Raw genomic sequence first — 288358 nt, 5'->3', positions numbered from 1 at the left:
CGTGACGAGGGCACGGCTGACCCCGGCGCTCTCGCTCCCGGGGAAGAGCCAGGCTTTAGCAGGGCGGCCCCTGTAACACCTGGATTCACAGGGGATGCCTGGAACATCCGATACGCTTCATCTTGGCTTCCATCTTTTTGTCTTTATTGTTGTCCGTTCTCTCTATTGACAACCTCTCGGGGTGTTTTGTTTGACTTGAGGTTAGGATACTTGACTATATTTAGCCATCTTATTATTATTATCATCATTATTGGACTTGTGTTTGTATTCACCCACTTATTGCCATCTCTCTATGTTACATTAATTTATTTTTAGTTGGATGTGGCACTTTTTCGGTCCTTTTGTGTGGTTGTTTACTGTGGAGTCGGTAATCACAAACAATTTCCTTGAGGATAATAAAATTATTCTGATTCTGATTATTATTATTATTAGAGAACAGTTTCTTTGCGATAGTGGAATAGCGGAACACCCCCTCCCTCCCAGCCCCTAATCGAACGGCGGGCTGACGGTGAAAAAAGTGAACGTGTCACTAAGTGCCACCGTACCAATGAGGCCGGACGCGGCGCCGTTCGTCCGCTTGTGTCGCCGTGGCGATGGGTAGCGGGCTTCCTTGCATTATATGTGCTCGGCATTCATCGACCGCGCCCTGGCTGATCGAACTGCCACTGTTATCCTGTCTTAAAGCGCTTCTAAATGGGGCATAATCCCTAATTTATGAGCTTATTAAGCCTGATTAGAAGATATGCACTGACTTGGTTACGGTATTAAAAATGTATTAGGGAAGGAGGGCGGAGAAGCAAACAAGTAAATTATATTCCAATCTAAGAGCTATTACATAATACTGAATTTCATGTTATATCTTTGTATATATTTGTGTAATGGAGTGCATGATTGATATTGATAAAAGTATGATTGATACTGATGATTTTTTTTTTTTTAAACAAAAATTGAAAATACTGTATATGAAGAGCTCAGACATGCGCTTCTGCTTTTCATCAAATGCTTTTATCCAGAGCAGGTTTACATTTGTTTATACAGCTGTATATTTTTTTGTGATACTAGGGTACGACAGCAATCCCACCTGGGACTCTTTGCCGAGGGCCCTCTCCCTCAGCAGCCATGGCATTTGTGTTGCTGCCCTGTTGTCTGTGGTCTCTGCAGTCCGCTTTTAATACGCCGCCTGCGGCTAGCTCTAGCAGAGGTGACCTCGACGTGCTCACGTGAACACACCTTCCTGGTGACAGTCCTGGACTCAGACAAGGAGGTCGTGCTGGGGGGGGGGGGGGGGGGGCCCTGACATGGAGACAATGTAAGGACCAGTTTGATGATAACGCCTACAAAAGGGCAAGTGGGGCGAAGCACACTGTTGTGTCTGTGGCTGTTTTCCATCAATGATTTGCAACAACGTAGGAGACAGCGATATTGGTGGCAGCACAGTTTAATAATTTAAAATGTAAGGGTCTGTTTATTGGGGTTAGTGAATTCCAATTAAATTTTGGGGGGTACACATTCCCCTGGGTCCTACGTCACTGGCAATTCATTCGATGATCTGAGTGTAACTGGATAACACTAAAGCCTCGAACCGTGGGACATGCCGGATAAGGAAATAGGGGATAAATACTGACGCCGATAAAGGCAGGAGACCTACTTAGGACCAAGATATCTGGGCTTACACTATATTTAGACTCGGCTACTCCCAGATGGTCATGGCTGAGGTGTGACCATAAGTATCTCGCTACAGAGGCTTCCTGAGGAAGTGACCAGCCTCTCTTACAAACACCAAACTCTTTTTCCCCTTAATATGGGTATAACAAGGAAATAGCTACTAGTCTTCCCCTGAAAACAATAACGATACAATAACACGCATTAAAATGTAAGCCCCTCTAAAAAGACAAGCCATGCACATCTGTTATTCTAAATCACGTTATTTAGGCTTTCAGTCAGCTACATATCAGTATGAGACGCAATTTAATGTATCATTTCTTCAAAATAAAAGTTTTATAGTGCAGATAGCTATCATGACCACATTCCCGGCATATCTTTGAGTTCTGCACTTGTTTTGAAGAAGCTCATCGAAATTTATGAACGAATGAGCAATACAGGAATTGGGCCTTCTTGTGATGGAGGAACTACAAAATGGTTTTTGCGCAGAACAGAAAATGACCAGAGTTTTTGGATCAGAAAGACCCGCCCCCCACCCCCCCAAAAAAAGAAAAAAACCCAGCCCTATTCATTGTATATTTATTTGTTATGATACGTGCATGTTGATGAAATGACCTGAAGTGACCCCAATCATCATCTCAAAGCAACGAAGGTATCGGAGGGGAATCCGGGACGTCAACCCTTATGAGAGACCGCCACCGGCGTGAAAAGGCGAGGAATTCCCAGGCGTGCGTGGACGCTACCTCTAATCACCGGTAATTCAGCTGTCTTCGCTGGCGGAACAGCCCCCCCTCCGCTGTGCTAAATTGGATGTGAGTGACTGCTGTAATCCCCTGTTGCTTCGAGGGGGGGGGGACTTTTACGGCTCTGTCCCGTGCCGCTGAAGGGTGGTGCGGAAGACGATTAAATACCCGAGGGCCGCCTTCGCCCGCCCTTATCGCTACAGCGGATTACGGCCCGACTTTGAGCGAAGCGTCGCGCCTGGCCGCACACTAAATGACCCACGGCAAGCGATGGCTCGCTGTCACTGATTTCTCATCCGGCGAGGCAGGACGGTCTCGGGGAGAAGGGACTGCCGGATGATTAATGCAGGGGCCCCCGCTTCAAAACACACACATTTGACAGGAGCGGCGCAAAGTTATTAAATAACAGCGCAGCCCAATCCTGTTAAGGCTAAATGACCGAGTCACTGGCAAAAACACCAAATTCACCGCTACTTCAAGTCGCAGCCTAATGCGTTTTCAAACACTAAACAAACAAAAAAAAACATAAATCATTGTGATTGTGGGTCCGATTTATTGCTTGTAATACAAAATATTATTCCTTAAGACCTTACAGTTTCAAGGCTCAGATATCTCATTATAATTACTATTATTCAAAAATACACTAATTAAATGTAGACTAAAGCTATATATTTGAACATAATTCTATATGCTACTGCTGTAGGATGATGTGATAGCTTGGTCTTATATGCCTTCTATGTTTTCAAGGAATCATTTGGAACTTTTTAAGTAAAGGTGTGTGAGTCCCTGTATGACTTCCCTGTGTGACTTTACTAACCCTAAGCCTATAAATCAAGAATCTCAGCCGTTCCAGCAAGAAGAGTCCGTGTCAGACCGCAGCCCAGACCAGTAGAAACTGGGCCAGCGGCACACTGCGTGGGTGGTGGTCCCCAGCAGGAAACCGCTGGTTCTGATGGCCAGCTGTCCTTAAACGTGATTAACCTCTACAAGCTCAGAGGTGGTACCGGTCCCAGCCCAGACAGCAGGGATCAGCAGTAACGTGGCTGCTGCTGATAAAGCCGTTGGTCTCCTAATCTGCCACGGCACTGGTTTCCTCTTCCGAGTGGAGTTTGCGCATTGCTATAGAGATGTAAACGCCGGGTGGTGGTTGGGACGGTTCAGGCAAACCCAAAAGCTTGGACTCTCAGCTGTTACTCAGCAGATAAGTGGCCCAGCCGGTCACAGTCCAGGAGGCGTGAAGCGTCAGGAACGGGATCTATGAATGATTTAGCCCCGAAGATGCCGGCGAGACGTCAGCGCTGTCGCTGCTCTCAGGCCGTGTCATTTATAATTCATATTTTACCGACTCGCGTTTTATGAATTATTCGGCCTCTTTGTTTGCCTGGGTGGCGAGTCAGTCTTTTACAAGAAGCATCCCAGGAAAAAAAATAAAAAATTCAGAACACCGCTTGTGGGGCTGGATGTGGGTACAGTAAGCAGATACGACGGTTCTAGGTCAATCGAGGGCTCGTTCGGCCGAACTGCGTCACCTGACGGACCGAGAAGGCTGCTTTATCAGGTCACGGCCCGTTGGATAAGAAGCACGGAACCTACAAGAGGCAGATCCAGGCCTCAAGCAGAACGGGAACCTCAAGCACGGATGCGAGGAAAGACACCGGCCCGCAGATTTTAATTTGTGCAATTACTGTGCGCCTGTCGTGTGCATCTTTAGCTCCTGTCGTCCCCACATGTCGTCTGGCGCACTTTCTGATTACTTTAATTAGACCCTGCCAGATTATAGGGATTCAGACTGGATTTATTATTTTTTTTAAACGCTCTGAATGTAAAAGACAATGCTAAGAGGAAACAAGGTATTTGCGCAGCAGATCTTAATGAGTCTCACTGGACTAAGGTAAATCAATTGTTCAAAAGAGGCATCTCCTGTAGCCTTTAAGAAAAAAAGTTAAAAAAAAAAAAAACAATACTGTACTGAAACTAGACACAGAGCTTAGCAGAGTGTCAGGCCAAGACAATTACTGAGATAGGTTACACGAGTTTGCGGCCGTAAGCTCCTAGTAGAATTACGGGATTCTGCTTTCATTAGCTGTACTTTCAAGGCATCTCACTCACTCACAGTGAAGCACCCCCCCCCCCCCCTCGGGGACCCCAGCAGCAGAGTTACCTGCTTTTTCTGTGCAAACGTGGAGAACTTTGAGGTCTCGGGCTCAGACAGATGGTGTCACTCTGGAGATGGAAATCTCTGAAGCGGTTGCTGTTTTGTACACGCTGCCTGAAGGAGCCTGTCACCAAACAATTTCAATTCTTAACCCTGACTGCCCTGTGATTTTTGCAGTTTTTGTTGTATTTGGGAGGTCCATTGCCTAGACATATGTTAAACGTATTGTATAAATGTTCTGTATTCCTGCTTAGATGTGATAGCAGATGCTAAAGTCTGCCTGTGTCTTTTTTTTATATATATATCTGTTATGGTTATTTACTGGGTGGGTACTTGTTGTGGTTAACCTTTTTACTATTCCTAATTAAAGCATCCCAACCGCAGGGAGAATCGGTCTGGGTGGAACCACACGCCTGCTGACCAAATAAATCTGAGCACTGGGGTGCCACTGGAGAGAGAGGCTAGCCGGCCACTGGAACCTGGCTGCGTCGTTTCCCGGTCAGCCGAATGGAAAGATGGACCCCCCCCAACCCCCTCGACCCCATGGACGGCCACCACAAGAAAGCAGCAGGCGAGCGACCACACAGTGCCATATGGTGGAAGTGGCTTTTGCACTGCCCACACTGGGTGATGCTATATAAATAAAATCTCATTCAGGATGTACCATAGCCTCGTGCCCTGTGTGGGATCGGCTCCAGACCCTCTTTTGACCCAGATTAGGTCATTGCTCATCCAGTTACTCCTAGGACCTGAACCCACAGAACTTCATGAGCTTTAAAAATGATGAAATGACACAACCCTAGATCTCAATGACAGTGGGGTTGGACAGGAGTGGCGGGAGGGGTGTCGGGGGGGGGGGGGAACGTCTTACACCGGGGGGGTTTTCTGTAAATTATGACAAATTTTGCACGATTGGCTGTTATCTAGAGGGACTCTCAAAAACATTTGCTGACCCCCCCGATGTAAGACATTTCCCCATTGCTACTAGAGGTCCTTTGGGTTCCTCTCTCTGTGTGTTTATTTCACCTTCAGATTGTTCATATGGGAATACAAACCCGCAGAGACCCAGGGATTTTCATTTCACCTCCATCCGGGCTGCAGTTTACTCCATATGATGTGAGCATCCCACCAGACGCCTGCCCCCTGACTCTGGCAGTGGTAATAAAACCATCCTGTGTGACAGATACATGCCCCCATCTTCCTGTTATGCCACCTTCTCTGCTGTGCCCCGGCTCTGCGCTATAATTGTTTGCACAAACCCTGCGGTGAGGATTACTCTGCATGTCAAGAACTGAAGGACACAGAGAAGAAAAAAAACGCAGACACACAAACACAGGTTTGTAATTATATCTTTGTGGGGACTCTCCATTCATTGCTAAGGGGAAAAGTCTAATCCCACTATGACGACCTTAACCCCTACCCAGCCCTAACCTTAACCAGTAACCAAACAAAATACGAGAGATTTAACTTTTTTAGTTTTTAGAGTGCAGTCACGCATTTTAATAAAATTGAGTTTTGGAAATTGGTCCCCATAAGGTAAAAAAAAAACAGGCATTCATCACATTGTGGGGACCAAATATCCCCACGAGGTAAGGGGATACACACACACACAGGCAGAGAGAGACACACACACACGCACACACTTGCCTGAGGAGTACTCAGGCTTTCTGGGGGGAGTGAGTACTGCCGCAAGCAGGATCTCCACAGCCATTTAAAGAGGTGAAGACCTGCCACCTTGGCTCATTCCTGCCCTGCAGCCTCTTCTGCAGACCTGAAAATGCCAGTGATGATGTTGCAACACGCTGGACCTAAATTCTCCCTGAATTTATAACACACCCATTTATAGCAGCGCAGCCCCCCCCCCAGTTCCTATGGCAGCATCGGCACAGCAGCGTCCTCTCGGCGCTGACGCAGTTGTCCCCCATAACCCCCCCCCAACCAATCAAACAGTTGGCGATAGCGATAAGCAGCTGCACAAGAAGACAGATTAGTAGCTTGTAATTAGGGATCCCTACTAAACTAATTTACAAGGACAATCCTCTCAAGCCTGGCCAGGCTGCCCATATTCAGGGCAGATTCTTCTTCTGGGTCAGGTGGGAGCCAGTGCATGGTTGCTGAGCGGAGGGGGGGCTAATCCCAAAGATGACCTGGTTTCATAGGGTTACTCCTTAATGATCCAGCAGCTATGGGCGGGGTGGCGGTGCTGCTGGTGGGGGGAGTCACAATTTGTCATCACCGTCAATGTCATGGCCACTATTAGCTGTGATGAGGGGTCAATTGGTCAAGCACCCTGTCTAAAAGGTCATTGTTTGGTTTGCCCAAGAGGCATGTCCCACCCGGTAAAGGGATGGGAATAGGCAAGTCCCCTAACCCAAACCCCCTACCCCAAAATCACCAACCAGCACCCTTTTAATGGAGCTGAAATTCCAGCAGTGGAGGGATGGATTACTCCCGTAAAATCTGGGTCAAAGGCATCAGACTCTCCATCTGTTGTTTTGTTGTGTGGCAAACCCATTCCCCAGAGCAGTGTTTCCCAACCCGGTCCTCAGGGACCCACAGACGATCCACGTTTTTACTCCCTCCCAGGTCCCTGTCAGACAGTCCACATTTTTGCTCCCTCCCAGCTGCGAGGGAGAAAAATGTGAACCTGTCTGAAGGTCCCTGAGGACCGGATTCCCAGTGGGATGGAAGAGGGTATGCTGACAAATAGCCTTTACCCAGCAGATGACCGTTTTTATTGTTGGGGGGGGAGTTCAATCTGGGTTGTTTTTTGTCATGGAAGACAACATATGTCTTATGTAGCAGGTACTTTGAGTCTCTGAATTTCCTGGGGGGGGAGAAGAAAGGACAACTGAAGAACAAATCAGACGTGAATCACACTAACAGTAGCCTGAGCCGCTGAGTCGCTCAGATGTATGGCTTCATGGCTTCAGGCTTGTCTTTTTCAGAATCACTTGTAAGACGTGCTCACGGCAGGACCCATGTTAAAATTTCAATAACACATGTTGTGAATAAACGCCTACCGCAGAATTTATTTTGGCTCGGAACATTTTCCCCGGGTCAGTATCCGAAAACCACAGCTTCTGCATTATACAGCGTGACAGAATAATAACAAGGTGTCTATAAACCAGATCCTATAGCATGATGTTCCACCCCGAGTCCAAAAGCACCAGCCTATTAAAACCAATTATCACCCCAAAGCAAAGAATTTTTGCCTGGCTACTGTGTTCCGTGCCTAATTAACTGGAGCGCTAAAAAACCCGCTTTGGAACCGGGCTCTGGAATGTGTGTTTTATGCATAAGAACACAGATGTTCCAGCGCGTAGCCAGCGGGACTGTGGTTCCGTTGCCCCCCACCCCCCCGGACCCCCCTCCTTGCCCCCCTCGTCCTGCGATCCTGCTGCCAGACTCCCCAGGGCCGTCGAGCCCTTAGGCAGCAGGTGTCGGTCCTGTACGAGCCGTCAGGAAATTCCTCCATCCTTTGTTGGGGGGGGGGGGGGGGGGGGAGGGGTGGGCAACTCTTTGTGATGGTGTTACAGTGTAATGGTGCCTTTATATATGTGCCATTTTAGGGTCATGTGACAGTGTTTATAAGCCATTGTTCTGGGTATATATACAAGGAAATGGGACATAGTGAGATGGGGAAGCAGAGCTTGGAAAATACGCAGGAAATGCAGCATATGAGTTCCTGAATGAATGACTTACAAGCCTTTTGTACAGGATCTACAGGATGAGGGAGCTTTATGGTGTCTCAGTACGAGAGTCTGCCACGCTGGACCATCCTAATCTCAACATGGACAAAAACTTCTTTTGTGTTAAGTTGATGGTAATTGATGTTGTTTCCAGAACTAAGCAGAAAATTCAATACGTCCATTCTGTCACTTTATATTTGTGTCCTTCTGGTGCGTGAAGGTCACTTTTTGTGGGTCACCGTAAGAACCCCATCTTCTGAGAGGGTGACAGATGTCCGGCGCAGCACAGTTCCTCACGTGTGTGTGAGGCCGAAGCAGTTACACAGCGGAGTTGGGGGTCCACATGCTAACAAACAGGAAGTGATGTTCTGGGTAGGGATGCCAAGAGGAGGAACCCACACGACTGAGAACCGGCTCAGCACAGCCTGGCTGGGTGGATCGGGGTGGCATTGCATGGCCAGGCTGAAGGAGCCCCCAAAAGATTAATGCAGGAGAACGATCAGGAGAACGATCATGGGAATTATCAGGAGTGATGGGGGCGCTTACAGCTGCAGACCTCTGATTCTCTTTATTATCTGCAATACTGTCATATATCTATAGAGGGCAGACATTCCGATAAGTGCACATTTACTCAAAAACTCATTCATTTTAATGTATCTGTTATTTAGCCCATGCTTTTGTCCAAAGCAACATACAAGTGATGCAAGTAGCAAATTAAGTTTAGATGGTCACAAGCAGGATCACTTGGCACTTTTGCCCTCACTTACACTTTGAACTTCAGGCTCATTGAAGAGAAGATCCTACCATCCTACCATCCTTCACGTCCGCAGATCAAAATACCTTGACTACATTGGATTCTGAGGGGGGGACCTAGCCTTCCTTTTCCAGCACTGACGTTTTATCCTCTAACTGGTTTTGTCCTGCTGTCAGGAAGGCCTCAGCCGTCGATCCACAACAGCGTCTGCCTGTCCGAGAGGACCCAGCGTTTCAGCGCTGCTCAGGTTGAGTTTCACAGATGAAGTTTGGCCCTCCTGGCTATTGCGGTTTAAAGGGGGTGGAGGGGGGGTGGTATTTAGCCCCCCCCCCCCCCCCGACCACACCCCTACCCCGGCAACAGATAACTTATCGAGTAACTTTACCTCACGTTCTTGCCATATGACGTACACACGTCTGAAACTCCGAAGCGATGGCAGAAGGCGAAGAACGTCTACCGCGTACCGTGCTATTCAGCAGATTCCCGTCTTAAAAATGCAGAAACTTCAACATTTTACTAATTGTTCCTGTTGAGCATTTTGCTGAACTTAAACGTCAGGGTATCATAATCGGCATGAGATTTACAAGGTGGCTCTTTGATTTTCAATCCAAATCATTAAAAATGACTCACCAGTTTGCCCTGCCGATATCTAGCATCATGTTAGCAAAAAGACTTCAAGGCGTCGCTAAATGTAATTTTACTGTAAAAAGGCCATGTCTTCCTGCCATGCATTTGTCCATCTCTGCTAAATCAGGGGCTTTCTTACCCAACAAATGGCTTTTAGCACACAATTGCAGCAAACTCTCCCCGGCGCCCACAGATGGATCTCTCTCCATCCTAAATCAACCACCTCAACAACAACCATATTCTGAGAATGAAAAAGGCTTCTGGCCAAATGGGGTAAGTGTCATCTTCCTTGCAGTTATGAGGTTAGAAAGAAAAAAAAGAACTTACTAGGAAAAAAGAAATCTTCTTTTTTTTTTTCCCTGGACAGCTGAGCATCTTATTATGGGATTAAAGTTAAACATCCAGGCCCCAGGAATGTGCAGGACAACATGCGGCAGAGCTGGACCGTGGCCGAGGATGGCAGGGGCTCGGAAACACAGGACCTTGTGTGGATTGTGGACTCCTGCCAACTGTCAGGTCTGCATTCATGTGGAACAGCTGGAAGATACGTCTAAAGTGGCCCCTAGGGCGGCGCCAAACTCTATTTCTAACACTCTAACATTTACATTAAAATACCTCCCTGGGATGAGGGCCATTGACGAGAAGTTTGCACGATTCTTTGAAGTTTTTTTGGTTTCTCTATATGTGTTTTTTTTTAATAGAAAGTCTAGTGAATAGGAGTTCTTTCAACATTCCCTGGCTGCGAGGAAATTTGTAATGCTATTGTAGCAGGCCTTGCCTTCTGACCTGCATGTGCGATATGATGACCATCGATTCATTCGGGCGCGCGCGGTTTCCAGGGACTCTCACTCATGCTTGCTGCTGTGGCATTTCCACAGCCAACTGAAAATGACTCGCATCAGAATTTGCTGTGCAAAGTCATGTGCAATTAGCAGTCTTTGTCGCAAAGGGATCAATCGTAAAGGACTTTAAATGGAACTTGAACCTTCACCTTCGAGATTTAAATCTTTGTCTACCAATATGATTCTTGAATTGGGAGCCTTGCACTCATTTATTGTGAGGATGCACTGGGATATGTTATTCTGTGTGAATTACACATGAAAGATATTAATGCTGAGAGACGTGATGGCATAAGAACAGGTTAGAAGTACAAAAAGACCTAAAACACTGTTCCCCATGTGACTCGAGGTTAGTACATTAATAGTAAAATTAACATCAGCATTGTGCGTTTCCGCTATTTCCTTTATTCCCCCCCATGCCAAAGGATAAACAAACACTTGGTATCTTCCTTCAGTCCATGCTGGAGTTCGTTTTGTTTTTTATAAAGTTTTCTTTCATGGAGGGGTTTTTCACGGAGGCGATGAGCCTCGATTGTTGTGACAGCGCTCCCCCGCTGGCCCACCCACCGCTGAGCTGAATTATCAAACGGACGTGCTCGACAGGAAGCTCCCAGGTTTGGCGGGAGACCGGTCCACGTTCGATCCGGGCCGCCGGCCGCGCGTCGGCTCGAGTTTGTAAACCGCATCCCTTTGAAACGCCGTCCAAGTTTATGATACGCCCACGGCTGGGGCTTTTGTCCACGCTAGAAGGGACATTTTACATATACAGTGTATTTATAGGCATGTTTAAACAAAGAACACAATGGAAGCGTGTGTACTTTCATGAAAAAGGACGCATAACATACCTTTTGTAATTTTAATTATTGTTTTTATGTGACCTATGTATATGTCATTTTATGCATGTTTTGAGGGATTTCCCTTAAGGTATTTGTTCATATGTGCTACAGAATTATATACTAGAATGTAGAGGAATGTCTGACACACCTTTGGAAGGTTTTTTTTTTTGTAAATTTGACAGCAACACATTTTTATACCATGGAGAACGATCCATGCTGAGCTTCTCTTCGGAATCTAAGGCCTTATTCAGACCAATTGTCTGGGGAACATTTCTTTAAGCAGGCATTTCAAATAAACATGCATTTATTTGTTTTTTGCCTTGCAACTGTGACCAAGAGGTTTAAAAGATGGATGGACGGATATTTGTTTTCGTTAGAAAAGGACAAAAACACAAGCTCTCAGATCTTTCTTGAGTTAAACAATCACTCCTCTTGCTTCCTACGAAAAATAAGAAACCAGTCACATCTTAATTCCATCAAAGATCTTATGCTGAGTGAGTGCCCTTTTAAGTACTCATTAAGGCTTTCTGTGGGACCGGGCAGGTGATGCTTGAGCGCACATCAGAAAACACACAAAAAAAAAAGCCAGGGCAGATTTAACCATATCCATCCACATCACAAAATGGAGAGAGGAGGGAAATTTCGGTCCCATCTAGGTGGTCGGTAGGTATGTGCGCTGACGATTCAAGGTATTTTTTTTTGCAGCGACATTTTTTCATGCCATAACTTTGCACCGCGAACCACAATTATTTACAGAAGGCGCAGCGGTGATTAATTTATGATTCTGGTACTTTGGAGATAAACAGCAATGAAGTAAAAAAAAAACTGTAAATAGTAATCATTAATTACCTCTATTCATACAAACAATGCTTTACCTAGAATTATGCAAATGAGATGTCCACTGTTTGTCCGAAAGAAAATGTGAACGAACCTTTTGTTACTTACTTTGTTCCACTTTACAGTCCTGACACAGCCCATTTTCCTCTCTTTAAAATGTAAATGTGACACACAGCTGCAGAGCCACAGTCACTAGGTGTATTTTAACTAATTTAAATCATAATTATAATGAGACCAGCCTTTTGATAACTGTTGTGTTGTAACTGCATGTTGATTTATTCGCTCAGATCAACATTTTGACAAATGCTCGTGTGGGTCGGAGTCTGTGCTTCCGGCTGGGAGGTTGCTGGTTCGAATCCTGTGGCTGGTAGACCAGTCGTATCACTGTTGGGCCATCGAGCAAGGCCCTTAACCCCCAAAATTGTTTCAGGGACTGACCGTGCACTTTGACCTTAAACGTCGCCATCATCTGAGAGCAAGATGGGGTGTATGAAGACAAACAAAAAAAAAACACCTATAAACCTGTTTCCTGTGCTTCTACAAAAAAGCAAATTAAAGTACCGTCAAAATATTTCATGTGACTGTCACTCACCCATGTGACGATGCTCACTGTGCTAGAGTAGTGATATCAAGCCTTGGATTCCCAGGGACAGATCCATTCCGGTCCCGGAGCCTGGAATTCGGGCCTGAAGTTCAGTAGGCTAATACTCCAACCTGGGAAGTCGGGCCAGATGTGGAGATGAGTTCCTGATCTCTGTCGTAACTATTGCATACGTATGTAGGCTCTCCAGTATGTTTGTAGCATCCAAGTCACCGTTGTCACTGTAGACGTTCAATGAGTCTAGCCATGAACCTCCTGTGGGTTGAAGTGCACTTGTCTCTTGGACTGCTGAGAGGGCCTCACACTGCTTAGACAAATACACATTAATAAACATGAGTGATACTCAAATGGCCATCTCAAAACGATCTCTTCTTTTACCTTCTTTTCCTCAGCTCCCTTTATTCTCTCCATCATCTCCCTGCCCTCATCGCTCTTTTTAATCATATCCATGGCCAGTCGCAGCACCACGGACATGGCAAACGTATCTGCTCCACAAAAGTGACGAGTGCACAAAGAAGGCCAGGCTGATTAATGCTTTCCTATCTGATTAATTAGTTTGTATGTTATATCTTCATTTGAATACAACAGTCGTCCATCATTCTGCCCGAAACACAACCCCACCCCCGACCACCACAGACGCGCTCTTCACTGAAGCCACTGGCAGTGGAAGATAAATTGCGGGACGCGGACATTAGTTAAGACAAAGTAGACGTTTAACCATTCGTCAGCATTAATTCATGAAACAAAAATGCATCTCTTCTGTGATCTGTGTAGAACAATTGCTGATATTATTCCTGTGCGCCGAGTCTGAAATGGGATTTGAACAAAAAGTCTGAAACCAAAATGACAACAGAGGCATACAAAAGAAACACTATTCACCAAGACAGGGACAGTTATTGCCTGAGCCTAATTAAAAGTCTAATTGCCGCATGTCTCAAAAAGAGGTACAATATAATTACACATAATGGCAGTGGTATCCTGTATTTTAAGCTAATATTATCAGGAATATATTCAAATTTGACAATGTTTTTCTGAGATGTATCACAAGTCCCTTTCAACAACATCCCTTTTTTACTACAAAACTGGGAAAATGAGCTTAAAAAGAAGAACTAGAGAGATTTCCCCCTTTTTTTTTTTTTACAGATGAGGTAATAAAAAGGAATGTTAAAAAAAGAAACAGCCGTATTGCTGGATGCCCCAGTGACTGACAATCACAGCAGGAAGCTAAACATGGTTTGTTCTTACTTTTTAAAAATTCTGAGTGTGAAATGATGTGTGATGAGTGTGACTAATTATATATTCTGCCACTGGCCACTAAAACTCTTGTAAGCCTTGCAAAAGCAGTGATCGTTATTTCTATCAATATTAAAGCTCATGATGTCATGCCTTTTACTGCAAATGGATTCATAAACAGAACATTACTTTGCCTTGGCTGCTGGGTCGAGACTGAGGCCGCTGTTACTAACCGCACACCTCCTTGAACCTCACAAATAGAACCGGTCCGGAACAAGATTCTCAAACTCCCCGCACCCCCACCCCCCCATATAAAGTTGGTCCATCAAACCCATCTGAATTGACCACAGATCCTCAGTGTCACGAGTGCCATGCTGCAATCCTTTTACGCAGCCAACACATGCAATGAAAACCATACACCCCCCCCCACCCCCTGTCCCCGCCTCCCTGGGGCAGTAATTAATTTTGTAATAACTTAAGGGATTTTGAAAAGAAACCTCCTACAAAACAATGAAAACCAGGACAAAGACTGGCACAGGTGATTGAGATTCAATCAAGATAGTTGCCTTGTTAAATCCTTTGAATTTTACATGGGTCTCCATTTTATTTCACTCGACAGTGAAACAGGCCTTTCCCAGGCAATAAAGTAATTGACCTTGGACGTTCCCCTTCGTGCCCCAGTTAGCCACATCCATCGCCTTGCCATGTCTTATAGCGCACACCCATGCAAAGGCTCCGGAAGCAAGTCAGGTCGACTGTAGCAGAAGATTTGGGAGGAACTGGTTGAAGGCTCAGTCGTCCCAGGATGTCTCAGTCGTCACCATCCCAATGGCTTAACGGAACATTAAAATCACCCTGCGGTGGCTTGACAGTCTCCCAGAGGCAAAAGAGTTAAGGCTTGTAAAAATCTACTTGCTTTAATCATTTATCAGTTGATTATCCACCAGCTACTTCCATGCATACGGTCTGAGTGCATTTAAACAGACAGGGCACAGATCCTGGCATTAAGCTTACCTGGGTGATACTGTCAACTTAACATTCAAACTGACTGAACCCTTACAGATGTGACATTTGTCAAGGGTCACCACAGCTAGTAAAGCTGTATACTTGCAGCAGATTAAATGACAAATCGACGTAAGTTTTAGCTCTGCACCCCATTCATGTTGATGTGTGCAAATTCAGCCAAGTGACGACAGAACCAGTTTGTGCAGGGGGCGCTGTACTATTTATCTGTGTAAGCGAACCCTATCTCTGACAGTTCTATTATCTGTGTCGCTTCAGTCAATTACATTCGTCTACTAATAAGATTCAGTGACCAGAGATTAAATATTTATTGAAAACCTTCTGTTGTGACAGAGCTGTTTGTGTACTGGATAGGATGCTGATCCCCCATGCCTGCCCCACTGGAGAGTAGCCAGTCCAGGAAAGAATGCGTAAATTTACGTTACCTATGCTGGACATCATGTCACCTGCCTGACCACCCCCCGACATAATCACATACCCGCCCAAAAGTTGAAAACAAGCAAGTTCTATGTGTGTGTGTGTGTGTGGGGGGGGGGGGGGGGGTGTTTTCCAGGCAGACGCTTGTTTCAAAGAAATCACTCAAAACCTGGATCTACATGTGCATGGGAGACACCCAAGGAAAGCAGGGGCATAGAAATAGATAAACCAGGAATGATAGGGATCCGCCTACTAAAATGACGACACTGATGGAAGAGCGAGCGAACAGCTGGAGGCAGTTGTGCATGCACAATGGGGTCTGGTGTCACGTTTGAATTTCGAGATTCCGAGGCCGAAGGGGCGCTGACTTCAGGCAAGCCTGTTGGCCGCCAACAGAAATCGGGCGGAACGTTTTATGTACCGCGGCGTGACACTGTCCCACCCCCAGGGGGCATCGCATGCCATCACCAGTCAGCAACATAGTGGCATTCCTTGGTGCCCCGGGGTCGTGCTGGACCCCCACCTCACGACAGGTGCTGACTTAGCGGCGGTCTTGACTTCCTTGCGTCCTTTTACGCGGCTTTACGGTACATTATTCGGGCACACAGCCTCTATTATGTTTTGCCCTTCCCTCTGGCTTTCCCCCTAATCCTGCGTTTCACCCGTCCACCGCCGATGCTTCCCGTCGGACGGCCCCCGTGCCCCCCTGGGCTAAGGTCCCCCCCCCACCACCACCACCACCACACACGCACACACCCCGAACAGCCTTAATCAGCGTGTAGCCAGCTGCTGTCACAGCAGGAAAATTGATAGGATCTGCATTGCAAATGAACCGGCCGTAGTAGATTAGCCGCGGACGCTAACTGCGAGTGGCTGGCCCGTTGCGTTGCTGCTCTCTGCATTTCTTTTGTCTGCACCGAGCCTGTGCTTGTGGTGCTTGTGCCTCTCAAAACTGCCCCCCCCAGCCGGCTGTTTCAGCTGGTGCCAGCCAGTTCCAAGAACCGGGGACATATGCATGGAGATCTGCACAAAGACTGTTGCTGCCACCTAGAGGCTGCAGGAGGGTATCGTCATAGCAGGATTGCTTTTTGGGATGGGCAGGGGGGGGGGGACCAGAGAAGAGGATGATGAAATCCTGGCTATATTTCAGTAATGGCTGGCTGGATGAGATCACTGCCATATCGCACTTACAGCAGGCAAAGAAGCCATTACAGTAGCGGGTCGATGTTCAGGGCTATGATGGGGGGGGGGGGTCATTAGGTAAATGGAGTTCTTTCTATAAATGTAAACATCTATCGAAGAAACAAACGCATTTCAGCACATTTGCAGGGATATCTTTTTAACTAAAGATGGGGTGTTCTCTTCCCAATAGATAATGTAGTTGCCATGGAGACAAGCATCCTAAGGAATCATTGGTTTTTATTGGAGTGGCTAATTTTTCCCCACTTAGAGAGAAGAGGACTGGGATCACCTACAATATCTGCGTGTGCGTCTGTGAATGCCAGGGGAGGTTGGGGTATATTTGACACCGATAGCTGCTTCATCCATATTGGCGCACGCATCTGTCTGTGCCCGTCTGACGTCTCAAATGAGTGCGTCCACTTTTAAAATGAAAAATATTTTTGCCAGCAAACCCACTTTTCCATTGAGAAAAGCATTCATTTTACTAGTCAGAAAAGAAATAAATCTTTTTTTTTTAATATAGCAATTATGCATTGAAATAAATGAAGTAGTAAAACTATTAATAAGGATCTATTTATTTAGTCATTATTTATCATTGGCAAATAATGCTACCAAACTTTGCCTGCAGGATAGGTAAATACAGCAAAATGGCAAACTAGGGTCCAACGGAAGGTGTTCACTTTACGCATTGTCACACTGGGACGCATTCGGGTTCCGGCGTTTCGGGCCGCACAGCATGTGGGGTCTTTAAGGGTCTTTAAAGGAGACGCTTTGTTGAAAGTTACCGAGGTTCCCACATCATTAGTGCGCAAACGGTGTCCTTACTTGTCCGGCTCTGTCGAGAGGAATGTAACCCCCTTTCTATCACCACGGCAGCGGTCTAATCCCACATGACAAGCCATTAGCGTGGCCACAATAAACACGAGCGGCACGGATGCGGCGTCCTGCGTCGCCGCAGGAAACGTTGGGGTTCGGCCGGAATCGAGAGTGACGGGTGGCAGCCCCACCTACAATTCCAATTACTCCATGGGGCTAGAGAGGAACAATGGTATTGTCCGCCAGAGGGGCAGCACCGGTGCCCCCGGCCCCCGTGGACAGACTTTTTCACGGCACTGAGGTATTCAGTTGTGCCATTTCTCGGTCGATTGCCTCCCATCGCAGGTTTGAGCTCTGATAACGGCAGCCCCGGTGCCTAGAGATAGATTTATTTTGAGGGACTTTATTACCAAATTTTTGAATACTTAAGAGTCAGTGAAATGTCCAACCATATAAATAAGCAAAACATCCAGAGGTTGAGCTATATAAATCACTTAGGATAAGTGCACTGAGTAAACAGCCAATGGGGGTTGGGGTTTCCCCATGTTCTGCCCAGTCACCCTATCGCTGACTAATGAAGGGCCTGCATCAGATGAGAACATTGCTCTCCTCTTTTCTGCCTCCTTTCGTGCAATTAAAATTATATATGTCTGAAGAAAAAAAAAAAATCTCAGAGGTGCCTCTTTAGGGGACCAGCTCTCCACAGCCCCTAGGAAGAGGCTTCTGGTTAGGAAACATGGAAACCTTATATGTGGGATCCAGGATGGAGAGGCGGGGTTGGGACAGTCAGCCACCGGCAATGCGTCTCTGCGCACTGGGGCAGCCAGCAGCTGTGATGGGGGAAGCAACTGTCACAAGTCATCTGCTCAGATCACCCAGCCCCACAGGGTTAGGGCACCTTGTTATAAAATCTCCTGTGTCAAAGGGAGGGATGGAAATGCTGGCCCACCCCATCCACTAACCACCCACCACCGACCTGGACTCTGTCCCAGACTCTGGTTACTATCACGGCGCACCGCGAAGATTCTACGAGGCGCAAACTCCACGCAAGTGGAATAGAGGCTGCTCACTCCGCTCTCTGAGGTTAGCAGGCACTGTTCATGCACAGCCAGGCCTAGCGACGCCCCCTTTTATCATGAGACGACGGCGTGGGGAAAATGCGCTTCCTTGATACCAAAAACCAACAATTACATCAACCGCTATTCCCCTCGGATGTCGTTTCGGGGGAACCGGTAATACTTAGCAGCACAGAAAAGGCAAAAATCCCTTGTGATCCAAGGGCCAAGAAGTGTGATCAAAATTAATCCCCAGTATAAAACAGTCTTCCCACGTAGATTGAAGGACATATCTAAGAAAACAGGCAATGGGGGGGGAAGGGGTTAATCTAGCATGAGAGAATGTAGAGGGCAGAGAATGGAGACAACTACATTCAAGACATTCACGGACTAACAGGCCTGTTGCGCTGGAGGTCACTTCCCTTTCGAGCGAGTGTTGGGCTCAGGTTCACTCTGCGTACGCAGCCGGCCTCTGCACTCTGCTGATAAACCAGCCTGTCACTCTGTCTGCATCTCTCGTTTAGTTTACCGCGCTTCTGTCACACTTGTCATTCGTGGGGCTTTTGTTCTTTCCATTTCATAACTTTTAAAATCCCCTTTAATGAGAAAGCCTGCAAAATGTCATGGATGTTTGCAGTTTTCTGCACGCATTCTATAAAAACACAACAGCATTTCATTATTACCAAAAAAAAAAAAAGCATTTAAAAAAAGGTGGCCAGACATTTTGAAATGTATGCATTCATTGTTTAACAAGCAATCATTTCTTTTTTCCTTCTCAAATCGATCTTAAAACTTGCTGCACATCACAACTGATGAGTAAAATTAACAACAAATAAGGCAGGTCTGTATCAAAGGAAGGTGAGAGTGAGTTCGAGACACACCCAGGGCTCCCAGTACCTCCCAAACAGCCCATCACATGGGTGATTCCAAAGGTCAAGGTGGTGAGGGTTAGGACAGGAGTGCAGGTGGTCGGAAGACCAATGAAATTCAAAACGAAAATAACCGTGGACAGGAAAAAAAAAGACAAGACAATACACAAAAACTTTTTGACACTTGGGTTGATTGGGATATTAATAAATAGAAATATTTTAAGATATCCTTTTTTGAAGAATGGTTTACCTAAGAACAAATTGCCTGTCACTGAAAGAATTGTACCACATTGTGACATTGATGCAGTCAGCTGACTGATCCATAAAAACTTTAAATAAATCCCAGTCAGTTTATTTATGACGAAGGGTCAACCTTTAAATCAGGGATGTTGACAATGGGACATTCTCTATAAAAGCTTCTTCCTCCTACTTGGACACACAAGTGATTTCGGAAACCCTGATATTTGTGTGTGCGCTGCCCGTGTCCCATTTAACAAAAGTAGAAGAAGAAAAAACAAAAAACTCAAAAAATTTTCACCATGTTGGATTACCGGTTTATTTCGACCAAGTCTAAAACAGCAAGATAATGCAGATGAAGGCCAGACTTATTCAAGCCACCGCCCGCCCCCCGCCAAACCCAGCAGCTGTTTCGAAAGAAAGTGATCACAGCACATCCTGCCTGGTGCCTTAAACAAAGCTGTCAGAAAGTGCAATAGGTCGCTAATTGTACCTTTCTTTGGGTGCAGACCCTTAAGCACAGAAAGGGAAAAAAAAAGGAAAAAGAGGAAAAAAAAAAAAACTTGAGTAATCAAACAATCAAGTAGCTGTAGTCCATTCCTTGTTTAATCCCACTCCTGACTTTTAAGCAGGGCAAGATAGAAATATGCAAAGTTTAACCCTCTCCTAGGTTTTGTACGAGTCAGTATGCTTTTAAATAACATTTATTTCAGGTCGACCTTTTATTATAAAATCATGGTTGTACAATTACGCCTTGAAACTTGGCGTTGGGTTTCGCCTGGAAACATGCCCCGACTGATCAGCGGAGAGACATCCCAAGGCAGTTGTCATGGTGATTAGCATTCCCTACAACTCCATGAGGTCGTCATGTGAGAATATGACTGATCCATCTCCAGAATGTTCCCACATCACAGTAAGACCCCCTTTCTATTCACAGCTTAAAAAAAAATCATCCTAGGGCAGGGCTGGTTTAAGGAGACAATGAGTTGAGCAAACTGCGAAACTCATGCTGAAAGTGGGAAATTACGGGATAAAAATTACTGTGAGGGGAAAAAAAAAAATAACTCCACCTTGCAAATACGTATTGCTGAACACGGGCTTACCATCACCAGGGGCACCCCTCCCTGGCCACAACATTCCACTGTGAACATCCTTAGAGAAGGAGTTCAGACACCAGTGTCTCTCAGTTTTTTTGTGTTTTTTTTTTTTTTTTAAATGGGGTGCAAGGACCTCCGAAGCCTTACCAAAGCACCTGAACACCCAGGGACTCCGTACCCAGCATATTTATGTCCGTTTTTGTCAAGAGAATCCAAGAAAAAGACCTATCAAGACTACTAGCGTACAGTATGTGTGATAGTGGCCCGGCAGTCGATTACCCATTAGCATACTCTACGGCCACTAATGGATTCTCGAGAAATTCGGCTCTCTCCACCACCAAGTTAAACAAAACGTGCACACTGACGGCGCTCAATCCAAGCGCATCTCAGCGGATGACAGTATCGCCGAGGCTCCAGCAGGGGACAAAGATCAAATCTACTGGCTACAGTGGCGTGACTGGATCAAAATGGCAACCAAGACCAGCCCAAAGACAACCGCTAACTCCATATTTGAACTCTCCTAGTAACTCCTCACCTCAGCATCTTAATAAAATGCCTCCGTTCCGCTTTACGGCTGGCCCTGCCGCTTCCTGTGCCGACACAGACATGTGTTTCTGATAAGTAAATATAGATCCGAATTTCAAATAAAAGTAATGGGAAGCAGAAGAGCCGCAGGAGGGAATTCCAGGGTCCTGATGTAAAAGAGCAGAATTAAAAATACCCATTATCCTTGGAAGAGCTCCAGGGTCTCACATCAAGGCAGCGTCACCGGCTTCCTGAACGGGCAAAACGTCTCACGTCCTATTATAATTTCACTTTCATGTCGAGTGAGGCTACCCCGACTGCATCACTGTTTTGGCATATCAAACAAAAGCAGTCTGGGCCTGACTTGATGATTAATGGATTGTAGTTTCCCTCGACAGGGCTGCGGGGGGCATAAGCTCTGTTTGAAATATAAAAAAGGAACGTACAGGTAGCACATGTTGTACAGACGGATTTAAGGCTGAAGCTGTCAGCACTTGGACATCAGACAAATTTGGGCACCGCCGGGCTTTTATCGAGATTAATGCATGGGGGGGGGGGGGGAATACAAATAAATAATAAATAAATAAATAAATAAAATCAGCTGGTGCACAGAAGCAAGGACTCCCACAATCAGATGAGTCAGCAAACTCAAAACAAATTGGCAAATTCGCATACACAAGCTACAGCCAGCTAACAAAAAAAATTACGCAGTGCTAAATAAGTACTCCAGGGTATTTCCGCCTTCTGTAAAATCCTGTGATTACCTCAGTCATTGATAATATTCCTCATAAAAAGAAATTAAAAAAAATAGGTTTTAAAAATAAGTTTTCAAAATAAAGCAGACTGTGCCCTCTTTGTTTTCTGCAGTTCGATAAAAATTTCGAGCAGCAAAGGCAACAAATTATCAGCCCGAAGGAGAAGTTTTTCCACAAGAACCCAAGCGTGTACGGCGGCGGAAACCAAACACGGCCTTGTTTTGACTTCATGTGATCCATGGTTCCAGATGGACCTGAGCCAGGACCTGATGAACGACAGGGGCTAAAGACGACCCCCCCCCCCACCAGCTCCACAAGCACTTCATGTCGGAGTCCAAGGTGGTCCCTGTGCCCTGAAGGCTTCACACAGACATGCTGGCAAGGTGAACTCATGAAAGTTCATGACCACTCATGTCTCGTTAACTCTTCTTCGGACGCTACCAAAAAGAGGAAAATGTAAAAAAAAAAAAATAATAAAAAAAATTAAAATTGATACTATGCAATTGGATATTTACTGGCCGCAGTAATGTGGCAGTTGAAAGGTTCTTATTTACATCATGTTAGCGCTCAGATTGATTTCCAACTCCAGCGAGTAACTGAAGAGGCTAAGCAGCAGTCCCAAGCATTAGCCTATCGACTGGGAACGCAAGCCGGGACGCACCGCGCTAACCCTGCGGTGCTGAGGACAGGAAGACGACACACGGCAAACATCCGCTAGCCAGAAAACCAAGAGACACCAGGGTGTCCTTATTTCCGAAAAACCTACGTAACGAAATTACGGCTCCAGAAACGGAAAAGACAAAGACTTCCTCTGAGTAAAACAGCAGGTCGCGACGCAAGGCACCCACTGACTCAGACGATTTATAAAGACAATTTCTCACTTTTTCCTTTTACCGCATCACCATTAACAGCACTGAATATTTCACCCAGTAGTGCCAAAAAGGGGATTCTGGACACCCGTTCTCAGGAGTGCGCACAGACCATGTGGCATCTAAATAACCTCTGACCCAGAAAAGCAGTTTTCTGCCGGACTGTTGAATAAAACAGATGGCGACGAGTCCAATGGATGGCGAAGGTAGACCCATGTTGCAGGGGGTGGGTGGGTCAGACTCACGAGAGGCCGCCCCAAGGGGGCCTGACCGGACCTCCAAAGATGATGACTCATTTCCACACTCGCCATGGAAGGACGCGGGACGCCTGTGATGGAGCGGTTACCTGAATGCCTTTCAGGCCACGGGGAACAGCAGCAAAACCAAGACCCCTTACTGACCCCTTAGCTATCAAACGATTACATACTGGGCCCATTCAGAGATTTTTGAAGTCTGCAACCTGAGCCGTACCAGTGGATCTTGTCTTACGGCCATATTGATTTTCCATACTGCCTGTTGTTCTCCACATGTTGTACGGGGGTATCCGTTTCACATGTGCGACAGACGGAGGGGCACGCTGAACGCATTAAAAAAACATTCCAGAAGGAAACATCGTTCCAAACTTTATTCTCTGTTCACACACCCATTCACTAAACAATAAAAAGCAAAAAACCCACATTAGCATTTTGGTTATCTGGTGGCATTTCTAAATTATGTTCTAACGTTGAAATATTTCCCCAACTGATTAGGCTTTTATTTTCAATAAATAATGATTTAAACATCTGATATATTTAAATTCAAATTTCAAAAAGCTTTGTTTGTACTTTGGACAACTTTTTTCTTTTTTTAAATACATACAGCCTAATAAAAACTAAGAAATGTGGAATTGAGCCAAACTCTCCAATTTGAAGATCCTACGAGCCCAAATGTATTGAAAAGAGGACTGCTGAAGCCTCGATTGTATGATTCAGCTGGAAATAACAGTATGAGAAACAAAATTGTTAATGAGCAATCTTAACCGTCAGTATCAATCACACTGCTGTACAATGTTACAATACCAAAAGGAAAAAAAAACAAACACACCAGGCAAGATAAGAATGACACTCATAATATATGGCTTTTTACTTAAGGGGACTAAATTCACCATGTTAAATTGTTAAACACAATAATCATCCATGATTTTACTCAGTCTGACAGCTGTTGCAGTTAAACATCCTTAATGACTCATGATACATTTCAGATAAGCATATATTAGCATTGAAAGAAGGTTCAGATCAGATTCGAAGAGAAAAGCCCCCCTTCATGTACGCCGTGCCTGTGAGCTACAGGTGAAATCGTCGCACATTAACCTGTTTAATGCCATGGACAATTATATACAAAGTTTGATTATTATAAAAGTACTTTTTTGTTTCACCTTATCAGAATGTTGGACATTGATGCCCTCAAAAAAACAGCGGAAAGGAGAATATCATCGTTGCAAAAGCCAACCCAGCAAAGACACAATCTCAACTGAAATCCGCAGGGTGGGGGGGGGGGGGGGGTTATAATATTTTAGACATTTTTAAAACAAGGTCTGCAGCACAAACCTCTTCCGAAGAAATCCACTACTTCACACATCAGGCATGTTCTAACAAACAAACCAATCTTGTATCCCTACTGGACTTCATGGGCTGATGTGGGCTCGGGGACTCTGGCGGGCTGGTGCAGGTAAATTTGGGTTCTTATCAGTCTGGACTTTGTTACTTTGGGGTCTTTACTGGAACAGGACATTTCTCATCCACTTACTGTCACCTTGCAAATTCTCAACGTCACATTTGAATTTAAAGCTATATTTTCAGCAAAGCTTTTTGTTAGACGCATACATACTACAAATAACCATTTGAACAGGAATGTGCAAATGCACACAATGTCTGAAATCTCGCCATAACAGTTAAAAAAAAAAAAAAAAAAAAAAAAAACATCCACACACACAGACATTTGGCATTCATGCACATCTTGCAATTCCTGTTAATTCCTTCTAATGACAAATGATTTAAATGATAAAATCCACAGATGCTTTCGCTGCCTGTCACTACGCTTCCCTGAATGCATGAAACAGCCTGTGATTTTAGCCCCTTTCTGTAAACCTCAAATAACGCAAGCCGAGCATTTTGCATGTTTCAGGTTTGTAAGGCTGAAGTTGTCATTAGTTTGTGCTTCAATAAACAGTGGTATAGCAAATAGATTTTCCCCCCTAAGAATTTTTTTATAGGTTTCAGTAACTTCAGAAGGAATGACTGTAAATACAGACAAGTATCAACATCAAGTCCTTAAATTATGTAAACATATACAACTTGAGGTCACTGCATCGATCCTCTTCATACAGAACATATTACTGAAGCATTGCTTTTATGTTTTTTGGAGTCGATTCTTCATTCAGATGTTTTGTGGTGAACCTGAAAATGTTAATTGCCGTTAGCTTTACACGTCTTTATGATACAGCTCTGGTAAGCACCCTGCCAAACGTAAAGTAAAATGTGCTCTAACGATTACAGATGAAAGGAAAGAGGATTACGTAAGCCACTCGGTTCCAATGACGAGTAGTACGAGCTTGTAAAATGCTCTAGTCCCCAGTCCACAAATAAGCATGCAAACTAACCAGAGACATTTATGTTAAACCTTTCTAATGTTATTTATGGCCTACACTGGGACACAGATTATCCACATACTGCCACAATTCACAGTTCTGTGAAGTAGCCAGAATGTTAGACTCTTCAGTGACCAGAATTAAGAAAAGATACCGGTAAAGACAAAGGAGAAAACAGTGACTAGAAAATAGCGGCAGTCATTGACGGCAATACCCTGGAGGCATATGAAATGCATGCTCCGTTCTATCTAGATGGAAAGAAGATCCACAAACATGAAGAAACCCCAGAATTCCCAGAATCCCCAGGATGTCCGAGCGGCATCAAGCTTAGCGCAAGCAAAGCTCAATCAGAAAGTGCACCCACCCTCACTTTGAAAAAAACTTTAAAAAAAAAAAATCGATAAAACAGCATAAGACAACGTACTTGAGGGCATTCAGGAGACCTTCAACATTGTCAGCTGGCTGATCCTTCAGAACTTTTATGCACCCTTTCATCTGGAAAAAGGGGGTGGGGAGTGTGCAATGTTACGTATAAAGAAAATTTCAACAAATAAATGGAATTGATAACCAGAAAAGAAGCGATGGGTCTTACGTCAATTTTTGAGGCTTTTACAAAAGCACCGTCAGGGTGCACGTGGTCGTACAGGATGATGACGCCCACCATCACCCGCATGCAGAAGAGCAGCGTGCCCTCGCTGCTGAATCTGCTCGTGTATTCCCTGAGAGGGCAGAGAAGACGGCATCAGTACCCAGGATCCGAAGCCGTACCCGCGGGCCCCGCATTGGGCCGCCAGGGCATTGATTTCCGGTTTAGGGGAACTTACGGTGTCTCCAGCATGACTTTACAAACGCTGGCCATCGTACTCAAGCAATCTGTCGTGTTTTCCAGGGGCAACGTTTTGTTCTGTATGCAGAGAGAGATGAATGCACAACACATGATGCATTACCTAACGTGCACAAAAATATAACACAGTACACTAGCAATACAGCTAATCACGGTGGATCATTGCACGCCGTGGGAACGCTAGCCAAAACAGGGGAAGTTATCACTAAAGATTAATCTCAGCTCCATTTACCTCAGTCACAAAGTTAGTCGTTGCGGTACTTAAAGTTTTCAGCATTGGTGTGGCTTCAGCATAAAACAAGGACATCCTGTTCGCCATCTCATTGTTGACTTCATTTTCAATGTCCAGCTTGAGATTTAAAAGAGCAACAGAACAGAATCAGGGAGCAGAATAAGGACTGCTGCTACTTTCAATTACAGTTGCTCTCAGTTAACAAGGAGCTCCCAAAAAGGGATGGGGGTTCGAATCCCGGTGCGAGTGGCAAGCGCACACCCTGCTACTCCGACTCACGTTCATGTTGTTCAGCCTATTCCGGCTGATCGTCCGCCGGTAATAGCTGAAGTCGTTTTGGATGGCTGGGTTTCTCATCTGCAAAGACACGACGGGTAACAACAGAAGTAGATGAGCCAAATGGAAGTAATCATTAAGTTAATTGTTTTCCGGGCTAATTCACAGGCTCGCGCTCGAAGAAAACGACGAAGATCTCCCATAATGCTCGAAGAGCTCACGGGGTTATGATTAAAGCACGCATCGCCAAGGAAAAATGACGCTGGACCTTGAGCTCATCGAAGCGAAGCGTGAAGTGAAGGATCTCGGCGAACTGCTTGGCCAGGGCCTGCTCCTTCTCCAGGTGTTGCGTCGGTGTGTATGGGGGACACGTCAGCGACAGCAGCAGGCTCTGCAGGGCCTTCTCTGCAAACCAGCAAGAGAGGAGAAAAATGACTGCCGAGAAGATGCACAAGCTCTCCAAGCACATCTGGGTAAAGACTCTGGACAAACTCAACGTGATGTCATCATTATCAAGCCCAAAAAGTGAGTAAGAGACACCACACACACACACACACACACACACAAATAATGCATCTATATCTGTAAGGGGACTCTCCATGGTCTATGGACAATCCCACCAATGTCAACCTTTCAATCCCTACCCAGCCCTAACCTTAACAATAAGTAATCAAACAAAATATAAGACTTTTCGCATATTTAGTTTTTTGGTTGCAGTCACTAATTTTTATAAAATTGAATTTTCCCTTGTGGGGACACAAAAAATACATCAGTCAGTGCACACGATACAGACAGTCCAGTCCAGTCCAGACCGGCTGAACATACCCAGTCTGAGAGAGAAGCTGTAGAATTTCTTCAGCCGGATAACCAGAGGACATACTGAGCTCCAGGCGCGCTCCTGGAGCAGCGAGTCGCTCGGGTTCTGTATCGCCTGCAGCACAAAGGCAAACATTTACTTATTTTCTGTAGAAAAGAAAATGCAGGCCTGGTGATACACCTACATCCTGAAGAAGCTTTTTATAAATAGGTTTAAGCACAAAAAAAATAAAAATAAAAAAAAAAAGATACTCAGAGCAATGCTGTGGGAGGAAACAGTTTAATGCAGTTAAGAGGTTAAGGCTGTAGTCAAACTGCATTTTCACCCGCAGGAGGCAGTCATGAGCAGTATTCACAAAACACACCCCCTAAAACAAAAGCTCCCTTCTTGGAATATTTCCTTCTTCCTGCTGGGGTCAAGTTCGCTGTGCTGAAGGCAGGTATAAACCTTTGGGGGCCGCCTACAGTTAAATGCTTCACTTCTGCTCGCCATTCATTCTTAAGTTTCACACAGAGGGTGTTTCTGGTGTCATCCCCTGAACCAATTTACAAGAAGAGTGGAGCGTTTTACAAGACGACAGAAGGCCTGTATAAACCTAAACGGGCCCTTGCCGTGACCTTTCTACACGCCTCTAGTTCCACATTTTTCTGCTTGAGCAGCTATTTCCCCCCGTAGTTAAGGCTGGCCTCCTTATATCTCACACCCCAGAAAAAATGTCAGTACATTTTAACATAATTCAGCAAGAAAAACTAACTGCAGAAGTAAATGCATCTCAAACACACGCACGCACACACACACACTCACCCTTCCTGCGCACAGTAGCTCCAAACACTCAAAGCACCCCTGAAACTTGTCTTTTTCCTTCATGTGTGCTTCATGCAAGCTCCGTCTCACAGCTTCTAAATGCATACGCTGTGCCTATTCTCCGTACCGCACGACAGCTGTGGAGACCTTCCTGACGTCCTGCTCACTCCGCACACGTGTGGATGACCGATCGGTGCGGAGTTCTACTTAACGGTCTGCAAGCTGACGACCGAGAAAAAAACATGCAGGGCGCTTTTCCGATTAATTGCATGTCCGCCATGCCCTCTAACACAGTTCGTAAGTATACTTGTGGATCTCAGCTATCCCAAAAAGGACTTTTTGTCCACATTCCTGTCCATCTGCTCAGTCTGAATGGCAGCTATCCTAGTGGCTGGGGGGAAGCATCTGAGATCAAGTGCCCTCTGACCCTATCAATACCATGGGAGTTCCTGCATAGACGAAGGAGACTGTAGGTTAGGAGGAGGAGCCCCCTAAGGAGAATGACACCCACTGCAGCCCAAGACCAGATGCAACACCAGGTCAGCTCTCACTTAGGAACACTTGGCACATTGCAGGATGGTTTTAAGTTACAAGGCAAGACATATTAGGCGTCGTACATGTGCACATTTTAACAGCACATAAAAACACTCGCGCAGTCTTCAGAATCATGGTACGGTAGCACAGAGCCATGGCCTAGAAGCCGTTCGGACCTGATCCCACAAGCACTCAGGTCTCCTAAACCCTACAGCCACACGACTGTATGATCACTGCTTTCAAAAAACACACCAGCCTAAAATAAACCCCTAGCGCAGACCAGTACAATATAATACCTATTAACAGGAAACAAAAATGAACTGCAAACATTTATGAAATCTTGTGAAAAAATGCAATTAAAATCTGAACAACAAAAAGAGCTATAATTACGTAAAAACCGGCTGCTCTTTTCAAACTGTGTGGCCTCTCATACATTTCCTACAGACTGACTGGCTGTAGGTAAAGGCGCAGTGGCACAAGGCGCTGCATGCACGCACCACAGCGGCGCCCGCCTCTGCATGCGCCCATCCATGCTCTCCTTTTTATACAAACGCGTGGTGCTTAGGCCTGACGTACCTCCCTTATCTCCTGGCCCGCTCCCTTGTATGCCTGCAGCCCTGACAGGATGTTCTCAGAGTCTTGCAGCACGGCATTGACCTGGTTCCATATCTCCTTCTCACCCTCTGTTGGCTGTGCATCTGTCACACAGGGGGTCGAGGACAGATCAAGGTGGGAAGTTGGAAGGGGGGGGGGGTTTGGCAGTGACAGCAGAAGCCATTAGACAGAGACACTGCACAGCGCAAAAAAAAAAAAATAAATAAAAAAAAATAATAAATAAATCCTGGACCACAGAAAACTGGGTACCATTTTAATCTGTATTATTCATATTCCCTGCTTACATTTCCAATTATTGAGAAGGGAAGTATTGCTTAATATTGAAATATGCAGATTCACAAAAAAAGCACTGAAACAGCTTATTACGGCAAAGGCAGCCCTACATTCAGGGAGACACAAGTTTTAGGGCAGGACATGTTAATATGAGCAGACAAGGCCAGACAGTAGCAATGAGGTCTGATATTCCCACCTACTAGTATTGAACCAACCCACACACACACACACACCAGCAGTTGTTAAGTCACACACTGCTTGGGGAAGCCAAATCTTAAAGTGCCTGTCTGTTACACGCATTTCGGTTTAGGAAGCTGCTCGGTGTTCGCCAAGGCCTTGGGAAGTTCGTCGACATGTACCACAAGAGGAGATGCATATAGGAAGAAAGCCAAGCACTGCAGTCATCGCAGACGTAAACAAGGGGAGACACAAATTACTTTAAATGCACATGCAAAACGCACAAGCGAACGAGTGCATCAAAAGGCACAAAATGAGCACCGTCAGATTAAACATTCGGCACTCTGTTTACAGCTCCATTTGAAAACATTAAGCTAACAAAGCCGTTCAGGTGGATTTGTGCGAAGACCCCGCAGACCTGAATCCACAAAATTACTTTAATTTCCCGTCAGGTTGCCGGTGAAGACGGAACACTATCGGGATCCTTGGAAACGCATCTGAAAAATCAGGCTGAAATTGCCTGAGTGATAACCCTTGCTGAATGGAAGCAGAGAGGAAGGCAGTAATCTTCACAGTACGCAATACGAAGATAGGCAGGGCGAACAGCCATGTTAGTGCGGTAATTATGCAAATTGAGATTGCGTTGTCAATTCACATGATCCCCCATCAAGGGAAATAATTTGCAGTGTTAAGGAAGCATTTACAGCATTGTTAACAGTTTTCTAAAGTGGGGGGGGGGGGGTGCAGCTCAAAATTAACCACCTGGCAAACTAAGAAAAAACTTTAACATTCTATATGTTATCATGTTAGCATAAAGAGCACATTCCAGTATTTCAAATGCTGCAGTTAATTTTGTAATTTCCAAAACACAGCTACAATTAAGCATGCAGAAGAATATAAAAATTAATTATATCAGACACATTACGAGTTACACCCTAAATGTCAGTTCATTAATGGAATGTTAAATGTAAAAGATGTCATGCATCATAAATTGGCAAAACAATCAATCTTCATTAAATCAGAATAATAACTATCAATTAATACCAATTTAGCAATATGCAATCTGTACTTGGACAATACTAGAAACTGAGGTACAGACTGACAGAGATGGTTAACACAACATGGGAGCACGAGTGGAAAAAGTGAAACTGGCGGGACATTGTTTTGCCAATTGGTGCACTGAGCTCTCCTATCTAACAGGCACTGGGGCTGGGGGGGGGGGGGGGGGGGGGGGGGGCTAGCGGTGTGGGGAACCAGACGAGCAAAAGAAACACGCCAGGCCTAGGCCCACTGCTCACTCTCAAAGTCAAGGAAAAAGTTTGGCCCCTGGTGAAGCTCTGTGCAAGTGAGAAGTTTTAACAGATTCCCCATTTGGATTCTGAAAGACAAGAAGCGGAGAGGAGGAAAATGCAAATCACACATCCCGAATCAGCAGAGTTCGCCGCGGGCGGCTCGGAAGTCCCGTCCACGGGCTGGTCTCTCAGCACAGCCCTCCAGAAAGCCGTAAATACAGACCACATGCTGACCGGGAACAGAAGAAACCCCGAGGTCCCACTGTCCCTCCGTACACATACAGACATGCACATGTCCCTCCTGGAAACTTACGTTCAAAGTCCAGGAAAAAATGAGGATAGTTTTCTATTTCTCTTGTTAGGACTTTCAGAAGATTACCCATCCCAGCAAACCTAGTGGGGGAGAGATGAGATCAGAAACATGAGGAAACACTGGGTCCAACAGCAGAAACAAACACTGCAACAGAGAGAATAATAAAATTTTCATAGTAATAACAGCTGTTCAAGAATGTACACACCCGCGGACCAAGGTAGCCAAGCAAACACAGAAACCCACATTTGTTTCTCTGGGGATACAGCTTCGCAAAACACCCGAGTGACATTCAAACTCTTAGGATTTCAGACGTACAAACACTGCACCTTCGCGGAAATGAAGATTTTAGGTTTCAACTTATGATTAACACGAAGGCTGTAAATACCTCAGCATTACAGAAGACATCACCAAATGGAGATAGGCTTGTCAGTGTGCTCCTTTGGCTGGCCAGTTCATTAGATACAATAACATTTGCTAAAATTATCCTAACGAAGACTTTACTCATGGAGAAAGGTAGTTGCCCATTTTTATTTAACTGCCTCCCCTTGGAGTCACGCACATAGGCTTTGTGGATCAGTTTTATTAGGTGCAGGATACCTAACCTGACTGGCTTCAATAAAAGTCATGGCTCTAATAATAACAATTAACTAAGGGGGGAGGGATGCTTTGGGTAAAAGTCTAACGAGAAACGAGGATCACTCCTTATGACGCCTTGTTCATTTCACACGCTTGAGCTCGGAGCGCCGACTGAGATCACACACATTTTCGGAGATGGCTACACTTATGGATGAGCAAGGCCTGAAGGCAGAAAGGACCCCGAGACCTGGGCTCAGAGTAAATACGAAGACCTCAGCATGTACTGCAGTGACATGAGGCCAAAATTCAGCACCCCTCTCGGCAACCCCCCTAAACTATCCCACACAGCACGTATTGCATTTACATAGTGATTTATCACAGGGCGCGGGCATGCTGTGCTGATTGCGGCCTCCCCGTTTTCATTAGGGGGAGACGCTCTGTCCACAGAAGCCGCATTGTGTGCCGAACACGGGGGATTGTCAGCCAAAACGGCAGGGGCAGTACGCTCGCGTGAAGGTGGACATTGTGTGCTTGTTTTGACAACCTCGCTGTGCAGCTCTCTGGATTTCCTATGCCGTCGGCAGCTTCTCTTTTTTTGCCATCTTTGTCATTTAATGCAAGCCTAGGCTATTTGGTCTGAAGCGGCATGGGGGACTCCCCTACTAGAAGGGAAACGCTGCCCCCTGCAGGACCTTTTAGTAATGCAACAGGCTTACTTTCCCCTCATCACTTCAGCACTGTATTTTTCGCTCAAATTTAAATCACACATAATAAAAGATTAATATATGAAACTTGATGCATTAAAGTACACATTCTTCAGAATGAAATCTTGGATATTTTGATGAGCAAAAACCTTGTACTGAGAAACCCATTAAAATTCAGTTAAATGCTTAATACATGTTTAAACACATTCCGTCCATTCATCTTCCTCCATGCATTTATCGCTTATTGGTTTTCGCCTGTGGCCTATCCCAGGAACAATAATGTATACAGGAAAAGTCTATCATAGCAAAAAATAATCTTGTCATATCACCCGAATTCAAAAGTTTGATTGATTGTTTTCATCTCTGACATACGTATTCCATGTGTCCCCTCCCACTCTCCTCGGTCCAGTAACCATTAACTATTGGCCATTTCTTGACTCCATCTAAAGACTGTTGATAATCATGCTTTTGTTGCAATTGGACCAAAACTTTGGATCGATCTGCCCTGAACTCTCAGAAGTGCCCCCTTGGTTACTGAATACAAATTAGTCAAATTGTCTAAATTAGACATTTTTTCCATTAGTTTTTAAATGTTGATTAATCTTAGTTTTAATTCCCTTTTTATTCTTATTTTGGTTTTTGCCTTTTATAAGGCGCTAATTGATTGAATTCTTTGAGTCGTTTGTCCTTTTAACATTTGTCTTTTGACCATTTCACACTGAATATCTGTCTTTTTGTTCATTTAATACTGAGGAATAATTTTATGGGTTTTTATTTTAAATTTGTTTTTGTAGTTCAGTCTTTCTATATCCTTGATGTATCCTTCATTGTGATTGTCAACGTGTTTGTCTTTGAAAATGTGCTATACGAATAAACTGATTGACTGACTGACTGATTTTCACTCGATGACAAAAAAAAATTACATTGTAAGCTTTTATATAGTTGCATAAGGATTTGTAAAGAGCAGCAATTTAAAATATTAAGAAAAATGTCCCCAGGGAGCTGATGGCAGATATAAATCCCATGCCATTTGCATGAGATTTCTCTGATACAATTTGCTGACTGATCTCGCCCTCTGGTGGCCGGGCACAGAAGTTTACATCTTTGTGGAAACTTACAAGTCCACAGGTACAAAAAGTGCTTTTCAGGGACAGCAATTTAAAAAAGTAAAAAAAAAAAAAAAAAACACAAATCTTCTTGAATGTAAGGGATTCTTTGAAAATGCTCTATTAAGCAAAGATTTCTTAAAAAAAAAAAAAAAAAAAAAAAAAAAAACAGAAAAAAGGCGAAATGCATGAATAAATCGAATAAGCTTTCTGAGAACTCACACTGACTATTTTTCAATAATTAAAAAAAAATTAAATAAATAAATCTAATGACCAAAGTATGTGAATATTTCCCTACCTAGAGCTAAAATAGGACTGGGTCAAGCTGGCAGACAAAGCCCCCCCACGCTTCACTCACACGATTGTGGGGCAATGGGGCCTGGGGAGGGGGCTGGGTCAATCAGGCCGCCTGTCAAAGACCTGCTTCACAGCTTCAGCGGGTGGTCAGAGCCAACAGCAGACTCCCCAGCAAGCCGCCGGCTGGCGTCGCTGCTGGCCTGGACTCACTCCTGGCAGAACTCCTAGTGTTGGATCTGCCCTGGCACACTACACCCACCCCCCACTTTGTCACAGAGCAGCTGGTCAGAGTTTGAGTCAGACCATCAAGTCCTGTCATGTGCTGTAACCCCCCTGCTCACACACACTCACAAACTTTCCTCAAGAAATGAAAACTTTAAAAAGGAGGAAGATAAAACCATCCGCTTGATTTTCTGCGTCCTGTGGATGGGGGGTATTCCCCAAGTGACTGGTTTTGATTTAACTTAATTTAGGAGCTCAGTGCCAATGATGCTATAGTAAAGCCCTGATGGCTGCCAATTCACCAGAAAGGTTATGAGAGGCTGCAATTTCCTCAGTACCCATTTCCACATTGCAGCGATTGCCATACCTCGTAATTACACATCAAGGGCATGTTCAATGACATTCTGGGGCGCAAGCTGCTTCAGAAGGAAGTACGACACATGATTTCCAAGTTAATATAAAGACTGAGATCCTCTGTACTTTTACTCATGCGGTTAATCACCTTCAGTCCACTCCAACCTGTCACCACTCTTACTACAGCTACTTCTGAAGCCAGCAGCAATCCCACATCAGGTACCTTAACACAGCCTTCTTTATTCATATCCTGTCATTTCCAAATCATGTGCATTGAATATATGTTTGCTACATAAGACATATAATTTGTCCCTTTTAATCCAACAGCATCAGGCTTAAAATTTAGGTTTAAGAATTTAACCCCAAAATATACACATTCATAATTGTCATGTAAAATTTCCCACAAAGAATCAGTTATCCCAGCCCCCTCTCCACCTCTTGGACATGAATAACGAAAACAGGAGTATGCAGCTCCATACATTAAAAACGAAGCCGTAACCTTGTCTGACTTGCCCCTAAAAGAAGGAATTCCACATCTCAGTATGTCCCACACCTCCACGCACACATACATGCAAAACATAAGTGGCAGAAACGGATCCTAGCACGGATTACTTCCTTGGAAAGAGAGAGCATCAGAATGATTCCCTGAGCTTCAACAGGACAGTGACTAGACCAGGGGTGTCCAATCGTATCCGCAAAGGGCCGGTGTGTATGCAGGTTTTTGGGGTAACCTTTAGGTCAGATGGTCACACCCAGGCGTGAGGACTCTTCAGCCAATCAGTCCTCTAATTAGTAATCGAATTAGGGAGTTGCAGCAAAAACCCACTTGACATTTTCTCTCTGGGATTAAATGAAATACAAGATTATATTGTATTTCAAAGTTCAGGGTACTGCCAATTTTTCCTAGAAGTACCCAAAAACACATACAGTTGACCCTCCTGTATCACAACTTCAGCATCATATCAAATGGGATTTTTTTGGGAGTTTTGCAAAAGCTGCAGGCAACATACAAAGGCCAGCAGACACAAAGCTCAGTAACTCACGATTGCATAAAATGCGTACAGTGCTGATTCAAAGGACACCAAGAGTGTTTATAACAGACTGTCATGTGATATTTCGCAGTGATCTGTGTATCTTGCAATTCCAAGGGGATCAAAGGTACCAAGGAATTTAAAGCGGTTTTTCCAGATCACGGGAGACCTGCAGCCCTGACCCCCATGATGCGGCAGGGTTGATACATAACTTGTACAATACATAACTTGTGTTGTCAAATATTAAAAAGCAAAGTCTACTAAACCTTACAGAAGCTCAATCTCATAATCTAGCACGAATGCAAAATGCCTGATAACCATATGCATCTTCCAAGATTTCTAAAGGCCATTTTTCCTTTTTCCTGAATAGACACAAGAGGGCACTGCTGAGATCCCACAAACTGTAGAAAAACAGCAGACTAAACCGAATCAGAGTCAATGGAGATCACTGGAAGACAAAAGTCCTAGTGCAATTTGAGGCTAGATGGAGATACACACAAAATTACACACATTCTAAAACCTATTTTGTCTGTGAGGGCTGTTGTCTATCCTTTTCAGATGTAGCCTTGTACTCTACACAAGGGCTATTTCCAAAAGAAAAATACAGGCAGGTTTATCAGCATCTTCACACAAAATGTACTCTGCAGTCTTCCACCAAACAGCAAGTGCCAATACAATTGTTAAATAAGCTTTCATGTCCTATGAGCCTACAGATATTATTTAAAAATACATCAAATGACAGAGACATTAAATGTTTCCCCAAACCCTAAAAGGACTTAAATGATTTTACACATCTCTGCTTTGCACTCAGGATCAACTTATGAGAAAAGTTGGTGCCACTCTACCTCTAATGCAAGCACAGAGGAAAGGAAAATGGAAACAACAGCATTTTGACTGCGTGTGGTTAAGTTGGCTTAGATGAGTAATGCAGATTCACAACGGCTTCCTGTCTTGCATACCAATTAAAACAATGCAGGACTACCTGCAGACAGAAGTCTAAGGCACAAGACGGAAAGACAGGCACAACGACCCAGGTTACACTGTTAAGAAGTCTACTCTTCTTCCAAATGATTCATGATGAGCCCTTGCAAACGAGAGGAAAGACTGGTGGGATTTCCATGTGCTGTGCTGTTAAGAGAAATTGCAGCCACTGATGTGATGAGGGCACATTAACCAAAAGAACATGGAGAGGCCAAGATCCACCCAGGTGCAAAAAACCACCCAACCCTTTCTGGAAAGAGCCAAGTTAGTTTGTCCAAAAAAGTTACATTACCAACCCTTCCTAATAACTCAAACACTCAGAAGTGACAAAGGCACTCTACTGAACCCTGTTGGGGTTTAGCTCAAAAGGCAGGGGTATGTCATACACAAATAAGACACGTATGTCCCTACTATGGAGGTACACATTTAATTTTGGGAACAAAACATTTTACACGGCTGCAATCTTCTCAGTTCCCTTATGATATCAGCAATGTTGAGACACATTCAACCTGCGCTTCAACAACTTCTGCAGATGCCTAACTGAGCACAACAGCTTGCATTCCTCATTTAAATCAGGGCTGTGTTGAACGATTTCACTCCAGTTAATGACCTGTTAGCTGAACCGGTGGACCCCCTTTAGGAAAATAACATCACTTACTTGTAGTCCCTTTAGAACTTGCCATTCAAAGAAAATATCAATCACGTCACACCAATGTGCACGGTTTCATAAAGTTTCACACTGAATATTTGATTTCCAAGATGCAAGGAACCTGATCAGCCAATGGACTTTCTAGTCATCACTGAACAACTTTCATATTGGTCATGTTGCATGAATTCCAGAAATGGCATAATCCTATCATCAACCCCATGCCATATTTTAATAACGCAAAAGTGTAGAAATACAACAAAATAGCATTACCTTATCTGGTAAACTGGTCCTCTTTTATATCATTCGCTCGCTCCGTCTTACTGCAAAAAAATTAAAAACAAAAATAATCATAAAGTTATTCCAATGCAACAGCATTACACACTAGTGCACATTAAATTGTTAATTCAGTCATTACCACTTGAAATCATTTATAACCTGGAACGCATCCACCAGAATGTGCTGTTCCTTTGACTTCCTTCCCTCCGGGTTAAACACATCGCTAAATTATTCAATGCCGTGTAAGTGATATCGCTGTCCTTGCCGACAAAAGGAGATGATTAGAAACACGTCCTCTTTAGGCTATGTTGAGCCTACCCACATACTGAATATCAAATGACTGTCGGGGCTACTGAACAGAAGTTAATCGTTACAAAACACAAGTGGTTTTCAAAAGTCACAGGTTGTGATCAATTTTCTAGCAAGATTTCCCACAAACATAAAATGTGTCAGATACCATGATTTACAGCTGTCATCAACAGTGTTAGGTATCTCAAAAGGAACAGAGAGGCTAGATGTACCGCAGTCTTTCTGCATGTTTTCTGGTTCCAGAATTATCAAAACGAAATAATACAGGTTAAAAAAAGCTGGGACAGCCACTGCGTTACAAACAAAAGCTGATTATCAAGGAAGTATTGAAAGCTGCATTTGCCGGTACAACGATGCCACCAATCACTAGGCAAGCAAACCTCAGCTACAGGATTTCAACTCCATTCTGAATTAGATTATAATAAATGAAGGTGACACAGGAATATGCCAGCTCAGCTAAACCAAAGATTGATTAAAACACTGCAGGTTGAGCTGAACAGACAAGCTGCACAAACTGATCAAGTGTTACATCTTCTTACAAGCAGCAAGACAATCCGTGTTGGCATTTCTGTTCAAGCAGACAATTCCATATTGTTGCTGTTGCTCAGACATGTTTTCCATGTTCAATGTATACAACTGGATTTACATTCTCTCAGGTAGGTATCTTCTGAAAATGGCAATTCTCTGTGGAAAGTTATCACCGATTGTGTATCACCGATACACAAGATAAAATCCATATGACACCAAAAAAGCATGATGTTACCTACAAGTCTTTAGTGTTTTAATACAAAGCATTCTGATGTTTCCAACACAGGCTGACATTTTCAATACAATACAAGGCAGTCCTACACTTCCTCCCACCCCTTCACTCACAATTTATAAAAGAAAAAAGTACCGTACTCTCACTATAGCACACGTGACACCAGAGCACACCACAGAACAACAAAAGGCGGCAAACGGATTATGAGGCAACCACCCAGTAAGAGCAATGCTAGCGGGGCACCTTCCTTATATGGAATTGTCCCTCTCTATTGGATTACATTACAGCCAGTCAGACCTCCCACATCACACTACGCGAATCGTCCAAACAGTGGTCAAGAAACTGGATCAAAAAGGTTGCCAGTTCAGATCCCAAAGAAAAACGCGAATCCATCAACATGACGGGTTATACCTTCACGACATGTGTAGGTGCCCTCACGTGCCCATTGGGTCCAACATCGGGCGACTGTGACATCAACATTCCTCATGCTGTGCAATTGATTTTTTGGGATAAACCTAGTTTTTGGTAAATAATCTAATCAGCACTTAAGCAAAACGTCCCAGTAACCGAAACAAAGTATTTTCTGCTGATTAATTGCTATCACATCATCTCTATACACTTGGTGAAAAAAAATGTCGCTGGTCTGATTTGAATGTAATTTGGTACATGTACAGACCAACCATGGGTATGTAAACGATTCGATTTGCAAGAAGCTGCCACGTCTAGTCACCAGACACAAAGGACGTCTCGTAGTGGGTGGTCGTCTCACGCAATTGCTCGGCCTGTGAGGCATGTCATAGTCGTCTGATGTTGGAGCCAATGGGCACATAAGGCCACCCACACACGTCGTGAAGGTTTCAGTCCCCCAAGACAGACCACACCAAGGAAGGATCGCCGCATTGTGTGCCAAGCAACACCGAACCCCATGACATATGCGCCTGCCATCCGGACACAGGTATTGCAGTCTGTACAACACCCCACGTCATCCCGTACCGTGTCTTGACAAAAGGCATCAACCGGATTATGGGTTCGCCATCACATGCGTAGGCTGCCGATAATACCAGCACAGAGACGGCTGCGTTTGGAGTGGCGCCGTAACGGGAAGGCATGACGAGTGGCATCCTACCATGTTCAGCAATGAATCTGCATTATTACGGATGACTGTCATGTGTGCACATGGCAGTGGCGAGGGGAGAGGACTAATCCTACCAATGTTGTGGAAAGACAGACCGGCGTTACTCCTGGCGTCATGGTGTAGGGAGCCATAGGGAATGACTTCAGGTCATCTCCTATAGTGATTCGGGGGACTGACTGCACAGCGCTACGTCAGTAACATCCTGCATCCACATGTCTTACCCCTCCTGAGACAGCACCCTGGTACAGTCTGTCAACAAGACAACGCTCGTCCACACATGGCACATGTGTCTACGGACTGCCTGTGTCATATGTTGAGGTCCTCCCATGGCCAGCTAGGTTCCCTGACCTTTCCACTATCGAACATGCGTGGGAACAGTTCAGACGTCAACTCAGACCCAGTGCCAATCCGCAGGATCATGAGGGCCATTTACAACAGCTGTCAGCTGAATTGCCGCAGGAGAGGATATAATGGCCGTATGGCTCCCTTCCTCACCTTATCGCCACAGGTATCCTGGCCCGAGGGCGTGCCATGCCCTACTGACATGGGACCAGCAGTGCGCCCATACTGCCAACTCTGTTGTCCGTTTGATCAGATAGTTTAATCATTGAGATACAGTCACACGACCTCTCACTACATACAGATTCATCTCAGTCCCACCACTCTGGGTTTTTTGTCACTAAGTGTATATTAGGTGTGTTACTGTGTGGCTTTCTATCTGCTAAAACAAGGGTCACCACAACCGCAGCACAGCCCATGAAGGAAGCAAATAGAATAAGGCAAAGAGAATAACTTACGGTCTCATTCACTCTTCATTTTAATCATTTTCAACCCCCTCCACCAGCACCCTAATTAAATCTTTTACAGTGGGGCAATAAAATGCATCAAAAAGTACAATACATTCATACACAAACTACTTAGAGTAGCTGTTGATCTGCAGAGTATGTCATTTGACCAAGTGCACCTGGTGTAACAGATTGGTTGACAGAGAGTTTGGTGGGGGGAGAGAGAGACTGGCCAACCCAGTTCTGTTTTTGTAACCACAACCACCTTATGAATAGCTGGTGGTTTCTATAGCAACAAGAGGCCTTCCCATTTAAAATTTAACATTAAGTATGTGAGGGCTGTCACGCAAGTTTTTACAAGGGTGAGCAAATTTCTTTAAAATTACTTGCTGTTGCTTAGCTGGTATAGCCATGTTAAACTTATAAGCACTCTAATTTTAATGCTTCGAGTCCAGTTTCAAATAAGGCTTATGCGAGAGATCTTCGTTAATATACCAGATGACACTCTGCGAGTAGCATATCAGGGTCATCCTACATATGCAAAATCCGTCAGTTATCTTTAGAGAACTTTCACTAATGACATCATCGAATCAGAGTAACTCTTGCTTAAAACATGAACTGCCTTTTAAGCCACCTCAAGCATAACAAAAGATCGACCACAGCTTTCATTCACTTGAGGTAGCTAAAGCTCCAGATAGATGGTGACAAACAAACCTGTGACTGCTAAACAATGGGCCACATTGAAAACCTGTGAATAGCTGCCCATCTAACTAGCCTTTCAGAACGTTCAAATGGCTCTGTGTATTGTCCAGGTCATTTACATTCCAGAACATAGTTATTGTTCGGGGCAGTTCTGGGTGTTTTTTTTTTTTTTTTTTTTTAGGGGTAGGCAGCCAGCTGTTGCCTCCAGAACAGATAAGATGGATCAAGACTGACTGCCCATCTCTTAACTTCAAGATTTTAATATAATGAACATTATATTATATTATATATATATATATATATATAAAATTTTAAAACTAGTACATAGATGGAAAAAAATGTATGCCAAACAATCTTTAATTATGCTACTACATAGAAACATGCATATCATACTGTTCCACCACGTTTGTGCATCTTGATTTAAGCGTTTTTGAGGCATTTGCTGTTAAATCTGAATATCTTCCAAGCAAGAATATGCAAGTGGCGAAGGCTTAAAATGCCCCACAGTGTTTCTCCCACTGGAAACAGCGTCACTTGCACTGCGCTGTGATCGCAGCCGCTCATGTATCACAATCGTCAGAAAGTGCGCAAAACAGCCCAAGCTAGAGACTCTCAAATCATACATTGCTTTGTTCATATTACTCGTGTTGTCTCGCAAAATTGCATGTGCTTAGTTTAGTGGGATTTTCCACTGAATGCTACTATCACCTCTCAAAACTTTGTTTTTATAAAGACTAAATATTGCTATGCTACTGTCGATATGTAATAATGCTTTAAATTTTGCAGGTGGGAGTCCTGTCCACTCAGCTGTACTGTATGATACACAACACTCCTACAATACACTGATGACAGCCTTAGATGGTGGATATGGATTTAAGTCAATTTTACGTTTGAGGTTTCAAAGTCTCCCCTTGGGATGCAGACCTTGTGGCTATGAGGCGCACTCTACAATGCAGTGAGCCAGTTAAATATTAACCACAAACTACCACAGAAGCAGAATGTCATCTTCATTTGGGCCACAAGGTCCACTTAGAGGGCAGGGGAAACAGAAGGACCAAAGAAAGCAAAATCAAGACAATCCCATGAGAATCCTAAAAAAAACAAAGAAAAAAAAAAAAAAGATGCAGTGTCAGTTAATAGAAGTGGTATAGGCTCTGGACCCCTGCAACCTTGCATAGGACGAGAGGGTATAGAAAATTGATGGATGGATATTGGTATAGACTAATATTTGCAGGAAAAAAAAATAAAAAATCAACCTTTATCACGGTGGAAAGTTAGAAATTATGTTACTCATTCACCACTTAGAAAAGATCTCAAAGTACCAGCCTACAACATGTTTATAATTAATTATTAAATCTCGAAAATTTTCCACAGAATAAAAAACGATGTCATGTCATTCTGCTAATCTATGCCGGCCGTTTTATAGCGGGCAACCCCCACCATCAACGCAGCAAGTGGCTCAGAATTTAGCTATGGCATCAATGACATTAGACAAAAATAAAATGGTTATGGCTGAGTCAGTATTAAGAATTATTCAAGAACAAGTACAGAACAAAAAATTGTGACTGATTCTGAAGTTCATTCTGAGGTTTATCTGCCACTGTTTTTGCATGAGCTCTTCAGACCAATAATTTTTCATCCTTGTGGTTGTACTCAGACAGTGTAGAACATTTATGACAAACTTTACAAAATGAGTAAGGAGGAAAAATTTGAATAAGAACTGGTCACCAAAACATTTGCCTTCCTCTGTATAGAAATATTCTGTATTCCACAAAGATGATATTGAGAAAAAGTAACTGCTCTGTGTTGGCACCATTCTCGACATTATTTGACCGTTTTGACAGGTCAGCTTATTTGACAGAATCAATTTATATTTGGCTATATAGTTTTCAACTCCTTTTATGATTTACAAATATTACAATATTTATCATAAAGATTTCATATGTCAGTGTAACTTTTTTCCTAGTATGGTTGAATATCGCCCTAGTTTCAAGGTTCCGTTTAACGTTTTAAGCTGTCTTGTTGCAACAAGTGTCTAATTTATGGAAATTAACCAGAGTAGTCTATAAGCCAGATAAATACTGTTAGGTTTATGTTGTTAAAAATAGGCATTCGCCATAACTGCTAAAGACAAAGGCTACTAAAGATTCCACATTGTGCACCAACTTAAAAAAAAATTTAATCTGTCACCTGATGTCACCTTCACAGCCAACGCGAGATACAGGAAATCAGTCATTTCTCTGACTAAAACATTACTTCAAGATGTCATTTTTAAACAAACACATTCACATCAGAGGAAAAATGATACTGAAAATAGCTTAGGGTAGTGCCTCTGATGGCCAGCATAAAAATCTGAACAAGGCAGGCCATATTAATCTTAGTGAAGTAAGACCATTCCTAGCAGAGTACATAGCAAAGGGCTTGATGCACCTATAATGACAAATAAGATACATATGGATATGCGATAGGATCTTAACAGAAACATCACCCAAAAGCCAATCCGAATGTCCATCTGAGACTCACTAACACAACCTGGCACACTGATAGCATATATTAGCACAGTGTTTCTCAACTCAGTACTCGGGGAACCCTGGACTGTCCACGTTTTTGCTTCCTCTCAGCTCCATGTGCACCTGTACCAAGCATTCAGTGCTCCTGATTGGCTGGGAGCTGGGAGGGAGCAAAAACATGGACTGTCCCGGGGTTCCCCGAGGACTGGGTTGTAACACACTGTACTAGTGGACTGATTAGCTCCAGTGTGTCCAGTCAATACCTAGAAATTGAACCAAGGACGCACAACACATCAAGGTCCTCTCTAAAGTAGGGGGCGGCTTTCTGTCACTGCAATCAAAAAATTAAGTCATTCAGTTATCCAAAACAAGTACAGAATACAAACTGATGCTTTTCCCAAAAAGAATTATTTTTCTATAAAATAATTACCATCTAATTCCATCCATGCAATAAAGGATCTTTTTACAAGAGCAGCCTGTGAAAAAAGCCTGTGTGAACATTGTCTGATTACTACCAGTAAGCGTGAGGCAATTTCACAGAGAATGAAAGAGGAAAAAAACAACCCTAATGCGGTTTTTAGAGACAAAAAAGCTGCTGTTAGCCAGATATTTTGTTCTCTTTATTCAAAAAAATTACTCCTGAAAGAGCAAGGCCTGAGCTAAACCTTCCAGTTACAGGAGACCGGTTTGAAACAATTTATATTTTAGAGAAGCACAGACCATTGTGAATCACACTGGCTCTGAACCATGTTACTTCACAGTCCAAATATGCACGACATACGAAACAGCAATGCTGTGTGGCTCAAGTTTGTCACTCAGGGGAAATGCTATGGTCGTAAAAGAGCACAAGTTCAGGGGCAGGCCACAAGCAAGGCCAACCCTAGCAAGGTGACCAAAATGCAACCACATTGTTAACACGGAGTTCCAATAACACAGACTGCCCTCCATAAAAGCATTATTGGTTACCTAAATGTTCTATTCGGTTAACGTGCAATCAATTCATGCACTATGCAAAAATCACAGCCAAACACAGTGACACAACATGCATTTTTAAAAGGCCTCGCTAGAGGCATGCTGAAAATCACAACCGACAGTGTTAAAAACAGAATCCCTTCCACGTTTCATGAAACTAGACAGTAATTGCATCCAGACAAACATATACATGGGCGGAGTTTGTCCCTAATATGGCCAAACCCCTAAATACTCTCCACCATCACTGGCCTGGCATTACACCAACCCACTCTCCCCAAAAACACTCACTGGAACTTATTACTATTCCTAATCATGACCACAAACTATTTTACCTCCTAGGGAAAAAGACCCCCTACAAATGTTATAAAGCTGGAGGTGGGAGTCAAAGTGGGGGCAGACATGCAGAGAAAAAAAATCCACATGCAGAATACTTGAATATGTAAAGTGCTGGTATTCAGCGAAGGGCTTCTGTCCTCGTGCTCGGGCCCGCAGTCGGTGCCCGCACTCCTGGCCAAAAGACTCCGCCCACATTCCACAATGGGCCTCAATAGTGCTTCTGTTCTGGGGACTCAAGGCCTCAGAAACATGCCAGCACAAAGGGGTCGTGTGTGACTGTGCGAGTACGCGTGCATATCGTTTAAAAAGACTGTAAAACTAGGCCTGTGTCAATTCCACTCTTCCATGACCATTCTGGAGTCTCTAAGCTGACATGAGGAACAGGAGCCCATTTTCAGCTCAATCACACTAAATAAAATAAAATTTCTCAAAGGCAGATTGTATTGTGTTATTCAACTGCCAAAGCAGGCTCAGGGGAACAGAAATTAATAATGGGTTGTTGACTGGAAATCATATACAAGGGAACAAAGGCCTACACTGTTAATTTCCACAACTACTGCACTGAAAAAGAACTGAGATGTTTTCATAGAGAGATTACTTTCACAACCATTTTGATAGCACCTTAAAAGAACCGAGCTCTTTTTCACAGGATGACCTGGTGTTCTCTTTAAAGAAAAAAAAAGAGGACTGTTCACATAAAAATGGGCTGTTTCACAGGCGTGGGTGCACAAGACCCATGGTCGCACGGAGGATGACAGACGCACAAATGCCAGTGGGAACCCTTTTCAAACAAACAATCTCACACCCAAGGCTGTGATTCCAATGAAGGCATTAATGCCATCAGATGGAGAACCCTGCCTCCAGACAGATTCACTGCTTAAAGCTTGTACAGATATTAGAATTACAATAACTTCAAAGAAAACTTCCATGAATGCATGAAATCTGGAAATCGGCCAAAGCTTTATAAATTATCGCTACATAAAATTCTGAAACGCTCAAGGCATTTCAATACTAAATATAAAAGTATTTCATAACAGCATGTAATTCAAATTCTAATACATTAACAAATGCCCTCTGTACAAAACTCATGTCCTACTCTATTAGCTTGAGATGCACCAATACGATATTTGGATCGGTATCGGCGCCGATCCAGACCTATTTGACGGATCGGGCATCAGTCATACATGACAGATTGAAAGACAGATTTAACACAAAATGGGAGCTATTTGTAAAATCAATCGCACGACAGTTTTTTCCCATTTTAGTTGTGTTTTTTGCAATATTCAATCTGAGTACTAATGCTGGCACTTGGCATTTTTGCTACTCAGTGGGTGTGAGCACGGTAACTTCTGCCTGCAGCAACGTCATGCACATACCCATGGCAGTATGAAGAGCTTAAGAACATCAGATAAGAGAGTGACAATCTGGAAGTATTTTACGCTGTTAACAAGTAGTAGCACAGTGATTTGCAATCTTTGCAAAAACAAAGTTTTGAGAGGTGAGAGTAGTGTTTAGTGGAATCCCAGTACAAGAACAAGCAATTGTGATGATGCGAGTGCTATGAATAAAGCAATGGATGATTTTGGGAGTCACTATCTTGGGCTGTTTTGCGCAGACGCTACAGGTAAAATATATTCGAATTGAACTGCAAGCTGCCTCAAAAACGCATAAATCAAGATGTACGAACGAGGTGGAACAGTATGATATACATGTTCCTAGTAGCCTTATTAAAGTTTTTTTTATTTAGATTTTTATTATAAAAAGATATTAAAGTAAAAAGAGCTATTGTATCAGAATCGGATCAGAAATGAAAAAATGTCAATGGGTACATCCCTACCATTAACCCTGACATTCCAGCGCAAAAGATTTGCAGAGGCCAAATACAGAAAAAAAATGAACGACAAAACAGGAAGCTCGCTGAATGATCTACAGGCAGAAAGAAAAACAGGAGAAGTATGACATTAGAGAGGAGCAAATCTGGAAATCAGCCAAAGCTTTATAAGTTCACCATCTACGGACAATGTGCCTCATCTAATTTCTGTTTTTACCTCTACTAATAAACTTGTATGAATCTTGACTGCTTGAAGCTGATAAAGCTACAAGTTCAGTTCTGATTATGGATGCCTACCAGTTCAGGACAAGCTCAGATGTTGTTTAATTAAACCAAAACCTCCTGAACTGAAAGTTATTTCCGCCTGAACAGGTAAAAACTATTCGAGAAATGAACACCAAAGGGTGGCACCACACACCAGATATAAAAAACAAGAAGTCAGGAAATGGGACTGACACTCCGATGAAACAGCTCTCTGGGGATTAGAACATCATCCAGATGGCTCTGGCTGGTGGCTGCAGCAAACACCATCATGCACTAGGGTTAGCTTCAGCCATCTGAGCTGTAAGGGCTCTCATCTGTCCCAGTTATCAGCTTGACTGGCAGGTCTGCAGTTCTCCCACCAAATAATTTCACAATTTCAGTTCCGTTCAGTGCCACTGATGGCAGAAAGCATGAGACAAACCCAGAACCATTCTACATATCAGGCAAAAATGTTACCAAGAATATTCTGAGCCCATAACCAAACAACATATTTCCATATAACAGGCAGCACCACTATCTACTCAATTCCATTCATCTAACCAGTTTCAACACACCACAGCCACCACCTTTAAGTCTTTGGTATTACTGTGGCTCAGTTTAAAAGACTGGATGAGAAATTCAGTTGCCTAGAGAATCTAGCCCAGCTATGGGGAGAGGCAGATTCAACAACCATCACTCTAATGAACTGATGCCTTAACGAGCCAGACTGCAGTGAGGCAGTTCTGGATGTGAAAGTGATGCATGCTACTGTACTGTGATGCTACAACCAAATAATATGCTGCAGAAACATCTCTCATTTGCTTGCCGAGGTTAAAAGCCATTTTCATATCACATGCTATTAAAGTTAGGCTCCAGGCTAACTGTGACCCTGTACTGGATAAGGCGCTATGGAAGAGTAATGAAAGAATGAATGAATTCCAGAATGAAAATTCTGGAAAATACAGAAATTCACCATATGTACATTGTATACAATAGCACAACCTATGAATCAAAAGTTACATCACATTTTCTGCAAGGTTACTGCCATTTGTAGGCAACTGTTGAGTAGTGCTGCTACCCAGCGTCTGTTTAGACGTGGCCTGAAAACATCACTTTCAGGCATCACATTTTTCTAACATCATATCCTGTTATGCTACAGAAATCTGAGACCAGAGAGAAAACCTGAAAAAAACACTTGCCAGTTGCATACCCAGACTCATCACTAACTGAACCATGAGAAGCTACTTCCCACACACTCAGAAATACTTATCCTGAATTGCTTTCTACATGGTGCACATTTAGAATAAATGTAGTTAGTTTTTAATAGATAATGACAAAGTTTTCTAAAATGGCAAGCGCTAAACTAAAATAAAACACAACTTTGTGTAAAATGTATACACCACCACTTCATAGTCTTCCTCAAAACACAGCAACGCAATCGGATTGGCCACATTGCATTTTTTCTGTTGCTAGATAATGCGTGGAACTAGTTCAACACAAATGTTTACAGTGATCACAATGGGACCAGCAAACATCCCTGGATTTCTTAGATACAGTCGGTCGATGTTTTTCCCCCAAAATTATTTGTCTGACCAAGAAGGAGATTATAAATATCACAGTACCCTAAAACAATTTTAAAATACACCTGCTTTTTAACATTATAATTACAACTATACATCTGCAAGAAATCCGTAACTTTGTTGGTCACTTTTAAAACAAAAGAAAAAAATGGAGTGGGGGGGGGGGTGTCACCATTAAAGGCTCAGCTGTTCTTATAATTGCCTCCCCAGCCAAAGACAGCATTCCACAACAGAGGATCAACAACAGCATCTGACTTCTGAGACAGAACTCAGAACATGTGCAACCTGCCAACAATTGCAATGGGTTATGCCCGTCAACATCATCCAAACGACAATTAAAAAACAGGACACACAAACCCACTGTTCTGCCTGTCCTGAACCTGATGATGGGCCTCCAGGGTAACGTGCCGATTACGTTCCCAGGACTGGTAGGCCGCAGCCGTTCCCTGGCAGGGGGATTTGAGGGAAAGAACAGCTGCTCTGGACTAACCCTGGCAGCAGCAGCCACACAAATTCCTACGTGGATCGCCTGGATTACAGTACAAACTAAAACAAAAAACAAGAGATTTTACGACCAGCCACTGCCGCCCTGCTGATGATTATTTTGCAAAGGACTGACTTGACATTTAAACATACAAAGCATATAGGTGGGGGGGGGGGGTCATATCATCACACATCAGCAAGTACATGAGGAAGGTTATCTACGTCTGTGAGTCTGCATGTTCACCTATATTCCTATTTCGGGAGACAAAATGAAGCACCCGTAAGAAGCACCCGGTAGGCGGACAACCTGCGGCGATACACAAAATTGGCTGCAAATAGCTAAAAAAATCATCATTTAGAGCTGCTAGTGTATGAAAGCCAAGTAAGTTCAAGAGAAAAAATAAACTGGTTAGGATGTCCAAATACCCAAAAGAAATGACTCAATTCCACCGTGCTGGTGAATCCACTTTAACGGATGGCAAGCCACTCGTTTCCTGTTATCATCCGCATAGCGCTCAGCAACGTGAAATAACCGAGAAGCCTAGTTTAGCAATTTAGTTAACTGAACTTAAACCGGCTAGGTAGCCTGATACGGCCGTAGGTGTAATGATGAAAACTTGATCGCTATCTTTATTGAATGCTTTCATTATTGCCGGTACGCACCTCACCGTGAAACACTAGACCTTTTGCCGTAAATCAAAATTCTGCCACCAAGTTACACACTATGCGCATATGTATAAGTTCTTCCCCACTATACAGCGTGATTTTCCCCCGGTCAGTAAACCCTGGCCGGCCGTTTTCCCAGCGGGCCGAGACCGCCGCGGAGCACAGGCACCCGGTTCATGCGGACCAGCGTGACACCGGAGCCGAGTCACAGTCCGTGACGCCGAGCGCAAGTCGCACACGAGCACACACACCGGACCGAAAGTCGAGCCTCGAGGGCGGAAAACTTACCGACACGTCCGCCAAGTGAGATATTTACAGCTTCTGACAGAACCCGTTAAACAGAAGAACGAAAATGAACCTAAAGCTTCCAGAGCCAAAGACTTTCCCTTGGCGGTTTAACCACACTCATACGCACCAATCTTTTTTTCGGTACCCCTCCCTTACATACGCAACCAAAAAGCAATAAAAGCTCAACTGTAAGCTCAGATGTTCATTGGTTAATACAGCCAGCAGTCAACTCCACAATATCCAATTAAACCTCAGAGGGAGGTTCCTTTTCTGGCCAATGGGAAAGTTTCACCTGGTATTGGGAGTTCTTGATGTGAGTTACACCTTAAGAGGTTTCATTTTCCTAAGCGGTACTGGCGAAAAAATAGAATGACTCAATTCAATGCATCGGCAGGGCTTTACTAATGACGTACTATAATTAGTTTTGTTCACTGTTTATGAAAACCAAGACCATCCAAACCTGTTATGAACGTAAATCCGTATTTGTTCAGTGATCAACAACCTGACCGTACACCGACAAGAATGTCAGTGGCTAAATATTTTGATTGAGAAAAACCGCGTGAGCTACGCTTTAAAATGCCATGGCCATGGGTAAAAATTGGATTTTGATCAAATTGTCCGTCAGAATTCACCATGGTGATGAACCTGTGTAGGGTAGCTTGTTAAAAGCAGATAAAACGTATCATAGCTGTTTAAACACCTTAATTAATGCGTATTCGTATTTCATTGGAAGATTGTTCAAAATAGGTGTCTCAGAGTGAAAAACAAATCATCACTCTAAATATAAAAGTTGATCGAGACAGTGGAAATGATACATCGCTACGCATCGGAAGCATCTTTGCATCTATAATAATAAGATGATATTTGTAACGTCTAATATGTCTTATTTTGTCTAATATATTGGGTAACAGGAGTGTAATTGTCATGACCTACCTGTATGATCCTCTTGTGTGCCACGCCCCCTTATTAACCACGTGTGCAGCCCCGATCGTGACCAGCAGTTTTCTGTCAGTTTGATTCCTCCGGTGTATTTAAGTCCACGTCAGAGGCTGTAACCCCAGGTCTGTCATTGACGTTTCGATGATACATGGTCCTGTGTCCTGCATTTAGAGTGATTCCAAATAAACCCTTCGATCATGATTCCTCGTCTCCCCGTTCCTGCTTTCGTGACCAGCAACCATAACAGTAATGGTGACTAAAGGGTGTTATTTCATATCTAATAATGTTTAAAACCGTATTTAGAAGGTCATAAACAGGTTTTATATACTCCCACTACGAAAATATTCGATTTATAGATAAAAAAAATCCTACTTCGCGTAAATTCACTTATCGCGGTAGAGTCTTGCACTAATTAACCGCGATAAACGACGGCCGACTGTATACGGATTTGATTGTATCATGGTCCCAATCAGAGACCTAACTCATACGCCTGCCCGGTTGCCGAGGCGCCTGGATGCTTCATGAGATACGGGCTGCCCTATGCTGTTTCGCTGTAACATATGCTTATCAATATTTTTTGTCAAATTTGTCAATTTTTGTTTGTTTCATTATTGTAACTCGACTGGTCAGGATGTGCTGTCTTTTGGATGAGCTGTGCGGGAAGTTTTTCCAAATTGCTCATGTAATGTCAGTCATAAAACCTGCCACAATGTTATCAAGTTTTCCCACTGACTTGTTCCACCATTTCCACACACGTGCAGGGGATTGTTTTCAACCTAAGAGTCCCAGTTGTATAGGGAGTTCGTAGTAAAAACAACTGAATACTTTTACATTTGAATTGGGTATTTAGTAATAATATAAATGGTTCAACTGCCATTCAAAAAGTTATGCATGTATATATTCCTTAATACAATAAGGGATTTTACCATATTGTACCGAATATCCCAGTATATTGTCAAAAAAATCAGTTTAGACACACTTTATATACACCCTATTAAAATGTTTTTCTTATGCTCAAGTAACTTTTATTTTTAGTTTTTTTTTATTTATTTACAAAAACCTATTCACATGGCAGTGTCACACTAAACATTTCTGTACATCACCGCACTATCATAATATTGTTTAGGATGATAGATTTGATGCAATTTCCATATGCCCCCCCCCCTTTTGGGGCAGACCACTCAGAGTTCTGGGTACAGGGTAATACCGTGCCTGCCCATGGGCCTGTCTGCCAGGGCCACCCCCACCTGCCCATCTGCCTGTCTAACTGCTTACCCATATCTGCTCCGCAATGTACCCACCCACCTGTGGTGTCCTGCCATCTGCCTGATTATATTTTGATGTTAATTGTGGTGTCAGCCAGAGGACTATAGGCATTCCTTTGGCTCTTCTTCTTCTTCACTTTTCTCCCTCTATTTGAGTGAATTTCCCGAATTCCCATCAAATAGATTGCTTGTTTCATGGCATCAAAGGTTCATGAAAAATGGATCGTTAGGGCCAGGTTGCAGGATGGCAGAGTGTGTAGGACTTTGGGGATCCCTTGCTCTGTGTGTGGGGGGGGGGCTTTGATTGTTCTCCTTGTGCTGTGTATGGGTTCATTCATATACTCTGTGCCTCCTCCTGCTCTCCCAAGACACATCGTTAGGCAAATTGCCATTGTGTGTATTTGTGTGTATCGTGATTGTGTGTGTATATATGTATGTGTGGTTATGTATTTATTACATTGGGGGATCCATTGTTCCCATGATGTAATAAAAATTTGATGCTGTATACCTTGTAGAGACATTTTTTTCTCTCCCCACAAGGGAAACTCAGTTTTATAAACATATGTGAATACAATCAAAAAGACTAAAATAGCCAAAAGTCTTGTATTTTGTTTGATTATTTATGGATAAGGTAAGGGCTGGTTAGGGTTAGTATTAGGGGTTTCATAACTAGTATCAGGGTTATACCTATAAAAATGAATGGAAAATCCCCACAAAAACACCAATACATGGACCGTGTGTGTGTGTGTGTGTGTGTGTGTGTGTGTGTGTGTGTGTGTGTGCATGCGTCCGTGTGTACAATAATATAGACTAGTTTCCCAACCAGGATGTTCCTCTGCCTCATGTCCTGTAGTTTCTGGGATAGTTCTCCATGACCCTGTGATGAATTAGTGGTTGGATGATTGATGGTGATTATCCAGACCTGGAAAGGCGTGGAGAAGTGTAGATTTTCATTGTAAATATCAGGGTGCAGTAATGTTGCTTTAAAAATATGGAAAAGTTTAAGAGACAAAGGGAATTCTACAATCTCTGCCTGGAGATAAATTAAATTACAGAAATATTGACATTCTGAAATCTATTGAACTTTGCTCCCATTTGGTTTCAAATACAAGTCCAAACAGAAATATCTCTTGATGACATCAAAATTGCTTTTTTGGGAAAGGCTGGGCTAGTTCTGTGTGTATGTAGTACAGTGTTATTTTCTCTTAAAACATTGAAAATGTTAACTGATGAATAAAGTGAAATTAATATGTCTTTTTGGGTCCTTTTCCACATGCCTTCAAAGACAATCTTTTGGTTGAACTAGCAAAATCTTTGTCAGTAGGGGGCAGTGTTTGTCCAGCATGTACCAATTATGTATATCCTTTTCATTCTGTATTGAACTAAAATCGCATGGTGATGAACAGGGATACGCAAAATGGGTATGATAGATATTGTTTTGAACAGTGTCTTACCATTAACAAAGAGAATTACCTACTGGTATTGCTATTAGTCCTTAAGATAAGGGTTGTGTGAGAAAACCCATCCGATAATTTGAAATTCACTGAAAAATAAACCTGGCAAAAAAGTATCTGGGAACACACAGTGGATGTGCTTCTTTTGATTTTCACAACTTCAGCTTTAAAAATAAACACATTGCCTATGCTTTCTGAACATGTGTCAAGATAGCAGAGTGGTGGGTGGTCCCAGGCATTGACGCTGGTAAACACCAGGCAGAGGGCTTGCATAGGAGGGGCTTTCTCATTCTCCTAAGTCCAGTATATTCACAATATCTTCCTGCAAGCCCCTCCAGCCACACGGCAGGAAAATACCTTTTTACCAGTGCCGGAATTGCCATTTCAGTGTGTGTGTGCCACACCAGAGCTTCGCTGCAGTAGAACCAAGAATTATCTGCCCTGTCTGCTTCCATGGCAACCATTATAGTACAGTCATCCAGGCTTTCATCAGTGCTATAGAGATGAGACACGTACGTGTACTACTCATGCATGACCTTCCTGGAGATATTAAAGGCAAGATGAATGCATGTTCCTGCAGTTAACCATGGTTCACATTACAGATATAGTGATTCAATATCTGAATTACTAAAAGACTGACCCTAGTAAGATAACATCTTGTAAGGTTTGCTTCAATTGGGAATGTCAAGCAAATCCATGTGGCACAGGCGTGGTGGAACGGAACAGGCACTTTATCGAGGTTTTGTGGGTTTAACACATTGGGGGAAAGGAACAAGCGCCAATGGATTGCCATTATGGCATTAGTGGGTGGGAGGGGCAACTAGCTGGGAAAATAGGCATTAGGCTGCAGAAAGGGGCTTGGGTACTTGGTATCTGTAGTGCTTTATGCTGTTCTGTTGGTTTAGGGCAGAGAGATGCAGTTTTTTATATTTTTATATTTACCCTGCCCCCACTAGTCTATGTAATCATCATTGTCTATCAATCATCCTTGTCTATTCATAAACCAGCACAATTTAGGTGTTGGGACAAGGGCATTGTGGGAATAAAACTGGTCTGTATCGCTTATGGCTGAATTTGAGTGTTTCCTCACAGAAATAGACTGCAAAAATCCTCCCAGGATCCCACTGAGAGAAGGATGTTGCCTCTCTCTCCGAATGACCAGCTGCATTCCTTTTATGCCAGTCTGGCTCTAGAACTAGCCTGCCTCTGAGTCCAAATCAATTATCAGTTCTTTCTGGGTATTTGGTTTGCTGTCATCGGTTTTGCCGCAGTGTCTGCAGCGACGATAAAACAGGCATTTAGAAAAGGTCCACCAAGGATGTTTTGTTTACAATGCCAATGACCAGCTGGTGGTCTACGTCACTGTGGCAGTCTGGGGAGTTACTCTTCTCAGTTTCATTGTAAAATATAATATCCTGCTATCTGCGAGGGTCTGGGGATGCTGTCTGTCTAGGGAGAGCGGGTCAGGTAATGTCACCTGATCCTTGTTGGCAGTAATGACTTATACAAATGTGCGTACTTCCTTTCCGCCCAGAAACAAGTCTAGCTTTGCACTTAAGACTCTGGTTTTTCCCATGTCCTGTGCTCGTCTGAGCTATGTCGAAGCAGAGAGGTTTGTTAGCTCTGTGCTCTCACTGCGTAAGCCCTTAAGGTTTTAGCTTTCCTGTCTTTAAATCACCAGCCAATCTTGATGCCTAATTACAAATAAAATCATATGACACCGTACAAATTAAGATCCAGTTATAGCTCTAAGACACACTTTTATTACTGTTTAAATTAAATTTGCTTACTATTATTGCTTGTTCCTGAAAGAAAGGCGTATGTTACCTCAAGGCTGGAAGGTCAATGAAAATGATGTTCCATTATTGTAATGTAATGTGACAAAAATAATTTTAGTGAGTAACTAACACGATCTGATGTGTATTACAAAATCCACATATCTAAAGTTTGAAACCTAGTCCACTACAGGACACGAATGAAAATATGCATTAACTCTAAAGATAGTTTATAATTTTCTGTTCATATGCAGCATCTGTTTATGGTAATCTTAAATGAATGCAGAAAGAACATCTTTATATGCTAAGAGCTGAAGTCTGATTAAAACCAACACTTCACAGGTGGCTTTCTTCCAGGCTCGGAACCAGGGTTAAAATATCTAGCTTCCTCAATCCTCAGGAAATAATCCAATGCTGGATCTGGAACCCTTCGACTCACATAACACTTGCCGGTGATATCCTTGGTGCAGCGATTAGGTTCCTGCACCAAAGGGCCATCACACAGTGAACACAAGCCAGCTGGGGGTTTCTGGGGCTATGGTTGGCTGGGGGGGGGGCAAGAGCGATTCGGAGAGGGTGGGCAGATGTTAGCAGTAACACCTCAGCAGTCGTCGTGGAGCAGAGTGGGTCAGGGTACAAATTGGCAACAATGACACCCTCCGGCGCTATGACATTGGGCCTGCATTAGCTTATTGCCACAGCCCGTGTGATTCATAGTGCATTTAGCAGTAATGTTGCATCCTGTGGTTTCACAGTCAGGTTATAATGGCAGAAACAGCGCAATACAAACAAACCAGTCGATCTGGACTGGGGGCAACACCCTTCGAGTCTCTCACATAATCGTAGAGTCACATAGAGTTTATTAAGTCGTGTTTTTTTCCTCATTTGCAGAATCCCAATGGTCGCAGACCATTACAGTGAGGATTATTTCTTAATAGTTGAAAAGAGGGCTATTTCCAGGTTCTCCACTGGAACATTGTGTTGGGCCTGAAGTCTGGCAAATGCAAGGCATGAAAGCTACTGTGCTGTCCGGCAAGGCACAACTCTGTCCTTTGAATAGTGTGAACACACGTAAATATCAGTTTGCAGCTAAATGTTACTCTTATACGATGCAAATATTCTGAACATGCTACTCCAGAATCCATTTAAGGCAGCATGAACTGTGTCTTCTTCCAAAGTGTCCCCTAAATGGCACTTTCGGGGTAGTTTGACAGACCTTGACATTTCAAAATATTTCGCCTATCTAAAAAACATTTATTTAAAGTGTTACATGTGCTTTTATTCAGTACAAACTCAGCACCAATAAGACCACTTAGAATGTTATTACCATATTTTTTGTTAAAATCAACTTTAAACATATACTTTTCAAAAACCCATTTCAGACATGCTGAGAAAGTGTAAAAAAAAAAACATTATGAACATTTCTAGCCAAGACATTTGAGCCCTGAAGCTTATAGACACAGGGGTTGGCTACACATATGTGAATGAGACATTCTGAAATTGTATGTGGTTTAATTACTAAAGTGTTAGAACTTTGGAGTGACAATCTTTTTCTCAAAGTCAGTGGCCTGCAAAATGAATATTCATAAGATAGGTGTCCCCACACCTGTAGGTGTTTGCATACTGTCAATGGCCCATCAGTCTGGAATGTCACTGCGCCCCACGCCCATCACTTTGGAAAGGAAATTTGAAACACAACAAAAGTCGCAACAATAAAATCCTTTTCACAGTTTATTGGTAGATGGAATGAAAAAATTAAAAACTGTGTTATAGAAAGAAATAAATTCTGCCTATGCAGAATGAACGGAAATAAAATAACTCACTATTATTAAGGTTCACATGACGTGCAGTTATCTAAGGAGTCTCCAGGGGGTGCTCATGTGGCAATAAACTGAAATACTACAGAGATCCTTCCCTTGACTTCCCTCCTTGCTAATATGCTCTTACATGTCAACACTCGTAGCTAGCTGAAATGGCTTTCATTTTGGTGATTTTGGTTTTCATGTTTGGTCCAAGATTTTGGCTTTTTAGTGTTGTCTGGAGGTCTTACCAGATATTTCTGCTCAAGAAGACCCTTCTTTTTCACTAATAAATGGCAATGAACCTTTAACAGGGCTAGAATCATGGAAAATATAATATGGGGAAGTGTTAAAAATATTCCCTGGCAGACTGGACAAATATTGCGATTATTAAAGAAAATCCCCCCCCCCCCCCGATCAGGTTACTAACTCATCGATTCATAAAAACTGGAAAAGCACTGAGAGTAAATATAAACAACATTTCTGGGGAATGATAATGATTTTCTGCCAGTAAACTGAACTCTTGACTAAAAATGACTGGTATATCATGAAGACCATTTCAAGCCACATGATCATGGTTTCATGTCTTGCTATTGCCAATGTGATCAAGGCTACATTAAGCATTATTAAACTGTGTGTCAAGTCTTCAATAATATACACAGAATACATATGTCATTATTTGATATTCAACCTGGATATTCTGGATAAGCCATTCATACCTATTGCATAAAACACAGACACAGAGTTGAGTTTTTGTCGGAAAGCTAGTTGGAGGTTTCTCCTCAGATGATGTGTACTTCACTTGGATGGCCATAGAAGGGTCAAGGTAGCATGTCAGCATTTCCTGTTAAGCCTCATTTTGCAGTGTTCCCACGTTCACGTCCTCTGCCGTGTTATTGCTTTGTTACCTTTGAGGTGCTCAGTCTGTGGAACGCGGGGGATATCTTCTCCCCAGGCTCAGAGAGCCTCTGGCTCTTTGCCTGTCACGGGGCAGTTTAAAGATGGCTTTTCCTTGAAGCTGGTTGAACCCAATTACACCCGGAGCTATTAATCCTCACAGCAGCAAATCCCCCGGCCTGCCTGCTGGGCCCCCTCACAGGCCCATACCCCCTTCAAACCCTTCCATGCCACTTGTTTTAGGAGGTGGAAAGCTCAGGTTTGGTAAAGTACAAATCCAGACCAAGATTTTGTTACAACCAGCTTTTTTAGTATAACGAGCCACAGTCACAGAGTACTCAACTGGCTGGTTGAAACAAAATCTCGGTCTGGATTAGTACTTTCTGAATCGGAACTTTCCACCTCTGCTTGTTTCTCCTCCGATTCTGCTGGTCTCTCTTCCTTCATCTCTTCCTTTCATTCTCCAATGCTCTCTCTTCCTCCTCCTCTGGGTTTCTCTTTTCGTTTGCACCCCACTCATCTGTCATTCACTTTTTCCTCTCGCACTCTCTCTCTCACTCTGCCTCTCCCTCTCGCTCCCCCTCCCTCTGTTATTCATTGTGAGAAGGGAGAAAAGCGTCGATGTGAATCTGCATCAGCTGTGTCTCTTTGCAGTGGAGTTGCAGCACACTTAACTGGCCGCAGAAAAAGAGAGTGAAATATTTGGTCAGACGTAGTCTGGCTCCTTCAATGTTTAATGAAAGTAAGGATTTTCGCAAGTTATCAAAACAATCATATCTCTGAACATGTAAAAGATGGCTCGGCTCCTGTGAAATATTTAATGCCTTGATTTCGTAATTGCTTGGATATCTGTGGGTAAGAATTCAACAAGGGAAACTACTCTGCCTTTGGCAAATAATCTGCCTCCTGCTTTTTGAGCTAGATATCTGATTATGTGACTATCAATTAGCATGATACATAAAATGAAAAAGGGACATCGCTGTGATGCATGGCTTTATGATTGCGACGCACCGCGTGCGGTATAGGAACGTCACTTCAGTAACTTGTCATGACTAATAGAGCATAATGAGCAACTGTTTCCATCTTTCACATCAGCTTCAGAAGCAGCACTCAAGTCGACTTGAGTGCCTGTACTCATGAAAACGGGTATGACTCATACTTTCAGAAGATTCATTTCTACATACATTAAAATACAGTCCTTCTGAAATCATCTACAAAGCACCACCACCCATTTGACTGATTTCCTCAAATAGGATCTGAGGGAGACTCCTGAGTAGAAATATCAGCCTCTACAATGCGTCCTCTCGCTGCACATCCCACCCAGACAGACAAACCGACACACACTGTGTCATGCGATCAAAGTGACGAAATGCTGCATGCTGCACACTCAGTTCCCAGGAGAATTCCTATGGACCACATGGTTGCGGTTCTACCCTTAGTCTGGCTGCTTCAAATTGAACTAATGTGCTGAAAGATTACAGTATAAATAATATAATTCATTTTCTGTCTGAAAGCATTTAACACAATGAACAGGCAAGGTTCTCGAGAACTTCCACTGCAATCTGAATTGACTCTTTGGATGTTGAATGAGTCACTTGTCAAGAGGAGACCCACTAGACCAGGCCTCTGTGTGAATCGCATGAATCCTTTTGCCAAGCCCAATCCCAGCTCTGATTGCTCGAATCACTGTGTCACTTTCCAATTATGATTGGACACCCTGGAGCCGATCAGATTTGTCCCCGTTTTGATTGGCTGTAAGTGATGTCAATCCATCATAGGAAGCATAACACAGTTTTTATCAAATGCACATAGGTGATGCAGCTATAATTTTACTCATTTCGCAGAACAATTTGTTGCTTAATTTGAGGAAATATATATTTTTTATTGTCTATTGGGAGTTCATTTTTCTTCTTCAGTTGCCCCTCTCGTTTTTTATGTCCTACGCCCCTGAAAATAATTTAGAGCTGTCACTGCTTGAGAAATGACCAGCTGGCCAGCACCTCCTCTGCTAACAGCTACAAAGCGACCTGTTGTGTACCTGTGAGCCTCCGGCTGCCAGCTGCGAGCTGCTTCGTCTCTCCCCTCTGACCACTGCCTGTTTCCTCTGCAGTGAGTCGCCCGTATGCCGTATGGTTTCTCACGTGGGAACCTCCCCCTGCTTCTCAGACAATGAGCAACTGCCCGACATGCTGGTTTTGCAGAACTGGATACAAAGAAAAAGGAAAAAGTTGCAGGGAAATGAAACATATATAAATAAATGTCAACAATCCTGTCATGAAGGTCTGAATAAAGAGTACAGTATCTATTAATTTATATGTGAAATTTGACATTAAGATTCATTTAAAAACTGAATATTTCTTTATTTCCACAAGTGAGCTTTTCTGTAGGTTATGAGTGAATGTAAGAAGAGTATCTTCTGATCTGTTTGTTTATTTAATTACTCCAACATTTTGAAAAGCATCCTGATTATTACATATGTTGTATTACATACAAGTTTATGCAAATTTGATACTTTGAGAGTATCTTACTGCACTATACTGGTCACATGCTGCTGTCTTAAGTACCCATTCCCTCTCCCTCAGTCTCCTTCTATAGTAAAATGATCCAGCTATGCCTCTTCTTATTCTGCATCATATAACTGATTCGCTGGGCAGTTATGATCCTAAACCATGGGTGGTGGCTGTCAAATCGAACATGTGGCAAACATTTAGATTTTGACCTTTTCATTTCTGTTACAATCCTACCCTAATGTTCTTCATATGCAAAGTACTTGCTGGAGGCAGTGAGGCTCTCCAGTGCCATGCAATGGTAAGAACACGTTGTTCTACCCATAATGCACTGTTCAGCCGTGAAATACTTAAGAGGTCATCTCCTGAATATTTGAACAAACCTCTTTTAAATACCTATTTTTATCATCTTAACTTAATAATTCAGAACAGATGTTAATTCTTCAAAACACTGCCTGTGCAGTAATCCCATAAAATGAGCCATTGATTTCGGCCACTGTGGAGTCTGTCTGTCAATTTAGTCATAGTGCCGTTATTCCGAAGTCCTCCAGGCAACTGATTTGAATGTTTTTGGCTGGTTGTAATTCAGCATGCTCCTTGTCTGACTTAGCACTCGATGCATTAGCTTCATGCCATACCTTTGAGCTTAGCAGTGTTGTTGTAGAATGGCACTTAGCTTCACTGTTAGCATAATATTAGTGCTAGTGTAATGCCTGTTATTGCCTTAGTACTGCTGGAAGTGGATGAAGTGGATTCTATTATAAAAGCCCTGGCAGCAATGCCCTCACACCTAACTGTACATCTATCTAGCAGTATATTGTAGGGAAACCATATATTTTCCATCCATCCATCCATCCATCCATCCATCCATCCATCCATCCATCCATATTCATATCCCTTATCCTGTCAAGGATCAAAGAGGGCCATAAGTGTATCCCAGAAAGCACCCAACGCAAGACAGGGGTACAACATCACTGGGAAACCTTATATGTTCATACATATGCATGTAAAATAAATATAAATCTAGAAGGATAAATAATTGTTAATGAACTTAACAGTGAATATGAAATATCTAAATGCAGGCTATTATATTCTACTGCTGTGTTAAGAAATGTATTTAAAAGCCTTTCATCCGACCTTTAGCTTTCATGCTGAATGTAGCGATAATTTCTGAATATATATGCATCAGTGCTGTAGTTTTGGGCGGCGGTTTGCCAACGGTTGCATATTGACCCGAAGGGCCGAAACTTGCAGCCCAACAGTTTCTGCAGCACAAGCCTTTACAGCTGCCAACACAATTTTTATTTTTTTCTTTACTGAAAAACCTTTTCTGCTCCATGGGTAAGAAAGCTGTTTACTGAGATGGAAGCTATTTACACATCACCAGCCTCACAAGGCAGTGACAACAGATAAAGACATAAAGGAAAAAAGTTTGATGGCTCAGAAGAATGTGCTTCAGCTCTTGAAGGCTCGCAGCGGCTGTCTCACCCCTGGCCATTCTCAGGACCACCTTTTCATAATTAGCTAGCAGACATGTTGGTCATAATACAGCAGTGTGTTATTCACTTGCCGCTGTACAAGCTGCAGTCGGGTGTCTACGGGCATTGATGGATGGTCCCAGAAAAGGCTGCCAAGGTTTTTGGGCATGCAGAAAATGGAAAGCTCTTCTGCCAAAGCAGAACATAACAACGCGTGAGTCCCAATATCCAGATGCTAAAATTAAGTTATCAGCTTTCCTAAGAGAATGCACTTCCTTTGCCTAATACAGACACATTTTTTTTTTCTTTTTGCATTTACATCCTGTTATTTCAGTCATGCAGGACAATGGGCACCGCGTGAGCTAAATGACAGGTATAAATAAATAATGAATGAAGTTAACTTCTCTATCTCTCGATGGAACAAAAGGGGCTTCGGAAAGTTATCTGTCGAGCCCCCAGTCTCGGTATTGTGAGAACTGCATCCATTATTAACGTCGTCGATATCAGTGGGTCACCCAGAGCCAGCGGAGGCAGCTGAAATAAAGCAGGTCGCCACAAGGTGAATCAGCCATATGTCTCTCCCCACACACCGGGCCAAAAACAAAGCGTTATATGCGTTTACCTCCTGTTACCTGGAACAATATTGCGGTACTCTGTCAGTCAACACTTTTCATGGGAATAGAAAGAGGTGATTACTATGGGAGATGAGGTTGGTCTCCCCAAGCCCTGATGGGCTAACTCAGCGATGTTTATGTGATTTCAGAACACTTTTGCGGGACTTGTGCCCTCCTTTGTCTGAATCAAACCCCAGCAATGGGTCACTCTAGTATCTCCAGGGAGGTTTGGTGATTTTGAAGACTCAAATGAGGTAAAACTCACACTGGATGCTTTTTTTTTCTAGATGCGATGTAGCTCTGCTGATCGCCCCATGTGTTCCATCACAACTCATATGGGCAAAGTAAGATAGCAGAGAATGATCCACTTGCAAGAGAATTTAAAAATTTTGTCTATTGGAATGGCAGACTATAGATTTTACATAATATGGCAGAAGATTGTTTTTAACACACAGGAACTACCTGAAGGGAAAGCCTAAACATTAAATTCAGCCAATATTTATTATGATATATGCTACTATAAAACCACAGTATTTAAGAGAGAGTGAAGCTGTGTCCAGAATGTGCAGGGAAACAGGAACAAGCTGACAGAAAGAACATAAATAACATTTTTTGCTGATATGGAGCTGAGGTGAGGTGAAGTCATACAGGCACAATTAGACTGTGTTTATGATGGAGCTACAGACAGGCTGCAGACACTACAAATTGGCACAGGATTTAGTGACAGTTATTTCTGTCCATCCATTCAAATAGTAAATCAAAGAATGACGAGCAAAGTATTTCTTCTGGCGATATATTCCTCACTGTTTAGTTTTCATTCGTTTGCAGAATGGTTAATGTACACAATAACAGGCTGGGATATAAATGCAGATTGCACTCAGAACGAATCTTAAGTCTGGGCTCCTACTCTGTCAACACTTCTGTTTGGAGGGTACTGCGGCTGAATCGGGCCAAATGTATTATATTGACAAAAAAAAAAGTGATTAAGTTAAGGGCAATAAAACTAATATAGTGGGCCTTTATCTGATTTCAGCGATGTGGTTTTATTTGAACAGGCCAGGAGTGGAGTGTACATTTGAGGTGTGTGCTTGGGATAACATGGTGTTATCCATTAAACTAGATGTCGAGAGATATGGGTACGACTCCCATAATGCAATGTATTCTGCACATGAGATTAACTGAAATCATAGCACCACTGTGTACAGCCAAATGTCACTGTAACCTTTGTGGTCATTTGTCACACGGATTCTGCTTCATCGTACCTTAACTAGTGGAGACAAACACACGTCTTTGGTCTGTCACAGACTAACAGAAATCGCAGCTGTGCTAATTGCATTCAAGTTCCTTTGGCCTACGACCATAGTGAGTGTTTTGTGGCCTCTGTGTGGTTCCCCTTACTTACATATAAACATTTTGTATTGAAATCATTTGCAATTTTAACTGGATATTGTAGTGGCTTTAAAGGTCAAGCAGGAAAAGGAGCAGCCAATCAGAGACAGGTCCTTGCATCACCTGACATTGTTTTCATGTAGCTAATTTCTTTAGCAACCTGACCATTTTTATAGCTGCATCTCATCTTGTAAAGAGGTAGATCTTACTGCTCCTATTATATTGATGTATGCTAGCATGTAAGGGCCATTTGTGATGCTCCGCATTCAATGCTTTGCATATGTATTAGGGTAACATGAAAGGAAAATATCAACCCCACCACAGGAGTGCACCTTTTGAATTGATTAAGAACTCGTTGATTAAGAACATCATGATCCACCCACACTGCCCTTATTTCTGGTATTGTTGGCAGTGTAAGCTTTAGACTAGGGCCAGTTATTTTCCAGCTAACCTAGTATGAAAACTGCATGGAAAAATATGAATTTGCCATAGGTGTTTGGGTATGATATACATTCCATTTTAAATATGTTTAACAAACACCAATTACTTTTGTGATTTTTATTCAGTTTGGGAGTTTTGTGAGTGGAGAAAACACAATTCCCTCGGTCTAACTTGGTTCAGTCAAATATTGTGGATTGCTGAAACATGCCAGAGTATAAATTTGGGCGCTTTATTAAGAATACATCCGGAACAATATGGGCTGCACACCCACGGCCTCAGGTCTGAGACTCTTTGGTGTATGCCACATTCACTCATTTACCACCCAAATTTTTCAAAAAGATTTGCACAAGAAATAGGATTCATTCTACAGCAAGCAGAACAATGTCTGCATGACATCTGTCGGGTTATGGTTGCCACGGTACCATTAGTCTATCTATTTCAAAATACATTATGGGCTGCGTATTTCATATTTACACATCTGGGATCAGCCATGTGTGCACATGTTTGCATGTTCTCTGTGCTTTGTTACTGGAATGTATGGCATGGTCTGGATGCCATTCCACCGAGTTGTTCCTGCGAACTGGTAACCTTATGGTGCCCTGTTTGTGTGATTGTCCAGGCACGCTGTGATGGGGGCATCTCCTTTTATTTCTTGATCATTCGGAACATAAAAACCCTAAGGGGATAATCAATGGATAGATGGATGGATGGATATTTTATATGAATAATCCATAATACATTTGACATGCTGTGATATAAAATTCTGCATTACAGGGTTATATGGCTGGGGGATTTAGAGAGGGACAATGTCTGTGGACCTGGAATGAAAGAGCGTTTATCTAATCCAGTTTACCTGGACACTATGCCAAAGGCCGATACAGCCTGATTAATTAGTAGATTAGTGGAGATAGAAACCATTATGCAACAGCAATTTAATCAATGCATTTTAAAAATGCTTTCTTTGTAGATGCCGATTAACTTACTTGTGTACTTCACTGCCTCAGTGCCTCGACCTTTAGTTGCTACCACAATCGTCATGTGCATGTATGAATTTATGTGCTTTTATGTTGAGATGAAATTCTTATACGGACCAAACTAGGTCTCTAACTTTCCACCTTTTACTAATTCTCTGCTATGCTCTCTTTGGAAATGTGTATTTATGCAATGAGGGAACCTCAGAGTATTAAGATGCAGCAGAATCCTGCTCCTGAGTATTACAGCTGCAAAGAGAGGCAGGCTATGGAGGACTTTCTTGGGTACTCACAGATGGGGACTTGTGAGATTACTGCCCTTCGGGGATCAATGTGGGGGAACTCCAGATGGAGAGCCCCCCCCCCCCCACCCTACAACATACAGCCAAGCCAGTAAATGGCGGCACAAGATCATAGCCAGAATTCTAAACATGGCAATTATACTCATATAGGATGCGATAGTTTGTGTTTGTGTGTGTGACATTTGACACGATCTCCTTGGAATCACTTCCACCACCTCCCAGTAATGCCATGTTAGAAATAAACAGCTGATATGAAACTGATTCAACCCTGGAGCCTAATTACCAATAAATCAGGAAAGCAGCACAAAAATTTGTTATGTTAATGTCATGGAATTTGTGAGGTAAGATCTTCAGCGAGTTGTGGACTTGTCTTCCATGAGAATCATTGAATCATTGGCCCATTTTTTAAATGTTATTTAATTCTCCTCTCGAAATTGTTGTCTAAAAATATTTTCTTACTATCCACCTACCCTCAATGAGAGGTAAAATTTATACAGATTTTTCTTCATGGTTCTAAATATGAAATATTTATTGTAAATACTGAAAGGTAATTTCTTCAGTGTTGGCTATACTTGATAATCTGTCTGTCCATCCATCCATCCGTTTTCTGTAACTGCTTACTCTATTCTGAGTCATGAGGGGTCCGGAGTCTATCCTGGAGGCTGCAGGCGCATGGCAGGAAACAAACCAGAATGGTGCACCATCAGAATAATGCCAGAAGAATATTGGAATTCTGCAGTTACTGAGGCAACAGAGCGTTGGTGACTGTCACACACAATACACCTCGGCACTTGGTGACCCGGCTCTGTTACTTTATGTGGTCCGTCACTTCGTTGTTCCTAAATTTAGAATTTAGTGATCAGTGATCATTGTTGACACACCACAGCACACAACAAAATGTGTTCTCTGCATTTAACCCATATGTGACACCGTGACATCATGACATAGCAGGGGGCAGCTAATTCAACGCCCAGGGAGCGGGGCTTGCCGGCGGTACCTTGCCCAGGGTACCTCAGTGGTGCCTTGCTGGTCAGGGATTCAAACCTGCAATTTTTCAATTACAAGTGCACTTCCCTAACCATTAAGCCACCACTGCAATAATATTACTTACAGTTCACTGTGGAATAGTTGGCAGGGAACAATTTTCATGAATTGACTTATTGCAAAGGCGACATCCTACAATGTTTTAATTCACTGAGCTCTTCAGAATGTCCAATTCTTTCACAAATGTGTGTAAACCTGATTGCAAGACTAGGTGCTTGATTTATACAGCTGTGGCAATGGGTCTGAATGAAACACCAGAATTTAATGATTAAGAGGTGTATCCCAAAACTTTTGTCCCTATAGTGTATGTGGTCAAATAGCTTGAACTTTGGTTACAATGTAAGCATGCCTTCCACTCCCGGAATGTTTGAAGTGTCAAAATACGGTTCAGATGACGTGGGTTTACAAACATTCGTTGTTTCTAAACCCTCTGCTCCAGATTCCTCTCACTTAATTGTAAAGGTTCAGGTTTTGGAACAGCCTCCCAATGCACATCTTAACCGCTGCATGACACCAGTGTAATCGTCATGGTGATAGAGAGGGCAATGTTGCCAACCTGGGCAGTTAAAATGTACTAAGCAGTCAGGCCAGTAATAGTCATGGAAGCCATTAGACACCTTTGGAAAGCAGAACCATAGAAGTGAAGGTGTTTGGTTGCCATGGATACACAGCCTCTTATCGGGAAATTCACACACTAGGTTTTTTTGCATACATCACGGCTGCATTGTGTTGAGTGTCAGGAAAGTGTGTGCGCGGGGGGGGGGGGGGGGGGGAGGGGGGAACTTGCATCCTCATGCTCCCTTCAATTATGTGTTCCGTGTAAGGCTTTCTGTCTCACGTACATATAAATAGCATTACAAGGTCCTCAAAATGAAATGTGAAATTATTTACAAAGGGACGAGATGATTAAATGTTTTTTTCATATAATAATGTAGGAATGATAAGAAAGGATTAAAATTCAGCATAATCATCTATCCGTTTTACATTAATGTTTCCTTTGTGTGTTATGTGTCAAATATTTATTTATGGTTTATCATTTATTTGCGAGGTGATACCTGTTATTGAGCTGTGATGTTTTCTGTGGGATTTATTGAAAAATCGACTTCAAAGGGCACAAGCCTTTAGCAGGATGTTTTCCTTTAGTAACACTGACATGCAGGATGGCAGAAAACAAACAGAATATTAAAACAACACAGAGTGTCCCTGCGGAAAAGTAAAGGCCACACCAGTATGGACACTATAGTATTGTCGTTGCTGGAAGGTTGTAGATGTATACCGCATAGGCAGCTTTTATCGGGCAGATTCTGCATGGAAGGTCAGCAGTGAGCAGCACATCACACTTCCATTGTTTTTGTTGTCTCATTCTTTTAGTCTTTGTCTCCCGAGTGACCTTGAAGATGCTAACAGCGGTTGTTGCATAGGTATATAATCATCCATAAGATGTTGTCTTCTCACGAGGGGCTGAAAACCTGCAGCATATGATTAAAGTTTAAGGGAGGTAGGTGTTGCATGGCAATGCGTTCTCACCGCGGTTAGAGGCTGGGGCAGAGATACAAGGATGGAGAAAAGGCGAAGGTGGAGAGATCTTTAATCTACCTCTCAACCCAAGACAAGCCTAACTTACCGCACCAGATCCCAGGAGCGCTTTGTCCACGAAAGAAGGTACAGTGTCCTCTCCAATTCGTCCCCTTCTCAGCATGATCAAATGCTCGGCCAGAGGCTGAATGAATAATACACAGAGGCTTATCTTACTCTCTAGCTCCTGTGTATCCCGGGTCCTCCGCAATGCAACTCCCCTCTGCTATTTCTCATGACTATCAGATACTTCAGAGTAAAATTTGACATCAGCTGTGCAGCCTTGTGCTGAAACATTTTTAGGTACCTGCACAGCAATGGCCATTGGTGATTAACATTTGGAAACAAAAACTCTCCCATAAACCTTTCATTTATTTGTGGGTTGAAGATTCCTTATCTAGAGCCCTTATGAAGAAAATCGAAAACATCTCACTTCATGACATCTGGCTCAACATTGATTTTTGGTTGAACCTTATGGAAATTTTCTTTTTTCCAAAATTGGGCTTCAGGTTGTGTTGCTGGGAATCAGAAGCTTGGAGATCAAGCTAGGTCTAACCTCAGGAGAATCGAAACCTTGGCGATGTGTGCTGGACCTCCATGTTCTTGTGGTGATGCTTCCAGTAAATATTTCACACCTTATTCACACCAAACAAGTCTTCTTTACAGGCTGTCGCATCTTTACGACTCTGTAGTTGCTCGAGTGTTTTTCACAAATCCAATTTCTTGCCATTTCGAATGACTTCACATTTTCCCTTCTTCACAGCTAGAAATGTCAAAGTACTCCAGCAGCCAGAATGCATCCACCTGTTGAGTACGCCATTATTTTAAGATGGCTAGTGTTATGGTTGCTAGCACGTATATAAAAAGATCAATAAGAATCCATGTAGCACTCCTCACACCACATCTCCTTCCACAGGTGTCCTGTCAGCCTCTTTGTATTTCCTGAAACATTTTGCATTGCAAAGATATTTTTTCATTCATGGCTAAAAATCTTTAATTAGCTTCTTACTCATTTATCACTAGCATATTCTCCTTCTCTTCATAATTACTATGGAGTTTCAGTCATACCTGGAGTTCTGTCCCAACATTTCCAAATATAGTAGATCCTTACCATTCTTCATGAGGTCATTAGTGGAGCACAGAAGCAACGTTTGAACATGGGATGTTCTGTTCCTCCACCGTTTCCATATCACAGTCCAGTTTAAGGCTTCTCGAAAGCTAGCAGCAAGCACTGTGTTAAGGGCTCTCACCCAGCACCTGCCAGGCCTGCAAAGGCTTGGTTTTTTGTTTTTTGGCTAATGTAGCCAATGTTTCCAAGGTGAGAATAGTTCCAGTGCCTTTTAACTTGTGGGAGGCAACTTTCAAGGTTATGTCTTCTTGTTGTCTCCCTGCAGAGGCACCGAAATGTGCTCTTGTTAGCGTCAATCACATCTCTTGTGAGACCAATTAACCGAAGACCTGCCGTGATCTGGAGAGCGGAATGATGAGCTTCAACAAAAAACAGGATTGTGGAGAGATCTTCAGGTATCCTTATTGTGATATGAAAAGTGAGTTCTTTCACTTTAGAAAAATGAGACATCACTGAAACCCTCGTTTTGAGCTCTGTGTAAAATTACACCATATTGTTTTTGCCATGTATAACTTTTGCCATTTTTAAAAAAATTTGTTGTTGAGTTTGGTCCACAACTGTGTATTATCAGCAGCCTTCTGATCTACAGTCAGATTCATTCATGCCTGTTATCTGATTTTCTGCTGCAGGTTCTCCTCTGATCCATGTCCTCAGAAAGTGAGAAATTGATCCAAATGCAGTTGAAGGCTATCGATTCGCTCCTTATTTTTTCCCTCGGGTTCTTAAAAGGATCATTAGTCAGATCCCCGGAAATACAATCTTCTTGAATACCTTCAGCATGATCTTTAGCCAAACCGTGGAACACAAAATGAACTACTGAATAACCCCAAAGTGGCGTAGTTGAAAAGGAAATGACCAAAATGGGACCCAACTGTTGACGCAAACTCTGTAGTTCAGCACAAAAATCCGTCGCAGATAGAATGTATTCCTTAATGTTCTCAACCTTCCCATCTCTCATTGTGTATGAGCGTAGAGTACACTGTAAAAAAAAAATCATAAAAAAACAGGGAAATTCTGGCAGCAGGGGTGCCAGAAAAAAATGTAATAAAACATTGAATCGCTGTAAATTTAATGACAGTAAAAAAATGTTAAATAACATTTTTTTTTCCAGTACTGCGAATACAAATAATTCCTGTGAAATAGCATAAAAAAAATTTCTTCGTACCACAAAAAATTGTTAATATTCAGATTTAAGTTGGTAAAAAAACAGATCATCACTGGAAGAATACTAAAAAGTATTTAGGATTTTAGAAATTCCACGATAAAAATGCCAATTAAAGCATGTAAATTAACAGAATGTAACTGCTGTATCACAAAAAAATTTAGCAGTTTTAACATAGATCACTGTAATATCATGATAATGAAACGCTTTTTAATATCAAATATATGGACAAAAGGGTGGCATGGTGCTGCAGGGGTTAGCACTGTTGCCTCACACCTCTGGGACCCGGGTTCGAGTTTCTGCCTGGGTTACATGTGTGTGGATTTTGCATGTTCTCCCCATGTCGTCATGGGGTTTCCTCTGGGTACTCTGGTTTCCTCCCCCAGTCCAAAAACATGCTGAGGCTAGTTGGAGTTGCTAAATTGCCCGTAGGTGTGCATGTGTGAGTGAATGGTGTGTGAGTGTGCCCTGCGATGGGCTGGCCCCCCATCCTGGGTTGTTCCCTGCCTCATGCCCACTCTACACAAACCATTTAATATACAGGGTGGGCCATTTATATGGATACACCTTAATAAAATGGGAATGGTTGGTGATATTAACTTCCTGTTTGTGGCACATTAGTATATATGAGGGGGAAAACTTTTCAAGATGGGTGTTGACCATGGTGGCCATTTTGAAGTCGGCCATTTTGGATCCAACTTTTGTTTTTTCAATAGGAAGAGGGTCATGTGACCCTCACCAGACATCAACACAATTTCTACCCGCTCCTCACGTGTTAACCTCTGTGACATGTCAATGGCTGTAAACAAAGAGAAACTTGTAAATAACTCATGAAAGAATAAAGTTACGTTAAAACCAAGCACAACATTGTTTTTCTTGTGAAATTCCCAATAAGTTTGATGTGTCACATGACCCTCTTCCTATTGAAAAAAAACAAAAGTTGGATCCAAAATGGCCGACTTCAAAATGGCCACCATGGTCACCACCCATCTTGAAAGGTTTTCCCCCTCACATATACTAATGTGCCACAAACAGGAAGTTAATATCACCAACCATTCCCATTTTATTAAGGTATACCCATATAAATGGCCCACCCTGTATATACAACAACACAGTACAATTGTGGTGGATATATGTTTAAGAATGAAATGTGCAACAGGTTTTAGAACGGTTAACCAATGTAGATTTTATATACATAGAATGCAAAATTAAAGTTAATGAAAGAAAATTCACAAAAAAATGATGTTGCCCTTTAATAAAACAACAGCACATGTTGGTACAGTAAAAACATAAAAATTTTACAGATAAAGCATGTAACCATAAGTCTAATTTCTGTAAAAATACAGAAAAGAAATTGTCCAGTTTCACTGAAGGGATTTCTCTGTTATTTTACAAACTGTGCGTAAATATACGTTTATGCAATATAGTTTTGATACAATTTTTCTGTCATTTAACATAACAGGAAAAAAACGTGAATTACAGTCAAATTGACTGATATAAAACAGTTTAAAATTCTGAAAAAAGTGTATAATAGGCACATCAATTACAATGACTCAGGTATTGTCAATGCAAGGTGAGATTGGCTCACAACTGCAATGAAAACCATAAACAAGCAACAATGGGACATAGAACAGATGGTTTGGGAATGAAGTTGCCATTTTCTAGGTTACCGGGCAGGAACAGGTCAATAAATTACAGCTGTAACCTGAGAATCAAAAGAAACTGTTTTGGCGAGAGTAAAAAAATTCAGCTCTGGCACGGGCTTTATGGGAAAAAGTCAGTGCTGCAGGAAACAGGGTGGGAGTCAGGAGTCGGGCAGGTTTAATATAATAAACTTTATTATACCAATAAAAGAAGGAACCGGTACAATGAATTGACACGAGGCTCCCAATCATCTGACTCCCTTTTTCCTCACCCCGCCTGCATCTCACCTATACTAATACATTTATCAGAATTTACTTAGTGTAACACATTACTACAGGCAAGCTTGTGACAAGCGGCTGTTTTATAGTAAACCACCCAATGCTGGAAAAACCCAAACTTACTCCCTGACTCCATTCATAGAGGACTGTCAAGTACCTGAAACTTTGTCAACGTCTTGATGATGGAAAGCAGTAACTGTTGTTTGAGTGACCCAATTTTCCACTCAGTAACTACAAAGGAAAGTAAATCGGAGCTTTTATTTAAAAGTTGGTTGTATTTGTATCCCAGACATATGCATCTAGATTATTCCATAAAAAAAGAGCTCTGTACTTCATAACACATCAACATCCTGTGAACAAACTAAGTTGGGATGTATAGGTGCAGTGAAATGGATCCCCAGCATCTAAGGCTGAGTACTGAGTACTGAGTATTGTGGATTTACAGAGAATATTTATAATGTAAATATAGTCTGCATAGCTTAAGGGCAGCTAACATCAGTTCAGCAGGAAAATATTCTATGTCATCGGATCCCTAATATCCTTCATATAGGTTTCACGCTTTGGGAGCTGAGCTATTTATTTGTGGTACACAAAAACATGGAGTTATGTGTTGTCAGTATAGTGATGGAAATTACCACCATGTTTGAGAATAATGTCTCCCAGAGGTAACATATAGTGGGAAAAGACTATCATGCCCAACAACAAGGCTTGCAAACTCATTCTGTTCTGATAGGTAAAACCTAAACCTGCAAAAGCACCTCTGGGGCCGAGGTTTTCAAATTTGTCATGTGAATATGGTAATGTAGGAAATGTCAAGTGGCTCTTAAGGTCAGGGGTGCAGGAATTGGTGCTGCAGTCAGAGGAGAGAAACAAGTCATTCGTTACTTTGACAAGTGCAGTTTCCGTGCTGTGGTGAGTGTCTTGGCCTGCATTTATATATGTTATATGTCATAGACATTGTTATATGGCAAGATAACCGCAGATGGGCAACACATTTCTTTCAATTTTAAAATAAAAATGGAAGGTATAGAATAAGGTTTTTAGTAGAATGATCCCATAGATCCAAATGGCTTCAGTGGTGTCTTAAGAGGGATATTAAAAGTTCACTATGCATCTAACATTCTTTTTCCAGTAACAGGCAGAAATGCCTTCATCTGTAAATATGGGGTCCACTTAGTAAGCGGACAATTTCGAAACCGTGACTAGCGCACCTACTTCGTTTTGTGTAATCAGAGAAAATGACCCAAAATGTAGACCCCTGAGATTTTTTCCAAAAGTGTTGCCAAGTGGAGAAAATTGGTTTGAAATGTGAAGAAAGGACTAAGGGGGGCCTTCTGGGTCTCTTGGATCCGTGCATCTTGCAGATTTCGACCGCTGCTGAACTAGGTGAAAGTCTACTTCATGGTCCAGATTGGCTGACTAAAGCAAATGGTGCACAGGTTTGTGTTTAACGTCATAAGTTATTTCTAATAATGTATAGGTACTTTTACACTTATTACAGGTAAAGGTAATGGCGGATGATGATAAATATTGGTGGATGCTATTGTGGTTTATCAGGGTTTTTGCTGGGTGATTTCAGTCTAAATTATTCTTTAACAAATCCAGGTGAATCTCGAGTTTTCCATGGACATAATTGTCATTGGCATTACATTACATCATCATAAATATAAAAAATGAGAATAGAAAAAAGAATTGTTTTCACCCACACTTGAAACGATATCACCCTGAAAATTAAATTTTATAATAGTAAATGTACATAAATGAATAATAATATGTGCATTAATTAGATGCTCTGGATAATTCTATTTTGCTGCAATTAAAATAAAAACATACATCTAGAAGTTGATTTGCATGCATGAATATTTTGAAATGAGCTATGTTACAAACCACAAATGAGTAGTTTTTCAGCACAGAAGACCTCTGCAAAACTATGCCTAATTAACTCTCTGATCTACTGCAATCATGCTGTATCCAAGGCGCATTATTCATTATGTTCCTTAGAGATATTTCTCATGCACACAAATATCTGTAGTGATTTGCCAGTTTGGTTTTAGAATTTAATTTGAGGTCTAGTTCATGATGTTTTTATATAAATAATAATAATAATAGTTACTAGTACAAAATAAATTTACAGGCATGACTGTCTATGGATTCTTTTGGAGCAACCAATTAAATTAAGAGATCACTGGATATATAGGCAAGCATTTTGAGGCTTTTTACTATTTCTTACCGTAGAGGACCATACATACACCCCGTTCACCAAGAGCTATTTTCTGAAGCTATTTACTTTGTTAGGTAGCTTGCTTAGGGATACAAGATAAGAAAGCTATGATCTTTGGGTGCCCTTGTTGCTTTTGTCACAGATCAGTTTCCTTTCCCACTATATCATCAGCTACCGAGTCACATGCTGTTGAATTCATTTAGCGCTGATGTTGTGGCTTGAATTTGAACTTTGTCACATCTCATGTTGGGTAATTAAGTACCATAGATCATTATAGGGTATGCATTAAATAGAAGGAATTGTATTAAAATGTAATTCTATTTTCGGCCTATTCTTTTTTCGGAGTTCTGAACTTATCAGAAGCACAACATCATTACCCCAAAAAAGCAACAACAACAACCATCCTGTCTAAGAAAAGATTGACTAAAGAAGTAAAAATAACTGGCAATGCTTTGGCTAAACACAGAAACAGACACCTTCAAAGCTGCCATTTGTCCAGGGGATGCTAAGCGTAAGCTAATTACTCCTCGGATGCACGGGAGCGATGCCGCGGTCATGAAACCGGTGCTGTGGACGGGTGTCGCCTCGTGAATATTCATGAGAAAGATGAATCCCTGACCGTCCCCGCGACTGTGTCAGAGAATGAGCAACCAGCCGTCAGTAAAGCACTGGGAGGTGGGAACTGGCTTGCAGAAAAACGAGAGAGTATAAAGTAGTGTGCATGGCCTGTTGCCATGGTGATCGGTCTCCAGTCAGGCAGCACTAGATAATGAAAAAGGCCTCCTTAGTATTGATTTTTTTTTATTTAATGATCATCTATCAAACCTAGTATTGTCCCTGAACCCCCTCCCCCTCGTCCCTAAGGAGATTTCCAACTAAGGAGAATGAAAAAGGTGATTGCTGGCTGTCAGCTTACTCAGGAACCAGCAGCGTTGTGTTGTTATTCAGCAGCTGGGTTCCAGTCTCTCTTGCCTGGCAGAGAACCACCGCCGAACCTAAAAATTTGTTCTTCAAAAAACAGTATATAGTGTAACCGACAGTGAAACCAAGGATCTCATATTTCAAATATCGGCAGATTCCATATGACTGCACGTCTGTGCTTTCTTTTATTTATTAATAAATATATTAAGTGTAAATTTGTATTTTCTTTTCATAGACTCAGACAGGGCAGACAGTGCATGACACCATTTCAGTTTCAGTAGCAGCCGGGAAAAGCCGCCCTGCCTCTCGTGACTCGTTCTGCTGCAATGCAGCACTTCTCTTCTCAGTCGCTCCTACGGTGAAGACACTGCGAACAGTCAACAGTTATCAAAAAAAGAGAGAGAAAGAAAACAGACAATATAAACATACCGCCAACCATAGCACATTCCCCTACAGAGGGTATTTATGTAACGTTCTGAATTTTTATTCCATGTTCTAGTTTATGAGAAGGAAAAAAAAAATGTAATGGAAAAAAGTAGTTGTCTTTCAGCTGCGTCATGCTTTGATTATGCAATTTTTATTCTGCAAAGGCAACTATAATGCTTACCAATAGGCTGAACACTAGGGGGCTGGGTTCAAGGCTGTATATACAGAGTGCATATACTGTATATAGTGCTTAATCAGACATTACACACAACCCATCCTTTCTTTTTTCCATACCCCTTGTTTAGTGCAGTGTTGCAGAGAGTGTGGAATCTCAGGAGGCAGAGGACATACACACTGTGGGCCATTTAGAAACACCAGATCACTAACTGCATGTATATGGACTGCAGGAGGGAACCTGCACGAAACACGGGGAGAACAGGCAGACTTCAGACAGATCCTGAGGTGAGAATCGTACTGTTGGGTTTGTGAGGCGCAAGGCAACAAGGCAGACAGCATGCACCATTCATCAAGAATAATGCATCATAAATCATACATAAAACAACAGACATCATGCGCGTGCATCACACAGCATTCATTACGCACTGCATATCCCCCCAGTTCACCTCTTCTGCTGCATACTGACTTTCATACAACACTGTGTTACCATACAGTGAATGCACGCAAGAATATGCAGGAGACACACTGCTGCATTCATACTGAATATTTTTATCGGGCAAATGGTTTCCCACCGTCTGCCTACTGAAAGCCAAGAGACACATGCTACGAACACCCTGTTCTTCATGCATTAAAGGCTATTCATGGAGGCCTTGCATTTAGGTATTTTTGTTCATCGAGAATATGAATTTGTCTTTGTTCCTCATATCAAATCTATAACGAATAACATCACAAGGCCCTTGCTGGCTACAATGAGGTAGAAGGTAGAGAGGGGAGTTCAAATTCTGCTCCATGTAATGAATCATTCCTTTGTGGGAATTATAGATTACCCTTTAAATTAATACACTTATAAAAAAGAATCTCATGCTTACTACAAGTCACCAGCTCAGAAATAAAGGTATAATTCAACACAAGGTTAGCTGTTCATTGATCTCAGTTTATGAAGTGCACAGATTTCTAAAATGTCACTTTTCACATTGAAATATAATACTTTTTTCTTTATTACTTACTATGAAAGCAGTAGAATTGACTAGCCTGCGCTATAGCTGTGAAAATAAACATAGAAATATGATTATATTTTGGTTTTAAAATTTCATTTGCAGCCAGGGACCCACAAATACCCATATTGGAGAGTGATTTCATGTATTGTGCAGGAATATGTACGTTACTCTTTATCTTGATGACTTAAATAAGTCTTCTATAATGAGTACAGTACATTTTACCCAAAATGCTGTTAAGCACAAACAATCTTAATTTGTGTCGAAAGCTTAACAAATATTAGGATTTTGAATAGAGGGTTATGTGTGAGGATAAGCAGCTTTTCAGGAAGCTGAATTTAAACTGTGATCAAAATGGACACATAATGACCACGACAACTCACAGATACTCAAATTCCTTCAATGTGGGGCTCATCGTCAAGATCAGTGCTGACTTTGAATGGAATAAGTCCTGCGGTCATTCCATCCATCATCTTCCGCTTAATCCGAAGTCGAGTCTCAGGGGCAGCAGTCTCAGCAGGGAGGCCCAGACTTCCCTCTCCCCAGCCACTTCATCCAGCTCCTCTGGGGGGATCCCGAGGCGTTCCCAGGCCAGCCGAGAGTCATAGTCTCTCCAGCGTGTCCTGGGTCTTCCCCGGGGTCTCCTCCCAGTGGGACATGCCCGGAACACCTCACCAGGGAGGCGTCCAGGAGGCATCCTGATCAGATGCCTGAGCCACCTCATCTGGCTCCTCTCAATGCGGAGGAGCAGCGGCCTATCTCTATCTCTACCCTATCTCTAAGGGAGAGCCCAGCCACCCTGCGGAGGAGCAGCGGCTCTACTCTGAGTCCCTCCCGGATGACCGAGCTCTTCACCCTATCTCTAAGGGAGAGCCCAGCCACCCTGCGGAGGAGCAGCAGCTCTACTCTGAGTCCCTCCCGGATGACCGAGCTCCTCACCCTATCTCTAAGGGAGAGCCCAGCCACCCTGCGGAGGAAACCCATTTCGGCTGCTTGCACCCGTGGTGTTCTGTGGTGTCACTGTGAATTGAGCACATTAATTTAGCATATTACTTATGATAATTTTACACAGTCAAAGAAGTTAAATTCTATGGCAAATCACAAAACTAAACACAAAACAATCAATTATTAACATCCTCAGGAAAATTAAGCAAAAATGGGCATAAATGAATGAGTATTACACTTTCAATAGCGATGACAGAATTGCATCTGCTGATCCACCTGCTGGACAGACTTCCCTGTGTCAGGTTTCAGGATTTACACACATCTTGGCTTTTAAGATACAGAAAGTGCTTTCAGGACAATACCAGGACAATACCCCATTAAAATAAGTCCTGCTTCTATGTAATGTTTATCCAATAAGAAAAACTATTCATTGTTCCTCTTTCCCATAACTCTCAAAAAAAAAAGTCATTACATACACAGTACATATACAGTAATAGGATTTCTGCTATTTTATGGTATATTACTGAGAGCTAAATAAGAAAACGCACAATATACTATGTCCATCAAGATTAGGATCCCCACAGACTACATCAAATGTCATTCCACATTGATATGCTGTGTCATTAGGGCACAGCCAAAAAATGTCGATAAAGCGAACCTGTTTAATGAAATACATTATTCCTTGTCGGTTTTGACTAGAAAATTATTTTTAAAAAGAAGTCAATACAGACATCAAATAAGAGACGCCTCAGGTCACCGGTGTCTTCTCTGCTACATCTTGTGTTCCTGTATCTTCTCCCATGTACACGTGGAAAAGCCCCTTCACTGCTCATCAATAAAAAAGGAATGTGTAAGGTACCACAGAGGCTTGGGGACTCTCATGCTTGAATGGAGAGTCTGGATGGAATTGTAATCGAAGCAGGAGAAGGCGACAGGTTGTCAGGTCCTCCCAACTCCTACAGCAATGACGGTGTTGAATAACGATCATTAGCTGTCAGCTACGTCATTTTCTGTCCGCCGCTAGTCAGCTCCTATATTTTGGACAGGCAGCAACCACACAGCCACAGGTAGACAATATAACATACCGGATTTTAACATTTAAGATTTTTTTTTTTCAGATTTCTTAAACATTATATTTTATCTCATTCCCCTGGATTGCAATGTTGACATGAATTTAGGCTGACTGGTGGTATGCCAAAATCTAGAGAAGATAGATAGTTGTGTAACCAAACCAAAATTCTGTTAGGGGTAATAATTTCATGGCTCATAGGGTTATGCTGGTTTCCTGTCCAATCCTGAAGGGTTTATTGGCAAAAAGTTTCTAGATTACTGGACAGAAAAGGCTTTCATTTGTGTAGCAAAGTTCACCAAAGCAACAAATCTACAAACCAAGCTCCAGATGGTAGACACTTATATAAGAAACAGGGTAATTTAAAAAGAAAAAGGTTAGTGTGGAGCAAATGTGGAGCATTCTGCAATTCTAACACTTTTGCTACTTGACAAATAGATTCCCATCTTTAATTGATTGTTGCCCTATTGATCCGTCCATCGATCTACACGAGCCAGAGTCCACCAGAGTCCACCACGAGGCACACACACATACACAGAGTAAGTATTCATTTCCATTACCTTTTCCCCATTGTTTTTTAGTTGCATGTCTGTGATATAATGACTCTGATTGCCACTGGCACCTCTTGTTCAGGCAACATATTTGTTGGCAAATTATATCTCTGGTGGAAACCTAAAAGAGGTCCAGCATGCACATTTTCATTTTTGCCCAATTATCTTTTCCAACAATCCAGAGAGATGTGTATGACCAATTCAAAATGCAGCACATTTATTGCAAAGCAGAAACATCCTAGTAAATTAAAATTGGATTTCTGAAGTGTTGCATTTTCTAAAAACTTTAATACTAATTAAAATGCCTGAGATGAAAAACTTAATCAGGGCCCATCATCATGCTGGATAACAGAGTTTATGTCATGCAAATTGGATGACAGTGGCCTTACTTCCTGTGATTTATTGCCTGTGGCTATTTTGAACCGGCATGCAAAAGGAAATATTTTACTTAGATTAGCAGCAGTGAATCACCGAAAAACCTGCTTGTGCCGCAAACCAAATGAGAGAAGCATGTGACCAGCACGGTCATTTGAATAGAGAGAGAAAAAAATCAAGCATTGTTGTTGTTATGGGCTTGTTTGCTTGCATGCAAACAGGGCTGGTATAGAATAAGTTCAATTCTATTTAGGGCTTGGCCTTTAACAGTGAAATGGTAATACTGACGTATGCAAAAAAACAGTGAATACTAAACAATACACTGGGAACTTTTATTACATATCAATATAAGATGCTATGCCTTATAGCTTTATTCCATCCTATTGATTTTTTTATATATTATTATTAATGGTTTATCAAAAGAGCTTGAATGCTTATACTAAAATAATCATAAATAAAAGAAGAAAAACGGGGAGTTCCCTGGATACAGTGGTACATGAAACCTTGCGAGTCGCCTGTACCTTAGTGCTGGAGGACTCGGGACTTTTCACTCAGGTGCAACCCCGGGAGTCTGTGGAGACTCGCCACAATCAATGCTGCTTTTATCATTTCCCTGGAATGTGAATAAAATTCACTAATGTGAAATAAAAATTTACTGAGCCTATGCGTCCTGTCACGCGCGTGAGGTGCGGGTGAGGCGCAAGGACGGGGCGACGAGCAAAGAGGCAGGCGAGCCGGCAAGATCAGGGCAAACGGGGATTTATTAAACTGACGAGGACTAGGGAACATCGCACGAATACGCTCACAGGGTAATAACCACAATGACAGACCATGGACTCAGGCAAGACACGGACTGAAATACACAGGACTGAGCAAATTAACTAGACACAGCTGGGTACAATCGGGGAGAAAACACGTGGGTAATCAGGGGGCGTGGCACACAGGAGGAGCGGACGAGCCTGGCATGACACGTCCCTGATCTCTTTATCCCTCTTTTGTTGCATTTCAAGTGGTGAATTCATTTTAGTTTACATTCTCACAAAAATTATCCATCACTTGCAGTTTTTTTTCATCTCATGAAGGTTAGTTACCGCATGAACTAGTCGTAAACGTTTACACTTGATGTTAGCTTTGCATTAGGCTAAATCTAGATTTGTTTCTTTGTATTTGAATAGTGACATATATGAAATCTATGAAATCGCGGTCATAGGTAATGCTGTTCTAATTGTAAACAACCACACTAGGTGGCAATAAACAGCAATAAATTAAAACGGCAATAAATTAGAAAATTAATCTGCATTATCAGATGGTACCACAGTAACTTTTAACTGGACTCTGACCTTAGATCTGTGCATGTATACACCTGCAGCAATTATAATTATTAGGGTCTTAAATCTCCTGCTAGTTTCTCGTTTTTTATCCAAACATACAGTTTTTCTTTCTATATATATGATGCAGCTCAGGAATAAGTACCTATCTCAAGGGTACAACAGCAGGGCCCTCTACTGGCACTTTAAACTAGAACCTTTCCTTCTCAATTCAAGTTCTTCATCTAATATGCTACCTGCTGTCTCTACTGTCAGATTAGCATTCTCTGTGACTCTTTATGTGAAGAGGGAGCAGAGGTCTGAGGGATGGAAAAGACGCTTTCCAACTCTGTCTCTGCCCTTCAGAAAAGGTTTGAGCTCTCCAAAAACCTTGTATCAGTTGAAGACGTTTTGTTAACACAAGACAGAGATCACAGACAACCTTGGTTACTCTAGTTTTTGTTGCATGCAAATCCCCCCCACTGTCACTAAATCTGTCACATTTTGCTAAATTATAATGCAGGGGAGACCAGAAATACAATAATATTTAAAAGGCACTGAGACAAGGACAGCAAAAGAGGTGAAGAGCTGCTAACAGAATAGCAGACAATGGTGCATGGGCCCTGTTGGCGGACATTAAAAGCTGCTCAGTCTCAGGCTTGCGTCTTATTAAATATCAGCATGCTGTCTGCTTCTCATGTCCTGCCTCCTGTGTTGTGAAAATACTTTCATCTCCTGCAGTGAGATGAAAAGGGGCAATTTGAGAATGAGAAAAAAGGATAATTATTTAAGCATAATGAACAACAGCTAATATTTATCTCACTAATGTCTGCACATAGCAAGGCTAAACCTTGCTGATTTTTCTTTTGGGAAAATCAAAAGATGAAAATCTGAGAAGTAAATAAACACATTTAGAAAGTAATTTTTGGTTTGAGCAACTGATCTCTATCAGCTCTCATTTAATTTTCTCTGTGACAATAGTAATAGATTTTTGCTTGAAAATAAGCAAGATACACAATGTGCCCTTACGCTTGACAGTGAGCTTACTCGTCTGTTACTTACTGCATAATTGTACTATTGCACTAATAAACTAAATTAATTTATTCACACTTACTGTAAGCCTTTTGCTGTGTTTCCTGACTTCGTGGCTACAATAAGTTAAAGTTCAAACAACTTATAGGTTCATCTGTTATTTTCTGATAAAATAAAATTTTAAACCTGCCTGTTATTTTAATAATATTAATATGGGAATGTGGGATTTTAATGAACAATAGCTTCCCTTTTGAATAACTCTTACAATTTAACGCAACTCAATAACTCAAGAAAAGGAATGGAAGCAATTGATGACAAACACCACTATATATATCCTCACAGCAGAAATACATTTTATTATTATGAAATGTAATACAGCAACACAGTTAATGGCAGGATAATACTTTGCAAGTGACAGTTTTACTAGCAATGATTTAATAACTTGCCAAAAGCTTTCAAGAAGTGACTTCTCACTTTCTTATACAAACCACAGCTAATATATTCAGCCATTTTGTATGTTGTCTAAAAGAACTATACTGGAATCTCAGCACATATGCTTACCTCTCCTTTTATTCTTCCTTTTGTGCTTTAAAACCCATTCCTGAACCAGTTCCAAAAGTAGGGACGGATTACGGACCGGGCCAGCGGGGCCGCTGCCCAGGGGCCCTTGGGGTGCAGGGGGCCTGTGGGGCCCCTAGCCCAAAACAATTTGCAACGCTTATCAACAATGTATTTTTGTTTGTCTATTTTAGAGGGCCTACATTCTTTGATCCTCTGCCTACAAGGGCCCCTGACCCTATAGGGAGGGCGTTTGGCTGCCAAGGGCCCTTGAATTGTGGTGGTTGCGGTGGTGGTGCTGGTGGTGGTGGTGGTGGGGGGGGGCCCTCGCGAACATTTTGCCTAGGGGTCCACACAACCCATAATCCATCCCTGTCCAAAAGGAACTGGTTCATTCCTCCTTTCACAGTGGTTTTTGAATCACTAATGTAGTTAGTTTAATTACATATGCAGCAACAATTGTACTCTATAAAGCCCATATAGATGCATTTGCATCCAAAAAATTTTACAGCATGGTGTTACTGGGGTCTATCAAACCTACATAAAATCTGATGAGTTTAGCATGTCGTAATCATTACAATTGGGTCGAAGGTCCATTGTATGCTTACAAGCACTTACATGAGCAACAATTAACACCCTTTAAACAGGCACCTTTTCCTCAAACATGAAGTCAGTCACAGGTATTATTATGCAAATCCTGCCTGTGGTAATCCTGTGCTAAGATTGTTAATTATTGTTAATATGCAAATGAATTTCTAAGATGCTTTAATGAACTTTGGCTTCCAATGATCACAAAAAAGCTACAAATTATGTCAGCTGGACATTAAATGACAGAACTGAGCAGTGAGTAGTAATAACTGACAAAGCCCATCAGCTCCCAGTAGCTCAGTAGAAAAGCATGTATAGATCTATTAAAAGGGAACACAGCCGCCAAGCGAGCTCTTTGAACCTTCCGTCGTCCTCTTTTATGTCAGCTAATTATCTGTAATAAAATTTCACTATAAAATGAATATTACATCAAACTACACTGACATCAAACTACCATGATTTTATCTACACAAATCTGGATTAATATGGATTAATTAATATGATGTGCATTCAAAAACAGATCTTTTTTTCTGAGATTTAATTATATTTATATATATATATATATATATATACACACACACATATATATATATATATATATATATATATATATATATAATGCTAATTTATTTCAGGGAAATACGCTATTAATATAAATTGATTATCATTATTCCATACAACTATTTGTCTTCCAACTTATGAAACCAGGGAAATATAAATAATATATATATCACATATGTGTGTGTGGGTATACGTTTACATTTAGTATGCTGAATTTATATTTCCATATTGAAACAAATATAGAACTATGTCCTGATTTGTCTTTGGTTTATCTTCAAAGGACTAAGAAGCTTTGTGAAGTAGCACACAGTGCGCTGATCAAAACCATCACACGAAATTAATTTGCATCCCTTGAGTTCTGCAGTCTAGGTCTGTGGGAGTGATGAAGAGTGTTGTTGATCTGTAAGTGTTATTGCTATACACAACACCTTCGCAAGACTGCATTCAAACAACTTTTTAGGCCAGAAAAGGAATGGGTATTCAAAAAATGAAGACAAACAAAAAAATTTATAATTCACAATTTTATTGGCAAAAAAAAAAGCTGTAAATAAATCGCTGATGATGTCTTGAAAGTCAGAGTGTATTAAGTGAAACACAGCAACAAATGGTATTAAATACAAATGAAATATTTTTCCATTAATAGAGTCAGCATTTGTTTGCACATTAAAAACAGGCAATTAAAAAAACTGATCGGCAAGTGTAACGAGTAAAGCCCCCATCTGCTCATCTACACAGTTTGTACCGAAACACAAGGCCTGAATTACATATCACAATTACAAAACCTCATAGTCATCCAACAATGTAAATTAATTATACGTAGACAGCGTCAATGGAAATCCCCCTTTTTTTTTAAAGCTTCAAAAGCCAGACAAACCTTCTGGCTCCCAGAAAGTCTCTGAAGTCCTCTCACTCCATTTACAAAATTATTTTCTTTTCATGTTCTAGAAGCGGTGAATTTCAGTTACAAACACACTGAAACACATAAAAACGTGACGTGAGCCATATCAAGCAGGATGTTGATAAACCCCAGAGCACAGGCAAGGAAAACAGCTGCCTTTTTCTGGTCTCCGCATTACTGGGTATCTGCGTTTCTTGCTTTTCACCTGCCTACATTATGTGATAGATGAATATGGATGGGACAAATGGGAATGACAGAAGGTAGCTCTCACACTTACATTGTCTATTGTTTTCCTTAATATAATTTTTCTCCAGGATATTCTGTTTTGAGATATTATAGGTATGCAGTTATTCCTCACAATTAATTAACATAAACTAGCCAGATCCTTTCATGTTATATAGAATGCAAATGTGGACAGTTCCTCATCTGTGTAAACATTACATGTAAAATCTAGGTTTTAACAAAATGAAAATGTTTAGTTTTTAGACATTAAAGGGAAATTCAGATGGACTTCGCTTGTAAATGTAATCATTGTCTATAGATCCATCCATCTATTCAAATTTTTTTTTTAATATTTGGAATGCTTTTACTGCAATGGGCTGGCCCCCCATCCTGGGTTGTTCCCTGCCTCGTGCCCATTGCTTCTGGGATAGGCTCCGGATCCCCCGTGACCCAGTAGGATAAGTGGTTTGGAAAATGGATGGATGGTGTACTTTTATATAGGTTCGGAAATCAAAGTAGCCTCTGTGAGTGGAATATTGAGTATGTGAGTTTTGAGGAAATCAAATGAAATTCTAATATGGCCAGTCCCCTATTAGCAAGTGGAACAAAGCAGTGTAATCGTAGGGAAACCAAAAAGTTGAATTATACCAACAATGTTTCATTAGTGGGGGCGGCATGGTGGTGCAGTGATTAGCACTGTTGCCTCACACCTCTGGGACCCGGGTTCAAGTCTCCGCCTGGGTCACATGTGTGCGGAGTTTGCATGTTCTCCCCATGTCGTCGTGGGGTTTCCTCCAGGTACTCCGGTTTACCCCCACAGTCCAAAAACATGCTGAGGCTAATTGGAGTTGCTAAAATGCCCGTAGGCGTGCATGTGTGAGTGAATGGTGTGTGAGTGTGCCCTGCGATGGGCTGACCCCCCATCCTGGGTTGTCCCCTGCCTCGTGCCCATTGCTTCCGGGATAGGCTCCGGACCCTCCGTGACCCAGTAGGATAAGCGGTTTGGAAAATGGATGGATGGATGGAATTAGAATAACTACCAAAGGTGAGTTTCCTGAAGCCTTCTTAATGCTACAATGTTCACAAGTTCTATGTTAAAAGATAGAACTTACGAATGATGTAGCGTTAAGAAGACTTCGGGAAATTCACCCTAGATCAATTGTTGGAGACACCCTAGCAGGTTTTGGAAACACATGCTATGTTCTGCATCACTTTTGGCAGAATCACAGTCAGTGCTGCCCAAGGCACCACAACTTCTGCCTTTATTTAAATACTATAGTACACATGCATGTGAGAACAGAGGCTTTCATTCTTACTGGGACAAATAAGGCAAACGATGTATTTCAACATAGCCTAAGGCAGCAGTAAGAACCAAAGATTGATGGTTATATTTTGGTTACAACCAAGATTATCAGAATCTCCATGTCCACATCAAGGTTGTCTGCTAAAAACTTTAATATGTCAGGCTAAACTAGAATCAATACCCTGTGCGTGAATTATTGTCTTCTTGTACAACCCGGGGAATCCATGTCATAAAAAAAAATGCTATTTATAGTTAATGAAAATCTGTTTTAAATGACTACAGTTATTTAATGGGCCTTCAGAGATGGTTGTTATTAATAAATCATATTAACCAAATATGAACTACTTCATATAAAGTACATCACTGAAATTCAAATATTTATTTCAAATTTTGCACTTAATATAGCATAAATAATAATTTTCACCAGAATATTAAATGCATAACAAAAAGGATTTCATATATATTTTTCTGTTGCTTGTTTTAATTGACTGCAAATATTATGTTCTAAATACACAACCTTTCAGATATTATGGTTCCAAATATTACTAAAGAAAAACAAAGGCATTAAAAAATAAACACTGAACAACCGTCTTACAAACTAGTAACTCATTTATATTTAAAAATAACTATTCCAAATTGACACATTAACTATTAAAAGTACTCAGGGTTAGTGACTTATATAAAAACCATTGGAAAACTTTTGTTACCCTATTGTGTTACCCTAACAAAGGCTGAAATATTCCAGTAACATTAAACGCACACAATTTTCTCAGTATGCCTGTCAAACCCATAGCTAACTGTACCTCACTTTAGGTAGCTGTGAAGTTGCTTGGGTTTGGCCCTCTTGGAAAGGCCCACTCTTATTGGCCGACTGCAAGTCTTCAAAGGCTCCAGCCTTCTGTACTGTCCAGGCAACACTGGAGACAAAAACAATATCATGCTTTTATCATCGTATTTCTGTTTCAAATTAATTTAGTTATTATATATGTCTGAATATATAACTCTAATAACATGTAACAGCAAAAATTATGGAAATTATAAAGTATGGTTTAGGAAATGTAAAGTAAGAGTGGGATAAGGGGCACACCCACAATATTAAAAGTTAATTTACCATCCCCCCCAATAAAAAAAACATTTTCTGTTCCAATTTCTTCAGTCACACATAATGAAAAAAATGTAAATATATTTTATACTCGTCAATAAAAAGAACAAGTGTAATTACCACTCATTAAACATTCAAATAGTTTAATCATTTGTACATAAGATGAGATTTTAGTAATATCACCTACTTTGATTCTGTCCATTAAAGGAGGCAAGAGATATGAAGGCAGGAGTCAATTTGTTACGTTCATCCAAAACCTCCTTGCATCCTGATACAGAGAATATAATACTGACCATCAACAACGATGGTCCCTAAATGGTTGGATGTAGTTTGAATAATTTCTTCATTCCGTAATAACCTCATCAGATATAGTACAATTGTAAGAGTAAACATATAAAAATACACCAAACGGATATGACATTTGCTGGTCAAAACACTACAGTCAATACCCAATGTAATAATAATGTGCAATAAATGTAATTAAATTTTAAACCTATTGATGACTGCATTTATTTCATACAAGAGGGATACAACAGGATAAATGATCATAGACATTTACGTCATACACACAGACAAAATCTGACATATTTTCTGACAAAATTCTTACAACACAATTAATATTTACCCTTACGCTTGACAGTGGAGTACATTGAATTTTCTAACTCTGTTGTTAGATGGCCACATTCCAAAGGCACCTCCTGCTCATATTCACAGCCATGTCTGTCAGGTGTAGTTTCTTTCTGCCCTCTAAAAGCTGTCATATTACAGCTATTCAACTCTTTATCTGTGCTTTCTTTCTTTTCCTCTACAGCGTTCCTCAACATAGGCTCAGTTTGCTGCTCAGAAGCTTGCTCCTCAGGCCCTTTAATCGGTAACGTTTTACGAGGCTTCAGTCTTAATAGTATATATGTGTCCGTATGTTTTTCTAGAAATAGCTCCTTCAGTACCAAGTCAAAGTTTTCCTTAGCTTCAAATGTGGGTGTGATATTGTCATCAGATTTTGAAATGAACATTTTCCCTTCCAACGGTTCTGTTCTATCTTGTCCAACTACCTGGTTCCCCGACCTTATGTCAAAGATGTCATTATTTAGGGATTTTTCATAATAGACACTTTCAGTAGAGCCCTTATTACTGATGCTACAAAGGGTGGATCCATCCTGAAAAATAACACACTCGTTTTCTGCAACTGTGTTAGTCTTATGTAAATCTACAAGTGGCTTAGTGTGATTCTGAATAACCTCTTGTGAAGGCTGAGCTACTTCAGAACGAGACTGTAACATTATGGTACATTCTCTGACAGTTGATTTGTTGAGAAGAGGGCTGGATTCTACTGATGTCTTAGGAACCAAGTGGGAATCAAAAATTGTAGGAACCAAGTCAGAGCTGAAAGGCACAGGTAACTGAGCATTGTTGTTCAGACTGTTCTCTTGTTCATTGCCTTGGCGTGAATCCCACTTAGGTACTACCGCATCATTGGCAGTGGCAGCAGCAAGCAACTCTCCTTCCTGATGTTTGTCAATGGTTATATTTCTGTGTGTTGACAGTAAAAGCTGTCTATTTTTTAATACACATCTCTCCACAAAAGGAAAACTATCCAATTTATCTTTCGTACTGATACCAGAGACTAAAACTTTGTTTGTTTTAATTTTCACCATGTCTGACAAAATATGTTTATCCAAATATGTTGTTTCCTGAGTTTTTTTAAACCGATGCTCCATCAACACCACAGTAGATCCTGATGCAACAGGTTTATTGTGTACTAATAGGCCAGTTTCACTGTAGATGAGGAACTCGGTTAAGTTTGCTACATTCACTGCATCATCTGGAATTTGTGATTCGCTCCAAGAGTCCTTTCCTGGTGCCTGTTCAGTGCATTCATACAAACTTTCCGTAGCTGTACAAAAAGCATCATCCCATGGAGCTCTAACGACATAGTGCAAATCGACACTGTTCGCACTTTCCTTGCTTTCTAAATTATTTCTTAATCCAGCATCAATAGTTGCAGGATTGTTGATATGGTAAGATGTCTCAGCCGCAGTTCTCTCAGGATGCACATTGTGATGGTTAACTTCAGCTTTTGCTTCCAGTTTAATTTCTACAACGTCTTTCTTATCAGCCTTCAGTCTAGCTCCATTTCCCTTGTACTCTAATCCATGCTCCTCCATTTTTGAAACACTCTCATTCTGAATGAGAGATGGCAGAGATCTGATGTGGTCACTAAACAATGTGCTCACCATTGGATACTTTTCAGTCCTGTTATACTGATGTACATCATGCTTCCTATCATCTTTGGCTCTTTGACTCCCTGAAAAGCTTTTGTCCAGACTGGGTATGGCTGCATTTAGAATGACATTTTCAAAAGCACGGTCTGAGGTCTTATTGTCACATCCAGATTTCGAGAGCTTGTTCATCCTTCTGACTGGCTCCACTTCATCCAGAGTCACAATATAATCAGGCTCTAGTAAACCCATTTCAAAATCTCCCACTGTGAAAGTCTCATTTTTCCTGCCAGCCCCATTGTTAACGATTTCTGAAGTATCTTCTGTATCACGTCCAAAGGGAACATCTATATCCCTCAGAAATGTTTGCTTTTTGCTTTCTAATTCCTGACACATATTTGCATTGTTATTTACTACATATAAGCTCATGTCTGATACCTTATTTATTTCAGTCGAATTCATGTTAATAAATTCTGCTGCCTCTACAGTTCCAAATTCGCATCCAGGATATTTAATACTTTTTTGCATTAAATACTGTTCTTCAGAAGTTTCATCTTGCAGGGTATTTTGAAACAGAAGATGCTGATCGTTACATTCTAGTGGCAAACCATGAAAACTTGGCAATGGAAAATCTGCTATAGTATTTTCACATTCAAGATATTTTTCAGGTGCAAGTAACTTTGAGCGTTTAGAAAACGATGGTGCACAATTATATTCAAGATAACTATTCTCTGTAATATCTAAGTCTTCCATCTCTTTTGTATTCTATTGTGAGCAATCTGTAACATAAAATATAAGACAAAATTGTCAGAGCTTTCCAGTCCATGTCATAACAAAACTATTTATACGCAATTACCATTAAAATTAATGCCTTAATCTTTTTGATGAAATAAAATTAAAAGCCATCAAATACAATTTAGAAAAGCAAATAGAATTCCAACAATATTGGGCTCAAAATCTAAGTAAGGCACAGTCTGGTGCAGAATCTAAGTAAGAAGAAATATCATTATGTTTTTACATTATTAAATTGAATTTTGCGGGTCTAAAAATCACTATGACCCTCTACTATATAGACTGTTATGGAAGATAGATGGATTAATAAAATTTAGACATACTTGAAACTACACCAAATGTTCAATATGAATCCACCTGTGAATAAAAAAAAAACTTTAATGATTTTAATTTACAGTGTAGATTGTGACATATATTAGGCCTACCACACCCGTATATAACCAATGATGGTGATTATAGTAGCATTATTGTCCGTAATACATAACACATGACTAAGGATTTTGAAGACATCTGTAGATGTGAAGCAGAGAGTTAAATTGACCTAACGAAGAACATTTAGCCTTTGACTCTGCCTTCAGTTAACAAAGTACCTCGTGTTATGTTTTGTGTCAGAATAATGCTAATATTGCGAATTCGATAGCCATATTTTGAGCTAAGGTTATGTTTGTATGTATAATTTCCGCTGATAACTGCATAAATTTACCAAAACATTGATGTTATATCGAACTTCAACTGTATATTATATCTTACAGATAGTTTTCTAACTATAAATGTGGAGAATAGTTTCAACGGACAGGCTATTTGACGATTACTTACGTTACTTGAACGTTACTTACAACTGTGTAAAGCTTAAAGTAACTTGGATGTAAAAAGTATTATCGGTCTGTCTGCTACGCTACAGCTCACCTATAATACCATTATTTAAGTGCCAAGCAGCTACATGTATGTCGATCGTTTATTATTTTAAAATAGCGCTTCCCTCCCAGGACCGTATGCCGAAGAAGGCGTCACGTGACGCTATCTGCACGAGGATGGTGCTACTTATTTAATACACTGCGTAAGAGCTCGTCATATAATCAGATTTGGGGAAATTTCAATGATTAAATGATTCAAAATGCTTAGTTTTGCTATTCTATATAATAATGTTTGTTTTTATTGACCATATAACACATTTAAAGTGCATCTCATGCAAAATAAATAAACACATGTATTCAAAATATAAATTCAACATAATAATGCTATGTTTTTGTTAATGTCATGTTATGTGTTTTTCTGTGATTTAATAAGGCATCGCGTACTTTAGAACCTCCACTTAGTCTAGACTTTTAGACTGTTAGAAATCTCAGTGCATTAGGATGTTCCTCCTTTCCTGCTGATCACCGGTACCCCCTACACGTCTGGCTGCTGGTATAACTTTGTTTTCATGCTTTGAAGTGTAAGGTGGATGCAGAGTAGGAGGCGTATTTTAGCTCGCGCATACGCAAAGGGCACCGCGTCGTGCAACAGCGCTGCTTCGCGAAAATACTGGGTCCGCAAGAAACAAACGTGTGATACCGTCTAACGGGGCGCACCATTGTGTGACATACCTTCAAACCGACGTCGGATCGCTTCCCACTGCATCCTTAGGAGCAGATTCTCCACATTTTTTGTTTTTCCCCCCCCTTTTTTACTTTCAGAGCACACTAATATATCAAGAGCGCCTTTTCATTCACAAGTATACGCAAAACAGACCGGTCCTCCATTTGCTCCGCTTTCATTTAAGGTAAGGCGTGATAATTCATTCAAATATGGGTAACCATGAAATAGGTGAAGGGGGTGTTTTTACTGTAGTGTTTTAAATTGATTAATTAACAAGTATTGTGCATTTTTATGTAGGCTTCGACGATTAGTGAATTAAATGGGATCTCTTACTGAAAACTAATCAATGCTGAGCCACTTATCAACTTTTATATTTCTGACCACATACCATAAATTACAGGCTATCCAGTGCCTAAAACGTTTTCATAGGAATTTGCATTTGACGTTATGTGCTGTATATTGTATGGTTAATTAAAACGAAATAATTTCAGTTGCAAACACACCGCAATTTAACACATAATAGATAGAAGAAAAAAAAACATAGCGAAATGGGATTTCCTTTGAAAACTAAAACCTGCAGCCAGGAACCATTTGCATTACTACCAAGAGTAGGAATTCCTTTGGAGCTTGTTTACGGAATGATGCCCTCGGTATGATTTTGGCTACACTTTTGATTTTGCAGAAAGCTCTTTTTCGAACAGTGAATGGGTGGATGCAAGTTGAAGGACGATTCAATGGCAATTTTCATCTCTGAGCGAAGAGCTAGTGTTTCCCGAACCAGTAAGACAGCAATTTCAATTGGTATGACAGCGGAGCGCAAATCGATTTCCCTGTTCGCACTGTTGCCTGTGTCTTTTTTTTCTCTTCTGGCACGCTGACATGCGTGCAACAGTACTGGCGACCCCGCTGTTATTTTGATGACAGGAATGTAAATTTAACGAGAATCATTATGCAGCAAGGTTTGGGGGTTATATATTACATTATTTAATAAGGAAATCATGGAAATGCATTATTCACCAAACATTTTTCTGGCAGCACGTGGTGTTAATTTATACCATGGTCTGTTGTGCATTAATCTATTCTTTTGTCGTATCTTTTCATCAGTAACATATAGCATAAATTAAAATGCTCTCGTTTTTGACTGTCAAGGTCATTCCCCGGTGGATAATGTTGAGAATAAGTCCTTCGCGGGCGTTACATAATGCCCCAGCACAACAGTAAATGGATCTGCTTCATTATGTACTTAGCGACTGTTCAGTAAAGCTTGACCAATGGAATTTAGCCTTATGTACGATGATATATGCGACAGCATTTGTGGAAATACCATTTTATGCATAACATAGCAGGACTCTTCGATCAGTCAGTCATTAAGCGTACGTATTTGACAGACAGAGCTCTTTGGTGCTTCACATATATCCTTAATTGTTTTGACATTTGACTGTAGTTAAACATTTGCGTTGAAGTTAAACCATTAGAACGGCAAATTATACATATTTTTATATGAAACAGCAATTTGCCCGATGCTTTAGCAAAAGAAAATTTGTTTAGTTTAAAACATGTGTTGATTTTGGTTTTCACTTTTGGGATTTGACCATTAATTTGAATATAATAGTGATTATATATTGCAAATGAATATGTAGTGGTATATTACTATATGTAGTCATTTGGATTACTTAGATATTAGACCATTTGTCATTACTTGACAATTCTGCAGGCAAGGCAGAGATGTGCATTGGTATGAGTTATCGCTGTAATGCATAACACATTGTAAAAATACCTCACAAAAACAAATAGATAGGATTTCCAGTAGCACGAACAAATTATTACGTTGAGTAAATATTATTATTGTACGGTATGTTGAGTAAACAGTAGTTGTGCAACAGATGCTTTACGATACAGTCAGAATGTATGAGTGCCAGGTTTCGGCATTATGGACAGATGTATGATTAGAGTGGTGTGCACACATGTAGTGCGTACTAGGAAGTGATGCAGCCGGGACTACACAGAAGTGTCATGTTTTCATTCCTGTTCTGGAAATTTTCCTCCGATTGTCTCCTTTTACTATTGATTTGAGACTGAATTGCATTTTCCGACTCCAAGCATTACAAATATAAAAAATGCTTATTAAATACAAGGTAAAGCGATTCAAAACCAATCCATCCAAATTATACTCAAATTCAATGATTGTACACCAGTAAGAAAAAAAATATAAATTGATTGTATCGTTTTTAAAGGATGATTTGATTTTAAAATTTGAATATTTAATGTTACGCTTACACATGCAATCCATCATTCGGGATGCCATTAAATTCAGTGTGTTTGTATAGCATTTACTTTTGAGTTCAGAGTAAAAGTTACGATGTTTGGAAGAGTTACACGGATAAAGGGAACATTTAATGCAGCAATTATACAGTAAGCTACAGTCAGACGAAACACAGAATTTTGATCCTGAGCGCAGATGCAAGCTGTTTCTGTGTATGCTAAATCACATCTTCTTCCTCTGGGTAGACCTTTTGAGGTCTAGCTCCTCAGATCTGTCCTTGTCTGGAAAATGCAGTTCTTCCAACATCCTTTGACAAGCTTTCTGTTTGCTGCAGTCCCCACGCACTTGTCACCATCCTTTGTCTTTCTGTCTGTTTCCATAAGTACGAAAACAAGTCCTTTACATTCTGTACCAAAGTAATTGGTACCCATTGAAAAGAAAGAACGAAATATACTGCTTATAGTTGAAAGCCAATTTTATGTATGTTTTCATATTAACATGCAAAAAATACATTAGATGTGTTACGTTGTTATTTGGAATACTCTCCGTGTTCGGGAAGATTTTCATGGGTTTGTTTAGGTTGAGATGTTGGCTTATGGAAACCATTGTCCATTGTTGATTCCACTTCCTTACATTAAGCATAAAACTTCCTTTTAACAGCAGCTATCAGCAGGGACAGCAGAACTCCTCTTCTTTTTGGGTTGCATTTGTATGGGGGCAGAGAGCATAGATGATCTCGCAACAGTGCTCGTCATGCATATGATGACTGATGGTGTTTATTTGCTAACGGGATACTTTAATATAGGTGTTTCGAATGTACTAGAATCTGTTGATTATCCCACAGCATTGATGCGGTTATTCCATTTAGACTGCAGTTTCCATTGCCGCCTAAGGAATCAAAGTTTGATTATCTCGAATTGTTTTGCCTGAAAAAAAAAAACTGGTAGAAAAGTACATAGCATTGCGATTTGTTTATCATGCGATTGTTTTATAGATGATCTGAATTGTGACATGCAGTTTAAAAATACAGCTGTTTATCTTAACAGGGCAGTTAGATTATTGTATGCAGTGTTTAAAAAAAACGGCTTAAGGACACAGAACTTGGCTTTGCTTATGGGCCTTGCAGATGCATCCATTTTCTGTTTTTACTTTTCCTATGGAGAGGTCCAGAGCCTGTATGACTGTGAATGTCCTGTGATGAGGTGCCAGTTCACCATAGCATGTTCTTGACCTGTACAGGGCAACCCTACAACAGCACAAGGAGTCAGGGCAGTGTATTGAACTCCAGTCATAGAAGTCTGTGGCGAAAGTGCTAACCAGAGCATCCCCATACTCCTATGAGTTCATATGTATTTATCAAAATGAAATATAACATAAAAAAACAAAAGTGGTCTCTGCAAAATTATTTGTTAGGGTGATTACTGGGTACTATTATCGAGTGATGGTTTAATAACAGTAAGGGTCATAGTTAACTTCCATGTTAACTTCCATTACACGCCAGTAACTTGATATAGTTATTAGTACTCGCATTACTTTAGTCTAATTCCCCTCAATAATTACTTTGGATGAAATTCTTGGTGATTGATTTCACAATTATAGAAGCTATTTGTAGCAACAGGCTACAGGAAGAAAGGCTAGACATGCACAAGTCATTGCCAGATACAAGTGCAGTATTTTAAAAATCAATTATATACACTAACTTCTGTTCACTAAACAGGATGAAATCTAATTTAAATACTATGATCTCCCATTATTGTTTTGCTTTATTTCCAGGTACATTATATCCCTCAGGATGTATGTTTAGTATTTGAATATTCCCACACATAATATAAACTGTATTCCACTGATCTGTCGTGCGTAGCTGCTTATCCAGTACAAGAGCATAGTCTCTAGTCTGTCCCAGGAGCCACAGCACACAGCCTGGCTGGGATGGCACTTATGCCAGTCTGTCATGGGGCACACATTCAGGCACCATCACACACAATCTGGAAATGCGAATTCACCTAACGTCAAGTTTTACGACTGTGGGAAGGAATTGACGTCCCCAGAGGAAACCCATGGCGCCATGTGGAGAGTGTGTGTGCTGCAAACACAAAGAATGTTCTGATTAGGCAGCCTCATTGATCAGTTGCTTGCCTGACGGATTTATCCTGCCGACATGCCGAACAACAGCAATCTGCGCTTTCATATTGAAATGAAAGCTAATCCTTCCAAAGAATCCTGCAACTCCTTCGTGGGACTCCAACTTTTGGCTTGTCCTGATTCTGATTTCCTGTTGACGTTAGAGTTCCTTCCGGTTGCATCAAATGTAGGAAGTAGGAAAGTAAGTAAGAGGAGGAAGTGAGGGCCACATCTGAATGATACTCTATGCATCATTATTCGGCGTTCATTTTCAAATCTTTGGCGGACAGGGATTATCTCATGTCAATTCCTGTCAGGGTTTTTGTCAGGCAGCAAAGTCTGCCTTCCAGAGAGCTAACAGTGGGCCTTCTCCCAGAGGATGCAAAACACACACCACACCTCATAAATCAGCCAGTGATTTATTCTGCTCCTCAGAACATCTGGGGTTCTCGGAATGAGTATAGCGAGATAACAGGAGTTGCCGCCCTGTTCAGAGGAATTATAGGAGGTCAGACCAAAGAACTGTGATATATATATATATATATGCAGACAGACACACAAATACACACACACATATTTATGTGTATATGTGTGTATTTTTTATTTTTATATTTATGGGTAGTTTTCATGTTCTCCCTTTGTTGCCTGGGATTTTCACTCCAGTTTCCTTGGTCAGTTGAAAGACATACAGTTCGGCTAAAGGTGTGTCTATATTTCCTGTAGCGTGTATGTGATTGTGTGTGTGAGCGTGTGAGTGTACGCACACTGCGTGGACTGACATCCCATTCAGAGTGCACTGCCAGCCTTTGCAGCCTGACCAGCATATGTGGATGGAAGATACAAAAGATCGCTGCGTTGTTAATATGGTTTTCAACTTAGCGTTCCTCTTACAGCATCCTTTATATTTCTAAGTGTGCGTTCCGTCTGCAGTGTTGTTTATATTACTGAGCTGCTGTGCCGCTGGCTTTCTCTGACATACAGATGTCAGATTCCAACCAGCAGCGATAATACTAATGACAATTTGGCTTGTTGATTTCATCCCGCTATTCGTGATGTTTGGTGGGGAGTCAGAGACAGCAGGAACGAGGTTCAGTGGGAACACAGCCGACAGGTAGGTAGCTGTACCCGAGGTAGACAGGGATCTTAGAAGTTAGAAACTTGGTTTGACAGGATCACAAATAACTTGTGCAGGGACAGAAAACTTGAAGTTGTGCAATTCTTAAAGCTGTGATTCAAGGATACTCTCAGAGGGAGAGAGAGTAAACCAGTGTAAGGCACGGAGTCCTTACAGTCCCCATCGAAAAAGCGATGGAAGGCCTTGCTTTATAGTGCTGTCCCAGAATTTTTAAAACAATGTTGATATCTCATCCAGTGGATGCCTTTATGCCATTTTATGACATTTGTTTTTATTTCGAAAGTAAAATGAGTTTATATGGATAAATTGAGAGAGCTTCCCTCTCTGCTACCTCGCACACACACAGACACACACACACATTTTCTACAGCTGAGGGAGTCTTCATAGTTGTGCTGTTCTGCAGGAACAATGGGGAAACAGAACAGCAAGCTGACCCCTGAAGTGATGGAGGACCTGGTGAAGAATACAGAGTTCAATGAGCATGAACTCAAGCAGTGGTACAAGGGCTTCTTGAAGGACTGCCCCAGCGGCCGCCTCAACCTGGACGAATTTCAGCAGCTGTATGTCAAGGTGCGTGCTTGCTCCATGATCTGACACACGGCCAACTTCCAAAGCATCTATCGTCATGTAGGTCGAAACATTTGACCGAATATGCCGGAGGAAGTGTTGTCTTAAATTTATTTTCCTTTCAGCTGCTTAACAGATTGAAGATAGCAACACTGTTTGCCATCTTATACTGTCCAGGTATCTAACTGGGCATTTACTGGCATGTCCAGCATAACTTTCTTGAGTCCGGAGAGAGAAAGTAACATCTGGGAACGTGACTTGCAGTCTTTTGGTGAAACGTTGTAAGCCAATAGGATTTTGACCATAGCAATTTCGTCAAGTAGTATATTAATTACCCTAGAAATAAGAATTGCAAAGAAAATATACTACACTTTTGACATTTCTATTGCCAGAGAGAAATTTCACAAAATTTCTAACGTACATTGATTTAAATCAACTGTTAGCATTTCTGAAAACCCTTGAAACTTATATAAGATGTTTTTGAAGCATCGTACTCCTACGTTATGCAGACTTACAGCATATTTTATTCCAACCTCCTGCTGGTCTCAGCTATATTATTGAACCACTGTGAATGAAGTGTTTTGATTCTAATGAAAAAAGTGACATAGAAAAGCTGCTCTCTGATCTTGATTACGGTAATTATACCCACAAAATCTTAGTGAAGGCAATAACATTTTCTTCTACTGAATCCACTGCAGGCTATATCCAAGTGAACGGAGGCATTAAATACCCCAACCATGAATAACTTTGTTTGCTCAAACACAGGAATATTTCTATTATCAGTCCAGTAGTCTACTTTGTGGTGATCAAGTGTAATTGGTTTAATTCATTTATTAAATGTTTAAATATTTGGCCAAAAATATTTTTGTCAATCACTGTATTGCTGTCATATTTTGCATTTATGCAAATCATCAAGATGTACATTTTTGTTGGTGCCTACTAAAGAAATATACATGTAAATTGGCTAGGTAGTATATTGACGTTTTACGGTATATCGATTTATTGAGATATTGGGTCAGGCAATAACATTTATATCGATTTTATTTTATTATTGTGTCACCATACTGAAGGGCGAAAATATTGTTATGCATTAAAATTATGGCTGTCGAAATTAACGTAACACAGCACTAATTTTATCATCATAACGTTATTATTTCTTTGATCGCCTTAACACATGTAGTATTTTGATACCCAGTTTGAGGAATAGCATGAGTAAAAAATTTTTATAGATATTTATCACTGTTCCAATCCTGGTTTTAAACAGCATGAGAGATTTGTTTATGTCGCACAGAATCCCAGAATTTACTGTTAAAATCAAAACATTCAATTAATGTCAGGCTGATAGAGGGGAAAGGCTCTGTGATCCTTGGCTCATTTGGCTTTAAAAAACTCACAGACGGCTCAGAGGATAAAAATGATGTCATTTGCAATATATATATATATTTTTTTTGAAGATGCTTACCTTAAAATTAGGATCTTTCCAGTTCTTAAGTGTATTTTCAATGGTTGTCAGGCTTCTGTTTTTAGAGGCAGTTAAATTTAGTCTTTTTGTTCCTAAACCGTTGTGAGAGTGGAGTGTACTTTTATGTCCTGGCTGCTTAGTTCGACCCTGATATAGACATCATTTATCCTTGTCTTTATTTTGAGTTTTCTGTTTGGAATAAATCGGTTTCTATACTGAATAGTTTGCATATTTGCAAACAGGGAAGGAAACCATGCATTTACATTTCAATTTGACTACACTCTGTTTTAATAAAAGTGTTTCTGATATGTCACATGTTACAGTTAACCCACTTTCAAGAAAATGTCAAGATACATTGGGTATTGCTATTCAGCCTAAAAATACAGTGATATGGTTTTTGGTCCAGTTATGCTGGATGCATCTGCTCACGATCTTCATATACAGACCTGTGTTCCCTGGCAACAGTGTAGCACTGATGTGCTTTTGTTACAATTCAATGTGCACAGATCACAAAGGTGGAGAGCAACAAATCTGCCGCATCAGAATGGCTTTATCTTCACCATTGCTAATTGAAACCATAATTACAAGCTCGCTTTGCTGAACTTTGTTTTATTTTTGCTCTAGACCAGTGAAAAATGTCAGTCTCATTTTATTTATGTTTTTCACACTGATGGACTAGATGGTAATTTGGTAATTAGTCTTTCGAACTTCTTGTTTGCTGTATTGGTTAAACAATTTAACAATGGCATGTCTTCCTATCTGTGTTAGAGCTGTTGTAGAATGAGAGAGACAGGATAAATTACATATGCCAGCCAAGGGTTGGTATATGAGCTGCAGCTAATGCTGCATCCAGGTTTGGTGACACATCAGGCCCCCACCAATCGGAAGTAATCTCTGTTAACAGCTTTGCAGAATCCATCCAGTCCTGACTGATCTTATGGGACAGAACTACACCAACCCCATGCTGTTCTTTCATACAATGAGAATTATAGGACGTCGGGTGCAAGGGTCAGATTGTCCGCCCTCACGTTTATTGAAAGGGACAATGGAAAGTATCCGAAGGAAAGGGGACAGTGTGGCAAGCATGCAAATGCAGGCCGAAAAATGGGAAATTGTTAGGTGTCAGAAGCAGACAGACTGGGAAGAATTGCGAGACGTGGTTGATAAACACAAAAGCTTGATGCAATTCCCAATAGATTTGGCATTTTTAGCATTACAGAAATTAGAGATATGAAATCTGTATCTCAGTATCATCTGATTTCCTAAATGTGGTGGATAATCCGTTTCTAATTCGGTGAGCCATTTTCAGAGTTATTAATAATGCTAATCCAGTAGGGCTATTAATACTGAGTGATTAATAATAATATTAATACTGTATTCCAATATAAAATGGATTCGACTTGGGCTCTGCTCTTGTCAAACAACAAGTATGTGGGTTTTCTATTTCTGTTTTGATGTTATTGGTAATTTCATTCTGTGCATATTCTTCAAAACAGAAGCATCACAATAATGTTCCAAATGAAAAAAAAAAAAAAACAGGCTAGCACCCTAATTTGTATTTAGCTACCTGGCCATTGATGATTATGGGACAACAAGAGTGTACTGGAATGTGTGAGGAAAAAAACCACAACAGTTCATTGGTGAAATAGGTAACGTCCTGGCTATATGGATATTAGCCGATATGATGGCACTGATGCGTAGACGGAATTGGTGCCGTCTCTCACACTGTGCACTAGACAAGGTGATTCTGTCTGCTCTGGTCCGGCATCAGAACACATTTCACAAGCCTTTGAACTGTGAAGTCCTCTGTTAAAGGTAATAAGGTCGCTCTGATAAGGTGCTCTGTGGGCACTAACAGTGTTTCTGCAGCTGCCGGGCTGCCAGTCGTGTAATTTCTGATGCTGTCGTCGTCTCAAACTGTGAGAAAGAGCAGTGTAGCGAACTCGATGTTTCGGGCCGTTGAAAGCTATTTTGCACTGCGCCACAGGACGAAATGGTGACCAAAACACTATGGGCAGTTTTTATTGCTTTGTTATTTACCTATAATCTCAGTATGTATTGTCAGCAATAAAATCTAGACCCTTGCAGTTATTTTGGACATGGGTCTGCAAAACAGTTCTTAACGACTGAAGTCCCAGAAGGGTCCTTACTGTAATACCCATGAGGAAGGTGCTTAATTTGAATACGTGCAGTACGAATAACAGCAGTGCAATTATATGCTGTTTTATATACTGTACATTTGTGTTTATGTGCGTACATACTTTATTTGTTGGATTATTTATTGTTGTTCCATGTGACCCTCTACTGAATAAGCAGTATGGCTGGTTGATGCATGGATTGAAGGATGCCAGGAGAGTCAATCAATACAGGCTATCACGATGTCCCAGATCAGACATAAGTAAACGAACAAGACAAACGGATCCAGGGCTTTGCCTTAAGGCAGGAAGTGGCAAGGGAACGTACATCAGAAACGCGGGATCATAGTGTCACTGTACAGAGGGGGAGCAATGCTATGAAGGGAGGGTTGCATACTTGGGCAGTTGTCTTTCTGTTTCAAGGGTCTAGCCAGCCAAACTGGCCTGATGCTTAAATTGTTGTCTCTATTTTTACTGCTAGCTAGGTGGGGTTTGGGGGGGGATTTCAGGTGACTCATTTGGGCTATATTTGAGTTCATGTGTTAGCTGAATTTTATTCAGTATGTAGCATATTTCACGAATCGTTTTCAGCGACAGCAATGGTATATCGATATTAATTAAGTTTTAAAGAAAACACTAAAAGGCCGTCTGATGACATGCAGTGAGCCAAAGTCTGAGACAGTAACCATCTAAAGGCAAATTGGTTTGCCACCTGAAATCCATCTGGTCTGAAGTTTATGTTCAAATCTTCCATATTTTAAAAGGGGTAAGATCTATTCAAGGGGATAAATAGTCCTCTTACAGCTGTGTTAGATTCCAGAAGGAATGTATTCATCTCAAAGCACCATGTAACATACATACCTTAAGGCCTGGTTTCCAGCTCTCAAACCCAGCAAGCATTCAGTAGAGTAGCATTCTGTAACTTTAACATGCAAGTATTTCACAAACCTTGCATAGGACTACAAACCTGTGGTCATGAGTCAACAGTTTTGCCAGAATTACCTTGAGCAAAATTTAACAAAAGAACTGAAAAACGTTACATAAAATGCTAGGCATTCAGCCTATGTTGATTAATTGGTTGGCAGAGTTTTATCTGTCGGTGTCCTTGGGTGTGGCACTCTCTATGGGCATACTGATTTCCTATGATGATCTCTGTGATTACGAGGTGGTCACTGTCAATCCAACACCACTCTACTCAGTGTCATCCCAAGGTCTCCCCTTAGCCCATAGAATAGCTGTGTTATCTCTGCTTCGTGCCCCGAGGGGGCGGTTGTCTTTAGGGGATGCGGTAGTTTTGTTATTTTTTGTTGTGGGCATTGGTGGTGTTTACCGTCACTCAAATCACATATGTGTGTGAGGCCCCTGAGACCTAGGGCCACAGTAACTGCACTAGGGCCCCATGGGGACAAACCCAGATGTAGGCTTGTATATCTCAGGGGTTGCTGTGTTACCCTGTCAACAGAATTCGTATTCTTTCATCTGAAATGCTTGCTGCACCCATTCATCCTGCCCAGTCCATCACGGGGCTCATACATGCACACACAGAGACACCAGAGAGACCTTCTGAATGTCTCTGGATTTTGGGAGGAAACCAAATTACGCACAGGAATCCTGCAGCATACAGGCAGGTCATGCAGACAATTTGTATACCTGTCTTCTGTAACTATCATATAAGTGATTATGACAATTCACGTGAAAGTAATCACACCTTTTCACAGTTTCAGCCAAACAGGTTTGGATACACATATTTATTATTGTTAATCTATTAGTCTTTCTTGTAAGTGATGTATTTTGAAATAGATTTTTTTTTTCCTGAATAGTCCAATATGGATATGTTTATAACAGTATCCACTTCGAGGGAGTAGAAAAGCCAGTTACATAATTTTGTTCGAGAAATGCTGCGCCAGTCAGTGTCAGCCAGGCGTAATTATCCTAGAGCGATCTCCCCCATGAGATCGAATCACTTGAAAAGGGCAGCGCGCCTGACCCCCGCTAGCTGCAACCAAAATTGCTTGCAGTGCATCATTACTGATGACGGTTCCACTGTGTCCATCTCCTTCGCTCTGTAATTCCTCATATTCCTCATTCGAGGTGCGTTTTCCTCACACTAATCATCCCACTCCATGCTGGCACAGTGGTGGGGGATTGGGGGGGGGGAGAGATGTTAATTTGTCATGATTAACTGAAGAGCCTGTTCCTAAATACAGAAGCAACGTCTGCATTTTTAATGACTGCTGCCAAAACGCCTGAGCATTTCAAATTAGTCTGAAAGAGAAGTAGGATGTTGTGTGGCTAGATTATAAAAAATTTGCACACTTGTAATATATGGTGCATTGTTATGCTGTGTACTGTAAGCATATATACCTATGCAATTTCCCAGCCAGTGTACCAGGTGAAACTGTTCTGTTGATCATTAGCCCTGGTTATGCTTCCTTGTGAACCTGAGAGATGTATGTGACATTCCCCTGTATAGCCCCCTCTGCTGGGGAATAAGGGGCATTGAAAAGAAAAGAATTCTAAAACCGTCAGAACTCCATATTTCCGTAAATAAATAATTATTAATTAATTACTAAACATTAATTATTAAGCAATATAGTAGCGCAATCTGTTTTAATTTAGTCTGCCAAGAACTCATACTTTCAGCCATATTTGAAACATATTTATACTTATTTGTACTATATACTACCGTGACCCTGTATTGAATATGAGCATATGAAATGGTAGATAGATGCATAGTGGTTTCAGAAGTGGCAAAACTACTTGCGATAGGTTTTCTTGGACTGAGACTCAAAAAGTCATTTGGAATAGGGAGAGAGCAGTTATGTCATTAAAAGATAGACCACTCAGGTGCAGACTGCTCTGAAAGAGCAGAAGATGGATGGATGGATGGATGGAGGGGATGGGAAGATAAGATCTGGAAACCTTACTGGAGGAACGGACTAACCTACGTCCTGTCAGCAGGTAGTGAGCAAGATACGAATGATGGCGAATACAGCAATACGAAGCTGTCTTACTACGTTTTTCTTTAACAACTATGAACCTGCCCTGAGGCATTCACTGTACGGTGGCGATGTGCTGAAAAACTGAAAGCGTTGGTCACAAGGCTACTAGCGGCTGCAAAATTGCAAGTGTCATTGAGTAAAATGCAAGTATCATAACGTAAAAAAAAAATCCCAGTAAAAGTGAACGTAGATGACAGGTATGATTTGAGAAGAATGCTATTAGGTTGCTTGATGATGAGGTTCAAGGTTCAAGGTAGGAGGAGAGATGCATGTCAGAAATATGAGCTGACCTGGATAATATCCTCACTAGGGATAAAATGTTTGTCATCGACAGATGTTGTGTGATGCCAGGTCTGCAGTCTGTTTATGTGTTTTGTATTTGTCCTGTAACGTCAAGATTTCTTTGAGCATTTTTAGCCATGCCATTAATTAGTCGTTTGTTTGTTCATCGTGTTTTTTTCTGGTAACATCTTAAGCTCCGTTTTGAGATCCTGGATGTGTTTCTATGAGAAATCCATCTATGTTGATCCTGCACATTACAGCGCATCCAACAGTAATGAGCAGAATGATTATAGGTTGTGACCTACAGATCTACGCAAGGGTTTGGAAACTTCTCAGGGTCCAGTATTCAGATTCTGCTGGGAGGGATTATGCATTTGTTTGTTTTTTAAGATAGATTTAATGGACTGAGCTTTAATAGTACTGGGTTAGTAACTGCACACGGCAGTGACATACACAGCGATACAGTCCTTTAAAATAACTGTTTAGCTGCTTACCTGCCGTATCTGTTGCGTATGGTTTGATTTCGGTGAAGCGTCCCTGAATTTAATAGGTTTGGCAGTGCGGATTTATAAAACGCAGTGTAATGGGGCTAGCAAAGGAAATGAGGTGCTAGGAACATAGATTTGTTCTCTTCAAAAGACCAACCCACATTGCCTGCATGCCCACTTCCTTATACGCATTGGTTTGCGGTAATGCAGAAATATAGCTGCTTCTTGTGTTTTATTGGTATGTAGTCGAACAAAACTTCATTTGTTCTGTCCCCCGTCAGCATTTTGTTTTGTTCATTTTGTGCGACTGTCAGGGCAGAATCCAGCAGGCTCCTCTTTAATTAGATCCATTGTTTTGAGACTTCACATCTATTTTATCTGGTTATTGCAGGCGGCAGCACCCCTGTTCATTGCAGTGCCGCTTCCGAGGACAGCGACGGAGGGCTTATTTTCCCAGCAGAACTGTTTTGTTTTATTCGAGCCCCAGCCGCCTGATATACTGCAAATTGCCATCGAGTTAGCGGAGTGCCACTCAGCGTATCACTGCCTTTGCCTGAAGGAGAGCAACGGATGTCTGCCACCACTGAATTCACACAGAGTTATGCAAAAAGCAGCAGGTGGTAGGGCCTCTCGGAGGTGCTCACCTCACAGCAACAGCACGATTTGTCTTCCTGCTGGCTTTACCGACGGCCAGCGATTTGGGAGAGGAAAAAAACCGTAACACTGGTGAGATTAGCGACTGCCCACTAGCTTTACTGTGCACATTCAGCCCACTGGCTATTATGTCATTTTTCTATTATTACATTTTCTTGGAGGGGTTGGAACCATGATGACTGGGTAACAAAATGGCAAGATACACTCTGATGCACATGGAAAACGTTTGATACCCTCCCAAGAAGATGTGGTAATGCAGGAGCGGTAATTGGTGAGGCTCATTACAAGTTAATAGCCTGTAGCAACCACCGTTGCCTTTGGGGAAGCCCTCGGTGAGACTCAAACCATGCTCTCCCACCCACAAACAGTAAGCCGAAGCACCTCATCGACTCCGTGGCTGCTAGGGTTGCCGTAAGTGTGGAGCCTGTTAAGCATTGGCTTAGCTCGTACATATGTCCTGACATATGGTGACTCCTCTGGGAACTGCCTGCATTGAGACTCAACCCCGAGCTACCTGCAGTGTAAGGATCGCCACTAACTGCAGTGACATCATTGCTACAAATATTTGTGCTTACACTCTCAGAAAAAAACGGTAATAATTTGTACCTTTGCTGGTCACTGGGGCTGTACCCTCAAGGGTCTGTTAATTGCACCCTTAGCTTGATTCCCTGATAAATTTGCCTTTCTTTGCCAGTACAAAATCAAAGGAAATGTTTCCTTATTCCATCTGGCATGTCGGCAGATTATTTCCATTGAAGGTCCGAAGGCTTTGGCAGGTGATGTAACATGATCACCACGCTATTGCTGAACGGGAGCTGTTTGGCTGTTCTTAGTGGCTGTTATATTCCACTTAAATCTGGATGATTTGGGTGGTACCTGGAGAGCACTTGGCTTTGCCTTTTGCATTAAATCACCACGCAGGCCCATCGATTGAAGGCCCTCTGCACTTAAGGGGCCAGGTCAGTGCACAGTTAATATTCATTTGTGGAGACTAGAGGGACACTAATTTAGAATGAATCGCTTATTTATGCGTGCGACAGATCGTGGCATTCAGCAGGGTTTGCCCTGGACTTAAGTTAGGTGAGGCAGCTATGTGTTTTATCCGGATTGTTCGTTCAAACAGAATAGTGACGTTGAATTTGGAGGCTACCGCATGGGACATGGATGCTTTTCCCTGTACACAAAACTGAAATGTCCTAAATCACAGCATCAACAGAATATTTTAACATAAAAAAGGGCTCTTTCTTTTGGATTTAGTAATACATGGGTAAAGGTAATACAGCGTATCTGCTGTAAGTAAAAAAATATATATATATGATCAATATTACATACATTATGATAACATTTGTGCTTTCTGGGTGTAAACAAGATGTGTAAAAGTGAAATGCAGCTTCATTGGCTTGTGGCTAATGTCTGAATGTTTTTCCAACATCTTTCTCTGCCTTATGTAATGGCTTGTTTCATAAGCCTGACAGATTTTCACAGAGGAACACGGCGCAGAGGACACACAGCGGCGGCTCGCCTTCATGACGACTTTCCACGTTTTGCCGCGGCCGGGTCGAACAGTGCGACCATATGGCACATAAGTCCCTGCCTGTAAGACAGTCAGGTCACATTTGTGCATTGGACATCAGTGGCCTGGCAGGGCCTGTTGTGTTATGTTTTTGAGTATGTTTAACCAAGACACTTTGGCCCCTTTCAGGGCTACGTAACTCGTTCCCCTTCAGCTGCTAAATCACCGATTTGTCACAGTCACCGTGGGTTCATGGATACTGTGCAAGGTTGCCAGTCACTGCACTGAAGGCCGTAAGCGTCATGGAGCCTTTGCCAGCCAATCTGGGACTGAGTCACTCATTAGCAGGTACAGAGAGGTTAATGCTGCATTAGGGGGCTGCATGTGGTATATTGGTTAAAGTATTGACCCTTTTGCTGGTTCAGGTGCCAGGAGAATAATGGAGGTGTCACCCTCCAAGAGACATATAAACCAAAGTACAAGATTAAATCAGCTGGGGAGTGTGTTTGTGCCAAACACCTTGGAACAGGCTGGGCATCGAAATCAAGCAGCTTTCTCTTATAAATTGTAGTTTCCTCGCCTTTTATCCTTTCTTGTTATGGAATGGTATGGATTCTTACATGAAGAATAACATTACATTTTTTCATGATTAAGAAAAAAAAGTTTTATATTATTATAAATTGCTGGCGGGACATAAACGAACTAAAGAAAAAGCATCATAAGGTCCCAAATAGCTTACACCCCCCACAGGCGTTTTCCTGTGGGGCTCAAGGTTAAATTCCTTTAAATGGTCCTCCTGCCTTGAGCCCACGAGCCCAGTGCATCGTGTGACTTGCAGTTCTGTTTACCCCTGACAGCTGTGTTTTCCCAAGGTCAGTTGACGCTCACTGACACTGCTGGAAACGTAAGGTGATCGTGTTCGGGCCTGGGATCATTTTCCGTTCCTTCTTCGAATGCAACCCCACAATGGCGCTTAATGGTATCTCAGATGCAAGTTGTGAAACTAATGGAAATTAGTCTGATGTAGCTGCTGGCGTGCGGGGCCAGGAGAAGATCACCTGCGTATTAATTAGCTGCCTCCAATGGGCTGTTGAGGGAAGTGCTTGGTGGTTTGGCCTCATCAACCTGGGTTAAAGTACAAGTACTTCTGTCTGTCCTTGTACACTGTCAGTCCAAACAGGAGGGGACAATTCCCGCTTTGTATCAATGCCCGCATCAACCCCCGGCCCCCATGAACACAGCATCGACTCAGAGGCATGGAGCATGAATGGGGGCACGCCTGTGGCTCAGCAGTGGCCAATCACAGCTCCAGAATTGTAAGTGTGGGCCAGCTGGTTTCTAATGGATTTGTGTGGAATTCCTCCAATTGTTGGATTGCCTCCCTGTCACTGGTGACTCTGGATTGTCCACAGTGTGCAAACGTGTGTGAGTGTGCAGAGATGGGAATATCCTCTGCTGGCTCAGCTTCTCATCAAGGGTGACACACTGATCCCCGGTGCGTCCTAATATACTCCTCTGATATGTCCTACTCTAGCATAAACAACTGGTAGTAATGGATCAATGCTCATCAGAGTTTTACTTACACAAAAATGTTCTTAGGACAGAAGGAAAAATGATTGGTGCTGAGAGAACCAACCAGATTATAGAGGAGGCGGGACTAAAAAGTCAGATGCCTTGGTCCCACCTCATCTAGTTGCTTGGACCCACCTCCTCTACAATCTGATTCGTTATCTCTTTGTACCATTTTTCCTTCTGCCCTCAGAAGATTTTTGTGTAAGTAAAACTCCCACAAGCTGGATGGATGGATGGACTGAACTCAGGGAAACATTTATCACCTGAAAATTCCTATTGTCCGTTTAAGACAAATAGTCAGGGTTGTGATTCTTTTGTGTGTGCTATATACTGTATAGATTTCCAGCCATGTCAATGTGTATGGCTCATGAACAGCTCCATAAATGTTTTACTTGGGATATGGGAAGGTTTAATGTCTGGCACTGTTAATACTTCTGGTATTTGAATATGACTGCTTACAACTAGTAAGTCGGTGCAGCTGAAATGAGTGACTAAACAGCATGATCGATATCTGTTGTTTTATGCATATTTCTCTCGGTAAAGCATGTCCCCAAAGAAAATGTTGCAGATTTCAGGGACTTCAGATCAAATTTAGTTCAAAAGCTGGCAAATTTAGAGGAGGGAGAGCGGGAGGGGGGCCCTCCCCCCCCCCCACCTGCCTCTGAGGAGAGGAAGCCCCTGCCTAGCGTGAAAGCATCTGAGGGCAGAACTGCGTCCAAGAGAGGAATGTGATTCCCGGGGAAGATGAACAGCTTGTAGGCCAAGCCTCCGCCCCGGGGGCAGATTCCGCATTGCGGTCGCTGTTGGGTGATTATTCCGAGCCGGCGGCCCTGGATAAAAACAGGACTCCGCTCACACTAGCTCCCGCACTTCTCCTCGCCTCTGCTTCCCCCCCCCCCCCCCCCCCCCCCACTTCTAATCCTTATGTGTTTGTGTGTTTTCTTTCTTTTGCCCCATTGCAGTTTTTCCCATATGGAGACGCGTCCAAGTTTGCCCAGCACGCTTTTAGGACCTTCGACAAAAACGGAGACGGCACCATTGACTTCCGGGAGTTCATCTGTGCCCTGTCCATCACGTCCCGAGGCAGCTTTGAGCAGAAGCTCAACTGGGCCTTTAACATGTATGACCTAGACGGCGATGGCAAAATCACACGGGTGGAGATGCTGGAGATCATAGAGGTACAGAATTGTTTGCTGCTTTTGCAGCTGGCATAGGAGGGGCACATTCAGGAAATATGAGTATATTATTTTGCATTTACCTTGGCAATGCGGTTATGCAGATTGATTCAATTTGACTTTTGCAAAATAATCTCCATCCATCTTCTAACCGCTGGTCAGAGTTATAAGTGGCCTGGGGCCATAGGTAGCTAAGGGCACAACGCATCATTGTGAAGTACAATTAACCACAAGCAATACTTGTAGCATAACCAGATTAAGTAAATGCAAGTTTGTGGATGCCTCACATTAATAATTGATACTTTTAGGCCTTACGTCAGTTGGGGTGGAAAAATGGCTTTGAAATTATATTGCCTTTTAACATGAGAAACATTAACCAAAGTGAGTTTGCATTTCTCTGCACAGGCGATTTATAAGATGGTGGGCACTGTAATCATGATGAAGATGAATGAAGACGGCTTAACTCCTGAGCAGCGTGTGGACAAGATTTTCAGCAAGATGGATAAGAACAACGATGACCAGATCTCACTAGACGAGTTCAAAGAGGCAGCAAAGAGTGACCCGTCCATCGTACTACTCCTGCAGTGTGACCTCCAGAAATGAAGGGGGCACTCAAGCGGCCATGGACTGCACAGAAGTTTAATGTTCCATCCAGTTTGCAGCTATTTCCACTGAAAAATATTGCTTGGACTATCTTTCAATGGATCTGCTTTTTGTGTTTGAAACACTTGTGTGCATGAGAATGTCATTTACTGAAGAATTTACACATAAACACACACAGATGTGCAGACACAAACTTGCCTAAAATATTTACATGCATCAAATTTCTAAAATATATATATATATGTAATATTTATAAAATGATAAAAAAAATGCCAAAATGTGAAGTGTATAATGTAATTCTCATCCATTTCCCTTCCTCTGGAGCTTCTGCGCATCTTCGATGTGCTACGTTAAATTATGCTATTAATTGTTCATATTTATTGACGCTAGCTGTGTGTTTCATATACTAAGCAATGTTAACCAAATCAAGTTTCCATGGTAATGTAACTGTTTCTAATCAACCACGTATCCGTTTTCCTACCAATTAGATGCGGACGTACGGGGGCGTGATTCCCGATTCACCTGAGTGCTCCCTTCAAAACGTGCTTGTGCTGTCGGTGAATATAAATGTGGTTAATTTGCATGCCGTTAGGTTCTGCCTTAAAACCTATCTTGTTTTGCATCGTATAAAATTATTCAAGACAAAGCCTTATCAAACAAATGCAGTTTTAAAAGTTCATGATGAGAAATAAAATAGCAAATGTCACATTGCACTAGGTAATGGCATTAAAAGTTTATAAGTGTAGTTTACAATATTGTATGGGATATATATTTGTGATTTGTAAAGTCACTTTTACTGCTTTAACTGTGGGAGCATGTTTCCATATTGATTCCCGTATGTGACGCTAAAATTATCCTAGCACTCTGATTTAAAGTATGTACCTCTGAACGCCTATAGTAGCCTACTGGACTAATACAAAAATATAACTAGTCACGTAACAGAAAACCAGGAGTAGCTGGGTATAGAACACTAGCACAAAAAGGAGGAAACAAACACTTTGCACATTATGCAAAACTGCCGTGATCAAAGAGCCAAGGATTAAAATGCCTCTTATCAGGGCATAGTCTGTAACGAGGACCAGTTAGAATTCCTCCAAAGGGAGAGGAGGAAAAAAAGAAAACAACAGGTGGCTTTTCAGGTTTAACGTTACGTGCTAAGCAGTGCTGGCCATCTGATAACCAAGTGCCAGCACTGACCAGCAGGCAGGGCGGACTGCGATCGTGATAAAAACCACAAGCATTCATTGCCAGCGAATGGAACACGTGAGAGGAAGCTACAGCAGCATGCATTCGGAGTGCAGTTTCCCCATCCCTATGTTTGTCTCGTTCTTCATTCCAACATGTATAAGGCATCCTGGGCTGAAACACCTGCTGGGCGCCATTCCCCGTTGGCTTCTTACGACGGAAAACTCCACATGCCATTTCATTTTGGTACGCAGCCCGTCCAAACCCTAGTGCGATATTATTACGTAAGTGTCTATTTTTTCAGTTTCGTTTCGAAGTATTTATATGGGCAACATTACTGCTGGCTTGAAGGAACCATCCAATATCGTAGGAGAGAGTTTAATATTTGGGGGAGGGTGTCCCCCCCTGGTTTCTATGCCCCGGGAATCCTACAAATCATTTTGCAGACCACGGTCTAATGAAAATTAAAGAATTAAAGATGAAGGATATTACAGCTTTCCCAATTCTCAGTGAACTGATCAGACCACAGTCACTGCAATTCTCTATGCTCCTTTCGTTTGGCGAAGGATTAACGTTGGGCAAGAGAAAACACTGCCTAGAAGGGTATACTAGGGACCCAAACCTCATCTATCATCTTTAATTAAAACAGTTAGTAAACAAAGCATAACATGGATAGTGATACAGAAACAGGCTGATACAAAATGTGAAAAGGTGTATTTTTCAATACAGAATTTCAAATCACAGCAGCTATGGGAAATATTTTGTACATTTAGCATGTATTATGCCCCAGATAACATGACTGAACTATTTCTTGTGTCGTGGTTTAAATAAAACATCAACGGGCTGCTTTCTGAGCTGTGTGCATTTAATTTAACTGCATCTTCATACATTAGCCACAAGTGCTTTTCGTCATGGCTTGAGGGACATATTCATCTGTTAATTATTCTTAGTTTATGAAAAACAGGACATATGCCTTTCCTGGGGGCAGCTCACCAGGGGCGTATCTCGCATCAAGCTGGAAGAGCTGGGATTGTCACTAGAAATGCAATGAAATGCAATCTGCCATTAGGGATCATGTAAGATTGGCAGATAGATTTTTTAGTCTGCTACCTGAATGCTGGTAGGTTCTGTGAGGCAGAACACAGAACAGTGTGTGAATGTCCCAAATCAGTGAATTATAAACATCAAGGTATGACTGAAATTATTTAAAAGCTCTATATATTTTGTAAACAGGCAATTCAAAATATTAATAATAGCTTGACAGCAAAGCAAAGTCAGGTTGAGAAATAAAATATGCCCCCAGAAAACAATGCAAAACTGATACCAGAGTCATGGGAATGGAACCTGGACCAAGACAGAAAAGACACATAAAGACCTAAAGTTTCACAGATTACCCAAATGACCCAAGAAGATGGATCTACAGTAATTGCAAAGCTATAGTCTGTTTTTGGATTGACATGAATTAATTTCCACTGATTCATCACTCATAATGACCGAATAACACTTTAAAATGCTTAGAGCATAGTTTTTGTTGACCAAAACTGTTTTAAAGCACTTTTTCAAAACAGGTTCAGGTTAAAAGGTTACTTTTATAAATGGCTTGATTATATATTTGTGCCATTTCAAATTAAACTGCAGTATAAAATAATGGATTGAATGTGATCTATGTTGTACATTAGACATTTGAATTAAATGCATTAACATTTGGGTTCACTCACAATTTGATATTTGTTACTAACATCTGCTGCAGACTTTTTCTGATTATCCATCCATCCATTTTCCAAACTGCTTATCTTACTGGGTCACAGGGGGTCTGGAGCCTTTCCCAGAAGCAATGGGCACGAGGCAGGGAACAACCCAGGATGGGGGGCCAGCCCATCGCAGGGCACACTCACGCACCATTCACTCACACATGCACACCTATGGGCAATTTAGCAACTCCAATTGGCCTCAGCATGTTTTTGGACTGTGGGGGGAAACCGAAGTACCCGGAGGAAACCCCACGATGACATGGGGAGAACATGCAAACTCCGCACACATGTGACCCAGGCGGAGACTCGAACCCGGGTCCCAGAGGTGTGAGGCGACAGTGCTAACCACTGCACCACCATGCTACCCCTCTTTTTCTGATTAGCTATTCAAAAAGAATTATCACAAATGTGCATCTTGGCATACAGAAACCCATACAATTTTAAGTGTACAATTTCGGCCACTTTAAGAAACTTGAAATATACTGCTACATACAAATTAGACGAGTCATGAAACAGTGAAATGTACCCAAACAGAATTGTTCTGATATGCTTGTCCCAAAGTTAACGTTTCAAAACCAAAAGGAATTCCTGTAATTCCATTATTAGAAAAGCATCCATTAGGCTCTAATCCTTGGTTCACATTGCGATATTCTTGACTAGACGAAAAAGACGCATAATAGAAAAGTTCAAAAACTTTCAGCTGAATTTAGCTCATTTCAACACATCATTTAATTCTGTTTGCCGACTAATCATTTACATGCATAAACCATTAAAATTTGGGCTGTGACTTAAAAAAGACCCTATATCCTGGGTTGGGAAATAATGAATTTTAATACAGAAATTAAATACAGAAAATCAGCAAGGCAAGAACATTCATGAGAATCTTTAGAGTAATAAAAAAATGGCATTCACGCATCCGAGCAAATGTTCCCTCGAATGCATCATCACTTTTTACACATTGAAAAACATTACTTACAATAGTGAAATAAGAACATTTCTTACAATAAATTGTTGTATATAAAACATGAGCTGGTGGGGATGGACTTTTAGAAGATCTATTTCGGTGGGTCTGTGTTGATGCCATATTTTTCCTTGAGAAGTTTCAGTTGCTCTTCTTTCTTCTTTGTGTCCATTTTCTGGAAAGCCTGAACCAATGACAATAGAAATATAAATATACAAAAGCATATAAACAAATATGCACGTCTAAGAAAATGTCATTGTTAAGATTTAGTTACAAGTAAACTTGTCTAAACCTAATTTTTACCACTCATGAATTACAGATTCTTTGACATGAATTAAATGTAAATGAAAACTGAGATACTGCTCCCAAAGGAAACTATACATACCCTGTTTGCGTTGTAATACAAGACAACAAGGTATCTGTTGCAGACATTAAATCCAGACAAGTGGTCACAGGCGTTTTTAGCATCAAATATGTCTTCATACACAACATAAGCAGTTCCTCTGGTCTCTGGTGTGTTTCCACTAGAGGAGAGAACATATTCACAAAAATGGGTTTCACGTGATGCAGTTACTATGATACGTGCGCTAAAGCTTCAAAAAGTATATGAAATAACAAACTCATAAATCAGATTGATATGAGGGCATGGCACTTGATCTAATACTGCCACATACTGCTCTGAACACTTACACTCTGATTTGCCTTATAGGTCCATATTTCCCAAATATATCATACATTTCTTCCGCGGTAATTTTATAGGGCAGATTTCGGATGTACAATATTCTGTTCACTTCCGGGGGCAATCGTATCTGGGAAGAAGAGAAAAATAAAGCAACTTGTTACATCAAACACGTTAAAAAAAGACTTACACAGCCACTTAACGCGAATTATCCGTAGTGATATAACAGTCTAATATCCAGTTATATAAATACAGAATAAACAGATCGTTAATCTTTTCAACACATGCGTAAAAGCCAACTATTTAACCGCATGATAACTGGGTTTTTTAACTTAACTCTATATATCTACACACACTCACGAAATGCAGAATTTCGTGAGATATTAGTAGCAAAATAAACAACTTAAAGCAACTAATATCATTCACATCCATTGAGTAAAGCAGCTCTGTCAACCGAGGCCTACTGTGGCGCAATACAAATAAGCTTTTCTATAACGAATAAAAACATTAAATAGAGCATCGTACACTATTAAAAACAGTTAAAACATACGTTCGCCCGTTTTGCTGCTTGCATAGCCATGGTGAAGGGATTCGGGAAGGTTTCCTCTGGGTAACAAAGTAGCTAAGTGGAAGCACGTCTCCACACTAGATCAAGGGCTGCTAAAATGGCGGCTCATGCCACACTCAGAGGATCCTCTAGCGCCGCTTACTGTACGGGAGGAGTTAAACTATCTGGAGTTTCCGCCTGTTTCTTCGTCCTATGTTTTCAGGTGTCCATTATAACTTCAGATGCGTTTCGCCACCAGCTGAAAAGCAGTAAGGAAGAGACACGGCGATTTTCATTCAGTTTACATAGAATTGGACAGAGTACTCATTGATAAAACATAATGTGTGTCTCCTGTCCTGTCTAAGTCCAACATTTCCTGCCACTATAAGCCTGCTTCCCGCTTAAATTTCTAAACATAAATATATTTAGGCGTATAATAATACAACCTAATACAACTCATTAGATTTTAACGTACATATATTTATTTGCACTTATACTGCAAATAAACACTATACATAAATTATTCTTCATTAAAATATGGGCCTAAACATACAGAACGTTTGCTTTAGGCAAATACTAGCGCATTATATTTTGTCCTAACCAAAGAAAACTGCCCTTTGCCTGTCTCAGATTTAAATGCCTGGTTGTATAAAATGAACTGAGCAGTTTGCATTAACATTGGACTCTCATTTGCTATAAATTTAACATCAAGCAAGCTATTAAACTACACATGATACTTTATTTGTAGTTCTATTTGGTTTTTTAAATAAATAAATAAATATTTTAAAAGTTCAGATTCTCCTGAGCTCTCTTTAATCTGTATATGAGGACTCAGGCATGGCAAACCTTTTTGGCAGATATTTGCTCATTTTCAGTGCCACTGCTCCTCTTATAAATTATTATATATTACTACACGACTTAACAAGATATATTAAGACCGCAATCAATATGATTTTTTCACTCAAAATGTGTCAAAATGTTTTAAAATGTTCTTTGTAATGCCAATAGTACATGTGTCAAACTTTGCTTTATTGATACATAAATTTAAATATTTTGTGGTCCACCAGTCTAAAAGCCAGTGGTATCATAATATTCTTTCATACATTTCAATGATATACATGTGAATACTTGGTAGAATGTATTTGCTTGCTTATACACAAATGGAATATTTGTAGAAATTGTTTAAAATATTTTGCCGTATTGTGGACTTGTATTTTAATGGTCTTTTTATTCATTTTTGCATTTTTGAATGTGCCCAGTATAACAAAGATAGCAAACAATGTGCGAAATATAACAAAGAGACTTCCTCAAATTTGCAAAATGTAGTCAAAAATAAAGTTACTGTTGCTGTTACTGTATAATCTGTTTTTCATAATTCTTTCCCTTCTGTAATCTCCAGAGCTGGTCTAGGGAGTTAGGGGGTCCGAATTGGCATGATTTAAAGTCATTTTGCTCCGGGAGCATTATTTCATAAGGAAAATGTGACTTTTGAAATATGCTACCCTTAGTGTAATAAGAAAACCTAAATAAACATGTAATTAAAAAAACTAACAAAATATGCTTCCTACACCTTTAGAGTGCATGTGTGGTCATGACCTGAATAGAGTCCGTTTGTACTGGGAGCAATATTTGATGAGGAATATTTGACTACTGAAATATGCTACCTTTGGTGTAATTAGGTAACCTACATATATATGTCATAATACACTATCAAAAAATAATTCCCACACTCTTAGAATGTACATTCAGTCACATATAGTGTAATATTTAACTACTGAAACAGGGCTGTATACACGATTTTTAAAAGACTGAGGTCAAGTATTAGCCCTTCCTAGGTGTGCCCTGAAATGGATCGAGATTATTGGTCTTAACCGTGGTGTCCTTAATGGTAGGTACAGGCATGCACTGAGATATTCTACCCTAGTGTAATCTAAAAGTGCATAAGGTAGTATTTTACAATAGGGGAGCACAAATCGACCTGGTGCAGTTGAAAAACACCCATGGAGGCACAAGACTTAAAAAAGGACGGACATCTTTCCATGATTATGCTGCAGTCATAACCCTATTAGGACAGGGGAAGGTACTGTAGATGAGGAGCTAGCTAAAATGACTGAAGTCCAACCATCCAAAATTGCAGAAGACAAAGGACTCAGGTGATATAGAAATGCCCTCCACCCTTCCTCCTGTCTTCCATCAAGAAAGACAGCATCCCAGACAGTGTGTGCTTAACCCCAGACTGTTGGACATCACGTGAACCTGTTATGGCAGTAACATGCCACTGCACTGAAGACTTCAACATGTCCTCCTTCCTATTGGACTGTTTTGAATTTAGTGACCAGCACACAGCAGAAAAAGTGCCTGAAAAGTCTCTCAATGTTACAAAAGATCGAAAACTGAAAGATAAATCGGTCTGCTACATAACTGACAATGCCGTTAATGCTGCAAGGTCAATAGGAAAGAACAGGCAGCGCTGCATGACGATCAGCTGTTCAGTCATTTATATGAGGGGGTAGCTGGTACAGTGTCTTACCTAGAGGAGCCCCTTCTTCCCAAATCCTCAGACCTGTCAGATGGTCTGAAAGTTGGGGTACTGTGTACCCCAGGCTCCCCAAGCTCCTGTAGGAAAGACTTTGCATTAATCATTATACTTCTTTTTATTGTGCGAATTAAATGTTTTCTGATATTAAGTGTTACATGAATTGCATTCAAGGAAAAGCAGACTTCATTTACATAATACATTTCTTAATTAGGGGGGCGGCATGGTGGTGCAGTGGTTAGCACTATTGCCTCACACCTCTGGGACCCGGGTTTGAGTCTCCGCCTGGGTCACGTGTGTGGAGTTTGCATGTTCTCCCCATGTCGTCATGGGGTTTCCTCCAGGTACTCCGGTTTCCCCCCACAGTCCAAAAACATGCTGAGGCTAATTGGAGTTGCTAAATTGCCCATAGGTGTGCATGTGTGAGTGAATGGTGTGTGAGTGTGCCCTGCGATGGGCTGGCCCCCTATCCTGGGTTGTTCCCTGCCTTGTGCCCATTGCTTCTGGGATAGGCTCCGGACCCCCCGTGACCCAGTAGGATAATCAGTTTGGAAAATAGATGGATGGATTTCTTAATTAGGGTAAATTCAAAAGTAGTAAATTCACTAACAAAGCAGAGGGATACTGTACAGTATAAAATTTACAATGGGGATTTTCCACGAAGCAGGATTCTTGGTCAACCAGACAACTTGTCAGATACTAGAACCACTAAGACTGTGCAAATCTCTGTGCAATGTTAAGATTGTCCAAGAAGTCGCTAGTCGCTTTTTGGGGACAAATAAACAAATACTTAAGTCAGTAAATAAATGCACACTCGCTTAATGGTTTTGAACAGCGGCTAAGTCGGCGACACTGAAAACAAATACAACTACGTCTTTGACGTAAAGCGAAAAACGTAAGGGCACGTACCATTCCTAAACTCAAGTTAAATAAAAATGTAATTATGTTATGCAGCTGTTATTCCTGCTTTATTACAATGTGGTGTAGTATTATAACATTTTGGTTATTTTTTTGTAAACTAGTTTGGCAAGTATGCTTGTAAAATACAACCGAGCCCCCTTTTTTGGGTTGAATGGAATGACCAAAGGCGGTAAAGTAAAAGGATCTGGAACGGTTATTTAATTAGTTAGTAGCTATACCTTGTTTCCTTTCTACATTATGCGGTGAGTATGTAAGGCATTTTCAGCAGTGCACATTGCAACTTTGCTTAACTTCGTAAAAATAGCTATAGGATGTAGGACCAAATTCGATTTCAATATGTAAACACACATGCTCTCTAATTAATAGTTTGCATTTACATTTGTAAAGGAATTGTCCTCGGGGACTCTACGTAGTCCTATTTATAGATCCAGATCCGCTGCATAAATACGTTAAAGGCCCGCTTTTCCATATCACACATTGACTTACCTGGAAAACACTCAGACCTGTTGAGTGTTTCTGTAATCCGTTTACTTGTTTATCTCGATCGGTTGCCGTACTGACTGAGGGTTTAACGTGAGTATTCACTAGCTAGCTAGGTCCTAAATCTTTACAGAATGTGTGGAGGAACAATTAATAAAGCAATAATATCTCCATGTTCCCTCGAAAGCATTTCTAATAAAAATAAGTATGTAACTGTCTTGGGCATCTAATGAGTAATTAAGTACATTGAGTGGATCCGCAAATTGCGTGATACCGCCTTGTTTACTGCCGATTTTTTTTTTGTGGTGGATTTAACTACATTTCAGTTTAATTTGTCCGATAACAGTGTAATGGCAGATCTTAAATAATTTGATGCTGCAAGTACCTCATTTAATTTTGAAAGTGACTAGATTATTTTTCTTTTTTGGCGGGGGTTGTTGTTCTTACTTGACGGTAATGTCTGTGAACCACTAGATGGCGATAAAGACATGTAGGTCGCTCTTTCTGAAATCTTTGTGACGATCGCTCGATATTTCCTCAGTAGTGGAACTTTTTTACTTGTGTATGACTGACGTAAATACTCCATTGTGGCTCTCTATGTCGGGCGGTTATTTTTAAATACAGCTTCAGCATTTATGCAAAATTGTTTGCATTTACTCTCTATTCGACATCAGGACGCTTAGAAGAATGTCCGTGCCATTATGTGAAGCTGGCATTTAGAAAATGGTGTGCTGTTTAACTGTCATGTATAATATGAAATATAAGATGCACTGGCTATTTGGACATTTGTGAGTGCTCTTTGAAATGTTTTTAGTGTTTTTTTTTCTATTAAATATTTTTTCTGACACCAAAATTGAACTGAACAAAAAACTGGACAGAGGTCTTAAGGGTTTAGTGAAGTGTGGGATTTTGTGTCATAGTCATTGCTTGCAGGTATTAATTCAGGCCTTACTAGTGATTAAACAGGTGTATTCAGTTTATTAAAAGTTTAGCAGTTACTAAATGCATTGAATTGTTAAACTGCTGTTTATTTTGCCCCTAGCTTTGACCATTTTTGGCGTACCCCATCTAAACTAGGATTGGGTTTTTATAGTATATTACAAGCAAGTTGTTCTACTTATTGAGTATTAGATGTTTTTCTGTTTTTGATATTGTTCATATATTTTTCTATTAGATTCAACTTTCAATTGTAATGTCTTTCTATGTTGACTTCTGTAGTTTATGTGCATGCCTGATCATCATTGCAGCAAGCAAACTGATTTAATTAACAAAAATTAATCAGTGTTTTTGTTCTGCTTTTAGATATCTGCATCCTTGGGATTTGATGGAAGGCTACATTTAGAAATTTCTTCACCATGTGTTCTATTCCTGGGCTTCCAACACCTGGTGCAAGTGTAACTGTCCTAATTACTAGGGTAAATTTAAACCCACTCTGTATTCTTGTGGAACTCTGGGGTAATTTTTACCAAGAAAGAGAACCTGGTTACCAACAACTGAAAAAAGCAATCCAGTTTCCAAAAGAACGATTTCGGGAATTTGATGGAAATCCTGGAGATCTGTGTCTGGTTCAGGTTTTTGAGACTTGGTATAGAGGTCGTGTTGTTTCTAGAAATGGATCCAATTATAGTGTGTTCCTTATTGATGAAGGCAGAACCATTGGTGCCACTACCTGCACTTTGGCATGGGGTTCCAATGACTTTTTCCAACTTCCTCCTGAAATTGAGTTCTGTGTTCTTGCTAATGTGCTGCCGTTATCTTCTGAAAACAGGTGGTCTCCAATGGCTTTAGAATTCCTGAAATCCCTTTGTGGTAAAACCTTTGATGGATATATCCAAGATGTGTTGGTGCCTCACAGGGCATTCCTTGTTGATATCCCATCCATCTCTAAACAGATGTATGAAATGGGATTTGCTAAAAAACTGTCCATCGAAAAGTTTAAGCTCTTTGTTTCAAGGTCATTGCAGTCCATCAGTGGAGATGTAGATTCTGTTGATTGTCATGAAGAAAACAGGCGGGGAAATGAACAGGTTGGAAGTCTCACTCAGGATGAGAAATGGCAGCGCTATCTTTATCCAGAGCTGCAAACTGAAACTGTTGAAACTGTAATTGTCACTGAAGTCACCAATCCGCTACGTATTTTTTGTCAGCTGAAGGTTTTCTCTCAGGAGCTGAAGAAATTAACTGATCAGATTACTCAGCATTATGAAGGAAGAGTCAGAATGGAGACAATGAAAGCAGAAATCTTGGGTCACCCATGTGCTGCTAGAGGAAGTGATGGAAAGTGGTATAGATCAGTCTTGCAGCAGATCCTTGCATCCAGTAGTCTGGTCGAAGTCCTTCATGTAGATTATGGAAAGAAAGACTTTGTAAAACTTGAGAACATCAAGCCACTGGCAGCGGAGTTCTTTAAAATGCCTGTTGTGACATATGTTTGCTCCCTTTATGGTATTTTTGATAAAGGTGTTGGTTGGACAGCTGCTCAGGTTGAATACCTAAAATCTCTACTTCTGCACCGTACCGTGATTGCTAAATTTGAGTACCAGAGTCTGTCAGAAGGTGTGCACTATGTAACACTCTTTGGAGATGAAAATGTGAATATCAACAACCTGTTTGGTATGAAGGAAAGATGTCTGCTTGAAACTGAAAAATCTTTGGAAGAATTTGCAATTCAACAACCACCCTCTTCGCAGATATCTCAGGGTCCACTGGAAAGTGAGAAAATGAGTTCTGCAATCCATGCAAGTGCTTCACAAAACATTGAGGCAGAACATCTTACAATGAACTCCTCTCACGTTGGAGTTGTACAGTACATTAATAACCCATCTGAATTCTGGATTCAGACACAACGATATGGTGCTGAATTTGATAAGCTAATGCAGGGTATTGATGATCTGTACAGTCATTCAGTAAGTACTGAAGGACTTGTGAATAACCCCACAGTTGGTCTGTTTTGTGCTGCCAGGTCACAGGACAATGATTTTTATAGGGCTGTTGTCCAGGAAGTCATTGGTAAGCACATTAAGGTATATTTTGTGGACTATGGAAACGTGGAGGTGGTTGATCAGTATAACTTAAGAGTCCTGCCTGACAAGTACCAAGAGTTGCCAGCGTTGGCACTAAAATGCGCGTTGTCTGGTGTCAAGCCAAAAGATGGGAAATGGAGCCAGAGTGCAATAGTTTTCTTTTCTAAAGCTGTTGAAAACAAGTTGTTAGATATACATGTTATGGAGAAGTCTCAGGACACATACATTGTGCAGTTAACTGATCCCACTGTACATGGTGAAAGAAATGTTGGCAAAATGCTTTGTGGTGCAGGTTCGGCTGAGTGTACTGATTATAAGAAATCTTCAACACAATTAGGTAAAAAGCCTGTTGCAGAGGACTCCATTGTCCATTGCTTTGAAAGAAACCAGATGAAACATGAAGGGACTCCAACTCTTCCCAGAAGTCTTCCCACTACAGTGACTGATGCCAGGTCTGTTTTTAAGGAACACTTATTTCCAATTGGAAGTTCAGTGGAAGTTAGTGTGTCGCACATTAAAAGTCCAAATGACTTTTGGTGTCAAATGGCCCAAAATGCAGGAAGCCTGAAGTTGCTCATGGAAGACCTTCAGAGGCACTATGCTAACAGTAAACCTCAGCAGCTTGTGGAAGCTGCGTGTGTTGCTAGGCTTCCCGACAGTGGAATGTGGTATCGGGCACTTATAATTTCCAGACATGCATCCCCATACGTTGATGTGTTCTTTATAGATTTTGGATGGACAGAGAAGATCCCCCTTGAAGACCTTCGTCCAATTAATCCAATCTTTCTAAAACTAAAAGGCCAGGCTTTTCGATGTAGCTTGTACAACTTGATCCATCCCGTGGATCATTCTGCTTTAGAATGGAGTGATGTAGCTAAGTTAGAGTTTCAAAATTTTGTAGATTCTGCAGCTTTCAGTCACCTGAGCTTGAAGTGCACTATTTATGCTGTGATGTGTGACTCTGAAAATGTTGTCTTCAATGTGGTTGATCTTGAAACTCCCTTTCAAAATGTTTGTACTTTGTTGGTACAAAAGGGATTAGCTAATCGTGGCCTTCCGAAAAAGGTGCCTCATCCCCCATTCCGCCTGGATACGTACTACTATTCGACACATGATGTCAAAACCGGAGCAGAGGAGATGGTGCAGGTTACCTTTGTGAAAAGTGTGAACCATTTTTATTGCCAGCTGAGGAGAAATTCAGATATAATTGACAATCTTGTAGAAAAAGTGAATTATGTCTGCCGTCAGCTTCAGTGCATTGACTGTCCTAAAACGTTTGGAACGGTCTGCTTTGCCAAGTACACTGATGGACAGTGGTACAGAGGTCAGATTAAATCCATACATCCCAGAATACAGGTGCACTTTGTGGACTATGGTGACACATTAGATATGGATAAATCTGACCTGCTTCCCATTCCTATTGAAGCAGGTGAGATAATGTCTGTGCCTGTCCAGGCAATCGAATGTGCCCTCTCTGACATCCCAGAAGAGGTATCCTGTGAAGTCAATAGGTGGTTTGAGAAAAATGTCACTGACCATTGCTTCACAGCACTAGTGGTGGCAAAAGAGCCTTGTGGAAAACTGATTGTGGAGCTTTATGATGGCAAAACACAATTAAATTTGATGGTCAAAGGGAAGTTTCACATTGAGACCCCTAAAAGTGGGTGTTTTTCATTTGATGGATATGAGAAACCTAAAAACACGCACGATCTGCCCGTCAGCTATAGAGCAACTGGTCAAAAGAGGAGTTACCATAAACAAGTGATTGAGACAAAGTGTAAGTCTGCTAAATGTATGCCAGATACTGGAAGTGGTGATGTAGTAGTTGTACAAAATCAGCAAAAAACAAAAACGTACAGTAGTGTTGGAATTCAGTGGGAACCACTTGTTACGACGGAACAGTCAAATTCACTTGAAGAACTGGATCCATACAGTGAATCACCTGCAAGAAATTTTGCTGGAGAATGTGAAAGGAACATCACTGTATCTTCAAAAATGCAGGGAAAGAGCTTCCCAAAGCTGAAACAACTCCCATTAAAGGCTATTGAAGCAGGCTCAATATCTGAGGTCTACATCTCCCACATCAATAATCCATCAAGCTTCTTCGTACAGTTAATTGAGGATGAGGAAGAAATGTATTCACTTTTGAATAAAATAAATGGTAATCAATCTGCCGGCACCGATGTCTACATGGATGCATTGCAGGAAGGTGATTTGGTGAATGCAGTTTTTCCAGTTGATGGCTTTTGGTACCGTGGAGTAGTGCGGAATGTGTTTAGAAATGGCGGAGTATGCATTGAGTTCATAGACTTTGGAAATACGGCAACTGTTTCACATTCGGAAATATCAAGAGTTGATGATGAATTATTGACTCATCCAAGGCTAAGCATTCATTGCTCCCTTAGTGCACTTCCTTTTGTCAACGAAGAGGTAGCATGGAACCAGGAAGATGTAGCAAACTTTAAAAAAACTGTTGGTGATGAGAATAAACTGATGTGCACATTCATTAAACAGGTGGAATCTGTTTGGGAAGTCTCACTGGAGGATCGAGGTATGGTTATAGCTGATGTTTTGTTTAAAAATTCTGCTACTGTAACAGCATGTGACACCGTACTAGAAGATCCACAAACCATCATTGCATCTGATAAGTCTGAAACTGTGATTTCTTCATACAAACTACCAGAAATCTTTGAAGGGCAAGCCTTTGATGTTTATGCATCTTGTATAACTGGACCTCATTACTTCTGGTGCCAGTATGCAGATACAGATGAGCTTCAGAGAATAACGAAAGCTGCTGAAGATTTTGGAAAAGCTGCCGAGCAGAACAACTCTTGGGTTGAGTCTGTTAGTCCAGGAAGCCCATGCCTTGCTTTGTTTGAAGATGAACAGTGGTATCGTGCAGTGGTAATAGCAAAAACTGATAAGGCCTTATCTGTTCTCTTTGTGGATTATGGGAATGAGTGTGATGTAGATATAAACAAAGTGAAACAAGTGCCACCTGAACTCATGGAAAGTCCTCCTCAGGCCTTCTTGTGCCTCCTAAGTGGTTTTGATGCTTCATTAGGCTCCTGGGATGACAACGCATTGGAGCATTTCACCTTTGTTATAGATGATCTTTTGAAAGTCACTATTGTGAAAGCGGAGGACTTCATGGACTATAGAATACCACCATTCCAGGTCAGCCTTGAATGTAAAGGCCAAGTTTTAAATGATGCAATGAGACCTTACTGGAAGATTTTTGCTTCAAGTGTTGATTCCATTTATACATGCATTGAACAGTACTCTCCTGAAGAAGGTGCAGCTGCACATGGCAGCTCCTCCATAGCATTGCTTGGTATAGAATCGAATGGGGAGCAAACGACTACAGATGCAAGTTCCGAGGAACTCTGTGAGAAAAGCACCGAGTGTATCCTTCACAATCAGTCAAATCTAAACCTTCCTGAAAATAAACCTGCTGAAGAACACAACCAGAACCCAAGTATTTTGGTAGAACTTCAGAGTGAAGAGGAACAGAACAAGGAAGAGAAAAACCTGAGTGTAAATAGTTGTCATGAAGAGGGTCTTGAAGATGGTTCACCAGTGTTAAGTGTACGGGATAATGAAAAGGGTGAGGAGGGAGAATTTATGGAAGAAAAGGAAACCGAAGAGCCTACGAAGGTCACGGAGGAAAACCCAAATACAATATCTGAAGACCTTTTTGGTCAAGAGGAGCCAGAATCTTCCCCTTTGGAAATGCTTGCTAATGAAGAAGGTGACGTGTGCAGGCATATTGCACAGATGAAAGCAACCAGTTCTTCTTTAAAGATGAATACAGAGGAAGACATTATGGGTTCCAATTCACCCACCAGTGACTTATTGCAGGACATGATGGAAGAAGGGGAAAAGCATCATGCAAATGAAAATGAGAGTCATATGGAACAGGCTTACCTACTGGATGGAATGAATACTCCAGTCTGTCGGGACAATGAAAACGGCCAATTGGTTGAAGAGGATAAGCAGCCGGACCAGGGGATTTTCAAGGAGAGCTCAAGATTATTCGGGGAAGATGTGAGACTGCTCTCCATTTCTGCCCGTGAAGATGCTGAAGAGTGCATAGTGACTCAACCAAACTCGAGTAGTCAGTCACGTAAGTAGTCTCAAGTAGTATGTATCCCCCCTAAATTTTTATTTACAACCTGTTTTTACTTATATTATGGTGTTTGGTCATACTTTGCTTGTAGCATTCATGTAATAAAATGGCTTTCACATTCTAGGTTTTGGTAGACTGAAAATCTCTGAAGACCAGCCTGTCCTTGGATCGGAGTGCATTATTTGGTCATATGTACACAACATTTGGTGCAGAGCAAAGGTTTTCGAATTATTTGATGATTCAGTGAAGGTGAGCTCAGCTGTGTATTCTGTGTGTTGATTTATAAGCAGTTTTGTTCATTTTCCAGGAATCAGATGTATGAATGCTGTATGTTTAAACTTATGAATAGTTTTAAATGTATATTTTTGCCTTTTGGTTTAGTGTTCATTGCTGCGTCTAAAAGACTAGCAATATACCCAAAACTGTAATTACACATGCTTTTATAAGCAATTTTTTTGTAATGCTATCTTAAGACTCAGACACTCTTCAGTAGTAGTCTTATAGTAGTTTTATAATAAGACACTCTCATATTTGATATTTTATAGGTTCTTCTATTGGACCATGATGGCGATGCAATCGTGGACTTGCAGAACATCTTCAGAAAGGCACCTGAAGATGCATTTCAGGTTCCTATTTCTTCTACTGGTCCCTATTTGTGCTCTTTTTAATGTTTTATTCTCCTTATAGCATTTTAAAGTGTTTTTTTAAATGTATATATCTCTGAAATGCCCCAGGAATCAAGTGTCCTTGACTGTAATGGACTCCAGCAAGGTAGGCATGCATTCATTTCCACTAACCTTTTTACAGAAACTGTCTCTTGTTCTGTGCCCAGACAATTGTTGCACATCTTCTTCAATGCATGCCTTGCCACTACAATGATACAACAGCATGTGTTTCACTTCATCAGTAGATTGCTTTAAATATGTTTCAGCCTGAGCATTATGCTTCTGCTGATTTGATAGGGCAGCTACTGAGAAATCTGGAGTGTGTAGTCTTTGTGAATGTCGGCATAGGAATCCCTGAAACTGTATTGTCAGATATCTTCAGGCAGATCCCAGAAGGGACTAGGAGGATTATGACATCCAGTAATACATTACAAAATGAAATTTATTAGTATGTTTTGGATCACTTGAGTCTTCTGAACACTAAGTAATGTGACATTGCTGTAAAACACAAATTACTCAATTTGAATTACAAGTTGAACACATCACTGTACAAACTGGATCTGTAGGGTGAGAACAGTATATTTGTGGATCATGTTACACTGTATTTTAATAAAGTATACTGTTTTTATGCTTCTGTGGCAACTCATCTGCTTGTTTTGGGAGTATAAAATAGGGGTTACTCCATTGAATGCGACTAAGGCACAAGACCTTTTTTTACCAGGTTGGAGGAGCTTCTTTGACCAACATGATCATCTTATTTTTATTCTCCCCCCCCCCACCCCCAAAGAACCCTGTGAAGCTGATGGAACCATGGGCTCTGGCAATGACCTGTCGACAGCAGCCACTTCCAAAGAAGTGATTATTTTGTACTTATTTTTCTTTTTGGTTTTTCCGTTTGTAAAGATGATGCTTTCATAGTCTGATTTGCAGGTGACGTTTGATTCCGTTAAAGTGGCTTTATTTGCTGAAAGTGAAGAAACAGGTATGTGTTTTCGTTTAATGCTAAAATGCTGGCTCTCATTGACGGATAGTGCATGGTGCATAACCTTCCTATGTGTACAGGACTGGAAGAACAAATCGGAAACGACAGGGACGTGACTGCTTTGGATGTGAAATCAGTGGTAATTTGTGTTACTCTGCTTATTAACCATTTTTGTCTGAATATCTTAAATTTTCTGTGACGTGCAATTTTCTTGCGTTTTGCATAACTTTCTTGCAGGCTGAAACAAAGCCTGCTGTGTATGGATCAGGGGACGAGTCATTTGGTAAGTCTTTTGGTTGGTCATGCTCTGAGATACTTTTTTTGTAATGCAATCTTATTTAAAAGAACAGATCTTATAAAATGATAAATGTCTTTCATGTTATTCGAGTACAACTCCGATGCGGTTAAATGAATTAAAACGGTCTTTTAGTGCAATGAGGCTCAGAAACGCAAATGAATTAGCTGTTTAAGAGATGCCTTGTTGTTCAGCAGTGTGGAATTTGTTCAAATTTGAGTAGCACCAGCAGTTTACCTAATAATGTCAGTGACAGCCAACCATAATTTAAGAGATGTGAAGTCAGTTGGTCAGGGAAGAGTATGATGAGGGGGAAAGAAATTGGTAAAATGGTACACTGGAAATGGTATAGTAAATAACGTGTACCCCCCCCCCCCCCCCAGGTGAACAGCTGTCCAAGGTGATGCATCTAACACTAAAAATTGAAAAGCTAACAGATGATGATGTGTCTGGAAAGGAGAACAGAATGGGTGGTGAAAGAAAGAAGTAACCTAAGACCAAAGGACTTTACATGCTGATTTTGAGTATAAGGATCTTTAAACCCGTGGTAATCGGTGGGAGATTATTCGCCTTGTTGCTTTTTAAGTTTGTATAGCGTCCAGCTATATACAGAAATGTTTTGTTTGCTGTACTTTCTTGCTTTAAAAAATAAAAACTTTCATTGAATTAAGTTTTTTTTTTTTTCTTTTCTTGTAGTCTTTCCTGAGTATTTTCTGTCCTCCTGCAGTCTTCATGGGTCGTTATACATGTAGTTTGATTTGTGTTGCACAAATTAACTGGAGCGGCAAAGGCACAAGAAGCCAGTAACTTTAATCTGTGGTACCATACGGATGGCTGTTGGAGAATTTTAGGATTTTCAGTTTCACTTGAAATGTATTGGCAGATTTTAAGGAAGTTGTGCGTAAAAGTATATACATTTATTCAAGTAAAGTACAAGCTAGGGATCTGCTGATGCGCATTTTTTCAGTTCCGATCCGATTCCAATACACAACTGCCGATACCAATAGATTCCGATACGAGCTCTTTTTACTTTAATGTATATATACAATATAGTTATACTTTATGTACTGTATTACTAATGTTTTTAAGTTGGTAAATGGATCAAAAAATGTATGTCAAAAAATCTTTAATGCTACTAGAAACATGCCTATCATACCGCGCCACAATGTTTCTCCCACTGGAAACGGCGTCACTTACACTTCGCTGCAATCGCAGCCCCTTGTGTATCATAAGCTGTGGTGAGGGCACAAAACGGCCCAAACTGGGACGGGGGAAATTGTGGGTGGTAGTTATACGTTTCCCTAAGGGCTGTGAATTGTTCAGCATCAGTCTATTTCGGCTTGTGCTCCATACGGACAAGGAATAATCCTTAGTGTGTGGTGCTCAATGCACCAGAATTGTTTCCTTTAGTTTGTCTGAATGGTGTAGGTGGTCTCGAATGCCATGTGCCTTTCTTCCTCCTTGCTTGCCACCAGTGTGATATAGCATGTACAATATTGCAATTACAGACTGGCCCCAGCCTTCAGCCTGTATTTCCACACATACAACAGTGCTTTTTATATTGATAACTTAAAAGTGAACTTTTGGCCAGCTGTATGCCTTACAATAGTTGCTGTGGGAAAGTGCTATACTGTATAGCAGGATCTTCTACAGAGAGAATAACTAAACAAATGGAAAAACATTTCATTTGAAGGGTCATTTACCATAATTTTGAACACTAATTTCAGCATATTGAATCAACATTACAAAATACATATACTGTGAAGTCAATTTTAATTAATGATTGTATTACTCATACCTCAGTCATTTTGTAATATAGGACCTTTGCCTATAAGCAAAGTAAGAGAAAAGACTATTAAAGTTAATGCCTTCGAAATTTCATAATCAAGGAAATGTAGTGTGAATACTTCAGCATATCTACCTGGATATAGTTATCTGATATAAAACATACTTTTTAAGAAAGGTGCATGAAATCATTGCTTAACTTTTCTGTGCAAGACTCCCCCCCCCCCGCCCTCACTGAAGAGGACATTGTGTAAGTACTGGTGCTGAGAGCATGAAAGTCACGTGTCATTTACTTGGCTGTTATTCAATGCTTATATAGTCAGTTGAGTGTTAGAAAAAATATGACCACATACTTGCAATGTTCTCTAGCATTGCAATTTGCAGAGTTCTGAACAACATGAAATATGGCAATATAGTTCAGGATTGACACTCATGTCAGGTTCCCCTTCACAGTGATGATGGAGGAAGTCAGGTTCCCCTTTACAGTAAAGATGGAGGAATCATGAGGTTGGTGCCTGGAATAAGATTTTCATCCTTTCCATCAATTAGAGGGTCCCACTGATTGAAGTCTTTTTCCAGTGCTGCAAAAAGCAAGAATGCAAATGAACTTAGAATTTCTATTTTCTTACTCTAAAACTACCCAACACTCAAAAGCTAGAACTACTACATTTTGCACATTTTACCATTCATAAAAGCTGCTAATTACTGTTGAGAGACATTTATTTTTAGCTTAGGAAATGTAAAAAATGCAGACATGAGTACTCACACAAGTGTCTCTGAAGGAATGCCAAGGACGCCCTATTAGACAGATCAAGCGCTATGTGGGGGTCAATCTCGCCCTTCAAGTGTGCCATCTTTCCGATCCAGTTGCCGGTAAGAAAGGTGAAATCTGGGAAGCTCTGATGAACAGATCCCCTTCAAGAGCAAAGTAGTTAATGCACTACATACACTTACAAGTTTTATTTATCAGATGTTTTTTGTCCAAAGTGATGTACAAGTGAGGATCACAGATCAGGGTTAGTCAGCATTCCTACTCTTACTCAAGGGCCAAACAGTGATTTGGGTACTGTACCGGCCATGGGATTGGAACCCACAGCCTTCCATATATGGGCAGAGATCCCAGTCCTGCTGAGATACGCACCATCCCAAAAATCTAGCCTGGTAACCGGCCAGAGATTACAAGGGATTCAATAGAAAACGCTACACCAGCAAAATGATAAACTAGTCATTCAGTGTTTCTCATGATCTTTTCCACCATTTGCTATTTGAATATCTAAAAGCAAGCATCTCATTTGTGTGCCTGGCACATGAGCATGGTGTATGGACCACACCTGATAGTGATCATTTTTCTTTGTACAGTGGTACAGTCCAGTTTCTTCATGCGAATGATGTTCCCTGCCCACTGGAACTTCTCAGAGTTGATGAACAGAATCGGTTGTTTGACCCCAGGGAACATTTCTTCATCTAAGGGGAACATCCAGCTATCCAAAGCAATGCCACATCTGTGGAAGGGTAACGATACAAAGGTGTCTTGTCAGCTATAGTTCATATATTTTTACTTGCACTTTTCTCATTCATTTTTCTAGAATCACTATCCAAAGAAGCATAGCGTCCAAGATGGGATGCAAGAAAGACATAGGGAGCACAAACTGAGAGAAAGATGCAAGTGTCTTTGCGCAGGAAAAGCCCTATTAACATGAGAAGCACACGGAGTTGGCAGGGACGGATTATGGGTTGTGTGGGCCCCTGGGCAAAACGTTTGCGAGGCCCCCCCCCCCCCCCACCACCACAATTCAAGGGCCCTTGGCAGCCAAACGCCCTCCCTATAGGGTCAGGGGTCCTTGTAGGCAGAGGATCAAAGAATGCAGGCCCTCTAAAATAGACAAATGAAAATACATTGTTGATAAGCGTTGCAAATTGTTTGGGGCTAGGGGCCCCACGGGACCCCTGCACCCCAAGGGCCCCTGGGCAGCGGCCCCGCTGGCCCGGTCCATAATCCGTCCCTGCGAGTTGGGGTTAAACACACAACCCTGGTTGTGTAAGGCTACACTGCTACATCATGACTCGCAATGCACTTCTTCCAAGTGTCAAGTTGAATTTAAGCAGTGATAGAGAGTGAACAGGAGGATGAAACAGCTATCTAACACACATGACTGACCTGCTGATCACAGAAAAGCAGAGTGATATAGTGGGAATGAAATTTGGATTCCCACCTTAACACACAGGTTGCAATTTCTTTAAAATTTGGAGAAAAAATGGTTTTCGAAAGCACAAAAAAGGTGCATTAATTACAAGTCAGTTATGCAGGGCGTACTTGAAAGTTGGCTCCTTGCTGAGGGTTTCAATCACCGTCGCTCCCCCGAACGAATGGCCCATTATGGCTGTTTTACACAGATCGACAGAGTTCTGTGAAAGAGCACAGTCATCTCATGACATACATATTGACAGGGCCACCAAAAACTGAAGTACAAACCCAACTTCTTGATTATCTTTGTACGTGCGAAAGGGGAAGTTTAGCCTATCTAGATAAAAATCTGCCACTGTACATATTCTCTTCCTCCTTTCTTCAAGAAAACGAAACCTGTACCACTTGTATCAAAGGGCTAATTCTTATTTCCAAGCACATTTACTTGAGGCAGACAAAAATGTCTGCCATCTAAATATCCACCCTTTACATTGATTCTACCAACCATAAAACACTCCAGTAAAGACAGTATTCGAACATACATTTTTAAATAAAAAGAAGATTGTTATAACGGTTCATACCTTTAATGTTGACCAGTCAAAATGTGATTGCAAGACGTTGTTAACAATACGTCCAGAGTTCATTTCAGCAATAAGTTTCAAGGCTCTCATACATTCATCTGCTCTCTGATGTACCTAAAGAAGAAAAAAAGCCCAGAAACAAACCACTGTTGATAATTTTATTGGTCAGACCAAGGAACATGGTTTCCACTTCAAATCCACAAATCGGAGAGCATGTTTCACAGAAGCAGCCGTGCGAGTTTTAGCAGAAAGCATTACCTGTTTGTTCCGAAGAGAAAATTCATCTTCCCCTGGTTTTAAAGGTCTGTAGTACATCCAGACCTGCTCCAAGTTGTCAGAGGCCTGGTCATCCTGTTGCTCAATCTCACATTTTTTATTGAAATAATATGTAGCAGAAGCAGATTCATCCCTAAAAAATAAACAAAAAAATAAGTCGCTGTTTCCACAAGTAACTGACAGTTATCAGTGCCTTAAAAAAAATAAAAGATTTTAAATACCTATTTTATATAGTGTCCTATTCGTGACTTTTCATAAAAAAAAAAACAAATGTGTACTGTAATTGTTTTTCATAGAAAATTTTCCACTGAAAACTTCCTTGGTCTACACTGGCTTATACATAAGGTCTAGTTGAAAACCATATGCATTGTCTTGCAGTTCAAAACAAATGGCGTGCTTCTGACTCATTCATTCCTATGAGCGAGCTGAAACAAGCATTATGGCTAAAAGCTTAGCACTTTTACATTGGGGGGGAAGTCACTGCCTGTGACGACTGACATTTTCCCTTTATGCTGGCCATGTAGTCTCTCTGGCCCATACAAACAGAAATGTGATGACCTGGGTCCTACCATTGTTTATTACACCCCTCACACACTTACTGAGAGAAACGGCCATGCTATGGTTTGGCATCGCCACATGGTGACATCGCCTGTAATTCCTTCTCCACCGTCGGCCTTAAACAAGAGCTCTCTGCATATATTGCACTTTTCAATGCCCCCCCCCCCCAACAAAAACAGGGTTAACTCTGCCATACCTGTGCTCCACGGCTGCGACTATGAACCCCTGGGATGCAATCTCAATACATATGCCCGAGTATAATGTTCTGAAAAGGCAAAAACAACTGCATGGTATGTGATCCCATAAAAAAAAAAACAACAAAATACAATTTAGATAGCCAACATAAATGTTCGTAATATGCCAGTTTAATGATGGATACATACCGGAAAGCTCCGAGTCCATGAGAGAAGATAACTAGAGGATACTTCCCGTCGGACTTCAGTGGTGCTTCCCAAAGGGCAGGTGTTTTATAGCATCCTAACAGTGCAAGAGCAATAGTACAAGAACAGAAGGTCATACTTTAAATAAAAGCCCTACACCGGACCTTCATGCATAATGTACAGTTAGGGTTACATTATAACCATTAACTGTATAGTTAACATTTAAACAATGGCATATAGGCGTGGCCAGAATCCATTTTTTCATACCGTCATGCCTTCCAGACATTATACCGTGGTACACAGTATTTCGGCAGAAATATTGTACCCCCCCAAGCTTGGAAAATTGAGTTTCTTATTAAAGACTATATATTGAAATTTAATGGGTTTTCTTACTATTACATAGCCACAATTAACATGAAATGTGAAATATATAAACTGTAGTGCTTAAGGGATGTGGTTTTGCGAACAAAACATATAATATTTTAAAACAGCAGGTATATATTACCAAACAGATAACTGATAATCCTAGTGCCCACGATCCTGTTAATCTTCATGAAGTCAGAAAGGCCACTGAAATATTCTGCGGCTGGTATCCAGACGGGCTGTTCAGAGTGCGATGATGGTTCACACGGGTAATACAGCCGAAGAAAGGTTCCCTGATCATCGGGGGTAAAGGCAATTATTTTTTTATCTGTAAAGTATTCAGAAGTACCTTCTGCTGGTATGAAGCTAACACGTGGTATTAAACACTCTTCGGTGAAAAATGAAGACAGGAAGACGGCAGCTGTTACGGGAAGACTTTTAATTATGATCAAAAACCGCTAACTCCAGGGGACTGTATCATGAAACTGGATTTTTTGCTTAACCGGATAAGTTGTGGGATTTAAGGTATGCCGGTTTAAATGTACTTTATCTTCGTTCACTTACATTTACCCATCTTAACTCTGATAAGTAATCCAGCTAAGCAAGAAATCCTGCTTTGTGATACAGACACAAGGGCAAGTTCTAAAACTGGCAGCGGCTGCTCTGTTGATCAGCCCATGGAGCTGCTAAAATTTAACATAACACTCATTTAGCTTAACTTCGCTGTACACGTGGCTTAAACAAGCAAGATCATTCATGGGAAAAAGTATGTCAACCCTCATATAAAGTAACTAGAGGAACTTCCTTTATTGACAATAACCTCAACAAAACGATTTCTGTAACTGCTGGGAATTAGGTCAGGTCTCTGATTTGGCATTTTTTAAATACAGAATTTCTTCTGTTTGAGTCACTCTTTTTAGGTTTTGGGTCGTGGTTGTGTCACATGACAACTTCTATTTTGTTTTCGATCACATGCAAGACACCCCGACATTCTGCTGTAGGTTATTTAGATAAAGCTTAGAATTCACTGGTCTCTCAATGACTGCAAGTCACCCAGGCCTAGGAGAGTAAAGAGGTCATAATGACTTTGCTGCAGTTTGCCTTAAGAGGAAAATCTCAATACTAAGAACACAAAGATCATACTTGTGATCATGGCATAACCGATCTTGCTAATTTGTTTTCCCAGGAGCAAACTTGGGGCACAATGAATCATGGGATCGGTCTCGTTCGGCGAGGATGTAACCGATATATCCTTGATTTTTGGGCCGGAGCAAGACCAACACCCAGGGATTTTTACCATCCTCTGTACATGTGTTCTTAGTATTGGAGCTGTTCTTCAGCAATGGAAGATGACGTAAAACAGGTTCACGAGAACACAAGTACGGTCAAGTACGGATATTGAGATTCGCCCAGAATTTTCAATAATTTTTGTCTCATCAGTTATACCAGAAAACATCCAGGTTTAAGTCTAGAAATTCACAAACTTTTCCCATCAATGATACTGTTCGTTTAAACCAGGGGTACCCAGCTGTTTTTTCCCTGTGAACCAAATTCCATCAGCAACACAAAATCAAGGTCCACTGCATTCGCTGATAATTAAATTTGACAATTCGGGGGGAGCGGGGGACACACACACGCACACACACACACACACACACACACACAACTGTATTGTACTGGTTCAGATGGAGAAGCATCCTTGTAAGCGTACGTATTACACTCATTACAAAAAATAACAATGACATGCGTTTTCTGTTCTTTAAGAACCATGTACCCATTCACCTGTATGGTATGGTCCACCATGAGGTCAGCACACCCAACCTGATTGGGCCCTTTTCCAGTGGGAATCCCCAGGCTGTTGCTGTGATTATTTCCCATGGTCAGTCGTGGTAACCAGCTCCTTGATTCCAAATAGAAAGGCCACAGGGAATCTACAAAAGACACTTTTTAAATACTAAGATCAAACTTAAAATGTAGCTTTGAAAATAATCTCGTTTAATCCAACGTTCCTGCAGGACGCCATGCCCTGGGGGAAAAAGGCGATTTCATTGCAGTTACAATACAATATGTGGGCACATAAGAACATACAAATGATAACGTCTAACAGACTAAATCCCACAGTACTGCAGGGTCCTGAATGTAACCGTCTGCTTTCAGCAGTCGTGCTTCGCTGCCAGCGCGCACGGACTTAGGGCCTAGCCCAAAGGTCATTATTCACAGCTACTGTTATGACGCATATGTGGCACGTTTACACTTACATTAAGGATGCAAAAGTGTATAATAATAATAATAATAATAATAATAATAATAATAATATGTCTCGGGATACAGCAAAAAACGCAGGAACTGGTGCAGGGAGGTGAAACCCTACCAAATAAAGAGCAGGAACGCTTATAAATGACAGGGTTGACAACTTGCTGACTGGAGAGAGATATTCAATTCGAGACCAGTCTGCACACACATGCACACGCATTTACATGCATGTAAGAGTTTTGTTACCTTATAAATAGTCTGCAGGGTTTGCAAACTACACCAAAGCTTTTGATGTAACTTTAGGTTTGTAATGGAAAATTATGGATTTGCCGTAAGATTTCTGGCATTCGAGCCTGGCATTGTGAGAGTAACGCCAGATGTGTAAGAGCTGGTAACCCTGAATATGTGAAATTAAAATGAATTAATGTATGGAGAGAACAATAACAGCGATCAGGTTTATAAATTACTTAACTAAGTTACCGATGTAGTGACGGATAGGTATTTCGTGCCCGTGTTTGACTTGTCTAGTTTATATAAGACGACCGAAGAAAAGCATCCAGAAATATACCCAGGTGTACACACCGAGGCGAATATTAGAGTCGCACAGGTCGGCGTACCGTCAAGTTCGTCGAGTTGATCGGCTGACGCGGCGCTTATCCGATCGCTGCCCAGCCATCCACATAGCTTCGCAGCAACTACCTAGCTTCTGATAATCTGCCGGGAGCGGCCTGTGCGTATTTTCGGCTTCCTTTTTCAGATGCGCCTGTTTTCACGCGGCGCGGTTTCCTGTGGGAACTTGACGGGCCAGGAAACCAGACACTCGCGGTTGGATTGAAAGCACGAGAAGGTGCGTAGGCGACTAGACTGGAACGGCCGGCTAAGCGGGGGTGTCGCCTTTTCCTCTTATCTAGCCCGTTGCCTAGACACTAGATCCAGCGTCGATGTCGTAAGAGCGCAGTACTAGCTAACAACTTGTGGTTAACAGCAGATCGCTGTTAATCCGCGTTGACATCGCAGTCTTCCTCTGCAACCTACTTTTCAGTCTCACGCATTTTAAGATTTAGTGTCTCACCCAGCACTTCTGTCTGAACATCAGCAGCCCTCGGAATACATTTCACCACAATGACAGGTAGATGATCAGGTGTGTGGTATGCGACCAGTTACGGTTTTAGCTCCCGGAAGTGCATCAGGCCTTTGCATTGCAACCCGGGACAGGCACCACTTAATTTGACATGAAAAGTTCAGCACGTTAACAGCTTTGGAAACATGCGAAGCTTTGCATTTTGGATGCACGACACCGCCATGTTGCACCAGTGAAGTGTACGGTGAGAATCACGCGCCGACTTACATGATAAAATACGTTTATAGGTCACTAATACAGTTGCGGCCATGGAGTGAGTGACTCAAATTAATCAGACAAATAAAAATATAAGTGTAAATGTAAGTCACATTATACCAATTCCGTGAGCCGCCCCATCGGCCACTTAGCGGTGCCACTATTGGACAAACGATGGTACGTTTCTAGAATCGCGAACCAATCAATATGTCTCAGTCGAAGGCAGTGGGCGGAGCACAAGTGAGACTTATTTGCGTGTTTTATCAGGAATCGCAAAATCAGTCATATATATATATATATATATATATATATATATATATATATATATATATATATATATATATATATATATATATATATATATATATATATATATATATGTATATGTGTGTGTATATATATATGTGTGTATATATATATATGTATATATGTATATATATATATATATATATATATATATATATATATATATATATATGTATATATATAGAGAGAGAGAGAGACACACACACACACACTTTCCTATTTTCCGTATTTGTCAAGCTGCTGCCGGGTGACTAAGTTAGCACTCGCTGAAGTTAATATCCATAAATGTTACTTTATTAGTATATCCGAAGTTTGATTGAAATTGTGTACGAGTATGTTTTTCAAATTGTTTACTCTATTCTCCGTTTAATTAAATATGACTCGTCATGGCCAAAATACAATAAGAAACATTATATTGTCTATGGAAATCGTGGGCTGCTGCTCGTTTTGAATGACTTGGGTGGTTGCGCCCTCTTGAGGAGTAGAGTCCATAGAGGCCATTGCGTAGAGTAAAAGCTTAAAATTTCGAGGGGATTTTAATAAATCCTTGGGCACCAACTAATTCCGAAATCATGACATAATAAATAGCTATTTGTGTAAATCAGATGCATAATAATAATGTCAAATCTTGTTTAAAATTTACTCGCCACTTAAGATCTAAAACTAAATTGCTATCTTGTTAAGAGTTGTGCTTTTGGTCATATGACGCTATAAATTGTTACCGTTTTGTTGAAGTACATGCTGTCTCGTTGTAACCTTTGAGATCGTTGTGAGATCATTGTAGTTATAACTGAGATTGTAATCACTCGGTCAAAGGCTGAAGTTCCCTTTGGCTAGTTATTTAAACGTAAGTAAAACATTCAACGTTAGTCATTTTCACCATGAGTTCGTTTTGGTTTTTTCTCGGCAGTGGACTGGTTTTAATCTCCAGTGCCAATACTGTGAGTGTGAAAGTTATTTAAGTTGTATTCTTTCGGAATTAATATATCATTTAGATGCAAAATTTGACTAATGTGTAACTATATACATTTAATTATATTATTAACTATATATTTCTTCATATTTTCCCCTGCAGATTCCTTTGTCATCCCAAAGGACTGGTATGTTTTAACATACGATGCACAGGCATATAAAAAAGATACGAAAACAGTGCATTATAAAAATCTTGTGAAAATATAAGACACTGTGGTATAATTCATATTTCTGTTCAGATGTGTATACAGAAGAACACAGCGATAGATTGGAAAATCCGTACCTTAACTTGGGTGAGTAATACTGAGGTTTTGATATCGCACTTATTACACATTAGAGGTAATTCAATGGTTTGAAATTATAAGAACTTGTTATCCTCAGAAAGGTTGCTGTGCTTTAAGAGTGTTTACAATGTGTAGAGAGACTGATCGTAGGATGGACTGTCCTTGTTATATTTTCTGTCTATTCAATGGCAAGTGCAGTCATTCAAGAAAATAAACAAAGATAAGAAAATTAAGTTCATTTTTATTTCTAAACTAGGAGCAAAAACCCTCCTAATTGAAGGTGACATTGCCATCCCTGTAAGTACAATTTTTTATTGATTACTTTGTGTATGCAGCCTAATCAATTGTTGTCAATCAATTATTCGTAAAAACTGCCTTGAAATTTTGAATCTATGTGTAATTACTTTAATTTCTTCAAGCCTGGAAGGAATGCACTCATTAACACTACGTTCAGATGGAAGTTTCCAATACCTTATATTCTGGCTGATAGCCTTGGTAGGTATATGGTGTTACATTTTCTTACAATAACAAAGAGACACGATTGTAAGAAACGTTTCAGCTTTCAAAGTTTTTGCAGAGGGACTTAATGACTGAAGTATTTGTGTAATGGTTTTTGGGTAAGTTTTCCAAAACATCCCAAGTTACTCTTAAATCATACTCAAATAACTCCATTTGTTTAAAATTTCAGATCTTAATGCCAAGGGAGCCATTTTCCAGGCTTTTGAAATGTACCGTCTTAAGTCTTGTGTTGATTTTAAGCCATATGAAGGAGAGAAGACATACATCAGATTTGAAAAATTAGATGGGTATGGAATATGAACTGTTTGTACAACATTATATGGCATTTTTAAAATGAATGTGTTATATTGTTTCTAATGAAAGTTAGAGGAGTTGTATAGCTCTTTAAACATCCTCAACATCTTTTTTTCCCCAATTTTGCTTCAGATTTATGTTTTCAGTACATACTGTAACAGTTGCTGTTTTGTTAAAGAAGTTCCAACAATTAACCAAAAAGGTTTTTGGAACGGCCATTTGTTTTTGCCTGTCTTACCTTCGCTTGTTTTGCCTGGGACATCAGGTGCTGGTCTATGGTGGGAGATCAGCAGACTGGCCAGACACTGTCTTTAGGAGAGGGATGTGATCACAAGGCCGTGATTGAGCATGAGTTGCTGCATGCGGTGGGCTTCTACCACGAACAGTCCCGCAGTGATCGTGATGACTACGTGGACATTTGGCTGGACGAGGTGCTTCCAGGTGAGGTTCATGCCCTGATGCCCTTCAGTTTAGGTAGCTGAGTTCCAGCCTTTTTGCTTGCAGATTTGTTGAATTTATAAGTACTTTATTCAGGAAATAATTTAGCTTTCTGTGGATGGTCAAAATGAATAACACTGTGACAATATTTTTTTGAATGTTTCTATTCAAATTATACATCGTTCATTTCTTTCAGACACTATGCATCTGTTACATTCCATTTTCCAAATATTGTTTTTTTTCTCTTTAGTAGTATTGTGTAATGTGTGGAAACCTACATGAAAATAGTGCTAACAATGATCATTATAACTTTTGCTACACTTGGCAGGCATGGGACACAATTTTAATAAATACGACGACAGCTTTGTCACTGACCAGAACACCCCTTATGACTACGAGTCCATCATGCATTACCGTCCATATTCCTTTAACAAGAACCCAAGCGTCCCAACTATTACAACCAAGATCCCTGAGTTTAACAACATCATTGGCCAGTACCTGGACTTCAGTGCCCTCGATGTTCTGAGGCTGAACCGAATGTATAATTGCTGTAAGTGATGTGAGAATTTAATCCTAAGATCCTTTTTAGCCTTGGATTTGCCTAACAAAAATGTTCACGGGTAGATGTAGCATTTAATATATCTGGTAATAAAATACTGATTTGTGTGATGTGTTTGCTGTTGCTCTCTGTTCTGCTGCACTTGTTAGCAGTAGCTTCTCTTCAAGGTGACTGTTTCCCTCCAAAATCGTGAATCTCCAACCACTCTATTTTAGCATCTTCTCTTACACTGCTCGACCAGTGTGCTTTTGAGTACATCAGCATCTGTGGGATGATCCAGCTGCAGGCTGACAATGGGGGCTGGGTCCACACCTTGGGTTCTGTGGGGAAAGATGACCACACCCTGAACGCACGTTGCAGAGGTATTTGTCTTTTTCTGCTACTGCTCTATTGGTTGAACATGTTGAACCTTTGTATTACATCCTTTGACACACCATTAGATCATTTGACATAATATATGTTCTGTATCTTGCCTGTGGAAGAGTGGCCCATTTCAGGTCAAAGGAGATATTTATTTACACTGAATGGAGTGTAAGTAGTTTTGAAAAGGCTTTCTAAGTAATATAGAAAAAAATTTCACTGAACATCCACTGCAAAATGTTTATATTATGGAGGTGACCTGAATGGCTCCTTCTGATTTCAGATGTGTCTTGTGTTCTAATAGCAGTTCCTATCGTCAGCTAATTGTGTCATACTGTTACAAGATGTTTACAACAATGGCCAGTCTAATGCGTATACTGTTTGCACGCCGAATAGCAGGCCGTCATTTGTTTTCGGTACTAACATCCAGTTGTGTGTTTAATTTCAGATGCAGGCTATTTCATGTATTTTGACACTAGCCTGGGAGCGGCCGAGGAGTCCGCACTTCTCGAGTCTCGGACTCTGTACCCAAAGAGAAACCTGCAGTGTCTGCAATTCTTCTACAAGATGACTGGGAGTACTAAGGACAGGCTTGTGGTCTGGGTGAAAATGGATGATGGCACAGGGACGGTTCGAAAGCTGAGGAAAATACGTACATTTTTTGGTATGCCATTGAAAATCACTAATGCACTTTGTGAGATGGTGTCGCTGTGCCTGTATATAAAAATGCATTTGAAATTATGATGGATGATTACGGAAATACTGATCAACTAATGAAATACAAATAAACAGTCAATGTATAATGGATTTAGAAAAGGAACTAAATAGACAATGACTGCCAGTGGTGGCATAATGGTTAGGGACACATACTTATAATTGAAAGATTGCAGGTTCGAATCCCCGACCAGCAAGGCACCACTGAGGTACCCTGAGCAAGGTACCGCCCCCAAGCACTGCTCCCCGGACGCTGAATTAGCTGCCCCCCGCTATGTCACATATGGGTTAAATGCAGAGGACACATTTCGTTGTTGTGCACTGTGTGCTGTGGTGTGTCAACAATGACAATTAATCCCTAAATTCTGATTATTATACATATATATCTTATGTATATGTGTGAGAAGGTCATACGGCAACTAGCGCCCAGGACTTCAACCCACTGAAGGGTAGATTAGAGTCACCATATCTTTGGGTTATGCAGAAAATCTGAAAAGTTATCAGATAGTTAATATATATGTATATACAATTATATATAATTCATATTATGCCTATCAGGAGTTGATGCCCAAGACTGGAAGATTGCACTTGTGCCCCTAGAGGTTAGCGTGAAATTCCGTTACGCCTTCCAAGGAGTCCGGGGCGACCCTGGCCAATCCCGTGGTGGGATTTCCATCGATGACATCAGCCTGACCGAAACACGCTGCCCCAGTGGGGTCTGGCAGATTCCAAACATCACTAAACTGTTGGAGACTTCAGACAACAAGACGTTTTTAATGAGTCCGCGCTTCTATAGCCCTGAGGGCTATGGCTATGGGGTCAAAATGCAACCAAGGTCCAACCATCAAGATTACACAGGAGACTTCACTGGCCTCTTCTTTCACCTGGCTAGTGGTGTAAACGATGGCGCCCTCCAGTGGCCGGTGCTGAACAGGCAGGCCACCATCACAGTGCTGGACCAGGACCCTGACATGAAACTCAGAATGTCATCCGCTCGCAGCTTAACCACGGATACGAGGCAGAGTAAGTGACGACAATCTAACATTTTCTGGTCACGAACCATATAAGCGACAGTACAATCCAGTAATCAATTTATCTTCCAACCATTTACCTAGAACAGGGATTTAATGTCGTGTATCACCACCACTACACCATTTGACATAGTTGCGAAAATGATATTAATTTTTGCACGCATTAACTGTTTAAGTTTCAGAGGGCAAGCTGTTCTGGGACCACCCTTCCAAAACCGGCACGTATGACGCGTCATGTGACTGTTATAGAGGAAGTGCTTGGGGCTGGCAGTCGTTCATTCGTCACTATGACCTGCGCCGGCGGAGCTACACAAAGAACGACAACCTCATCATTTTCATTGACTTTGAAGGTAAACGGATCCTGGACTAGCGTCACAAACCCTCGCAGACCTTTTTGGCACAAAATTCTGTATTAATATCCCAAATATGCTTCATTTTAAAGATATAACAAGCCTTGTTAAAACCGAAGTGCCTGTTGAACCAACGGAGTGATTTTGGCAGAATGATCATGATAACAACTTAAAAGGTAAAACATCAGCTGTTTTTATTACTTAATTTAATTTATATTTAATATATTAATATAAATATTATTTTAAATGTATTTTTATATTTGTAATCTTTCTTACTTTTCACATAGCAGTTGAATGTTGCGAAGATTATTTCCATAGCTGTCTTTTAAATGTTATATACGCTTAACCATTTAATTACAATGTTAATATATATATATATATATTTTTTTTTTTTTACTTTTCCTACAGGCAACTCCTGAAGAGACTTTCACAAGAAAAACAGGAAAACCTTAAACTCCAATAGGAACAAAAATATATGATAGAAATAAATATTTATTGATTTTATAAATAATATAATTACATGGCAGACACTTTACCTCTTTTCCTTTTTAGTCAACAAATTAATATACACAATTTAAAGTCTCTACTTTAACATTTACAAGCCGCCACAGTTTTGTCTTTGTTACTATCACATTTTTGCTCTGTAGACGATGTCAGCAACAGCAGAACGTTCTTGTCCACAACATGTCAATAAAGAGTGAAAACAGATTCAGAAATTCGGCATACAGTAAAACATGCTATTATTCAGTGAAATCTTTATTTGTTGGAGGTCTTCTTTGAACAGCCCGGAATGTCATGCTGATGTGGTGTCATGACAATCCAGATGTCCTGGGTCTGCTGCTTGTGCTTCATAAAAGTCGCATTTCGCCAGAAGAATAATTGCTCTTCCAGCCGTCTTGTCACAGGCCATTTTGAAACGTTCGTGGATGCGGTCTTCGTCCCATTCTCGAGGCATCTTCTGCAGAAGTTGGTCAGCTTGTTCCGCAGCATCTGGAAGAAGCACTCTGGAAAATACTCATGGTTTTTGCTATCACAACTACAGACATTTATTTACAGTAGATACCCACAGGAGAAAGTCCAACAGTAATAACAAAAAACGCTAAACTGAAGCGTGAAATCATACAATTGACATTACACTGCTGACATAGGCTTACATGCATAAAATAGCTTAAAACTTATCATGTCATTAAATGCTGCCTTTGATTTAGGCTACATCTAACTATGTTTGGGCAGAATTTAATTTTTCATACTGTCTGTATATCGCAGGGCACATTCACACACAGGGGCAATTTAACAAGTCCAATCAGCCTCAGCATGTTTTTGAACTGTGGGGGGAAACCAGAGTACCTGGAGGAAACCCCACGACGACATGGGGAGAACATGCAAACTCCACACACATGTGACCCAGGCAGAGACTCGAACCTGGGACCCAGAGGTGTGAGGCAACAGTGCTAACCACTGCACCACCATGCCACCCCGGGTTGTAATACCGTGTCAGGAAAATGAATATTCTGGATTTTGGAATAAACAGAAAGAATACCCTGAAAGATAAGCAAGTGTTCATTTACTGAATTAAGCCTCCATGAATCCATAAAAACGCTTAATAATAAAAAACTAGTTTTGAATTAGTTGAGTTAGTTAATCTATGGAAATCTAAAGCACAAACAATCTAAACAGACCTCGAAAAAACAGGGACATAGTGATGTATTGCAAGTACGTAGCTGTTGTGCTGAAACATATTCGCAAAATTACATTTAGGACAATAAGGAGGGAAATACTGCGATGATTTTTTATGATGAGTTATGATTTATCATTTTAATCACATTTGCTTCCTTGGTAATTGTGGTTACATTGACCTCAATGACAGGGTTTGTATCCAAGCCTGCAGACTCTGTAAACTCTGTAAACTCTGAACTTGCTTACAGGATTTGATTGATATCACAGTTTTATTTGTTTTCTTAATAAATGAAAGTTTACATAAAATATGTTTGTGTTAAAGAATGTTATATATCAGATGTCTTCCAGACTGGGCCCAGATTTGTTAAGACACAAGGAAATTGGTTAAAAATGGAAACTGGTTTGGTTGGTACCATGGCGCCTGCTTACCGTCTTTCAGGAAGTTCTGGACAAATATGTTTCTCTCTCACATCATAAGATGTTCCTTCAGACTCGTGGGCTTGCAGTGTTTTTTTTTTCCTATCAGCATGTGGCAAATATAATTAGCAAGTGAACAGTTCAGCAACACACATCAGGTAAGTAAGTTCTTATGTACGTCTTTGCAACATGACTTGTGTAAATGCGATGTGTAATGACTACATATGTCTCCATTGCCTGAGCAATATATATGTTCTTTGTTGTCAATGAAATAATGAAATATTTCTGTTAATAATGGTGTTACTGGGGAATTAATAGAATTAGACATTTCGAAAAGTATTTACTACTATTACACTATTACTACTCCTACTACTACTAACAATAATAAGTAAATACATTTATGAATTTTACATTGGTATACATTTTATTTAATGAATAATATATAGATACTGCATATATAAGACTGAATTCAAAATTCAGAATTTATTCATCACATGCACCATTGTGCAGCACAATGGCAGTGACACCTTATTGTGGCAAAACAGCTCTGTTACTTTGCATATACATATATAAAACATAAGGGAAAAAAGTTAAGATAAATATTGAAATAGAGAATTAAAAAAAAAAAACTATTACAAAAGGCAATAAAATATGTATGAATGTAATAGGACAGGCAAAGTTAGATGCAAAATCCTTCCACAGAATTAATGATAAGTTAAAATGCAGTATTAGTTGTGTAATTATCAGTATCAGTGACGTAATTATCAGAATTTAAGACCCGTCTGTGAATGTGTGAAATTTGCACTTTTTTCCTTCTTCGCATGCGTGTCCTTCTGCAGTATAAACGCACACATTTGTTTGAAAATGACTTGTAGTTTGTGTGTGTATGTGCCCTGTGATGAATTGATATTCCATGGTGTACAGCCTTGTGCCATGTGCTCCCTGGGATAGGTTCCCAGTGGTAGGAAGATGGATGGATGAGAAATATGGGCACATCTACTAAAATTCAATTAACTAAGATCGAGGTGTGTCAGTGTATTGCTCTGCATCTGCTAGGAGTTTCATTGATTTTGGAGGCAGATTTTGGTGATTGTGACCGAGCAAAGTGTGAGGTAACTAACAGTGGTGCTGGGCATCTAAGACTTTTCCACACTGTTAGAATTGCTGGTGCAGGTTGGTACAGAATCACATTCACGTGGTATGTTACCAGTATTGTGTTTATAACAAACCATAGGAGCTTTGCTTAGAATTTAGAGCAATTTGAGACTTTCTTCTACTCACAAGCAGCTCGTTGCATTTGCTGTCTAGAATAAACCTGGAAAGATCTCCTCAGCCGATGCTCAAGTGGGAGCCAAAGCCTTCAGCATCTTGTGTTTCCAAATAAATCCAAATCTGTCCATATCTTTGCCAGAAACGATTGAAGAAACACATGTTAATGGTCCAGTTCTAGAATTTTAATGAACTTTGGGATTCTATCTATGGTATTTGGATAGCCTGCACTTTTCCATGCTGTTAGAATGTATAGGTAGACAGCTGTAACCAGTTCACATTCTCATTCATTTACAGCATTTGCTAGGGGCAGGTCAGTAAACTTATGCATACATTTTGTATTATCATAGGAACAAAAGTGAAATAAAAATATGTTGTAAGGTGTTGACTAGTGGAACATTTATGAAAAGAGCAATGGTGCATTTTTTTTTACCAAATATGGAAAGTACGGTTATCAGGTTTCTCTACGTGCTGAAAACGATTTCTTAAATATGAGACAAACCACATAAAGATAGGTCTAGACAGGTTTATGCAAGCCTGCCTCACAAAGGGCAGCGTTTAGGTTTACAGACACAATTGTTACTTTTGCATCAGAAGACAACAATACATTGTTTTTACTGTTGGGAATGCAATTTCTGGGCTGTATGGAAATCCAAAGAAAATATTTAGGAATATTATTGTCATCTAAATAGTTGTTAACTGACCAATGATTTTGAAAGTATCAATGATGACATTGTATGTTTTGCAAGGCTATTTTTTGCACTGGAATTAGATGTAATGATCGGTAGCCGATTAAATATAAGATTCAAGGTATTTTAGTTGACGTGTATTTAATACAATGCGCATTCATTACACAGCTATTCCTTTCTGTAATTTACATCTTCCATCTTCGATTGCATATGGCACAGAGAGCCTTTTTCCATTCAGGAATAGTAATATGAGTAATGTTGTATGAAGCAGAGTAGGAAGCCTATAAATTCTTTGTCACTTGTACAATTCTGTAACTAGCTTAAGTTTGAACAATAGGGAAGTAGCGGAATGTCAAAATATTTTTTGTAGTGCCTGCAGTGGTGATGCTCATGTTCCACAATGACTGGTCGACCTCCGGTCTTTCACTGTTTGTCTTCCATTTCTGTGTTGGGTTTTAAGGGATGTTTCCATGCATTCTCAGTGGGCCGCACGTTGGGACATAAATGTTCTTGTTCTTATGTTACTCCACTGTGACTTTTCTCTTGTATGGGAAGGTAATCATTAAATTATTAAAAATGATTTTTGTCTTTCCCAGGCTTTATGAGTAATATGTGGCTTTTAAATAATTGTTCCTGGAGAACTAAACCTTTGACATACCCTTTGCTTGTCTGACACAGCCTGCATGTTATGCATTTTACAGAACAATATGCCCTCTCAGCTCCTCAGCCCGAGAACAACAGGGCACATTTAATGATTTCCCTCCAGATTGCAACAGAATGTCTTATGGATCCCTGAACAAAACGATATATGTTTGTAACCCCTTTATTTATAGGTACAGGTATGGACAGTGAGAAACTGTTATTCATAATCGTCCTGATGGTAACATGCACCATTTTTAAAGCAGGAGAATTTGCTGAAATCCCACACTACTTTGGCACAGTGAGTCATTTTATTTTCCACGTTACCGAGCCTTTCTTTTATGAAACAATATAATTCCATATTTTTTTTTATGTGTATTTCCCAATTTATATGCTGTTATAAATTTGTGTGTGTGTGTGTGTGGGAGGCTTTTAACAGTTATATGCAGAAAAAATATAAAGGTAGTCAGGGTTGATTTCTGCAGACTGAACTGCTCCATTTAACAAAATTCAACTAACCTTGAAAAAACAGATTTGATAATGATATGAAAAAACAATAAATCAGACTAAAGATCCAGGTTCAGAACAGATCCAGGTTTCTTTAATGGAACAGCAGAGTTCACAAGCGAAAGTTTGAATTAAGCAGTTAGAAAATGTAATAAGACAAAACAAAGGTTCAGAACAACAAGCACAATATCTCACAAAGCAGTGAAAACACGGAGTATTTCACAATATATGCCTCTTAACCATTAAATGAGCTATTTTCAATAACTGAAGGAGAACTGGAACTATTTTCATTTGATCCAATTTATATGAATCAGTAAATAGAACATCTTGCTAATTCTTATGTTTATAAAATGATCTGAAAACATTGTGCGCAATATCTTAAAGGTAGCTTGCCAATGAAAATAGCTAGTACCTGTAATTCCTTTTAACCCTTATCTATCATCAATGAATCAAATAAAATAGACCCATTGTTTAAGATTAACAGAGGTTATTTAATGCTGAGCTGTCAAAGTACCTGAGGGATCATTTCAGTACTGATATACAGCAATCCGCTGCGTAAAGTGTCTCCTTAATAGGGTTAATCCTTAACAGAGCTTATTGATACTGTGCCTCTGGCACCAAATGAAGAATTCGCATGGGTGTACCAAGGAATGCTAGACATCTACTACAGTTATATTTCTTAGCTGGTCAAGTTTCACTCTCCTGGAAAAAGATTCAGACTTGGAAATGGTTTATTGTGACACTCTTATTCAAATGTTCATTTCAAATGCTTCAGAGATATCAGAAAAGGTACATCCGTATTTTTCTAATGTCAAAAATATTCTGCAATAATATTTTACCTAAAGTAAAAAGAATTACAGTGTGTCAAGCAAAAGTCTTTGCCTTTTAGATTTGTACCTATTCATGGGTATTTTTGTATTTTAGACAGACAACAAGGAGGCAAACTCACCCCATGTCCAAGTCAAGCAAAAAAGAGATGGTATGTTTATTTTAAATCTTTTTCGGGTTACATATAGAAATAACTGCGCAGGATAAGTGATTGGAATATGGATGGATTGATACTGAGCCCCCTCCACCACCTCTTCTTTTACAGGACTAACAAAGCTCTGGACCGTCTCCTTTGATATTGAACTTAAGTCTTCAGGCCAAAATGACACTAAAGGAATGAGATCAGCACTGAATGCAAGTATTTTCCTTTTCCAGCTTGAAAACACAGTCAACTTCACTGAAGTTAACATTACTACAGGTAATTATACTTTTGTGACATTTTGAATTCTGCTTCCGATCTTTGTGTGGGGATTTGCATGGTTTCCCCTTGATGCCTTGGTTTCCTCCAACACTCCAAAAGACCAGCTGTTAAGATATTTGTGTGCAGGGGTTAAATCAGTTACAGAACCATCCTGTTTATTTATCATGCATATTTATGATCACACTCTCAAAGATGCATCCATTTGTTGTTATGTTGTTCTATCATTTCGAAGGTACACAAAATAAATTTAAAAATGTGATCCAAAAGTTATTTTTCATATTGGTATTGTACATTCTGCGTGGTTAAAACGTATTTGGATTTTTAAAAAATAAATAACGTAATTCAAACTTAAAAGTGCATCAAAATGTCTGGTCACTTCAACTAATACGCTTGCTTATTTATTGGTAATGTCTACGTGAAAATGTATTAAATTATCAAAGTACATACACGAGTCTGACCTCTAGCAGAGTTTAGCTAGTAAGTGAAGTTTTGGTGGCAGAGCAGACTAAGTCAAATTACAGAAACACAGGACAGAAATCAAGACGTCTTGTAGGAATATCTCATTCACCAGTTACTAATGAAAATTAACATTAAGGCCGATGAAAATACATGATTTTTAGCTAAAAACTGACCTTTTATTTAACCATTCACTTGCAGTCGTTTGCTAAATTTTGGAACACCATGAAAAAAAAAGGTTAACATTGAAAGAGGAGGATCTGCGCTTCTGCAAGATCCGGTTTGGATATAAGCAGTCGGACCTGGAGTTAGTCAGGCTCTATCTATATTTAAAAACTGGTTGCTTGTATGTGACCAGGGACCTGTACTATAAAGCGGGGTTACTGGCTTATTGGGGTAACTTTTTGGATTTAAGGTACCACAGTTTAAACGGACTTCATATTCGTTGACTTACATTTCGCCCAGACTACCTTAAATCTGACAAATTACCCTGATAAGCCAGTAACTCCGCTTTGCAGGTCCCGGAGATGGATTAGGACCGGCTGCAGGTGACTCGAAGGAGTCAAAAGATGGATGGATTAATTATAGCCTTTCAATTACATTCATACCAGCTGTGTTTGCTTTGCATCCAAATGCTCTCAATTCATCCTCAGTGTGTTACCAGAATGGTACGGGATTTCAGTGCAAGTGTGAAGAACCGCTAGCCTGGTCGTACAACAGCTGTGTTGCGTACACCCCTTGTGATGACATCATTCAAGGCACATGCAGATGCATCGATGCTGTACCGTCTAATGGACATCGCTGCAAACCACAACTACGTAAGTACAATCAATCCTACTTAATGTTGTCATGTGCAATTATGCAACCAAAGCTTCTAATGAAAATAACATTTATTTTTCAATATCATTGACTTAAGTATTATATTCTGTTTCACATATTTTATGCTACCGAATTCCAAAAACTACTTTTGAAATCAGTAGTGGTACTAGGCCATACATGAAGAAATGAGATGCAATACACCAAATTAAAGCTAAACAGACTTTCTATACCTGACGAACTGACAAAAACTGACAAAATGTAATCAACTGGATGGTTTAACAATTGCTGTTCTGTCTTTGGACCTTTTATCCTTGATGCCAATTCTCCTTATATACTTCTTTTTGCTTCTCTTACAGCTACTGAAATTAAATTGGACTATGACATTGACATTGAGGTGACCGTGTCAGATATCGCAGTGATAAATAATCTAAGGAACATTCTTGTAACAACACCATTCCCATATCCACTCAGTAATGCCATTGAAATAATTGGAGTGAACTTAACAACAGGTAAAAGGAATCGCTCGGAGATTGATTATTCACCATATCTTTCAAGTTATCTAACGGATATTTTAAGCTATGCTGCCGATCGGGGTGAAACCAGATCTTCTTACTGCATTTACCAACAATTCTGATGGGTGACAAACATTTGAAAAAATTGTTCTTTTCATTACCTAAGGAAAAACATAACTTTGCTGATATGAATAAATTGAACAGACTGCTTACAGCTGACTCCCTCATTCTTGCGTCTTCAGTTTGCTACCCGAATGGCCCTGGATTCCAGTGCATTTGTGAAGAACAGTTTGCCTGGTCGTACGACAGTTGTGTTGCATACACCCCTTGTGATGACATCATTCAAGGCACATGCAGATGCATCAATGGAATACCGTCTGATGGACAGTTCTGCCAACTAAGGCCAAGTAATTATTGTTCAAGCTCTTTTCCTTTATGTGCCACACACTACATCTCCTAGAACTTCTTTGCTGGAATAGAAGGCTTTGTGTGGGAGGTCCTTAGTCATTCTTGTAGTGATCTTGAATGAAGTTCCAGTGGATGGAAATGTCTGCCGTCTTGCATCTGACGCAAAAAATAGGAAACAAAAAAAAATGTCATGCATAAATCAAACTAAAGAAGTGACCATACCTTTGACATTTTTGCAACTATAACCGCTCAAATACAATTGGTTGAAGAAGACATTTTTACATGACTGAAACACTCTTTGTTCCATCCATCCATCCATTTTCCAAACCGCTTATCCTACTGGGTTGTGGGGGGGTCCGGAGCCTATCCCGGAAGCAATGGGCACGAGGCAGGGAACAACCCAGGATGGGGGGCCAGCCCATCGCAGGGCACACTCACATACCATTCACTCTCACATGCATTCCTACAGGCAATTTAGCAACTCCAATTAGCCTCAGCATGTTTTTGGACTGTGGGGGGAAACCAGAGTACCTGGAGGAAACACTCTTTGTTTTCAATCCAATTCATATTGTAATTCAGTTTCAATTCAGTATTTTTTTTTAATGACACAAATTGGTTCCAGTCTGTTGTGAGCTCTTAAAAGTCTACCTGGCACGCTGTTGGCTGACTACATGTGAACGCAAATCATGACTGATCGAAAGCTTGTATTTAAGGTAGTCTGGGCTAAATGAAGTCCATTTAAACTGGGGTACCCTGAACTAAGCAGAGAACTGGGCCCTGTATCATGGCACTGGAGTTCTTGCTTAGTCAGATATCTTGTAGGATTTCAGGTAAAATAGACTTTATCTTTCTTCACTTACATTTAGCCCAGTTTACCTTAAATATCACAAGTTATCCACATAAACAGGAAATCCTGCTTCAGACAGACTCCTTCTGTCAGCCAGACCAACACCACTTTCAACCACAACCCAGTTTTCCCAGTTGGTCTTCCATCCAACTACTGGCCAGGTCCAAACCCACTTAGCTTTGATGTAGATTATTAAGTCTAAGCTGCAGGTGGTATAGCTATGTGTGTCTTTTTCTCCTGAAGTTCTCATGTATCATTTTAGTTTTCTTTAGGAATTTATGAATTTAAAAAGCACCAATTTACAGTGTAATGTATAGTGGACATCTTAAATCAGTGACTATTCAGTACTTCTTTTACAACTAAGCTCAAAGAATTTCGACCATTCATTTTATTATAATAAGGTTATTGAAATTTTTATGTGCTTTTGTTGCCATATTATTATTCCCTTATTTGTTTCAACAGATGAAAATGCTACAATATCATCACATCCAGCTACATTGTTAGGTAGTGTGAATGGTCCATGTGCACATTAATGTATCAAGATCCATCCGATTGTCGTCCATGACCACCATATCACCCAGTGCATGATTGTGGTTAAATGCGGAGGCCATCCTGGGATGCAGAGGGCACGAGGAGGCAGGGGCTACGCTGGACAAGATGACTTTGCAGGATGGTCAAATCAAATGTTCATTTTAATCGTGCAATATGATGACCTGTAATTCCATTTGGGTGCTCCCTCCTTTGTGGTTATGGAAGATGGATAGATGGAATACGTGAAACCCTATGCTGCAAGATGGGTTGAAAATCTTCCCCCCTGACAAATTTCATTGTGCCCCCCACACTCCCCACACCCAATTTTATATGTAATTTCAGTGATCTGAATGTGCCAAGGTATCCATGCCCCTACAACAGCCCTTTTTTCTGTGTGGGAGAATGAATGGATGAGTGTCTTTTTGACTGGATCATGCCGATGCGATATCCAACATCAACAATGTAAACACAGTTTAAACTCTTTTTCTTCTGCAGATTCTACCACACTGGGGCTCACAATGCAGAATGTAACATCCACCGGTATGTGTATGATGACACATTTCATATTGGTTCCAGAGAACTTCATGCCCTAAAGCATTTTTACGTTGCTGTGAACTTATCAAGTACACGTGCCTGATTTTAATCATGCCTCCCTGCCTTTGCAGATGCTGCCACTACCTACACTGCTGCAAAGCAGAGTGTGTCATCTGGTGCGTACAGCTGATGAACCTTCCGGCTCTCGGTTTATCTGCAGACATATATTCTTTGCTCCTTATTTTCTGTAGATTCTGCCACAGCAACACTCACAACAGGCCTGATAGAAGGCCTAAGTATGCCTTGACGATTATTTATAATTAAGTCCCTTTAATAATAATTTCAAGGAGCTCATTATGGTAATTTAATTGTAAGCATAGAGTCAAGAGAGTAGGCAATAGAGCTGTGTTTGTACTGTATAGTTATATAGCTCAATAACCCACCTTACCTTCTGTGCTAACCGGCAGCACCGTTTAGTCTTGTATTACCAGTTAACAGTATTGCTCGAATGAATTTTGCATGGAACTATGGGAATTGATACTGGTAAATTGTCTCAGGACATTGCAACTGAATGGGCTGTATTAGTGAATATATCCTGCAAGTTGCTTACAAGTCCTTTGTAACCCAACCCTTTTTGACCAAATTCTTTGTCCCCATGGTAGCTGTGACTGGCTCAGTTACGTCAAGCTCTACGATGTCACCCGTAACTGGCCGTAAGTGCTATTACCCCATTTCACTTTGTGTTTTATTAGGTCCTAATAACAGAAACATATGCTCCATTATGACACTTCTGTCTTGTATGATTTTTTTTTTAATATAGCATTTCATTGTTTTATATTTTTTGAAACAGTGAATCACTCCAGTTTGGTAATCAAAGTGCACGTATGGGGTAGAATGGCATGCTGGCATCTGATTAGATGAATACTGCCAGGGTACTGGCAGCAAATTTCCTGAGGAAAGCAACTCAAATTAGAAAAACTGTTCAAAACAATCTCAGCCATGTACCTGCGAACCGCCAGTTGAGAAACAGTGAGCAAGTTAACTAACTACTAGCTAATGCCTGTTGTAGCAGCTGGATAATGTGGTTTGTAAGGATGACCAGGACATTGATGGACTTTTGTAGCTGTGAAGGTGTGATGGCAGAGGGGCAGGATCAGTGGCAGTTTAACTGATAATGTGATCATTTTAGACTGGTCTGAGCCCAGCAGAAGTCATCTTAGGCCTGTCTACAAGTTCCTATATTTAATTTATTGTTATAAGTGGCATACATACTGAAACTTTTTTTTAATCTTTATATTTTTATCTTAATTTTTAAATAGGATTTAAGCTGCAGATGTCATTTAGCATGTTACGGAATTTCACAGAGGACTTGAAAGACCCAGCAACAATGATGTACAAAAATTTAAAAATTAACATTGAATCAGCAGTAAGTATCAGTAAAAAACTAATGTACTATATAAAGTTATCATACCTACTGGTTTTATCTTAAACCAATTAAAGAAAAAATAAATGAAATCACTCAAATAAACATATTAATTTTTTAATTTTGTGTCATACAGTTGTAGAAAATGTATGATATCACTCTAAGTTATTTTGTGTTTCCGTCGTAAATGTTGTGTCATCCAGCTCTGTGAAAAATACAAAGCTATATCGGGGTTTATTCGAGTAGAGGTAACTAACTTCAGGTAAGTTTGCTTATTTATTTGTTTAATTTTCTTGAATCTGAGACTTAAATGTTTAGATAGGAGACATATTACTACAGATTTTTACACCTGATGAGCCTGTTCTGTTCTTTGCCCGTTTCTTAAACAGGCCTGGAAGTGTGATTACTGACTTCTTATTACACACCAACCAACTGAATTCCACTGAAATCGCAACAGCAAACAATGAATTAGTGGCTGATCTTGTAACCAGAGGGTATAATGCCGACTCCGATTCTTTTCAAGGAGTTCTTCATGGTAAGATGAAAGTGCTATGCCCTTAAAAATTAACTGTAAGAATGAACACAATACAGTTATTTATTCAGATATAACTAGTAGTAGTGTAACTAAACATATACGCATATTTGTTTGTATTTTTACAATATACAGTGAAGTTAAGAACACTGCTTTAAAGGTTTTGACTGAAGTATTCAGAGGGATAACCTTTTAATGACATTAACTGTGTTTTGCAGCTTTGCCATAGTGGTGCAGTCAGTCGCACTCTAGCCTTGCTTGGATTTCTACTGTAGATCTGAATGTATATTCTTCTAATGTTTGAATATGCGTGTGTGTGTGGATTAGGTTTATATTACATTGTGGGGACCAAATGTCCCCCACAACATAATAAAAATCTTTTTTGATATTGTGGGGAACATCCTTCGGGTCCCTACAAAGATCTGTAAATGCAATCAAAAAACTAAAAATGCCAAAATTCTTGTATTTTGTTCGGTTACTTATGATTAAGGTTAGGGCTGGGTTGGGGTTATAGTCATCATGTTAGGATTAGATTTTTCCCCATAGAAATTAATGGAGAGTCCCCACAAAGATATAATTACGAACCTGTGTGTGTGTGGGTGTGTGCATGTGTGTGTCCAGGGGGCTTCCCTCTGGATCCTTCCCATGCCTGAAAAACAATTTAGTTTGGGTTGATTTCTGTCCATTGCTTGGCATTAGTCATTTTGTCCGTCTTCTCATTCAGTTAGCTACATTTCTTGCTGTTCATTTTGATTGCCGTTCATTCATATTATTGGAATGTGCTGCCTGTATATACTGACAACATTTTTCCTACATTCTTCAAGGACCAGAACCTTTCACAAAGAACTATGAGATGATATATCCTGGTAACACCATGGAGCTGACATGCATGGTTCCAGAATCAATGCAAAAGGGAACCGTGTCGTGGTTCGTGAATGATATAGCAGTGTATAATGATACAAAGTACACAATCACCAATTCAACTCTAAAACTTACTGTTAAGGATATAAGGACTGATGACAGTGGTAAGTGGATCATTCGTTCATTATCAATCCACGATTCATCCTTCCATCCATCCATCCATCCATCCATCCACCTATCCTCTAACCACTTATCCTGGTTTGGGTCACAAGGAGTCTTTCTCAGGCAACACAGGAAAAGCAACAGGGGTACATCCTGGAGAGATGCCAGTCCATCACAGAGCAGATTTATACACCCTATAAAACAGTACAAGTGACTAATTAATATGAGGAGAACATGCAAGCAGTGCAACTGGGATTCAATCGCAGTATGAGCAGTATGAGGCATCCTGCCTACTGAGCCACAGGCTGACCTCCTCCCGTTATTTATTATCAAAAAGCTTAAAATATCCCACTCATGACTGAGTATTCATGCCACAGTGAAGAGCAATGCAGCACATTGGCTCTGTGACACATAAAAATCTGTAGCTCTATTGTTAAGAATAGTGTGATGGTGTAAACGGAGGGGACTGATGGTGAAAAGTGGTGAAATAATGCAACTACAATGATAGGGGCTCAGTCAGGAGTTGCCAAGCTTTCTAAATACCATCTTCTACCTCAGTTGTAATATATAACTGTCTAATTATCACAAAGGGTAACAAATAAAAAAAAAGTTCAATGAATGTTTCCAGCATCTGCGTGATTTTGGTAGAATTGCCCAGTTTAATATTACTGCCTGTAAATGATGAAGCATTACAGTTGAAGCATGAAGCATTAGCCTTCATCCATCCATCCATCTTCTAACTGATGTCCAGTGCAGGATTGCAGTACCACTGCCTTCAATATGCCCATATTTACAAATTATTTTCAGACATTGTTATACTGCACATTCCAACAAATTACGATAAAAAGTTGGTACAGCTTTTTGAATACACCTTACACATACACCTTAGCACTACTGCGAAATACACTTACGTTAATAACTACTCTTTTTACAGGATTGATTCAGATGTTATAGCCTTTTGACTTTATTTCCTCTACCTAAAAGTCATTTTCTTAATCGTCTTCTTCCTTTGAATCTCCTCAAAGGAACATACAGATGCAGCATGAAGGATGCGATTTTGATTTTCCTCCATGAAGAACTCATTAACGTAACGAATGTTGTCGCTCCAATAGTCAAACTCAGCAGATGGCAACTGAACAGCCCGTGTGACAGCATTGAAGAAATTAGCTTGGAGTGCTGTGTCACATACAACAATATCGATGATATTGAGGCCAAATGGATGGCCATTGTTGAACTCTCAACCAATGGTAATATTTATTTAAAAGTGTCTTGCCGTGACTGTAAATAACCTTCCGTTTTATTTGCAGCGTGTTGCATTACTCTTATTGTTAAATGCAATTCTCTTATCTCATTCAGAAAAAGGTAAAAGCCTTCCTCAAATTTGTTCATACAGAACATAGTGTCTGAGCTTGTATGACAGAAATTGAACTGGATAATTTTTTTTGAGGTTTCATAGCCCCCAAATTTATATTTAACTGCAGATTATGCATGTTGTTGAGTAGCTAAAGGCAACTTCAGTTATCAATCAGAATGTATATTTCCAGGTTTTCAAGAACTGGTCTAGATGAAGGATCAGTGATGGGATATTTGTGCATCTGTACCTGCCAATAGCAGTTATATATGCTCTTTTCACAGTTCTCCCTGAAAGCAACATAAAATGTTTTGTCCATTCTTTTAACACCGAACAAGGAAGATGTGACCCAAAAATTTTTACCTGCCAAGTAAAAAACAGAGGAAAAATCATCAGTGAAGTAAAGGCCACACTGAACTTTTTCTCAGGAGGCAAGTTTTTGATATGTTGGTTTGGGAATAACTATTGACTTGCGATGAATCCATTAACAGAAATCTGTTCTAGAAAAAGCAGAAGTCAGAATCAAAAGTTGCTCATAAAATACGATTTTGATTTCCAAATCTGAGTGATTGTCTCGCCCCGCATGCCATTTTCCCACGTGTTCCTTATGGTGTGGCGTGAACCAGCCTCCCTTGTACCTTGTTAAACCCTGCCTCTTATTACAGCCCTCATGTGGATGATCCCCAGGTGCCTCTCGTCTGCTCCCTCATCTGTGGTGTCTATAGTGCCTCCTCATCCTGAGCTCCCCAGGCTGGTCATTGTATTGTTGTATGTACGTGCTCCTGCTGCCTGCCTGTGCTACCCCTTCTGTTACCCTGCACCCTGTGTTTCCCCCCTGCTCTCCCAGCCTGGCTTTGACCCCTCGCCCTTTGTATTGTGTTTTGTTGGAATAAAACCCCTTCCACTTTCCCTGAAGCCTGCCTTCGCCACCCTCCTTCCTGGGTCATGACGGTGATCGTATATCTGTCGAAAATTGTACACGTCCCTCTAAGAGTAGCAAAACAGAATCTCCTGGTTTTTAGAAAAAAATACCAGAAGCCATTTGTTGTTACATAACCACCTCCGCAGTTGTTCTGTCTGTGTAGCGTTTCACAGAGTGTTAACTTCTTCCATCTGCTCCAGCGCCAGAGTGTAACAGCATTCCCTATGGTTCTGGGAAGGAAGGAGACACAGCTGTTGTGTGCTGCAGGGAAAACTTTGAAGGCACCATAACAGCAAGATGTTTACAAGGAGTTTGGGTGATTGTAGCTGATAATTGCATTTTGAGTGAAATTATCAGACTACAAAATGTATCCAAGGTAATATAGTTAACATTAAAATAACAATTGATGCATTAAATTATACATGTGACCAGCATGAAGTTTAGCATCTTTTCTGTGTTAATAGTGGTATTCTATCTGATTAACTGCATTGTTTATTTTTTATTTTATAATATTTAGGCCGAAGACATGCTGAGGCTGACTGGAGTTACCAAATTGCCCATAGGCGTGCTTGTGAGAGTGAATGGTGTGTGAGTGTGCCCTGCGATGGGCTGGCCCCCCATCCTGGGTTGTTCCCTGCCTTGCGGCCATAGCCTCCAGGATCGGATGGACTGTGTTGCCTGGACATTTCAAGATGTTTAGAATCCAGTAGAGCCACATCCTTGCTGGTGTCAGTGCACACACTTTCACAGAAAAACTCCATCATTTTTGAATGTCCTCTTTTCTTTGTTCCTCTCTTTCTCCCTGAAGAACCTCAATGAAATAACTGTGCCAGTTTTTTTGGAAGAGCTGAAAAACACCACAGAGAACCTTCAAAATGAAATAGAGAATTCAACTGCCACTATTTCTGCTATCGTTGACATTTTGAGCAGAATTTCTGCCATTACACAAACCATCAACAGTGACGTGATGACAGTAAGTGGAAATTAATATGTTTTGGGTATAAAAGGGCGGATATATCTGAAGTGGAACTGGATGGTTTCATTTAAAAGAGAAATGAAAAGATTTCATATTACTTGAAATATATTAAATCAGAAGCAAAAATGCATTCAATATATTTCAATATTTATTTTGGGTTATGATTAGGTAAAGTGAATGAAATTTAAGTAAAGCTTAAATTAACAATATACAGACTTTCGTTTTTATTTTTCCAGAAAAAAATCCTATTGAATTTGACACAGCTTTTTGTGTTTTTTCCAGAATGTTTTGAAAACTGTGACAATTTTAGTTTCAGACCAATCTGAGAAATCTTGGGCAGAACTGAACAGCAATACCGAAACCCAAAATACAAGCTCTGCTTTGCTGGAATCAGTAGAGAAAATTGCAGAAAATCTTTTAAGTGACTCCTTTAAAATAAGTACAAAAAACATTGAGTTAAGCAAAACAACATTTACAAGCACTTTCAGTACAAGTTTGAACTCATCTCAGATACTCATCCCAAATCAAGGTCTTCCCATCAACACGGGTATCACACTTATCGTCTTTACGACTCTTGAGTTTGTCTTACCTTCACGGAGCACTGGAAACAGTGTAAACAACTCCATCAATGGAATTGTCATGTTAGTTTATGTAAATGAAACCATTAATAACGTTTCAATGACGTTCGACAAAATAAGCAAAACAAAAGGAAACAACCAGTGTATTTTTTGGAACTTCAAACTTTTTCAAGGCATCGGAGGCTGGGACTCAACTGGATGTCAACTGCAATCTGAAACGAATGACAGTGTCACCTGTTCCTGTAACCACCTGACTTCCTTTTCGATATTAATGTCACCTTTCGTACCTGAATCCATTGAGGTTGCTCTGAATTACATCACGTACTTTGGAGTCAACATATCAGTGGGATCCCTGGTCTTATGCCTTATAATTGAAGCATTTGTGTGGAGTGTTGTCACTAAGAACAGCACGTCACACATGCGACACGTCACTATAGTGAACATTGCTCTGTCTCTGCTGATTGCTGACATATGGTTCATCATTGGAGCGGCTGTGTCAAATGTAGGCCAGGACACACCGAAGAATGCATGCAGTGCTGCAACCTTCTTCATTCACCTCTTTTATCTTGCCTTGTTCTTCTGGATGCTGATCTCGGCTCTTTTGCTCTTCTACCGTACCATGATGGTTTTCTCCCACATGTCAAAGCGCACTATGATGGCCATTGCCTTCACAGTGGGCTACGGGGCACCACTCATCATTGCCTTAATCACCATTGCAGTCACTGCCCCCAAAAATGGCTACTTCAGGCAAGATGATGCATGCTGGTTGAACTGGTACCAGACTGATGCCCTCTTGTCATTTGTGATTCCGGCCTTGATCATTGTAGTTGTGAACCTGCTCATTCTAATTGTGGTTCTGTATAAACTACTGATGAGGGGAGTTGGTGAGAACCGTCAGTCTGAGGAGAAGAATGCTCTGCTGGTCATCGCAAGGTGTGTCGCTGTTTTGACTCCCATCTTTGGCATCACCTGGGGACTTGGCATAGGGACCATGGTGGCACCCGCAAATCCCGGAGTCCACATTACATTTGCGATCTTCAATTCACTTCAGGTATGAATAATGGACAATGCAATTTTGTTCTACATCTTTTATATACTCAGTCTCTAATTTGAGTCTATTGAATCTAAATACACTGCAGTTACTAAATTTAATTGATCAAGGTTTTAACACTTTCACTTAAATCTTCTGATCCTCTTTGTGTTGTTTAATAAGTCCAGAAATGCACATTCTTGCCATCTATACTTACGACATTCTTTTTTAAATTTACATTTTCAAGGGATTCTTCATTTTAATATTTGGGACTCTCCTAGACAGCAGTGTAAGTACTGACATTTTTTCCCCATAAATGCAATTTTAGTGCTACTTCAGTGACTGTTATAGTTAAGTAAGTCGTGTGACCTTGCCAGTCTATGTTTGTTTCATTAAATGCAGGTTCGAACAGTCATCATGGGAAAATGTTTGTTTCTGCCAAAAACGTGTAACAGAATAAGGGTATGTGCTCCTTTGTACTTTTAAGCAGTACTTGCATAGCAAAATTTTATCTAAAATGAAATGTAGTTTTACATTTGCTATAGCTGCCTTTAAAAAAAATCACATTCATTAGGAAGATTTTTTGCAAAAATATCTACATGTTTATTTGTTGTGAATGTAACATTTTCTCTTTCAAAAAAATTGTAATGCACATTATTTGTTATATAGAGTACAAGTGCAGGTGCATCTTCTTGGGCTGCCCATTTTAGAAGAGGAAGAAAAAGTAAGCAACCATCAGAATCATTCATCAATAATGTTGCTTTCAAATATTTCTGAGCTATTTGAGTATTTGAAAATCAAAATTTTGAAACAATGTGTCTGTAGTGTCATTGTAGATGGTAGTGTAACTTATTGAACTATTATGAAATAGGCTGGAATTGACATGTGCATTCTGTTCTCAACACTTGTGTGTACTGTACAACCTTTTTGGAGAATTTTAGATGAAAACAGTCTGATTGTTGAATGATGACCATTTAATCATGTGAGATGCACTTGCACATTTATTAATGAATGAGAAATTCATTTTGCTGTTTACCTGTAAAGTATTGAAAGGTTTTGTAAAGTATTGGAGATTTTAAAGATATTTGTATCAATGTGTTTTCAGACTTCTACAATGTTTCAGAAGCTACAAGTTCAAGCCAGTCATCAGAATCATTCATCAATAATGTTGCTTTATAAATATTTCTGAGCTATTTCAGTATTTGAAAATCAAAATTTTTAAACTATGTCTCTGTAGTGTCAGTGTAGATGGTAGTGTAACTTATTGAACTATTATGAAATAGGCTGGGATTGAAATGTTTATGCCATGCAATGATCCATTCATGCTTGTAAATTGAAATACAAATTAAGGACTCATTGTTCTTAATTTACTAACATGAAACACTCTCAAGTGGTTGGATAGATGTGACCTTTTGAGTGAATGCAAAATTTTCTTATAGACAAATAATTATTTTTTGTATATTTCAACTTATATTCTGGAAAGAGTTTCTTAGAGTAGCTTTGGGAAAATGTGATGAAGAATATTAGGTTTACGGTTATGTTTTTTAAAATTATTATTACATTAGATTGTTTATTCATTTAGGGGCTGTGCAGCATTAAACATAATTTTATGTTCATGCATAAATGTGTAAACTACCATTCTTTAAAGTATATTTTCCTTTTAATTTCTTAGTACTTTGGTAATTTGATTGTTTAGTTATGTAACTAATATGTAACAGTGGTTGAAAACCATTGCTGTTTGTATTGTTATAGAATCATTCGTACAGTACACTTCCATAAACAGGCCCTACTGTTAGTTTTGTTCTGCTCTCTTAAATAAAAATTACAAGAACCACATTAAGCGTATGAGTTTTTTTTATGGGTTGGCATTGGATGGACATAGGAGACATGCTTCTTCTGAACACATAATTATGGTGAGGCGGTATCATGCCCGGCTCGTACGATCCTCGTGTGTGCCACGCCCACCTGATTATCCACGTGTGCTTCCCTGATCGTGCCCAGCTGTGTCTGATTATTTTCAACCAGTCCTGTCTTTTTAAGTCCATGTCTTGCCTGAGTCCTTCGTCTGTCATTGATGTTAGTTGGCGTCTGATGTTTGTCGATGCCTGTATTCCGTCCTGCCCTTGCCCCAATTAAACCCCTAGTTTGCCCTGATATTTGCCTTCTGGCTTGTTCCTTGCCCTCCTGCTCGCACGATCACCGCTCCGTTCTCCGGAGTACGTGACAGGCGGTGATTCTTTTTTCAGTTTTCCACAATCTAACATCAGGTCTTGTGTAAGTAGCTGTTATAGTATATTCAGTATTTCATTTATTTTAGGGTCTGCTGTCAAACATCTTATTTCTGTTATTCTAATGATGACTTTACAAGCTCATTTGATATCAGAAAGTATGATCTCTAAATAGATATTTCCGTATTCACATTGCATAATGTATGCCAGTCATATGTTCATTTAGGATTTGTTTTAGGATATTGTTTGATGACCTATAAGTCACTAAGTAACTAAAGCTTCATAGCTTACTAATTTCTAAAAAAACAACCAACCAAGATGGTGGTGATGTATTTTTTAAAATTATTTTATATTGAGTATTTCTTTAAAAGTACCAAATGTAATTAGGACAGAACTGAATGGCATGCTTTGTTATCTTCACCTGCAGCATGTGAGGGAACAGTTATTAGTTCTTATCTGTGTTGCTGTATCTTTGATAGTCATAAATGGTCAAAGGCTGGATATGTAACATTGATGTTATTATTGATGCCAAAATGTATTCAATGACATGCAGCCCAAACTCCAGTCTCTTTCAGAAGGACATTGTTCAGTCTCTTTTGTGTGGTGGGACTCAGTTCACTGTCATCCACATGCACAGTATTAAAATTAATGGCTTGATGGCTTTATCCTCTTCTGAATCATTTTTCCAGTAAAAGTCTTATATCTTATGTACAGATAAAGTGTCGTGTCCAGTATTTACTTTACATCAAATGTTGATTAATGATACACTTAAAATAAATTGTGAGAAGTGTAATCAGTGTTTACTTGCCTTGACAAAGATATCATGAATGATACTTTCCTGTGTATTTTCCTGTGTAATACTGCAATGTTATACTGACATTTATGTCATATTTTATTACCTTGTAAATAGTCTGTAGGGTATGCAAACGATTCCAACAATTTTTACGTAGCTATTTCTTGGTTTATAATAGAATAGTATAGATTTGCCATAGGATTTCTTACCTGAGCGCAAGTCTGAAAGCGTGATTGAGATGCATGAGAGCTGGCAGCCAAGTGAATATGAAAATTCAAACAAGGAGACCTAATGAACGCCAGCGTGCCCAATCACATTGGTCCAGGTTTTTATATAAGGAGTAAGTCTAACCCGGTTCTGTGCCGTTACAGCTATTCGGTCTGCCTACCTCCACCCCTCCGCCACCTTCGGCTCCCCGTCCTGATCCGGGGTTGGTTCCATTGAGATTATAATGGAATTATTGGGAACCATACAATGAGGTAGCATACCAGAATGCATTTGACTAGGCAGAGACTTTAACATACATGAACGCTAAGAATTCTCACGTAAATGATCACGTGTGGGTAGGCGCTCAATCAGCCACCCTCACCTCACCAGACATGCAGACTTGACACACACAAAGCAGTGGGCTGCATTTGAAAATCCCAACCCTGAAGGTGAGGTTACATGACCAGCCACTAAGCTACCATGCCATCTGTCCTTATCTTTCCAAGACATAAGCAAATGAACAATGTTGACAAATATGAGATCGCAGAGCAGTACCAGCCTCTGCCAGCAAGGTGAGAAGGGTTACATAAAAACGTCGGCTCTGCTAAGAATTATTGTCTGGAAAAAGTCCAAAGTCTCATTGAGTCCCTAGATTTATGCCAGCGTTTGAGCTCTCAGAGAAAGGTGTCTTCTATCGCCGGATCTAAGATGGGCTCCTTCAGCTCGCAGTTAATGATGATAGTTTTCATCACTCTGGTCTGTCACCTAGAGGTGTGTTACCTTTCAAGGAATTTTAATTTGAAATTTGTGTTTGTGACTTTTTTTTTGTTCTTTGTGTACAGAATGTAAATTGCCTCTTTTTTAAATATTTTAGGCGCATGCCATTCCAGCTGTTTTTGGTATGAAAAAAACATTTGAACATTCCATTATGTAGCCTGAATCCCGTAACAGTAACAGTTATAAGCATTAAATGATTTAAAATGATTATATACACGAGTATATTATATTTTAATATATTCCGTTTTTTTTTTGATGAATAGGAAATGATGTTGACTCTGGAGAGCTTCGAGAAGATATTCTGGAAATCAATCTTGGTAATGTTTCCTCTGTGTTTACCAGCTGTAAAATTGGTTCATTTTGTAAAGCAGGTATTAAAACAAGTGTATTGAAATGCATGAAGCATCTACTTTGTTGAGAAAAACGTGCCAAGCTGGATTCTCATGTTACAGAATCAGAAAGAGCTTTGTTTGAAGGGGATATTGCAGGCGATGTAAGTGATCATTTCAAAATGAATAAATATATGTTTACGTAGACAGTACCGGAGGAGCTTTATCTCCGTTTTTGTCCTTCATAGCCAAAAAGAAATGCACTTCTGGATGAGGCATCAAGGTGGAAGTTTCCGATTCCCTACATTTTAACAGACTCTTTGGGTATGAATAATATTTCGAAAGCTCATTGCTGTATTAAAAAGAAATAATAAGAAAACTAATAAAAATGCACTTTTCATGATGTTTGGTAGCATGCGAGGACTGCTTTTCATGTTTTTCGTTCATTCTGTACACTTTTTAGATTTGAATGCAAAAGGTGTGATTCTTCAAGCATTTGAGACGTATCGTCTGAAGTCCTGTGTGGACTTCAAGCCCTACAATGGAGAGGAGACCTACCTTTCCTTCACCAAGCTGGATGGGTAACAATTTATGGAATCAGTAACTTTATGGCATCATTTAAGTCCAAAGTCTTTAAGATAGCAGATAAGATTATGATGAGCTAAGGCTGGTCATCGTATTGTTTTTCATTTTTATCCCATTGTGCCGTACCATATGTATCCTATATCTAAATATTTTCTAAATTTGTCATGCTGGACGACCAGTCTTCACACACTGTATTTTTACATTTAACAATATATTTATGCTTTGTAGTACAATGCACGGTCTCTGGAAAAAGTATTCAGGCCCAAATCCAGTACTTGATTAAACCACCACTCGCAACTGTTTTAGACAGTGCTCTTTTTGAACATGTCTGGTAATTTTGCGCAACATGAGCAAGATTTGAACATTTCTTCTTGTAATATTGGCCAAGATATGTCAGGTTAATGAGGGCGTGGTGGCAGACAGTAATTCTCACCACAAACATTCGACGTGTCACACCTGGGAAAGGGGGACGATCTGAGGAGCTGCGTTCTGACATCCTAGAGGCTTTATTGAACACCAAGCATTAAACCACACGAGAAACAAAAGGACCATGAGAGGGTCACAATACAGGCAGGAGGGTGATTTGAAATTTACAGGGGCTGGAACTAAACAATCAAGGAGGCCTTTATGGATGCAGCTGAGGAGGATTATGGGAGTGCTCAGTTTTATGCAGTGGTTCTATTGGCTAATGTTACTAGTAATATGATAATATAGTAAATAAAAAAGATTGACTCGTAATCAAATTTAAAAATATTTTCCTGTAATGATTCTTCTTTTGGTCAAGTGCTCATTTTTACTATAAATAAATAAAAAAAAACCTTCATTTTCTTCAGGAAGTAACATTTTAATATTTATATTAACAGATGTTGGTCATCTGTGGGGGACTTGCATGAGGGCCAGAATGTCTCAATTGGTGACAGATGTGACACCAGAGCTATTGTTGAACATGAGCTTCTTCATGCCCTGGGGTTTTACCATGAACAGTCAAGGTCTGATCGGGATGACTACGTGAAGATCTGGTGGGACCAAATCATACCTGGTGGGTCCTATTCCAAACCCAAATTCTGCATTTGACAAAGTGACGGACAAAGAAATGCAATCTCAACATCCAGTTTCTGATCATGTTTGCATGACAAATATAATCTTTTGCAGGGAAGCAACACAACTTTGACAAGTATGCAGATGACGTCATCACTGACCTGAACACGCCATATGATTATGAGTCAATAATGCATTACAGGCCGCTCTCCTTCAACAAGAATGCCACTGTGCCTACCATCACTACGAACATCCCAGCATTCGATGACATAATTGGACAGCGCCTAGACTTCAGTGCCATCGACCTGGTCAAACTGAATCGCATGTACAACTGCAGTGAGTAGCAATTCACGTGAATTTGTCATGAAAAGACTGGAATTGCCTTTGCCTTTGCATGATCATGTTTCTTAGAATATACAATCATGTTATAATTTAACTAGCACGTACACCATCACTGCTACCTGTATCTTTAATCAGTCATGTATCTTTGATTTTACATTTACACTAAATATCATGTCCCTTTACTGCCATAATCTGTGCACATGTCCATCATGTCACTTTTATGTAGATACGTTTGTTGTTCCCATGTACTTTTGCATTGCTATATTGGCCCACTCACTTTCCAGCGGATACACATACCTTGCTGGATCAGTGTTCGTTTGAACTGATAAACATCTGTGGCATGATCCAGAATGAGCAAGATGATGCAGACTGGGTTCAAACTCTAAGCAGCCCTGGGACAGAAGACCAAACCCTTGTGGGTCAGTGTAAAGGTAGGTGGCAGACAATGTCACTCAGACTTCACAATAAAAGGCTGGGAAATTAGTTTCCGAGGCATAATAAATCACAACAAGAAACAACTATTGATTGGTCTTTTACACGTCCAGTGAAAATTTGTCTTTCTACCATAAAAATATTAAACGTAAATTTTTGTAAATTCAACCACTCTGTATTTAGCTACTGAGGTCCATTCCAGCGACCAGGTTGCTATGTGGAAATCATGGTAGCCTAAGCGTGACCACGACTGTCCTTTCGATTTCGCTTCTGCCTTTTAATTCACAATTTCATTCTCCAATAAGTGAACATTTTGAATAACGTTTTATCCATTCTACTTCAAAATTCTCTCTTACTCTGGCATCCATCGTTGTAAGCGTATGAAATTTGGTGCACACCGGTTTTTATTATTGCCGTGTTTGCGAATGGTTGCTAATCAAGGTAGTTGCAAAATGGTGACTGTTTGCACACGGTTAGTGGCCATAGTGCACGTGTAGCTGATGTGAACAAAGCAATTCTGCAGCCAACCGTATATCATTAAATAAATTTATAATATTTGATAGCAATAAGAAACCTCTATGTTTTGCATTTATATATTTACTTTACTGTACGTTTTATTGTATACTCTCTTTGTATTGCATCTGTTAGTGTCATGAAGCTTGACTATATAGGCAGTACCGGTACAGTACTGGTACAGTAGATCATAGTACAGCTCAGATTGCGAGCAACTTGGTTTGTGAGTGTTTTGCAAGACAAGCAAAATTTTAAAATAAATTTTAACTTGATAAACGAGGGGGGTCTTGCAATACAAATGTTACGTATGCACTTCTGCTGAACGTCGCGTAATCACACAAAACGTCGCACAAAAACAAAAAGATTCCAGTGAGCCAACAGATAGCAGTGATGCTGTTAGTCGTCCTACAAAATAACTCTCCTCTTCTCCACTCTCTCGTCTCCCTCACACCATCCATGGTAAACTGCAGGTTAATTTGTTTTATGTATTTTTACTTTATATTTTGTATCAATCATTTTTATATGAATATTTTTGGCTTGTGGAGTTTCCATTGTTTTCTAATGGGAAAATTCGCTTTGATATACGAGCACGTTTCCAGAACTAATTATGCTTCCAATCCGAGGTTTTACTATATTGCTTTGTATATACTGTAGTATATCGTATGATGGTCACATACTGCGAAAGTCACCTAACATCCTGTAACCTAGATGTTAAGCAACACATACCTGTATATTGTTTCAGACTGAGGTCAGACATGAGGCTTTGTTTCTTTAGCACCACAGTGTAATGTATTTAAAGGGATACAGGCCCTAATTAACCCCGGAATAGTTGGAGAATAAACAGAGTGTGTGTAGCTGTTTTTGCACTCAGTTATTGGCTGAAATATTTACTTTAGTATTTTTTTTGTTATTCGCTTATGTTCTTTACACATATAGTCAGATCTGCCCCCAGACTGAAACCTATCCACATTTGTTTTTTAGACGCTGGCTATTTCATGTACTTCAACACCTCTGCAGCAGAAGTGGGAAAGAGTGCTATGTTGGAATCTCGTATCCTCTACCCCAAAAGGAACCAACAGTGCCTTCAGTTCTTTTACAAGATGACAGGAACCACTACTGATAATCTGGTCATCTGGATGAAAACAGATGACGGGACTGGAAATGTCCGTAAAATGAAGAAAGTCTACACCATTCAAGGTGTTTCCAATTTCTTTTACTTGCTACTTTACTTTTGTGCCTACAGTTTAATTCACATAATATTCCCAATAGAAATAATTATAAAAAAAGAAGGTGAGTGGGACCCGATGCGTGTGTAAATGTCCTCTCCCCCTACGGGATACAGAGAGCCGAAGTCCTGGCCGGGATCTGCCACTCTGGGGTTGTGGCAGGGGTCGGGATGCCTTCCTGGAGGGGATCCCTGGAGAAGGTCTCAGGGAAAGCCCGAGAGGACCCCACTCCAACTCCTCCTCTGAGGATGAGGAAGGGAAGGCAGTCAGGAGGGCCACGTCTTCTGGGGCTCAGCTGAACCTCTTGGGGATAAGGGTCCAGAGGTAGTGGGGTCGGAACAGGGTCCAGATTAGAAACCCACGGAGGGCGGAGTGGGAACCACTGGGACAGGTACCACGGGGAGATGACGCGCCTCTCGGGAAGACGCCATGGGGAGATGACGCGGAACAGGAAGCTTTGGCACAGGAACCACGGGGGGCAGCGGAGCAGGAACTGCCAGCGCAGGAACTACGGAGGGCAGCAACGCAGGAACATTGGGCGGCGATGCAGGAACCTTGGACGGCGAAGCATCCACTGCCGGCACAGGAACCATGGAGGGTACTGCTGGGGATTGTATCTTCACAGAGGGTGTCACCCCTTTAAGGATCGTGGGGACCCGTGGAATGGCATCCCAAACCGAACTGGCCCCTTTAAGGGCCAGGTGCGTCCCGGAATAGGGGCAAGCTGCTGATCGGAGACACGGAAGTCGGGTGTCCGCAGGGGCGAAACGGAGGCGACGTCAGTGCGAACACCGCTGGATTCAGAATAGGGAGGGGGTCCTCCGGACCCTCCCGACACCTGGCAGGGGAAGCAGCAGAGAGCGAGACAGACCCCAGAAAGATTTCCAGCGCCTCTTCCTGCCTTTGGTTTCTCAGATTTTTCTTCCTTTGGCTCGCTTTCTGCAGAATTTGGGGCACCTCTGGCAATTCCGCCAGAGGACCGCAAGGCAATCCGCAAGCTGTGGTCTCCTGCCTTAGCTTTGCCTCAGCGATCCCCTGCGAGGTGCGTACCTCCGGGCATTGATTTCTCCTTGAGAGTGTCCCTCGTCCGGAAGGCAAGGGCTCGCAGCAGGGGGTCGCCCTGGACCATGGGCTGCTCGAGCCAATGCAAAGCCTCGTCAGAATTGCTCCCCGGTCAGGGCAGGTGTCTGTTGTAGTCCTGTTATTCTGTTATGATGTGCAGAGTACAGACTGGAAAAGCAGCCGTGGATATAAATAAAACGGGATTTACCTTTACTGCTCTTTACTGTTTTCCCATTGAAATGCACGTCTGTCATGTGGATTCTTTATTTTCTTTCATGCTGGATAATGTTGTCTTTCAGGCGATAACAGTGACACATGGAAAATCGCTCATGTGACCGTGAATGGAAAAGACAAATTCCGCTACATCTTTCAGGGCATAGTGGGATCAAACAAGATGGATGGTGGAATTTACATTGATGACATCTCCCTCACTGAAACCCCGTGTCCCAGTACCATCTGGCAGCTAAGCAACTTCACATACATCCTCCAAACCAGTCCTACTGGACACAACATCACAAGTGAACGGTTTTATAGCCCAGAGGGCTATGCCTATGGCGTTCGTATCTACCCTAATGGCACGGACAGCTCCACGCAGGGCTACCTAGGTGTATACTTCCATCTTTGCAGTGGGGAAAATGATGGGGTGCTGGAGTGGCCTGTGCAGAACAGGCAGATCACCATCACTGCTATGGACCAAGATCCTGATGTGAAACTGAGAATGTCTTCCAGCAGGAGTTTCACAAGCGGTAATTTCCTGGTCTCCCCGTAAGAAATGGGTTCTACGGTACCAGTCAAAAGTTTGGAAATGCCTACCGATAGAAAGATTCCTTAGTGCTATTCTTTACGTTTTAGAATAAAGACATCAAAACTACAAAATAACATATACGGAATTATGGACTAACCAAAAAATATTAAACAAAAAAAAAAAAATTTGTTGGGTGGGGGGCAGCTCTGTGGGTTACTGGTTCAAATCTCTGGGTCGACAGAGTGATTAACCCCAATTTCTCCAGGGACAGGCTGACCCTACTGTCTCCTCTATGTCAGTTTGATGAGGTGGCCTCCTGCGATGCTTTTCCAGCTGTCCATATATGCTGATCACTCATATGCCACCTTTCTGTCACACGCTGATGAAACTCCTCCAAAACCATTTCAGCGCTGCTTCGGTCAGGTGGCCAGGTCATGTGATGCGACACTATCACTCTCCTTTGTAAGCAGCTTTGCGCGTCCAGACTTTTGACTGGTGCTGCACATTTTGCAAATGCAATGCATCTTTGATTCATTGGTACTGGACTGACATTATTTAGCTCGGCGTGGCATCAGTGAGCATCATTTTCAATCCTACCCCTGAGTATGGAGTTTGCATGTTCTCTCTCAGGTTTACAGGGTACTCTGATTTTATTATGGAGTCCAATACATGCAATTAGGTAATGAGGTTTCTACAAATTTCCTGTAATATATACTTGTATGCATGAGTCTGTATGTCCCATGGACTGGTATCCTGTTCAGGTACATCTGCCTTGTGCCGCCTGAAATGCCCTCGTATCACCTGGACCAGAACAATAAGCTGGAAGATGGAGGCCTATTTAGCTATTAGCTGTGTACAAATTAAATTTAATTCAGGAACTTGAAATAGTATAAGTTTCATCTCATCTGCAGACCCTATTAATATACACATTCTCTAATTAAAATTCATACGTTAATGGCATGATGAACTTGCATAAGGTACTGTAACCGAATAGTACATGTTAAACTGTAAATAGTAGGACAGTAGTTGTTTCATATCTGTATGAATCTCTGTGTTATGTGTCGGAGGATGGTTTTGCATTGGGAAGAACAACTGCAGATCTTTTTTCATGACCAGATAACACGTGGGTCAAACCAATCACTAACGGAGAGTGGGATGACTCCTGTGAGTGCTTTAGAAGTCAGGAATTTGGATGGAGCACCTTCATCTCACATCAGCAACTACTGAGGAGAAGTTTCCTTAAAAACAACAACCTTATACTATCCATTGACTTTAATGGTAAATGTCTTGTATCAAAACAATTTAAAGTAATGGAAATGTGGAAAAAACAACATATTTATCTTCTTTTAATTTTTTTTTTTTCTAATAAAGATTTGACAAACTTGATTAGGTCTGAAGTCCAGGTCAGGCTGAAATCTACTGAGACAGTCAAGGAGATCCACGAAGGACCCAGCATATCTGACAGAAGTTTTGCTGAAACGTCCAAACTCCGTGTGGCCAGGTCGGCTTTGGGCAGCCCTTGTCAGCCTAATCCCTGTCGCAATGGAGGAGCTTGTCTAGACAGACACGGGAAAGCAATCTGCAGGTTACCTTCCGCAGCCATAATACTGAGAATTTTTTTTAAAATTACCACTTAAAAAATTATTATTTTTTTGGCATTATTCAAATTGCACGTGCTTTCACTGTTGATAATGTTTTTTGAGTAACGAAGCTTTTGGACAGCTGAGAGCTAAACCTGACATATTTTCCCATTCAGGTGTGCAACAGGAAAGGCCATTTTCTACACTGGCGATAGCTGTGAGACACAGCAGATAAGTGGAGGTCTGGCGGGCGTTCTGATTGGTGGAGTGACAGGAGCTCTTCTTTTTGCTGGTATTGTAACAGTAATTAGGAGACGCCAAGCACATAAACCAGGACTCTAAGCTAACATATGCCCAAAGTCTAGCAACTGTTAGAAATGTTTGTTTCATGTCGAGGCTGTATAGGTTTATTACTAAGGTTCTGGCACTAAGGCTGAATATACCTTCAGTTATTTCTTTCTTTATATGTCCAAACAATTTATCGTCAGGTTCCCATGGTTTGTAACAGAAAACACGTTTACAAACTGCATAAGTCTCAAAAATTGTACATTTGGTATTTTTATGTTTTACCATTTTTACCATTACAAATATATTAATCTAAATATTTCATGGTTTCACCAGTTTGCATTGCAATACCCTCACAATTTCATTTGATTTTATTCCATAATATTCATGTACAGTATTCTCACCATTGGACAAGTACAGTGCATAAGAGTTCTGACAAACTGGGCTATATCATGCTTCATTGTATATTTCTATGGATAGTTTCTTTGACAAAAAAATATATAATTGATTTTTCCCTTCATAACGCAAAAAAAAAAGTTTTATAAATGGTAATACAGTATGTTATCACATGGAGCATTGATCTATAATTGAGAAAGTGGTACAATTTTAGAAACTAACAGGATTCTTTACATTAATAATGTTTTCAGATTTCTCTCGTTACTCATATAGAAATATGAAAAGAAACATTCAGACACTTGAATGGTAATAATTTTATTATGCATAATGTTACACAGGGAAAAATATGAAAAAGAAAATTGCTTATATTATTGAAATTATATTGCACTATTAAAATATGCTGAATAATGACCGCAATGAGATGAACAAGGCAGAATTATACATATTTCATTGTACTTCATCAAACCGTTTTTTTTTTGCCATTTAAAAAATCTATGCAGAATAACATCGCTGCTAAAAAATAAGTGATTGAATAATGTTTGTGTTCACAGAAAAGAGAAATTTGTAACTGACTTGCAAGTAATAAAAACCAAAACCCATATAAAATCCTATTTAATTAAAAGCTGGTAGGGAAAAAAAATCAAAAAATCCTTTTATGTTATATGTTAAATGTTATTATTTTTTTTTTTACCTATTATCTATTATTTTTTGTAAAACCATTTAGCTGTTTTTATTTCTGAGAAATATTCACACCATCAATTGACAAGCCAGGCAGCTAAGCGCTCATAAATGCCTCAGACGCCCTCAGACTTGTTGAAGAATCTGAGGCATAACCATCTGAAAAATAAAGAGCATTGGATGTTATTCTCCAAATGGGAAATTACACGGATTAAACTTCACATGTAGCACCACCATAACAAATGAGTTGCTTGCTAGAACACAATCAAACTCTTTTTTATTAAACCCTGGTGTAAACACAACATAAAAATATTTCAATGTCTTTTTAAAGAAAAGCATCTTAATCAGAAAAATATCCCAGTAAAAACATTTATGAAATAATAAAGTAGAGCAATTTAACTTACTTTGTCTCCTTCGCCTAAAACGTTCAGCCAATGAGGACAAAGTTGGACCAGCACTTGTGCTCTGTTAGAGAGACATACCACACATCATTTATCTTATATCTTATCATCGAAATAACACATTTTGTTATATTTACCTAAAGTAATACAACTTCTCAGTTAAATGGAATACTTTTTGTTGTCCTGAAAATGTATTATGTCATTTATGGTTATAAACATATCTGCTACAGGCACATTAAATCACCTGAAAAAATGTACCATTTATACAAAAAAAAAAACACATAGTGTAAGTGGTTTTGCGGGTCTGTGGAACATTTCTAATTAAAATGGGAAAAAGAATGATGCAAAGAGTGTCTGCTGAAAACTGCAATCGAGAGGCAAAATACAAAGATGAACTTACTCTTGTTCGGCTAGATAATGAAGGCAAAAATGAAAATCTTCCCACAACTGCTGATCGAACCTGTGCACAAAGAAAAGGGGTGTATGATGGCAACTGGTACAATATAAAACGTCTTTGCATTCCACTGTATAATAAGACATATCCAACAATATTTCAAATACAATATTAGTACTTACTTTGCTGTCTAAAAGAGTCCCAAATACTAAAATGAAGAACCCCTTGAAAAAAAGTAAAAAGAATAATTAGCATTTTCAGTATGTACTTCAAAATAATTCCATTCTGAGAAATATTTATTCTACTTTTCAATATTGTTTCACTATTGTGTGTTACAACTATGGGCGAATTATGAAACGTAGATCCAAAGAATTGCCACAATGAAAAAAAGGCTGGTGAACTGGCTTTTTTGTCTGTAGGGTCGTCCACCACAGGCTACCGAATTGCTCTCTGCTGTCAGACCCAACACTTCCTGTTGTGGGTGCAGAGGTGTTTGCGTCAATGTGTGTGATGTCTGCTTGTAATCTTTCTTACCATTTTGTGAGACTTAAAAGGATGAATGCTTTTTGTTATAAGTTAGCTTTTCTCCAGTTTTTGTTTGGGAAAGGGAGCTGGGGTTGTATAATACTTTTCGTTTTGCCTAGACAGATTGTTTTCATCTAGTTAGTACCATTTTTGGTTTGTTGTTTTGGCTTCAGTCACCCCCGCGTACACCTGGATACCCTTTATTAAAATAAAACTCTTTATGTTACTTATAATTGAACATTGTGTGGTCTGACAGCTGGGAAGTGAGGGAATGGAAGACATTATCCATAACCTTTTCATTCTGACCTCCACTACACAAGTCATATTACATTTAAATTTGAATCCAAATTTTACTTCAGAAAATAGAAACAGCAGAAATTACCAAATTTTTACTCATACCTGAAGTGAATTCAAGATCGCAAATGTAATGTGGACTCCAGGATTTGCAGGTGCCACCATGGTCCCTATGCCAAGTCCCCAGGTGATGCCAAAGATGGGAGTCAAAACAGCGACACACCTTGCGATGACCACCAGAGCATTCTTCTCCTCAGACTGACGGGTCTCACCAACACCCCTCATCAGTACTTTAACCAGAATCACGATTAGAATGAGCAGGTTCACAGCGACGATGGTCAAGGCTGGAATCACAAATGCCAGGAGGGCTTTAGTCTGGTACCAGTTCAACCAACATGCATCATCTTGCCTGAAGTAGCCATTTTTGGGGGCAGTGACTGCAATGGTGATTATGGCAATGATGAGTGGTGCCCCGTAGCCCACTGTGAAGGAAATGGCCATCATAGTGCGCTTTGACATGTGGGAGAAAACCATCATGGTACGGTAGAAGAGGAAGAGGGCCGAGATCAGCATCCAGAAGAACAAGGCAAGATAAAAGAGGTGAATGAAGAAGGTTGCAGCACTGCATGCATTCTTCGGTGTGGACTGGCCTACATTTGACACAGCTGCTCCAATGATGAACCATATGTTAGCAATCAGCAGAGACAGAGCAATGTTCACTATAGTGACGTGTCGCATGTGTGACGTGCTGTTCTTAGTGACAACACTCCACACAAATGCTTCAATTATAAGGCATAAGACCAGGGATCCCATTGATATGCTGACTCCAATGTAAGTGATGTAATTCAGAGCAACCTCAATGGATTCAGGTACGAAAGGTGACATTAATATCGAAAAGGAAGTCAGGTGGTTACAGGAACAGGTGACACTGTCATTCGTTTCAGATTGCAGTTGACATCCAGTTGAGTCCCAGCCTCCGGAGCCATTAAAAACTTTGAAGTTCCAAAACATACACTGGTTGTTTCCCTTTGTTTTGTTTGTTTTATCAAATGTCATTGAAACATTATTAATGGTTTCGTTTATATAGGCTAACATGACAACTCCATTGATAGAGTTGTTCGTACTGTTTTCAGTGGTCCTAGGAGGTAAGACAAACTCAAGAGTCGTAAAGACGATTGTTGTGATACTCGTGTTGTTGGGAAGACCTTGACTTGGGATGAATATCTGAGATGAATTCATGGCTTCATTGAAAGGGAAGGTTAATGTTGTTTTGATTAACTGAATGTTTGCTGTAATTATTGTAAAGGAATTGCTTGATAGACTGTGTGTAATATTTTCTATTGACTCCAGTAAAGCAGAGCTTGTGCTTTGGGTTCTGTTGTTACTGTTCAGTCCTGCCCACGATTGCTCAGTTTGGGGTGACACCAAAACTGATACTGTTTCCAAAACATCCTGCAAAAAAGAAAAAAAAAACAGGATATATGGGTAAAATGTAATAATTATATTAAATAGTATTCATGATTATAGGATTTAGCGTATACTTCTTTTTTTCCTGGACATTTTGACGTTCAGATGTTATAGCTGATAAACAGTGTTTTTTTTTAGACCTCGAAATCCTATTTGTATTAAATAAACATCATTTCCTTTACACAACAGAGCATATTTGTAAGTAACATTGTGCTAATTGTTAAATCAATAATGTGTGGTCATTACAAACCAAATAACTAACACAGTCTAAATTTTACATAGCAATATGAGCCCCCTCCCCCCGCCCCCCCAAAAAAAACACAAAAAAACATTGCGGTTTCAACATACCTGCATTGAAGTTTTGCTTAAATTTTGTGCAACTTTTGCAACATTGCCAAGTATGTTCACAATAGAGGAAACGGTGGCTGATGACTGTGTTATGTTTGATTTAAAATCGGTAGTGGTTGTCTTAAGGTCACTCACAAATGACGACACATTAGTTGAACTCAGATTCTGTTGACAGGTAAACAAGAATTAAAAATGAACAGAAGAACTTTAGATAGATATTTTTAAAACAATTGTTTTTTTGATACAGGAAATACCAAGTACCAGTGCTTTGAAAAAGTCAGTGATTTCCATTTAATTGAGTGTGTAAAAATGTTATAATTTGTAAAAAACAACACAGACCCACGAATTGCTAACTCACACTGAATTTTTTGATAATGACCACATTGCAATTTTTCTGTAATTTATGTCTGGAATTTTATATGACCATAATGTTTTATGATTTGATAATGGATAAAAGATAAGCAAGTGGTCTAACAAGTGGTCTAACAATATAGCAATTAGTTCCTTTAAACTGAATTTTATACAAAACATCAAGTTCTTTCCCTATAAATAGTTTCCTTGAAATGCAATACATAATGTAAACTTAACCTATATGAAATGACACAGTGGCTGAGTGGATAGTACTGTACTGCTACTTCACATCTACAGGGCTGGGAATTAAAATTACACCGATTCCCTGTGTGTGTGTGTGTGTGTGCGTGTGTGTGTGTGTGTGTGTGTGTGCGGAGTCTGCATGTCCTCCTTATCACCGTATAATCATGCATGATGTGTGGAAACATACTGCAATTCTTCAGAATGACACAATGTATGTATGATTAATGGACTGTATCACCTTATACTGGGTAAGCAGTGTGATAACAGGTGGGTGGATGGATGGTTAGTATTCAAAAGGTGCTACCTGAGAAAACAATGATAGTGTCACTATTGGGCTGAAGACACAGTTGTCCTCCTGAAGATTCCAAATCCCATTTTCACAAACTACAGTCCTGTTTCCTGTAAAACTTGCTGGGCAAAGAACCGTAGACGTATTTCCATTCATACCAGCACCGTATGTTATGTCATTACAGGCAGGCGCTAGAATAAATAAACGTGAAGTTGGATTAGTGTTTTAAGTTGAAAAGCAAACACATGCTTCTACTGGTATTACATGATAAGTACTTTTCAGAAATGCTGCCAATGGACAAAATGCATTGCACTGTGCATTTTTATCAAAGGGAATGAAAATTCATTTTGAATAGGGCTGCACACTGAATAGGGCCACTTGTTTTTCAACAGTCATTAACATCGTACCTCCACTGAAAAACATTATTGTTACATCATCTGTGAATGTTTGAGTTGTAGATGCTTTCCTGACCATCACTTGGCATGTCAGTTGCTTTGTATCGCACTGCTTTGGTACTGGGTATGCAACACTGACACACAGCATGTTTGTAATGGTCTGTACTGTGAAATGAAAAACATCAAATGTACAATATTCAACTGCAATATTCAACAGATCGAATATTCAAACTGGACATTAAATCAATTTAATCATCTTTTAAAGAAAATTATGCATACACTAATATCAAATAATTACTGCCTATGTAAATTATATATCCATGGGACAATGTACAAGAACTTGGCAAAGGACAATAAAACAGTTATTAGACAGTTATTATTATTAGACAGTTATTTTGAAGAATAAAAATTACCAGAGGGTATTTCGACAGAACCGTCCATCCATTTTGCGGTAACATTTTTAAGTAGGTAGTATGTAACACAGCAGGTCAGTGGGATATTTTCATTTGCTCCACATGGAACATTAGTTGCTAACATGTTCAGCTGAATAATGGGAGGAATGACATCTGTCACTGAAATGGATTCCTTGTGGGTAAATGTGAAGATTGACTGAGTCATTGTGAACATGTATATTCCTAGATTATAAAGAGAAAAACAACAGCAAGAAACATGGATATTATTCACGGTGGATAACAGATAAAAGTATTACCATGTATCTTAGTCAGGGAGCTCATTTATAAAATATAACTTTTATTATCAACTTTTCACATTGATGTATTCCTGAATGCCAGGTTTCCAAACCAACGTTTTATTTCATAATACTTCTTTTCATAATAATAGTGCGTTGTGTAAATCACTTTCAGGGGGGTGGAATTGAGTTTGTGATTGGATAAAGGGCTCTCAAGGAAACATTAGTGGAACTTTTTCCTAGATTTTGAGTTTCAGTGGTCCTCCAACTTGCAGGGAAACAAATGTTTTGGGGGTTGGTGGCGGAATTGGCACTCCAGCCACTGTAAAACAACTCACAGCTGTTTGATACAAACAAGCACAATACTCTTCTGCTATCCACGGGAGTAGCACTTGGGTTCCAGTTTGAGGCGACCCATCTCCAGGTGAGTGGAATGTCTTGTCTCTCTGGCAAGATGACCAACTTCCTCTGCTGTCTGCGGAGCTTCGTAAACTCTGTGTTTCGGAGGTACGCAGACCGGGGACTGGTCAGATTCCGGTAGGTGGGTATACCTTCTTTTGGTCTGGTCGGTCTGATGGCTGCCATACTCAGGGAGTAGCTGTTGCTGTAGCGGATCGGCTCATTCCGACGGTGTCTGATGTCTCTCCTTTCAATGAGCGTATTATGAGACTCAGGCTAAGACACTCCTTCAGTGTCTCGTCTGTTGTCTCAGTGTTTGCTCCGACTGCGGTGTGATGTCTCGTTGAGGGAGACATTTTACTCGCAACTTTGTTCGGTGGTTGAAGAATGCCCATGAGGTGACACTCCTCTGGTCATGGGTGACTTCAACGGGACCACTGACAGGGCTGGCTATGAAGACTGTGTCGGTCCCCCATGAGTCTGGAGACCGTGGTGAAAGTGACTCTAGTTCCTTGACTTTGTGAAAGGTCAGGGGCTGCGGGTCGCTGGTTCCTGGTTCCAGCACCATGAGCTGCATCATTGGACTTGCTACTCCAATACTGGGGGTGCGGCGAAGGAGATCAATTACATCCTCATGGGCAGATGCTGGAGCCTGCTGCGGAACTGCAGGGTCTACAGAAGTGCCCAGTTTGTGAATTCTGACCAGACTTCTTGTTGCTACATTGAAGATTCAGCTTAGATCCAGTAGGCTACCACCAACCAGGAAAATAAGGTTGGACTTAGCTAGACTCCATGATCAAGTTGTTTCTGATGAGTTTGCAGGTAATTTATGTGAATAAATTGCAGACTTGGGTGACTCTAATGACTCTAATGACTCTAATGTGATGTGGGAGACCATCCATGATAAGACCCTGAAAGTTGCCGATAGTTAGAGCATAAGAATATAAGAAATTTACAAACGATAGGAGACTTACTCGATTGGAGAAAACTTAACTAATAGCTCTGAGTTGTAAAAATCTTATTCAGCTCTGATTTAAAGGAACCCAGGGTTTTAGCTTGTACTACACTAGCAGGAAGACAATTCCATACTCTAACTACACGCTGTGTAAAGAAGTGCTTCCTAAAATTCGTTTTAAAATGTTCTCCCGCTAATTTCCACTTATGGCCACGAGTGTTAGTATTTAAACTAATACTGAAATAGCCATTTGGCTGAACAGCATCCCGACCAGTTAGAATCTTATACACCTGGATCATGTCCCCCCTGTGTCCTTTGCTTGAGGCTAAACTGATTCAGCTCAGCTAACCTCTCCTCATAAGACATTCCTCTAAAACTAGGAATCATTCTCGTTGCCCTACGTTGCACCCTGTGCAAGGCAGCAATGTCTATGGTGACCAATCCTGCACACAATATTCTAGTTGGGGTCTTACCAATGAATTATAAAATCGTAGCATCACCTCCCTTGACATGGAAGCAACAACATACACACCAAATTCTTTCTTGTAATCAGCTACCTTTATTTCCGTGGAACCCATAAATATCTGTATTTTATATTTCTGCGCCCTGCATGGGTTACCTTACATTTATCTATGTTAAATTTCATCTGCCAGGTATCAGCCCAGTCGCTAATTAAATCCAGATCCTGTTGTAGCCTCTCTGCTGCTAGATCAGTATCTGCTACACCACCCACCTTGGTGTCATCTGAAAATTTAACCAGTTTACTGTATGTATCGGTGTCAATATCATTAATGTAAATTAGGAACAATAGCGGTAGATCACATCATATGCCTTTTTGTGATCAGTTTCTCTGGTAGCTTCCTCAAGGAACTCAAGTAAATTAGTTAAGCAGGATCTACGTCTCCTAAATCCATGTTGGCTATTCCTCAGAATGTTACTTGAATCCAGGTAATCATCCATTTTCACTTGGATTATAGCTTCCATTATTTTAGTCTATAGTTTACTGGATTACTTCTATCAACTTTTTTGAACATGGGTGTTATATTAGCATGCTTCCAATCAGAAGGTACCACACCAGCAGATAACGATTTCTGGAATAGTAAAGTTAAAGGTTGGCTATTAATATCCCTCATCTCTTTTAAAACTTGTGTTGGTGTTGCCAGTGTTCCCCGAAGCTTCATCTTGCAGGGCACCCTGGATATTTTCTAGAGGAGTTGCAGCGCACGACTTGGTGGCAACTCCAGTCTGTACCGGGAACTGAAAAGGATGCCTATGAGGGCTCTGAGGGCAGATAAGGAGGCGTTTGTTAGGCAAATCTGTGAGTAGGTGACACATCTGTGGCCTACTGACCCACATGCTGCTTGCAGAGGAATCAAAGCATTATGCACATCTGAATCTGTTCCTCGGGGACTTGTGGTCAGGGCGAGTGATGGAACAGTCATTACGGATGACACTGCAGTTGTGACCCACTGGGCTGTTTAAAGCTGACCCTCCAGCTAGGATGTTGGACATCTCTGGGTCCACAGTTTTCGAAGCTGACCCTCCAATCAGCTGTGAACCACTCAATGTCACTGAGATTGCACAGAAGGTGAATCAGCTGAGGGTAGGGAAGGCTGCAGGGATCTGTGGTATCCAGGGTGAACTTCTCCAGGTTGGTGGTAAGGCTGTCCTCAAGGCATTGCAGACAATCTTTGCTTCCATTTGGGAGTCAAGCATCATCCAAACTAACTGGAAAACGACACTTGCAGTCTCTATCTGGAAAGGGAAGGGTGATCGCCTGGATTGCAGCAACTACAGGGGTATAACACTGCTTTCAGTGCCGGATAAGGTCCTTGCTAGAGTCATCCTTAACACGATCCGTGATTACTTGCTTGTCTGTCAGTGACTGGAGTAGTCTGGTTTTACGTCTAAGAAGTCTACTATCAAATGTATCCTTGCACTGATGGTTCTCATTGAGCACAGACGCGAATATCGGCTGAGGTCCTTTGCAGCCTTTGTTGATTTTTGTAAAGCGTTTAACTCCGTTGATCGAGTTGCCCTGTGGGACATCCTGAGACTTTGTGGGATTCCCCTGAAGTTGCTGGACATCATGGCCGGCCTATACACTGGTACTGTGAGTGCTGTGCAGAGTGGAGGGAGAACCTCTACGTTCTTTCTAGTTGATTCTAGGATTTGCCAGGGGTGTATTCTTGCTCCTACTCTGTTCAATGCGTGTATGGATTGGGTGTTGGGCAGGGTTGTGGGGTCCAGCAGCTGTGGGGCATCCTTTGGTGAAGAAAAATTCACTGATCTTGACTTTGTCGACGATGCTGTGATCCTAACTGAGTCAATGGAAGCTCTGATAGGGGCTCTCGAGAGACTGAGTGAGGAGTCTGAGTGTCTGCCGTCTGTCTGCGGGGAGAGTATCAACATTCATGCATGGTAACTCTTCCTATGAAGTCAACAGAAGGACTGGAAGAGCATGGGGGATCATGAGGTTGCTGGAAAGGGGTGTGTGGTGCTCCCGATATCTTTGCAAGACGATGAAGGTCCTAGTCTTTAGAGTCCTGGTGCTCCCTGTCTTGCTGTATGGCTGTGAGACATGGACACTATCCAGTGAGCTGAGACGAAGACTGGACTCCTTCGGTACTGTGTCTATTCGGAGAATCCTTGGGTCGCTGATTTGACTTTGTGTCGAATGAGTGGTTGCTATAGGAGTCCCGATTGAGGCACATTAACTGCATTGTGAGGGAGCTTCAGTTACGGCACTATGGCCATGTGGCGCGTTTCCCAGACGGTGATCCGGCTTGCAGGCTCCTCATTGCTGAGGACCCGAGTGGCTGGACCCGGCCAAGAGGATGCCCACATAACACCTGGTTGTGGTAGCTTTTCAGAGATGACTGGTAAGTATATTTGTTATATTTGGACAAATCTGAGTGCATGGCACATTTTAAATGACATTAATATGCAAGCGCATATGCATGCAATCTGAGAAATAAGTTATTGGATTTATCTCAGCAACATAAAACTATATACAGTGTGTGTATAAAAACATGGAGAGTTTTGGAATACGGAGTATACCACGTTACTCATCAATTAATACCATTGCTATTGCACTCTTTACTGTGCATTGATACTCACTTATGGTTGATTTATTTTAACCTAAAAATAATAAGTTGGCAATCTACTTACCGTCGTCATCAATGCTCATGTCCTGAATAGTCAGTGTGGGAGGTGAATTGGTGATTGAATACTTTGCATTGTTTGACACCGGCAGACCATTCACAGACCATGACCCAGATCCCATTTGCATAGTTGCTGGAACCACACAAGTCAGCTGCAAAGTGGTACCAGGATATATAATATCATAGTTCTTAATAAAAGGCTGATTTCCTTAAAGAAATAAGGAGGGGAGAAGCTGTTAGCATGCAGTCATACAGTAACAATCAGATCTGCTAGTGCTTTGCACAAAACCCCCAGCATCCCTGGAGCAGCTGGGGTCAATGGTCTTGCTCAAAGGGTCGACAGTGATATGGTTACTCTGTTGGACATGGGATCCAAACCAACGACCATCTGGACACAAGCATTGATCTGCTATAAGTAAAATATTAGTGCACTGCTTCTCAGTCCATTTTTTGTTCCCTCTCAGTTCCTAACACACCTGTACTGTACCAGGTACTTTGTGTTCTTGATTGGCTGGGAGCTGGAAGGGGGCAAAAATGTGGACTGTCTGGGGGTCCCCAAGGACTCGGTTGGGAAACATTGGCATACTTTATTCTAGAGCCCCCACTAATTAGAGGACTGATTGGCTGAAGAGTCCTCACACCTGGGTGTGACCAGCTGACCTAAAGGTTACCCCAAAAACCTCCATACACACCGGCCCTTTCCGGAGAAGATTGGACACCCCTGCCTTAGTCTTTAAAGTAAAATTTTATATGAAAACATATCAATAACAAAATTAAATCACTGTAATTACTGAGATCCCCGTAATTCACGGCTTCTCTTTAAATTGTCACTTCAGTGTGGATTGTGTTATGGACCAGCTAAATGGAAAAATGATCTAAGCTGACTAAGTCTTCACCTTAGTCAAGCAGTTTCAATTGTTTCAAGTGAAACTTTGTGTATCTGTCTGCAGTGACAAACCATTTATTGCCTGTGATTTTCATCCTACCTTCAATAACTCCACTGAAGGAACTTGGGTCAACACTGTAATTCTGGGCCTGAAGAGCCACTGCAACCTTACTGTTCGATGTGGCAATTTCATTGGAATTCACACTGTTTGTCTGCAGTACAAAGTCTGTAATCACACTGCCACTCCTGACAAACAAAACACAGGAATTTTGTTTAAATTACAGAAATAATGAGTAATAATGTGTTCTGAGTATTTATAAAATGTGTGTTTTTCTAATTTACTTCTACTATATTTTCACTAACAGTTTTACTACTACTATGGAAAATATTACTATTACTGTACTACTACACTACTACCAATGATGATAAAGAACAGCTAAAAACAAGCAGAAATCCTAAATATACTAACTAAATATATTATAGAAGGACACTTTCCTGATATTTTCCTGACTTACCTGAAGCGAAGGACATAGACTGCAACAAAACCATTTAAATTTTGGTAATTTTTTGTGAGCTGGGTAAAAGAAGAAATTTTATGTTAATCAAAATGCATAATTAGCAAACTGCTTTTTGCAGCCTTTTCAAACAGTACATTGAGATATATATATATATATATATATTATGCTGATAACATATTGATCTTCAGTTGTATAGCAGAGTAAAATACAATATTATAAACTGAAAGTTTTCTTTAAAAAAATGGCAAAAATACAAATTACATAAAACATTATATTTAATGTGTGTATTGTATGTATCTGAATGTTGGAAGTATTTTAAGAACATATACTTACAATTGCATCTATGTCTTTTTTTAATGTTTTGAATTTTGAGCTTGATGAATTAGCCAAATCTTGGTCAAAGGTGAGTAGAATTTTAAATGACATCAGCAGTGTAAATTCTTTAAAAGGATGAAAGACAAATTCATTGAACATTAATGCATTTTTTTAATGAAGAAATTGTTTTCCGTAATCACTGATCATTAGGAAATGCATACATGCAGTATTGTATGAGAGAGCTTAGGGTTCCTCATGATGCGCTACGACATTTTTCTAACTGGGAAAAAGGTCCCTCCAAGATAGTAAACAATCTTTGACATTTACTGGGTACAGCAAAAGTGGCCAAAAACCATGAGTTTCATGGTCAAAATAAAGATGCTTACAGCAGAAAATTATTCGTTTGTTCATGTAAACTGAACTTTTTTGCAAGTTAAATGGATTTTTTCTTTTACATTGGGGAGATCATGCAGAAGACCAGGGAATTAAGCTGATACTGACATCTCTAAAAGTAACACTAAGCCGAGTGGACATTTCAGGCCATAGAAACACTCACAAACAAAGCAAAATTCTCTTTAGTTAAGAATGTTCTCAAATTCTTCATACCCAATGTTTCACTTTCTTTAAAATTTAATTACTTAAGGCTTATAAAGGAAAAAAAATACTGCATATGGTGAATAATGGTACATACCGGTATTTGGACTTGGGGTCACGGGAGAAACTACAAATGGAAGGAATAATGTCAAACTTGGCAGGACTGACTATTCATGTTTATTAAATATAATGATTTGAAATAATAAGACAAAGAATCAGAGAATGTGTGTGTATTTCAGTGGGATAAGATACAGAAGACTGAAATGAGACAGAGATATTTAAGAAGTTACAAAGTGACAAAGACACAAGGGGATATTTCAGCCAATAGCCATTCTTGCAAACAAAACTAAATTTCTGCTTAACTGAAAATGATAAGCTAGTAGGAAATTCTAGGTAGTTTAAATGGATGAGGACGGAAAAGAACAAGTCTGGCTAGCTAATAATATTCTCATACTGTACATACAGAGGACATGTACAATAAGCTGATACTCAGGCTTTCTAAAAGTGACATATGGGAGCAAAAATGTTTACGAACAAGCCTAAATGTCTGTTTAGCTAAGAGCATTCTTAAATTCTGTATGCTTCACTTTTTAGATTTCTTGAATGTAAATATTCCATACTATTCTACAGTCAATGAGAGGATATGAAGAATGACATACATACCAGATGCTGATGTGGTTGGAATCGGTGTTGCTATTGGTGAAGCTACAGAAGACAGAAACAACAACTGGAAAGTTAGCTCAGGTAGGTAATTTAAATGCTTGGCAAGAAATAAAATAAAAAGCCTGGCTAACTAAGAGCAAAATATGAAGACGACAGGAATAATTTCCTTTAGGTTCTGATTTTTTCAGATTCTGATTTTAAAAGTTTGCAATACAAACAGTATTTTTTTCTAAAAAGTACATTTCTCTGAAATATTATTGCATTCTCCACGCATAATGTTTTATAATTCTGAAAGGTAATGATTAAGACCGGTCTGAAAATCAATGACAGGATCTGATGTAGACTGATACTTACCAGTTGGTCTTTTAGCTGCTGGAGTGGTGCTGTTTCTTATGGAACCTAAGAAGACAGAAAGGACATCTGGATGATTAGCTAAGAGGAGATTTTAGGTATTCTAAATGTTTCCCGAGATTCCCGAGCCCCGCCCACTGGGGGCACTGCTCCGCCCCAGATTCCCAAGCCTGGCCCACAGGGGGCATCTGCTCCGCCCCAGATTCCCGAGCCCGGCCCACAGGGGGCCACCACAGCCTCCGCTCCGTCTGAGCCTCCAAAACTTGGCCCATCATGTAATGATTAAGACCGGTCTGAAAATCAATGACAGGATCTGATGTAGACTGATACTTACCAGTTGGTCTTTTAGCTGCTGGAGTGGTGCTGTTTCTTATGGAACCTAAGAAGACAGAAAGGACAACTGGATGATTAGCTAAGAGGAGATTCTAGGTATTCTAAAAGTTTCCTGATATTCCCGAGTCCCGCCCACAGGGGGCCACTGCTCCGCCCCAGATTCTCAAGCCTGGCCCATAGGGGGCCTCCACTCCGCCCCAGATTCCCCAGCCCTGCCCACAGGGGGCCACTGTTCTGCCCCAGATTCCCAAGCCTGGCCCACAGGGGGCATCTGCTCCGCCCCAGATTCCCAAGCCTGGCCCACAGGGGGCATCTGCTCCGCCCCAGATTCCCGAGCCCGGCCCACAGGGGGGCCACTGCTCCGCCCCAGATTCCCAACCCTGGCCCACAGGGGGCCTCCACTCCGCCCCAGATTCCCCAGCCCCGCCCACAGGGGGCCACTGCTCCGCCCCAGATTCTCAAGCCTGGCCCACTGGGGGCCTCCACTCCGCCCCAGATTCCCCAGCCCTGCCCACAGGGGGCAACTGTTCTGCCCCAGATTCCCAAGCCTGGCCCACAGGGGGCATCTGCTCCGCCCCAGATTCCCAAGCCTGGCCCACAGGGGGCATCTGCTCCGCCCCAGATTCCCGAGCCCGGCCCACAGGGGGCCACCACAGCCTCCGCTCCGTCTGAGCCTCCAAAACTTGGCCCATCATGTAATGATTAAGACCGGTCTGAAAATCAATGACAGGATCTGATGTAGACTGATACTTACCAGTTGGTCTTTTAGCTGCTGGAGTGGTGCTGTTTCTTATGGAACCTAAGAAGACAGAAAGGACATCTGGATGATTAGCTAAGAGGAGATTTTAGGTATTCTAAATGTTTCCTGATATTCCCAAGCCCGGCCCACTGGGGGCCTCCGCTCCGCCCCAGATTCCCAAGCCTGGCCCATAGGGGGCCACCACAGCCTCCGCTCCATCTGAGCCTCCAAAACTTGGCCCATCATGTAATGATTAAGACCGGTCTGAAAATCAATGACAGGATCTGATGTAGACTGATACTTACCAGTTGGTCTTTTAGCTGCTGGAGTGGTGCTGTTTCTTATGGAACCTAAGAAGACAGAAAGGACATCTGGATGATTAGCTAAGAGGAGATTTTAGGTATTCTAAATGTTTGCAGAGAAAAAGTCGGGTTACCTAAGAACATTCTTTGACATTTAGGGGTACTTTTGGGGGAGAACATACAGAAGACATGAAAAATAAGCTTATACCGAGGCTTTCTGAAAGTTACACCAAACCAAAGTGATATTTCAGGCATTAGAAATATTCACAAACAAAACCACATGACAGTTTATTTGTGAAAGGAAATATTTCAGACAAAGCAAAATTCTGTTTTGATGACTGTTCACAAGTACTTTATACCTGATGTTTAAGTGTATTTAAATTTAATGGTTAAGGATTATGAAGGAAAAAGATTGCATATGGTGAGTAGCATACAGTACCAGCTTTTGGACTTGTTTGGGTTATGGGAGTAACTATAGAATTAAATTCTATTGCTTTTTACAGAAAATACAGAAGTCAGACAGGACAACTCGATGGTTAGCTAAGAGGAAATTCTACCAGATTTTGGAGGCATTAGAGAAAGTCTTAGTTAGTAGATCACCTGTAGCACTGGCCAGTCTCATTGGTGCTTTTTTTGCACCCTTACGCTGCAAATTTGTGGTGCTTAGCAATGATGCTGTCAGGGTCAGCCCCTGTTGTCTCGGGCTTTTGTGTCCCTTCCCCGTTTGGCCAGCAGGCATCACTGGCCATCCTGTCCCTCTTGTCAGTCTTTGTGTTTCACTTTGTTCCTGTCAGCTGCATGGCTCAATGTGTTGCATTTGTGGCTACTTGCCTGTGATCCCCTGTCTTATGTTCGAATCCTGCCTCCTCTGTTTTTGTAGATTTTGTTCCCTAATGTTTCATTGCACGAGTTCTTGTTTCCTTGTCTTGTGAATTGTATTTGGTTTCATGTTTTGTGCTTGTTTCTACATGCCTGTTCCCCTAGTGTAGATTCTGTTTCCTCCTTTTTGACAGTCTTAGGTTGTCCCCTCCCAGTTCCCTGAGTTGATTAGTTCCACCTGTTGCCCGTTCTTGTCCTTGCCCTTGTGTGTGTGTTCCTGATTGTTCATTGTCCTGCACCTTCCCCTATTGTTTAATTGTCTGTCTCTCTCCTGCTGTCTTGTTACCCAGTTCAGTTTTACTATTTAAGTCCCTGCCTGAGTTCTGTCTCTTAGTGGTTCATTGTTTTATGTTTGTTGTTGCCTGATTCCCCATTGTAAATTTAGTCTTTGTTTATCCCCTTTAGTATTTTTGACCCCTTGTGGTCCTTTTGGTTTTTTGGAGTGTTCTTAGTTTTTTCTGTTTTGCATAATAAATCTCCATTTGTCCTATGAGCCGCCAGTGGGTCGTCCATTTCTGCTCCAACCTGCACTATACCTCGTCTCCGCTCCAAACCCGCCTGGATCCATGAAAGATACAGATTCAAATGATCTCTGAATCAGTGACAGAATCTGATGAATCCTGATACATACCGGCTGTTCTATCAGTTACATTTACATACATTTTGCCCAGACTAACTTAAAATCGACAAGTAGCCCCGCTTCGTAGTACAGAGCCTCGCCAGGCCCACAGATGCTTCATTTTTTTTGTGCCAACAAGCTAATTCACGCTGCTTAGGAAATGACAGGATTCAGATGATGTGCCAATCAATGACAGAATCTGATGAAGACTGATACATACCAATCGTTCTATTAGCTGCTGAAGTGGTGCTATTTGTTGCAAAACCTACAAAAACAGAGAAAGTAAACCAGGAGATTAGCTACGAGGAAACTCGAGGCACGTTCAAAGGGAAGTGAAAGTCTGGATAACAGATCAGCCATACACCTGGATAATCGCGTTTATTTATATTGTGCCCAAATGCTAATTTACACTACTTAGGAAAAGATCGGATTCAGATGATCTGAGATTGGCATTGTTTTTTTGCATCCTCGATCACATTTGTGGTGTTTAGTCATTGCACGAATTAAGATGATATGGGAATCACTGACAGAATCTGATGAAGACTGAAACATACCAGCCGTGGTATTAGGTGTTGAAGTGGTGCTGCTTGTTACAGAACCTTTGAAAAAGAAAAAGTAAAGCAGGATGATTAGTTATGAGAAAATTCTAGGTAGTTCTGGAGGGAATAGAAAAAGACTGGGTAGGAGATCAGCCATAGATCAGGATAATCCCAGTGGTGCATTAGTTTAATTGTTGCCGCATACTAATTTTCGGATTTGGATGATCTGGGAATGAATGACAGAATCTGATGAAGACTGATACATACCAGCTGTTGTATTAGGTGCTGAAGTGATGCTGCTTGCTATAGAACCTACGAAAAAGAGAAAGTAAAGCAGGATGATTAGCTACTAGAAAATTCTAGGTAGTTCTGGAGGGAATAGAAAAAGTCTGGGCAGGAGATCAGCCATTGATCTGGCTAATCCCAGCGGTGCATTAGTTTAATTGTGCCCAAAGGCTAATTTTCGGATTTAGATGATCTGAGAATCAATGACAGAATCTGATGAAGACTGATACATACCAGCTGTTGTATTAGGTGTTGAAGTGGTGCTGCTTGTTACAGAACCTACGAAAAAGAGAAAGTAAAGCAGGATGATTAGCTACAAGAAAATTCTAGGTAGGTCTGGAGGGAATAGAAAAGATCCGGGTAGGGGAACCGTCATTGATCTGGCTAATCGCAGTGGTGCATTAGTTTAATTGTGCCCACAGGCTAATTTTTGGATTCGGATGATCTGGGAATCAATGACAGAATCTGAAGAAGACTAATACATACCAGCTGTTGTATTAGGTGTTGACGTGGTGCTGCTTGCTATAGAACCTACAAAAAAGAGAAAGTAAAACCGGATGATTACCTATGAGAAACTTCTAGGTAGGTCTGGAGGAAACAGAAAATGTCTGGGTAAGAGAACACCTGTAGATATAGCTAATCGGATTGGCATTGTTTTTTTGCATCCTCGATCACATTTGTGGTGCGTAGTCATGGCACGAATTAAGATAATCTGGGAATCACTGAAAGCATCAGATGAAGACTGATACATACCAGCTGTTGTATTAGGTGTTGAAGTGAAGCTGCTTGTTACAGAACCTACGAAAAAGAGAAAGTAAACCAGAATGATTAGCTACGAGAAAATTCTAGGTAGGTCTGGAGGGAATAGAAAAGGTCCGGGTAGGGGAACCGTCATTGATCTGGCTAATCGCAGTGGTGCATTAGTTTAATTGTGCCCACAGGCTAATATTCGGATTTAGATGATCTGAGAATCAATGACAGAATCTGATGAAGATTAATACATACCAGCTGTTGTATTAGGTGTTGAAGTGAAGCTGCTTGTTACAGAACCTACGAAAAAGACAAAGTAAACCAGGATGATTAGCTATGAGAAACTTCTAGGTAGGTCTGAAGGAAACAGAAAATGTCTGGGTAAGAGAACACCTGTAGATATAGCTAATCGGATTGGCATTGTTTTTTTGCATCCTCGATCACATTTGTGGTGCGTAGTCATGGCACGAATTAAGATGATCTGGGAATCACTGAAAGCATCAGATGAAGACTGATACATACCAGCTGTTGTATTAGGTGTTGAAGTGAAGCTGCTTGTTACAGAACCTACGAAAAAGAGAAAGTAAACCAGAATGATTAGCTACGAGAAAATTCTAGGTAGGTCTGGAGGGAATAGAAAAGGTCCGGGTAGGGGAACCGTCATTGATCTGGCTAATCGCAGTGGTGCATTAGTTTAATTGTGCCCACAGGCTAATTTTCGGATTCGGATGATCTGGGAATCAATGACAGAATCTGAGGAAGACTGATACATACCAGCTGTTGTATTAGGTGTTGAAGTGAAGCTGCTTGTTACAGAACCTACGAAAAAGACGAAGTAAACCAGGATGATTAGCTATGAGAAACTTCTAGGTAGGTCTGAAGGAAACAGAAAATGTCTGGGTAAGAGAACACATGTAGATACAGCTAATCGGATCGGCATTGTTTTTTTGCATCCTCGATCACATTTGTGGTGCTTAGTCATGGCACGAATTAAGATGATCTGGGAATCACTGAAAGCATCAGAAGAAGACTAATACATACCAACTGTTGTATTAGGTGTTGAAGTGAAGCTGCTTGTTACAGAACCTACGAAAAGGAGAAAGTAAACCAGGATGATTAGCTATGAGAAACTTCTAGGTAGTTCTGGAGGGAATAGAAAATGTCTGGGTAGGAGAACACATGTAGATATAGCTAATCGGATCGGCATTGTTTTTTTGCATCCTCGATCACATTTGTGGTGCTTAGTCATGGCACGAATTAAGATGATCTGGGAATCACTGAAAGCATCAGATGAAGACTGATACATACCAGCTGTTGTATTAGGTGTTGAAGTGAAGCTGCTTGTTACAGAACCTACGAAAAAGAGAAAGTAAACCAGGATGATTAGCTATGAGAAACTTCTAGGAAGTTCTGGAGGGAATAGAAAAAGTCTGGGTAGGAGATCAGCCATAGATCAGGATAATCCCAGTGGTGCATTAATTTAATTGTGTAAACAGGCTAATTTTCGGATTTAGATGATCTGGGAATCAATGACAGAATCTGATGAAGACTAATACATACCAGCCGTGGTATTAGGTGTTGATGTGGTGCTGCTTTCTATAGAACCAACGAAAAAGAGAAAGTAAACCAGGATTATTAGCTACGAGAAAATTCTAGGTAGGTCTGGAGGGAACAGAAAATGTCAGGGTAGGAGAACCGTCATTGATCTGGCTAATCCCAGCGGTGCATTAATTTAATTGTGCCCACAGGCTAATTTTCGGATTTAGATGATCTGAGAATCAATGACAGAATCTGATGAAGATTAATACATACCAGCTGTTGTATTCGGTGCTGAAGTGAAGTTGCTTGTTACAGAACCTACGAAAAAGAGAAAGTAAAGCAGGATGATTAGCTATGAGAAACTTCTAGGTAGGTCTGGAGGAAACAGAAAATGTCTGGGTAAGAGAACACCTGTAGATATAGCTAATCGGATTGGCATTGTTTTTTTGCATCCTCGATCACATTTGTGGTGCTTAGTCATGGCATGAATTAAGATGATCTGGGAATCACTGAAAGCATCAGATGAAGACTGATACATACCAACTGTTGTATTAGGTGTTGAAGTGAAGCTGCTTGTTACAAAATCTATGAAAAAGAGAAAGTAAACCAGGATAATTAGCTACGAGAAAATTCTAGGTAGGTCTGGAGGGAATAAAAAAGGTCCGGGTAGGGGAACCGTCATTGATCTGGCTAATCGCAGCGGTGCATTAGTTTAATTGTGCCCACAGGTTAATTTTCGGATTCGGATGATCTGGGAATCAATGACAGAATCTGAGGAAGACTGATACATACCAGCTGTTGTATTAGGTATTGAAGTGAAGCTGCTTGTTACAGAACCTACGAAAAGGAGAAAGTAAACCAGGATGATTAGCTATGAGAAACTTCTAGGTAGTTCTGGAGGGAATAGAAAATGTCTGGGTAGGAGAACACATGTAGATATAGCTAATCGGATCGGCATTGTTTTTTTGCATCCTCGATCACATTTGTGGTGCTTAGTCATGGCACGAATTAAGATGATCTGGGAATCACTGAAAGCATCAGATGAAGACTGATACATACCAGCTGTTGTATTAGGTGTTGAAGTGAAGCTGCTTGTTACAGAACCTACGAAAAAGAGAAAGTAAACCAGGATGATTAGCTATGAGAAACTTCTAGGTAGTTCTGGAGGGAATAGAAAAAGTCTGGGTAGGAGATCAGCCATAGATCAGGATAATCCCAGTGGTGCATTAATTTAATTGTGTAAACAGGCTAATTTTCGGATTTAGATGATCTGGGAATCAATGACAGAATCTGATGAAAACTAATACATACCAGCCGTGGTATTAGGTGTTGATGTGGTGCTGCTTTCTATAGAACCAACGAAAAAGAGAAAGTAAACCAGGATTATTAGCTACGAGAAAATTCTAGGTAGGTCTGGAGGGAACAGAAAATGTCAGGGTAGGAGAACCGTCATTGATCTGGCTAATCCCAGCAGTGCATTAATTTAATTGTGCCCACAGGCTAATTTTCGGATTTAGATGATCTGAGAATCAATGACAGAATCTGATGAAGATTAATACATACCAGCTGTTGTATTCGGTGCTGAAGTGAAGTTGCTTGTTACAGAACCTACGAAAAAGAGAAAGTAAAGCAGGATGATTAGCTATGAGAAACTTCTAGGTAGGTCTGGAGGAAACAGAAAATGTCTGGGTAAGAGAACACATGTAGATATAGCTAATCGGATTGGCATTGTTTTTTTGCATCCTCGATCACATTTGTGGTGCTTAGTCATGGCATGAATTAAGATGATCTGGGAATCACTGAAAGCATCAGATGAAGACTGATACATACCAACTGTTGTATTAGGTGTTGAAGTGAAGCTCCTTGTTACAAAATCTATGAAAAAGAGAAAGTAAACCAGGATAATTAGCTACGAGAAAATTCTAGGTAGGTCTGGAGGGAATAAAAAAGGTCCGGGTAGGGGAACCGTCATTGATCTGGCTAATCGCAGTGGTGCATTAGTTTAATTGTGCCCACAGGTTAATTTTCGGATTCGGATGATCTGGGAATCAATGACAGAATCTGAGGAAGACTGATACATACCAGCTGTTGTATTAGGTATTGAAGTGAAGCTGCTTGTTACAGAACCTACGAAAAGGAGAAAGTAAACCAGGATGATTAGCTATGAGAAACTTCTAGGTAGTTATGGAGGGAATAGAAAATGTCTGGGTAAGAGAACACCTGTAGATATAGGTAATCGGATCGGCATTGTTTTTTTGCATCCTCGATCACATTTGTGGTGCTTAGTCATGGCACGAATTAAGATGATCTGGGAATCACTGAAAGCATCAGATGAAGACTGATACATACCAGCTGTTGTATTAGGTGTTGAAGTGAAGCTGCTTGTTACAGAACCTACGAAAAAGAGAAAGTAAACCAGGATGATTAGCTATGAGAAACTTCTAGGTAGTTCTGGAGGGAATAGAAAAAGTCTGGGTAGGAGATCAGCCATAGATCAGGATAATCCCAGTGGTGCATTAATTTAATTGTGTAAACAGGCTAATTTTCGGATTTAGATGATCTGGGAATCAATGACAGAATCGGATGAAGACTAATACATACCAGCCGTGGTATTAGGTGTTGATGTGGTGCTGCTTTCTATAGAACCAACGAAAAAGAGAAAGTAAACCAGGATTATTAGCTACGAGAAAATTCTAGGTAGGTCTGGAGGGAACAGAAAATGTCAGGGTAGGAGAACCGTCATTGATCTGGCTAATCCCAGCAGTGCATTAATTTAATTGTGCCCACAGGCTAATTTTCGGATTTAGATGATCTGAGAATCAATGACAGAATCTGATGAAGATTAATACATACCAGCTGTTGTATTCGGTGCTGAAGTGAAGTTGCTTGTTACAGAACCTACGAAAAAGAGAAAGTAAAGCAGGATGATTAGCTATGAGAAACTTCTAGGTAGGTCTGGAGGAAACAGAAAATGTCTGGGTAAGAGAACACCTGTAGATATAGCTAATCGGATTGGCATTGTTTTTTTGCATCCTCGATCACATTTGTGGTGCTTAGTCATGGCATGAATTAAGATGATCTGGGAATCACTGAAAGCATCAGATGAAGACTGATACATACCAACTGTTGTATTAGGTGTTGAAGTGAAGCTCCTTGTTACAAAATCTATGAAAAAGAGAAAGTAAACCAGGAAAATTAGCTACGAGAAAATTCTAGGTAGATCTGGAGGGAATAAAAAAGGTCCGGGTAGGGGAACCGTCATTGATCTGGCTAATCGCAGCGGTGCATTAGTTTAATTGTGCCCACAGGTTAATTTTCGGATTCGGATGATCTGGGAATCAGTGACAGAATCTGAGGAAGACTAATACATACCAGCTGTTGTATTAGGTGTTGACGTGGTGCTGCTTGCTATAGAACCTACAAAAAAGAGAAAGTAAAACCGGATGATTAGCTATGAGAAACTTCTAGGTAGGTCTGGAGGGAATAGAAAAGGTCTGGGTAGGAGAACACATGTAGATATAGCTAATCGGATTGGCATTGTTTTTTTGCATCCTCCATCACATTTCTGGTTCTTAGTCATGGCATGAATTAAGATGATCTGGGAAACACTGAAAGCATCAGATGAAGACTGATACATACCAACTGTTGTATTAGGTGTTGAAGTGAAGCTGCTTGTTACAAAATCTATGAAAAAGAGAAAGTAAACCAGGATAATTAGCTACGAGAAAATTCTAGGTAGGTCTGGAGGGAATAAAAAAGGTCCGGGTAGGGGAACCGTCATTGATCTGGCTAATCGCAGTGGTGCATTAGTTTAATTGTGCCCACAGGCTAATTTTCGGATTCGAATGATCTGGGAATCAATGACAGAATCTGAGGAAGACTAATACATACCAGCTGTTGTATTAGGTGTTGAAGTGAAGCTGCTTGTTACAGAACCTACGAAAAAGACAAAGTAAACCAGGATGATTAGCTATGAGAAACTTCTAGGTAGATCTGAAGGAAACAGAAAATGTCTGGGTAAGAGAACACCTGTAGATATAGGTAATCGGATCGGCATTGTTTTTTTGCATCCTCGATCACATTTGTGGTGCTTAGTCATGGCACGAATTAAGATGATCTGGGAATCACTGAAAGCATCAGATGAAGACTGATACATACCAGCTGTTGTATTAGGTGTTGAAGTGAAGCTGCTTGTTACAGAACCTACGAAAAAGAGAAAGTAAACCAGGATGATTAGCTATGAGAAACTTCTAGGTAGTTCTGGAGGGAATAGAAAAAGTCTGGGTAGGAGATCAGCCATAGATCAGGATAATCCCAGTGGTGCATTAATTTAATTGTGTAAACAGGCTAATTTTCGGATTTAGATGATCTGGGAATCAATGACAGAATCGGATGAAGACTGATACATACCAGCTGTTGTATTAGGTGTTGAAGTGAAGCTGCTTGTTACAGAACCTACGAAAAAGAGAAAGTAAACCAGGATGATTAGCTATGAGAAACTTCTAGGTAGGTCTGGAAGGAATAGAAAAGGTCCGGGTAGGAGATCAGCCATAGATCAGGATAATCCCAGCAGTGCATTAATTTAATTGTGTAAACAGGCTAATTTTCGGATTTAGATGATCTGGGAATCAATGACAGAATCTGATGAAGACTGATACATACCAGATGTTGTATTAGGTGTTGACGTGAAGCTGATTGTTACAGAACCTACGAAAAAGAGAAAGTAAAGCAGGATGATTAGCTACGAGAAAATTCTAGGTAGGTCTGGAGAGAATAGAAAATGTCTGGGTAGGAGAACACCAGTAGATATAGCTAATCGGATTGGCATTGTTCTTTTGCATCCTCGATCACATTTGTGGTGCTTAGACATGGCATGAATTAAGATGATCTGGGAATCACTGAAAGCATCAGATGAAGACTGATACATACCAACTGTTGTATTAGGTGTTGAAGTGAAGCTGCTTGTTACAAAATCTATGAAAAAGAGAAAGTAAACCAGGATAATTAGCTACGAGAAAATTCTAGGTAGGTCTGGAGGGAATAGAAAAGGTCCGGGTAGGGGAACCGTCATTGATCTGGCTAATCGCAGCGGTGCATTAGTTTAATTGTGCCCACAGGTTAATTTTTGGATTTGGATGATCTGGGAATCAATGACAGAATCTGAGGAAGACTAATACATACCAGCTGTTGTATTAGGTGTTGACGTGGTGCTGCTTGCTATAGAACCTACAAAAAAGAGAAAGTAAAACCGGATGATTAGCTATGAGAAACTTCTAGGTAGGTCTGGAGGGAATAGAAAAGGTCTGGGTAGGAGAACACATGTAGATATAGCTAATCGGATTGGCATTGTTTTTTTGCATCCTCCATCACATTTCTGGTTCTTAGTCATGGCATGAATTAAGATGATCTGGGAAACACTGAAAGCATCAGATGAAGACTGATACATACCAGATGTTGTATTAGGTGTTGAAGTGAAGCTGCTTGTTACAGAACCTACGAAAAAGAGAAAGTAAACCAGGATGATTAGCTATGAGAAACTTCTAGGTAGTTCTGGAGGGAATAGAAAATGTCTGGGTAGGAGAACACATGTAGATATAGCTAATCGGATTGGCATTGTTTTTATGCATCCCCCCATCACATTTCTGGTTCTTAGTCATGGCACGAATTAAGATGATCTGGGAATCACTGAAAGCATAAGATGAAGACTGAGACATACCAGATGTTGTATTAGGTGTTGAAGTGAAGCTGCTTGTTACAGAACCTACGAAAAAGAGAAAGTAAACCAGGATGATTAGCTATGAGAAACTTCTAGTTAGGTCTGGAGGGAACAGAAAATGTCTGGGTAGGAGAACCGTCATTGATCTGGCTAATCCCAGCGGTGCATTAATTTAATTGTGCCCACAGGCTAATTTTCGGATTTAGATGATCTGAGAATCAATGACAGAATCTGATGAAGATTAATACATACCAGCTGTTGTATTAGGTGTTGAAGTGGTGCTGCTTGCTATAGAACCTACGAAAAAGAGAAAGTAAAGCAGGATGATTAGCTACGAGAAAATTCTAGGTAGGTCTGGAGAGAATAGAAAATGTCTGGGTTGGACTACACCTGTAGATATAGCTAATCGGATTGGCATTGTTTTTTTGCATCGTCGATCACATTTGTAGTGCTTAGTCATGGCACGAATTAAGATGATCTGGGAATCACTGAAAGCATCAGATGAAGACTGATACATACCAGATGTTGTATTAGGTGTTGAAGTGAAGTTGCTTGTTACAGAACCTACGAAAAAGAGAAAGTAAACCAGGATGATTAGCTATGAGAAACTTCTAGGTAGTTCTGGAGGGAATAGAAAAAGTCTGGGTAGCAGATCAGCCATAGATCAGGATAATCCCAGTGGTGCATTAATTTAATTGTGTAAACAGGCTAATTTTCGGATTTAGATGATCTGGGAATCAATGACAGAATCTGATGAAGACTAATACATACCAGCCGTGGTATTAGGTGTTGATGTGGTGCTGCTTTCTATAGAACCTACGAAAAAGAGAAAGTAAACCAGGATTATTAGCTACAAGAAAATTCTAGGTAGGTCTGGAGGGAACAGAAAATGTCAGGGTAGGAGAACCGTCATTGATCTGGCTAATCCCAGCGGTGCATTAATTTAATTGTGCCCACAGGCTAATTTTCGGATTTAGATGATCTGAGAATCAATGACAGAATCTGATGAAGATTAATACATACCAGCTGTTGTATTCGGTGCTGATGTGAAGTTGCTTGTTACAGAACCTACGAAAAAGAGAAAGTAAAGCAGGATGATTAGCTATGAGAAACTTCTAGGTAGGTCTGGAGGAAACAGAAAATGTCTGGGTAAGAGAACACCTGTAGATATAGCTAATCGGATTGGCATTGTTTTTTTTGCATCCTCGATCACATTTGTGGTGCTTAGTCATGGCATGAATTAAGATGATCTGGGAATCACTGAAAGCATCAGATGAAGACTGATACATACCAATTGTTGTATTACGTGTTGAAGTGAAGCTGCTTGTTACAAAATCTATGAAAAAGAGAAAGTAAACCAGGATAATTAGCTACGAGAAAATTCTAGGTAGGTCTGGAGGGAATAGAAATGGTCCGGGTAGGGGAACCGTCATTGATCTGGCTAATCGCAGCGGTGCATTAGTTTAATTGTGCCCACAGGTTAATTTTCGGATTCGGATGATCTGGGAATCAATGACAGAATCTGAGGAAGACTAATACATACCAGCTGTTGTATTAGGTGTTGACGTGGTGCTGCTTGCTATAGAACCTACAAAAAAGAGAAAGTAAAACCGGATGATTAGCTATGAGAATCTTCTAGGTAGGTCTGGAGGGAATAGAAAAGGTCTGTGTAGGAGAACACATGTAGATATAGCTAATCGGATTGGCATTGTTTTTTTGCATCCTCCATCACATTTCTGGTTCTTAGTCATGGCATGAATTAAGATGATCTGGGAAACACTGAAAGCATCAGATGAAGACTGATACATACCAGATGTTGTATTAGGTGTTGAAGTGAAGCTGCTTGTTACAGAACCTACGAAAAAGAGAAAGTAAACCAGGATGATTAGCTATGAGAAACTTCTAGGTAGTTCTGGAGGGAATAGAAAATGTCTGGGTAGGAGAACACATGTAGATATAGCTAATCGGATTGGCATTGTTTTTATGCATCCCCCCATCACATTTCTGGTTCTTAGTCATGGCACGAATTAAGATGATCTGGGAATCACTGAAAGCATCAGATGAAGACTGATACATACCAGATGTTGTATTAGGTGTTGAAGTGAAGCTGCTTGTTACAGAACCTACGAAAAAGAGAAAGTAAACCAGGATGATTAGCTATGAGAAACTTCTAGTTAGGTCTGGAGGGAACAGAAAATGTCTGGGTAGGAGAACCGTCATTGATCTGGCTAATCCCAGGAGTGCATTAATTTAATTGTGCAGACAGGCTAATTTTCGGATTTAGATGATCTGAGAATCAATGACAGAATCTGATGAAGATTAATACATACCAGCTGTTGTATTAGGTGTTGAAGTGGTGCTGCTTGCTATAGAACCTACGAAAAAGAGAAAGTAAAGCAGGATGATTAGCTACGAGAAAATTCTAGGTAGGTCTGGAGAGAATAGAAAATGTCTGGGTTGGACTACACCTGTAGATATAGCTAATCGGATTGGCATTGTTTTTTTGCATCGTTGTTAGGTTGAAGAAACTGTTATTAATCATTTTGTTATCACTCCTGTATGATCAGCAATGAATGTAAATATGTATATATATTATTTTGTTTTCCCCTAGCCTCATACTTTAGATTATATTAATAATAGCATTCCCACCTTAGCAAAACCAGAACTTTCTCTCACCTCCCTATTCTGCATGATTCTTGCGCCTCCCACTGACTATAAATAAAGGAGTCAAGGGGAACCACCCTTTGTAACACATTCTGCTGTAGTTTGCATTGCAGAGAGTGTGGGTACCCTTGCAAGTAAAACTGTAACCTGTGTGTGTCTCATAAATGTGGAGTTGGGGTGGAAACGCCGGGCGCTTTCCCCAACATAGAATTTGGTCCTTCGAGCCGGATCCGAGGAACCCCGAAGACGTCTCCAGTACGCCGAGAGAAGCGACACCGAAGTCTGTCGACAGCCACTCGAAGTCGGGTGCAAGAAAGACCTGTGATGTGAATTCGTCATCAGGCCGGTGGTTAGAACTGCGCTCGACGTCTGGTGATGTCTGAAGGACCTCGGTGACGGAACAGAGAGCACACTATACAGGTGAGAAACACGGCACCTAAGTGAATAGGTGGCCAAGTGAGAGATACGGCACCTAAATAAGTAGGTGGCCAAGACATGCATGTGGTTGAGGTTAGCCGAAATTAACCGGGAGAGAAAGTAGGCGTTATTGGAAATATATATATATTGATGTATGTGGATGTGTTTTTATAGGTTTTAGATTAACCTACACGATCCACCCTAAAAGCAACAACATACTGGTGACTGAAGGATAAAGGACGGGTTTCATCCCTGAAAACTAACACCTTTTGAGATAGTGTACGGAAGGCCGTTTCCTCTAGCAACCGAAATGAGTGATATAGGGAAAGCGGACAGAGAAAATACATTGGCTAATTGGATGCGAAAGTTGCTATCATCACAACAAAAACATAGCCCCAGTAGTCTGCCAGTAAATTCTGTTTCTAATCAACAGGATAACTTGCAGCCAGGGGATTGGATCCTGGTCAAGGTCCTGTTGCGGAAGGAGTGGAGCACACCCCGGTGGGACGGTCCTTATCAAGTCCTCCTCACAACACCAACAGCTGTGAAAATAGCAGAACGACCTTCCTGGATACACAAAAGTCACTGTAAACCCATCAAGCCCTTATCAGAGGCCTCAGCGACAGAGTAGCAGTGGAAGTCCGCTACAAAGGCACAGTAACCAATAGGGTGCTGCTGTCTCAACCCGGTGAAGAAAACAACTGAGCTGCACTCTATTAGGATGGCTCTGACGGGGTGGGGATGTGGTAAGGTGACTCTAGGGGTCATTCTTGTTGTTGGACTTGTATGGTTGTCCTTGCTCCCACTAGCTCCATTGCAACACCTACGGCGATGGACCCATGACGACTTCCATCTGCGCCCATTGCCTGCTGACCACTCACACCCGTTCATGAAGAACTACTGGTATCGATATGTACATGACACTGTAACAGCAAAAAATGTGACGAATTGCTATGTTTGTTCTGTGATGCCTACTCATAGTGAAGGACCCACTGTATATGGAAAACCCATGAATATGTCCCAGGCCAAATGTGCTGCATCTTTTGCAGGTATAGGGTACCAAAGTATTGTTTCACTTATATTTTCCGTAGATGGAGACTATGTTAATATCACCACTAATGGGTCAGGTAATATTACTGTAAAAACTGTTGTGCAAGATGCCACAGGAATATACCCAGATGACCCTGGGTTCCAAAACGGCACATGTCTCCAAGACTTTTGGGTGGATTTCAACGTAACTAAAACCAATGTATCATTCCCCTTTTCTGTCCTAATATATCAAGACCCAACCACATATAATCATTCAGTCTGCTACAAACAGAATAATGGTACTAGGTGGATCGGAGGCAATACCACGAATTGTCATACGACCTTCGTTAGCAGCATGTACGGCTCTCCTGTCTCGTTCTTGGGGCCCAGTAATGGAACTTATTGGGTGGACGGTGTGGCTTGGTTATGCGGACCTCGTGCATACTTTGTCCTACCACCGAACTGGTTTGGAGTGTGCGCTCCTATTTTTGTTTCAGATCACACCTTCCTGATAGCACAGGGAAGTAAGGTTTCCATCAGAAGCAGGAGGAAGCGTTCGATATCAATACAACCCCATGACAGTTTGTGGGGAACAGACGTACCCCCTGAACATAAACTGTGGGGAACAGGCAGTAAAGTTGCGCTGTCCCTATTCCCCTGGGCAGGAGTCGGAAAGCTCATGCTACGAGTAGAAACTCTAAATTATAGACTAGGTCTTTTCATAAATAGTTCGATACTAATTGATCAACAACAAAACGAACAATTGGACATAACCAGACAGATGGTTATCCAGAACCGTATGGCATTAGACCTACTGACAGCTGCACAAGGAGGAGTATGTGTCCTCCTGAATCAAACGTGCTGCACTTACATTCCTGACAACGTGCACTCACCTAATATGACAATTGCCCTCGACCGCCTCCGTGACTTACAAAAAGTGATGACCATGGACAGTCAACCGCAGTCCTCCTGGCTGGACTGGTTTGTTACAGGAACATGGTGGTCCATACTGATGAAAATGTGCCTACCTTTTGTTTTGTTTTTTATTTTGTTTTTCTGTTGTTTTATAACTGTTATACCATGTTTGAAAATGTTTATTAATCAAGCTCTTAATGCTGCTTTTCGGACACACAGTACAATGTTTCTCTCCCTTACTCAGAATATGGAGACAGAGCCTGTTTCCAGCGATAGCGATGAAGAAGACATGTAATTCATAATGACGGCTGAGCCGAAAGCACCCGTGCAGGGCTCGGACCTGAAGTAACGGAATTAGATGTTTTTCTATGATAAACAGGAGGAACGACTCCTGATGGTTTTCTGTACTCCACAGTTAGGATGATGATGATGTGATCTAAATGACAGTTGTACTGGAAATGCTTTTGCAACTTGTACAATACTGATGTTTTTGATCATACTGTCATGATAAACAGGAGGGACTGTTAGGTTGAAGAAACTGTTATTAATCATTTTGTTATCACTCCTGTATGATCAGCAATGAATGTAAATATGTATATATATTATTTTGTTTTCCCCTAGCCTCATACTTCAGATTATATTAATAATAGCATTCCCACCTTAGCAAAACCAGAACTTTCTCTCACCTCCCTATTCTGCATGACTCTTGCGCCTCCCACTGACTATAAATAAAGGAGTCAAGGGGAACCACCCTTTGTAACACATTCTGCTGTAGTTTGCATTGCAGAGAGTGTGGGTACCCTTGCAAGTAAAACTGTAACCTGTGTGTGTCTCATAAATGTGGAGTTGGGGTGGAAACGCCGGGCGCTTTCCCCAACAATCGTCGATCACATTTGTGGTGCTTAGTCATGGCACGAATTAAGATGATCTGGGAATCACTGAAAGCATCAGATGAAGACTAATACATACCAGATTTTGTATTAGGTGTTGAAGTGAAGCTGCTTGTTACAGAACCTGCGAAAAAGAGAAAGTAAACCAGGATGATTAGCTATGAGAAACTTCTAGGTAGGTCTGGAGGGAATAGAAAAGGTCCGGGTAGGAGATCAGCCATAGATCAGGATAATCCCAGCAGTGCATTAATTTAATTGTGTAAACAGGCTAATTTTCGGATTTAGATGATCTGGGAATCAATGACAGAATCTGATGAAGACTGATACATACCAGATGTTGTATTAGGTGTTGACGTGAAGCTGATTGTTACAGAACCTACGAAAAAGAGAAAGTAAAGCAGGATGATTAGCTACGAGAAAATTCTAGGTAGGTCTGGAGAGAATAGAAAATGTCTGGGTAGGAGAACACCTGTAGATACAGCTAATCGGATTGGCATTGTTCTTTTGCATCCTCGATCACATTTGTGGTGCTTAGTCATGGCACGAATTAAGATGATCTGGGAATCACTGAAAGCATCAGATGAAGACTAATACATACCAGCTGTTGTATTAGGTGTTGAAGTGAAACTGCTTGTTACAGAACCTACGAAAAAGAGAAAGTAAACCAGGATGATTAGCTATGAGAAACTTCTAGGTAGGTCTGGAGAGAATAGAAAATGTCTGGGTAGGAGAACACCTGTAGATACAGCTAATCGGATTGGCATTGTTTTTTTGCATCCTCGATCACATTTGTGGTGCTTAGTCATGGCACGAATTAAGATGATCTGGGAATCACTGAAAGCATCAGATGAAGACTGATACATACCAGATGTTGTATTAGGTGTTGAAGTGAAGCTGCTTGTTACAGAACCTACGAAAAAGAGAAAGTAAACCAGGATGATTAGCTATGAGAAACTTCTAGGTAGTTCTGGAGGGAATAGAAAATGTCTGGGTAGGAGAACACATGTAGATATAGCTAATAGGATTGGCATTGTTTTTATGCATCCCCCCATCACATTTCTGGTTCTTAGTCATGGCACGAATTAAGATGATCTGGGAATCACTGAAAGCATCAGATGAAGACTGATACATACCAGATGTTGTATTAGGTGTTGAAGTGAAGTTGCTTGTTACAGAACCTACGAAAAAGAGAAAGTAAACCAGGATGATTAGCTATGAGAAACTTCTAGTTAGGTCTGGAGGGAACAGAAAATGTCTGGGTAGGAGAACCGTCATTGATCTGGCTAATCCCAGGAGTGCATTAATTTAATTGTGCAGACAGGCTAATTTTCGGATTTAGATGATCTGAGAATCAATGACAGAATCTGATGAAGATTAATACATACCAGCTGTTGTATTAGGTGTTGAAGTGGTGCTGCTTGCTATAGAACCTACGAAAAAGAGAAAGTAAAGCAGGATGATTAGCTACGAGAAAATTCTAGGTAGGTCTGGAGAGAATAGAAAATGTCTGGGTTGGACTACACCTGTAGATATAGCTAATCGGATTGGCATTGTTTTTTTGCATCGTCGATCACATTTGTGGTGCTTAGTCATGGCACGAATTAAGATGATCTGGGAATCACTGAAAGCATCAGATGAAGACTAATACATACCAGATTTTGTATTAGGTGTTGAAGTGAAGCTGCTTGTTACAGAACCTGCGAAAAAGAGAAAGTAAACCAGGATGATTAGCTATGAGAAACTTCTAGGTAGGTCTGGAGGGAATAGAAAAGGTCCGGGTAGGAGATCAGCCATAGATCAGGATAATCCCAGCAGTGCATTAATTTAATTGTGTAAACAGGCTAATTTTCGGATTTAGATGATCTGGGAATCAATGACAGAATCTGATGAAGACTGATACATACCAGATGTTGTATTAGGTGTTGACGTGAAGCTGATTGTTACAGAACCTACGAAAAAGAGAAAGTAAAGCAGGATGATTAGCTACGAGAAAATTCTAGGTAGGTCTGGAGAGAATAGAAAATGTCTGGGTAGGAGAACACCTGTAGATATAGCTAATCGGATTGGCATTGTTCTTTTGCATCCTCGATCACATTTGTGGTGCTTAGACATGGCATGAATTAAGATGATCTGGGAATCAATGACAGAATCTGATGAAGACTAATACATACCAGCTGTTGTATTAGGTGTTGAAGTGAAGCTGCTTGTTACAGAACCTACGAAAAAGAGAAAGTAAACCAGGATGATTAGCTATGAGAAACTTCTAGGTAGGTCTGGAGAGAATAGAAAATGTCTGGGTAGGAGAACACCTGTAGATACAGCTAATCGGATTGGCATTGTTCTTTTGCATCCTCGATCACATTTGTGGTGCTTAGTCATGGCACGAATTAAGATGATCTGGGAATCACTGAAAGCATCAGATGAAGACTAATACATACCAGCTGTTGTATTAGGTGTTGAAGTGAAACTGCTTGTTACAGAACCTACGAAAAAGAGAAAGTAAACCAGGATGATTAGCTATGAGAAACTTCTAGGTAGGTCTGGAGAGAATAGAAAATGTCTGGGTAGGAGAACACCTGTAGATACAGCTAATCGGATTGGCATTGTTTTTTTGCATCCTCGATCACATTTGTGGTGCTTAGTCATGGCACGAATTAAGATGATCTGGGAATCACTGAAAGCATCAGATGAAGACTGATACATACCAGATGTTGTATTAGGTGTTGAAGTGAAGCTGCTTGTTACAGAACCTACGAAAAAGAGAAAGTAAACCAGGATGATTAGCTATGAGAAACTTCTAGGTAGTTCTGGAGGGAATAGAAAAAGTCTGGGTAGCAGATCAGCCATAGATCAGGATAATCCCAGTGGTGCATTAATTTAATTGTGTAAACAGGCTAATTTTCGGATTTAGATGATCTGGGAATCAATGACAGAATCTGATGAAGACTAATACATACCAGCCGTGGTATTAGGTGTTGATGTGGTGCTGCTTTCTATAGAACCAACGAAAAAGAGAAAGTAAACCAGGATTATTAGCTACGAGAAAATTCTAGGTAGGTCTGGAGGGAACAGAAAATGTCAGGGTAGGAGAACCGTCATTGATCTGGCTAATCCCAGCGGTGCATTAATTTAATTGTGCCCACAGGCTAATTTTCGGATTTAGATGATCTGAGAATCAATGACAGAATCTGATGAAGATTAATACATACCAGCTGTTGTATTCGGTGCTGATGTGAAGTTGCTTGTTACAGAACCTACGAAAAAGAGAAAGTAAAGCAGGATGATTAGCTATGAGAAACTTCTAGGTAGGTCTGGAGGAAACAGAAAATGTCTGGGTAAGAGAACACCTGTAGATATAGCTAATCGGATTGGCATTGTTTTTTTTGCATCCTCGATCACATTTGTGGTGCTTAGTCATGGCATGAATTAAGATGATCTGGGAATCACTGAAAGCATCAGATGAAGACTGATACATACCAATTGTTGTATTACGTGTTGAAGTGAAGCTGCTTGTTACAAAATCTATGAAAAAGAGAAAGTAAACCAGGATAATTAGCTACGAGAAAATTCTAGGTAGGTCTGGAGGGAATAGAAATGGTCCGGGTAGGGGAACCGTCATTGATCTGGCTAATCGCAGCGGTGCATTAGTTTAATTGTGCCCACAGGTTAATTTTCGGATTCGGATGATCTGGGAATCAATGACAGAATCTGAGGAAGACTAATACATACCAGCTCTTGTATTAGGTGTTGACGTGGTGCTGCTTGCTATAGAACCTACAAAAAAGAGAAAGTAAAACCGGATGATTAGCTATGAGAAACTTCTAGGTAGGTCTGGAGGGAATAGAAAAGGTCTGTGTAGGAGAACACATGTAGATATAGCTAATCGGATTGGCATTGTTTTTTTGCATCCTCCATCACATTTCTGGTTCTTAGTCATGGCATGAATTAAGATGATCTGGGAAACACTGAAAGCATCAGATGAAGACTGATACATACCAGATGTTGTATTAGGTGTTGAAGTGAAGCTGCTTGTTACAGAACCTACGAAAAAGAGAAAGTAAACCAGGATGATTAGCTATGAGAAACTTCTAGGTAGTTCTGGAGGGAATAGAAAATGTCTGGGTAGGAGAACACATGTAGATATAGCTAATCGGATTGGCATTGTTTTTATGCATCCCCCCATCACATTTCTGGTTCTTAGTCATGGCACGAATTAAGATGATCTGGGAATCACTGAAAGCATCAGATGAAGACTGATACATACCAGATGTTGTATTAGGTGTTGAAGTGAAGCTGCTTGTTACAGAACCTACGAAAAAGAGAAAGTAAACCAGGATGATTAGCTATGAGAAACTTCTAGTTAGGTCTGGAGGGAACAGAAAATGTCTGGGTAGGAGAACCGTCATTGATCTGGCTAATCCCAGCAGTGCATTAATTTAATTGTGCAGACAGGCTAATTTTCGGATTTAGATGATCTGAGAATCAATGACAGAATCTGATGAAGATTAATACATACCAGCTGTTGTATTAGGTGTTGAAGTGGTGCTGCTTGCTATAGAACCTACGAAAAAGAGAAAGTAAAGCAGGATGATTAGCTACGAGAAAATTCTAGGTAGGTCTGGAGAGAATAGAAAATGTCTGGGTTGGACTACACCTGTAGATATAGCTAATCGGATTGGCATTGTTTTTTTGCATCGTCGATCACATTTGTGGTGCTTAGTCATGGCACGAATTAAGATGATCTGGGAATCACTGAAAGCATCAGATGAAGACTAATACATACCAGATTTTGTATTAGGTGTTGAAGTGAAGATGCTTGTTACAGAACCTGCGAAAAAGAGAAAGTAAACCAGGATGATTAGCTATGAGAAACTTCTAGGTAGGTCTGGAGGGAATAGAAAAGGTCCGGGTAGGAGATCAGCCATAGATCAGGATAATCCCAGCAGTGCATTAATTTAATTGTGTAAACAGGCTAATTTTCGGATTTAGATGATCTGGGAATCAATGACAGAATCTGATGAAGACTGATACATACCAGATGTTGTATTAGGTGTTGACGTGAAGCTGATTGTTACAGAACCTACGAAAAAGAGAAAGTAAAGCAGGATGATTAGCTACGAGAAAATTCTAGGTAGGTCTGGAGAGAATAGAAAATGTCTGGGTAGGAGAACACCTGTAGATATAGCTAATCGGATTGGCATTGTTCTTTTGCATCCTCGATCACATTTGTGGTGCTTAGACATGGCATGAATTAAGATGATCTGGGAATCACTGAAAGCATCAGATGAAGACTAATACATACCAGCTGTTGTATTAGGTGTTGAAGTGAAGCTGCTTGTTACAGAACCTACGAAAAAGAGAAAGTAAACCAGGATGATTAGCTATGAGAAACTTCTAGGTAGGTCTGGAGAGAATAGAAAATGTCTGGGTAGGAGAACACCTGTAGATACAGCTAATCGGATTGGCATTGTTCTTTTGCATCCTCGATCACATTTGTGGTGCTTAGTCATGGCACGAATTAAGATGATCTGGGAATCACTGAAAGCATCAGATGAAGACTAATACATACCAGCTGTTGTATTAGGTGTTGAAGTGAAACTGCTTGTTACAGAACCTACGAAAAAGAGAAAGTAAACCAGGATGATTAGCTATGAGAAACTTCTAGGTAGGTCTGGAGAGAATAGAAAATGTCTGGGTAGGAGAACACCTGTAGATACAGCTAATCGGATTGGCATTGTTCTTTTGCATCCTCGATCACATTTGTGGTGCTTAGTCATGGCACGAATTAAGATGATCTGGGAATCACTGAAAGCATCAGATGAAGACTGATACATACCAGCTGTTGTATTAGGTGTTGAAGTGAAGCTGCTTGTTACAAAATCTATGAAAAAGAGAAAGTAAACCAGGATGATTAGCTACGAGAAAATTCTAGGTAGGTCTGGAGGGAATAGAAAAGGTCCGGGCAGGGGAACCGTCATTAATCTGGCTAATCGCAGTGGTGCATTAGTTTAATTGTGTAAACAGGCTAATTTTCGGATTCGGATGATCTGGGAATCAATGACAGAATCTGATGAAGACTAATACATACCAGCTGTTGTATTAGGTGTTGACGTGGTGCTGCTTGCTATAGAACCTACAAAAAAGAGAAAGTAAAACCGGATGATTAGCTATGAGAAACTTCTAGGTAGGTCTGGAGGAAACAGAAAATGTCTGGGTAGGGGAACACATGTAGATATAGCTAATTGGATTGGCATTGTTTTTTTGCATCCTCCATCACATTTCTGGTTCTTAGTCATGGCATGAATTAAGATGATCTGGGAAACACTGAAAGCATCAGATGAAGACTGATACATACCAGCTGTTGTATTAGGTGTTGAAGTGAAGCTGCTTGTTCCAGAACCTACGAAAAAGAGAAAGTAAACCAGGATGATTAGCTATGAGAAACTTCTAGGTAGGTCTGGAGAGAATAGAAAATGTCTGGGTAGGAGAACACCTGTAGATACAGCTAATCGGATTGGCATTGTTCTTTTGCATCCTCGATCACATTTGTGGTACTTAGTCATGGCACGAATTAAGATGATCTGGGAATCACTGAAAGCATCAGATGAAGACTAATACATACCAGCTGTTGTATTAGGTGTTGAAGTGAAACTGCTTGTTACAGAACCTACGAAAAAGAGAAAGTAAACCAGGATGATTAGCTGTGAGAAACTTCTAGGAAGGTCTGGAGAGAATAGAAAATGTCTGGGTAGGAGAACACCTGTAGATACAGCTAATCGGATTGGCATTGTTCTTTTGCATCCTCCATCACATTTGTGGTGTTTAGTCATGGCACGAATTAAGATGATCTGGGAATCACTGAAAGCATCAGAAGAAGACTAATACATACCAGCTGTTGTATTAGGTGTTGAAGTGAAGCTGCTTGTTACAGAACCTACGAAAAAGAGAAAGTAAACCAGGATGATTAGCTATGAGAAACTTCTAGGTAGGTCTGGAGGGAATAGAAAAGGTCCGGGTAGGAGATCAGCCATAGATCAGGATAATCCCAGCAGTGCATTAATTTAATTGTGTAAACAGGCTAATTTTCGGATTTAGATGATCTGGGAATCAATGACAGAATCTGATGAAGACTGATACATACCAGATGTTGTATTAGGTGTTGAAGTGAAACTGCTTGTTACAGAACCTACGAAAAAGAGAAAGTAAACCAGGATGATTAGCTGTGAGAAACTTCTAGGTAGGTCTGGAGAGAATAGAAAATGTCTGGGTAGGAGAACACCTGTAGATACAGCTAATCGGATTGGCATTGTTCTTTTGCATCCTCCATCACATTTGTGGTGCTTAGTCATGGCACGAATTAAGATGATCTGGGAATCACTGAAAGCAGCAGAAGAAGACTAATACATACCAGCTGTTGTATTAGGTGTTGAAGTGAAGCTGCTTGTTACAGAACCTACGAAAAAGAGAAAGTAAACCAGGATGATTAGCTATGAGAAACTTCTAGGTAGGTCTGGAGGGAATAGAAAAGGTCCGGGTAGGAGATCAGCCATAGATCAGGATAATCCCAGCAGTGCATTAGTTTAATTGTGTAAACAGGCTAATTTTCGGATTCGGATGATCTGGGAATCAATGACAGAATCTGATGAAGACTAATACATACCAGCTGTTGTATTAGGTGTTGACGTGGTGCTGCTTGTTACAGAACCTACGAAAAAGAGAAAGTAAAGCAGGATGATTAGCTACGAGAAAATTCTAGGTAGGTCTTGAGAGAATAGAAAATGTCTGGGTAGGAGAACACCTGTAGATATAGCTAATCGGATTGGCATTGTTCTTTTGCATCCTCGATCACATTTGTGGTGCTTAGTCATGGCATGAATTAAGATGATCTGGGAATCACTGAAAGAATCAGATGAAGACTAATACATACCAGCTGTTGTATTAGGTGTTGAAGTGAAGCTGCTTGTTACAGAACCTACGAAAAAGAGAAAGTAAACCAGGATGATTAGCTATGAGAAACTTCTAGGTAGGTCTGGAGAGAATAGAAAATGTCTGGGTAGGAGAACACCTGTAGATACAGCTAATCGGATTGGCATTGTTCTTTTGCATCCTCGATCACATTTGTGGTGCTTAGTCATGGCACGAATTAAGATGATCTGGGAATCACTGAAAGCATCAGATGAAGATTAATACATACCAGCTGTTGTATTAGGTGTTGAAGTGAAGCTGCTTGTTACAAAATCTATGAAAAAGAGAAAGTAAACCAGGATGATTAGCTACGAGAAAATTCTAGGTAGGTCTGGAGGGAATAGAAAAGGTCCGGGTAGGGGAACTGTCATTAATCTGGCTAATCGCAGTGGTGCATTAGTTCAATTGTGTAAACAGGCTAATTTTCGGATTCGGATGATCTGGGAATCAATGACAGAATCTGATGAAGACTAATTCATACCAGCTGTTGTATTAGGTGTTGACGTGGTGCTGCTTGCTATAGAACCTACAAAAAAGAGAAAGTAAAGCAGGATGATTAGCTATGAGAAACTTCTAGGTAGGTCTGGAGAGAATAGAAAATGTCTGGGTAGGAGAACACCTGTAGATATAGCTAATCGGATTGGCATTGTTCTTTTGCATCCTCGATCACATTTGTGGTGCTTAGTCATGGCATGAATTAAGATGATCTGGGAAACACTGAAAGCATTAGATGAAGACTGATACATACCAGCTGTTGTATTAGGTGTTGAAGTGAAGCTGCTTGTTAAAAAATCTATGAAAAAGAGAAAGTAAACCAGGATGATTAGCTACGAGAAAATTCTAGGTAGGTCTGGAGAGAATAGAAAATGTCTGGGTAGGCGAACACCTGTAGATACAGCTAATCGGATTGGTATTGTTCTTTTGCATCCTCGATCACATTTGTAGTGCTTAGTCATGGCACGAATTAAGATGATCTGGGAATCACTGAAAGCATCAGATGAAGACTAATACATACCAGCTGTTGTATTAGGTGTTGAAGTGAAGCTGCTTGTTACAAAATCTATGAAAAAGAGAAAGTAAACCAGGATGATTAGCTACGAGAAAATTCTAGGTAGGTCTGGAGGGAATAGAAAAGGTCCGGGTATGGGAACCGTCATTGATCTGGCTAATCCCAATGGTGCATTAATTTAATTGTGCCCACAGGCTAATTTTCGGATTTTGATGATCTGGGAATCAATGACAGAATCTGATGAAGACTAATACATACCAGCTGTTGTATTAGGTGTTGACGTGGTGCTGCTTGCTATAGAACCTACAAAAAAGAGAAAGTAAAACCGGATGATTAGCTATGAGAAACTTCTAGGTAGGTCTGGAGGAAACAGAAAATGTTTGGGTAGGAGAACACATGTAGACATAGCTAATCGGATTGGCATTGTTTTTTTCATCCTCCATCACATTCCTGGTTCTTATTCATGGCACGAATTAAGATGATCTGGGAATCACTGAAAGCATCAGATGAAGACTGATACATACCAGCTGTTGTATTAGGTGTTGTCTATAATTTCATCAATAAACTGACTAAAAACACATTTTGCTAGTTTTAGGCCATCTTTGACTCACAACAGAAACAATTTCTTAAATTTCACAGGCCATTTAATGCAGTGTAGTCAGTTTATTAATGAAATTGGAATTTTGTCTAAATATTAGAAAATTATACTTGCTTAGATTTTCATTTCTTGTAGTGAAGTTAAGATACCTGAAATCAGGTATTGTACCTGATTTCAGGTAAGTCACTTCAGCTTTCATAATCACTGCTCTCCTTGGTGGATGGATCAATCATTGCAAGTACTTTACACAAAGAGGCAAGGGGCTGACCATGCCGGCCCCCTTGTTCGTTACATCATCGTGGGAGATCTCATTATAGTCAAGGTCCCACCCAGAACCCAGCAGGGGTCAGCCAAGGACCAGCCAAGGCCCCATCATGGAAACAGGGGAAAATTCAAGTGGCTACATCTGTAGCTGTTGGAGTGGTGCTGTTTCTTACTAAACCTACCAAAAAACATATAGGACAACTGGATGATTAGCAGTACGGAAAATGTAGGTACTTTCAGAGGGAATAGAAAGAGTCTGGTTAAGAGATCCCATTGGTGATTTTTTTCATTACACCCTCAGGGTAATTTATGCTGCTTAGTAAAGTTCAAATTCATATGATCTGGCATTTGATTAAAACATTAGATGAAATCTGACACATACCAGCTGTTGTAGTAGCTGTTGGTGTGGTACTGTTTGTTACAAAACCTATAAAAAAGAGAAAGTGAACCAGGATGATTAACAATAATGATCAAGGATCAAATATCATACTTATTCACTATCTGACACGGTCACCTCAATATCAATGTCATAGTCCAATTCAATTTTGGTAGCTGTATGATAGGCAAGACGAAAAAGTCATACACGCAGAAAGTCGATCATACTTGAAAACAAAAGGCAAAAAGTAACTGTCCGTTATGTCATGAGGAAATCAAAACAGCAGAGGTCACAAAGGCTAGTTGTTGATATGCCATGCTACTGATAAGAGGAAGGCAGATCGGGTCTCCAATTCTCTAGTCTAAGTTTGCTGTCACATCTCATATTTGATCAAGGATCAAATAGCATACTTATTCACTTCCCGTCTTCCTCTTATTATGGGACATTTATACATGTGTAATTTTTTACGTGAATATAAATTAAACTATCATCCAGAAATGCTTCTGATTCAATACTTGGAAAGAAGGATATAAGGAGTAAAAAAGAATCGTTCTTACGTGGTTGTGGTTCGCAAAACTGTCCATCAGACGGTATTCCATTGATGCATCTGCATGTGCCTTGAATGATGTCATCACAAGGGGTGTATGCAACACAACTGTCGTACGACCAGGCAAACTGTTCTTCACACTTGCACTGGAATCCAGGGCCATTCGGGTAGCAAACTGAGGACGCAAGAATGAGGGAGTCAGCTGTAAGCAGTGTGTTCAATTTATTCATATCAGCAAAGTTATGTTTTTCCTTAGGTAATGAAAAGAACAATTTTTTCAAATGTTTGTCACCCATCAGAATTGTTGGTAAATGCAGTAAGAAGATCCGGTTTCACCCCGATCGGCAGCACAGCTTAAAATATCCGTTAGATAACTTGAAAGATATGGTGAATAATCAATCTCCGAGCGATTCCTTTTACCTGTTGTTAAGTTCACTCCAATTATTTCAATGGCATTACTGAGTGGATATGGGAATGGTGTTGTTGCAAGAAGGTTCTTCAGATCATTTATCACTGCGATATCTGACACGGTCACCTCAATATCAATGTCATAGTCCAATTCAATGTTGGTAGCTGTATGATAGGCAAGACGAAAAAGTCATACACGCAGAAAGTCGATCATACTTGAAAACAAAAGGCAAAAATTAACTGTCCGTTATGTCATGAGGAAATCAAAACAGCAGAGGTCACAAAGGCTAGTTGTTGATATGCCATGCTACTGATAAGAGGAAGGCAGATCGGGTCTCCAGTTCTCTAGTCTAAGTTTGCTGTCACATCTCATATTTGATCAAGGATCAAATAGCATACTTATTCACTTCCCGTCTTCCTCTTATTATGGGACATTTATACATGTGTAATTTTTAACGTAAATATAAATGAAACTATCATCCAGAAATGCCTCTGATTCAATACTTGGAAAGAAGGATATAAGGAGTAAAAAAGAATCATTCTTACGTGGTTGTGGTTCGCAAAACTGTCCATCAGACGGTATTCCATTGATGCATCTGCATGTGCCTTGAATGATGTCATCACAAGGGGTGTATGCAACACAACTGTCGTACGACCAGGCAAACTGTTCTTCACACTTGCACTGGAATCCAGGGCCATTCGGGTAGCAAACTGAGGATGCAAGAATGAGGGAGTCAGCTGTAAGCAGTGTGTTCAATTTATTCATATCAGCAAAGTTATGTTTTTCCTTAGGTAATGAAAAGAACAATTTTTTCAAATGTTTGTCACCCATCAGAATTGTTGGTAAATGCAGTAAGAAGATCCGGTTTCACCCCGATCGGCAGCACAGCTTAAAATATCCGTTAGATAACTTGAAAGATATGGTGAATAATCAATCTCGGAGCGATTCCTTTTACCTGTTGTTAAGTTCACTCCAATTATTTCAATGGCATTACTGAGTGGATATGGGAATGGTGTTGTTGCAAGAAGGTTCTTCAGATCATGTATCACTGCGATATCTGACACGGTCACCTCAATATCAATGTCATAGTCCAATTCAATGTTGGTAGCTGTATGATAGGCAAAACGAAAAAGTCATACACGCAGAAAGTCGATCATACTTGAAAACAAAAGGCAAAAAGTAACTGTCCGTTATGTCATGAGGAAATCAAAACAGCAGAGGTCACAAAGGCTAGTTGTTGATATGCCATGCTACTGATAAGAGGAAGGCAGATCGGGTCTCCAATTCTCTAGTCTAAGTTTGCTGTCACATCTCATATTTGATCAAGGATCAAATAGCATACTTATTCACTTCCCGTCTTCCTCTTATTATGGGACATTTATACATGTGTAATTTTTAACGTAAATATAAATTAAACTATCATCCAGAAATGCCTCTGATTCAATACTTGGAAAGAAGCATATAAGGAGTAAAAAAGAATCGTTCTTACGTGGTTGTGGTTCGCAAAACTGTCCATCAGACGGTATTCCATTGATGCATCTGCATGTGCCTTGAATGATGTCATCACAAGGGGTGTATGCAACACAACTGTCGTACGACCAGGCAAACTGTTCTTCACACTTGCACTGGAATCCAGGGCCATTCGGGTAGCAAACTGAGGACGCAAGAATGAGGGAGTCAGCTGTAAGCAGTGTGTTCAATTTATTCATATCAGCAAAGTTATGTTTTTCCTTAGGTAATGAAAAGAACAATTTTTTCAAATGTTTGTCACCCATCAGAATTGTTGGTAAATGCAGTAAGAAGATCCGGTTTCACCCCGATCGGCAGCACAGCTTAAAATATCCGTTAGATAACTTGAAAGATATGGTGAATAATCAATCTCCGAGCGATTCCTTTTACCTGTTGTTAAGTTCACTCCAATTATTTCAATGGCATTACTGAGTGGATATGGGAATGGTGTTGTTGCAAGAAGGTTCTTCAGATCATTTATCACTGCGATATCTGACACGGTCACCTCAATATCAATGTCATAGTCCAATTCAATGTTGGTAGCTGTATGATAGGCAAGACGAAAAAGTCATACACGCAGAAAGTCGATCATACTTGAAAACAAAAGGCAAAAATTAACTGTCCGTTATGTCATGAGGAAATCAAAACAGCAGAGGTCACAAAGGCTAGTTGTTGATATGCCATGCTACTGATAAGAGGAAGGCAGATCGGGTCTCCAATTCTCTAGTCTAAGTTTGCTGTCACATCTCATATTTGATCAAGGATCAAATAGCATACTTATTCACTTCCCGTCTTCCTCTTATTATGGGACATTTATACATGTGTAATTTTTAACGTAAATATAAATTAAACTATCATCCAGAAATGCCTCTGATTCAATACTTGGAAAGAAGGATATAAGGAGTAAAAAAGAATCGTTCTTACGTGGTTGTGGTTCGCAAAACTGTCCATCAGACGGTATTCCATTGATGCATCTGCATGTGCCTTGAATGATGTCATCACAAGGGGTGTATGCAACACAACTGTCGTACGACCAGGCAAACTGTTCTTCACACTTGCACTGGAATCCAGGGCCATTCGGGTAGCAAACTGAGGACTCAAGAATGAGGGAGTCAGCTGTAAGCAGTGTGTTCAATTTATTCATATCAGCAAAGTTATGTTTTTCCTTAGGTAATGAAAAGAACAATTTTTTCAAATGTTTGTCACCCATCAGAATTGTTGGTAAATGCAGTAAGAAGATCCGGTTTCACCCCGATCGGCAGCACAGCTTAAAATATCCGTTAGATAACTTGAAAGATATGGTGAATAATCAATCTCCGAGCGATTCCTTTTACCTGTTGTTAAGTTCACTCCAATTATTTCAATGGCATTACTGAGTGGATATGGGAATGGTGTTGTTGCAAGAAGGTTCTTCAGATCATTTATCACTGCGATATCTGACACGGTCACCTCAATATCAATGTCATAGTCCAATTCAATGTTGGTAGCTGTATGATAGGCAAGACGAAAAAGTCATACACGCAGAAAGTCGATCATACTTGAAAACAAAAGGCAAAAAGTAACTGTCCGTTATGTCATGAGGAAATCAAAACAGCAGAGGTCACAAAGGCTAGTTGTTGATATGTCATGCTACTGATAAGAGGAAGGCAGATCGGGTCTCCAATTCTCTAGTCTAAGTTTGCTGTCACATCTCATATTTGATCAAGGATCAAATAGCATACTTATTCACTTCCCGTCTTCCTCTTATTATGGGACATTTATACATGTGTAATTTTTAACGTAAATATAAATTAAACTATCATCCAGAAATGCCTCTGATTCAATACTTGGAAAGAAGGATATAAGGAATAAAAAAGAATCATTCTTACGTGGTTGTGGTTCGCAAAACTGTCCATCAGACGGTATTCCATTGATGCATCTGCATGTGCCTTGAATGATGTCATCACAAGGGGTGTATGCAACACAACTGTCGTACGACCAGGCAAACTGTTCTTCACACTTGCACTGGAATCCAGGGCCATTCGGGTAGCAAACTGAGGATGCAAGAATGAGGGAGTCAGCTGTAAGCAGTGTGTTCAATTTATTCATATCAGCAAAGTTATGTTTTTCCTTAGGTAATGAAAAGAACAATTTTTTCAAATGTTTGTCACCCATCAGAATTGTTGGTAAATGCAGTAAGAAGATCCGGTTTCACCCCGATCGGCAGCACAGCTTAAAATATCCGTTAGATAACTTGAAAGATATGGTGAATAATCAATCTCGGAGCGATTCCTTTTACCTGTTGTTAAGTTCACTCCAATTATTTCAATGGCATTACTGAGTGGATATGGGAATGGTGTTGTTGCAAGAAGGTTCTTCAGATCATTTATCACTGCGATATCTGACACGGTCACCTCAATATCAATGTCATAGTCCAATTCAATGTTGGTAGCTGTATGATAGGCAAGACGAAAAAGTCATACACGCAGAAAGTCGATCATACTTGAAAACAAAAGGCAAAAAGTAACTGTCCGTTATGTCATGAGGAAATCAAAACAGCAGAGGTCACAAAGGCTAGTTGTTGATATGTCATGCTACTGATAAGAGGAAGGCAGATCGGGTCTCCAATTCTCTAGTCTAAGTTTGCTGTCACATCTCATATTTGATCAAGGATCAAATAGCATACTTATTCACTTCCCGTCTTCCTCTTATTATGGGACATTTATACTTGTGTAATTTTTAACGTAAATATAAATGAAACTATCATCCAGAAATGCCTCTGATTCAATACTTGGAAAGAAGGATATAAGGAGTAAAAAAGAATCATTCTTACGTGGTTGTGGTTCGCAAAACTGTCCATCAGACGGTATTCCATTGATGCATCTGCATGTGCCTTGAATGATGTCATCACAAGGGGTGTATGCAACACAACTGTCGTACGACCAGGCAAACTGTTCTTCACACTTGCACTGGAATCCAGGGCCATTCGGGTAGCAAACTGAGGACGCAAGAATGAGGGAGTCAGCTGTAAGCAGTGTGTTCAATTTATTCATATCAGCAAAGTTATGTTTTTCCTTAGGTAATGAAAAGAACAATTTTTTCAAATGTTTGTCACCCATCAGAATTGTTGGTAAATGCAGTAAGAAGATCCGGTTTCACCCCGATCGGCAGCACAGCTTAAAATATCCGTTAGATAACTTGAAAGATATGGTGAATAATCAATCTCCGAGCGATTCCTTTTACCTGTTGTTAAGTTCACTCCAATTATTTCAATGGCATTACTGAGTGGATATGGGAATGGTGTTGTTGCAAGAAGGTTCTTCAGATCATTTATCACTGCGATATCTGACACGGTCACCTCAATATCAATGTCATAGTCCAATTCAATGTTGGTAGCTGTATGATAGGCAAGACGAAAAAGTCATACACGCAGAAAGTCGATCATACTTGAAAACAAAAGGCAAAAAGTAACTGTCCGTTATGTCATGAGGAAATCAAAACAGCAGAGGTCACAAAGGCTAGTTGTTGATATGTCATGCTACTGATAAGAGGAAGGCAGATCGGGTCTCCAATTCTCTAGTCTAAGTTTGCTGTCACATCTCATATTTGATCAAGGATCAAATAGCATACTTATTCACTTCCCGTCTTCCTCTTATTATGGGACATTTATACATGTGTAATTTTTAACGTAAATATAAATTAAACTATCATCCAGAAATGCCTCTGATTCAATACTTGGAAAGAAGGATATAAGGAGTAAAAAAGAATCGTTCTTACGTGGTTGTGGTTCGCAAAACTGTCCATCAGACGGTATTCCATTGATGCATCTGCATGTGCCTTGAATGATGTCATCACAAGGGGTGTATGCAACACAATTGTCGTACGACCAGGCAAACTGTTCTTCACACTTGCACTGGAATCCAGGGCCATTCGGGTAGCAAACTGAGGATGCAAGAATGAGGGAGTCAGCTGTAAGCAGTGTGTTCAATTTATTCATATCAGCAAAGTTATGTTTTTCCTTAGGTAATGAAAAGAACAATTTTTTCAAATGTTTGTCACCCATCAGAATTGTTGGTAAATGCAGTAAGAAGATCCGGTTTCACCCCGATCGGCAGCACAGCTTACAATATCCGTTAGATAACTTGAAAGATATGGTGAATAATCAATCTCCGAGCGATTCCTTTTACCTGTTGTTAAGTTCACTCCAATTATTTCAATGGCATTACTGAGTGGATATGGGAATGGTGTTGTTGCAAGAAGGTTCCTCAGATCATTTATCACTGCGATATCTGACACGGTCACCTCAATATCAATGTCATAGTCCAATTCAATGTTGGTAGCTGTATGATAGGCAAGACGAAAAAGTCATACACGCAGAAAGTCGATCATACTTGAAAACAAAAGGCAAAAAGTAACTGTCCGTTATGTCATGAGGAAATCAAAACAGCAGAGGTCACAAAGGCTAGTTGTTGATATGCCATGCTACTGATAAGAGGAAGGCAGATCGGGTCTCCAATTCTCTAGTCTAAGTTTGCTGTCACATCTCATATTTGATCAAGGATCAAATAGCATACTTATTCACTTCCCGTCTTCCTCTTATTATGGGACATTTATACATGTGTAATTTTTAACGTAAATATAAATTAAACTATCATCCAGAAATGCCTCTGATTCAATACTTGGAAAGAAGGATATAAGGAGTAAAAAAGAATCGTTCTTACGTGGTTGTGGTTCGCAAAACTGTCCATCAGACGGTATTCCATTGATGCATCTGCATGTGCCTTGAATGATGTCATCACAAGGGGTGTATGCAACACAACTGTCGTACGACCAGGCAAACTGTTCTTCACACTTGCACTGGAATCCAGGGCCATTCGGGTAGCAAACTGAGGACGCAAGAATGAGGGAGTCAGCTGTAAGCAGTGTGTTCAATTTATTCATATCAGCAAAGTTATGTTTTTCCTTAGGTAATGAAAAGAACAATTTTTTCAAATGTTTGTCACCCATCAGAATTGTTGGTAAATGCAGTAAGAAGATCCGGTTTCACCCCGATCGGCAGCACAGCTTAAAATATCCGTTAGATAACTTGAAAGATATGGTGAATAATCAATCTCCGAGCGATTCCTTTTACCTGTTGTTAAGTTCACTCCAATTATTTCAATGGCATTACTGAGTGGATATGGGAATGGTGTTGTTGCAAGAAGGTTCTTCAGATCATTTATCACTGCGATATCTGACACGGTCACCTCAATATCAATGTCATAGTCCAATTCAATGTTGGTAGCTGTATGATAGGCAAGACGAAAAAGTCATACACGCAGAAAGTCGATCATACTTGAAAACAAAAGGCAAAAAGTAACTGTCCGTTATGTCATGAGGAAATCAAAACAGCAGAGGTCACAAAGGCTAGTTGTTGATATGCCATGCTACTGATAAGAGGAAGGCAGATCGGGTCTCCAATTCTCTAGTCTAAGTTTGCTGTCACATCTCATATTTGATCAAGGATCAAATAGCATACTTATTCACTTCCCGTCTTCCTCTTATTATGGGACATTTATACATGTGTAATTTTTAACGTAAATATAAATTAAACTATCATCCAGAAATGCCTCTGATTCAATACTTGGAAAGAAGGATATAAGGAGTAAAAAAGAATCGTTCTTACGTGGTTGTGGTTCGCAAAACTGTCCATCAGACGGTATTCCATTGATGCATCTGCATGTGCCTTGAATGATGTCATCACAAGGGGTGTATGCAACACAACTGTCGTACGACCAGGCAAACTGTTCTTCACACTTGCACTGGAATCCAGGGCCATTCGGGTAGCAAACTGAGGACGCAAGAATGAGGGAGTCAGCTGTAAGCAGTGTGTTCAATTTATTCATATCAGCAAAGTTATGTTTTTCCTTAGGTAATGAAAAGAACAATTTTTTCAAATGTTTGTCACCCATCAGAATTGTTGGTAAATGCAGTAAGAAGATCCGGTTTCACCCCGATCGGCAGCACAGCTTAAAATATCCGTTAGATAACTTGAAAGATATGGTGAATAATCAATCTCCGAGCGATTCCTTTTACCTGTTGTTAAGTTCACTCCAATTATTTCAATGGCATTACTGAGTGGATATGGGAATGGTGTTGTTGCAAGAAGGTTCTTCAGATCATTTATCACTGCGATATCTGACACGGTCACCTCAATATCAATGTCATAGTCCAATTCAATGTTGGTAGCTGTATGATAGGCAAGACGAAAAAGTCATACACGCAGAAAGTCGATCATACTTGAAAACAAAAGGCAAAAAGTAACTGTCCGTTATGTCATGAGGAAATCAAAACAGCAGAGGTCACAAAGGCTAGTTGTTGATATGCCATGCTACTGATAAGAGGAAGGCAGATCGGGTCTCCAATTCTCTAGTCTAAGTTTGCTGTCACATCTCATATTTGATCAAGGATCAAATAGCATACTTATTCACTTCCCGTCTTCCTCTTATTATGGGACATTTATACATGTGTAATTTTTAACGTAAATATAAATTAAACTATCATCCAGAAATGCCTCTGATTCAATACTTGGAAAGAAGGATATAAGGAGTAAAAAAGAATCGTTCTTACGTGGTTGTGGTTCGCAAAACTGTCCATCAGACGGTATTCCATTGATGCATCTGCATGTGCCTTGAATGATGTCATCACAAGGGGTGTATGCAACACAACTGTCGTACGACCAGGCAAACTGTTCTTCACACTTGCACTGGAATCCAGGGCCATTCGGGTAGCAAACTGAGGACGCAAGAATGAGGGAGTCAGCTGTAAGCAGTGTGTTCAATTTATTCATATCAGCAAAGTTATGTTTTTCCTTAGGTAATGAAAAGAACAATTTTTTCAAATGTTTGTCACCCATCAGAATTGTTGGTAAATGCAGTAAGAAGATCCGGTTTCACCCCGATCGGCAGCACAGCTTAAAATATCCGTTAGATAACTTGAAAGATATGGTGAATAATCAATCTCGGAGCGATTCCTTTTACCTGTTGTTAAGTTCACTCCAATTATTTCAATGGCATTACTGAGTGGATATGGGAATGGTGTTGTTGCAAGAAGGTTCTTCAGATCATTTATCACTGCGATATCTGACACGGTCACCTCAATATCAATGTCATAGTCCAATTCAATGTTGGTAGCTGTATGATAGGCAAGACGAAAAAGTCATACACGCAGAAAGTCGATCATACTTGAAAACAAAAGGCAAAAAGTAACTGTCCGTTATGTCATGAGGAAATCAAAACAGCAGAGGTCACAAAGGCTAGTTGTTGATATGCCATGCTACTGATAAGAGGAAGGCAGATCGGGTCTCCAATTCTCTAGTCTAAGTTTGCTGTCACATCTCATATTTGATCAAGGATCAAATAGCATACTTATTCACTTCCCGTCTTCCTCTTATTATGGGACATTTATACATGTGTAATTTTTAACGTAAATATAAATTAAACTATCATCCAGAAATGCCTCTGATTCAATACTTGGAAAGAAGGATATAAGGAGTAAAAAAGAATCGTTCTTACGTGGTTGTGGTTCGCAAAACTGTCCATCAGACGGTATTCCATTGATGCATCTGCATGTGCCTTGAATGATGTCATCACAAGGGGTGTATGCAACACAACTGTCGTACGACCAGGCAAACTGTTCTTCACACTTGCACTGGAATCCAGGGCCATTCGGGTAGCAAACTGAGGACGCAAGAATGAGGGAGTCAGCTGTAAGCAGTGTGTTCAATTTATTCATATCAGCAAAGTTATGTTTTTCCTTAGGTAATGAAAAGAACAATTTTTTCAAATGTTTGTCACCCATCAGAATTGTTGGTAAATGCAGTAAGAAGATCCGGTTTCACCCCGATTGGCAGCACAGCTTAAAATATCCGTTAGATAACTTGAAAGATATGGTGAATAATCAATCTCCGAGCGATTCCTTTTACCTGTTGTTAAGTTCACTCCAATTATTTCAATGGCATTACTGAGTGGATATGGGAATGGTGTTGTTGCAAGAAGGTTCTTCAGATCATTTATCACTGCGATATCTGACACGGTCACCTCAATATCAATGTCATAGTCCAATTCAATGTTGGTAGCTGTATGATAGGCAAGACGAAAAAGTCATACACGCAGAAAGTCGATCATACTTGAAAACAAAAGGCAAAAAGTAACTGTCCGTTATGTCATGAGGAAATCAAAACAGCAGAGGTCACAAAGGCTAGTTGTTGATATGCCATGCTACTGATAAGAGGAAGGCAGATCGGGTCTCCAATTCTCTAGTCTAAGTTTGCTGTCACATCTCATATTTGATCAAGGATCAAATAGCATACTTATTCACTTCCCGTCTTCCTCTTATTATGGGACATTTATACATGTGTAATTTTTAACGTAAATATAAATTAAACTATCATCCAGAAATGCCTCTGATTCAATACTTGGAAAGAAGGATATAAGGAGTAAAAAAGAATCGTTCTTACGTGGTTGTGGTTCGCAAAACTGTCCATCAGACGGTATTCCATTGATGCATCTGCATGTGCCTTGAATGATGTCATCACAAGGGGTGTATGCAACACAACTGTCGTACGACCAGGCAAACTGTTCTTCACACTTGCACTGGAATCCAGGGCCATTCGGGTAGCAAACTGAGGATGCAAGAATGAGGGAGTCAGCTGTAAGCAGTGTGTTCAATTTATTCATATCAGCAAAGTTATGTTTTTCCTTAGGTAATGAAAAGAACAATTTTTTCAAATGTTTGTCACCCATCAGAATTGTTGGTAAATGCAGTAAGAAGATCCGGTTTCACCCCGATCGGCAGCACAGCTTAAAATATCCGTTAGATAACTTGAAAGATATGGTGAATAATCAATCTCGGAGCGAATCCTTTTACCTGTTGTTAAGTTCACTCCAATTATTTCAATGGCATTACTGAGTGGATATGGGAATGGTGTTGTTGCAAGAAGGTTCTTCAGATCATTTATCACTGCGATATCTGACACGGTCACCTCAATATCAATGTCATAGTCCAATTCAATGTTGGTAGCTGTATGATAGGCAAAACGAAAAAGTCATACACGCAGAAAGTCGATCATACTTGAAAACAAAAGGCAAAAAGTAACTGTCCGTTATGTCATGAGGAAATCAAAACAGCAGAGGTCACAAAGGCTAGTTGTTGATATGCCATGCTACTGATAAGAGGAAGGCAGATCGGGTCTCCAATTCTCTAGTCTAAGTTTGCTGTCACATCTCATATTTGATCAAGGATCAAATAGCATACTTATTCACTTCCCGTCTTCCTCTTATTATGGGACATTTATACATGTGTAATTTTTAACGTAAATATAAATTAAACTATCATCCAGAAATGCCTCTGATTCAATACTTGGAAAGAAGGATATAAGGAGTAAAAAAGAATCATTCTTACGTGGTTGTGGTTCGCAAAACTGTCCATCAGACGGTATTCCATTGATGCATCTGCATGTGCCTTGAATGATGTCATCACAAGGGGTGTATGCAACACAACTGTCGTACGACCAGGCAAACTGTTCTTCACACTTGCACTGGAATCCAGGGCCATTCGGGTAGCAAACTGAGGACGCAAGAATGAGGGAGTCAGCTGTAAGCAGTGTGTTCAATTTATTCATATCAGCAAAGTTATGTTTTTCCTTAGGTAATGAAAAGAACAATTTTTTCAAATGTTTGTCACCCATCAGAATTGTTGGTAAATGCAGTAAGAAGATCCGGTTTCACCCCGATCGGCAGCACAGCTTAAAATATCCGTTAGATAACTTGAAAGATATGGTGAATAATCAATCTCGGAGCGAATCCTTTTACCTGTTGTTAAGTTCACTCCAATTATTTCAATGGCATTACTGAGTGGATATGGGAATGGTGTTATTGCAAGAAGGTTCTTCAGATCATTTATCACTGCGATATCTGACACGGTCACCTCAATATCAATGTCATAGTCCAATTCAATGTTGGTAGCTGTATGATAGGCAAGACGAAAAAGTCATACACGCAGAAAGTCGATCATACTTGAAAACAAAAGGCAAAAAGTAACTGTCCGTTATGTCATGAGGAAATCAAAACAGCAGAGGTCACAAAGGCTAGTTGTTGATATGCCATGCTACTGATAAGAGGAAGGCAGATCGGGTCTCCAATTCTCTAGTCTAAGTTTGCTGTCACATCTCATATTTGATCAAGGATCAAATAGCATACTTATTCACTTCCCGTCTTCCTCTTATTATGGGACATTTATACATGTGTAATTTTTAACGTAAATATAAATTAAACTATCATCCAGAAATGCCTCTGATTCAATACTTGGAAAGAAGGATATAAGGAGTAAAAAAGAATCGTTCTTACGTGGTTGTGGTTCGCAAAACTGTCCATCAGACGGTATTCCATTGATGCATCTGCATGTGCCTTGAATGATGTCATCACAAGGAGTGTATGCAACACAACTGTCGTACGACCAGGCAAACTGTTCTTCACACTTGCACTGGAATCCAGGGCCATTCGGGTAGCAAACTGAGGACGCAAGAATGAGAGAGTCAGCTGTAAGCAGTGTGTTCAATTTATTCATATCAGCAAAGTTATGTTTTTCCTTAGGTAATGAAAAGAACAATTTTTTCAAATGTTTGTCACCCATCAGAATTGTTGGTAAATGCAGTAAGAAGATCCGGTTTCACCCCGATCGGCAGCATAGCTTAAAATATCCGTTAGATTACTTGAAAGATATGGTGAATAATCAATCTCCGAGCGATTCCTTTTACCTGTTGTTAAGTTCACTCCAATTATTTCAATGGCATTACTGAGTGGATATGGGAATGGTGTTGTTGCAAGAAGGTTCTTCAGATCATTTATCACTGCGATATCTGACACGGTCACCTCAATATCAATGTCATAGTCCAATTCAATGTTGGTAGCTGTATGATAGGCAAGACGAAAAAGTCATACACGCAGAAAGTCGATCATACTTGAAAACAAAAGGCAAAAAGTAACTGTCCGTTATGTCATGAGGAAATCAAAACAGCAGAGGTCACAAAGGCTAGTTGTTGATATGCCATGCTACTGATAAGAGGAAGGCAGATCGGGTCTCCAATTCTCTAGTCTAAGTTTGCTGTCACATCTCATATTTGATCAAGGATCAAATAGCATACTTATTCACTTCCCGTCTTCCTCTTATTATGGGACATTTATACATGTGTAATTTTTAACGTAAATATAAATTAAACTATCATCCAGAAATGCCTCTGATTCAATACTTGGAAAGAAGGATATAAGGAGTAAAAAAGAATCGTTCTTACGTGGTTGTGGTTCGCAAAACTGTCCATCAGACGGTATTCCATTGATGCATCTGCATGTGCCTTGAATGATGTCATCACAAGGGGTGTATGCAACACAACTGTCGTACGACCAGGCAAACTGTTCTTCACACTTGCACTGGAATCCAGGGCCATTCGGGTAGCAAACTGAGGATGCAAGAATGAGGGAGTCAGCTGTAAGCAGTGTGTTCAATTTATTCATATCAGCAAAGTTATGTTTTTCCTTAGGTAATGAAAAGAACAATTTTTTCAAATGTTTGTCACCCATCAGAATTGTTGGTAAATGCAGTAAGAAGATCCGGTTTCACCCCGATCGGCAGCACAGCTTAAAATATCCGTTAGATAACTTGAAAGATATGGTGAATAATCAATCTCCGAGCGATTCCTTTTACCTGTTGTTAAGTTCACTCCAATTATTTCAATGGCATTACTGAGTGGATATGGGAATGGTGTTGTTGCAAGAAGGTTCTTCAGATCATTTATCACTGCGATATCTGACACGGTCACCTCAATATCAATGTCATAGTCCAATTCAATGTTGGTAGCTGTATGATAGGCAAGACGAAAAAGTCATACACGCAGAAAGTCGATCATACTTGAAAACAAAAGGCAAAAAGTAACTGTCCGTTATGTCATGAGGAAATCAAAACAGCAGAGGTCACAAAGGCTAGTTGTTGATATGCCATGCTACTGATAAGAGGAAGGCAGATCGGGTCTCCAATTCTCTAGTCTAAGTTTGCTGTCACATCTCATATTTGATCAAGGATCAAATAGCATACTTATTCACTTCCCGTCTTCCTCTTATTATGGGACATTTATACATGTGTAATTTTTAACGTAAATATAAATTAAACTATCATCCAGAAATGCCTCTGATTCAATACTTGGAAAGAAGGATATAAGGAGTAAAAAAGAATCGTTCTTACGTGGTTGTGGTTCGCAAAACTGTCCATCAGACGGTATTCCATTGATGCATCTGCATGTGCCTTGAATGATGTCATCACAAGGAGTGTATGCAACACAACTGTCGTACGACCAGGCAAACTGTTCTTCACACTTGCACTGGAATCCAGGGCCATTCGGGTAGCAAACTGAGGACGCAAGAATGAGAGAGTCAGCTGTAAGCAGTGTGTTCAATTTATTCATATCAGCAAAGTTATGTTTTTCCTTAGGTAATGAAAAGAACAATTTTTTCAAATGTTTGTCACCCATCAGAATTGTTGGTAAATGCAGTAAGAAGATCCGGTTTCACCCCGATCGGCAGCATAGCTTAAAATATCCGTTAGATTACTTGAAAGATATGGTGAATAATCAATCTCCGAGCGATTCCTTTTACCTGTTGTTAAGTTCACTCCAATTATTTCAATGGCATTACTGAGTGGATATGGGAATGGTGTTGTTGCAAGAAGGTTCTTCAGATCATTTATCACTGCGATATCTGACACGGTCACCTCAATATCAATGTCATAGTCCAATTCAATGTTGGTAGCTGTATGATAGGCAAGACGAAAAAGTCATACACGCAGAAAGTCGATCATACTTGAAAACAAAAGGCAAAAAGTAACTGTCCGTTATGTCATGAGGAAATCAAAACAGCAGAGGTCACAAAGGCTAGTTGTTGATATGCCATGCTACTGATAAGAGGAAGGCAGATCGGGTCTCCAATTCTCTAGTCTAAGTTTGCTGTCACATCTCATATTTGATCAAGGATCAAATAGCATACTTATTCACTTCCCTTCTTCCTCTTATTATGGGACATTTATACATGTGTAATTTTTAACGTAAATATAAATTAAACTATCATCCAGAAATGCCTCTGATTCAATACTTGGAAAGAAGGATATAAGGAGTAAAAAAGAATCGTTCTTACGTGGTTGTGGTTCGCAAAACTGTCCATCAGACGGTATTCCATTGATGCATCTGCATGTGCCTTGAATGATGTCATCACAAGGGGTGTATGCAACACAACTGTCGTACGACCAGGCAAACTGTTCTTCACACTTGCACTGGAATCCAGGGCCATTCGGGTAGCAAACTGAGGATGCAAGAATGAGGGTGTCAGCTGTAAGCAGTGTGTTCAATTTATTCATATCAGCAAAGTTATGTTTTTCCTTAGGTAATGAAAAGAACAATTTTTTCAAATGTTTGTCACCCATCAGAATTGTTGGTAAATGCAGTAAGAAGATCCGGTTTCACCCCGATCGGCAGCATAGCTTAAAATATCCGTTAGATTACTTGAAAGATATGGTGAATAATCAATCTCCGAGCGATTCCTTTTACCTGTTGTTAAGTTCACTCCAATTATTTCAATGGCATTACTGAGTGGATATGGGAATGGTGTTGTTGCAAGAAGGTTCTTCAGATCATTTATCACTGCGATATCTGACACGGTCACCTCAATATCAATGTCATAGTCCAATTCAATGTTGGTAGCTGTATGATAGGCAAGACGAAAAAGTCATACACGCAGAAAGTCGATCATACTTGAAAACAAAAGGCAAAAAGTAACTGTCCGTTATGTCATGAGGAAATCAAAACAGCAGAGGTCACAAAGGCTAGTTGTTGATATGCCATGCTACTCATAAGAGGAAGGCAGATCGGGTCTCCAATTCTCTAGTCTAAGTTTGCTGTCACATCTCATATTTGATCAAGGATCAAATAGCATACTTATTCACTTCCCGTCTTCCTCTTATTATGGGACATTTATACATGTGTAATTTTTAACGTAAATATAAATTAAACTATCATCCAGAAATGCCTCTGATTCAATACTTGGAAAGAAGGATATAAGGAGTAAAAAAGAATCGTTCTTACGTGGTTGTGGTTCGCAAAACTGTCCATCAGACGGTATTCCATTGATGCATCTGCATGTGCCTTGAATGATGTCATCACAAGGGGTGTATGCAACACAACTGTCGTACGACCAGGCAAACTGTTCTTCACACTTGCACTGGAATCCAGGGCCATTCGGGTAGCAAACTGAGGATGCAAGAATGAGGGAGTCAGCTGTAAGCAGTGTGTTCAATTTATTCATATCAGCAAAGTTATGTTTTTCCTTAGGTAATGAAAAGAACAATTTTTTCAAATGTTTGTCACCCATCAGAATTGTTGGTAAATGCAGTAAGAAGATCCGGTTTCACCCCGATCGGCAGCACAGCTTAAAATATCCGTTAGATAACTTGAAAGATATGGTGAATAATCAATCTCCGAGCGATTCCTTTTACCTGTTGTTAAGTTCACTCCAATTATTTCAATGGCATTACTGAGTGGATATGGGAATGGTGTTGTTGCAAGAAGGTTCTTCAGATCATTTATCACTGCGATATCTGACACGGTCACCTCAATATCAATGTCATAGTCCAATTCAATGTTGGTAGCTGTATGATAGGCAAGACGAAAAAGTCATACACGCAGAAAGTCGATCATACTTGAAAACAAAAGGCAAAAAGTAACTGTCCGTTATGTCATGAGGAAATCAAAACAGCAGAGGTCACAAAGGCTAGTTGTTGATATGCCATGCTACTGATAAGAGGAAGGCAGATCGGGTCTCCAATTCTCTAGTCTAAGTTTGCTGTCACATCTCATATTTGATCAAGGATCAAATAGCATACTTATTCACTTCCCGTCTTCCTCTTATTATGGGACATTTATACATGTGTAATTTTTAACGTAAATATAAATTAAACTATCATCCAGAAATGCCTCTGATTCAATACTTGGAAAGAAGGATATAAGGAGTAAAAAAGAATCGTTCTTACGTGGTTGTGGTTCGCAAAACTGTCCATCAGACGGTATTCCATTGATGCATCTGCATGTGCCTTGAATGATGTCATCACAAGGAGTGTATGCAACACAACTGTCGTACGACCAGGCAAACTGTTCTTCACACTTGCACTGGAATCCAGGGCCATTCGGGTAGCAAACTGAGGACGCAAGAATGAGAGAGTCAGCTGTAAGCAGTGTGTTCAATTTATTCATATCAGCAAAGTTATGTTTTTCCTTAGGTAATGAAAAGAACAATTTTTTCAAATGTTTGTCACCCATCAGAATTGTTGGTAAATGCAGTAAGAAGATCCGGTTTCACCCCGATCGGCAGCATAGCTTAAAATATCCGTTAGATTACTTGAAAGATATGGTGAATAATCAATCTCCGAGCGATTCCTTTTACCTGTTGTTAAGTTCACTCCAATTATTTCAATGGCATTACTGAGTGGATATGGGAATGGTGTTGTTGCAAGAAGGTTCTTCAGATCATTTATCACTGCGATATCTGACACGGTCACCTCAATATCAATGTCATAGTCCAATTCAATGTTGGTAGCTGTATGATAGGCAAGACGAAAAAGTCATACACGCAGAAAGTCGATCATACTTGAAAACAAAAGGCAAAAAGTAACTGTCCGTTATGTCATGAGGAAATCAAAACAGCAGAGGTCACAAAGGCTAGTTGTTGATATGCCATGCTACTGATAAGAGGAAGGCAGATCGGGTCTCCAATTCTCTAGTCTAAGTTTGCTGTCACATCTCATATTTGATCAAGGATCAAATAGCATACTTATTCACTTCCCGTCTTCCTCTTATTATGGGACATTTATACATGTGTACTTTTTAACGTAAATATGAATTAAAGTATCATCCAGAAATGCCTCTGATTCAATACTTGGAAAGAAGGATATAAGGAGTAAAAAATAATTGTTCTTACGTGGTTGTGGTTCGCAAAACTGTCCATCAGACGGTATTCCATTGATGCATCTGCATGTGCCTTGAATGATGTCATCACAAGGGGTGTATGCAACACAACTGTCGTACGACCAGGCAAACTGTTCTTCACACTTGCACTGGAATCCAGGGCCATTCGGGTAGCAAACTGAGGACGCAAGAATGAGGGAGTCAGCTGTAAGCAGTGTGTTCAATTTATTCATATCAGCAAAGTTATGTTTTTCCTTAGGTAATGAAAAGAACAATTTTTTCAAATGTTTGTAACCCATCAGAATTGTTGGTAAATGCAGTAAGAAGCTCTGGTTTCACCCCGATCGGCAGCATAGCTTAAAATATCCGTTAGATAACTTAAAAGATATGGTGAATAATCAATCTCCGAGCGATTCCTTTTACCTGTTGTTAAGTTCACTCCAATTATTTCAATGGCATTACTGAGTGGATATGGGAATGGTGTTGTTGCAAGAAGGTTCTTCAGATCATTTATCACTGCGATATCTGACACGGTCACCTCAATATCAATGTCATAGTCCAATTCAATTTTGGTAGCTGTATGATAGGCAAGACGAAAAAGTCATACACGCAGAAAGTCGATCATACTTGAAAACAAAAGGCAAAAAGTAACTGTCCGTTATGTCATGAGGAAATCAAAACAGCAGAGGTCACAAAGGCTAGTTGTTGATATGCCATGCTACTGATAAGAGGAAGGCAGATCGGGTCTCCAATTCTCTAGTCTAAGTTTGCTGTCACATCTCATATTTGATCAAGGATCAAATAGCATACTTATTCACTTCCCGTCTTCCTCTTATTATGGGACATTTATACATGTGTACTTTTTAACGTAAATATGAATTAAAGTATCATCCAGAAATGCCTCTGATTCAATACTTGGAAAGAAGGATATAAGGAGTAAAAAATAATTGTTCTTACGTGGTTGTGGTTCGCAAAACTGTCCATCAGACGGTATTCCATTGATGCATCTGCATGTGCCTTGAATGATGTCATCACAAGGGGTGTATGCAACACAACTGTCGTACGACCAGGCAAACTGTTCTTCACACTTGCACTGGAATCCAGGGCCATTCGGGTAGCAAACTGAGGACGCAAGAATGAGGGAGTCAGCTGTAAGCAGTGTGTTCAATTTATTCATATCAGCAAAGTTATGTTTTTCCTTAGGTAATGAAAAGAACAATTTTTTCAAATGTTTGTAACCCATCAGAATTGTTGGTAAATGCAGTAAGAAGCTCTGGTTTCACCCCGATCGGCAGCATAGCTTAAAATATCCGTTAGATAACTTGAAAGATATGGTGAATAATCAATCTCCGAGCGATTCCTTTTACCTGTTGTTAAGTTCACTCCAATTATTTCAATGGCATTACTGAGTGGATATGGGAATGGTGTTGTTGCAAGAAGGTTCTTCAGATCATTTATCACTGCGATATCTGACACGGTCACCTCAATATCAATGTCATAGTCCAATTCAATGTTGGTAGCTGTATGATAGGCAAGACGAAAAAGTCATACACGCAGAAAGTCGATCATACTTGAAAACAAAAGGCAAAAAGTAACTGTCCGTTATGTCATGAGGAAATCAAAACAGCAGAGGTCACAAAGGCTAGTTGTTGATATGCCATGCTACTGATAAGAGGAAGGCAGATCGGGTCTCCAATTCTCTAGTCTAAGTTTGCTGTCACATCTCATATTTGATCAAGGATCAAATAGCATACTTATTCACTTCCCGTCTTCCTCTTATTATGGGACATTTATACATGTGTAATTTTTTACGTAAATATAAATTAAACTATCATCCAGAAATGCCTCTGATTCAATACTTGGAAAGAAGGATATAAGGAGTAAAAAAGAATCGTTCTTACGTGGTTGTGGTTCGCAAAACTGTCCATCAGACGGTATTCCATTGATGCATCTGCATGTGCCTTGAATGATGTCATCACAAGGGGTGTATGCAACACAACTGTCATACGACCAGGCAAACTGTTCTTCACACTTGCACTGGAATCCAGGGCCATTCGGGTAGCAAACTGAGGACGCAAGAATGAGGGAGTCAGCTGTAAGCAGTGTGTTCAATTTATTCATATCAGCAAAGTTATGTTTTTCCTTAGGTAATGAAAAGAACAATTTTTTCAAATGTTTGTCACCCATCAGAATTGTTGGTAAATGCAGTAAGAAGATCCGGTTTCACCCCGATCGGCAGCACAGCTTAAAATATCCGTTAGATAACTTGAAAGATATGGTGAATAATCAATCTCCGAGCGATTCCTTTTACCTGTTGTTAAGTTCACTCCAATTATTTCAATGGCATTACTGAGTGGATATGGGAATGGTGTTGTTGCAAGAAGGTTCTTCAGATCATTTATCACTGCGATATCTGACACGGTCACCTCAATATGAATGTCATAGTCCAATTCAATGTTGGTAGCTGTATGATAGGCAAGATGAAAAAGTCATACACGCAGAAAGTCGATCATACTTGAAAACAAAAGGCAAAAAGTAACTGTCCGTTATGTCATGAGGAAATCAAAACAGCAGAGGTCACAAAGGCTAGTTGTTGATATGCCATGCTACTGATAAGAGGAAGGCAGATCGGGTCTCCAATTCTCTAGTCTAAGTTTGCTGTCACATCTCATATTTGATCAAGGATCAAATAGCATACTTATTCACTTCCCGTCTTCCTCTTATTATGGGACATTTATACATGTGTAATTTTTAACGTAAATATAAATTAAACTATCATCCAGAAATGCCTCTGATTCAATACTTGGAAAGAAGGATATAAGGAGTAAAAAAGAATCGTTCTTACGTGGTTGTGGTTCGCAAAACTGTCCATCAGACGGTATTCCATTGATGCATCTGCATGTGCCTTGAATGATGTCATCACAAGGGGTGTATGCAACACAACTGTCATACGACCAGGCAAACTGTTCTTCACACTTGCACTGGAATCCAGGGCCATTCGGGTAGCAAACTGAGGACGCAAGAATGAGGGAGTCAGCTGTAAGCAGTGTGTTCAATTTATTCATATCAGCAAAGTTATGTTTTTCCTTAGGTAATGAAAAGAACAATTTTTTCAAATGTTTGTAACCCATCAGAATTGTTGGTAAATGCAGTAAGAAGCTCTGGTTTCACCCCGATCGGCAGCATAGCTTAAAATATCCGTTAGATAACTTGAAAGATATGGTGAATAATCAATCTCCGAGCGATTCCTTTTACCTGTTGTTAAGTTCACTCCAATTATTTCAATGGCATTACTGAGTGGATATGGGAATGGTGTTGTTGCAAGAAGGTTCTTCAGATCATTTATCACTGCGATATCTGACACGGTCACCTCAATATCAATGTCATAGTCCAATTCAATGTTGGTAGCTGTATGATAGGCAAGACGAAAAAGTCATACACGCAGAAAGTCGATCATACTTGAAAACAAAAGGCAAAAAGTAACTGTCCGTTATGTCATGAGGAAATCAAAACAGCAGAGGTCACAAAGGCTAGTTGTTGATATGCCATGCTACTGATAAGAGGAAGGCAGATCGGGTCTCCAATTCTCTAGTCTAAGTTTGCTGTCACATCTCATATTTGATCAAGGATCAAATAGCATACTTATTCACTTCCCGTCTTCCTCTTATTATGGGACATTTATACATGTGTAATTTTTTACGTAAATATAAATTAAACTATCATCCAGAAATGCCTCTGATTCAATACTTGGAAAGAAGGATATAAGGAGTAAAAAAGAATCGTTCTTACGTGGTTGTGGTTCGCAAAACTGTCCATCAGACGGTATTCCATTGATGCATCTGCATGTGCCTTGAATGATGTCATCACAAGGGGTGTATGCAACACAACTGTCATACGACCAGGCAAACTGTTCTTCACACTTGCACTGGAATCCAGGGCCATTCGGGTAGCAAACTGAGGACGCAAGAATGAGAGAGTCAGCTGTAAGCAGTGTGTTCAATTTATTCATATCAGCAAAGTTATGTTTTTCCTTAGGTAATGAAAAGAACAATTTTTTCAAATGTTTGTCACCCATCAGAATTGTTGGTAAATGCAGTAAGAAGATCCGGTTTCACCCCGATCGGCAGCACAGCTTAAAATATCCGTTAGATAACTTGAAAGATATGGTGAATAATCAATCTCCGAGCGATTCCTTTTACCTGTTGTTAAGTTCACTCCAATTATTTCAATGGCATTACTGAGTGGATATGGGAATGGTGTTGTTGCAAGAAGGTTCTTCAGATCATTTATCACTGCGATATCTGACACGGTCACCTCAATATCAATGTCATAGTCCAATTCAATGTTGGTAGCTGTATGATAGGCAAGACGAAAAAGTCATACACGCAGAAAGTCGATCATACTTGAAAACAAAAGGCAAAAAGTAACTGTCCGTTATGTCATGAGGAAATCAAAACAGCAGAGGTCACAAAGGCTAGTTGTTGATATGCCATGCTACTGATAAGAGGAAGGCAGATCGGGTCTCCAATTCTCTAGTCTAAGTTTGCTGTCACATCTCATATTTGATCAAGGATCAAATAGCATACTTATTCACTTCCCGTCTTCCTCTTATTATGGGACATTTATACATGTGTACTTTTTAACGTAAATATGAATTAAAGTATCATCCAGAAATGCCTCTGATTCAATACTTGGAAAGAAGGATATAAGGAGTAAAAAATAATTGTTCTTACGTGGTTGTGGTTCGCAAAACTGTCCATCAGACGGTATTCCATTGATGCATCTGCATGTGCCTTGAATGATGTCATCACAAGGGGTGTATGCAACACAACTGTCGTACGACCAGGCAAACTGTTCTTCACACTTGCACTGGAATCCAGGGCCATTCGGGTAGCAAACTGAGGACGCAAGAATGAGGGAGTCAGCTGTAAGCAGTGTGTTCAATTTATTCATATCAGCAAAGTTATGTTTTTCCTTAGGTAATGAAAAGAACAATTTTTTCAAATGTTTGTAACCCATCAGAATTGTTGGTAAATGCAGTAAGAAGCTCTGGTTTCACCCCGATCGGCAGCATAGCTTAAAATATCCGTTAGATAACTTGAAAGATATGGTGAATAATCAATCTCCGAGCGATTCCTTTTACCTGTTGTTAAGTTCACTCCAATTATTTCAATGGCATTACTGAGTGGATATGGGAATGGTGTTGTTGCAAGAAGGTTCTTCAGATCATTTATCACTGCGATATCTGACACGGTCACCTCAATATCAATGTCATAGTCCAATTCAATTTTGGTAGCTGTATGATAGGCAAGACGAAAAAGTCATACACGCAGAAAGTCGATCATACTTGAAAACAAAAGGCAAAAAGTAACTGTCCGTTATGTCATGAGGAAATCAAAACAGCAGAGGTCACAAAGGCTAGTTGTTGATATGCCATGCTACTGATAAGAGGAAGGCAGATCGGGTCTCCAATTCTCTAGTCTAAGTTTGCTGTCACATCTCATATTTGATCAAGGATCAAATAGCATACTTATTCACTTCCCGTCTTCCTCTTATTATGGGACATTTATACATGTGTACTTTTTAACGTAAATATGAATTAAAGTATCATCCAGAAATGCCTCTGATTCAATACTTGGAAAGAAGGATATAAGGAGTAAAAAATAATTGTTCTTACGTGGTTGTGGTTCGCAAAACTGTCCATCAGACGGTATTCCATTGATGCATCTGCATGTGCCTTGAATGATGTCATCACAAGGGGTGTATGCAACACAACTGTCGTACGACCAGGCAAACTGTTCTTCACACTTGCACTGGAATCCAGGGCCATTCGGGTAGCAAACTGAGGACGCAAGAATGAGGGAGTCAGCTGTAAGCAGTGTGTTCAATTTATTCATATCAGCAAAGTTATGTTTTTCCTTAGGTAATGAAAAGAACAATTTTTTCAAATGTTTGTCACCCATCAGAATTGTTGGTAAATGCAGTAAGAAGATCCGGTTTCACCCCGATCGGCAGCACAGCTTAAAATATCCGTTAGATAACTTGAAAGATATGGTGAATAATCAATCTCCGAGCGATTCCTTTTACCTGTTGTTAAGTTCACTCCAATTATTTCAATGGCATTACTGAGTGGATATGGGAATGGTGTTGTTGCAAGAAGGTTCTTCAGATCATTTATCACTGCGATATCTGACACGGTCACCTCAATATCAATGTCATAGTCCAATTCAATGTTGGTAGCTGTATGATAGGCAAGATGAAAAAGTCATACACGCAGAAAGTCGATCATACTTGAAAACAAAAGGCAAAAAGTAACTGTCCGTTATGTCATGAGGAAATCAAAACAGCAGAGGTCACAAAGGCTAGTTGTTGATATGCCATGCTACTGATAAGAGGAAGGCAGATCGGGTCTCCAATTCTCTAGTCTAAGTTTGCTGTCACATCTCATATTTGATCAAGGATCAAATAGCATACTTATTCACTTCCCGTCTTCCTCTTATTATGGGACATTTATACATGTGTAATTTTTAACGTAAATATAAATTAAACTATCATCCAGAAATGCCTCTGATTCAATACTTGGAAAGAAGGATATAAGGAGTAAAAAAGAATCGTTCTTACGTGGTTGTGGTTCGCAAAACTGTCCATCAGACGGTATTCCATTGATGCATCTGCATGTGCCTTGAATGATGTCATCACAAGGGGTGTATGCAACACAACTGTCATACGACCAGGCAAACTGTTCTTCACACTTGCACTGGAATCCAGGGCCATTCGGGTAGCAAACTGAGGACGCAAGAATGAGGGAGTCAGCTGTAAGCAGTGTGTTCAATTTATTCATATCAGCAAAGTTATGTTTTTCCTTAGGTAATGAAAAGAACAATTTTTTCAAATGTTTGTAACCCATCAGAATTGTTGGTAAATGCAGTAAGAAGCTCTGGTTTCACCCCGATCGGCAGCATAGCTTAAAATATCCGTTAGATAACTTGAAAGATATGGTGAATAATCAATCTCCGAGCGATTCCTTTTACCTGTTGTTAAGTTCACTCCAATTATTTCAATGGCATTACTGAGTGGATATGGGAATGGTGTTGTTGCAAGAAGGTTCTTCAGATCATTTATCACTGCGATATCTGACACGGTCACCTCAATATCAATGTCATAGTCCAATTCAATGTTGGTAGCTGTATGATAGGCAAGACGAAAAAGTCATACACGCAGAAAGTCGATCATACTTGAAAACAAAAGGCAAAAAGTAACTGTCCGTTATGTCATGAGGAAATCAAAACAGCAGAGGTCACAAAGGCTAGTTGTTGATATGCCATGCTACTGATAAGAGGAAGGCAGATCGGGTCTCCAATTCTCTAGTCTAAGTTTGCTGTCACATCTCATATTTGATCAAGGATCAAATAGCATACTTATTCACTTCCCGTCTTCCTCTTATTATGGGACATTTATACATGTGTAATTTTTTACGTAAATATAAATTAAACTATCATCCAGAAATGCCTCTGATTCAATACTTGGAAAGAAGGATATAAGGAGTAAAAAAGAATCGTTCTTACGTGGTTGTGGTTCGCAAAACTGTCCATCAGACGGTATTCCATTGATGCATCTGCATGTGCCTTGAATGATGTCATCACAAGGGGTGTATGCAACACAACTGTCATACGACCAGGCAAACTGTTCTTCACACTTGCACTGGAATCCAGGGCCATTCGGGTAGCAAACTGAGGACGCAAGAATGAGGGAGTCAGCTGTAAGCAGTGTGTTCAATTTATTCATATCAGCAAAGTTATGTTTTTCCTTAGGTAATGAAAAGAACAATTTTTTCAAATGTTTGTCACCCATCAGAATTGTTGGTAAATGCAGTAAGAAGATCCGGTTTCACCCCGATCGGCAGCACAGCTTAAAATATCCGTTAGATAACTTGAAAGATATGGTGAATAATCAATCTCCGAGCGATTCCTTTTACCTGTTGTTAAGTTCACTCCAATTATTTCAATGGCATTACTGAGTGGATATGGGAATGGTGTTGTTGCAAGAAGGTTCTTCAGATCATTTATCACTGCGATATCTGACACGGTCACCTCAATATCAATGTCATAGTCCAATTCAATGTTGGTAGCTGTATGATAGGCAAGATGAAAAAGTCATACACGCAGAAAGTCGATCATACTTGAAAACAAAAGGCAAAAAGTAACTGTCCGTTATGTCATGAGGAAATCAAAACAGCAGAGGTCACAAAGGCTAGTTGTTGATATGCCATGCTACTGATAAGAGGAAGGCAGATCGGGTCTCCAATTCTCTAGTCTAAGTTTGCTGTCACATCTCATATTTGATCAAGGATCAAATAGCATACTTATTCACTTCCCGTCTTCCTCTTATTATGGGACATTTATACATGTGTAATTTTTAACGTAAATATAAATTAAACTATCATCCAGAAATGCCTCTGATTCAATACTTGGAAAGAAGGATATAAGGAGTAAAAAAGAATCGTTCTTACGTGGTTGTGGTTCGCAAAACTGTCCATCAGACGGTATTCCATTGATGCATCTGCATGTGCCTTGAATGATGTCATCACAAGGGGTGTATGCAACACAACTGTCATACGACCAGGCAAACTGTTCTTCACACTTGCACTGGAATCCAGGGCCATTCGGGTAGCAAACTGAGGACGCAAGAATGAGAGAGTCAGCTGTAAGCAGTGTGTTCAATTTATTCATATCAGCAAAGTTATGTTTTTCCTTAGGTAATGAAAAGAACAATTTTTTCAAATGTTTGTAACCCATCAGAATTGTTGGTAAATGCAGTAAGAAGCTCTGGTTTCACCCCGATCGGCAGCATAGCTTAAAATATCCGTTAGATAACTTGAAAGATATGGTGAATAATCAATCTCCGAGCGATTCCTTTTACCTGTTGTTAAGTTCACTCCAATTATTTCAATGGCATTACTGAGTGGATATGGGAATGGTGTTGTTGCAAGAAGGTTCTTCAGATCATTTATCACTGCGATATCTGACACGGTCACCTCAATATCAATGTCATAGTCCAATTCAATGTTGGTAGCTGTATGATAGGCAAGATGAAAAAGTCATACACGCAGAAAGTCGATCATACTTGAAAACAAAAGGCAAAAAGTAACTGTCCGTTATGTCATGAGGAAATCAAAACAGCAGAGGTCACAAAGGCTAGTTGTTGATATGCCATGCTACTGATAAGAGGAAGGCAGATCGGGTCTCCAATTCTCTAGTCTAAGTTTGCTGTCACATCTCATATTTGATCAAGGATCAAATAGCATACTTATTCACTTCCCGTCTTCCTCTTATTATGGGACATTTATACATGTGTAATTTTTAACGTAAATATAAATTAAACTATCATCCAGAAATGCCTCTGATTCAATACTTGGAAAGAAGGATATAAGGAGTAAAAAAGAATCGTTCTTACGTGGTTGTGGTTCGCAAAACTGTCCATCAGACGGTATTCCATTGATGCATCTGCATGTGCCTTGAATGATGTCATCACAAGGAGTGTATGCAACACAACTGTCGTACGACCAGGCAAACTGTTCTTCACACTTGCACTGGAATCCAGGGCCATTCGGGTAGCAAACTGAGGACGCAAGAATGAGAGAGTCAGCTGTAAGCAGTGTGTTCAATTTATTCATATCAGCAAAGTTATGTTTTTCCTTAGGTAATGAAAAGAACAATTTTTTCAAATGTTTGTAACCCATCAGAATTGTTGGTAAATGCAGTAAGAAGATCCGGTTTCACCCCGATCGGCAGCATAGCTTAAAATATCCGTTAGATAACTTGAAAGATATGGTGAATAATCAATCTCCGAGCGATTCCTTTTACCTGTTGTTAAGTTCACTCCAATTATTTCAATGGCATTACTGAGTGGATATGGGAATGGTGTTGTTGCAAGAAGGTTCTTCAGATCATTTATCACTGCGATATCTGACACGGTCACCTCAATATCAATGTCATAGTCCAATTCAATGTTGGTAGCTGTATGATAGGCAAGACGAAAAAGTCATACACGCAGAAAGTCGATCATACTTGAAAACAAAAGGCAAAAAGTAACTGTCCGTTATGTCATGAGGAAATCAAAACAGCAGAGGTCACAAAGGCTAGTTGTTGATATGCCATGCTACTCATAAGAGGAAGGCAGATCGGGTCTCCAATTCTCTAGTCTAAGTTTGCTGTCACATCTCATATTTGATCAAGGATCAAATAGCATACTTATTCACTTCCCGTCTTCCTCTTATTATGGGACATTTATACATGTGTAATTTTTAACGTAAATATAAATTAAACTATCATCCAGAAATGCCTCTGATTCAATACTTGGAAAGAAGGATATAAGGAGTAAAAAAGAATCGTTCTTACGTGGTTGTGGTTCGCAAAACTGTCCATCAGACGGTATTCCATTGATGCATCTGCATGTGCCTTGAATGATGTCATCACAAGGGGTGTATGCAACACAACTGTCATACGACCAGGCAAACTGTTCTTCACACTTGCACTGGAATCCAGGGCCATTCGGGTAGCAAACTGAGGACGCAAGAATGAGGGAGTCAGCTGTAAGCAGTGTGTTCAATTTATTCATATCAGCAAAGTTATGTTTTTCCTTAGGTAATGAAAAGAACAATTTTTTCAAATGTTTGTCACCCATCAGAATTGTTGGTAAATGCAGTAAGAAGATCCGGTTTCACCCCGATCGGCAGCATAGCTTAAAATATCCGTTAGATAACTTGAAAGATATGGTGAATAATCAATCTCCGAGCGATTCCTTTTACCTGTTGTTAAGTTCACTCCAATTATTTCAATGGCATTACTGAGTGGATATGGGAATGGTGTTGTTGCAAGAAGGTTCTTCAGATCATTTATCACTGCGATATCTGACACGGTCACCTCAATATCAATGTCATAGTCCAATTCAATGTTGGTAGCTGTATGATAGGCAAGACGAAAAAGTCATACACGCAGAAAGTCGATCATACTTGAAAACAAAAGGCAAAAAGTAACTGTCCGTTATGTCATGAGGAAATCAAAACAGCAGAGGTCACAAAGGCTAGTTGTTGATATGCCATGCTACTGATAAGAGGAAGGCAGATCGGGTCTCCAATTCTCTAGTCTAAGTTTGCTGTCACATCTCATATTTGATCAAGGATCAAATAGCATACTTATTCACTTCCCGTCTTCCTCTTATTATGGGACATTTATACATGTGTAATTTTTAACGTAAATATAAATTAAACTATCATCCAGAAATGCCTCTGATTCAATACTTGGAAAGAAGGATATAAGGAGTAAAAAAGAATCGTTCTTACGTGGTTGTGGTTCGCAAAACTGTCCATCAGACGGTATTCCATTGATGCATCTGCATGTGCCTTGAATGATGTCATCACAAGGGGTGTATGCAACACAACTGTCATACGACCAGGCAAACTGTTCTTCACACTTGCACTGGAATCCAGGGCCATTCGGGTAGCAAACTGAGGACGCAAGAATGAGGGAGTCAGCTGTAAGCAGTGTGTTCAATTTATTCATATCAGCAAAGTTATGTTTTTCCTTAGGTAATGAAAAGAACAATTTTTTCAAATGTTTGTCACCCATCAGAATTGTTGGTAAATGCAGTAAGAAGATCCGGTTTCACCCCGATCGGCAGCACAGCTTAAAATATCCGTTAGATAACTTGAAAGATATGGTGAATAATCAATCTCCGAGCGATTCCTTTTACCTGTTGTTAAGTTCACTCCAATTATTTCAATGGCATTACTGAGTGGATATGGGAATGGTGTTGTTGCAAGAAGGTTCTTCAGATCATTTATCACTGCGATATCTGACACGGTCACCTCAATATCAATGTCATAGTCCAATTCAATTTTGGTAGCTGTATGATAGGCAAGACGAAAAAGTCATACACGCAGAAAGTCGATCATACTTGAAAACAAAAGGCAAAAAGTAACTGTCCGTTATGTCATGAGGAAATCAAAACAGCAGAGGTCACAAAGGCTAGTTGTTGATATGCCATGCTACTGATAAGAGGAAGGCAGATCGGGTCTCCAATTCTCTAGTCTAAGTTTGCTGTCACATCTCATATTTGATCAAGGATCAAATAGCATACTTATTCACTTCCCGTCTTCCTCTTATTATGGGACATTTATACATGTGTAATTTTTAACGTAAATATAAACTAAACTATCATCCAGAAATGCCTCTGATTCAATACTTGGAAAGAAGGATATAAGGAGTAAAAAAGAATCGTTCTTACGTGGTTGTGGTTCGCAAAACTGTCCATCAGACGGTATTCCATTGATGCATCTGCATGTGCCTTGAATGATGTCATCACAAGGGGTGTATGCAACACAACTGTCGTACGACCAGGCAAACTGTTCTTCACACTTGCACTGGAATCCAGGGCCATTCGGGTAGCAAACTGAGGACGCAAGAATGAGGGAGTCAGCTGTAAGCAGTGTGTTCAATTTATTCATATCAGCAAAGTTATGTTTTTCCTTAGGTAATGAAAAGAACAATTTTTTCAAATGTTTGTAACCCATCAGAATTGTTGGTAAATGCAGTAAGAAGCTCTGGTTTCACCCCGATCGGCAGCATAGCTTAAAATATCCGTTAGATAACTTGAAAGATATGGTGAATAATCAATCTCCGAGCGATTCCTTTTACCTGTTGTTAAGTTCACTCCAATTATTTCAATGGCATTACTGAGTGGATATGGGAATGGTGTTGTTGCAAGAAGGTTCTTCAGATCATTTATCACTGCGATATCTGACACGGTCACCTCAATATCAATGTCATAGTCCAATTCAATTTTGGTAGCTGTATGATAGGCAAGACAAAAAAGTCATACACGCAGAAAGTCGATCATACTTGAAAACAAAAGGCAAAAAGTAACTGTCCATTATGTCATGAGGAAATCAAAACAGCAGAGGTCACAAAGGCTAGTTGTTGATATGCCATGCTACTGATAAGAGGAAGGCAGATCGGGTCTCCAATTCTCTAGTCTAAGTTTGCTGTCACATCTCATATTTGATCAAGGATCAAATAGCATACTTATTCACTTCCCGTCTTCCTCTTATTATGGGACATTTATACATGTGTAATTTTTAACGTAAATATAAATTAAAGTATCATCCAGAAATGCCTCTGATTCAATACATGGAAAGAAGGATATAAGGAGTAAAAAAGAATCGTTCTTACGTGGTTGTGGTTCGCAAAACTGTCCATCAGACGGTATTCCATTGATGCATCTGCATGTGCCTTGAATGATGTCATCACAAGGGGTGTATGCAACACAACTGTCGTACGACCAGGCAAACTGTTCTTCACACTTGCACTGGAATCCAGGGCCATTCGGGTAGCAAACTGAGGACGCAAGAATGAGGGAGTCAGCTGTAAGCAGTATGTTCAATTTATTCATATCAGCAAAGTTATGTTTTTCCTTAGGTAATGAAAAGAACAATTTTTTCAAATGTTTGTAACCCATCAGAATTGTTGGTAAATGCAGTAAGAAGCTCTGGTTTCACCCCGATCGGCAGCATAGCTTAAAATATCCGTTAGATAACTTGAAAGATATGGTGAATAATCAATCTCCGAGCGATTCCTTTTACCTGTTGTTAAGTTCACTCCAATTATTTCAATGGCATTACTGAGTGGATATGGGAATGGTGTTGTTGCAAGAAGGTTCTTCAGATCATTTATCACTGCGATATCTGACACGGTCACCTCAATATCAATGTCATAGTCCAATTCAATGTTGGTAGCTGTATGATAGGCAAGACGAAAAAGTCATACACGCAGAAAGTCGATCATACTTGAAAACAAAAGGCAAAAAGTAACTGTCCGTTATGTCATGAGGAAATCAAAACAGCAGAGGTCACAAAGGCTAGTTGTTGATATGCCATGCTACTGATAAGAGGAAGGCAGATCGGGTCTCCAATTCTCTAGTCTAAGTTTGCTGTCACATCTCATATTTGATCAAGGATCAAATAGCATACTTATTCACTTCCCGTCTTCCTCTTATTATGGGACATTTATACATGTGTAATTTTTAACGTAAATATAAATTAAACTATCATCCAGAAATGCCTCTGATTCAATACTTGGAAAGAAGGATATAAGGAGTAAAAAAGAATCGTTCTTACGTGGTTGTGGTTCGCAAAACTGTCCATCAGACGGTATTCCATTGATGCATCTGCATGTGCCTTGAATGATGTCATCACAAGGGGTGTATGCAACACAACTGTCGTACGACCAGGCAAACTGTTCTTCACACTTGCACTGGAATCCAGGGCCATTCGGGTAGCAAACTGAGGACGCAAGAATGAGGGAGTCAGCTGTAAGCAGTATGTTCAATTTATTCATATCAGCAAAGTTATGTTTTTCCTTAGGTAATGAAAAGAACAATTTTTTCAAATGTTTGTAACCCATCAGAATTGTTGGTAAATGCAGTAAGAAGCTCTGGTTTCACCCCGATCGGCAGCATAGCTTAAAATATCCGTTAGATAACTTGAAAGATATGGTGAATAATCAATCTCCGAGCGATTCCTTTTACCTGTTGTTAAGTTCACTCCAATTATTTCAATGGCATTACTGAGTGGATATGGGAATGGTGTTGTTGCAAGAAGGTTCTTCAGATCATTTATCACTGCGATATCTGACACGGTCACCTCAATATCAATGTCATAGTCCAATTCAATGTTGGTAGCTGTATGATAGGCAAGACGAAAAAGTCATACACGCAGAAAGTCGATCATACTTGAAAACAAAAGGCAAAAAGTAACTGTCCGTTATGTCATGAGGAAATCAAAACAGCAGAGGTCACAAAGGCTAGTTGTTGATATGCCATGCTACTGATAAGAGGAAGGCAGATCGGGTCTCCAATTCTCTAGTCTAAGTTTGCTGTCACATCTCATATTTGATCAAGGATCAAATAGCATACTTATTCACTTCCCGTCTTCCTCTTATTATGGGACATTTATACATGTGTAATTTTTAACGTAAATATAAATTAAACTATCATCCAGAAATGCCTCTGATTCAATACTTGGAAAGAAGGATATAAGGAGTAAAAAAGAATCGTTCTTACGTGGTTGTGGTTCGCAAAACTGTCCATCAGACGGTATTCCATTGATGCATCTGCATGTGCCTTGAATGATGTCATCACAAGGGGTGTATGCAACACAACTCTCGTACGACCAGGCAAACTGTTCTTCACACTTGCACTGGAATCCAGGGCCATTCGGGTAGCAAACTGAGGACGCAAGAATGAGGGAGTCAGCTGTAAGCAGTGTGTTCAATTTATTCATATCAGCAAAGTTATGTTTTTCCTTAGGTAATGAAAAGAACAATTTTTTCAAATGTTTGTCACCCATCAGAATTGTTGGTAAATGCAGTAAGAAGATCCGGTTTCACCCCGATCGGCAGCACAGCTTAAAATATCCGTTAGATAACTTGAAAGATATGGTGAATAATCAATCTCCGAGCGATTCCTTTTACCTGTTGTTAAGTTCACTCCAATTATTTCAATGGCATTACTGAGTGGATATGGGAATGGTGTTGTTGCAAGAAGGTTCTTCAGATCATTTATCACTGCGATATCTGACACGGTCACCTCAATATCAATGTCATAGTCCAATTCAATTTTGGTAGCTGTATGATAGGCAAGACAAAAAAGTCATACACGCAGAAAGTCGATCATACTTGAAAACAAAAGGCAAAAAGTAACTGTCCGTTATGTCATGAGGAAATCAAAACAGCAGAGGTCACAAAGGCTAGTTGTTGATATGCCATGCTACTGATAAGAGGAAGGCAGATCGGGTCTCCAATTCTCTAGTCTAAGTTTGCTGTCACATCTCATATTTGATCAAGGATCAAATAGCATACTTATTCACTTCCCGTCTTCCTCTTATTATGGGACATTTATACATGTGTAATTTTTAACGTAAATATAAATTAAAGTATCATCCAGAAATGCCTCTGATTCAATACATGGAAAGAAGGATATAAGGAGTAAAAAAAAATCGTTCTTACGTGGTTGTGGTTCGCAAAACTGTCCATCAGACGGTATTCCATTGATGCATCTGCATGTGCCTTGAATGATGTCATCACAAGGGGTGTATGCAACACAACTGTCGTACGACCAGGCAAACTGTTCTTCACACTTGCACTGGAATCCAGGGCCATTCGGGTAGCAAACTGAGGACGCAAGAATGAGGGAGTCAGCTGTAAGCAGTATGTTCAATTTATTCATATCAGCAAAGTTATGTTTTTCCTTAGGTAATGAAAAGAACAATTTTTTCAAATGTTTGTAACCCATCAGAATTGTTGGTAAATGCAGTAAGAAGCTCTGGTTTCACCCCGATCGGCAGCATAGCTTAAAATATCCGTTAGATAACTTGAAAGATATGGTGAATAATCAATCTCCGAGCGATTCCTTTTACCTGTTGTTAAGTTCACTCCAATTATTTCAATGGCATTACTGAGTGGATATGGGAATGGTGTTGTTGCAAGAAGGTTCTTCAGATCATTTATCACTGCGATATCTGACACGGTCACCTCAATATCAATGTCATAGTCCAATTCAATTTTGGTAGCTGTATGATAGGCAAGACAAAAAAGTCATACACGCAGAAAGTCGATCATACTTGAAAACAAAAGGCAAAAAGTAACTGTCCGTTATGTCATGAGGAAATCAAAACAGCAGAGGTCACAAAGGCTAGTTGTTGATATGCCATGCTACTGATAAGAGGAAGGCAGATCGGGTCTCCAATTCTCTAGTCTAAGTTTGCTGTCACATCTCATATTTGATCAAGGATCAAATAGCATACTTATTCACTTCCCGTCTTCCTCTTATTATGGGACATTTATACATGTGTAATTTTTAACGTAAATATAAATTAAAGTATCATCCAGAAATGCCTCTGATTCAATACATGGAAAGAAGGATATAAGGAGTAAAAAAGAATCGTTCTTACGTGGTTGTGGTTCGCAAAACTGTCCATCAGACGGTATTCCATTGATGCATCTGCATGTGCCTTGAATGATGTCATCACAAGGGGTGTATGCAACACAACTGTCGTACGACCAGGCAAACTGTTCTTCACACTTGCACTGGAATCCAGGGCCATTCGGGTAGCAAACTGAGGACGCAAGAATGAGGGAGTCAGCTGTAAGCAGTATGTTCAATTTATTCATATCAGCAAAGTTATGTTTTTCCTTAGGTAATGAAAAGAACAATTTTTTCAAATGTTTGTAACCCATCAGAATTGTTGGTAAATGCAGTAAGAAGCTCTGGTTTCACCCCGATCGGCAGCATAGCTTAAAATATCCGTTAGATAACTTGAAAGATATGGTGAATAATCAATCTCCGAGCGATTCCTTTTACCTGTTGTTAAGTTCACTCCAATTATTTCAATGGCATTACTGAGTGGATATGGGAATGGTGTTGTTGCAAGAAGGTTCTTCAGATCATTTATCACTGCGATATCTGACACGGTCACCTCAATATCAATGTCATAGTCCAATTCAATGTTGGTAGCTGTATGATAGGCAAGACGAAAAAGTCATACACGCAGAAAGTCGATCATACTTGAAAACAAAAGGCAAAAAGTAACTGTCCGTTATGTCATGAGGAAATCAAAACAGCAGAGGTCACAAAGGCTAGTTGTTGATATGCCATGCTACTGATAAGAGGAAGGCAGATCGGGTCTCCAATTCTCTAGTCTAAGTTTGCTGTCACATCTCATATTTGATCAAGGATCAAATAGCATACTTATTCACTTCCCGTCTTCCTCTTATTATGGGACATTTATACATGTGTAATTTTTAACGTAAATATAAATTAAACTATCATCCAGAAATGCCTCTGATTCAATACTTGGAAAGAAGGATATAAGGAGTAAAAAAGAATCGTTCTTACGTGGTTGTGGTTCGCAAAACTGTCCATCAGACGGTATTCCATTGATGCATCTGCATGTGCCTTGAATGATGTCATCACAAGGGGTGTATGCAACACAACTGTCGTACGACCAGGCAAACTGTTCTTCACACTTGCACTGGAATCCAGGGCCATTCGGGTAGCAAACTGAGGACGCAAGAATGAGGGAGTCAGCTGTAAGCAGTGTGTTCAATTTATTCATATCAGCAAAGTTATGTTTTTCCTTAGGTAATGAAAAGAACAATTTTTTCAAATGTTTGTAACCCATCAGAATTGTTGGTAAATGCAGTAAGAAGCTCTGGTTTCACCCCGATCGGCAGCATAGCTTAAAATATCCGTTAGATAACTTGAAAGATATGGTGAATAATCAATCTCCGAGCGATTCCTTTTACCTGTTGTTAAGTTCACTCCAATTATTTCAATGGCATTACTGAGTGGATATGGGAATGGTGTTGTTGCAAGAAGGTTCTTCAGATCATTTATCACTGCGATATCTGACACGATCACCTCAATATCAATGTCATAGTCCAATTCAATTTCGGTAGCTGTATGATAGGCAAGACGAAAAAGTCATACACGCAGAAAGTCGATCATACTTGAAAACAAAAGGCAAAAAGTAACTGTCCGTTATGTCATGAGGAAATCAAAACAGCAGAGGTCACAAAGGCTAGTTGTTGATATGCCATGCTACTGATAAGAGGAAGGCAGATCGGGTCTCCAATTCTCTAGTCTAAGTTTGCTGTCACATCTCATATTTGATCAAGGATCAAATAGCATACTTATTCACTTCCCGTCTTCCTCTTATTATGGGACATTTATACATGTGTAATTTTTAACGTAAATATAAATTAAACTATCATCCAGAAATGCCTCTGATTCAATACTTGGAAAGAAGGATATAAGGAGTAAAAAAGAATCGTTCTTACGTGGTTGTGGTTCGCAAAACTGTCCATCGGACGGTATTCCATTGATGCATCTGCATGTGCCTTGAATGATGTCATCACAAGGGGTGTATGCAACACAACTGTCGTACGACCAGGCAAACTGTTCTTCACACTTGCACTGGAATCCAGGGCCATTCGGGTAGCAAACTGAGGATGCAAGAATGAGGGAGTCAGCTGTAAGCAGCGTGTTCAATTTATTCATAGCAGTAAAGTTATGTTTTTCCTTAGGTAATGAAAAGAACAATTTTTTCAAATGTTTATCACCCATCAGAATTGTTGGTAAATGCAGTAAGAAGATCCGGTTTCACCCCGATCGGCAGCATAGCTTAATATATCCGTTAGATAACTTGAAAGATATGGTGAATAATCAATCTCCGAGCGATTCCTTTTACCTGTTGTTAAGTTCACTCCAATTATTTCAATGGCATTACTGAGTGGATATGGGAATGGTGTTGTTGCAAGAAGGTTCTTCAGATCATTTATCACTGCGATATCTGACACGGTCACCTCAATATCAATGTCATAGTCCAATTCAATTTTGGTAGCTGTATGATAGGCAAGACGAAAAAGTCATACACGCAGAAAGTCGATCATACTTGAAAACAAAAGGCAAAAAGTAACTGTCCGTTATGTCATGAGGAAATCAAAACAGCAGAGGTCACAAAGGCTAGTTGTTGATATGCCATGCTACTGATAAGAGGAAGGCAGATCGGGTCTCCAATTCTCTAGTCTAAGTTTGCTGTCACATCTCATATTTGATCAAGGATCAAATAGCATACTTATTCACTTCCTGTCTTCCTCTTATTATGGGACATTTATACATGTGTAATTTTTAACGTGAATATAAATTAAAGCATCATCCAGAAATGCCTCTGATTCAATACTTGGAAAGAAGGATAAAAGGAGTAAAAAAGAATCGTTCTTACGTGGTTGTGGTTCGCAAAACTGTCCATCAGACGGTATTCCATTGATGCATCTGCATGTGCCTTGAATGATGTCATCACAAGGGGTGTATGCAACACAACTGTCGTACGACCAGGCAAACTGTTCTTCACACTTGCACTGGAATCCAGGGCCATTCGGGTAGCAAACTGAGGACGCAAGAATGAGGGAGTCAGCTGTAAGCAGTGTATTCAATTTATTCATATCAGCAAAGTTATGTTTTTCCTTAGGTAATGAAAAGAACAATTTTTTCAAATGTTTGTCACCCATCAGAATTGTTGGTAAATGCAGTAAGAAGATCCGGTTTCACCCCGATCGGCAGCATAGCTTAAAATATCCGTTAGATAACTTGAAAGATATGGTGAATAATCAATCTCCGAGCGATTCCTTTTACCTGTTGTTAAGTTCACTCCAATTATTTCAATGGCATTACTGAGTGGATATGGGAATGGTGTTGTTGCAAGAAGGTTCTTCAGATCATTTATCACTGCGATATCTGACACGGTCACCTCAATATCAATGTCATAGTCCAATTCAATTTTGGTAGCTGTATGATAGGCAAGACGAAAAAGTCATACACGCAGAAAGTCGATCATACTTGAAAACAAAAGGCAAAAAGTAACTGTCCGTTATGTCATGAGGAAATCAAAACAGCAGAGGTCACAAAGGCTAGTTGTTGATATGCCATGCTACTGATAAGAGGAAGGCAGATCGGGTCTCCAATTCTCTAGTCTAAGTTTGCTGTCACATCTCATATTTGATCAAGGATCAAATAGCATACTTATTCACTTCCCGTCTTCCTCTTATTATGGGACATTTATACATGTGTAATTTTTAACGTAAATATGAATTAAAGTATCATCCAGAAATGCCTCTGATTCAATACTTGGAAAGAAGGATATAAGGAGTAAAAAAGAATCGTTCTTACGTGGTTGTGGTTCGCAAAACTGTCCATCAGACGGTATTCCATTGATGCATCTGCATGTGCCTTGAATGATGTCATCACAATGGGTGTATGCAACACAACTGTCGTACGACCAGGCAAACTGTTCTTCACACTTGCACTGGAATCCAAGGCCATTCGGGTAGCAAACTGAGGACGCAAGAATGAGGGAGTCAGCTGTAAGCAGTGTGTTCAATTTATTCATATCAGCAAAGTTATGTTTTTCCTTAGGTAATGAAAAGAACAATTTTTTCAAATGTTTGTCACCCATAAGAATTGTTGGTAAATGCAGTAAGAAGATCCGGTTTCACCCCGATCGGCAGCATAGCTTAAAATATCCGTTAGATAACTTGAAAGATATGGTGAATAATCAATCTCCAAGCGATTCCTTTTACCTGTTGTTAAGTTCACTCCAATTATTTCAATGGCATTACTGAGTGGATATGGGAATGGTGTTGTTGCAAGAAGGTTCTTCAGATCATTTATCACTGCGATATCTGACACGGTCACCTCAATATCAATGTCATAGTTCAATTCAATTTTGGTAGCTGTATGATAGGCAAGACGAAAAAGTCATACACGCAGAAAGTCGATCATACTTGAAAACAAAAGGCAAAAAGTAACTGTCCGTTATGTCATGAGGAAATCAAAACAGCAGAGGTCACAAAGGCTAGTTGTTGATATGCCATGCTACTGATAAGAGGAAGGCAGATCGGGTCTCCAATTCTCTAGTCTAAGTTTGCTGTCACATCTCATATTTGATCAAGGATCAAATAGCATACTTATTCACTTCCCGTCTTCCTCTTATTATGGGACATTTATACATGTGTAATTTTTAACGTGAATATAAATTAAAGCATCATCCAGAAATGCCTCTGATTCAATACTTGGAAAGAAGGATAAAAGGAGTAAAAAAGAATCGTTCTTACGTGGTTGTGGTTCGCAAAACTGTCCATCAGACGGTATTCCATTGATGCATCTGCATGTGCCTTGAATGATGTCATCACAAGGGGTGTATGCAACACAACTGTCGTACGACCAGGCAAACTGTTCTTCACACTTGCACTGGAATCCAGGGCCATTCGGGTAGCAAACTGAGGACGCAAGAATGAGGGAGTCAGCTGTAAGCAGTGTGTTCAATTTATTCATAGCAGCAAAGTTATGTTTTTCCTTAGGTAATGAAAAGAACAATTTTTTCAAATGTTTGTCACCCATCAGAATTGTTGGTAAATGCAGTAAGAAGATCCGGTTTCACCCCGATCGGCAGCATAGCTTAAAATATCCGTTAGATAACTTGAAAGATATGGTGAATAATCAATCTCCGAGCGATTCCTTTTACCTGTTGTTAAGTTCACTCCAATTATTTCAATGGCATTACTGAGTGGATATGGGAATGGTGTTGTTGCAAGAAGGTTCTTCAGATCATTTATCACTGCGATATCTGACACGGTCACCTCAATATCAATGTCATAGTCCAATTCAATTTTGGTAGCTGTATGATAGGCAAGACGAAAAAGTCATACACGCAGAAAGTCGATCATACTTGAAAACAAAAGGCAAAAAGTAACTGTCCGTTATGTCATGAGGAAATCAAAACAGCAGAGGTCACAAAGGCTAGTTGTTGATATGCCATGCTACTCATAAGAGGAAGGCAGATCGGGTCTCCAATTCTCTAGTCTAAGTTTGCTGTCACATCTCATATTTGATCAAGGATCAAATAGCATACTTATTCACTTCCCGTCTTCCTCTTATTATGGGACATTTATACATGTGTAATTTTTAACGTGAATATAAATTAAAGCATCATCCAGAAATGCCTCTGATTCAATACTTGGAAAGAAGGATAAAAGGAGTAAAAAAGAATCGTTCTTACGTGGTTGTGGTTCGCAAAACTGTCCATCAGACGGTATTCCATTGATGCATCTGCATGTGCCTTGAATGATGTCATCACAAGGGGTGTATGCAACACAACTGTCGTACGACCAGGCAAACTGTTCTTCACACTTGCACTGGAATCCAGGGCCATTCGGGTAGCAAACTGAGGACGCAAGAATGAGGGAGTCAGCTGTAAGCAGTGTGTTCAATTTATTCATAGCAGCAAAGTTATGTTTTTCCTTAGGTAATGAAAAGAACAATTTTTTCAAATGTTTGTCACCCATCAGAATTGTTGGTAAATGCAGTAAGAAGATCCGGTTTCACCCCGATCGGCAGCATAGCTTAAAATATCCGTTAGATAACTTGAAAGATATGGTGAATAATCAATCTCCGAGCGATTCCTTTTACCTGTTGTTAAGTTCACTCCAATTATTTCAATGGCATTACTGAGTGGATATGGGAATGGTGTTGTTGCAAGAAGGTTCTTCAGATCATTTATCACTGCGATATCTGACACGGTCACCTCAATATCAATGTCATAGTCCAATTCAATTTTGGTAGCTGTATGATAGGCAAGACGAAAAAGTCATACACGCAGAAAGTCGATCATACTTGAAAACAAAAGGCAAAAAGTAACTGTCCGTTATGTCATGAGGAAATCAAAACAGCAGAGGTCACAAAGGCTAGTTGTTGATATGCCATGCTACTCATAAGAGGAAGGCAGATCGGGTCTCCAATTCTCTAGTCTAAGTTTGCTGTCACATCTCATATTTGATCAAGGATCAAATAGCATACTTATTCACTTCCCGTCTTCCTCTTATTATGGGACATTTATACATGTGTAATTTTTAACGTAAATATGAATTAAAGTATCATCCAGAAATGCCTCTGATTCAATACTTGGAAAGAAGGATATAAGGAGTAAAAAAGAATCGTTCTTACGTGGTTGTGGTTCGCAAAACTGTCCATCAGACGGTATTCCATTGATGCATCTGCATGTGCCTTGAATGATGTCATCACAATGGGTGTATGCAACACAACTGTCGTACGACCAGGCAAACTGTTCTTCACACTTGCACTGGAATCCAAGGCCATTCGGGTAGCAAACTGAGGACGCAAGAATGAGGGAGTCAGCTGTAAGCAGTGTGTTCAATTTATTCATATCAGCAAAGTTATGTTTTTCCTTAGGTAATGAAAAGAACAATTTTTTCAAATGTTTGTCACCCATAAGAATTGTTGGTAAATGCAGTAAGAAGATCCGGTTTCACCCCGATCGGCAGCATAGCTTAAAATATCCGTTAGATAACTTGAAAGATATGGTGAATAATCAATCTCCAAGCGATTCCTTTTACCTGTTGTTAAGTTCACTCCAATTATTTCAATGGCATTACTGAGTGGATATGGGAATGGTGTTGTTGCAAGAAGGTTCTTCAGATCATTTATCACTGCGATATCTGACACGGTCACCTCAATATCAATGTCATAGTTCAATTCAATTTTGGTAGCTGTATGATAGGCAAGACGAAAAAGTCATACACGCAGAAAGTCGATCATACTTGAAAACAAAAGGCAAAAAGTAACTGTCCGTTATGTCATGAGGAAATCAAAACAGCAGAGGTCACAAAGGCTAGTTGTTGATATGCCATGCTACTGATAAGAGGAAGGCAGATCGGGTCTCCAATTCTCTAGTCTAAGTTTGCTGTCACATCTCATATTTGATCAAGGATCAAATAGCATACTTATTCACTTCCCGTCTTCCTCTTATTATGGGACATTTATACATGTGTAATTTTTAACGTGAATATAAATTAAAGCATCATCCAGAAATGCCTCTGATTCAATACTTGGAAAGAAGGATAAAAGGAGTAAAAAAGAATCGTTCTTACGTGGTTGTGGTTCGCAAAACTGTCCATCAGACGGTATTCCATTGATGCATCTGCATGTGCCTTGAATGATGTCATCACAAGGGGTGTATGCAACACAACTGTCGTACGACCAGGCAAACTGTTCTTCACACTTGCACTGGAATCCAGGGCCATTCGGGTAGCAAACTGAGGACGCAAGAATGAGGGAGTCAGCTGTAAGCAGTGTGTTCAATTTATTCATAGCAGCAAAGTTATGTTTTTCCTTAGGTAATGAAAAGAACAATTTTTTCAAATGTTTGTCACCCATAAGAATTGTTGGTAAATGCAGTAAGAAGATCCGGTTTCACCCCGATCGGCAGCATAGCTTAAAATATCCGTTAGATAACTTGAAAGATATGGTGAATAATCAATCTCCGAGCGATTCCTTTTACCTGTTGTTAAGTTCACTCCAATTATTTCAATGGCATTACTGAGTGGATATGGGAATGGTGTTGTTGCAAGAAGGGTCTTCAGATCATTTATCACTGCGATATCTGACACGGTCACCTCAATATCAATGTCATAGTCCAATTCAATTTTGGTAGCTGTATGATAGGCAAGACGAAAAAGTCATACACGCAGAAAGTCGATCATACTTGAAAACAAAAGGCAAAAAGTAACTGTCCGTTATGTCATGAGGAAATCAAAACAGCAGAGGTCACAAAGGCTAGTTGTTGATATGCCATGCTACTGATAAGAGGAAGGCAGATCGGGTCTCCAATTCTCTAGTCTAAGTTTGCTGTCACATCTCATATTTGATCAAGGATCAAATAGCATACTTATTCACTTCCCGTCTTCCTCTTATTATGGGACATTTATACATGTGTACTTTTTAACGTAAATATAAATTAAACTATCATCCAGAAATGCCTCTGATTCAATACTTGGAAAGAAGGATATAAGGAGTAAAAAAGAATCGTTCTCACGTGGCTGAGGTTCGCAAAACTGTCCATCAGACGGTAGTCCATTGATGCATCTGCATGTGCCTTGAATGATGTCATCACAAGGGGTATATGCAACACAACTGTCGTACAACCAGGCAAACTGTTCTTCACATTTGCACTGGAATCCAGGGCCATTCGGGTAGCAAACTGAGGACGCAAGAATGAGGGAGTCAGCTGTAAGCAGTGTGTTCAATTTATTCATATCAGCAAAGTTATGTTTTTCCTTAGGTAATGAAAAGAACAATTTTTTCAAATATTTGTAACCCATCAGAATTGTTGGTAAATGCAGTAAGAAGCTCTGGTTTCACCCCGATCGGCAGCATAGCTTAAAATATCCGTTAGATAACTTGAAAGATATGGTGAATAATCAATCTCCGAGCGATTCCTTTTACCTGTTGTTAAGTTCACTCCAATTATTTCAATGGCATTACTGAGTGGATATGGGAATGGTGTTGTTGCAAGAAGGTTCTTCAGATCATTTATCACTGCGATATCTGACACGGTCACCTCAATATCAATGTCATAGTCCAATTCAATTTTGGTAGCTGTATGATAGGCAAGACGAAAAAGTCATACACGCAGAAAGTCGATCATACTTGAAAACAAAAGGCAAAAAGTAACTGTCCGTTATGTCATGAGGAAATCAAAACAGCAGAGGTCACAAAGGCTAGTTGTTGATATGCCATGCTACTGATAAGAGGAAGGCAGATCGGGTCTCCAATTCTCTAGTCTAAGTTTGCTGTCACATCTCATATTTGATCAAGGATCAAATAGCATACTTATTCACTTCCCGTCTTCCTCTTATTATGGGACATTTATACATGTGTAATTTTTAACGTAAATATAAATTAAAGTATCATCCAGAAATGCCTCTGATTCAATACTTGGAAAGAAGGATATAAGGAGTAAAAAAGAATCGTTCTTACGTGGTTGTGGTTCGCAAAACTGTCCATCAGACGGTATTCCATTGATGCATCTGCATGTGCCTTGAATGATGTCATCACAATGGGTGTATGCAACACAACTGTCGTACGACCAGGCAAACTGTTCTTCACACTTGCACTGGAATCCAAGGCCATTCGGGTAGCAAACTGAGGACGCAAGAATGAGGGAGTCAGCTGTAAGCAGTGTGTTCAATTTATTCATAGCAGCAAAGTTATGTTTTTCCTTAGGTAATGAAAAGAACAATTTTTTCAAATGTTTGTCACCCATAAGAATTGTTGGTAAATGCAGTAAGAAGATCCGGTTTCACCCCGATCGGCAGCATAGCTTAAAATATCTGTTAGATAACTTGAAAGATATGGTGAATAATCAATCTCCAAGCGATTCCTTTTACCTGTTGTTAAGTTCACTCCAATTATTTCAATGGCATTACTGAGTGGATATGGGAATGGTGTTGTTGCAAGAAGGTTCTTCAGATCATTTATCACTGCGATATCTGACACGGTCACCTCAATATCAATGTCATAGTTCAATTCAATTTTGGTAGCTGTATGATAGGCAAGACGAAAAAGTCATACACGCAGAAAGTCGATCATACTTGAAAACAAAAGGCAAAAAGTAACTGTCCGTTATGTCATGAGGAAATCAAAACAGCAGAGGTCACAAAGGCTAGTTGTTGATATGCCATGCTACTGATAAGAGGAAGGCAGATCGGGTCTCCAATTCTCTAGTCTAAGTTTGCTGTCACATCTCATATTTGATCAAGGATCAAATAGCATACTTATTCACTTCCCGTCTTCCTCTTATTATGGGACATTTATACATGTGTAATTTTTAACGTGAATATAAATTAAAGCATCATCCAGAAATGCCTCTGATTCAATACTTGGAAAGAAGAATAAAAGGAGTAAAAAAGAATCGTTCTTACGTGGTTGTGGTTCGCAAAACTGTCCATCAGACGGTATTCCATTGATGCATCTGCATGTGCCTTGAATGATGTCATCACAAGGGGTGTATGCAACACAACTGTCGTACGACCAGGCAAACTGTTCTTCACACTTGCACTGGAATCCAGGGCCATTCGGGTAGCAAACTGAGGACGCAAGAATGAGGGAGTCAGCTGTAAGCAGTGTGTTCAATTTATTCATAGCAGCAAAGTTATGTTTTTCCTTAGGTAATGAAAAGAACAATTTTTTCAAATGTTTGTCACCCATAAGAATTGTTGGTAAATGCAGTAAGAAGATCCGGTTTCACCCCGATCGGCAGCATAGCTTAAAATATCTGTTAGATAACTTGAAAGATATGGTGAATAATCAATCTCCAAGCGATTCCTTTTACCTGTTGTTAAGTTCACTCCAATTATTTCAATGGCATTACTGAGTGGATATGGGAATGGTGTTGTTGCAAGAAGGTTCTTCAGATCATTTATTACTGCGATATCTGACACGGTCACCTCAATATCAATGTCATAGTCCAATTCAATTTTGGTAGCTGTATGATAGGCAAGACGAAAAAGTCATACACGCAGAAAGTCGATCATACTTGAAAACAAAAGGCAAAAAGTAACTGTCCGTTATGTCATGAGGAAATCAAAACAGCAGAGGTCACAAAGGCTAGTTGTTGATATGCCATGCTACTGATAAGAGGAAGGCAGATCGGGTCTCCAATTCTCTAGTCTAAGTTTGCTGTCACATCTCATATTTGATCAAGGATCAAATAGCATACTTATTCACTTCCCGTCTTCCTCTTATTATGGGACATTTATACATGTGTACTTTTTAACGTAAATATAAATTAAAGTATCATCCAGAAATGCCTCTGATTCAATACTTGGAAAGAAGGATATAAGGAGTAAAAAAGAATCGTTCTCACGTGGCTGTGGTTCGCAAAACTGTCCATCAGACGGTATTCCATTGATGCATCTGCATGTGCCTTGAATGATGTCATCACAAGGGGTGTATGCAACACAACTGTCGTACGACCAGGCAAACTGTTCTTCACACTTGCACTGGAATCCAGGGCCATTCGGGTAGCAAACTGAGGACGCAAGAATGAGGGAGTCAGCTGTAAGCAGTGTGTTCAATTTATTCATATCAGCAAAGTTATGTTTTTCCTTAGGTAATGAAAAGAACAATTTTTTCAAATGTTTGTCACCCATCAGAATTGTTGGTAAATGCAGTAAGAAGATCCGGTTTCACCCCGATCGGCAGCATAGCTTAAAATATCCGTTAGATAACTTGAAAGATATGGTGAATAATCAATCTCCGAGCGATTCCTTTTACCTGTTGTTAAGTTCACTCCAATTATTTCAATGGCATTACTGAGTGGATATGGGAATGGTGTTGTTGCAAGAAGGTTCTTCAGATCATTTATCACTGCGATATCTGACACGGTCACCTCAATATCAATGTCATAGTCCAATTCAATTTTGGTAGCTGTATGATAGGCAAGACGAAAAAGTCATACACGCAGAAAGTCGATCATACTTGAAAACAAAAGGCAAAAAGTAACTGTCCGTTATGTCATGAGGAAATCAAAACAGCAGAGGTCACAAAGGCTAGTTGTTGATATGCCATGCTACTGATAAGAGGAAGGCAGATAGGGTCTCCAATTCTCTAGTCTAAGTTTGCTGTCACATCTCATATTTGATCAAGGATCAAATAGCATACTTATTCACTTCCCGTCTTCCTCTTATTATGGGACATTTATACATGTGTACTTTTTAACGTAAATATAAATTAAAGTATCATCCAGAAATGCCTCTGATTCAATACTTGGAAAGAAGGATATAAGGAGTAAAAAAGAATCGTTCTCACGTGGCTGTGGTTCGCAAAACTGTCCATCAGACGGTATTCCATTGATGCATCTGCATGTGCCTTGAATGATGTCATCACAAGGGGTGTATGCAACACAACTGTCGTACGACCAGGCAAACTGTTCTTCACACTTGCACTGGAATCCAGGGCCATTCGGGTAGCAAACTGAGGACGCAAGAATGAGGGAGTCAGCTGTAAGCAGTGTGTTCAATTTATTCATATCAGCAAAGTTATGTTTTTCCTTAGGTAATGAAAAGAACAATTTTTTCAAATGTTTGTCACCCATCAGAATTGTTGGTAAATGCAGTAAGAAGATCCGGTTTCACCCCGATCGGCAGCATAGCTTAAAATATCCGTTAGATAACTTGAAAGATATGGTGAATAATCAATCTCCGAGCGATTCCTTTTACCTGTTGTTAAGTTCACTCCAATTATTTCAATGGCATTACTGAGTGGATATGGGAATGGTGTTGTTGCAAGAAGGTTCTTCAGATCATTTATCACTGCGATATCTGACACGGTCACCTCAATATCAATGTCATAGTCCAATTCAATTTTGGTAGCTGTATGATAGGCAAGACGAAAAAGTCATACACGCAGAAAGTCGATCATACTTGAAAACAAAAGGCAAAAAGTAACTGTCCGTTATGTCATGAGGAAATCAAAACAGCAGAGGTCACAAAGGCTAGTTGTTGATATGCCATGCTACTGATAAGAGGAAGGCAGATCGGGTCTCCAATTCTCTAGTCTAAGTTTGCTGTCACATCTCATATTTGATCAAGGATCAAATAGCATACTTATTCACTTCCCGTCTTCCTCTTATTATGGGACATTTATACATGTGTACTTTTTAACGTAAATATAAATTAAACTATCATCCAGAAATGCCTCTGATTCAATACTTGGAAAGAAGGATATAAGGAGTAAAAAAGAATCGTTCTCACGTGGCTGAGGTTCGCAAAACTGTCCATCAGACGGTATTCCATTGATGCATCTGCATGTGCCTTGAATGATGTCATCACAAGGGGTGTATGCAACACAACTGTCGTACGACCAGGCAAACTGTTCTTCACACTTGCACTGGAATCCAGGGCCATTCGGGTAGCAAACTGAGGACGCAAGAATGAGGGAGTCAGCTGTAAGCAGTGTGTTCAATTTATTCATATCAGCAAAGTTATGTTTTTCCTTAGGTAATGAAAAGAACAATTTTTTCAAATGTTTGTCACCCATCAGAATTGTTGGTAAATGCAGTAAGAAGATCCGGTTTCACCCCGATCGGCAGCATAGCTTAAAATATCCGTTAGATAACTTGAAAGATATGGTGAATAATCAATCTCCGAGCGATTCCTTTTACCTGTTGTTAAGTTCACTCCAATTATTTCAATGGCATTACTGAGTGGATATGGGAATGGTGTTGTTGCAAGAAGGTTCTTCAGATCATTTATCACTGCGATATCTGACACGGTCACCTCAATGTCAATGTCATAGTCCAATTCAATTTTGGTAGCTGTATGATAGGCAAGACGAAAAAGTCATACACGCAGAAAGTCGATCATACTTGAAAACAAAAGGCAAAAAGTAACTGTCCGTTATGTCATGAGGAAATCAAAACAGCAGAGGTCACAAAGGCTAGTTGTTGATATGCCATGCTACTGATAAGAGGAAGGCAGATCGGGTCTCCAATTCTCTAGTCTAAGTTTGCTGTCACATCTCATATTTGATCAAGGATCAAATAGCATACTTATTCACTTCCCGTCTTCCTCTTATTATGGGACATTTATACATGTGTACTTTTTAACGTAAATATAAATTAAACTATCATCCAGAAATGCCTCTGATTCAATACTTGGAAAGAAGGATATAAGGAGTAAAAAAGAATCGTTCTCACGTGGCTGAGGTTCGCAAAACTGTCCATCAGACGGTATTCCATTGATGCATCTGCATGTGCCTTGAATGATGTCATCACAAGGGGTGTATGCAACACAACTGTCGTACGACCAGGCAAACTGTTCTTCACACTTGCACTGGAATCCAGGGCCATTCGGGTAGCAAACTGAGGACGCAAGAATGAGGGAGTCAGCTGTAAGCAGTGTGTTCAATTTATTCATATCAGCAAAGTTATGTTTTTCCTTAGGTAATGAAAAGAACAATTTTTTCAAATGTTTGTCACCCATCAGAATTGTTGGTAAATGCAGTAAGAAGATCCGGTTTCACCCCGATCGGCAGCATAGCTTAAAATATCCGTTAGATAACTTGAAAGATATGGTGAATAATCAATCTCCGAGCGATTCCTTTTACCTGTTGTTAAGTTCACTCCAATTATTTCAATGGCATTACTGAGTGGATATGGGAATGGTGTTGTTGCAAGAAGGTTCTTCAGATCATTTATCACTGCGATATCTGACACGGTCACCTCAATATCAATGTCATAGTCCAATTCAATTTTGGTAGCTGTATGATAGGCAAGACGAAAAAGTCATACACGCAGAAAGTCGATCATACTTGAAAACAAAAGGCAAAAAGTAACTGTCCGTTATGTCATGAGGAAATCAAAACAGCAGAGGTCACAAAGGCTAGTTGTTGATATGCTATGCTACTGATAAGAGGAAGGCAGATCGGGTCTCCAATTCTCTAGTCTAAGTTTGCTGTCACATCTCATATTTGATCAAGGATCAAATAGCATACTTATTCACTTCCCGTCTTCCTCTTATTATGGGACATTTATACATGTGTACTTTTTAACGTAAATATAAATTAAACTATCATCCAGAAATGCCTCTGATTCAATACTTGGAAAGAAGGATATAAGGAGTAAAAAAGAATCGTTCTCACGTGGCTGAGGTTCGCAAAACTGTCCATCAGACGGTATTCCATTGATGCATCTGCATGTGCCTTGAATGATGTCATCACAAGGGGTGTATGCAACACAACTGTCGTACGACCAGGCAAACTGTTCTTCACACTTGCACTGGAATCCAGGGCCATTCGGGTAGCAAACTGAGGACGCAAGAATGAGGGAGTCAGCTGTAAGCAGTGTGTTCAATTTATTCATATCAGCAAAGTTATGTTTTTCCTTAGGTAATGAAAAGAACAATTTTTTCAAATGTTTGTCACCCATAAGAATTGTTGGTAAATGCAGTAAGAAGATCCGGTTTCACCCCGATCGGCAGCATAGCTTAAAATATCCGTTAGATAACTTGAAAGATATGGTGAATAATCAATCTCCGAGCGATTCCTTTTACCTGTTGTTAAGTTCACTCCAATTATTTCAATGGCATTACTGAGTGGATATGGGAATGGTGTTGTTGCAAGAAGGTTCTTCAGATCATTTATCACTGCGATATCTGACACGGTCACCTCAATATCAATGTCATAGTCCAATTCAATTTTGGTAGCTGTATGATAGGCAAGACGAAAAAGTCATACACGCAGAAAGTCGATCATACTTGAAAACAAAAGGCAAAAAGTAACTGTTCGTTATGTCATAAGGAAATCAAAACAGCAGAGGTCACAAAGACTAGTTGTTGATATTCCATGCTACTGATAAGAGGAAGGCAGATCTGGTCTCCAATTCTCTAGTCTAAGTTTGCTGTCACATCTCATATTTGATCAAGGATCAAATAGCATACTTATTCACTTCCCGTCTTCCTCTTATTATGGGTCATTTATACACGTGTAATTTTTAACGTAAATATAAATTAAAGTATCATCCAGAAATGCCTCTGATTCAATACTTGGAAAGAAGGATATAAGGAGTAAAAAAGAATCGTTCTTACGTGGTTGTGGTTCGCAAAACTGTCCATCAGACGGTATTCCATTGATGCATCTGCATGTGCCTTGAATGATGTCATCACAAGGGGTGTATGCAACACAACTGTCGTACGACCAGGCAAACTGTTCTTCACACTTGCACTGGAATCCAGGGCCATTCGGGTAGCAAACTGAGGACGCAAGAATGAGGGAGTCAGCTGTAAGCTGTGTGTTCAATTTATTCATATCAGCAAAGTTATGTTTTTCCTTAGGTAATGAAAAGAAAAATTTTTTCAAATGTTTGTCACCCATCAGAATTGTTGGTAAATGCAGTAAGAAGATCCGGATTCACCCCAATCGGCAGCATAGCTTAAAATATCCGTTAGATAACTTGAAAGATATGGTGAATAATCAATCTCCGAGCGATTCCTTTTACCTGTTGTTAAGTTCACTCCAATTATTTCAATGGCATTACTGAGTGGATATGGGAATGGTGTTGTTGCAAGAAGGTTCTTCAGATCATTTATCACTGCGATATCTAACACGGTCACCTCAATATCAATGTCATAGTCCAATTCAATTTTGGTAGCTGTATGATAGGCAAGACGAAAAAGTCATACACGCAGAAAGTCGATCATACTTGAAAACAAAAGGCAAAAAGTAACTGTCCGTTATGTCATGAGGAAATCAAAACAGCAGAGGTCACAAAGGCTAGTTGTTGATATGCCATGCTACTGATAAGAGGAAGGCAGATCGGGTCTCCAATTCTCTAGTCTAAGTTTGCTGTCACATCTCATATTTGATCAAGGATCAAATAGCATACTTATTCACTTCCCGTCTTCCTCTTATTATGGGACATTTATACATGTGTACTTTTTAACGTAAATATAAATTAAACTATCATCCAGAAATGCCTCTGATTCAATACTTGGAAAGAAGGATATAAGGAGTAAAAAAGAATCGTTCTCACGTGGCTGAGGTTCGCAAAACTGTCCATCAGACGGTATTCCATTGATGCATCTGCATGTGCCTTGAATGATGTCATCACAAGGGGTGTATGCAACACAACTGTCGTACGACCAGGCAAACTGTTCTTCACACTTGCACTGGAATCCAGGGCCATTCGGGTAGCAAACTGAGGACGCAAGAATGAGGGAGTCAGCTGTAAGCAGTGTGTTCAATTTATTCATATCAGCAAAGTTATGTTTTTCCTTAGGTAATGAAAAGAACAATTTTTTCAAATGTTTGTCACCCATCAGAATTGTTGGTAAATGCAGTAAGAAGATCCGGTTTCACCCCGATCGGCAGCATAGCTTAAAATATCCGTTAGATAACTTGAAAGATATGGTGAATAATCAATCTCCGAGCGATTCCTTTTACCTGTTGTTAAGTTCACTCCAATTATTTCAATGGCATTACTGAGTGGATATGGGAATGGTGTTGTTGCAAGAAGGTTCTTCAGATCATTTATCACTGCGATATCTGACACGGTCACCTCAATATCAATGTCATAGTCCAATTCAATTTTGGTAGCTGTATGATAGGCAAGACGAAAAAGTCATACACGCAGAAAGTCGATCATACTTGAAAACAAAAGGCAAAAAGTAACTGTCCGTTATGTCATGAGGAAATCAAAACAGCAGAGGTCACAAAGGCTAGTTGTTGATATGCTATGCTACTGATAAGAGGAAGGCAGATCGGGTCTCCAATTCTCTAGTCTAAGTTTGCTGTCACATCTCATATTTGATCAAGGATCAAATAGCATACTTATTCACTTCCCGTCTTCCTCTTATTATGGGACATTTATACATGTGTACTTTTTAACGTAAATATAAATTAAACTATCATCCAGAAATGCCTCTGATTCAATACTTGGAAAGAAGGATATAAGGAGTAAAAAAGAATCGTTCTCACGTGGCTGAGGTTCGCAAAACTGTCCATCAGACGGTATTCCATTGATGCATCTGCATGTGCCTTGAATGATGTCATCACAAGGGGTGTATGCAACACAACTGTCGTACGACCAGGCAAACTGTTCTTCACACTTGCACTGGAATCCAGGGCCATTCGGGTAGCAAACTGAGGACGCAAGAATGAGGGAGTCAGCTGTAAGCAGTGTGTTCAATTTATTCATATCAGCAAAGTTATGTTTTTCCTTAGGTAATGAAAAGAACAATTTTTTCAAATGTTTGTCACCCATAAGAATTGTTGGTAAATGCAGTAAGAAGATCCGGTTTCACCCCGATCGGCAGCATAGCTTAAAATATCCGTTAGATAACTTGAAAGATATGGTGAATAATCAATCTCCGAGCGATTCCTTTTACCTGTTGTTAAGTTCACTCCAATTATTTCAATGGCATTACTGAGTGGATATGGGAATGGTGTTGTTGCAAGAAGGTTCTTCAGATCATTTATCACTGCGATATCTGACACGGTCACCTCAATATCAATGTCATAGTCCAATTCAATTTTGGTAGCTGTATGATAGGCAAGACGAAAAAGTCATACACGCAGAAAGTCGATCATACTTGAAAACAAAAGGCAAAAAGTAACTGTTCGTTATGTCATAAGGAAATCAAAACAGCAGAGGTCACAAAGACTAGTTGTTGATATTCCATGCTACTGATAAGAGGAAGGCAGATCTGGTCTCCAATTCTCTAGTCTAAGTTTGCTGTCACATCTCATATTTGATCAAGGATCAAATAGCATACTTATTCACTTCCCGTCTTCCTCTTATTATGGGTCATTTATACACGTGTAATTTTTAACGTAAATATAAATTAAAGTATCATCCAGAAATGCCTCTGATTCAATACTTGGAAAGAAGGATATAAGGAGTAAAAAAGAATCGTTCTTACGTGGTTGTGGTTCGCAAAACTGTCCATCAGACGGTATTCCATTGATGCATCTGCATGTGCCTTGAATGATGTCATCACAAGGGGTGTATGCAACACAACTGTCGTACGACCAGGCAAACTGTTCTTCACACTTGCACTGGAATCCAGGGCCATTCGGGTAGCAAACTGAGGACGCAAGAATGAGGGAGTCAGCTGTAAGCTGTGTGTTCAATTTATTCATATCAGCAAAGTTATGTTTTTCCTTAGGTAATGAAAAGAAAAATTTTTTCAAATGTTTGTCACCCATCAGAATTGTTGGTAAATGCAGTAAGAAGATCCGGATTCACCCCAATCGGCAGCATAGCTTAAAATATCCGTTAGATAACTTGAAAGATATGGTGAATAATCAATCTCCGAGCGATTCCTTTTACCTGTTGTTAAGTTCACTCCAATTATTTCAATGGCATTACTGAGTGGATATGGGAATGGTGTTGTTGCAAGAAGGTTCTTCAGATCATTTATCACTGCGATATCTAACACGGTCACCTCAATATCAATGTCATAGTCCAATTCAATTTTGGTAGCTGTATGATAGGCAAGACGAAAAAGTCATACACGCAGAAAGTCGATCATACTTGAAAACAAAAGGCAAAAAGTAACTGTCCGTTATGTCATGAGGAAATCAAAACAGCAGAGGTCACAAAGGCTAGTTGTTGATATGCCATGCTACTGATAAGAGGAAGGCAGATCTGGTCTCCAATTCTCTAGTCTAAGTTTGCTGTCACATCTCATATTTGATCAAGGATCAAATAGCATACTTATTCACTTCCCGTCTTCCTCTTATTATGGGACATTTATACATGTGTAATTTTTAACGTAAATATAAATTAAAGTATCATCCAGAAATGCCTCTGATTCAATACTTGGAAAGAAGGATATAAGGAGTAAAAAAGAATCGTTCTTACGTGGCTGTGGTTCGCAAAACTGTCCATTAGACGGTATTCCATTGATGCATCTGCATGTGCCTTGAATGATGTCATCACAAGGGGTGTATGCAACACAACTGTCGTACGACCAGGCAAACTGTTCTTCACACTTGCACTGGAATCCAGGGCCATTCGGGTAGCAAACTGAGGACGCAAGAATGAGGGAGTCAGCTGTAAGCAGTGTGTTCAATTTATTCATATCAGCAAAGTTATGTTTTTCCTTAGGTAATGAAAAGAACAATTTTTTCAAATGTTTGTCACCCATAAGAATTGTTGGTAAATGCAGTAAGAAGATCCGGTTTCACCCCGATCGGCAGCATAGCTTAAAATATCCGTTAGATAACTTGAAAGATATGGTGAATAATCAATCTCCGAGCGATTCCTTTTACCTGTTGTTAAGTTCACTCCAATTATTTCAATGGCATTACTGAGTGGATATGGGAATGGTGTTGTTGCAAGAAGGTTCTTCAGATCATTTATCACTGCGATATCTGACACGGTCACCTCAATATCAATGTCATAGTCCAATTCAATGTTGGTAGCTGTATGATAGGCAAGATGAAAAAGTCATACACGCAGAAAGTCGATCATACTTGAAAACAAAAGGCAAAAAGTAACTGTCCGTTATGTCATGAGGAAATCAAAACAGCAGAGGTCACAAAGGCTAGTTGTTGATATGCCATGCTACTGATAAGAGGAAGGCAGATCGGGTCTCCAATTCTCTAGTCTAAGTTTGCTGTCACATCTCATATTTGATCAAGGATCAAATAGCATACTTATTCACTTCCCGTCTTCCTCTTATTATGGGTCATTTATACACGTGTAATTTTTAACGTAAATATAAATTAAAGTATCATCCAGAAATGCCTCTGATTCAATACTTGGAAAGAAGGATATAAGGAGTAAAAAAGAATCGTTCTTACGTGGTTGTGGTTCGCAAAACTGTCCATCAGACGGTATTCCATTGATGCATCTGCATGTGCCTTGAATGATGTCATCACAAGGGGTGTATGCAACACAACTGTCGTACGACCAGGCAAACTGTTCTTCACACTTGCACTGGAATCCAGGGCCATTCGGGTAGCAAACTGAGGACGCAAGAATGAGCGAGTCAGCTGTAAGCTGTGTGTTCAATTTATTCATATCAGCAAAGTTATGTTTTTCCTTAGGTAATGAAAAGAACAATTTTTTCAAATGTTTGTCACCCATCAGAATTGTTGGTAAATGCAGTAAGAAGATCCGGTTTCACCCCAATCGGCAGCATAGCTTAAAATATCCGTTAGATAACTTGAAAGATATGGTGAATAATCAATCTCCGAGCGATTCCTTTTACCTGTTGTTAAGTTCACTCCAATTATTTCAATGGCATTACTGAGTGGATATGGGAATGGTGTTGTTGCAAGAAGGTTCTTCAGATCATTTATCACTGCGATATCTGACACGGTCACCTCAATATCAATGTCATAGTCCAATTCAATTTTGGTAGCTGTATGATAGGCAAGACGAAAAAGTCATACACGCAGAAAGTCGATCATACTTGAAAACAAAAGGCAAAAAGTAACTGTCCGTTATGTCATGAGGAAATCAAAACAGCAGAGGTCACAAAGGCTAGTTGTTGATATGCCATGCTACTGATAAGAGGAAGGCAGATCTGGTCTCCAATTCTCTAGTCTAAGTTTGCTGTCACATCTCATATTTGATCAAGGATCAAATAGCATACTTATTCACTTCCCGTCTTCCTCTTATTATGGGTCATTTATACACGTGTAATTTTTAACGTAAATATAAATTAAAGTATCATCCAGAAATGCCTCTGATTCAATACTTGGAAAGAAGGATATAAGGAGTAAAAAAGAATCGTTCTTACGTGGTTGTGGTTCGCAAAACTGTCCATCAGACGGTATTCCATTGATGCATCTGCATGTGCCTTGAATGATGTCATCACAAGGGGTGTATGCAACACAACTGTCGTACGACCAGGCAAACTGTTCTTCACACTTGCACTGGAATCCAGGGCCATTCGGGTAGCAAACTGAGGACGCAAGAATGAGCGAGTCAGCTGTAAGCTGTGTGTTCAATTTATTCATATCAGCAAAGTTATGTTTTTCCTTAGGTAATGAAAAGAACAATTTTTTCAAATGTTTGTCACCCATCAGAATTGTTGGTAAATGCAGTAAGAAGATCCGGTTTCACCCCAATCGGCAGCATAGCTTAAAATATCCGTTAGATAACTTGAAAGATATGGTGAATAATCAATCTCCGAGCGATTCCTTTTACCTGTTGTTAAGTTCACTCCAATTATTTCAATGGCATTACTGAGTGGATATGGGAATGGTGTTGTTGCAAGAAGGTTCTTCAGATCATTTATCACTGCGATATCTGACACGGTCACCTCAATATCAATGTCATAGTCCAATTCAATTTTGGTAGCTGTATGATAGGCAAGACGAAAAAGTCATACACGCAGAAAGTCGATCATACTTGAAAACAAAAGGCAAAAAGTAACTGTCCGTTATGTCATGAGGAAATCAAAACAGCAGAGGTCACAAAGGCTAGTTGTTGATATGCCATGCTACTGATAAGAGGAAGGCAGATCGGGTCTCCAATTCTCTAGTCTAAGTTTGCTGTCACATCTCATATTTGATCAAGGATCAAATAGCATACTTATTCACTTCCCGTCTTCCTCTTATTATGGGACATTTATACATGTGTAATTTTTAACGTAAATATAAATTAAAGTATCATCCAGAAATGCCTCTGATTCAATACTTGGAAAGAAGGATATAAGGAGTAAAAAAGAATCGTTCTTACGTGGCTGTGGTTCGCAAAACTGTCCATTAGACGGTATTCCATTGATGCATCTGCATGTGCCTTGAATGATGTCATCACAAGGGGTGTATGCAACACAACTGTCGTACGACCAGGCAAACTGTTCTTCACACTTGCACTGGAATCCAGGGCCATTCGGGTAGCAAACTGAGGACGCAAGAATGAGGGAGTCAGCTGTTAGCAGTGTGTTCAATTTATTCATATCAGCAAAGTTATGTTTTTCCTTAGGTAATGAAAAGAACAATTTTTTCAAATGTTTGTCACCCATAAGAATTGTTGGTAAATGCAGTAAGAAGATCCGGTTTCACCCCGATCGGCAGCATAGCTTAAAATATCTGTTAGATAACTTGAAAGGTATGGTGAATAATCAATCTCCAAGCGATTCCTTTTACCTGTTGTTAAGTTCACTCCAATTATTTCAATGGCATTACTGAGTGGATATGGGAATGGTGTTGTTGCAAGAAGGTTCTTCAGATCATTTATCACTGCGATATCTGACACGGTCACCTCAATATCAATGTCATAGTCCAATTCAATTTTGGTAGCTGTATGATAGGCAAGACGAAAAAGTGATACACGCAGAAAGTCGATCATACTTGAAAACAAAAGGCAAAAAGTAACTGTTCGTTATGTCATAAGGAAATCAAAACAGCAGAGGTCACAAAGACTAGTTGTTGATATTCCATGCTACTGATAAGAGGAAGGCAGATCTGGTCTCCAATTCTCTAGTCTAAGTTTGCTGTCACATCTCATATTTGATCAAGGATCAAATAGCATACTTATTCACTTCCCGTCTTCCTCTTATTATGGGACATTTATACACGTGTAATTTTTAACGTAAATATAAATTAAAGTATCATCCAGAAATGCCTCTGATTCAATACTTGGAAAGAAGGATATAAGGAGTAAAAAAGAATCGTTCTTACGTGGCTGTGGTTCGCAAAACTGTCCATCAGACGGTATTCCATTGATGCATCTGCATGTGCCTTGAATGATGTCATCACAAGGGGTGTATGCAACACAACTGTCGTACGACCAGGCAAACTGTTCTTCACACTTGCACTGGAATCCAGGGCCATTCGGGTAGCAAACTGAGGACGCAAGAATGAGGGAGTCAGCTGTAAGCAGTGTGTTAAATTTATTCATATCAGCAAAGTTATGTTTTTCCTTAGGTAATGAAAAGAACAATTTTTTCAAATATTTGAAACCCATCAGAATTGTTGGTAAATGCAGTAAGAAGATCCGGTTTCACCCCGATCGGCAGCATAGCTTAAAATATCCGTTAGATAACATGAAAGATATGGTGAATAATCAATCTCCGAGCGATTCCTTTTACCTGTTGTTAAGTTCACTCCAATTATTTCAATGGCATTACTGAGTGGATATGGGAATGGTGTTGTTGCAAGAAGGTTCTTCAGATCATTTATCACTGCGATATCTGACACGGTCACCTCAATGTCAATGTCATAGTCCAATTCAATTTTGGTAGCTGTATGATAGGCAAGACGAAAAAGTCATACACGCAGAAAGTCGATCATACTTGAAAACAAAAGGCAAAAAGTAACTGTCCGTTATGTCATGAGGAAATCAAAACAGCAGAGGTCACAAAGGCTAGTTGTTGATATGCCATGCTACTGATAAGAGGAAGGCAGATCGGGTCTCCAATTCTCTAGTCTAAGTTTGCTGTCACATCTCATATTTGATCAAGGATCAAATAGCATACTTATTCACTTCCCGTCTTCCTCTTATTATGGGACATTTATACATGTGTACTTTTTAACGTAAATATAAATTAAACTATCATCCAGAAATGCCTCTGATTCAATACTTGGAAAGAAGGATATAAGGAGTAAAAAAGAATCGTTCTCACGTGGCTGAGGTTCGCAAAACTGTCCATCAGACGGTATTCCATTGATGCATCTGCATGTGCCTTGAATGATGTCATCACAAGGGGTGTATGCAACACAACTGTCGTACGACCAGGCAAACTGTTCTTCACACTTGCACTGGAATCCAGGACCATTCGGGTAGCAAACTGAGGACGCAAGAATGAGGGAGTCAGCTGTAAGCAGTGTGTTCAATTTATTCATATCAGCAAAGTTATGTTTTTCCTTAGGTAATGAAAAGAACAATTTTTTCAAATGTTTGTCACCCATCAGAATTGTTGGTAAATGCAGTAAGAAGATCCGGTTTCACCCCGATCGGCAGCATAGCTTAAAATATCCGTTAGATAACTTGAAAGATATGGTGAATAATCAATCTCCGAGCGATTCCTTTTACCTGTTGTTAAGTTCACTCCAATTATTTCAATGGCATTACTGAGTGGATATGGGAATGGTGTTGTTGCAAGAAGGTTCTTCAGATCATTTATCACTGCGATATCTGACACGGTCACCTCAATATCAATGTCATAGTCCAATTCAATTTTGGTAGCTGTATGATAGGCAAGACGAAAAAGTCATACACGCAGAAAGTCGATCATACTTGAAAACAAAAGGCAAAAAGTAACTGTCCGTTATGTCATGAGGAAATCAAAACAGCAGAGGTCACAAAGGCTAGTTGTTGATATGCTATGCTACTGATAAGAGGAAGGCAGATCGGGTCTCCAATTCTCTAGTCTAAGTTTGCTGTCACATCTCATATTTGATCAAGGATCAAATAGCATACTTATTCACTTCCCGTCTTCCTCTTATTATGGGACATTTATACATGTGTACTTTTTAACGTAAATATAAATTAAACTATCATCCAGAAATGCCTCTGATTCAATACTTGGAAAGAAGGATATAAGGAGTAAAAAAGAATCGTTCTCACGTGGCTGAGGTTCGCAAAACTGTCCATCAGACGGTATTCCATTGATGCATCTGCATGTGCCTTGAATGATGTCATCACAAGGGGTGTATGCAACACAACTGTCGTACGACCAGGCAAACTGTTCTTCACACTTGCACTGGAATCCAGGGCCATTCGGGTAGCAAACTGAGGACGCAAGAATGAGGGAGTCAGCTGTAAGCAGTGTGTTCAATTTATTCATATCAGCAAAGTTATGTTTTTCCTTAGGTAATGAAAAGAACAATTTTTTCAAATGTTTGTCACCCATAAGAATTGTTGGTAAATGCAGTAAGAAGATCCGGTTTCACCCCGATCGGCAGCATAGCTTAAAATATCTGTTAGATAACTTGAAAGGTATGGTGAATAATCAATCTCCAAGCGATTCCTTTTACCTGTTGTTAAGTTCACTCCAATTATTTCAATGGCATTACTGAGTGGATATGGGAATGGTGTTGTTGCAAGAAGGTTCTTCAGATCATTTATCACTGCGATATCTGACACGGTCACCTCAATATCAATGTCATAGTCCAATTCAATTTTGGTAGCTGTATGATAGGCAAGACGAAAAAGTCATACACGCAGAAAGTCGATCATACTTGAAAACAAAAGGCAAAAAGTAACTGTTCGTTATGTCATAAGGAAATCAAAACAGCAGAGGTCACAAAGACTAGTTGTTGATATTCCATGCTACTGATAAGAGGAAGGCAGATCTGGTCTCCAATTCTCTAGTCTAAGTTTGCTGTCACATCTCATATTTGATCAAGGATCAAATAGCATACTTATTCACTTCCCGTCTTCCTCTTATTATGGGTCATTTATACACGTGTAATTTTTAACGTAAATATAAATTAAAGTATCATCCAGAAATGCCTCTGATTCAATACTTGGAAAGAAGGATATAAGGAGTAAAAAAGAATCGTTCTTACGTGGTTGTGGTTCGCAAAACTGTCCATCAGACGGTATTCCATTGATGCATCTGCATGTGCCTTGAATGATGTCATCACAAGGGGTGTATGCAACACAACTGTCGTACGACCAGGCAAACTGTTCTTCACACTTGCACTGGAATCCAGGGCCATTCGGGTAGCAAACTGAGGACGCAAGAATGAGCGAGTCAGCTGTAAGCTGTGTGTTCAATTTATTCATATCAGCAAAGTTATGTTTTTCCTTAGGTAATGAAAAGAAAAATTTTTTCAAATGTTTGTCACCCATCAGAATTGTTGGTAAATGCAGTAAGAAGATCCGGATTCACCCCAATCGGCAGCATAGCTTAAAATATCCGTTAGATAACTTGAAAGATATGGTGAATAATCAATCTCCGAGCGATTCCTTTTACCTGTTGTTAAGTTCACTCCAATTATTTCAATGGCATTACTGAGTGGATATGGGAATGGTGTTGTTGCAAGAAGGTTCTTCAGATCATTTATCACTGCGATATCTGACACGGTCACCTCAATATCAATGTCATAGTCCAATTCAATTTTGGTAGCTGTATGATAGGCAAGACGAAAAAGTCATACACGCAGAAAGTCGATCATACTTGAAAACAAAAGGCAAAAAGTAACTGTCCGTTATGTCATGAGGAAATCAAAACAGCAGAGGTCACAAAGGCTAGTTGTTGATATGCCATGCTACTGATAAGAGGAAGGCAGATCTGGTCTCCAATTCTCTAGTCTAAGTTTGCTGTCACATCTCATATTTGATCAAGGATCAAATAGCATACTTATTCACTTCCCGTCTTCCTCTTATTATGGGACATTTATACATGTGTAATTTTTAACGTAAATATAAATTAAAGTATCATCCAGAAATGCCTCTGATTCAATACTTGGAAAGAAGGATATAAGGAGTAAAAAAGAATCGTTCTTACGTGGTTGTGGTTCGCAAAACTGTCCATCAGACGGTATTCCATTGATGCATCTGCATGTGCCTTGAATGATGTCATCACCAGGGGTGTATGCAACACAACTGTCGTACGACCAGGCAAACTGTTCTTCACACTTGCACTGGAATCCAGGGCCATTCGGGTAGCAAACTGAGGACGCAAGAATGAGGGAGTCAGCTGTTAGCAGTGTGTTCAATTTATTCATATCAGCAAAGTTATGTTTTTCCTTAGGTAATGAAAAGAACAATTTTTTCAAATGTTTGTCACCCATAAGAATTGTTGGTAAATGCAGTAAGAAGATCCGGTTTCACCCCGATCGGCAGCATAGCTTAAAATATCTGTTAGATAACTTGAAAGGTATGGTGAATAATCAATCTCCAAGCGATTCCTTTTACCTGTTGTTAAGTTCACTCCAATTATTTCAATGGCATTACTGAGTGGATATGGGAATGGTGTTGTTGCAAGAAGGTTCTTCAGATCATTTATCACTGCGATATCTGACACGGTCACCTCAATATCAATGTCATAGTCCAATTCAATTTTGGTAGCTGTATGATAGGCAAGACGAAAAAGTCATACACGCAGAAAGTCGATCATACTTGAAAACAAAAGGCAAAAAGTAACTGTTCGTTATGTCATAAGGAAATCAAAACAGCAGAGGTCACAAAGACTAGTTGTTGATATTCCATGCTACTGATAAGAGGAAGGCAGATCTGGTCTCCAATTCTCTAGTCTAAGTTTGCTGTCACATCTCATATTTGATCAAGGATCAAATAGCATACTTATTCACTTCCCGTCTTCCTCTTATTATGGGTCATTTATACACGTGTAATTTTTAACGTAAATATAAATTAAAGTATCATCCAGAAATGCCTCTGATTCAATACTTGGAAAGAAGGATATAAGGAGTAAAAAAGAATCGTTCTTACGTGGTTGTGGTTCGCAAAACTGTCCATCAGACGGTATTCCATTGATGCATCTGCATGTGCCTTGAATGATGTCATCACAAGGGGTGTATGCAACACAACTGTCGTACGACCAGGCAAACTGTTCTTCACACTTGCACTGGAATCCAGGGCCATTCGGGTAGCAAACTGAGGACGCAAGAATGAGCGAGTCAGCTGTAAGCTGTGTGTTCAATTTATTCATATCAGCAAAGTTATGTTTTTCCTTAGGTAATGAAAAGAACAATTTTTTCAAATGTTTGTCACCCATCAGAATTGTTGGTAAATGCAGTAAGAAGATCCGGTTTCACCCCAATCGGCAGCATAGCTTAAAATATCCGTTAGATAACTTGAAAGATATGGTGAATAATCAATCTCCGAGCGATTCCTTTTACCTGTTGTTAAGTTCACTCCAATTATTTCAATGGCATTACTGAGTGGATATGGGAATGGTGTTGTTGCAAGAAGGTTCTTCAGATCATTTATCACTGCGATATCTGACACGGTCACCTCAATATCAATGTCATAGTCCAATTCAATTTTGGTAGCTGTATGATAGGCAAGACGAAAAAGTCATACACGCAGAAAGTCGATCATACTTGAAAACAAAAGGCAAAAAGTAACTGTCCGTTATGTCATGAGGAAATCAAAACAGCAGAGGTCACAAAGGCTAGTTGTTGATATGCCATGCTACTGATAAGAGGAAGGCAGATCTGGTCTCCAATTCTCTAGTCTAAGTTTGCTGTCACATCTCATATTTGATCAAGGATCAAATAGCATACTTATTCACTTCCCGTCTTCCTCTTATTATGGGACATTTATACATGTGTAATTTTTAACGTAAATATAAATTAAAGTATCATCCAGAAATGCCTCTGATTCAATACTTGGAAAGAAGGATATAAGGAGTAAAAAAGAATCGTTCTTACGTGGCTGTGGTTCGCAAAACTGTCCATTAGACGGTATTCCATTGATGCATCTGCATGTGCCTTGAATGATGTCATCACAAGGGGTGTATGCAACACAACTGTCGTACGACCAGGCAAACTGTTCTTCACACTTGCACTGGAATCCAGGGCCATTCGGGTAGCAAACTGAGGACGCAAGAATGAGGGAGTCAGCTGTTAGCAGTGTGTTCAATTTATTCATATCAGCAAAGTTATGTTTTTCCTTAGGTAATGAAAAGAACAATTTTTTCAAATGTTTGTCACCCATAAGAATTGTTGGTAAATGCAGTAAGAAGATCCGGTTTCACCCCGATCGGCAGCATAGCTTAAAATATCTGTTAGATAACTTGAAAGGTATGGTGAATAATCAATCTCCAAGCGATTCCTTTTACCTGTTGTTAAGTTCACTCCAATTATTTCAATGGCATTACTGAGTGGATATGGGAATGGTGTTGTTGCAAGAAGGTTCTTCAGATCATTTATCACTGCGATATCTGACACGGTCACCTCAATATCAATGTCATAGTCCAATTCAATTTTGGTAGCTGTATGATAGGCAAGACGAAAAAGTGATACACGCAGAAAGTCGATCATACTTGAAAACAAAAGGCAAAAAGTAACTGTTCGTTATGTCATAAGGAAATCAAAACAGCAGAGGTCACAAAGACTAGTTGTTGATATTCCATGCTACTGATAAGAGGAAGGCAGATCTGGTCTCCAATTCTCTAGTCTAAGTTTGCTGTCACATCTCATATTTGATCAAGGATCAAATAGCATACTTATTCACTTCCCGTCTTCCTCTTATTATGGGACATTTATACACGTGTAATTTTTAACGTAAATATAAATTAAAGTATCATCCAGAAATGCCTCTGATTCAATACTTGGAAAGAAGGATATAAGGAGTAAAAAAGAATCGTTCTTACGTGGCTGTGGTTCGCAAAACTGTCCATCAGACGGTATTCCATTGATGCATCTGCATGTGCCTTGAATGATGTCATCACAAGGGGTGTATGCAACACAACTGTCGTACGACCAGGCAAACTGTTCTTCACACTTGCACTGGAATCCAGGGCCATTCGGGTAGCAAACTGAGGACGCAAGAATGAGGGAGTCAGCTGTAAGCAGTGTGTTAAATTTATTCATATCAGCAAAGTTATTTTTTTCCTTAGGTAATGAAAAGAACAATTTTTTCAAATATTTGAAACCCATCAGAATTGTTGGTAAATGCAGTAAGAAGATCCGGTTTCACCCCGATCGGCAGCATAGCTTAAAATATCCGTTAGATAACATGAAAGATATGGTGAATAATCAATCTCCGAGCGATTCCTTTTACCTGTTGTTAAGTTCACTCCAATTATTTCAATGGCATTACTGAGTGGATATGGGAATGGTGTTGTTGCAAGAAGGTTCTTCAGATCATTTATCACTGCGATATCTGACACGGTCACCTCAATATCAATGTCATAGTCCAATTCAATTTTGGTAGCTGTATGATAGGCAAGACGAAAAAGTCATACACGCAGAAAGTCGATCATACTTGAAAACAAAAGGCAAAAAGTAACTGTCCGTTATGTCATGAGGAAATCAAAACAGCAGAGGTCACAAAGGCTAGTTGTTGATATGCCATGCTACTGATAAGAGGAAGGCAGATCTGGTCTCCAATTCTCTAGTCTAAGTTTGCTGTCACATCTCATATTTGATCAAGGATCAAATAGCATACTTATTCACTTCCCGTCTTCCTCTTATTATGGGACATTTATACATGTGTAATTTTTAACGTAAATATAAATTAAAGTATCATCCAGAAATGCCTCTGATTCAATACTTGGAAAGAAGGATATAAGGAGTAAAAAAGAATCGTTCTTACGTGGCTGTGGTTCGCAAAACTGTCCATTAGACGGTATTCCATTGATGCATCTGCATGTGCCTTGAATGATGTCATCACAAGGGGTGTATGCAACACAACTGTCGTACGACCAGGCAAACTGTTCTTCACACTTGCACTGGAATCCAGGGCCATTCGGGTAGCAAACTGAGGACGCAAGAATGAGGGAGTCAGCTGTTAGCAGTGTGTTCAATTTATTCATATCAGCAAAGTTATGTTTTTCCTTAGGTAATGAAAAGAACAATTTTTTCAAATGTTTGTCACCCATAAGAATTGTTGGTAAATGCAGTAAGAAGATCCGGTTTCACCCCGATCGGCAGCATAGCTTAAAATATCTGTTAGATAACTTGAAAGGTATGGTGAATAATCAATCTCCAAGCGATTCCTTTTACCTGTTGTTAAGTTCACTCCAATTATTTCAATGGCATTACTGAGTGGATATGGGAATGGTGTTGTTGCAAGACGGTTCTTCAGATCATTTATCACTGCGATATCTGACACGGTCACCTCAATATCAATGTCATAGTCCAATTCAATGTTGGTAGCTGTATGATAGGCAAGACGAAAAAGTCATACACGCAGAAAGTCGATCATACTTGAAAACAAAAGGCAAAAAGTAACTGTCCGTTATGTCATGAGGAAATCAAAACAGCAGAGGTCACAAAGGCTAGTTGTTGATATGCCATGCTACTGATAAGAGGAAGGCAGATCTGGTCTCCAATTCTCTAGTCTGAGTTTGCTGTCACATCTCATATTTGATCAAGGATCAAATAGCATACTTATTCACTTCCCGTCTTCCTCTTATTATGGGACATTTATACATGTGTAATTTTTAACGTAAATATAAATTAAAGTATCATCCAGAAATGCCTCTGATTCAATACTTGGAAAGAAGGATATAAGGAGTAAAAAAGAATCGTTCTTACGTGGCTGTGGTTCGCAAAACTGTCCATTAGACGGTATTCCATTGATGCATCTGCATGTGCCTTGAATGATGTCATCACAAGGGGTGTATGCAACACAACTGTCGTACGACCAGGCAAACTGTTCTTCACACTTGCACTGGAATCCAGGGCCATTCGGGTAGCAAACTGAGGACGCAAGAATGAGGGAGTCAGCTGTTAGCAGTGTGTTCAATTTATTCATATCAGCAAAGTTATGTTTTTCCTTAGGTAATGAAAAGAACAATTTTTTCAAATGTTTGTCACCCATAAGAATTGTTGGTAAATGCAGTAAGAAGATCCGGTTTCACCCCGATCGGCAGCATAGCTTAAAATATCTGTTAGATAACTTGAAAGGTATGGTGAATAATCAATCTCCAAGCGATTCCTTTTACCTGTTGTTAAGTTCACTCCAATTATTTCAATGGCATTACTGAGTGGATATGGGAATGGTGTTGTTGCAAGAAGGTTCTTCAGATCATTTATCACTGCGATATCTGACACGGTCACCTCAATATCAATGTCATAGTCCAATTCAATTTTGGTAGCTGTATGATAGGCAAGACGAAAAAGTCATACACGCAGAAAGTCGATCATACTTGAAAACAAAAGGCAAAAAGTAACTGTTCGTTATGTCATAAGGAAATCAAAACAGCAGAGGTCACAAAGACTAGTTGTTGATAATCCATGCTACTGATAAGAGGAAGGCAGATCTGGTCTCCAATTCTCTAGTCTAAGTTTGCTGTCACATCTCATATTTGATCAAGGATCAAATAGCATACTTATTCACTTCCCGTCTTCCTCTTATTATGGGACATTTATACACGTGTAATTTTTAACGTAAATATAAATTAAAGTATCATCCAGAAATGCCTCTGATTCAATACTTGGAAAGAAGGATATAAGGAGTAAAAAAGAATCGTTCTTACGTGGCTGTGGTTCGCAAAACTGTCCATCAGACGGTATTCCATTGATGCATCTGCATGTGCCTTGAATGATGTCATCACAAGGGGTGTATGCAACACAACTGTCGTACGACCAGGCAAACTGTTCTTCACACTTGCACTGGAATCCAGGGCCATTCGGGTAGCAAACTGAGGACGCAAGAATGAGGGAGTCAGCTGTAAGCAGTGTGTTAAATTTATTCATATCAGCAAAGTTATGTTTTTCCTTAGGTAATGAAAAGAACAATTTTTTCAAATATTTGAAACCCATCAGAATTGTTGGTAAATGCAGTAAGAAGATCCGGTTTCACCCCGATCGGCAGCATAGCTTAAAATATCCGTTAGATAACATGAAAGATATGGTGAATAATCAATCTCCGAGCGATTCCTTTTACCTGTTGTTAAGTTCACTCCAATTATTTCAATGGCATTACTGAGTGGATATGGGAATGGTGTTGTTGCAAGAAGGTTCTTCAGATCATTTATCACTGCGATATCTGACACGGTCACCTCAATATCAATGTCATAGTCCAATTCAATTTTGGTAGCTGTATGATAGGCAAGACGAAAAAGTCATACACGCAGAAAGTCGATCATACTTGAAAACAAAAGGCAAAAAGTAACTGTCCGTTATGTCATGAGGAAATCAAAACAGCAGAGGTCACAAAGGCTAGTTGTTGATATGCCATGCTACTGATAAGAGGAAGGCAGATCTGGTCTCCAATTCTCTAGTCTAAGTTTGCTGTCACATCTCATATTTGATCAAGGATCAAATAGCATACTTATTCACTTCCCGTCTTCCTCTTATTATGGGACATTTATACATGTGTAATTTTTAACGTAAATATAAATTAAAGTATCATCCAGAAATGCCTCTGATTCAATACTTGGAAAGAAGGATATAAGGAGTAAAAAAGAATCGTTCTTACGTGGCTGTGGTTCGCAAAACTGTCCATCAGACGGTATTCCATTGATGCATCTACATGTGCCTTGAATGATGTCATCACAAGGGGTGTATGCAACACAACTGTCGTACGACCAGGCAAACTGTTCTTCACACTTGCACTGGAATCCAGGGCCATTCGGGTAGCAAACTGAGGACGCAAGAATGAGGGAGTCAGCTGTTAGCAGTGTGTTCAATTTATTCATATCAGCAAAGTTATGTTTTTCCTTAGGTAATGAAAAGAACAATTTTTTCAAATGTTTGTCACCCATCAGAATTGTTGGTAAATGCAGTAAGAAGATCCGGTTTCACCCCGATCGGCAGCATAGCTTAAAATATCCGTTAGATAACTTGAAAGATATGGTGAATAATCAATCTCCGAGCGATTCCTTTTACCTGTTGTTAAGTTCACTCTAATTATTTCAATGGCATTACTGAGTGGATATGGGAATGGTGTTGTTGCAAGAAGGTTCTTCAGATCATTTATCACTGCGATATCTGACACGGTCACCTCAATATCAATGTCATAGTCCAATTCAATTTTGGTAGCTGTATGATAGGCAAGACGAAAAAGTCATACACGCAGAAAGTCGATCATACTTGAAA

At 40.3% G+C, this 288358-nt stretch overlaps 11 protein-coding genes and 2 long non-coding RNA genes across 32 annotated transcripts; 6 read left to right on the top strand and 7 right to left on the bottom strand.

Annotated features, from left to right (window-relative positions):
* Window positions 1–23434: 23434 nt before the first annotated feature.
* fam49a (family with sequence similarity 49 member A) lies at window positions 23435–51059 on the bottom strand. Of its 4 annotated transcripts, none has more exons than XM_049002321.1 (13): window positions 50884–51059; window positions 37818–37867; window positions 31628–31707; window positions 31321–31400; window positions 29534–29655; window positions 27628–27733; window positions 27071–27207; window positions 26806–26883; window positions 26527–26643; window positions 26275–26354; window positions 26043–26169; window positions 25875–25945; window positions 23435–25259 (listed from the first exon to the last, which is right to left on the bottom strand). In XM_049002321.1, the coding sequence occupies exons 4-13, from the start codon at window positions 31391–31393 to the stop codon at window positions 25196–25198; spliced, it is 975 nt and encodes a 324-aa protein (XP_048858278.1). In that variant the 5' UTR covers window positions 31394–31400; window positions 31628–31707; window positions 37818–37867; window positions 50884–51059; the 3' UTR covers window positions 23435–25195. The 4 variants fall into 4 exon arrangements, with proteins under 4 accessions (XP_048858278.1, XP_048858277.1, XP_048858280.1 ...); XM_049002320.1 differs by lacking the exon at window positions 50884–51059 and adding an exon at window positions 50424–50595; XM_049002323.1 differs by lacking the exon at window positions 31321–31400 and having other exon boundaries at window positions 50884–51056.
* Window positions 51060–87599: 36540 nt separating this feature from the next.
* LOC125725417 (uncharacterized) lies at window positions 87600–92364 on the bottom strand. Of its 4 annotated transcripts, none has more exons than XM_049002327.1 (5): window positions 92255–92364; window positions 91672–91705; window positions 88963–91335; window positions 88525–88605; window positions 87600–88152 (listed from the first exon to the last, which is right to left on the bottom strand). In XM_049002327.1, the coding sequence occupies exons 3-5, from the start codon at window positions 91307–91309 to the stop codon at window positions 88040–88042; spliced, it is 2541 nt and encodes an 846-aa protein (XP_048858284.1). In that variant the 5' UTR covers window positions 91310–91335; window positions 91672–91705; window positions 92255–92364; the 3' UTR covers window positions 87600–88039. The 4 variants fall into 4 exon arrangements, with proteins under 4 accessions (XP_048858284.1, XP_048858283.1, XP_048858281.1 ...); XM_049002326.1 differs by having other exon boundaries at window positions 88969–91335; XM_049002324.1 differs by having other exon boundaries at window positions 92165–92342.
* A 413-nt stretch (window positions 92365–92777) lies between these two features.
* Window positions 92778–113927, top strand: vsnl1a (visinin-like 1a). 3 transcript variants are annotated; one of them, XM_049002292.1, is made up of 4 exons: window positions 92778–93110; window positions 98849–99015; window positions 111083–111298; window positions 111701–113927. In XM_049002292.1, exons 2-4 carry the CDS (start codon window positions 98854–98856, stop codon window positions 111896–111898), a joined length of 576 nt encoding a protein of 191 aa, XP_048858249.1. In that variant the 5' UTR covers window positions 92778–93110; window positions 98849–98853; the 3' UTR covers window positions 111899–113927. The 3 variants fall into 3 exon arrangements, with proteins under 3 accessions (XP_048858249.1, XP_048858246.1, XP_048858247.1); XM_049002289.1 differs by lacking the exon at window positions 92778–93110 and adding an exon at window positions 93633–93727; XM_049002290.1 differs by lacking the exon at window positions 92778–93110 and adding an exon at window positions 93648–93706.
* A 1719-nt stretch (window positions 113928–115646) lies between these two features.
* On the bottom strand, window positions 115647–117183 carry sf3b6 (splicing factor 3b, subunit 6). The gene is made up of 4 exons (XM_049002293.1): window positions 117025–117183; window positions 116486–116604; window positions 116181–116319; window positions 115647–115979 (listed from the first exon to the last, which is right to left on the bottom strand). The coding sequence occupies exons 1-4, from the start codon at window positions 117052–117054 to the stop codon at window positions 115890–115892; spliced, it is 378 nt and encodes a 125-aa protein (XP_048858250.1). The 5' UTR covers window positions 117055–117183; the 3' UTR covers window positions 115647–115889.
* A 3368-nt stretch (window positions 117184–120551) lies between these two features.
* On the top strand, window positions 120552–130718 carry tdrd6 (tudor domain containing 6). Of its 4 annotated transcripts, none has more exons than XM_049002275.1 (10): window positions 120552–120720; window positions 122261–128107; window positions 128235–128359; window positions 128656–128736; window positions 128845–128881; window positions 129563–129630; window positions 129694–129757; window positions 129838–129896; window positions 129995–130040; window positions 130436–130718. In XM_049002275.1, the coding sequence occupies exons 2-10, from the start codon at window positions 122314–122316 to the stop codon at window positions 130540–130542; spliced, it is 6381 nt and encodes a 2126-aa protein (XP_048858232.1). In that variant the 5' UTR covers window positions 120552–120720; window positions 122261–122313; the 3' UTR covers window positions 130543–130718. The 4 variants fall into 4 exon arrangements, with proteins under 4 accessions (XP_048858232.1, XP_048858235.1, XP_048858233.1 ...); XM_049002278.1 differs by having other exon boundaries at window positions 120554–120720; window positions 129706–129757; XM_049002276.1 differs by lacking the exon at window positions 120552–120720 and adding an exon at window positions 120927–121051.
* A 1015-nt stretch (window positions 130719–131733) lies between these two features.
* Window positions 131734–139876, bottom strand: pla2g7 (phospholipase A2, group VII (platelet-activating factor acetylhydrolase, plasma)). Of its 3 annotated transcripts, none has more exons than XM_049002286.1 (11): window positions 139782–139876; window positions 137963–138111; window positions 136323–136473; window positions 135821–135914; window positions 135634–135702; window positions 134862–135012; window positions 134604–134717; window positions 134152–134243; window positions 133169–133339; window positions 132604–132752; window positions 131734–132418 (listed from the first exon to the last, which is right to left on the bottom strand). In XM_049002286.1, the coding sequence occupies exons 1-11, from the start codon at window positions 139822–139824 to the stop codon at window positions 132318–132320; spliced, it is 1284 nt and encodes a 427-aa protein (XP_048858243.1). In that variant the 5' UTR covers window positions 139825–139876; the 3' UTR covers window positions 131734–132317. The 3 variants fall into 3 exon arrangements, with proteins under 3 accessions (XP_048858243.1, XP_048858245.1, XP_048858244.1); XM_049002288.1 differs by lacking the exon at window positions 139782–139876 and adding an exon at window positions 139506–139627; XM_049002287.1 differs by lacking the exon at window positions 139782–139876 and adding an exon at window positions 139051–139190.
* On the top strand, window positions 139158–146312 carry mep1a.1 (meprin A, alpha (PABA peptide hydrolase), tandem duplicate 1). Of its 6 annotated transcripts, none has more exons than XM_049002282.1 (14): window positions 139158–139280; window positions 141151–141175; window positions 141287–141340; window positions 141588–141628; window positions 141751–141826; window positions 142020–142137; window positions 142410–142585; window positions 142911–143132; window positions 143357–143503; window positions 143950–144165; window positions 144774–145238; window positions 145423–145596; window positions 145689–145772; window positions 146005–146312. In XM_049002282.1, the coding sequence occupies exons 6-13, from the start codon at window positions 142058–142060 to the stop codon at window positions 145736–145738; spliced, it is 1530 nt and encodes a 509-aa protein (XP_048858239.1). In that variant the 5' UTR covers window positions 139158–139280; window positions 141151–141175; window positions 141287–141340; window positions 141588–141628; window positions 141751–141826; window positions 142020–142057; the 3' UTR covers window positions 145739–145772; window positions 146005–146312. The 6 variants fall into 6 exon arrangements, with proteins under 6 accessions (XP_048858239.1, XP_048858240.1, XP_048858241.1 ...); XM_049002283.1 differs by lacking the exon at window positions 139158–139280 and adding an exon at window positions 139430–139562; XM_049002284.1 differs by lacking the exon at window positions 139158–139280 and adding an exon at window positions 139497–139574.
* Window positions 146313–147764: 1452 nt separating this feature from the next.
* Window positions 147765–165753, top strand: LOC125725419 (adhesion G protein-coupled receptor F5-like). Of its 2 annotated transcripts, XM_049002329.1 has the most exons (24): window positions 147765–147848; window positions 150482–150588; window positions 151719–151773; window positions 151888–152040; window positions 153153–153317; window positions 153675–153827; window positions 154073–154237; window positions 155548–155589; window positions 156112–156156; window positions 156282–156326; window positions 156813–156863; window positions 157470–157576; window positions 157777–157835; window positions 157963–158108; window positions 158930–159130; window positions 160154–160375; window positions 160764–160910; window positions 161602–161777; window positions 162210–162374; window positions 162660–164006; window positions 164233–164274; window positions 164388–164447; window positions 164655–164709; window positions 165091–165753. In XM_049002329.1, the coding sequence occupies exons 2-24, from the start codon at window positions 150490–150492 to the stop codon at window positions 165162–165164; spliced, it is 3774 nt and encodes a 1257-aa protein (XP_048858286.1). In that variant the 5' UTR covers window positions 147765–147848; window positions 150482–150489; the 3' UTR covers window positions 165165–165753. The 2 variants fall into 2 exon arrangements, with proteins under 2 accessions (XP_048858286.1, XP_048858287.1); XM_049002330.1 differs by lacking the exon at window positions 155548–155589.
* Window positions 165754–167297: 1544 nt separating this feature from the next.
* On the top strand, window positions 167298–176184 carry mep1a.2 (meprin A, alpha (PABA peptide hydrolase), tandem duplicate 2). Its single transcript, XM_049002265.1, has 13 exons — window positions 167298–167346; window positions 168254–168307; window positions 168443–168483; window positions 168568–168643; window positions 168783–168900; window positions 169768–169943; window positions 170057–170278; window positions 170569–170715; window positions 172211–172426; window positions 173817–174263; window positions 175379–175540; window positions 175634–175847; window positions 176019–176184. The coding sequence occupies exons 1-13, from the start codon at window positions 167298–167300 to the stop codon at window positions 176182–176184; spliced, it is 2088 nt and encodes a 695-aa protein (XP_048858222.1).
* Window positions 176185–176822: 638 nt separating this feature from the next.
* On the bottom strand, window positions 176823–234083 carry LOC125725386 (adhesion G protein-coupled receptor F5-like). Its single transcript, XM_049002264.1, has 35 exons — window positions 234062–234083; window positions 228677–228826; window positions 228277–228431; window positions 218827–218845; window positions 218276–218320; window positions 214146–214190; window positions 211535–211579; window positions 209443–209487; window positions 209191–209235; window positions 208923–208967; window positions 203686–203730; window positions 203434–203478; window positions 202395–202439; window positions 194120–194164; window positions 193868–193912; window positions 193534–193578; window positions 191819–191863; window positions 191529–191573; window positions 190776–190820; window positions 190445–190489; window positions 190091–190132; window positions 189525–189554; window positions 188852–188958; window positions 188516–188574; window positions 188101–188246; window positions 187122–187322; window positions 182322–182543; window positions 181921–182073; window positions 181529–181704; window positions 180631–180795; window positions 178921–180267; window positions 178179–178220; window positions 178003–178062; window positions 177606–177666; window positions 176823–177360 (listed from the first exon to the last, which is right to left on the bottom strand). The coding sequence occupies exons 1-35, from the start codon at window positions 234081–234083 to the stop codon at window positions 177299–177301; spliced, it is 3939 nt and encodes a 1312-aa protein (XP_048858221.1). The 3' UTR covers window positions 176823–177298.
* LOC125725397 (uncharacterized) lies at window positions 197738–198302 on the bottom strand. The gene is made up of 3 exons (XR_007387468.1): window positions 198257–198302; window positions 197990–198034; window positions 197738–197773 (listed from the first exon to the last, which is right to left on the bottom strand). It is a non-coding gene; the product is annotated as an uncharacterized LOC125725397 (long non-coding RNA).
* Window positions 199028–199592, bottom strand: LOC125725396 (uncharacterized). Its single transcript, XR_007387467.1, has 3 exons — window positions 199547–199592; window positions 199280–199324; window positions 199028–199063 (listed from the first exon to the last, which is right to left on the bottom strand). It is a non-coding gene; the product is annotated as an uncharacterized LOC125725396 (long non-coding RNA).
* Window positions 204854–207981, top strand: LOC125725391 (endogenous retrovirus group FC1 Env polyprotein-like). Its single transcript, XM_049002273.1, has 2 exons — window positions 204854–205226; window positions 205657–207981. Exon 2 carries the CDS (start codon window positions 205945–205947, stop codon window positions 207460–207462), a length of 1518 nt encoding a protein of 505 aa, XP_048858230.1. The 5' UTR covers window positions 204854–205226; window positions 205657–205944; the 3' UTR covers window positions 207463–207981.
* Window positions 234084–288358: the final 54275 nt, after the last annotated feature.

Source organism: Brienomyrus brachyistius, unplaced genomic scaffold (genome assembly GCF_023856365.1).
Source record: "Brienomyrus brachyistius isolate T26 unplaced genomic scaffold, BBRACH_0.4 scaffold66, whole genome shotgun sequence".
In the NCBI taxonomy this organism is placed as follows: Eukaryota; Metazoa; Chordata; class Actinopteri; order Osteoglossiformes; family Mormyridae; genus Brienomyrus; species Brienomyrus brachyistius.
The sequence above is the reverse complement of the archived record's forward strand: the minus strand, read 5'-3'. Positions and strand labels throughout refer to the sequence as shown.

What these genes read in the sequence shown, in the direction of transcription:
- fam49a (XM_049002321.1), bottom strand. Translation starts at nt 31,393, where the DNA reads ATGGGGAATCTGTTAAAACTTCTCACTTGCACAGAGCTTCACCAGGGG. An exon ending in CGACTAACTTTGTGACTGAG is followed by an intron (nt 26,355 to 26,526) that starts GTAAATGGAGCT and finishes CTCTGCATACAG; the next exon opens with AACAAAACGTTGCCCCTGGA. An exon ending in GGTCTCCTGAATGCCCTCAA is followed by an intron (nt 25,260 to 25,874) that starts GTACGTTGTCTT and finishes TAACATTTTCAG; the next exon opens with GTTCACCACAAAACATCTGA.
- LOC125725417 (XM_049002327.1), bottom strand. Translation starts at nt 91,309, where the DNA reads ATGGAAGACTTAGATATTACAGAGAATAGTTATCTTGAATATAATTGT. An exon ending in CTCCACTGTCAAGCGTAAGG is followed by an intron (nt 88,606 to 88,962) that starts GTAAATATTAAT and finishes TCTCTGTATCAG; the next exon opens with GATGCAAGGAGGTTTTGGAT. An exon ending in CTTTAATGGACAGAATCAAA is followed by an intron (nt 88,153 to 88,524) that starts GTAGGTGATATT and finishes TTTTGTCTCCAG; the next exon opens with TGTTGCCTGGACAGTACAGA.
- vsnl1a (XM_049002289.1), top strand. Translation starts at nt 93,661, where the DNA reads ATGGCAATTTTCATCTCTGAGCGAAGAGCTAGTGTTTCCCGAACCAGT. An exon ending in TAAGACAGCAATTTCAATTG is followed by an intron (nt 93,728 to 98,848) that starts GTATGACAGCGG and finishes GCTGTTCTGCAG; the next exon opens with GAACAATGGGGAAACAGAAC. An exon ending in TTCAGCAGCTGTATGTCAAG is followed by an intron (nt 99,016 to 111,082) that starts GTGCGTGCTTGC and finishes GCCCCATTGCAG; the next exon opens with TTTTTCCCATATGGAGACGC.
- sf3b6 (XM_049002293.1), bottom strand. Translation starts at nt 117,054, where the DNA reads ATGGCTATGCAAGCAGCAAAACGGGCGAAC. An exon ending in AAGCAGCAAAACGGGCGAAC is followed by an intron (nt 116,605 to 117,024) that starts GTATGTTTTAAC and finishes TCTTCTTCCCAG; the next exon opens with ATACGATTGCCCCCGGAAGT. An exon ending in CCTATAAGGCAAATCAGAGT is followed by an intron (nt 116,320 to 116,485) that starts GTAAGTGTTCAG and finishes TCTCTCCTCTAG; the next exon opens with TGGAAACACACCAGAGACCA.
- tdrd6 (XM_049002275.1), top strand. Translation starts at nt 122,314, where the DNA reads ATGTGTTCTATTCCTGGGCTTCCAACACCTGGTGCAAGTGTAACTGTC. An exon ending in TATTTGATGATTCAGTGAAG is followed by an intron (nt 128,360 to 128,655) that starts GTGAGCTCAGCT and finishes GATATTTTATAG; the next exon opens with GTTCTTCTATTGGACCATGA. An exon ending in TGCTGAAAGTGAAGAAACAG is followed by an intron (nt 129,758 to 129,837) that starts GTATGTGTTTTC and finishes CTATGTGTACAG; the next exon opens with GACTGGAAGAACAAATCGGA.
- pla2g7 (XM_049002286.1), bottom strand. Translation starts at nt 139,824, where the DNA reads ATGGCCGCAACTGTATTAGTGACCTATAAACGTATTTTATCAT. An exon ending in CTATAAACGTATTTTATCAT is followed by an intron (nt 138,112 to 139,781) that starts GTAAGTCGGCGC and finishes TGTCTTTTGTAG; the next exon opens with ATTCCCTGTGGCCTTTCTAT. An exon ending in TTTCTCTTCGGAACAAACAG is followed by an intron (nt 134,718 to 134,861) that starts GTAATGCTTTCT and finishes TTTCTTCTTTAG; the next exon opens with GTACATCAGAGAGCAGATGA.
- mep1a.1 (XM_049002279.1), top strand. Translation starts at nt 140,957, where the DNA reads ATGAGTTCGTTTTGGTTTTTTCTCGGCAGTGGACTGGTTTTAATCTCC. An exon ending in CCTGAACGCACGTTGCAGAG is followed by an intron (nt 143,504 to 143,949) that starts GTATTTGTCTTT and finishes GTTTAATTTCAG; the next exon opens with ATGCAGGCTATTTCATGTAT. An exon ending in CATTTTCATTGACTTTGAAG is followed by an intron (nt 145,597 to 145,688) that starts GTAAACGGATCC and finishes TTCATTTTAAAG; the next exon opens with ATATAACAAGCCTTGTTAAA.
- LOC125725419 (XM_049002329.1), top strand. Translation starts at nt 150,490, where the DNA reads ATGGACAGTGAGAAACTGTTATTCATAATCGTCCTGATGGTAACATGC. An exon ending in AGTCAAGCAAAAAAGAGATG is followed by an intron (nt 151,774 to 151,887) that starts GTATGTTTATTT and finishes CTTCTTTTACAG; the next exon opens with GACTAACAAAGCTCTGGACC. An exon ending in GACTACAAAATGTATCCAAG is followed by an intron (nt 161,778 to 162,209) that starts GTAATATAGTTA and finishes TTCTCCCTGAAG; the next exon opens with AACCTCAATGAAATAACTGT.
- mep1a.2 (XM_049002265.1), top strand. Translation starts at nt 167,298, where the DNA reads ATGAACGCCAGCGTGCCCAATCACATTGGTCCAGGTTTTTATATAAGG. An exon ending in GAATCGCATGTACAACTGCA is followed by an intron (nt 170,279 to 170,568) that starts GTGAGTAGCAAT and finishes CTCACTTTCCAG; the next exon opens with CGGATACACATACCTTGCTG. An exon ending in CAGCAGGAGTTTCACAAGCG is followed by an intron (nt 174,264 to 175,378) that starts GTAATTTCCTGG and finishes TTTCATGACCAG; the next exon opens with ATAACACGTGGGTCAAACCA.
- LOC125725391 (XM_049002273.1), top strand. Translation starts at nt 205,945, where the DNA reads ATGGCTCTGACGGGGTGGGGATGTGGTAAGGTGACTCTAGGGGTCATT.
- LOC125725386 (XM_049002264.1), bottom strand. Translation starts at nt 234,083, where the DNA reads ATGGCCCTGGATTCCAGTGCAA. An exon ending in TTCTGTCGAAATACCCTCTG is followed by an intron (nt 182,074 to 182,321) that starts GTAATTTTTATT and finishes TTCATTTCACAG; the next exon opens with TACAGACCATTACAAACATG. An exon ending in GGACTCTTTTAGACAGCAAA is followed by an intron (nt 178,063 to 178,178) that starts GTAAGTACTAAT and finishes CTTTGTGCACAG; the next exon opens with GTTCGATCAGCAGTTGTGGG.